The 288,358-nt window shown below is 45.3% G+C and overlaps 3 protein-coding genes, 1 long non-coding RNA gene, 2 other non-coding genes and 1 pseudogene across 13 annotated transcripts; 4 read left to right on the forward strand and 3 right to left on the reverse strand.

The window, feature by feature from the left end:
* Positions 1–20,344: 20,344 nt before the first annotated feature.
* On the forward strand, positions 20,345–22,314 carry CLPS (colipase). 2 transcript variants are annotated; one of them, XM_075554120.1, is made up of 3 exons: positions 20,345–20,434; positions 21,613–21,735; positions 22,183–22,314. In XM_075554120.1, exons 1-3 carry the CDS (start codon positions 20,345–20,347, stop codon positions 22,312–22,314), a joined length of 345 nt encoding a protein of 114 aa, XP_075410235.1. The 2 variants fall into 2 exon arrangements, with proteins under 2 accessions (XP_075410235.1, XP_075410236.1); XM_075554121.1 differs by lacking the exon at positions 21,613–21,735.
* Positions 22,315–32,547: 10,233 nt separating this feature from the next.
* On the forward strand, positions 32,548–32,654 carry LOC142453926 (U6 spliceosomal RNA). The gene has a single exon (XR_012785481.1). It is a non-coding gene; the product is annotated as a U6 spliceosomal RNA (small nuclear RNA).
* A 12,626-nt stretch (positions 32,655–45,280) lies between these two features.
* ARMC12 (armadillo repeat containing 12) lies at positions 45,281–56,026 on the reverse strand. 3 transcript variants are annotated; one of them, XM_075554124.1, is made up of 6 exons: positions 54,634–56,026; positions 53,575–53,720; positions 53,207–53,341; positions 47,224–47,397; positions 47,040–47,111; positions 45,281–45,602 (listed from the first exon to the last, which is right to left on the reverse strand). In XM_075554124.1, exons 1-6 carry the CDS (start codon positions 54,794–54,796, stop codon positions 45,306–45,308), a joined length of 987 nt encoding a protein of 328 aa, XP_075410239.1. In that variant the 5' UTR covers positions 54,797–56,026; the 3' UTR covers positions 45,281–45,305. The 3 variants fall into 3 exon arrangements, with proteins under 3 accessions (XP_075410239.1, XP_075410238.1, XP_075410237.1); XM_075554123.1 differs by having other exon boundaries at positions 45,281–45,632; XM_075554122.1 differs by having other exon boundaries at positions 45,281–45,632; positions 54,553–56,026.
* A 5,592-nt stretch (positions 56,027–61,618) lies between these two features.
* On the forward strand, positions 61,619–70,911 carry LOC142452976 (uncharacterized). Of its 2 annotated transcripts, none has more exons than XR_012785356.1 (3): positions 61,619–61,786; positions 63,013–63,196; positions 70,060–70,911. It is a non-coding gene; the product is annotated as an uncharacterized LOC142452976 (long non-coding RNA). The 2 variants fall into 2 exon arrangements; XR_012785357.1 differs by lacking the exon at positions 61,619–61,786 and adding an exon at positions 62,266–62,515.
* Positions 70,912–109,132: 38,221 nt separating this feature from the next.
* FKBP5 (FKBP prolyl isomerase 5) lies at positions 109,133–226,824 on the forward strand. Of its 4 annotated transcripts, none has more exons than XM_075555212.1 (12): positions 109,156–109,255; positions 109,513–109,591; positions 164,097–164,222; positions 169,014–169,158; positions 184,272–184,414; positions 185,272–185,386; positions 202,790–202,946; positions 211,274–211,364; positions 214,097–214,180; positions 220,375–220,560; positions 223,830–224,069; positions 225,680–226,824. In XM_075555212.1, exons 3-12 carry the CDS (start codon positions 164,118–164,120, stop codon positions 225,788–225,790), a joined length of 1,377 nt encoding a protein of 458 aa, XP_075411327.1. In that variant the 5' UTR covers positions 109,156–109,255; positions 109,513–109,591; positions 164,097–164,117; the 3' UTR covers positions 225,791–226,824. The 4 variants fall into 4 exon arrangements, with proteins under 4 accessions (XP_075411325.1, XP_075411326.1, XP_075411327.1 ...); XM_075555214.1 differs by having other exon boundaries at positions 109,170–109,275; XM_075555210.1 differs by lacking the exon at positions 109,513–109,591 and having other exon boundaries at positions 109,133–109,255.
* On the reverse strand, positions 127,689–127,750 carry LOC142453984 (U7 small nuclear RNA). The gene has a single exon (XR_012785527.1). It is a non-coding gene; the product is annotated as a U7 small nuclear RNA (small nuclear RNA).
* LOC142452533 (EKC/KEOPS complex subunit TPRKB pseudogene) lies at positions 146,147–149,616 on the reverse strand (annotated as a pseudogene).
* Positions 226,825–288,358: the final 61,534 nt, after the last annotated feature.

Genomic DNA, 288,358 nt, shown 5'->3' on the forward strand with positions numbered 1-288,358 from the left:
ACCAAGCCCTAATGAACCCGGACAGTTCTGATTAATCCCAAAGCTTGTAAGATACATTCAGGCATCTCATGATGGAAGAATGACATTTACTCTCAGCTTGCTCTCTATGAAGAACCTGAAAACACCAACTAAGACCCATCCAATAGTTTATTATGTTCAGGAGAATGATAAAAGGCTGGCAAAACTCAAGCAATAAGCACATGGGAGGTGCTTCCATGGGATGTTCAGAAGGCTTCACAGCAGAGAACGGATCGTATGGCGTCAATTCCAGAGACATTACATGGTAGAACATGGAGGAGAAACAGATACAGGAAGAGGCGCTAGACAAATGGTCCAATATATGTTGGATTACAGGACAGGATCACCACCACCTTTGGGGTGGATGTGGGGCCTGGAAAAGTGCTGAAGAAGGGCCATCTTCACTCGGGTGAAAAAACAGGAGTGTTGGTGAATTTGCAAAGTTATGAGAGCAGACATCTCTTCATGGTTCTTTCCAAGACAAGCCTTAACCTGTAGCAGGACACAGTTATGAAAGAGTTTTTTTCTCTCTCTCTCTCTCTTTTTTAAACATTTTATTAGGGGCTTATACAACTCTTATCACAATCAATATATACATCAATTGTGTAAAACACATCTGTACTTTCTTTGCCCTCATCATTTTCAAAGCATTTGCTCTCCACTTAAGCCCTTTGCATCAGGTCCTCTTTTTTCCCCCTTTCTCCCCGTTCCCCCTTCCCTCATGAGTCCTTAATAATTTATAAATTATTATTTTGTCATATCTTGCCCTGTCCGGTGTCTCCCTTCACCCCCTTTTCTGTTGTCTATCCCCCAGAGAGGAGGTTGCATGTAGATCCTTGTAACTGGTTCCCTCTTTCCAACCCACTCACCCTCTACCCTCCCAGTATCGCCCCTCACACCCCTGGCCATGAAGGTGTCATCCACCCTGGATTCCCTGTGCCTCCAGCTCCTATCTGTACCAGTGTACATCCTCTGGTCTAGCCAGACTTGCAAGGTAGAATTCGGATCATGATAGTGGTGGGAGCAGAGAGCACTTGGGAACTAGAGGAAAGCTGTATTCTTCATGGGTGCTCCATCGCACCTATGAAAGAGTTTAAAATGAATATTTTTCAGCTCTTTCTTTCCAAGTCCCACCACTTCTCCCTTAATCTTTTGGCTTTGGAGAATGACTGTCCTCTAACCTCTGACGTGCATCACTCTGCCCACAGGAGGAACTACCACCCATTCTCCAAACGAGAGTGGCTGAACGGGCCGCACTGTACATCCAACACCACGTTACTGTTTTAGTGCCTCCACCTGCTCCTCCTCGATTGAAGAAGCTAAAACAGCCATTAGACTCCCTGGCATTTCCTTTGTGCAACGAGAGTATGCGGACGTCAAAGGAGCCGTCTTTGGAAATACTAGCAACCAGACAGCCTGCGTTAGGACACCTAAGGCCGAAGTCTCCGAATCTTGCAGCTGACTTTCCTAGCTAACTGGATTTTGTATTTTAATGTGAAACAACGGTGTTAAGCACTAGAGATCATTTCCAAGGCTTAATTTATGGTCTAGGTGCACATTATGTATAGGGATGAGGATTTAGAGTTCGGTTTTCCATTCACCAATTCATTAACATTTCATTTCGTGTTACGACTGCAATCTCCACAACGTAATATCACGTATCCTATATTTTTCTGTATTTCCTGTTTCAATTCCTCTTCTTTTCCTAAACCCTTTGAACTTTGTCTTTGGGTAAATGTTGCCTTTTGATCTGAAACGGCGGATTATTCTAAGGTGGATGTCCCAATGGCTGCTTTTTAGAAAGGACTGAGCAAAGATACTGGAAATTCAAAGGCTTTCTACAGAAAAGTAGTTTGCATATTGAGATAGAATTTTGACACCTTGAACCCAAGGTGTCACTCGACAACTGATGATGATTTTAGACTTAAAATACTGACTGGTTCTCTCTTAAAATACTGACTAGTTCATTCTTAGAACATTAGACATACTTTCAGTTCCTGCTCTCTGTGGTTGGAGAATAACTGCTGTGTATACACTGGTAAGGTTTCTCTATTATGGCCCAAACCCTAACTTCCTGTGAATGTGAGGGGCATCTCTCAGCATCCCTGAGACACGTCTTCTTGGTGACCGTACCTGGGAAAACAAACCCAAATAGACAAACAAGAGCCGTCAGAAATCACTGTTGGCATTTTAAATAGAATTGAATATGTCGCAGGGGATCCTGTCTTGTAACTGATAGGAAGGCTTGAGGAGCCTTGGTCTGCCAATGCCATGACTTCAGGAGGACAGGCACTGCCGATGTCACAGTTCCGGTAGAGCCAGTCCCGAGGGAGTGGAACGCCTGAGAAACACAAGGCTGCTGCCAAACTCATGTCTGTGAAACCCGGGTGTCCCCCGCATGAGGTGACTGCCAATGCCCACCTTCCAAGTCTGATAACAATAAACTGCCCTGGCAAACCTAAGCCATATTCAGAAGCCTGAGAACAAACATAGAGCCTGGGAAATGGCACTGTGGGGTAAGTAATGAACTGCTAAGCACAAGGTTGATGGTTCAAACTCACCAGCTGCTCAGAAAAAAAGTTTAGGACTCTGTTCCCATCAAGGGTTACAGCCTCCAAAATGTTATGCAGGGTAGATATGAGCTAGAGTAAACTCAGTGGCAGTGAGTTTATTTATGTGTGTGTTATTGTTAAGATAAAAAAAGACCATAGACATGAATGAAAAATTTTAAGGCAAAAAACCCTTAATATTAGTCATAGAACCCAGGAAAATATTTAGGGGCAGTATATAAGTGAGGGCTTAGACCAGGGGTTCTCAACCTTCCTAGTGCTGCCACCCTTTCATACAGTTCCTCATGTTGTGGTGACCCCCCAACCATAACATTATTTTTGTTGCTACTTCATCACTGTAATGTTGCTACTGTTATGAATTGGGCGACCCCTGTGAAAGGGTCATTTGACCCCCAAAGGGGTCTCGACCCACAGGTTGAGAACTGCTGGTTTAGACATTAGCTTCCTCTCCCATTAGACAGGAGAAAGGCGAAGAATTTCATTTACTGAGATACAGTCTTGGAAACCCACAGAGGCAGTTCTAGCCTGTTCTATAGAGTCAACATCTGCTCTATGGTGGTGAGTTTCCTGAGAGCTCCCGTTGGGCCCAGGTGAAGTCGAGAATTTTAATAGTCAATATTTGCGTTTGCGTTCTTAGAGTCTTGCCTCTTAACTTTAACTTCCTATCTCCTCTTTGTTCCCCACCAGTCAGAGCTTTAAGATACTGAAGTCGGGGGCTGGCCCCAATTCCAACTACTATGTGTACACCTGCCCCTCCCCCCAGAAGAATTTATTTCAAAGGACGGCATTGAATCTGCAGTTCTGGGAGAGGGACATATCTGATCAGAGCACCCGGGAGCAGATGAAGGGGGAGAGGAGAGAGTGGAGCACATCCTGGCCCACCAGGCCGTGAGGACGATGTTCCCAATTAGAGCAGCCAGTCCACAGAGAGGACCATATGGCTGGCCCCATTATGAGACATGACGCCCCTTACTGACCCATACCCCTACAGGGGACAACACCAAAGACACAGTGTGGAAATTGCACCCGATCTGATCCCACCACACTAAGGTAAAATACTAAAGGGGTGCAACAGAACATCAAGGGAATGGAGCGGCGAGGTCCCCTGAGTATGCTGAAGGTGGACTTTGGGGTCAGGGCATGGTGCCCCAACAGACTGGACTGGAAAACACTCTTAAAGACCAACAAACAATCCATGAACTAACTACAAGCTTTTCTTTCTTGTTGTGGGTTTTTTGTTTGTTTGTTTTTTGCCATTGGTTTGTTGTTATTTTGTTGCTTAGTTTTGCTCTGTCTTGTTATTGTGCATGTTATTATTTCTGCATGTCTGTCTAAGTAAGATAGGCTGGATGAACAATCTGGAGGAGAAAACAATGGGACCGACAGTTACGGGGGGACATGGGAGAGGAGGAGGTGGGGGTAAAGGTAGTGGAGGTAACAAACCCAGGGACAAGGGAACAAGTGATCCAAATCGGTGGTGAGGAGAGTGTGGGAGGCCTGGTAGGGCATGATTAAGGGTAATGTAATCAAGAGGAATTGCTGAAACTCACGTGGGGACTGAGCATCATAGTGGGACAGGAGAGAAGTCAAGAGAAATAGAGGAAAGAGCTGGGAGGCAAAGGGCATTTATAGAGGTTTAGATAAAGACATGTACATATGCAAATATATTTATACATAAGGATGGGGAAATAGATCTATGTGCATATATTTATAGGTTTAGTATTAAGGTAGCAGAAGGACATTGGGCCTCCACTCAAGTACTTCCTCAATGCAAGAATACTTTCTTCTATTAAAATTAAATTGGCATTCTATGATGCTCACCTTCCCGACACAACCTCTGAAGACAAATGGGTGCATAAGCAAATGTGAAGAAAGCTGATGGTGCCCGGCTATCAAAAGATACAATGTCTGGGGTCTTAAAGTCTTGAAGATAAACCAGCGGCCATCTAGCTCAGAAACAACAAAGCCCACATAGAAGAAGCACACCAGCCTGTGCAATCACAAGGTGTCATAGGGATCAGGCATCATCAGAACAAAAAATCTTACCATAGTGAATGAGGTGGGGAGTGTTGAGTGGAGACCCAGAGACCATTTGTAGGCCACTGGACATCCCATTACAGAAGGGTCTCGGGGAGGAGATGAACCAGTCAGGGTGTGATGTAGCAATGATGAAAAATACAACTTTCCTCTAGCTCCTAAATGATTCTCTCCCCCAGCCCCCCTCACCCCACTATCATGATCCCAATTCTATCTTGCAAGTCTGGCTAGAACAGGGGATGTACACTGGTACAGATAGGAATTGCAAAAACAGGGAATCCAGGGCGCATATACCTTTAGGACCAGTGGCATGAGTGGCAATACTGGGAGGGTAGAAGGAGGGTGGGTTGGAAAGGGGGAATGGATTACAAGGATCTACATGTGACCTCCTCCCTGAGGGATGGACAACAGAAAAGTAGGTGACGGGAGACATCAGACAGTGTAAGATATGACAAAATAATTTATAAATTACCAAGGGTTCATGAGGGAGTGGGTAGCGGGGAGGGAGGGGCAAAATGAGGAGTTGATGCCAGGGGATTAAGTGGAGAGCAAATGTTTTGAGAATGATGAGGGCAATAAATGTACAGATGTGCTCTACACAATTGATGTATGTATGTATTGTGATAAGAGTTGTATGAGCCCCTGATAAAACGATTTAAAAACAAAGATACTGAGGTCTTCCTACTGAAGATGTAGGATGTAACTTACAGGCTGGAGCTGTGAGAACTGGCCATGTCTCAACAAGAGTGCTCTTAATCCTGCCACCATTTTCTTGGCAACAGGTAACCTTATTTGGAAATGTTTCTCCCTTAATCATGACCATTGCGGATCTGTCGATTGTAAGAATGTCTGCATGGCAGTCCTCCTCCAATCTTACCTTTTGAGGCTGAGAGACTGAAGTCTTGAAGGCGGTTTCTTTAGCGTCCCGGGTGAGAAAGCATTGTCAAGCTGCTGGATTCTAAACTCATAAAGCACTTGCACAGCCTTAGCAAGACAAGAGAAGTGCGCACAAGAAGCTAAGAGACATGAAGAAGAAATCACTAGGGCTTCTTGATAGATGGGAAGAGGAAGGTTGTAGAAAATGATTATTATTTTTTAAAATCTTTTTATTGGGGCTCATAAGGCTCTTATCACAGTCTGTACATACATCAATTGAGCAAAGCACCCTTATACATTCGTTGCACTCGTCATTCTCATAATTCATCTTCCACTTGGGTTCCTGGAATCAGCTCAGTTTCTCTTTCTCCCCCCATCCCCCTCCCTCCCCGATCCCACCCCTGGTCCCTTGATAGTTTATAAATAATTATTATATCTTATCTTACACTCCCCGGCGTCTCCCCTCACCCGCCTCCCCATTGCCCATCTCCAACAATGATTATTTATTAATGTCCTTCTCACCACCATGCAGTGAATGTCCAGGGAGTGGCTGGTGGTTTCAAACTGCTGATCTTGCAGTTAGCAGCCTGACTAGCAGCCACTGTGCCACACTAAACCTCCTTTTTAAAGCCCTTCGTATGTAAAAACTCAATTCTAAATGTGATGGATGAGTAAATAAAATTTTCACACCAAAAAACCCCCAAAACAAACAGATGAGAAAAAGAGGGCTCTTGTCTCCCTTGAATAGCAAGGGTCAATCTCAGAACGCAGGTGGGAAATTTGTGAAGTGATCACAATTGACTAGGAGGAAATGGAAGAGGGTAAATGCCATCTAAAAAAGATAGTTTTTTTTTTAAAAAAAGAAATAGTTTCAAGACTTACATGGAATAACACATATGGACTGAATACTGTAAAAGTCTTAAAAGAACAAGAGTGATGATAGACAATAGCTTTACATATATTGATTTCTGAGGATATTTTTGAACTTGGAAATTTTTAATGTAAAAATAAAGGTGAGAAATAGGCTAGAAGAGTGTGACTGGTTTTAATAAATGTCTTTATATATATTCTCTTTCACCAATCAAAATACTAATAGTAACAGGTATCACTGTAAGTCTTATCTAGAGACCAGTTAACTCCCTGACAACTTGGTATTCACTAGGTCATCATTGTATTTCCATTGCGTTCTTGATCAAGGAAACCAGAAAGTGGGAACTGTAATTCTCCATCAAGGCTCCTTATCTCTGTAATACATGAATTCTGAGAATGAGTCTGTTGTGCAAACCCCTCTAAACATTCCAACCTCAAATACAGCCTCAGCTTGCGACAATTGTTTCGCTCTCTACACCATGTTTACAGGCAAATATTTCAAAGCTTCTCAAGGCTATCTCCTTCCTTTGATTTTTTTGAACATGTAGCATAAGCTAGATTAGGCTTCCATCTTGTGGTCGATGGCATTTATTCTTCACAAATGTTGCAACATGGACTATTCACACAGCATGTGAAAGGTCCAGCATTTGCTGACTCAGGATGCTTCCACTAATTTTTTGCTTATTTAATCACTTGTACATTTTTCCAGCAGTTTTGCTTTTTATTGCATTCTAATTAACAAAGCATATACTTCAATGGTCCATTCATATCAAGAGGAACTGTACAATCATCATCACCATCAATTTTGGAACTTTTCCTCCCTGATGCCTCATTTCTCCCTCCCTCTCCCTCCATGTCCCTAGGTAAGCCCGTTCCTATCCTTGTATTTCCTTCAATCCCAGGTTCCCCATACAAGACTAGGACAGATACCAGCAAGGATCCACCAACAACGGCCACAGAAAAACCCATAGAGATCTCAATCTAATAGCAGAGAATATGCAAAGTTTAGAATAAATTCACATTGGGCCCATAGGGAGATCAAATTAGCAGAGGAAAGCCTCATCTTTCTTCCAAGGAGCAGCTGGTGATTTTGAACTGCTGACCTTGCAGTTAACAGGCCAATGCACTCTGCTACCAAGGCAAAGGCTAGGGAGATCAAATTAGAAGATGTTACATTCCAGCTTTAGGTCAGTTGCTAAAGTCCACTTTCCCGTGTTCACCATCTGATTTTGGGGTTATAGTCATGTGTTTGACCAAATTCACTCATTTAAATGGTTTTCTTTTTTAAGATGCTTCACGGTTTTTTTTTATTTATTTATCTTTTTTTTAACGTTTTATTAGGGGCTCATACAACTCTTATCACAGTCCATACATATACATACATCAATTGTATAAAGCACATCCATACATTCCCTGCCCCAATCATTCTCAAAGCATTTGCTCTCCACTTAAGCCCTTTGCATCAAGTCCTCTTTTTTTTCCCCCTCCCTCCCCGCTCCCCCCTCCCTCATGTGCCCTTTGTAATTTATACATTGTTATTTTGTCATATCTTGCTCTATCCAGAGTCTCCCTTCCCCCCTTCTCTGCCGTCCCTCTCCCAGGGAGGAGGTCATATGTGGATCCCCGCAATCAGCTCCCCCTTTCCAATCCACTCACCCTCCACTCTCCCAGCATCGCCCCTCACACCCCTGGTCCTGAAGGTATCATCCACCCTGGATTCCCTGTGCCTCCAGCCCTCATATGCACCAGTGTACAACCTCTGCCCCATCCAGCCCTGCAAGGCAGAATTCGGACCATGGTAGTTGGGGGGAGGAAGCATCCAGGATCTGGGCTTCACGGTTTTTAATGCAAGGTATTGTCATGCCTTTTTAAAGGTAAGTAAGCAAAATATAGATTATGCTCTTTAAAATAGTTTTTAAAATGTAAGTGGTGTTTTTAAATGCAGAAATTTAGCTGTGGACTCTTGTTGATAAGTGTTTCATAATAGCTTTTTTCCTCTGTGACAAATTTGATCTTAGATTAATTTTCTAGCTGGTTTCTGGAAATCTGACAAAGCTAAACTGTCAGTTGGACTCCTAGACAATATTGCGTAGGGAAAAGGGTACCTTCTGTTGCATAAATTATAGCTGGGAAAAAATAAACTTAAAGAAGAAGTCTTCAGACTCATATGGGTTCCATAGAGATTTTCACAGGACATTTAAAGAAGAATTAACACCAATTCCATACAACCTCTAAGAAATTGGAAAAAGAAAACACTTCCAAATTAATTTTATGAGGCCAGTATTACTTTGATTCCCAAGAAAACAGCAGTGTAAAACTCAGAGCTATAAATGGTTCAATATAAATGGCAGCATAAAATTGGGATAATTAAGTGAATATAGAGACAAAAATCATTAATAGCATATGAGAAAATAGTATTCAGCAGTTTGATTAAACCACATGATCAATTGGGATTTAGTCTAGATTTCCAAGGTTAATTCCATATGTAGCACTTTAATCTGCTATATTAACAAACTAAGGAAGCAAAAGCACATGATCATAAGCCATTGATTGAGAAAAAGCAATTAGTAAAATTCAGCACACACTCATGATAAAATACTCAGAAACATAGGAATAAGCAAGAAATATCCTCATAAATGAGGAAATCTATTATTAAAATGCAACTAATATTATACATAGTTATAAAAGATGACTGCTTTTCCCCCATAAAGGGAGTGAGGCAAGACTACCTGCTCACCACTTTGATTTGATATGGAATTGGGAGTCCTAAGAAACACAGTAAGGCAAAAAAAAAAAAAAAAACACAGTAAGGCAAGAAAGGGCAACAGAAGGCATTTTGCTCATAAAGAAAGAAAGAGAGAAGTGGAGTGACCATGAATTCTCCCAGAACCCACCGCTCTTCCTCTTCTGGGAGGGTCTGGGGTGATCTGCCAAAATGGTTTGCTATTCACTTGACCCAGAAAACCCCACGACATCATGTAAATGAAGAAGGTCGAAACTGTAGGTTCATTTTAAGAACACCTGTGAAACTGCCCAGGCCATTAAGGGTATGCATGTCCGGAAAGCCACCAAATATTTGCAAGACATCACTTAGCAGAAGCAGTGTGTGCCCTTCCGACATTACAACAGTAGAGTGGAAGGTGTGCCCAAGCCAAACCGGGGGGGGGGGGGGTGGACCCAGGGTTCGTGCCCCCAAAGAGTGCTGAATTCTTGCTGCATGTGCTTAAGAAAGCATAGAATAATGCTGAACCAAAAGGTGTACATGTGGATGCTTTTGATGTTATTGAGCACATCCAAGTGAACCAAGCCCCCAAGACGCATGGCTGGACCTGGAGCTCCTGGCACAGTGAAGTGACCCTGACTGCAAAGGAGCGGATTGATCCTAAACAAGAACAGCAGGTTGCACAGAAGAAAAAGATCTCCCAGGACCCCTTCACAGAGGGGTCTAGGGGAGGAAATGAGTCAGTCAGGGTGAGATGTAGCACTGATGAAGAGTACAGCCTTCCTCCAGTTCCTAGATGCTTCCTCACCACCACCACCCCCCCGCCTCCCACTACCATGATCTGAATTCTACCTTGCAAGTGTGAATAGAGCAGAGGATGTACACTGGTGCAGATAGGAGCTGGAGGCACAGGGAATTCAGGGTGGATGATACCTTCAGGACCAGGGGTGTGAGGGGTGATACTGGGAGAGTAGAGGGTGAGTGGGTTGGAAAGGGGGACGGGAAACAGAAAAGGGGGTGAAGGGAGATGCCAGACAGGGCAAGATATGACAAAATAATAATTTATAAATTATCAAGGGCTCATGAGGGAGAGGGGAGTGGGGAGGGAAGGGAAAAAAGAGGATCTGATGCAAAGGGCTTAAGTGGAGAGCAAATGCTTTGAAAATGATTAGGGCAGGGAATGTACAGATGTGCTTTATACAATTGATGTGTGTATATGTATGGATTGTGATAAGAGTTGTATGAGCCCCTAATAAAATGTAAAAAAAAAAAAGAAAAAGATCTCCCAGAAGAAGCTGAAGAAGCACAAACATATGGCTTGGGAGTAACTTAAGCTTAAAATAAAAGCTAATAAAAGTTTAAAAGAAAGAAAACTGTTCCCAATTGCTAAAAAAGATGATTTATTTAAAAAACCCAAACCTTCTAAAATGAGTTTAGCAAATTCACAGGATGCAAGATCATATATACACACATATATATGTACATGTAATATACATGTGTGTATGTAATTACATGAAAAATCAATTAAATTTATATCTGAGTAGCTAGATATATATATTGAATTGGTTTTTTGTGTGTATACACACACATATATGATAACACTGAGCACATAAAACCAAATTTAATAATGAAATAATACTTCCAATTACCATATACATATATATATAACAAGATTTTCCCAGGACTTGTATGCTTATAAAAGTAATAAAAATCTTTTTAAAGTCCTAAATTCGGGGAGAGATGTTGTGTATATGGATTGGAAGACCCAGTATTAAACATGTCAGTTCTCCCCCAAATTATACATAGGCTTAATAAAATTCTTATAAAAAATCCTGCACGATTTTTATAGAGACTCTAATTCTAAAATGGAAAAACAAAGAAACTGGAACAGCTACAACAATTCTGGAAAAGCAGAACGAAGTGGGAGAAATCGTTTTCCTGATATTCAGTCTTATTGTACAGCTACAGCAAGCAGGACTGTGTGATGTTGGTGGAGGATTGCATGGCAGGTTAGTGGGACACCGTAGAGAACCTAGCGATGAACTCAGACAACTACTGCCAGTCCACTCAGGACAAAGAGAAGTGGCAATTCCACACAATAAGGACAGTCTTTTGAATAAAATGGCATGGGGCCAATAGATATCCAAAGGCTCCAAACAACACACTTACCAAACAGTTCGATTGAATCCTCATAACTTTTGCAAAAGAAATGCTGATGAGAATGTGGTGAAACTCAATCTCTCATACACTATTGGGAGAAATGTAAAACAGTGCAGGCACTGTGGAACATATATTAAGTTGTTTCTTCAATACCTAAATATATTCCTAATATATGACCCAGAATCCCAGTTCTAGACATTTGAACTAAAGAAATAAAATATTTTTCAGTTAAAAAGATATATATTTTCTTTTTTTTAAATCGTTTTATTAGGGGTTCATACAACAAAATAAAAATTGATATCCACGCAAAAATCTGTACATGAATGTGCACATCAGATATACTTGTAGGAGACAATAACTCAAAATTGCCATGTCTTAGCTACTGAGCGCTGCTATGATAAAATATATCACCACTAGATGGCTTTGACATCAGAAACGGATCCTCTCGCTGCTTACAAGCTAGAAGATCTAATTCAGGTGCAAGCTCTAGGTGAAGGCAGGCTTTGTCTCTCCGTTGGCCTCGGGAGAGGGCCCTTGTCACTTTGGGCTTCTGTCCCTGGGCAATCTGCACGTGGCTTGCCATTTCTCTTGCCTCTTCTCTGCTTATTTCTCTCCTCTTTTCTCTCTTCTCCGAGATTGACTCGGGACACAGCCTTCACGAATCCTGCTTACTTAACGTACCAGACAATACACTCCCAAATGGACTTAGAATCACAGGCACGAAAGTCGGGATTTACAGCACAAAATTTGGGGGGCACATTCAATCCACAACACGCTTCAACAGAAATGTGACAAACAGCCTCACAACTGGACTGATACACAACATCCTCATAAACGAAGCGAAGGTTGAAGTTGTCAAGGATGTCCTTTTTATGAAGAACCACAATCAATGTTCCTTGGAAGCAGCCGTCAAGAAATCAACCAGCGATTGCATTGGAAAATCTGCTACAAGAGACCGTACACAACAAAACAAAACAAAAACAACCTTTTTAAAGTGTTAAAGGGCAAAGATGTAGCCATGATATTTTCAACTGCCTCATATGCTTCTGCTAGTTGGATAATAAATAAAGGAATATCAAAGAAGAACGATGCATTTGAATTGTGGCGTTGGTGAAAAATGCTGAAAGTACCCTGGGCTTCCAGAAGAACTACGAAATCTGTTTTGGAAGAAGCACAGCCGGAATGTCCCTTAGAAGGGAGGAGGGGGAGATTGTGTCTCACATATTTTGGACATGTTATCTGGAGAGACGCATCCCTGGCAAAGATGATCATGACTGGTAAAGTGAGGGCAAAAAGGAAGGCTCTCAGTGAGATGATTGACACAGTGGCTGTGACAAAGGACTCAAACAGTGAGGATTCCGAGGCTCGCTGTGAGTTGGAATCAACTTACCGGCACCTAAGAACAGTAACAACTATTATTTCCTCTTTCACTTAAATTTCTTCTTTGGTTTTGTGACAAGACTAGAAGTTCATCAAGGACACAGTCTGTGTCTCCATCATGAGGCTAGCTTTTGTAGGACAGGTTAACGCCTAGGCTTGGGATTTTAACTGTACTCTTAAGTGTAGGTGGAGACCCCTTATTTAGTCTTCCTGGCACATCTTCCCCAAGGAGCCCTGGTGGTGTAGTGGTTGTGATTTGGGCGGCAATACGCATGGTTGGCAGTTCAAAACCACCAGCAGCCCCTGGGTTTTCTACTCCTATAAACAGTTATTGTCTGGGAGACCCACGGGGGCCTCACTATGAGTCAGCATTTGGCTTGGACAGCACACATTCCCACTGTCTCTGAGAGGAGTCTTCCATGCTTCCAGAGGTTCCGATGGGGCAGCAAACACCAAGGGTGTAAATCCTAGAAATAGGGCTGAGCGTTAACCCGAGAGAAGTCATCAGAGTCTCTCCCTAGTGAATTTGAATCTTGGGTGTTTTGACCTAATGATGAAAGAAGGTGTTGCTTAGATATGGCAATTATCCATGATTTCCTGCTACTGAGAGCTTCTGAACCATCCTGCTTCCTGACAAGTCATCCTCTTCCCTCGTCTGCTCTGGGATAACCCAGTACTTATTTTCCCCTTTTTCTTTGTTTAGCCATGATATGTTCTGGTTTCTTGGGATGCACCACAGAGCCTTACCTGATTCAAATATTAGCAGCAGAGAAGGTGTTTTAGGTCTAAGTTTTAGGCAAAAGTATCTGAGATTGCTGTGTATATTAGGAAGTGGAAAACAGATGTCTATGGTACACAGAAGGAAAGCACCTAGTTATCAACTGTGAACAGCAGGTACCCTGTATCCTCAGAGGGCCAAGGTCAGGGGAATTGAGTGATTATGGCCACAAACCAAACCAAACACACTGCCAACATAGCAGCCCTCTAGGACAGGGTAGAACTGCCCCTGTGCATTTCCAAGACTATGACTGGTTACCAGAGTAGACTATCTTTCTCTCAAGAAGCTGCTGGTGGTTTTGAACTGCTGACCCTGAGGATTGCAGCCCAGTCCACAACCACTACACGACCAGATCTCCTGACTCTCTGTGGCCATAGACATACTGAAAGAGAATGAAGAAATCAGCACAGAGTAGAGTAGCTGTTTATAACGGCAAATGACAAAACCCCATTTCCTACTTGGAAAACTATCCTGCTAACATTTCAGGATGTCCAGATGGGGCTTGTCCATCTCAGGGTGCTATTTAGCCCAAGCCATAGGGAAGTGCTGAGGTGGATACAATTAAGTCTACTTGGACCTCTGGATGAGACATTTGAATCTTGAGGAGATTCTATGTTTGTTCTGACACTACAACAGCGGTTCTCAACCTGTGGGTCATGACCCCTTTGGGGGTTCAAACGACCCTTTCATAGGGGTCACCTAAGACCATCAGAAAACACATATTTCCCATGGTCTTAGGAGCTGAAATACAGCTCCTCTATTCATCTCCAGCAGGGTCCGCCCACATGCAGATACGCCCACATATGAGTGGGTACCAGGCATGAACAAGAAAAAAAATTCATTTTTTGTCATTAGAAATAAATATTTCACAATATATAATTGCATATTGTTTTGTGATTAATCACTATGCTTTAATTATGTTCAATTTATAACAATGAAAATACATAACAGTAGCAAAATTACAGTTATGAAGTAGTAGCAAGGAAAATAATGTTATGGTTGGGGGGTCACCACAACATGAGGAACTGGATGAAAGGGTCGCGGCATTAGGAAGGTTGAGAACCACTGCTCTAGAACAAACCTTGTGGGCCCCTTCCGAAAATCAAGATATCTATGTTACTGGTTTAAGCAAAGAGAACGCTCTAGAAATCCAAAGGCATTTCCACTGGAGCAGGAATACAGCCATCAATGAATGAATGTGGTGAGTGTGTGTGTGTGTGTGTGTGTGTGTGTGTGTGTGAGAGAGAGAGAGAGAGAGAGAGAGAGAGAGAGAGAGAGAGAGAGAGAGAGAGAGAAACCAGGACCTGGAAATCCATTAATCAGCAAGTCAGAGAATGACCGACCACTTTGGCTTCCCCTGAGTGGCCTCCTCCCCGCCGCAGATCAGGTTGCTTCAGTTTTTGCATTAGCATGTCAGAAGGCCTTCCCTAGGTTCATGTTTCAGATTAGTACAAAGGCTGACTGCTGCAATGGATCCTATCTCGGGAGAGAAGCTCAGGTGACAGCATGGGTCCGGTTGCATCCCTTGTCTGGTCTGGTCAGTGATGATGGGGAACAAAGCTGGGCTACTGTTCACACAAGACTGCCAGAGACTTATCATTGTACATCTGGGGCAGATCCTGTAGATGGTCGACTGAGAAACATCCAGTAGGAGTCCCTACAATGAAGTGTTCCACTCAGTTCCACTCAGCAGAGGAGTGACACTCTCTCCAATCCCCACAGACTGTTTTGCTCTATTTTCACACACACTATATGAGCACACACTATATGCGCCTATAAATCGTACAGTCAAGGAACCCCCACACAGGGGTCCTGTAAAGTCACTAGGAGTCAGAATCAACTCAATGGCACTCAGCAGCAACAAATACATCACATAAATGTTAGCCATACAGTTTGATGAGTTTTCACATATGTGTGTCCACCATCCCAGATGAAGATTCAGAACAATTCCAACACCCAAGTAGGCTTTTATCTCCATAGTGTCCTTTTGTGTGATCTGGGCTTCACGTAAATGGAAACGCACTGTCTGAATTTTTTGTTCAATTATCTTCTGGCTAAACATCATGCCTGAGAGATTAACCATGTGATCGCATGGGTTGTGGGGAGGAGATGAGCCAGTCAGGGTGCAGTGTAGCAATGATGAAACATACAACTTTCCTTGAGTTTAATGTTTCCTCCCCGCTACCCCTACTATCATGATCCCAATTCTACCTTGCAAATCTGGCTAGAGCAGTACATGTACACAGGTGCAGATAAGAGCTGGAAACACAGGGAATCTAGAACAGATAAACCCCTCAGGACCAACAGTGAGAGTAGCCATACCAGGAGAGTAAGGGGAAGGTTGGGGAAGAAAGGGGGAAGTAATCACAATGATGTACATATAGCCTCCTCCCTGGGGGACAGACAACAGAAAAGAGGGTAAAGGGAGACATTGGACAGTGTAAGACATGACAAAATAATAATAATTTATAAGTTATCAAGGGTTTGTAAGGGAGGGAGGGTGGGAGAAGGAGGGGGGAAATGTGGAGCTGATACCAAGGGCTCAAGTAGAAAGCAAATGTTTTGAGAATGAGGATGGCAACAAATGTACAAATGTGCTTGACACAATGGGTGGATGTATGGATTGTGATAACAGTTGTCTGAGCTGCCAGTAAAATGAGTTATTAAAAAAAGAAAATGTAAAAATAAAATAATGTGTTGAGCAATCAGAGGGTGGGGTGGTATGGTATATGGCAGGGGGGCTGATGAGTGGTTTGAATTATTAAACGCAGTTGATGGTCTGAGATGTAACACGCACACACATCTCATTCACAATAGAAAGTTCATTACATAATTTAAAATTTTTTAATTAAAAAAGGTGGGGGTGTAGGAGCAAGAGGAGAGCAGAATGAGCTCGTGTTTATATTTTTATTCGGTGTCTTTATTTTGAGCACACACAATCAATCAATCAATCAATTAACTGAAATAGACAAGAAGCCCCCAGGCGTGTGGAGTACAGTTCTGCTCTGACACACGTGAGGTCACCATTGGCCAGAATCAATGCCACACCAACAGCTTGGTTGGTTGGTACAGCAAGGACGTATCCTCCTTGGCTACATAAGGGAACTGAAGCTCCTGGACTTAGGAAACGTAAGCACCTCGCCCACAGTCATGCAGCTAGTAAGAGGGAGGGCCGAGCTTTGGAGCAACCCCATGCAGGGCCTCAGCAGTGGGATTGCCCTCCATGTCTCGGGACAGGTCGGGTGGGACTGAACAAGGACGGAGGGGGCTTCTCTGGCTGCAGCAGCCCAGCTTTCAGAGGCTGCTGCTCTGTTCCCACGCTGAACAAACTTGGGCAGCTGTTCCCTTCCCAGCTTTCCTCACTGTCAGCCAGGACTAAGGGCTGCTCACATTCACAGGGGACCTTGAGGTGGGTGTGGAGAGTGGAAGTCTCAACAAAAGTGACGAGACTTTCATGCTGGATTTGCAGATAAGGGGTGAGGAGGGAAGGGAAGGGAAGAGAAACGTTTGAAGACCAGCTAAGGGCCTTGTAACCACTCCTGAGCACAGAGGCCTGGTGTGGGGATGGGAGAAAGTGCACCTAGTTTGGAGACCTACCTCCAGGCTCTGAGTTGCAGAGTTGACCACCCCTGGGGACAGGGCGTGGGCCACCCCTAGCATCCCCCAAGAGGGCCTGGGAGGGCGGTTGAAAACCCTTGTCCTGGGGCCTGACAGTGCCAGATGCTTGGGTTTGGGTGGGTTCAGAGGCAGGATCCAGAAGTGCTATCGAAAAAATTAAGCAAGTGCTCACGCCTTAAAGTTTGTTCCCTTGGTGCCTCTGTTGTCTCACCTTAGACATAGGCCTGCCCAGGAGCTCTGAGCAGCCAAGAGGAACAACACAAGAATAATAATAGCTAACACATACATTGCCATATTATTATGTATATATACACACACGCATAGTTGTTAGCTGCTGTCTCTGTGTGCATATACATTGTATGTGCATGTATACAAGCATGTTGCTAGCTGCTATATATGTGTGTATGTGTATATGTATATATGTGTGCGTGTGCATACACACACACACACAGACAAAGTTGTGTTAGCTGCTGTCAAGTCAGTTCCCCAATGTCATCCTCCTGATCAGTCGAAGATCAACTCTCTGGGATGCAGAGATTTGTCACTGGCTGGGTTTCAGAACTGTACAGCCAGGCTTCCTTCCTAGTCCATTTTAGTCTGGAAGCTCCACTGAGACCTGCTCGGCACTGTAGCAACACACAAGCCTCCATGGACAGATAGCTGGAGGGATGCACTGGCTGGGAATCAACCTAGGAGGTGACCACTGTATCCATATAGAGAGCAAACCTTGTGCGAGTGGGAACTGGATGGGACGGCCTTATTATGCGAGGTCGCCCACGTGTTCTGTAGTTGACAGAGTGCAGCAGTCTCATCGCTCTTCTATCACGCATTTTAGTGGAAAATATTTCCATTTTCTTTTTCTGACAGGTTCTGGTCTTATACAAGTTCTGGTTTTCATAGATTCCATGGTATGTGTGTATATAAACATTTCCCTCACACTTAATCCTCATGATTCTTGATGTTATCCCCCGTTGACAGATAAGGCTACGGAGCAGATAGCTAATAACATAGACAGCTCAACGTGCCCCAGGGTCAGAGCCACAGTGGGAGAGTCAGGCAGAGGAGGAGGGTATGGATTAGGAGGTTAGTTGCCCCCACGAACAACTGCCTCCTTTGCCACGAGACCAGAACAGTGTAGTGCTCACCTACCATGACTGAGCATTTTGATCACGATTTTATAAAAGAATCCCGATCAAAGAGGGAAAATGCAAACCAGCATTTCAAATTCCCATGGAATTCATACTTTCTGGAGCCATGGAGGCTGGATGAAAGCATCTACCAACCTTAAACTAATGGTTTGAAATCATCTACGAGCCTTAAACTAAAAAACGAAAAGAAAAATCCCCTGAAGTCTTCTTAAAACTAAATAATATATTTGCTTATGTAGTAAAGAATGTCTGCCTTCAGCATTTGTATTCTATTTAAGATCTATCTAGATGGAACAATAAAGTTGACATCAGCAACTTCGACGAGTAGATAGGAACCTTAAAATAAACAAACAAACAAACAAGCCAAACCCACTGCCATCAAGTTGATGCCCACTCATGGCAACCATATAGGACAGGGTAGCATGCCCCCTGTGAGCTTCCAAAACTGTAACTCTTAACAGGAGTAGAAAGCCCTGGGAGTTTGGAACTACTGACCTTGAAGTGAGAAGCCTAACTCATAACCTCTATGTCCCAGGACCTTAAAGGGCAGCGAATTGATGTTCACGGCGGAGGAACAACTTCGAAAAGGAGGCTAAGAACAGTTGTACCATTTGAAGAATGTAGCCAAGGTCATGGACTGATACGCGGAAGCTTCCGTTATGTTTTCATTTCATTTTTCTCTTAGGAACTTTTGAAACCCCTTGTACATGTAGAAGTTACTCCATTGATGTAGATTCTGCTCTGTATATTCTCAACCACAAAAAGAAATGGCTTAAAAATATATTTCAGAGTTCACATTCTTTTTTTCTTGTTTCAAAGAGCATACTATGTATTTTTTATTAATTCTATTTTCATTTAATTTTTAAAATCATTTATTGGGGGCTCATACAGCTCTTATCACAATCCATGCATATACCCATTATGTCAAACATATCTGTACATATGTTGGCATCATCATTTTCAAAACATTTCTTTCTACTTGAGCCCTTGGCATCAGTTCCTCATTTTTCCCCTCCCTCCCCCACCCTCCTTTCCCTGTGAACCCTTGATCATTTATAAATTTCTTTTTCATGTCTTACACCGACCTCTGTCTTCCTTCACCCAGTTTCCTTTTTTTTGTTGTTGTTCCCCTGGGAGGGGGGCATACATCAATCATTGTGATCCTTTCTTCCCTCCCCTTCCCTTTCTAGAATTGCTACACCCAGTTTTCATTTAATTTTCTTCTCTAAAAAATGGACTAAGCCGTTTTCTTAACAGTTTTATTGGCATATAACTCACAAGCTATATAACTCAGTAGTTCAATCATATTAAGCAGAGCTGTGAAATCATCACCACTATCAATTTTAGAACATTTTCTTCTTTATTGTCCTCATCATTATTAGCTCCCCATTCCCCCCAACCTCTCCCGCCAAGAACCATCAATCCAATGACTGTCTATCGATTTGCCTATCCTGGATTTCATAGCTAGAAAAACATTTGAAAAAGAAAACAACAACATAAAAAGACCAAACAAACTAGCGATGGCAAAGTAAAATAGAGAAACACCTCAATGGAAAAGACAGCTGAAAATGTGGAAAACTAGAGCAAATTTAAAATGGGTCCAAAGGGGGTCAAATGGCTCAAGTAGAAAGCAAATGTTCTGAGAATGATGAGGGGAGCAAATGTACAGATGTGCTTGACACAATGGATGGATGGATGGATTGTGATAAAGAGTTGTATGAGCCCCCAAGAAAATGATTTTTTTAAAAGGGGGATCAAATGGTTAGGTATTAAATTGTAACCTAACTGCATCTGCAAGATTCTACTTTCCCCGGGCGTTCTGTATGAAAGCAACACTATTCATAGCTCTGGTCTGTGGGCAGAGGGGTTTCTCCAGAGGCTTCGTCCACGTACAAAGTTCCCATTCTTAACCATGATGCAATCTCCACACCTGCTCCCAAGCTCACACGTGTGAGGTTACTGGATGCTCGCCCACCTGCCTTATCAGAAGACACACCTCTCCCGGCCCCAGCAGATTGGCCACAGCTGTGCCTCTGCTCACGGTAGGCCCCACAGGCCGGGAAAGGTGAGTCACATGTGGACAGAGCCCCGTTTATAGCTCCACCACCCCAACTGGCTCTGTTCTCTGTCACCTGACCGGTCGGTTACTCCCCACACTCCCTGCGCCATGGAGAAGATCCTTGCCTGTCTGCTTGTCGCCCTTGTGGCAGTGGCCTATGGGGCGCCGCCCGACCCCCGGGGAATCATTATCAACCTGGTAAGAGGGTCTGCCGGAGAGGAGGCATCTCATTCTTCAAAGCCCTAGGCACCTTTGCCCCCTATGCCCCTACTTGGGGCGGGTCTGGGCCGGGAGGTGCTGCATCTTTTCCATGTGCCCAGTGCCCTGCCTCTTCCTCGGGGTCCCCCAGCAAAGACTGACCGAGCCCTGATCTCAGAGCCTCTCAGAGCAGTGGCTCAGCCTGGCGATGAAGGGCTTTATTAAAAGCCAAAGTCCAGGTTTCTCACCCCCCAAACCCTGGCTCAGCAGGTCCAGGAGTTCTTTAAGTGCCTCCCCTCCCAGCAAGACTGACCTAGGTGGGGCAGGAAATGCTGGAAGAACTGGTTTTCATAACACCTCTCCGGAGGGGGTGGACTGAACTACTTGGTCTAAGCCTTAGGTCCACGCATCACTTATTGTGTGGTGGTCACCATTCTCCAGAATAGTTACTCAGTCAGTCCCCATTGTAACCTTGCAAGGCCACTACTGTTTTTACCAACCTTGCTTTCAGACGGAGAGCTGAATAGGAGGGGGTCTCCTCCCTGTAACGTGGTAGAAATGAAGTGAGAGGCGGAAGTCCAGGCAGCCCGACCCCCGATCATGCTCCCCCCGTCTGTCCCACATGGTCTCTCCAACCCACGTCAGAACTGAAGTCCCTTCTAGTTCAACTAGTTCAAAGGCTCTTAATGCAGGGCACAAGATCCCCCTGGAATCCGACAAGGGGGCTTCAAACAGTTCATGGGACATGCCATGATCTCTTCAGCCAAGTTTGGAAGCCCCCTGGTATGTAGCAGCCTGTGAGAAGCAAGCTTTCATGGAAGAAGGTACTCAACTTTCACAGCTCCTCAAAGGAGTGTAGGGCCCAGAGAGCCCCGGAGACCCTGTGTCGGGGGGCACACAGGCACAATCCAGATGGGAACCCTGAGCCAGTGACTTGTCCAGCACTCCCCCAGCCAGGTGGCAGGACAACCGATACTAATCCATTTCCTGGTCTCCAAGGCAGTCGATATGCCTCCCTGGCACCCAGCGGCCTGCTCCTCACCGGAGCTGGGAATGGCTGGATTTCTTCATGAGCACCCCTGGGGCACTCTCCTAGGCAGGGGGCAGCAAGGCGGGGAGCTTGCAAGGAGAAGGGTTTGGGGGTGGGCAGTGTTCTGGGCTGACTGGCTCGCCCACAGGAGGAGGGCGAGCTCTGCTTGAACAGTGCCCAGTGCAAAAGCAAGTGCTGCCACCACGATTCCGTACTGAGCCTGGCCCGCTGCATGCCCAAGGCCAGCGAGAACAGCGAGTGTTCGCCCAAGGTAAGTATCCCCAGGTGGGTGGGGGAGGATTATCTCAGGGAAGAGGCTGCTGGGTTTGGGGTCGCGATCAGGGAAGAGGGTCAGCCTGGCGTAGAATATTGGGGCCATGAGGAGAACTGACTGTTCTCCAAGCACCTTCACAGCCCACCGTCTCTCCTGACCCTCACCACTGGCCAGCGAGCTGGCTGGGGTCAGGGAGTTAGTATCCCCATTTCACGCACGGGGAAGTAGGCTCACCAGCAGACACAAGGTGGTAACAGCAAGTGAGCCGCAGGCTAGAGACCAGAACCAGGTTCTCCCAGACCCAAAGCGCCCCCTGGGGAGACAGTGAAGAGAAACACCATCTGAAAACCCAGATTCACCTGCTGGTTCTCAGGGCTGGGCAGGGTGAGTGATTCCCACAACAGCCCCTTACAGCCTGTGACTCCATTGGCCCTGTCTCTGCAGCACCTCCTTGGTGTTTACTACAAGTGTCCCTGTGAGCGGGGTCTGACCTGCGAGGTGGACAGGACCATTGTGGGCACCATCACCAACACCGACTTTGGTATCTGCCACGATGTTGGACGCTCCAAGCAGTGAGGCTCCGCCCCCCCCCCCCCCCCCCCGCCCTTGCACCCAGCCCAGCGTATCCCACAACGCTTGGCCCAAGGTTACCTCTCTTCCCCTCCCACCCATAAGGAGTATCTATGTTTTCTGATTGGGTTCTTGGCCATTAAAGCCCCTCCTGCAAACCCTGCCCAGGCTCCTTGGTGTTCTTGCTGTGTCGTGTCTTCTGGACGTTACTTACACCAAGCCTCTGTCTGACCAGGGCAGCTGTCTGGCCGGAGAGGCTGTGGCTGGACAGAGTGGAGGCTGGAGACAAGGTTGTGAAGGAGGGCTTGGGGGAAGATGTTGGGAACCGCTCTAGTTCCAGGGAGCAGTCATACCTCCCTGGGGTGTCGTCTTTTAAATGATCTCTCTCTTTCTCTCTCTCACACACAGACACGCTCCCCCACTCTGCCCCCTCCTCCCTACTTCCCACAGTCCCCACAACTGGGAGAATCCACCAAGCTGGACTGGCTTCAGGTCATTTGCACCTACTATTCCCTCTGCCTGGAACACCTGTCCTCGTGTGGTCTCCTGCCTCAGTCTGAGCCTCTGGGACCCCCAGTTAGAGCAATTCCCACCATCGGACTTGAGTGCTGTAGAGTGTTCACAGCGCTTTGACTCTCTGAAATTCTTTTTTTCACTCATCTTGTTTCTTTTCATTTCTTTTCATTGTCTGGCCCCTAGATGAGGCTAGAGCCTCATCTCCGGGAGGATATGGAATCTCTTTCGCTGCTATAGTTCTCAGCCCCCAGGGCTAAGCTCCAGGCACATTGGAGCTGCTCAGTGCACACTTTCCGAATTACTGAGAATACTGCCGCTCTGTGTTCCTTTTTGCTCTCTGACCATATCCCCGAGCACAGCAGTTCTCAACCTGTGGGTCTCGACCCCTTTGGGGATTGAACGACCCTTGCACAGGGGTCGCCCAATTCATGACAGTAGCAAAATGACAGTGATGAAGTGGCAATGGAAATAATGTTATGGTTGGCGGAGGGGGGGGTCACCACCACATGAGGAACTGTATGAAAGGGCCGCAGCATCAGGAAGGTTGAGAACCACTGATCTCTTCTCTCCCTCACTCTTCTCTGTGGTTCCTTAAATTTCACTTTGCTTGAAAGGTCTTCCTTGAGCCCCCTGTTTAAGGCTGTGGCCTCTTCCCACATCACCTCCTCCTAAGCCCCTGCCTTATTTCATTTTCTCATGCATGCCTGTCAACTGGTAGATATTAAGTTTACCCCTTTGCTGGCACATGCAGTTGCCACCCTGGAATGTCAGCTCTGGAAGGACAGGGGGATCTGTCTCTCTGGCACTGTGTTAGACAGGTTCTCTAGAGAAGCAAAAGCAGAACGCTAATAAGTTTGTACATATAGTTATGTAGATAGATATATAACCTAAGAAGTAAACAGTTAATCTATAAAGCAGTACAGATGGCTCAGGGCAACTCACACCGTGAGACAGCTGTGAGACACTGGCAGTCTTTTAAGTCTTGAGGGCTGCCGGGTAGACCTCTGTAGAGCAATTCAGGCTATCCAGCCACAGGCAGCAAACAGCAAGGCAGGTAGATCACCAACAGTCAGGCAGATGACAGGGTTCGACAGTTCCCAGCTCAAGAGATGTAAATTCCAATAGTGTGGTAAAACAGGTCTTGAAGGAACCTCAAATTACAGCGACACAGTCTATGGGTTAGGTGTCTCACAGGTAGTGTAGCTTGCAAATGGAGGCACAGAACAAGCCAGGCAGCTGCACACCAGTCCGATGATCAAAAAGCAAGAGACAAGAAAGGCGAGGCTTGAGTCATTTATCTCTCCACCCTTCAATCAATCCCACATGTGTTCATCGGTCAGGTTGGCACAATAAACGTTATCTCATGCACACAGCCCCACCCCAACACCTGCAAAAATTAATTTACAACCACCTGTTGCTGTGTGTGTGGATGACAGAGTGAGCTCCCACTCATGGCGATCCTACTATGTACGCCAGAATGAAAGGCTGCCCGGTCCTGATGGCTGCCACGTTCAAGTCCACCCTGGCCATGGTCTGTTTTGAGTGGCTGTCAGCTTAGGAGGCTCATCTAGCAGGAGCTGCAGTGGTCTTCTGTTGTGATCCATCGGGTTTTCATTGACTAGTTTTTAGAAGCTCATTGAGCCTGCCTTCTTATTCTATCTCAGTCCCTGTGTTAGGCTGGGTTGACGAGAGAAAAAAATCCAGAGACACTCATATATGTGTAAGAGAGAGCTTTATATCACGAAGTAGTTATAGGTCAAGAAAACATCCCAGCCCAGGCCAGATCAAATCCATAAGTCCGATACTAGTCCATAAGTCCAGTACTAGTCCATAAATCCCTCTTGAGATTCATGCAGCCACGTGCACTGATGCAGAAGGCAGGAAGAGCACTGGCTTGTGGGTGCAAAATCTTGTAGTTCCACTGCTGATGGGCGCATCTCCACGGCCCTGGCTGCCATCACTGGGGCTTGAAGTGGCTCATCAACAGGAGGGTGAAGCAGAGAGAGCAGGAGGCTGGCCTCCAGAGAGCCTTTTATCTCAGTCGCCCCCCAATCAAGCTGCAACCTCATTGACAGGCTAAACTCTGCCCACATGTTCCTACAGGCGCCTCGTTGGTCCCCCCCCAAAACCACTGACTATCAGAGTCTGGAAGTTCTTCTGAATTCTGCTCACCACAAGTGGACCCAACTGACATTTGAAATGCCCATAGCATAGGTGCCAACATCAAAGCAACATGCCAACAAACCATTGTTAGGTGACAGGCTGACAGGCAGGACGATGACTACATCGTGGGTGTTCAATAGTGTGTGTTGAATGGATGAGCGGCTGACTCCCTTCCCAGAGGTGAGCTGGGCTGGACGGGCTGTGGCTGTCATCTTGTTGGGTATCAGTCTCCACAATCGAATGGTCCGAGGGGCGGTTGTGTCATTTAGGAGTAACATTAAAGAGACAGCAGACCAGATAAGGCATGCAAGGGCTCCCCTCCAGGACCGCCATGAGTTCAGGAGCCAGGTCCACACAAAGAGAGAGAATACATTTCCAACCAAGGCTTGTATGCACTCAGGGGTGCAGGAAAGCACCTCTAATGACAGGTAACCACATCCGTAACAAAGTGGGCTGTGCCCTAACCCTACAGGCCCCTGAGTATATTGGGGGAGTAGCCTAATAGCAGTGGCCCGGCAGGTAAAGGGGCAGTGGCTGTCCTCAGAGCAACGGCACACATCTGCTCCTCTAGATAAAGCTGCCAGCTCCCCAGCAGTCAATCATGTGCTTGTAAGACAGCACTATTGGGGGAGGACATTGTGGGGGACAATATTAATGATGAGAATGTGAATGGGACTCACCTCCAACTCACAAGGGGAGAAGGTCCCCCTCCATTCCAGAAACCCAGCCTGCCAGCCTCCTTAATATATGAGACTAAAAGAGTCACCCATGAACGCTCTCTTCCCATTCTGTGCGCCCCACATCATCTCAGCACTTGGCAGGCCTCCCCACACAGGACGCAAGGTTAGGGGGAGCTTTCTTTTCTCCCTGATCCCTTCCCTCAGCACATCCTGCTGCCCACTACTCCCGGCTTCCTCTCACACCAACCTCAGGGTCCCGCTCCCCAAAGCACGCAGGAGCAGGGCAAGGGAGACGACTGCATCCTCCAAGTTCCCTATCATTTTCTATCTATTGGTTTGGAGGAGGAGCCCTGGTGGTTGTGTATTGGACTGCTAATTGCTAGGTCAGCGGTTTGAAACCACCAGCCACTCTGTGGGAGAAAGATAGGACTTTCTACTCCTGTGAAGAGTTACAGTCTCAAACTCACAGGGGCAGTTCTACCCTGTCCTAGAGGGTTGCTATGAGTCAGCATTGACTCGATGTCAGTAAGTTTGGATTTAGGGGGTTTGGTCTGGGGTGAGCTCCTGGTGAATGGGAGGAGGGAGACGAAGAAGTCCAGCAGCAGCAGCTGCCACTTCATGGCCCAGAGGTAGTAGTGACTTTTCAAAGGTCCGGTTAAATATTCACCAACCGGCTTGCTCGTGCAGTCTTGGAGGGGAGGAAATAAGGTGTGAATTCCCAGCGCAAGAGGTGATCGGAAAGATCAGGTGGTCCATCCAGCTTCCCACCTAAAAGACAGGGAGAAAATGGACATTCTCTGAGACCCACTGCTGCATCCCGGACCATTTGCTGGGCCATCTTGCTCAGTTTAGCATCAGCAAGATCTGAGTTCCAAACCCAGCTCTGCTGCCGACTTACTATGTGCTCTTGGGCATTTCCTAGCCCTTTTGAACCTCAGTTTCCCCATCTCCGAGATGGGGAGCATATTCATAGTACATCCCAGAGATGATGCAAGTTGCTAAGTTAAATAGCAGGTGTTGTGCTTTGCATAGGGCAGGCATGCAAGAAACGGAAGCTGGTATGTATATGTATGAACTGTAATAAGAATTGTATGAGCCCCTAATAAATTGTTAAAATTAAAAAAAAAAAGGAAACGGAAGCTGTGATCCTTGACTTATGGTTAGAACTATGAGGTCTCAGAGTCAGAGATTTCGAAAGATGTTCTCATCAAATCCTACGCTATATGATTATCACCAGACAACGTGATGAGTAGTCTAATGAAAGCCGAATATTCGTATTTCAGATGAGCTGAATAAGATCCAGGGACATTCAGGACCTTCCCCCAAATCTCGAAACTATTAAGTAACTTGGAAAAGACTCTAACTTTCATCTTTCCACTCCCTTCAATTGAAATTACAATATGTTCCTCTCTCGAGTTGAAAATCATTTCTGTAGGCGGTTTTCTGGCAAGGACACGGATTCTGGACCCAGAACACACAGGAGGCACCTTGGTTGTGGCTGCAGATGACTAGGACGGAAGTGAGTGCTGTGGGCCGGAACTGGTGGTCTCCCAGAGGGTGGGGCAGCAGAAACATTTTCCTATGTCCTAGTGGTGCTCAGTAAATATTACTCATTATTTGTTGATACCGGAAACCTCCGCAGCTTCCCAGCGGGCGGCGGACTTCCAGCCCTGCCTCTGGACTTCCATTTGTGACCACCAATTAAGTTTCTCATCATCTAAGCCAAATTGGAGGGTTTGGTTTTTGTTTTTAATATATATATTCATAGCAGGAAGAGTCCTCACTTACAGCTCCATGTTATGTGGCTCCTGTGAGCCTCAGTTTCCTCCTCCATAAAGTGGAACTGCTCAGACCTGAGCAAGGGCAGGCACTGTATTCAGCCGGTGGCTCCCTCCCCAACCTCAGGCATGCACGTGAGTGGCCCACAGCCGAAGGAGCTTTGCAGGTGTGTTTCCCACACACATTCTCACAAACACTCGCCCAATAACTTCCACCCATCTGCTCCCCTCCAGCACACGGGGACACCGCTGTCCAGTTCCACCACACATGCAGACACCCACACCCGACACCACGCGCCAGGCATCTTCCTTTCACCCACAAACCTCCTCCCTGGCTCTCTTTTTGCATTTCTGGCCCTGAGGCACTACCAAAGGGCATGATGGTCCAGGAGAGAAGGTCACCCCAAACCCTACCCTTTCTGTACCCCATCAGCAGGGAGGGGTTGGGTGGGGGCTTAGCACTTTCCCTCTGCCCTCCTTTCCTGAGCCCCTGTCACCTCAGTGGGTCTCCAAAGGTGTCCTTCTTTGGGGGTGGAGCCAGAGAGGGAGTCATCAACATTGTCATCATCCTTGTTGTTAAGTGCCATCCAGTAGGTTTTCCATGAATATGGACCACATGGGGTGTAGTGGAACTGCCCCATGATGGTGGAGTAGGAAACCCATTCTCCCCCCCCCCCCGAGTTTTCTAGATGTAATCATGGGAGCAGATTGCCTGCTCTTTCTCCCATAGAGCATGTGGGTGGGCGGTGTATTGGAGAAATTATCCCCAATCCAACTTCAGTAGCGGGATGGGCAGAAAGGAGGAGAGGAAGGAGAGGAAGGGAGGAAAGAGCCACTGGACCAAGAACGTCCTGGGTGGGGGAGGTAGAGCCACCCAGGAGGGTTTGGCTAGGGGTCCTCAGGGAGGGTGAGTGAGGCTCCAGGTTGGAGGGGACTCTGGGTGCGGAGAATATTCGGACAGAGTGGAAGGTATACCAATCATAAAGGCACTGTCACCTCCTCCACAGCACTTTGAAGTCTGTTTAGCAATCTCCAAGCTTCCAGAAGGGGGAAAAAAATCCCCAATTCCGGCAGTTTCCTGCTCACCCGGCTCCCTCCAAACCCAACTGGTGCCTTGGGGCTTTGCCTGGTGTTACAAGGCATGGTCCAGGAAAGGCTCTTGGGGCTCCCTTTCAGGGTCTGTCTTACAAATCTTAGGGGCTTGCCCCAGCAGGGGAGCAGTACCCCCCCCCCCCCCTGTAAGAAGGACAAAGACCTGCAGCCATAGACCCTAGTGACAGAAATCAACAGAGTCTCCAGAGCGGCCTCGAGGGCTCCTTTCCCCTGCCACCTGACCCTCCACCCCAGACGCTGACCGGTGGAGAGGGCTGGAATGGAGGGCATAGGAGTCAATATGTCCCAGGCCTCCCAGTCCCTACTCCGGAGTGGAAGGAGCAGGGCCGCAGGCAGAAGCACTTACAGGCTCCCAGAGAGAGACTTGCCAAGCCTCCAGGAAGGATGGACTGGGCAGGGTGCCCATGGGAGGCCTTGGGTGGCCTGTGTTCGAACCTCAGGTGTGTGGGGTGATAGACTGGAGGGGCTCTGGGTGCTCTTCCAAATGAAAGCTTTACACCTGAGAATAAAGCATCATATTCAAAAATTACACCGAACTCAACTTCCATGTTGACAGGAAAAGGGCTTCCTTCTGGATCACCTGGCTGTCTCCATCTCTGGTTACACTCTCCCACAACCATCTTTTGGGAAACTCTGTCACCACTCCCGACCCCCCTTGCTTCTCATACCACTGCAGTCCCAACCTCCTCGTCTGTAAGGCTCAGGAGGCTTCGAAGACCCAGACCTCTTTCAATCCTTAGGATTCCATGAACAGTAGCAAAGTCAAGGTTTGGGGGCCGCACCAGCCAATCTCAGAGGAGGGAGCTGGAATAGCAATCAGGGAATCGGGGAAAGCAGACCTTCCTCAGGATTCCGCACCAGGTGACTCTTCTACTCATCTCCTCCCCACCCCCACCCCACCTCCTTGCCTGCATTTTGCTTCTGAGAAAAGATCACAGTGCCCTATCTACGAAGATAACAGCCCTCATCGAGCTCCAAGGGCTTTTTGTCCATTGTCTCAACTAGCCCCGCCCCCTCACCTCAGTAGAAGGTCCCCGGTGTTGCAAACCTTTTGCACTTGAACATTAGCCCAAAGGCGGATGGTTCTCACCCACCAGAAGTGCCACCCAAGAAAGGCCTGGAGACCGATTTGTGTAAAGATTAAAGCCACGGAAACCCCATAGAGCAGCTCTGGTCTGCCATGCACCAGTGGCTGTAAGTCAGAATCCCTTTGATGGAAGTGGGCTTGGCTTTTGGTTTGGGTCTTAGGGTAGGTAATTAACAACAGCCATCCTAAGAAGGAACTCTTGAAGTGTCCACGGCTTGTCACAATAATGCTTTACTTGTCATTCACGACGAATCTGATAGGGGCAGGGCATCAGCTTCCATCTCCTAGCCATGCCATCTGGGAGGCTGCCCTCCTAGGCCCTGATGGAGGACAAGAGAGGACACGGAGGAAGCTCGGGGACACGTGCCTTACTGAGTGACTCCGCCTCTTCTACTCACAGACCGCTGGCCAGAACTAGTAACATGATCTCAGGCATTTGCAAGGGAGGTTGGGAAATTCAAGAGAGTCTTGGATGTATATTTGCGTATATACATATAAATATATGCATATATACATATGACGCTGTGTCACACTGATCTCTGTTGTACAGATGAGGAGTCTGCAGGCTCAAGGGGAAGGAACTTGCTCAAATCCCATGAGTAAGTGGCTAGGAGACAGATCCAGGGAAGTACAGCTCCCAAGTCCAAGCTTTTTCCACCGCCTTGGGCAGCCATTAGGCTTAGTTTCCAGGGCAAGGCGGCCTGGTCCTAAGTACATGTGTCACATAGTCAGACGGGCAGGGGTTGTCCCTGCCCATGCCTACACAGGCCCCTACAGGAGGTTGGGAAGAGAATCAGGCGAGCCTTCACCAGCCATAAAGACTTTAACTGGGCATGCTCCAATCCAGGCCTCCTGAGTCACACCTGGGCGGCCTAAACTAAGCCCGGGCTCAGGACCCCACCCAGGTGGGCTTAATTCAGCCAATCACCTTCGACCATGCCTCCCAGCCAGAGGTTTAAATACCTTTGCAGAGGGGCAGTCGGCCCTTCTCTTTCTGCCCTTCTCCCTTTGACTCTGCTCCTGTGCCCACTTGGCCATGCTGAGGTCTCTCTCTGGCCTCAGGTCACACGTGTGGGCGCGCAGTGCCCACGAGGTTGCCCGTGTTCAGCGCGGCTTCCGCGCGGTTTGCCACGCTTCCCTGAAATAGCGTGAACTCTTTGGAGATGGTAAAACCTGAAACTTCTTCCATCCTTTATAAGAACCCGCTTGGATCACAAGCCATGCTTCAGTGTGAATTCGTTCTCTTGTGAAGCCAAGCACCGAGGCGTTTCCCACCCGAGGAATCTAACACACGCTGTCCTTCCAGCACTCACGGTCTGAAACTCTCCTCAGATTTGGATCCTGCTGCCTTGGCTGGCTCGTTCCCTGTTCTTGAGGATTATCCAGGCTCCCAACTTCTGTTATGAGAGGGGAGCCTCACATGTTAATAATTCTTTATACAGCCTTTCCACTCCCCTGAGGTAATCGAGGGCCTGTGCCCTTGTGGGTGTTAGGTACTTGGTAAATTTTGTCAAGCACGATGGTGCCCGGCTATCAAAGGATATAGCATCTGGGGTCTTAAAGGCTTGAAGATAAACAAGTGGCCATCTAGCTCAGAAACAACATAGCCCACATGGAAGAAGCACACCAGCCTGTGCAATCATGAGGTGTCAAAGGGATCAGGTATCAGGCATCATCAGAACAAAAAATCATATTATTGTGAATGAGGTGGGGAGTGCAGAGTGGAGACCCAAAGCCCATCTACAGGCACCTGGACATCCCCTTACAGAAGGGTCTCAGGAAGGAGACTAGCCAGTCAGGGTGCGATGTAGCAATAATAAAACATACAACTTTCCTTTAGTTCTTAAATGCTTCCTCCCCCTCTCCCTCACTATCATGATCCCAATTCTACCTTACATCTCTGGCTAGACGAGAGGATGTACACTGGTACAGATAGGAACTGGAAGCATAGGGAATCCAGGGCGGATGATTTCTTCAGGACCAGTGGTGTGAGTGGTGATACTGGAAGTGTGGAGGGAGGGTGGGGTGGAAAGGGGGAACCGATTACAAGGATCTACATGTGACCTCCTCCCAGGGGAATGGAAAGGTGGGTGAAGGGAGATGTCGGACAAGGCAAAAATGACAAAATAATAATTTATAAATTATCAAGGGTTCATGAGGGAGTGGGGAGCATGGAGGAAGGGGTGAAATGAGGAGCTGATGCCAGGATCTTAAGTGGAGAGCAAATGTTTTGAGAATGATGAGGCCAATGAATGTCCAAATGTGCTTTACACAATGGATGGATGGATGGATGGACTGTGATAAGAGTTGTATGAGCCCCCAATAAAATTATTTTTTTTAATTTTGTCAAGCGCTCTAGAGAGGGGCAGATTTGGAGGCAAGGGGACAGCATCTGTCTGTCAGAGAGGACAGTAACTGAGGGCTCTTAATCTGGGCCTCAGGCCCCCAGTGGCCCACTGAAAGCTAGGGGTGGTGAAGCCCCTGAAATTCTATGCAGAATATACTGTGTATGAGGGTTTTGGGGGGGTCACTCTATTGTAAGGTGATGAAACTGAAACCCGGAGAGAAAAGGGACTTCCTCAGGTCACCGAGCTGGTGAGCACCAGGCTGCCACCTCCCAATGGCTTCTCTCCAAGACGAGCCATCCAGCACACCTGGGCAGTGTGAGAGGGTGAGGGACACTAGTCTTTTGTCTTCCCAGTGACTTCTGACCAGGCTTTCCCTCTCTAACCCTCCCCAGCATCTCTCTTGTCTTTCTATAGCTTTATGGTGGCCAGGAGCCACGGTTCCCATGGCAACGTCATCACCGGTCTATTGCAAAATGAAGACAATCAGAACCATGTGGTACACTTACTGAAGATAAATGTATTTAATTTAAAGAAGTTTAAAAAATTCTGAAGTTGTGCTTGCTTCGGCGGCACATATACTAAAATTGGAACGATACAGAGAAGATTAGCATGGCCCCTGTGCAAGGATGACACGCAAATTCGTGAAGCGTTCCATATTAAAAAAAAAAAAATTCTGAAGTCACACCCTTCCCACTTTTTTTTTAATGAAAAAATTGCTTTGATGACATTGAGTTTCTGTTGAGGGTGACAGAAAAGGTGGCAGTGGGGATGGCTCCTGGTTGCAGAACATGATTAATGTGATTGATGTCACAAAGTTGTCCATTCGTTATGTGACTGAATGATTAAATGGTATGACATGCGGATGCAATGCTAGTAAAACCATTAAAAAGTGTGCATTTGGAAAGTGCTTAATTGGCAAATGTGTGCTATCTCTTTTACAGCGATAAGAAAAAGACATTAAAAAACCTTTTTATTATAAAATGTGATGCTTTCAATTGAGGTTTACAGAGCAGATCGTGAGTTTTGCATTCAGCGATTCACAGGGCTTTTGTTTCAGCTCATCTCTCACAATCCCTTCAGCGTACCATCACGTCATCAATGTCTCCCTGACTTTCCTGTTCTCATTTCTCCTCCTTTCCTCTGAGCTTTGCTCCTGGGTAAACCAGCCCTTTTGATTTTCGACGGTTGTTTATTCTATCACAAGGGTGAGTTCAAGATCGACAGGGTGGCGGAGGGCCATAGTCTCGGGGGTTCCGCCAGTCGTCTCCAGCTGACCACTAAGCTTCTAGCTGACCACTAAGCTAGCTGACCACTAAGCTTCTAGCCACCAGTTTCTAGCTGGTCTCAGAAAGAGAGTTGGTCTTTTACAATTTTTTATTGTAAATTAGGTATGGGTTTACATTTCGGATGATCACTTTTGTATTCAACATTCTACTAATCAAACGTTGTCCCCAACACTTTATCCTCCACCTGCTCTAGCTTTTGTGAAATAATGGCATTAATAATAATATGATGGTAGTTTTGTTTGCCTTTTCATGATCTTACTTGGGAAATATGTTAATGTGTGTGAGAATGCTACCAATCTTGAGGTCTTATCAGTCTATCAAATCCAAAGCATAATTCTGGGGAAAACCGACTTGGTGGAAATTTCCCATGACTCACTTCACTCGTGAAGGGATTCTCGCTGTAATCCGAGGAGCAGATGAATAAGTAGGTGCCCTAGAGAGTCTGAGCTGCTGAGAAGATTAAGCAAAGCTTCCTGGGAAGAGGGCCTGGCAGTGGGAAAGTATTGGGAGGAAGAGGTTCTGAAGTCCTTACCAGGGGCCCAGCAGCAGGGGGCAGTGCTGTTCTGCTCAGGGAGTGCAGAGTGAGCAAGGGTTTGTTGGTGAGAATGAGTAGAGTGAATATGTGGAGCAAGTAGTGGAAGGGTGCTGTAACAATGGGGTAGGGGAAGCATCAAACTCCCACTCTTTCCAAGATGGGAAGAATCACCATCACCATCAGCACCAGCCCAAGAGGTCAGACATACCTCCGACCGCCAACCTTCAACCTTTGTGCCAACCCATCGTGGCCCTCCTCATGTCTCTGTGGGAGTTGCTACTTCATTACGATGACCATAGAGAACTCACAGGCCAAATTCACACTTGTGAGTTTATTAGGAAAGTAACAGGTTTCAATTCAGGAGCAAGGATGACTCAGGATACATTTCTTTGACCAGGCAGCTTCTTCTCAGCTGTGCCCACAAGTAGGACTCTCTCTGGTCCCCGTCCTCTCAGCCCCTTGGGCTCCACATCTGGCACCTTTTCCTTAGGCAAGTGTTGCAAAGCTCGTTAGCACTGCCAGTCCATACCAGGAGGCCTCTCATTCTCCCAGCATGCCTCCTGCCCAGAGATACTCAGCTCTCGCACTTCATGGGACAGCACACCCACTATACCTGGCTTACTCGTTAAGGCAGAAAAGGCCACTGCCCCATCTCCTGCTGGTCTCCTGGTTCTGCCACTGGCATTTCTCTGCCACTGCTTCTCATCGTCTTATGCCATCTCCAGAGTTATGGTTCTCTGTCTCCTGGGTCTAGGGAGTTCTCAGCACAGGGGCCCCAGGTCCAAATAATGTCTTCTTCCCATCTTTTTTGGGTGGTAGTCAGTTTCTTCCTTTCTACCTCTTGAATGATTCATTTCAGGCCTAGAAGGATGACAAAACTGACCAATTTCCTCCTTAGAGTGCTGAGGCAGTTAGTTTATTGTACCCACCTGGCCGATAAACACATATGGGGTTAATTGAAGGGCGGAGAGATAAATGGCTCGGTGAGCCTCACCTTTCTAGTTCTCGGGTCTCTTGCTTTGTGATGGTCGGGCCAAGGTGCAGCAGCCCTAGCCAGTTCCCTTCTTCAACTGGCAAGGCTCACTTCCTGGAAGACATCCCTGAGGAGAAGCCACATGGGCCTATCCCAATGCTGCCCTGGGTGCTGTAGTAGCTGTGTGGAGACCCCTGCCAGCTCTGAGATGCTTACACGTTCATTGATCCAGCTTTCCTCCTGCAGTCAGCATCTTTGCATCTGTTTTGTGAGATGGAGGAGGACTTTGTGGATTGGTGTTGGACATATGGGTTAATGTTGGACTTGTGGGCTTGGGCAGCATTGGGTTGGGATGTTTTCTTGATGTGTGCTTACCTTTTATATAAAATTCTCTTATACATATGAGTTTCTGTGGATTTGTTTCTTTAATGTACCCAGACTAACACAGGCACCATGTGAGTACACTTTATTTGCATGAACCTATCTCCACAAGGGTGCCGTATTCCATCTTATTTGCAGTTTCACCCACTCATTGGAAGTTTCCACGACAATGGCTAGAAAAGGCCAGGTAAAATTGATCCATTGCACTGCAAACGGGCAGTCAGTACACACTTCATAAGCATACCCCGAGTTGGAGTGGATCCTCAGTGGAAAACCAAGATAATGGTTGCAGTGCTTGAATCCCCAGGCTGGGCACAAGGGGGATCAAGTGGTTGGGGATGGGGGTCTTATCTTGATTTTTCTGTGAGGATGGAGGAGCCTCCTAAGAAATACCAACACATGCCCAACGCTGTGCTCTGGCATCAATGCTCGACACCAACGGTTTCCAGTTCTTCCTTGGATTTATGGGAAGATTAACCGTCCCTTCCTCCTTTAGGAAGAATCAGAATTCCAGAACACTGAATCGTGCTCATGAGTATTCTGTACACAGACCAAGAGGCAGTCATTCAAACAGACTAAGGATGTGTTAGCCTGGCTTGGCTAAAGAAACAAATTCATAGAGACACTCTTATGCATATAAGAAAGAGCTTTATATACAAGAACAATTGAATATTCAGAAAACATCCCAGCCCAGTCCAGATCAAGTCCATAAGTCCAATATTAGGCCATATGTCCAATACCAATCTACAAAATCCTCTTCAGATTCAAGAAACACATGCAATGATGCCAAATGCAGGAAGATCACAGGTCAGTGGGTGGGAAGTCTTGTGGATCCAGTGGCACTGTAAGCATTTCAGCACTGGAAGGAGTCTCCATTTGGCTTCTCCAACTCCAGAGGTCTGGCTCCATCAGCCTCTCTCCATGTATCTTCTCCAGAGAGATGTCTCACAGAGAGTGAGCAGAGAGAAAGTATCTCCCACCTCTAAGAAGGAATACAGGAGTTCCCAGAATCCTCAGGAGAAGGCCATGCCCACATAGAGGCCTCATCGGCTATATCTCAATTGAAAGGCGAGAATCCACCCCTATACTCTTTTTTTTTTGGGGGGGGGTAATGTATTTAAATATTTTTAAACAAGACTTTGAAAAAGAACTTTCATGGTAATGCGCCCCCCCCCCCCCGTGATGTGTTAGCCAGGAGGAGGTGAGGTGGGGGAGTCTGTGTGGGTAGGGGATGCAGGATGTGAATTAACACAGAGACCAGAGGAGAGAGACAGAGCGCAGCCACAGACACATCCTTAGCAGTTCAGCTGCCACGTAAGTGAATCACTACGGGTGCTTCTTCGAATTGGAGCCGTCCATCCACCCCTATACTCTTAATCCTCAAATTGACACCATTTTATGTAACTACCACAAAGGGCTACTGCAGGTTTAAAATCAGGAAAGCTGTGTGTGTGTGTGTGTGTTGTATTCCTTCCACATTTATTCAATCTGTAGGCTGAGCAGATAATCAGAGAAGTTGGACTGTTCAAAGAAGAACACAACATCAGATTGGGGATGTCTCATTAACCACCTGCGATATGCAGATGCTATAACCTTGTTTGCTGAAAGTGAACAGGGCTTGAAATACCATGAGATGAAGATTAAAAACAACAGCCTTCATTATGGATCACCCTTTAACACAAAACAAAAATCCTCGCAAGTGAAGTGGCCCGCTAAATAACATTATGATAAACAGAGAAAATGCTGAAGCTGACAGCCATGAAAGCAGCAGGCAGAAAATCAAGTGGCGTGTTGTACTGGGCAAATCTGCTGCAAAAGACCTCTTTAATGTGCGCCCCAGGGATGACGTCCCTTGGAGGACTAAGGTGTGCCTGTGCAATACCATGGCATTTTCAATTGCCTCATATTGCTGGGAAAGCTGTGCAATGAATATAAAATGAAGAAAAAATGATGCACTTGAATGACGGTGTTGGTGCAGAATGTTGAAAAAACTACAGACTGCCAAACAAACAAACAAAAAAACCTACTCTCTCCTGGAAGTAGTCAGAATGCTCCTTGAAAACAAGAGTGGAGACCTTCCCGACACAATTGCTGAAGACAAAGTGGGTACATAAGCAAATGTGGTGAAGAAAGCTGATGGTGCCCGGCTATCAAAAGATATAGCATCTGGGGTCTTAAAGGCTGAAGGTAAACAAGTGGCTATCTAGCTCAGAAGCATCAAAGCCCACTTGGAAGAAACACACCAGCCTGTGTGATAATGATGTGCTGAAGGGATCAGGTATCAGGCATCATCAGAACAAAAAATCATATCATTGTGAGTGAGGGGGAGTGCGGAGTGGGGATCCAAAGCCCATCTGTAGACAACTGGACATCCCCTTACAGAAGGGTCGTGGGGAGGAAATAAGCCAGTCAGGGTGCAGTGTAGCAACGATGAAACATACAATTTTCCTCTAGTTCCTAAATGCTTCCTCCACCCCCACTATCATGGTCCCAATTCTACCTTACAAATCCAGCTAGACCAGAGGATGTACACTGGCATAGATAGGAACTGGAAACAGGGAATCCAGGACAGATGGTCCTTTCAGGACCAGTGGTGAGAGTGGTAATACCGGGAGGGTGGGGTGGAAAGGGGCAACCCATCCTCCCTGGGAGACAGCCAACAGAAAAGTGGATGAAGGGAGACGTTGGACAGTGTAAGATATGATGAAATAGTAATTTATAAATTATCAAGGGTTCATGAGGGCGAAGGGAGTGGGGAGGGAGGGAGAAAATGAGGAGCTGATGCTAGGGGTTTAAGTGGAGAGGCAATGTTTTGAGAATGATGAGGACAGTGAATGTCGAGATGTGCTTTACACAATGAATGTATGTATGGATTGTGGTAAGAGTTGTATGAGCCCCCAATAAGATGACTTAAAAAAACAAGGGTGGGGAGACTTGGTCTGGTGCATTCGGACATGTGATAAAGAGGGACTGGTTCCTGGAGAAGGTAGAGTAGCCGGTCCTCAAGAGAGAGGAGGAGAGGAGAACCCTCAGTGAGCTGGATGGACAGAGGCAGCTGCCCCAATGGGCTCAAACATAGCAAGGCTGATGAGGCTGGTGCAGGACTGGGAAGCGTGTTCCACCGTTGTACACAGGGTCACTGAGTCAGAACCGATTCAGGGGCAATCTAACAATGCGCCCTTTCTCCAAGGACATGTGAGCCGAAGTGGTGAATGTCATTTGTGGTTGGACCTTTTAAGAGCCTGTTGTCACTGCCACGCTCCCTTTTGCTTCCAAACTAATTGTAGAAACATGACAGTGGGGCCTCTTTTGGCCTGGATCCCTGCGTGTGGGTGATAGGAAGCAGGCGCTGGTCCTCTCCACCAGCGAGGGGCGTGGACACCAGCTCTCCTCTTATTCTTCCCCAGAACAGGTCACCGCCTGTGAGTGGGTGTGCACCTAGCTTAGCTGGGGAGGAAGACAGATGGGAGGGAGAGGAGGTCAATAACTTGCAAATTCTAGCCAATCCTTAGAGCCCAGGGCTCCTGCCCAGAATCCGGGAGAAGACAGTCACGCCCCATGACCAGGTGTGCTGTCTCTCTTGCTCTTCATCAACTGGGGGTTATTAAACTTCCTCAGGTAGGTTGATCTACAGCCAAGGTTCTCCACTTTCCTCATGCCACAACCCTTTCAAACAGTTCCTCCTGTTGTGGTGACCCCCCAACTATAACAATATTTTCGTTGCTACTTCATCACTGTCATTTTGCTACTGTGATGAATCGAGTCACCCCTGTGAAAAGGTCGTTTGACTCCCAAAGGGGTCATGACCCATAGGTTGAGAACTGCTGATGTACAGTAAGGGCCTTTCCCAGAGAAGGTTCATGCAAGGGAGAACTGCACCCATGCAGGATAGGGTGCTCTGTCCTGGTGGCCAGCCCACACAGCCTAAGTGTAGGACACATGAGTAGCCTCCCTGGGATCAGATAGATGAGAGGAATCTGCCTTCTCCCACTCACTGCCTCTCGGGACCATGTTAGCACCCAGTTGCTTTGGCAACATGTGCCCCCTGCCCATCTCAAGAAGGCATGAAATAATCATGACACGCTCCTCAATAAATAAGAGAAACCCAAACCATATTAACTTATTATTCTAAAATAAAGATGGAAAGGAATAGGATTGGTCCAGTAGCTGGGCAAAGGTGGCCTCACGGTCCTGGGACACAGAGCAGTGGCATTCAATGTCTCTCTCCTCGGCTTCAGCCTCGTTCTCTCCTGCAGCTAGACTTTCTCTCTGTGGGCAGTGGGAGTGGGGGGCAAAGCTTGCTCCCTTCAGCATCCACATATAAAACCACCGATACCCAACCGATTTCTGTAGTTGATTCTGATTCATAGCACTCCTGTAGAAAAGAGTAGAACTGCCCCTTAGTGGTTTTGAGACTGTCATCTTGACCTAAGCAGAAGACACTGGTTTCTCCTGGGTAGTAGTTGGTGCTTCAAACCACTAGCCTGCTGGTGATTTATCAGCCGAGCACTTTTACCACCGAGCCCCTGTTGCTATTGTTAGGTGCCATTGAGTTGGTCCCAACCCATAGCAACCCAATGTACAATAGGACACTGCCCAGGCCTACGCCATCCTCACAAGTCCTCCTGTGCTTGAGCCCATTGTTGCAGCCACTGTGTCAGCCCTCACGACACCACCAGGGCTCCTTAAGACTCAGCCCAAGTTGACCCAATTATTATGGTGGACCAGGAGCTGTTATTCAGAGAACCTCACAGATCCTGGGAAGGATGGGTTCATAAAGTGGGAGCGAGAGTGAGGGATTTCTGTTTCCTGGGAAATGGATGTTCAATAGGCAAAACCACAGATGTTTGCAATATTCCAAGTTGCACATACCGGTGCTTGTTCTGTTTTAACCTGTATGTGGCTTCAGGAAGGGCCTCTCTAGGGACCTTAATGAACCAGGGACAGATGCAAGGTCAAAGGAAGGTCCCCCAGATGCGTACCTATTCCTGCCTATTGCTTCCTCCCCACAAGAAATCCTTTTCACTGCATCAAAGATGCTTCTAGGTCTGGCCAGCATCTCTCCCAACCCCATAGCACCCGCCCACAGAATCAAATCTTCTTTTAAAATGGGCAATCCCTGGCTGGAGCAAGGGTTCTAGTATACAAGGTAAGTATAGACTCAAATGTGCTCACTAATCTGTATTGAATCCATGCTTACCTGGTTTACTGGGTCTTCTGCCCTTGGTCGGGATTAACAACTTGATTGGAAGACTGGGAGCTTTTCGCTGGCACACATTCCAGTTAGTTAAGGTCTGTTTCATGCTGGTTGTGAAACACAGTTTTATCACCACTATTCTGTGTGTGTGTGTGTGTGTGTGTGTGTGTGTAACACCAGGAAATAGTAAGCGGTTTCATCTCAGTTCATGAATGCAGATCTCTTTTCCTGCCTGCCTGGCTTCTCCTCATCCTATTGTAGATAATAACTAGGCCACCCAGCTCAGACACAGCGCAGGAGCTATTTCTGGAAATGACATTTCTGTTGTTCTATTACCACTTGTTTGCTCCCTGTGCATTCATTTTGCCGTGTTATTCATCAGCAGATAAGCGGTAGCAGGTGCCGGACATGCGGGGGAAGGGGAAGAGGAGGAAGCTTTGACCCCACTTATTTATTCCTCTCAACTAAGAAAGGACAGCCTCACTTGGTTTTTAGCATGGGACTTCTTGGTCCAGATCATGGACAAGAGGTGCTCAAAGGTGGCAAACCTGGGTGGGACAGGTGGGCAACGTGCTCAGCTGCCAACCCAAACACTGGTGGTTTGAATCCATCTGGAGGCATTGCAAAAGAAAGGCCTGGCAACCTACTTCTGAAAACTCAGCCGTTGAGAAAGAACCCTCTGGAGCACACCTCTGCCTGGCACACGCGGGATGCGCGTGAGTAGGTGGCCATGACTCAGCAGCAACTCGATAGCACTGTTTGTTTTACAGCGGGCCTCCCTGCAAGAGTTTACCGGGAGTCAACACGTGGCAAACACACAGGACTGAGATGATATGCAGACGGGTGATGCATTTGGTTGTAGTTTTTGTTTCTAGAGTCTTCCTGGTTCTGTGGTAGTTATATAATCTGTTGTCAATTTGAGAGGATTAAGAGTGAAGGGGTGTTTAGCCTGTCAGTCAGATTGCAGCTTGATGACCTCATTTGGACGCACTGAGGAGATAAATAGCTTGCTGAGGGCGGGACACATGCTCACTCCCTGGGAGACATTGCAGCTGACAAGTGCAATGGAGCTGACAAGATACATGGAGCTACACTGGTTCCCGGAACTGGACAAGCCACGTGGAGAGCCCTGCCAGTGCTGAAATGCTTACAGTGCCACTGGATCCACAAGACTTCCCACCCACTGACCTGTGATCTTCCTGCATTTGGCATCATTGTATGTGTTTCGTGAGGCTGAAGAGGACTTTACAGATTGGTTTCAGACATATGGGGTACTATCGGACTTATGGACTTGATCTGGACTGGGCTGGGATGTTTTCTTAATGTGCAATTACTCTCGAATATAAAGCTCTTTCTTACACACATATGAGTGTCTATGAGTTTGTCTCTCTAGTCCACCTGGAGTAACACAGCTTCGGATGAGTTGCACCCTTGTTCTGGGGAGCCCTGGTGGTGCAGTGGGTATGCATTGTGCTGCGATCCACACGGTCCACAGAAGGGCAGCAAGAATGAGGAAGGCCGTCCATGAGATGGACCAACACAGTGGGTGTGTCAGTGGGCTCAAGCATGAGAACCATTGTGAGGAGGGCGTGGGACCGAGCAGTGTTTCCTTCTGCTGTGCATAGGGTTGCTATGAGTCGGAACCAACTTGATGGTACCTAACAACATTGTCTAGTTTCCTCTAGCGGTTCACCCAGTGCTCAAGTTCCATTTTTCTCAAGGACAGCGACACGGCTCCTCAGAGCAATCATGTGTGAGTGAGCATCCTCTTTGTGTTTGTGCTAAGCGCCTTACTTACATGAATCCTTGCAATGAGGTAACATGTAACTCATGTAATGATGCAGTCCTCCCAATAGACTTATGAAGTAGGTACTATTGAGCTACTTGTCTTACAGAGGAGGAGACTGAAGCAAAAACAGGGAAAGGGCTTGCCCAAGGTGCACTCAGCTGGCAGCAGGTGACAGAGCTGGGATTGGTGGCAGCAGTCTGATTCCAGCACTCTCCCTCATAAGCACTGTCTGTAGTGTTCTGCACTCTTCCTTGGGCACATGGAAAATAGGAATCTCCCCTAACCAACCTCTTAGGAGCCCTGGTGGCATAGTGGTTATGCCTTGAGGTTCTGACTGCAAGGTGGGCAGTTCGAAACCACCAGCCACTCCAAAGGAGAAAGATGGGGATTTCCACTCCCATCAAGAGTTACCGACCAATAGAGAGGTCTGTGTAGCTGGCCCCAATCCCAACTATGTGGACACCTCACCTCTCCCCAGAAGAATTCACTTCAGAGGAAGCACTGAAGCTACAGCTCAGGGAGAGGGGTGAGTCCGATCAGAGCACATAGGAGCAAACGAAGTGGGAAGGAGAGAAGGTGGAACACATACTGGCCCACCAACCCTTGAGGATGATATTCCTGCTCAGAGCAGCCAATGCACAGAGGGGACCATAGGGTCGGCCCCACCATGAGACATGACGTCCTCACTAACCCACAGCGCCTCAAGGGACAACACTGGAGGCATAGTGTGGGAATTGTGCCCAATCTGACCCCACCACACTGAGGCAAAACGTGAAGTGGGTGGAAGAGAGCAGCAAGGGGAGCAAAGCAATGAAGCCCCCAGGGAATACCAAAAAAATAGACTTTGTGGCCAGGGCGTGGCACCCCATCTGACTCGACCAGAAAACACTCTTAAAGGTCAACAAGCAGACCTGGAACTATTGATAGCTTTTCTTTCTTTCTTTTTTTGGTCATCAGGTTTTGTTGTTGTTTTGTTTTCTTTTGTTGTTCTGTTTTGCACTGTCTTCTTTTTGTGCTTATTATCGTCTCTGTGTGTCTATCTAGATAAGATATTCAGGATAAACAATCCAGAGGGGAAAACAGTGGGACTGACGGTTCCAGAGGGACATGGGAGAGGAGAGGTGGGAAAGGAAGTGGGTGTTAATAACCCCAGGGAAAAGGGAACGACAAGTGATCTAAAATCAATGGTGAGGTGGGTATAGAAGGCCTGGTAGGGCTTGATCAAGGGCAATGTAACCAAGAGGAATTACTGAAACCTGAATACAAGCTGAACATGATAGTGGGACAAGAGGAAAATAAAAGGAAATAGAGGAAAGAACTAGGAGGCAAAGGGCATTTATAGAGGTGTAAATATAGGCATGTACATATGTAAATATATTTTATATAATTATAGGGAAATATATTTATGTACATATATTTGTAGACATTGGGCCTCTATTCAAGTATTCCCTCAATGCAAGAACACTTTGTTCTAATAACATGATCACCTTCCCAACACAATCACTGAAGACAAAGTGGGTGCATAAGCAAATGTGGTCAAGAAAGCTGATGGTGCCCAGCTATCAAAAGAGATAGCATCTGGGGTCTTAAAGGTTTGAAGATAAACAGTGGCCATATAACTGAGAAGCAACAAAGTCCACATGGAAGAAGCACACCAGCCTGTGTGACCATGAGGGGTCGATAGGATCAGGTATCAGGCATCAAAGATCCCAAACGAAAAATCATATCATTGTGAATGAGGGGGAGTGCCGAGTGGAGACCCAAAGCCCCTCTGTAGACAATTGGACATCCCCTTACAGAAGGGTCACAAGGAGGAGACGAGCCAGTCAGGGTGCAGTGTAGCACCGATGAAACATACAACTTTCCTCTAGTTCCTTAAGGTTTCCTCCCCAACACTATCATGACCCCTATTCTACCTTACAAATCTGGCTAGGCCAGAGATGTACACTGGTACAGATAAGAGCTGGAAACAGGGAATCCAGGACAGATAAACCCCTCAGAACCAATTTTGAGAGTAGCCATACCAGGAGGGTAAGGGGAAGGTGGGGGGGGCCCGGGGGGGGGTAAAGGGGAAACTGATTACAATGTTCTACACATAACCCCATCCAGTGGGTGAAGGGAGACATCGGTCAGTGTAAGACATGAAATAATAATAATTTATAAATTATCAAGGGCTCATGAGGGAGGGGGGTAAGGGAAGGAGGGAAGAATGAGGAGCTGATACCAAGGGGTCAAGTAAAAAGAAAATGTTTTGAAAATGATGGCAACAAATATACAAATGTGCTTGACACAATGGATGTATGTATAGATTATGATAAGAGGTGTAAGGGCCCCCAATAAAATAAAATTAAAAAAATAACACAATGGATTGTGATAAGAGAAAAATGATTAAAAAATAAAATGGTTACAAAATGAAAGTGATTTAACTATGAAAACAAAAACAGAGTTACCGTCTCAGAAACCCACAGGGGCAGTTGTACCCTGTCCTGTAGGGTCACTATGAGTCGATGTTGACTCAATGGCGGTGCGTTTTGACCTACCCCGTTGGCCAATGACACCTGGGCAGAAGGGCTGAAGTCCGTATCTGATCGGAACTTGTAAGAGCCAGTTCTCACTACGACGTTCCCCTTTTCTCCCCTCATGGGGCAATGGGTTAAACCTTGGGCTATTCACCAAAAGGACAATAGTTCGAACCCACCAGCTGTCCCACAGATGAAACACCAGACAGTCTGCCTCCATAAGGAGTTACCACCTTGGAAAGCCTATGCAGCACATCCACTCTGTCCCACAGGCTATGAGTCCCCATCAGCTCGATGGCCGTGGGTACTTGCAACTGCAGATGAGCCTAGCCCATGCTGACTAATCTAGTGCTGTCCTGCCTCCTGTCCATTCTCTTTGGCCTCTGACCCCAAGCCTGCCACTGGCTCCACATTCAAACCAGAAAAACAGCAGCCAGTGAGAGAGAGGCCACTGTGTCCCCAAGAGTGGGCATCGAAGTGGGGTGTGTTTGGAACATGTGCCCATGCTGGGCCACACTCTAGAGGAGGGGCCCCACGAGACACAAGCTGCATCCAGCCCCGGAAAGCCCCCCACCCCGGCAGGCGCTGCACTCTGGCTTCTCTCCCATCCTCATTTATTGGCTCTCCTAATTTTATTCCCCACTGTTATAGGTTGAACTGGGCTGGCAGGAGGGCCGCGCTCTCAGGTCCTGGGGGCACTGCAGGCTGACTATGACCTTGCAGGCTTGGATCTGAACATCCTCCTCAGGGTGGATGACCAGCGCAAGCAGCCGGTCTGCAAGCCGAGACTCATCCCCGAAGAGGGCCTCATGCACAGACTGTTCATTGTAGTGCCATTTCACAACGCGGTAGTGGGGGGCGTTCCGGCCCTCGCTCAGCCGCTCAGCAAACACCAGCACCTCAAACAGCAGGCTCCCTGGCTGTGTGGACTGGAACAGGTTCAAGAAGTTGGGGTGCACCTGCGGGTGGGGGTGAAATGCCAGCCAAGTGTCAGGAAGCGGCTCTCAGGTTGCTCTTTCACCCCCTTCCTGTCTCAAGGTCAGGTTGAAATGTGCAGAGACTTTCCCCTTTTCCCTTGTTTGGCATCCTCGGCCTTAATGGCCTGGTGTTCGTGACGAATGAAGGACAGGGCGCTAATGCGGGTCCCGCGGGATTTGGGGAGACCCACACTTGAGTCTTAGCGTTCCCTCAGGGTTTTGTGTGAGCGCTGGAGAAACGTGCATGGAGGAATGGAGGAGTTCAGGGCCCTGGCTACGGCTCAAGCTTGTTGTCTGTTACACAGCGAGTGTGGCCTTACAAGGTCCGGGGTGGGGCAAACAGTCTGTGCTCAATTGCCCTGGGGATCAGAGGACCCAGAAAGCTAGGCAGCAGTTCACCCCGTTAACGCATGGGGGCGCCATGAGCAGGCCTCCACCCCACAGCAACGGGTTGGGTGGGTCCCGTGGAGAGGCAGTTACTGATTCTAGGGTGTTTTTTCTTCTTTTTTCTACTGGCTCTAGTTTTTTTTTTTCATCTATCAGTTTCGGGAAGAGTAGTTTAAATCTTATCAGTCCCCCACACCTGCAAGAGATCTGTGGATTTCTCCTTGCAATTCAATTAAGCGTCGCCGAATCTTTTTTGAAATGGTGTTATTAGGAGGCATACCCGGGTACAGCTACTCCCTTCCATACGGAGTCCCAGAGGTGCACTGGTTAGAGTCAGTGCTCACTGCTAGCTAACCGAAAGGCTGGTGGTTCGAACCCACCAGCCGCTCCACCAGAGAAAGGCGTGGCGGTCTGCTTCTGTGGCGATAACAGCGTAATATAATGTTGGGTACACTATAGGGCAGTTGTAGTCTGTCCTGTCGGGTCACCCAGAGTCGGCATTGTCCTGACAGCAACAGGGTTTTTGCTGTTGTGTTTTTTTTTTAATCTGGTATCCTTCTGGCGATTTGAGGCCTAAGAACACTCCTTGCTTTGTCACCCCCCACCCTTACTCCCTCCCCTGCTCAATCTTAAGATACCTACATTAACACCCCCACCTTTTTCTGTCTATGCAAGACCTGCAGCTGCTAAAATCAGCTTTGCCTTGAATTAAACCATGTTCTCATATATATATATATATAATTAGCTTCTGTTGCTTGGCCTGTTTTTCTCTCCTGAATTCAGAAAGACCCGCCCACCAGAGCCCCTCACACCATGATGGAGTCTCTGGTTAGTGGGGGCAGGGCAGAGGGGAATGTTCTTTCAATGCACTTAGTTCAGGGGCAGGAGGAGGAATGGGGGAATCCATTCACAGATGGGGCTAAGCGTGGGAAGAAGCCAGGATCCCTCCCTCCCTAGCACCTGCGTTGGCATCCATCAGCCCCTCTTCGGGTCCCATCTCACCTGGCAGTTGAGAATGTCATAGAGGAGGTCGTTCTTCTGTGCCAGGTAACTCAGCAGTCGGATGGCTTGCACCTGGAAAGAGGAAAATATGGGAGGGCAGGGCTGTCAGTCTCTGCTTCCTGCCCATGGGACTGTGCCCAGGGTGGAGGAGGAGCGTCAGGTAGCAGTCAGTGGGCTCCCGCACCTGTGCCAGGATGTAGTCGCACTGTAGGATCTCCATCAAGGCGGGCATCACCCGCCGCAGCTGGGGGTGCACATAGTCAGGCAGCGGGAGGTTGTTGAGGAGCCTGAGACCGGCAACGTGCAGCTCTGAGTCCCAGACAGTGCAGATCAGCTCCAGCACCTTGATGGAGTGCTCCTGGGGTGGCAGGGGAAGCGAAAGGTCTGTTCTTTTTTTTTTTTTTGGGGGGTCTGTTCTTATGTAATGCTCCCACACCACTGTCCCAGCCTCTGCTCTCTCCACACCCCAGCCCACAACACCGGGCCCAGCCCAATCGAAGGTTCTAACGTAGACCCTCAACACCATCTGATCCACGGATGACTCCCACCTCCTGGGAATTCTTTCTTCACTGGGCTTTGTCTCTGGTTCCCCTGCTCCCCCTCCTCTTCTCTATATCGCCCCCAACTAGGAGCACCCAGGCCCTCTTTGTTACATGCCATCCATATGCTGGCAGTGAGTTTGATTCGGTTCGTGCCCCCAGCCTGGACCACTCTTCTGAAGTACAGACTCACATATTCAACCCCATTTCTCTCCTTGAAGGTCTACTAGACACTCCAACTACCCTTGGTTCCCAAACGAACCTGCTCCTGCCCTGTCTTCGCTTCGTCACACCTTCCCTCCTGTTGCATCGGTCACAACCCAATGACTTCTTTGTTTCTCGAGTGTCCCTTCCTCCAAGCCTCCAGGAGAGCTTGCTGGTCCCACCATCAAAACACGTCAGCACTCCAGCCGCTCTCGCCACCTCGCTGCTTGCCAGCGCTGTGACTCTCTCGCTTGCATTTCCATGGCAGCCTCCTGTCTCCCTGCCGCACAGTGGATGCTCCACCACACTGCTCACAAGCTTCCATTTCATTCAGCAAAACAGTCCAAGTCTTTGCAGTATGTTTCAAGACCCATACGATCTAGGTAACATCCATGTGCCCTCCGTTATTATTTCTCGATCTTGCCTCCTCCTCTCTTGCTCTGGTTCAATGGCCTTGAACCTGCCAAGAACACACTTCTCTTCGGGTTTGGGGGCATGGGCGGTTTCCTCTGCTTGGAATGCTCTCCCCGCAAATATGCATCACCCCCTTCCAGACGTTTCTTATTGTCCCTTTCTCAATGAGGCCTCTTTGACCACAGCCTTTAACACGGCCTGCACCCCAGCCTGCCTCATGGCCCCATCCCTGTCTTATCTTTCTCCGTAGTCCTGTCGCACGGAACACTTTTTATTTTAAACTTTTTATACTGAAAGAAGTGTACATTCACAGAAAGTACAGAGAGATTCCACGCACCTTTCACCCCATTCCTCACAATGGTTCCATCCTCCATGATTATAGTACACTTTCAAGACCAGAGCTCTAGTGACATAATGGGTTATGCACTGAGCTGCTAAGCACAATGTCAGTGGTGTGAACCCACCAACCACTCCTCAGGAGAAAGATGAGGCTGTCTAGTCCTGTAAAGATCATCAAAGCCTTGGGAACCCAAAGGGCCAGTTCTACCTTGTTCCCATGGGTCACAGTGAGTCTGAGATAACCTGACGGCAGCAAGAATGAGAGTGTATCAGAACCAGAAAGTTGACCTGGATGCAATGAGTCTGTGGGGTTTTCTGGTATTTGATCACACGTGGAGACTTGTGTCATGACCACTACCTTCAAGACATAGAGCTCGTCCATCACCACAAAAGTCTCCTTCATTTTCCCCCTTTATAGACACACCCATGTCGCCTCTGCCCCCACTCCCTCCCTAATCCCTGGACCCACCCATCTGTTCACCACCTCTCTGTAAATTGTGCCATTTTGAGAATGCTATAAGCAGAATCAGACATTGGCTTTCACTCAGCAATGGCCTGGGGAGCCCGCCAAGTTGTGTGCAGCCTCAGTCTGCTGACTAGTGTTCCATGTACAGAGTAGGGATGGACCACCATTTACTTAACCACTTTTGAGAGGCATTTTGGTTGTTTCCCGTTTTTAACGATTACAAAGAAAGTGGCTAGGAACCCTTATGGAAGTTTTAGTTCCTCTAGGATAAATACTTGATTCTGGGATAAATGTATATTTGGTGGTGGGGCTATTAACTGTCAAACTATTGTTTTGTGTGCTTGTGAGTGGCCTGTCTCACCAACAGTGTTTGAGAGATCCAGTTTCTCCACACTTGACACTGTGACTATTTTTAGTTGAACTGTTCTAATGGTTGTTGTGAAGTTGACTCTGACTCACGGAGACCTAGTGTGCAGAGAGCAGCTGTGCTCCAAGGGGTGTTCCAAGTTTTGACCTTGACCGCTTGTATGGTCCAAAGCACTCCCCTTTCTGTTAGCAGTTGGGTTCTTCACCATCTCGCCCATTTACAGTCAACCACTGCTCAGGGAAGCAGCAGTCAGAGGATCAAAGGACGCACTGCATTGGGTGCATCTGCGGCACAAGACCTCTTTGAAGGGTTGAAAAGCAAGGATGCTACTTGGAAGATGAAGGGGCACCTGACCCAAGCCATGGGATTTTCAGTCGTCTCATACGCGTGTGAAAGTAGGACATTGAAGACCAAAGACCAAAGGGAAAAAAATCAATGTATTTGCTTGACGGTGCTGGTGAAAAATATTGAAAGTATTGTAGGCTGCCAACCCCCCCAAAACAAACAAACAAATCTGTTTCAGAAGAAGTACAGCCAGAATGCTCCTCAGAGGCAAGGATGGGGAGGCTTGGTCTCATGTACTTCGTTCAAATTGTCAGGAGACCCCACTGGAGGAGGCCATCGTGCTTGGTAAAGTAGGTAGGTAGGTAGGTAGGGAAAAGAGGAAGACCCTCAGCAAGATGGAATGGCGCAGTGGCCACATGGATGGGCTCAAATATAAGAACAATGGCGTGGACGGCACAGGACCGGGAAAGGTTTCATTCTGCTGAATGCAGGGTCACCCTGGCTTGGAGCTGACTCCAAAGCCCCTCACGACAATAACAACTCTACAAGGTGTGGCCTTCACTCACATCCTCATGGTGGTGCCAAGGGTTCATGCGAACATTTTCTAACCTAAAGGTTGAAAGGTGGAGTCAACCCAGAGACACGTGGGAAGAAAGGGATTTACTGCCAAACAAACAGCCCTTGCAAACCCAGTGAGCCACAGTCCTGACGCACGAGGGCTGGCATGAGTCAGACTCAGCACTGTGGCAGCAGGAGCGATGTTGAACCGCTTCCCATGTGCTTATGGTCCTGCACATATGCCATCTTTGATGAACCTCTCTCTCTGTGCCCTTTGCCCATTTCCCAATTGCTTTTTTTCGGTATTGAAGTTTGAGAGGCCTTTGTGTCATCTCAGCGGGATTCGTCTATCAGATATTTGGTTTTCAAACTGCAGTCAGACTGCAGTTTCTCTTTTCATCCCGTTACCAAGATTTTTCCAAAGCAAACACTTTCCAGTTGGTGGTCAAGTGCTTCACCTTTGCACCACCAGGGTTCCCTGAAGGATAAGTAGGAGTTAGCAAGTTGTCAGGCCGAAGGGAGAGCCAGTAAGGTACAACAACCAGGGAATGGGGAGACCACGGAAAGATCTGGGTAAGTGGCTGGAACTGGGGCAAGAAGGAGGCAAACTAATTATAAGCTGAGTACTGTGAAGACTGATCAGGGGGCCAACGGAATCATATTTCTCCAGAGACGGTGGCCTGGCTTTAGCAAGGGGGCTGAGCTCCATTTTGGACGTGGTGGGTTAGAGGGCTTCTGGGTAGTCTGAGTGGCTACGTCCACAAGCAGTTGGCGTGCTGTCTCTGTAGGCAGAGACGCAGGAAAGCACACAGAGGTGGAGACTGAGACCAGGGAGTGGTTGTGTTAGGTAGCCGGCTAGGGGGTTGTTCCTTTCGATGCCTAGGAACCCCCTACAGGAGGTTGGAAGCCAACAGACTAAAGGGCATGCGCCAATTCAAGCCCCAAGACAGTACACCTGAGTGGACCTCAAACTGGGCCAGGTGGACTTAATTCAGCCAATGGGGTCAACCAGTACCATAGACCACGCCTCCCAGTGGGAGGCCCTAACAAGCAGAACCTGGAGACCACCACCCTCTTGTAACAGCAGCTCCTCTTCTGCCTTCTGCTCAACCATGCCAAGGTCTCTCTCTCTCTCTCTCTCCCTCTCTCTCTCTCTCTCTCTCTCTCTCTCTCTCTCTCTCTCTTCCTCTCCCTCCCTCCGTCCCTCCCTTTTCTTCTCTAGGTCACCACATGTGGGAGTGCAGACCTGTGTTCAGTTAACTATAAACCTGAAACTTCTCCAATCCTTTATAAAAAACTCACTTGGATTACAAACCGGGCTTTGGCGTGGATTTCTTTCTCTTGCGAAGCCAAGAATCAAGGTATTTCCCACCCGAGGAATCTAACAGTTACTTCCACCCAGACTGAGGAGGACGGGAGTGGGAACCTGAGGATGAAGATGCTGGGGAAGGGAGGAAGGACCGGTGCTCCCATAGCTGCTTCCAAACCGACCTCCCCTGTCAAACTGGACTTTCTGACTGCTGGCCCTGAAATCTTTGTGCAAATTAGCTCTGCAGGAGGTGTGTCAACAAATCAATGTCTTACAGGCTTTGAGGCAACTGAGGATGAACATACACAAACGCATGTCTATTAAAAAGAGGGGGACTGATAGCAACATTTTTAAGTTAAAAAAAATCAGTGTTGGTAAGGTTATGACACAACTGGAACACTCATGCCAAGGTGATAGGAGCGCAGATGGAGACAAACCTTCTGGAAGAGTTGGTACCCTCTGCACAGCCGTTCCGCTCCTGCCCACCCTCAGACATTCTCTGAACAAGGTTCACAGCACACTGAGGGGTCCCCCAGGGACCTGGGAAACACCTCACATGCCTACCGGTGAGCAAATGGGAAAATAAAATGGCAGGATATTCACACAAGAGAATACTACACAACTATGAAAAGGAAAGGGCTAGCCATTAAGCGATCCACTACTCGCCAAAAGGTTGGCATTGCTAACCCACCCAGAGGCACCTTGGAAAACAGCCCTAGTGATCTCCTTCTGAAAAGTCCGTCTTGAAAACCCAGCAGAGCCCAGTTCTATTCTGCCCACATGGGCCCATTGACCGGATGGCAACTAACAAGAGCTACTTACACGGGTAAGGAAGCGTCTTCCAATGTTAGGGAGGAAAAAGGCCAAACTACAGAAAAACACTAACTGCAGACTTCAATGTAGAAAAAGTTTGGGGACTTCCCAGACCGTATTGTACTTAGTTCATCACCCGACTCCCTCCATTAGTTTAGGCAGGGCTACACGCATACATGGTAAAACAACAAAGAAAATCCAGGAACTGATCAACAACATGCAGATGGGGTTGGAAGAGGGAGGAGGAAGGAGAAGGGATTGGAGAAGGCAATATGGGGGTCTCTACCCCACTGGCCATGTCTGTTTCACAGCCCGCTCTGTGGGTACGTGGGCTTCGTTTTGTCATCACGATGTCTCCCTCACACATAGACTGTAGTGTTCATAGGTTCTAAGTAATTTTATTTTAATTTGGGAGCGATCATGACCATTGGCGGGAGGGCCATTTGAAAGTCAAAGCAAGGTGCTTGGGGTCTAGTTTTCCTTTTGAATATGGAAGGGGCAGGCAAACACAAAACGACCCTCACTGCTGTAGAATGGAGTCCAGCTCACAGTAAAACTGCTTCCATAGAGTTCCAAGCTTATAATTCTTGACAGAAGCAGACAGCCCCATCTTGCTCCTGATGGGGGCTGCTGATGGGTTTGAACTGCCAAACGGTCAGCACCCCCATGTTTAACGTACTGCATCATCAGGACTTCCCCCACCCCGCCCCCTATTCCTTTTCAACGAAAACTAAATCTTCCAAGGGTTCTAATCCCAGACCTAAATAAAATTGTGGGAAATCATCCCACTTGTTCTCTGCCAATTAACAGGCCCCTACACAGACTGTGGATGTCCTGCGCGTCTGTCTGCCACTTACTTGCCCCTGGGCTCACCTGGATTTTGAGCCTGAATTTTCTGATGCCGGAGAAAGCCTTAAGCGCGTTCAGAGCTTGGATTTTGACACTGTTGTCCTTGTCATCCAACATGCTGCCCACCAAACTGATGTCATCAACGGTACACGCCGAGGCCTAGAGTGTGCGGGCAGAGATGCGAGAGACGGCAGAAGCAGGTGCCCTGGGACCATTGCCCCTCCTGTTGCCACCACCCCTCAGTACATCCCTCCCAGAATGAGTCAAAGAAAAACAGATCCAAGGGCCAAATCTGGCCGGTTGGGGGGGGGGGGGAGAGGTTGGAGTAGTGTGGGGGTGGGCGGGGAGCTAGCTGCAGATGCCACTGGCCAGGTAGGCGTCTGCTTCCTCACCTCAGCCTCCAGCAAGTACACACACCGCGTGATGCTGTGCAGGATCATGCTCTTGGTGTACTCGTCCTGCTTGTACTCCAGAGAGTTGATGAGCCTCCGGAGCTCTCCTGAGTCCCGTCCATGCCGCTCACGCTCAATTGCCAGGCCTAGACAGCCACCCCACCAGTTCAGGCAGTGGGTTCCGAGGGAATGAAAGGTTGGGGTTTCAGGTTTGGGCAAAGGGACTTGGGATAGGCTGGTTTGGCTCTTCTTCGTGCTAAGTGCAGGACCACCATGCACAGTTGAATGAGTGCATCAGGCATCACAAATATCCTAGATGTAGCTATTTATTATGACGATGTTCTCTTATATGGTGGTGAGGGGCAGTGTTTTAGCCTGATCATGATATAGCAACAGTATTCCAGCAGATGGCAGTACAGAGTCTTGCTCAGCTCACTCATTGCCATCAAACTGATTCCCACTCCTAATGACCCTATTGGATAGGGTAGAACTGCCCCCTGTGAGTTTCTGAGATTGTAATTTTTTTTTTTTGAGAGACTGTAAGTCTTTATAGGAGTAGAAAGCCTCATCTTTCTCCCGAGGAGCTGGTGGTTTCGAACTGCCGACCTTTCAGTTAGCAGCCCAAGGCATAACCACTATGCCACCAGGGTTCCTTTTGCAAAAGGGCATGTTCCCCGCCCCCCTCCCTTAATTTGCACACACAGGCCATCTGGTTTAGTGGCAGATCTAGGTACGTAAATCCCTCAATTTGCCATTTTCTGGGAGTCTTTAGTTCTGGGTTGGGAGATGGGGGCGGGGGGAGGCTGGTGCTCAATCACTAAGCAGTAGGTATCTGGAAGCTAGGTGTACCAGAGGATGTCTACGGACCCACTTGAACTCACGGAGAACTCTGACCTCATACCCCTAGCAAGGCCTTTACTAGAGGGAAGCAGGTGGGCTTGAGGAACAAAAGGGAGATAGGAACTTTTGAGGAGTCGCCTTCGGGCCCTCCCACAGAAGAGGCCTCAGTAACTGGTGCCTCCTGGGGCAGAGCCCTCTCCCCAGGGACTAGACACTCACGGGCGATACAGATGGGTGAGCCGGAGCAGATGGGCGGTTGGCATTTCATGCCAGCCTTGATGGCCTTGTAGAGCAGGTAGATGGCCCCAGCGCCCGTGGCCAGGCCCACTACACCTTTTCGGAAGTCCAGTTGGCTCAGGCACTCGGGAACGCTTATGCCCATGTTTTCAGTGCTGCCCTACGGGCATGAGCTGGGCCCGAGGCGCCTGGGAAGAGGCCTTCCGGAACCAGAACTTTCTGGTAGAACTGGGAACCAGGGGACCAGAACTGGAACCTGAGCAACAAAGGGAGCTGGGGAAACTGTGGGAGGAGGAGCTGGGGGTGGTAGTGCGGGACATGGGGAAGCCACGGCACATGGAAGAAGTAAGGTTCAGCTGCCAAGCTTTAGGAAATGAAGTTGGAGACTCAGTGAATAAAATTGGCAGGGGATGAGGATCCTTTGCTTCCCCTTTTCTTTAGGGGAGCCAAGTGGGTGAGCCTCCAACAGGTGTCTCCAGAAGCTGCCTTTCATTCATTAGAGGGCCACACAGAAGCCCATTTCTGCAGCCTTGGACATCTTCAGGGAGTGGCATTTGGGAGCTCAGAATCCTCATGACCCTGGCCCTCTCACCCATCTTTGATTTCTCCGCCAGAGACCCACCCCTGGCTCAGTGTGTTTGTGCAAACAGGGCTCCTGGGCGGGGAGGAGGGGGGGACGGGGGGGGGGGGGGAGGGGATCGGAGGAGAAGAAGGAGAGCACCTTATAAATGTCTATAAATGTCTACAGAGTCTTGAGGCAAGTCCATCTTTTCTAGCGTCTACCTGTCCTCTTGTCTGAACAAGGGCTCTTGAGGGGCCTTGTCTTTGCATCTCAGCACCCTGCACAAAATCCTGTCCTTAGTAGGGACCCCAGTTGGGTTCTGCCTTTGAGAACAGAGAGTCTGAGTACTGGGGCTCCAACACCCAGTTACTGTCCCCTCTGTCCTGTAAGTTGATTCTTTGACCCTGACATTCCAAGGCAGCATTGTGCTCGCCTATTTTATAAAGGCCTCCAAAGAAGGAAAGTTCTTTCTTGGATCTCACTGAACTCTCTCCTACGGTGGCCTTGAGTGATTCAGAGGGGTTAGGGATTAGGCCAGAGTCATCTCCAGGGTGACATTTTCATCCGTCAGCAGCTTGAAGAAAAAGACACAGGCATGTCTGTTTGCTAGTGTGACGCTGAAGATTTCTTGGAAATGACTGTTCTTGCTTCCGAATATCTTCTATTTTGAGCAAGACGAAAACGTCCTTTCTTTGATGAAGCGACGGTGTTGTGCTGCATGCCCACTGCTCACTTCTGAATCACAGTGACCCTGCAGGACAGGGTCGATCTGCCTCAAGGGGGTTCCAAGGCCGTCATCTTTCGGAGGGTCACGCGTGGGGCTGCTAAGAGCTCAGTGAGCAGTCTGAAGCACCAGCCACCCTGCATGGCGGGAGAAAGATGAGACTGTCTACTCCCTTTACGAGCTACAGGCTCAGATACCCAGAGTTGTTCCACCCGGCCCTATCCGGCCGTTCTCAGGGGACATGCACTGGATGGCAGTGAGATGGAAGGTCACAGCTATGGTGCCAGAAACCAAACTCACTGCCATGGGGTTGATTGGGACTCACAGTGACCCTGTAAGACCCGGTAGAACTGTCCCTGTAGGTTTTGGAAACTGTAAGGGAGTACAAGGCCTTCTCTTGAAAGCAGCAATGATCTGAGTCAGAAGTGATTGGACCAAGCAATCATCATCACCATCAGCGCACAACACGCGCCTGTAGGGTCTGGGGTCCGCGGGCTTGGTTTCAAATCCAAGACCGCGTGCGGGGGCTTGAGACACGTCCATGACCAGAATACAGGTCTGCGCATTATCTGTCGGGTGGTGCAAACCGTTTGCCGGCTGACCACAAGGGTGGCACGAATGTGTCTTGGAAGAAAGGCCTGGCAATCTACTTCCCAAAACTTGGCCACTGAAAACGCCGTGGAGCACAGGCCGCCTCTGATACACGAGAGGTTGCCAAGATGAGGAATCAAATAAAAGAGCACCTGGTTTGATATTAATCTGCTACCTTGAAGTGCTGAGGGCAGGCCTGCGTGAGAGAATGCGTGGGGTGCCCCGTGGGGCGCAGGGCATGCTGAACACCGCAGGCAGACAAGCGAACAGCTGGGGGTCACCCAGGTCCAGGCCTGAACCCCACTCTCTCCGAAGCTACCCCATCCCCGGTTGCGCTTACCCTGGCCCAGGAAATAACAGTCTGGGACCTCATGGTAGCCCGTGACTCCCGCGACGGCTTGGGGACCTGGAAAGACGAAGTGAAAGCCTGGGAGCAGAGGGGCCGGCGCCCCCAGAGAAGGCGCCTTCCTCCGCCCCAGCGTCGCCGCGCCCTCGCCCTCGGGGACCACCTCCTCCCCCGCCCGCCCGCATCCGGCGGCGGGGACAGGAAGTTCTTTGCTCTCCCCTCTCACGCCCGCGCCCCGCTCTCACTTTCACTCTCCCCCTCCCCATTGCCCCCCTCCCACCTGCGCACCCTCAGGCTCCCCCCTCGTCCCCCAACTGCGCCCAGCCGCCCCTCCACAACACGGAGCGAGCCCTGGAGCTGCCCGCTGCTCAGAGCCCCGGCTGGGGATCCAATGGCCTGTCCGGGCGAGCGGTGGACAGGGACCCAGGGACCCTGGGACATTCTTAGGAGCTCCGCCAGTTCTCCGGTGCGAGGCTCGGAGGGATGCCCAAAGGGAAGGGATTTGTCCGCCCAGAGGGGCCGGCTAGGTGGGATTCGTTAGCTCTGAGCTGGGCAAGGGCCATGGGTAGAACCCACAATCTGCAACCTTATCCTTTCCCCAGACTGAGGGTCTGGAAGGAGGATGGAGCGAGGCCACGCCTCTGAGTCCACGTCGCCGTTTCTATGGCGTGATGGGGAAGCGGCCTGTATGTTGGGGGAGGGAAGGGACTTCAGAAGCATCCTGGGTGGGTTGCGGGGCTGGGATGGGCATTTCCATCTCAGCGTCGTCACTCCCTGTTGCTCGAAGAAGTTGAGTCTGGACAAGGTATTTGTTCCGTCATTCCACAAGGCCAGTTGACGTTGGGCTGCTAGCTGTGAGGCGGCGGGTTCGAGCACCCCAGCAGCAGAGGAGGCTGCTCCTGTAAAGATGCTCAGCCTCAGAAGCCCTGTGTGGAGCCGCTGTGCGTCAGAATCCCACTGGAAACAGACGGCTACATCTGGGTTTGCGGCCCAGTCCCTAACCCACTGCCCCCACGGAGCTCCTAATAAAAAGGAATGGTTGGGGTTCTAGGAACCGCTGCCGTAAAGATTTATAGACTGGCAAACCTTAAGGAGGAATCCAAAGCTGCCCTATAAGGTCACGCATCGGAAGGTCCTGTTGGAAACGAGTTTTTCACTATGTGTGGTGCCATACCTTTAGGTTCCAGGATACAAATCCCTCTAACCCAACCTTGGTCTTGGCCTTTTGGGTGATCATGCCATTAGGGAATGGTGACCATGCTTCCTGGTTTGTGCCTATGAAGTTGACATCTTTATGAATAGTTTCCTTCTCGTGATAAAAGGTGTCCTAACGGAGCACACGCGATCGGGAAATAGCAGTCCCTGGAGAGGGACATTCTATTTGACACCCCACTGGACATCAGACAAAGCAAAAGGGAACGAGGTGGATTGACTGCAACACTAGTGAGGATGACACCGGGCTGGGCAGCGATTCGTTCTGTTCTGTCGCGCATGGGGTCGCTAGGGGCCAGAAATGACTCAGCGGCATCTAACAAACAACAAACCAACACGGGAGGAGTTAACGGAGAGCTTGTCCTCCAGGTGAGAAAAAAACCCCTCTCAGGTCGGGAAAACGAAGCCAACCATGGTGGGCTCACGATGCAACAGCTGTTTCTCTGACCCATTGCAATGTTTTATGATCAACTTTGCTCCTTATGCTGCACCGAAACGGCTTCAGAGGAGGCCGCTGGCTCAGAGAGGCTGAAACTTATCCCAAGCCAACATTGAAGTGTTAGAACCAAGCTTCAGCCCTCAGCTCCCTAGGTGTAATCCCCTATATTAGTTAGTCTTCCTGCTATGGAGAAATGGTGGGCTTCAACCAGCAACTTTGGGTCGACTGCCGAATTCCTAACTCCTCATATAAAATGATTAATAGACACGGTCCTTGCCATGAAGGAACCCTAGTGGCGTATAGCGGGTTACACTTTGCATTGTTAACAGCAATAAGACCTGCAGTTTGAGACCCACCGGGCGCTCCGTGGGAGAAAGGCGAGGCTACAGCGTGGGGAAACCCACAGGGGCAGTTCTACCCTGTCTTAGAGGGTCTGACTAAGTTGGAATAGACTCAAAGGCAGTGAATTTGGTTTTTTGAGTGTGAGTCCCTGTCATGAGAGTTTTGTAATTGATGGGAGGTGAAAAGATGAGAGGACATAACTGAACAATGAAAGAGAAAGAAAGAAAGAAAGAAAGAAAGAAAGAAAGAAAGATAATACAAGGCCCACCCATCAGGCTCAGAGTCTCCACAATGACCAGAGTGAGACACTGCTCATTAGAAGCTCCATGCTGGAGGTGGATTTTGAGCTGGGTCATAAGTGGTGATAAGGTCAGGCATGTTGAGTGTTGGTGGGAAGGGAGAAGTGAGTGAGGAGATAAGGTGGCCAAGAAGAGACTAGTCTGGGAGCAGTAGACCAAGGGTGCAACGTGAGGTAGATTGAAATCTCCCCTCAGGGAGAAAATTCCTCTGTGAACCTCAAAGCTGCTATTTCCCCCATTTTCTCCCCTGCCTTCCAGGCTCTGCCCGGCATTCTGTCTCTGACAGGAGCAGATGCTCCCAGCAAGCAGGTGCATTCATCCCACTCTGCATCTAAGGTCTTTCGAGGGGGCATGTGGCACACACCCCTGAGGTCAAATTGGAGGGCGTCTTCTCCCTTCTCCAGCCCTCTCTAAAGAGGTTTGCGGAAATGAACAACAATGGGCCCACAAAACTCCAGGATCCAGCGAGCATGAAGAAGCCAACAGGCTTGATGTGAAGAATGGGGAGCCCGTGTCGGAAGAAAGGACTTGAAGGGTGAGAAGAGAGCTGACGAAATGGACCATTCACTTGCCCGCTCCCCACTTTCGTGACAGGCCCCCAGCCCTGTCCTGGACACACCGTGGGTGAATCCGAGGAGCGCCCAGAGTAGCAGCTGTCGCACCCCAGATGCTCGCTAGAGGAGTCTGGAGTTGATAAGCTGTGTAATAAAAGGTGTTTGAGAAAGATTGTCCCAGCAGGGTGTGTAGGAGGAGGGCGAAACTGAGGTCAGAAAGGGCAGTGTGGCAGTCACGGTGGTAATTTAGGTCAAAGGTAGAATCTGTGAGGTTTGGGAAAGAAAGAGTGAAATGCAAAAAAACAAAACCCAAACACGATAACCCCACACTTCCTACATCTTGTCATGAAAACGACCCAGGGAAGAGTCTGCAGACTTTGGATAGAGGATGGTGAAGGAGAGTCATTAGAAAGGAACCCACCTTCTTGAAGAGTTTGAAGGGTAGAAGATAGTGATGGGCCGTCATGAGGAGCTGGTGGTGCAGTGGTTAAAGCACTCCATTTCCAATCAAAAGGCTGCTGGTTGGAACCTAACCGCTGACCCACGGGAGAAAGGAGTGGTGGGTTGGTTTGGTTGTTGGACTATGAAGGCTGGGGTCCCTGTGGGGTGCAGATCATTTGCACTCAACCTGAAGTTCAGCGAGTTGAACGCACCCAGTGACTCGGAAGGAGAAAGGCCTGGCGTACGGCTTCTGTAAAGGTTGCAGCTCTACGGAGCAGGTCAATTCTGTCACACAGAAGGTGGTTATGAGTCTGAATTGACTTGAAAGCACAGGATTGGAATGAAGGACATGAGGATGACTTTTGGCCCTTCCAGGCCATCTGAGGGAAGCTGTCTGTAGGTGATTGGGCCTAATGAGAGGAGGATCCTGTGAGCTGCCTTGTGAGGGTGCCCCTTGGCACTGTAGGTCCACAAAAGCAATCACTGACCTGGGGCATCCTAGTGGAGTTCAGGCACCAGGTAGCAGGTTGGCTGCCCCGAAAGTGGATCCTAACTGGGAGATCCTGTGAGCACCTCCTTACTTTGGGCTTCAAAGGTGCCACCAAGTGGGCCGGCGGCTAGAGGCCCAGGTGAGGCACTTGAGTCGCCTGGGGTCCCTCCCCCAGCTCCACCCTAGGAGCTCGTGAGCCCAGGCTGTGCTGACTGCCAGAGCCTTTCCTGGAACTCAGCAGAGGACAGAGCCCCTCCCTGCCTGCCCTGGCTCTCTCCAGGCACATCACGTCCCAGGACACCTTGCAGACGCCCAAGGAGGCTGGGGCATAGGACAGGCCCCTGCCTGCCAGGAAGAGTGCCACCCTCGGCTGCAGTCTAAGATCCTTGCCCCTAGAGCTGTCATGCTCACAGTGGCCCCAGCAGGCCACAGGCCACAGCAGGCACAGCAGAACCAGGAGCTTTGTGGGCAGGATTCTCGGGTCTTTGCTGTGGCTTTGGGTGGGAGGGTGAGTAAGGCAAAGAAACAGGGTCTCAGGCTTCAAGGAACCTCCCCACCTGCTGCTCCCTCCCACAGAGGAAATCTTCAGGGGCCTAGTGGTTTTGAGGGGAGGGGACAGGAAGAGACTTTGAACTCCGGGCGGGTCAACTGAGGACAGAGATGGGGGAGATAGCACCCTATAGCCCATTTCTCCCAGGCTCTCTTCTTTAACCCCCCACCCCCACACCCTGCCCCTACACACAACCACCCTAAACAAACCTCCTTTCTCTGAACCTTTGGTACATCCTCGACAACACGACCACTAGAGGCATCCCAGAGTGGTGAGGCTTCGGCGGGGTGGGGGTGGCTTGCGCGGTGGGGTGGGTGGGGGCAGATGTGTGTGTAAAACAGCTGTTGGCTCAGCCACATCTGTGGGGGGGCGGTATCTCTCCTAGGTGGGCTGAGTCTGCTTTGCTCAGGCTAGGGGGATTGCAAGACGTCTTCACGGTGGGGCAAGGAGAGAGGGATGTGCCAACCGGCCACGTGGAGGTCCTGGGGCGGGAGCCGAGGCGGGGCCCTGCGCTCCCCCTGCGCTCCAGGGAGCCACCGAATGTTGGGCCGTCGCTGACCGCAGGCTGCGAAAGCGGTTGATCTGGTGAGCTAGCACACCCACTTCCCCAGCTGCTGAGTCAGGCTGTTCTCGCTCCTCGCTCGCTCGCCCGGGACATTGTGTTCCAGCCCCAGCGCGCTGGCACGGGGCCCAGGCGCTCACACCAGCCTCCTCGCCCTGTTTGTGCTCGCGGCTTGCGCTCGGCGGCGCGCAGCTTCCCCGCCGCAGCAGCCCTGCGCCGCTGAGTGCTGGGGTGGGAGCGAGGCGCCCAGCCCTGGGAAGGCCCGGGCCAGTGGGACCCCTCCTCCCCACCGCTACCAGGTCTCCAGCCATGAGTTCCTAGGCCTAGCCACCCCTCATGGGGCCCTTGCTCTGGGGCCCCAGGCGCAGATGGGACCTGGATTAAGCGCAGAGGGGGAGGGGGCAGGTGCTGGTGGCCTTAAGCGGGGAGGGGGCCCCCTAACACTCTGCTCACGGAGTCTGGGGGAGACTAGCTGGGAATGCGCCAACCCAAGGCTGGTGAGATCTGGGATATAACCACGTGACAACGGAAGCCTCCGTGAAGGGGGCCAATTCAAGCTCCCCACCCACCAGGATCCTCCCCTTCCCTTGCGCCCCTCCCCAGCCCCCTTTCCTGGTCTTTCATTCACAGAAGCCTAGCTCATGGAGACGCCAGGGATTCCCAGGGACTGGCTGACCAAGCCCAGCCCTTTTGGGCGGTTTGGGAACCCCCTGGCCTGACGCCAAGTATAAGGAGCGTCCAGACACGAGCGGGTGAGAATGTGAGGCCGGGTGGAGGAAAATGATTGCAGACGGCGCTTGGAGTCTGACCCCTCTCTTGGTCCTGCCCAAGCTTTGGTTCAGGCCGAAGCACATTTTGTCCGTCGCCATCCTTCCCTAGGGCCAGAGGCGCCTGGTGGTGATGGGAAGGTTCCACTCCCAAACCCAGGAGAGAAAGAATCATGGTGCTCGATCCTGAGCACTCGCTATGTGGAAGCTCTGTGATGGATTCTGCTAAGGATGTGTTACAAAAATGGGCGACACAGACGCCGAGGCCCGTTATTCTCCCTCCTCTTGCTTCCCCGGGGTGGCTGTGCCCAGAGCACCAAGTTTCCCCATCCTCAAGCCCGGCCTCTTAAAGCCTCTGAACAACAGCAGCCAAATCTGATTTCCCTCTCTGAGCACCCAGCACAGGCAATTTGTACCTTTCTCAACGTGTGGCCTGGCACCTATTCTGGGGATCTGTTTACTAATCCTGTTCTTCTAACCAGATTAGAACGTCCTTGAGACTGAAACAAAGTCATCCTCATCCTGGAGGCCTCCTCCCACCTCTCCAGCTCCTACCCCACACATCATCACCATCACCATCACCATCATCATCATCATCATCATCATCATCGTTGGAGTGGCAGTCCCAGGAACTGGGGCATATGGAAATGACTCCCCTGCTGTTGGGTGAGTTTGCAGGCTGGTTAAAGAGACAGACACGCAAGGTCTGAGGTTAAATAATAACCCAAGCGGCCAGGTGGTGAGGACCTAGTGAGCGTCACAGTTATAGGGCCTGGAAGGAAGAAGCTGGGTAGCCTGGGAGGTAGATCCTAGAAGGTTCTAGCCCTTGAACTGTGGGGGAGAGGGGAGGAGTGGAAGTGACTCACTCGGGTTGACATCACAGAGCAGTTTCCATGCTAAGCCTGTGTTATCAGTATTATTAAAAGTTGCGGGGGGAGGGTGTGTGTGTTTAAGTGTGAGAAGGGTGGAGGGATCAATGGCCAAGCCAGACGTGCCATGGACCAATCGGAGCACAAAGAGACAATGTGGGAGTTGGGCTCCGCACCCTCAGTCCTTGGGCACTGCCTGTTCCCTGGCCTGCCACTCCCACACACTACACCCAAGAGAGCTGCCCAGCACTGCCCGACTCTGGATAGATGGCTGGTCCCACCCTGGTGAACAGCTAGTGACCTTGGACAAGGGACTTCCTTCCTCGTACCTCACCATCAGCTGTGTCTCCCTTACAACCCTTATGTGCTATAATCCTACATCAGAGGCCCGCGGTGCTCCCACCTCCCGGAGGTTGCCTGGGCCGCTGTGGCTGCGTGTACCCCATGACTCACTCACTCACTCACTCACTCACTCACTCACTCACTCACTCACTCACTCACTCACTCACTCACTCCTCCTTCCCAGTCTGGAGCTCCTGAGAGGAAAGCTGGGTATAGTGTGAGCAAGGACGGTAGGTTTCCTGTGGGGTTGCAAAAGGAACATCGGGACTTTCCCTGCGCTGCCTGAGCTGTGGGAGAAGTGGGGGAGGAGGAGGCAGGGCCAATCTCCCAGGAACCTTTGCTGTCTTCCCTCACCTCCTCAGTGCTCCCAGCTCTCCAACAGCCTGGTACAGTTTGTTACGCTGGGGCCAGAATGTACCGTGTGTTTCATATGGCCTCTGTCCAGTCTTACATTGGCGGCTTTATATTTACACTTCCTTCTTCAGCTCTGCATCCTGCTGTCAGTCACCCCTGCTCTCATCTGCCAGCCTCCCACCTGGGACTACCTCTCCCAACACACACACACACACACACACACACACACACACACACACACACACACACCCCAATAGTCAATAGGCAAATGTCCTGCCCCACAATGACTGGGTTCTAACCTCTCCAGGGAGAGGGAAAGTTGGACTCCAGCAGGGTGAAGCCCCAGCTCATTTTCTCTCTCCCAGAACCCAGCCGGAAATAGCCTGTATGTTCATCTATCTAAACTGGCCCTTAAGGTCCTCTGAACTATTTAGGACCCCCACCCCACCGCACCCCCTGATTTCATTAGCCTCATTTTCCCAAGCACTTCAGCAGTATTCTTGAGCCCAGCTTGACCATGAGCTGAAGGCTCTTTTTTAAGGTGTCCCCCCTCAAAGCTTGGCAGAACTGATGCTTAATGATCCTCCCATTAAGGAGCCCTGGTGGGCTAGGGGTTATGTGTTGGGCTGCTAACTGCAAGGTCAGCAGTTCAAAACCACCAGTTGCTCTGCAGGAGAAAGACTTGGCTTTCTACTCCCATAAGGAGTTACAGTCCCAGAAGTCCAGATCCTGTCCGATAGGGTAACTATGAGCTGGCACCCACTCGCTGGCAGTGAATATTATTGACCCATCATCCATGGAGAACATGGGCAGAGGTTCCCTCCCCACTAGAGACACACATTTCTACTAAGAGCTCCAAGACAGAAGTTGACACGGTGACTTCTTAAAGGTTTTTCTAAATTGTGAGCAATTTAATCTGCGAAAGGTGGCTTAGATAATGCAGACATCGACATTTATCTTTTGGTCCGCCTCCCCCAAGAGCATGTGATATTATCCTTTATAATAATGACTGATACGGGTTGATTGCCAAACTCTGGGCTCAGAGCTTTGTGTATAGGAACTCATATGTGGGAAACTGAGCAATAGAAAGAGAGGGTATGTGGATAAATTGTTTATTCTCATATTTAATAAGCCTGGGGCAGGGGGAACGGGGTTCTGGGTGAAAGGAGGCCTTCACCCTTGTGAGTTAGAGATGAGTCCCAATCACATTCTCATAAATAAGATCAATCCCCACAATATCCTCCCATAATAGTGCTACCTTAAAGTTCCCTCTTACAAGCGCATGGCTGATTGCCATCTGGCCGGCAGCTTCATCTATAGGAGCAGACATGTTGCTATTGCTCTCCCTGCTCAGGGGACAGTTATGCCCCTTACCTGCACCCAGCACTGGTGTTAGGTTACCCTTCCAATAAATTCAGGGACCTATAGGGTTAGGGGACAGCCTACTTTGTTATGTTTGTGGTTACCTGTAATTAAGGGGGCTTGCATGCCCCCAAGACTATATAAATTGATTTAAGATTTCATTCTCTCTTTCCCTGACCTGGTTTCTGATGCCGTGGCAGAGGTGAGCACCCCAAAACTTTTGTCTGTGTCTTCATTTCTTCACTTTAATTACACAGCTGTTCCTTAGGACCCATCTGGATGTGGGCTAGATCCCACACTCATATAGTTTTCAGAACTACTTTGAGGGGAGGCTCAGGAGGTATTGATAGCCCCACCTGCCTTGGGCTGTTAAGGAACTGAGGCACAGATAAGTGACAGGGCTGGGATTCACACTCTGGTCTATCTGAGATCAAAACCAGCCCTCCAGATTGGTCTGCGAGGTAGCTTTGATCAGGAACCTAAACCATAAATCCTTAAGCTGCCGAGGCCTGTGCCCTTTTCCTTCTGGATAATCCCAGGAACTCCATGTCCTTGGCTCCCAGGCACGCCGTCAGATGTGTCTGAAAACCAGAAAACTGCTTTCAGCCCATTTGGCAGGCTGGAATCCAGAGGCCAGCAAGGTCCTGGGGGAAACATCGAGTGGTCAGGTCTCACTGTTGGCAGTCTGTACCTGGCTCCTGGCCCTCACCCCCTCACCCAGAAATAAACTTTGCCTGGTATTGATCTGCCTCTGGGCTTGAAAAACCAGGGTTCCCAGGGCAAGTCTGGGTTCCAGGGCTCTGAACTTGGGTCACAGCCCAATTCATAGCCACTGGGCTACCAGGGCTCCTCCACATATGGCCGGGGCGGGGGTGGTTGTGTGGTGGAAGCCAGCACAGTTATGCCAAGCCTTGGCATTAGCACCAGGCTGGGTACATTTCCTGCATGCGGTCTGACGCAGTCTGATTTTTGATGTTCCTATAAAATGAGGGAGGGGGCCCTGGTGATGCTGGGGGTCAGAGGTTGGAAAGCTCACCCCAGGTGAGTGGTTCAAACCCACCAGCCACTCTGAGGGTGAAAGATGAGGCTGTCTGCTCATGTAAAGAATGACCGCCGAAGCGGGGAAGGGAGACTCCGGATAGGGCAAGATATGACAAAATAACGATGTATAAATTACCAAGGGCATATGAGGGAGGGGGGAATGGGGAGGGAGGGGGAAAAAAAAAAGAGGACCTGATGCAAGGGGCTTAAGTGGAGAGCAAATGCCTTGAGAATGATTGGGGCAGGGAATGTATGGATGTGCTTTATACAATTGATGTATGTATATGTACGGATTGTGGTAAGAGTTGTATGAGTCCCTAATAAAATGTAAAAGAAGAAAAAAAAAAAAAAGAATGACCGCCTCCTAAACCCTCTAGAGCAGTGGTTCTCAACCTTCCTCAGGCCGCGGCCCTTTCATACAGTTCCTCATGTGGTAGTGACCCCCCAACCATAACATTATTTTCATCACTGCTTCATCACTGTCATTTTGCTACTGTTATGAATCGGGTGACCTCTATGAAAGAGTTGTTGGATCCCCAAAGGGGTCGCGACCCACAGGTTGAGAACCGCTGCTCTATAGGAAGGGTCTTGTTTTCTGTGTTGGTCAGAAAGCAAGGGGAGGGGTCGGCTCCTAACCAAAAAGTCTGGTGGTTTAAATCCTACCAGACACGCCTTAGGAGGAGCCCTGGTTTTGTAGGGGTTAACGCATTGGTCTGTGAGCCACATGGTCAAGGTGTTCGAAACCACTAGTAGCTCCACAGGAGAAAGAATGGGCTTTCTACCCCCATCAATGGTTATCCTCTGTGAAACCCGCCAGAGGCGCTATGAGTCACAATGGCAGTGAGCCTCAGAAGAGCGGCCTGGGAGGTACGTCCTACAGGTCAAAGCCATGGACAACCTGGAGCTCGGTCCTGCTCTGACACTCATGGGGTTGCTGTGCATCCGCATCAACTCAACAGCCATGTTTTTAGGGGGCGGGGGAGAGTTAAAGTAAGGGGAATCACACCCATTTCCCTGATGAGAAAACTGGGGCAAGAGGGCTTACGTTGCTCGTTCACGGGCAAGAAGCGAGGCTGTTCCTGAAGTGCGTTGTTCCATAGGGGCCTCGCCTCACTTAAGCGAGACTTTCCTGAAACCTGGTGAGGGGAGAGGTCTTTCACTCAGCCCTGTCTCCTGAGGCAGGCCCCCAGCACCACTCTGCCCAATACCACCTCTATCTACCCGTGGCGGATGGAGCAAGGGCACCAGGCATCCTGTATTTAGCAGCCTGTCCTCATCTCTGGCTTCCTGTCCTCCGCAACTGTCATGAGTACATTTTGTCCCCTCTGAGCTTGGTACTTTCTTCTTCCTCTTTTTATTCTCCCTGCTCTGTTCCCCTTGCTCTCCCAGAGCCCCAATTGTGGCCTCCATCCATCTGCGTTTGCTCTCTTTTGTTTGCTTTGTGTCTTTCCAGTCTCCCGGGTCATGCCCCAAGGTCTCCTCTGCCTTCTTCCCTCTGACACCACCTTGTTTCCCTGGCAGCGCTTTCCATTCCTGCCCGGGACCCCTACTCTTCCCACCTGAGCCAACCAGTCTCAGACTGCTCAGGTTCCTGCCTGCCGTGTGCGTTTCCTGAGTCCCTACTGGGTGCTTGGGTGGTACAAACAGTGGCGTCATTGACTAGTAAACCAAAGGTTGGCGAGCCCACCCACTGGTGCCTTCTGAAGGATCACAGCCTCGAGACCCTTCTGGGACCCACGGGTCTACCACCTGAGTTGGCACTCCCTCCGCATCAGCTGGTGTGGCTGTTTCAGCAGTGTGGACCCGGCACTGTGCTTCCATCGGGGGGGACACAAAACCCCGAAGCTGGTTGCTTCCCTCAAGATTCTTGAACCGCTCAGGAAAAATGCATGTGGACAAGCATCAGCTTGGGACCGACAGGTGCTCTGGAAAGTTGGGGTCTGGGTGTGGCCAGGGCAGAGAGGTCAGGGAGGGCCCTTTGGAGGAGCCAGTCTTTACTCTGTGAGGAGCTAGTCAGGCAGAGCCATGGGTGCAACATGTTCCAGGTGGAAGGAACAGTGTGTCTTAAGGCACACAGGCATGAAGTGGCCCCATGTTCCCCGGCAGGCACTTGGAGTTGTTTGGTCTGGCTGGATGTGGAGTACAGGTTGGGGAGCCTGGGGAGATGAGGCCAGAAGCAGGCAGGCAGGCCCAGATGGTACAGAACCTCGTGTTCCTGCAAAGGGGTTGACCTTTATCCTGGAGCAGTCAGAAGCCCAGGCGGCCTCATAGCTCTGTGTAGCCTGGGAACTGTGGGGCTGGGCTGAGCCCAGGCTCTGGCCAAAGGGTTCTCGTGAGCCCCCAGCAACCCACAGTGACTGTCCTTGGGCTTCACAGGGCCTGTGGGAGAGTCAGACACTTAGACAGAGTGCTGTTTTCGAAGCATGGTCATTTATTCTTTCATAAATGTTTAGCAAACCCCAATGTTTACCAAGTGCTGTTTTGAGCACTGGGGTTGGGGCACTGAACCCCACTGACTTTCCAACTCTCAGGAAACATATATTCTTGGCAGTTGGGGTTAGGAACAGCTGCCAAGCAAACAAACAACAACAACGAACAAATGAACAAGATCTGTCATTCCAAATCATGCTAATTGCTAAGGAGTAGAATCAGAGAGTGGCAGAGTGGATTGGGCAGCCTGGGAAGGCTACTTTTGAGAGGAGATCTGGGTGAGAGGAACCTGGCAGTCAGTGACTCTGGGGGTGGGGCACAGGGGCTGAGGGTTCCAGGCACAGGAAATAGCTCATGCAAAGACCCCGAGGTTGCAGGAAGGAGCCTGGTGCTTTTTCAAGCTGGGGAAAAATAAAAACAACCAGTGTTTAAATCCATTACTCTCCAGCAATCCATCGTAAAGGCTATTATACCCATTTCGCAGCGATGGAAACTCAGAGGCTCAGAGTGGGTTCAGTCCCCGGTCAAGATCCCAACTTGGGCAGGGCAGACTGGCTCTAAAGCAAGTCTCTTTTTTCCTGCCCAACGGGCTCCGTCCAACAGCCACACGTTCCGTGTGATCTCAGCCAAGTTCCGTTTCCACGGTGCTGTCTCGTTCTCACCACCCCCACCCCCACCCCCGCAGGCATCCTGAACTTTCTGTGTGTGTCCCATATCATGACTTGGAGCACTCTTTCTGTCCCTTATGCCCATGTCAGGTACTAGACAAACAAATACTTCTCCCACATCAACCCCAGTTTCTCCAGCCCCGAATAGGGAAGTCATAACCCCCATCCGCGGGTTGCTGGGAAGATTCCGTGAGGTTACCCATGTCGGGGTCCACATGGGGTGGGGCATGGAAGATGTAGACCGAGCTGCTGCGGCCCGGCCTTTCAGGAGTCTGTATGCTTTCTCATTGGGGGCCTAAGACATTCCCACCCAGAGAACTCTGGGAGCGCCCAGATCGCAGGGACTGCGCCTGGCTGGGAGGCGCGAGGGCGCCTAGGAGGGCCTCTTCCTCTCCCTTTGCTCAGCCTCTCCCTCCTGGAGCTGGGATCCCACATTGACACATCTTGTACTTCCCGTTTCCAGGGAAATTCCTCACCGCCGGACCACACCCACCCTTGAGGACCTCCCGATCTCTTTGGGGGCAGAGCGGAAGCCAGACAGAGCGGACACTGTGAAGTGACAATCTCTGGCGCTGTGTGCCAGGCGCCCCCAGGGACTGGCTGGGCGTGCTGCAGGAGGCCAGGGGCCTCGGAAGGGGGCCTGGCGTGGGCTGCAGCGACAGAGGGCTTCTCAGAGGAAGCGTGAACCCCGTGGAGTACGTGACTCTGGCCCCTCCAGCCTGCAAGCTCAACTTAGCAGGAGAGACCCCTCCCCACTGGTCCCCAGTCTTCCCTAGCTTTCTGCTCTGCTCTGAGGCCCTGTCCCCCCCCCCCACACACACACACCCCTGCCTCCCAGTGCCAGCACCCCTGACTGAAGCAGCTGCAGCTGGAGGTGGGGTGAGTACAGAGCCCCCACGCCCCCTCACACCCTTCCTTCACTCTCCCCACCCCCCAACTGCTGAGTTGCTTCTAGGTTTAAAGCAAAATACCCTACTCTCCTTCCTGCAACTCCACGGCAGTGCTGCCTGGGTTTATTTTTAGCTGAGCTGCAGGGAAGGCACATTTTCTCCTTGACATCCACTGGTGACAGTCCCCTGCCCCCAAGCGAGACGTGCCTGGAGAGACCAGTCCAGAAACCCCCTCCCAGAAAGGGGAAACAGGGTGTTTTCTGTTCCTTCAACTCACCAGGCAAGCAGGGGGACACTGAGGGGCCATTTCTAGGTTCTGAAGCCATCGGGCCCCACTCCTTCACTAGTCCCAGCGTCCTTCTAAATCTAAGCACATAATGACTAGACTCAAGGTGTCCAGTCTGGGGGCGGGGGGGGGGGTGTCACCTGGTTATAGTCAGGCACTGTGGCCCAGGGCACCAGACAAGGTCCATGGATAGTCGCTGTGTATTGATTCATTAAACGGAGCATTTTTGTTCAATGTATTTTTCTGTAGGTGTGTTTCTCAGGAAGCATGTTGACCTACTAACAGGGAGGTCATCTGTTCAAAACCACCAGCCGTTTTCCACTCCTATAAATAGGTACGATCTTGGAAAGCCAGGTCTGCCTGCCCTCCCCCGCAGGGTCACTGTGAGTCAGCATTGACTCCATGGGGTGAGCTTGAGTTTGTTGAGAGCAGTGCTCTATTGAGGCATGGGGCATTGGATGGCTAATTGCAAAGTTGGTGTTTCAACCCTGCCAGCCAGTCTGCTCACATAAAGATTTATAGATTCAGAAATCCTAAGGAGTAGTTCTGCTCTGTCCTACAGGGTCTCTCTAGCCGTGGATTTGTGGGTTTAAATCACATACGGTAAAATGCACAAAGCATTAGCATGAAAGTTTAGATGATTCTGACAAATGTATATGCCTATACAAGCATCACTTGGATCAAAATGTCCAGCCTTTTCAGCACCCCTGGTGAGAGCTCTGGTGACACAGAGGTGATTTACTGAACTATTTGCTAATCACAAAGTCAGTGGCCACTAGCCACTCTTCAAGAGAAAGGCGAGGCCTTTTGCTCCCCCAAAGAGTTACCTTCTTGGAAACCCACAGGGCCAGTTTTACCCTGTCCTATAGGGTCGCTATGCGTCGTAATCGACACAATGGCACTGAATTTTGGTTTGGTAGCATTGTGGGTTAGATGTTGGACTGATAACTGCAAGGTTGACAGTTCAAACCCACCAGCTGCACTGCAGGAAAAACATGAGGCTGCTCCTATAGAGATTCATAGCCTCAGAAACCCTGTACAGGATTACTATGCATCAGAATCAACTCAATAACAGTGGCTTGGGGTTTGCTTTTTTAAAAAATTGTCCCTAGGTGGCTCAACTGCTAGGCAAAAGGTCAGTGTTTCTACATGACCCTCCCCCCCACTCCCACCTTGGAGAGGCACCTTGAAAAATAAGTCTGGCATCTGCTTCTGAGAGGCCACAGCCCTGAAAACCCACTCAGTGGAGCTGGTCTACTCTGCACCCATGGGAACACCATGAGTCAGAATCAATTCCAAGGTGACCTTGTGCCCCTTCCCATCACTTTCCACCCCAGAGACAACCAATAGACTGATGTCTATCACCATACAATAGTTTCATGTGTTGTTACTTTTATTGCATGGTTAAAAGAAATACAACTGCTATCGTAGGAGAGGGAAATAGGCAATAAAATTTTACTGCATTTGAACTTGGAAGAATTGATCCAGGAAGTTTCCCCCTGGCACTGACCCCTATGCTTAGGGTCCACAGAGCTCAATCGATCGAACTGTGGGGAGCAAGAGCTCCTGGGGTGCGGCTCACGGTGGAGCTGTCCTGACTTAGACTCCTCATACCCACAGTGTCCAGCGTGCTGTGTCATTGGAAAGACTGACGATGTTACCCATGCAATCGCCTCATACCCCAGGGGCATGATGGACAATGTTTTACTCTTCCGTTTCTTTTTTTAAAAAAAATCATTTTACTGGATGTTCATACAACTCTTATCACAATCCATACATACATCCATTGTGTCAAGCACATTTGTACATTTGTTGCCATCATCATTCTCAAAACATTTGCTTTCTACTTGAGCCCTTGGTATCAGCTCCTCATTTTTACCCTTCCCTCCCCGCCACCCCCTCCCTCATGGACCCTTAATAATTTATAAATTATTATTATTTTGTCATGTCTTACACTGTCTGATGTCTCCCTCCACCACTTCTCTGTTGTCTGTCCCCCAGGGAGGAGGTTATATGTAAATCCTTGTAATCAGTTCCTCCTTTCCACCCCACCTTCCCTCTAACCTCCCGGTATCGCCACTCTCACCACTTATCCTGAAGGATTCATCCCTCCTAGATACCCTGTGTTTCCAGTTCCTATCTGTACCAGTGTATGTCCTCTGGTTAAGCTGGATTTGTAAGGCAGAATTGGGATCATGATAGTGGAGGTGGGGGGGCTGGGGAGAAAGCATTTAAGAATTAGAGGAAAGTTTTATGTTTCATCGTTGCTATACTGCAGCCACCCTCAAACTACGGCCCACGGGCCATGTCTGGCCCACTATGAAAATTTATCCGGCCTGCCAGGTGTTTTTGCCCCATTTGGTTTTTTTCCTTCAGAATAAGATATGTGCAGTGTGCATAGGAATTTGTTCGTAGTTTTGTTTTTTTTTTAACTATAGTCCAGCCCTCCAACGGGTCTGAGGGACAGTGAACTGGCCCCCTGTTTAAAAAGTTTGAGGACCCCTGCTATGTTGCACTCTGATTGGCTCATCTCCTCCATGTGTCCCTTCTGTAAGGGGATGTCCAGTTGCCTACAGACGGGCTTTGGGTCCCCAATATGCATTCCCCCTCATTCACAATGATATGATGTTTTGCTCGTTGATACGTGATACCTGATTCCTTTGACACCTCGTGATCACACAAGCTGGTGTGCTTCTTCGAGTGAGCTTTGTTTCTTCTGAGCTAGATGGCTGTTTGTTTACCTTCAAGCCTTTAAAGCCCCAGATGCTATATCTTTTGATAACTGGGCACCATCAACTTTCTTCACCACATTTGCTTATGCACTCATTTAAGACTCACGGACTTCACCAATCAACTAGAGGAGGCAGAGAACCACACCAGTGACCTAGAGGACAGCCAAGCAGACTTTAACAAATGCTAACAAAAATCTAATAAGATCATCAGAGAAGCTGAAGAAAACCTTAGAGCTATGTCTGATGCTACGAAGAGGAAGAACATTAGAATAATTGTATTACTGGAGGAGGACACAACAAAGAAGTCATCTGCAACAATAATGAGAGAATTCTTGGAGGAAATCTTCCCCAGCTTAATGAATGAAAACCAGGCAACCATTCAGAAGGCTGAAAGAACACCAGCTAGACTGAATCCCAAGAAGTTATCAAGGCACATAATAGTTAAACTATTCACCTTTGAGGAAAAGGAGAAAATCATTAAAGTAGCTAGGGAAAAATAAGCAATCACACATAAAGGTTCCCAAATAAGAATGTGCTTAGACCTGTCAGTGAACACTAGGAAGAAGAGGAGAGAGTGGAGTAACATAGTCCAAGAACTGAAGGTAAATAACACAAACCCCAAAATACTCCACCCAGTCAAATTATCTATCAAGATAGATGGAGAAGCAAGGGTCTTCCCAGACAAGGAAAAACTCAAAGAATACATGAAAAGAAACCCAGCCCTACTCTTCTGTTTCTTTGGGTTGTTTTCCTGCTTTTATTTTTTTCGGTTTTTGTTGTTGTTGTTCTCTGCTAGTTGGTATGTTGCTGTTGTTGGGGTAGTTTGTCTTATGGGGTTTTGATTTTGTCATAATACCATCACCAAAGTAAACCTAAGTCGTGCATATCCCAGGGCCAACAGATGGATTCTGGGCTCCCATTTTACTCTAGCCCCAATTCAAGAACAGTTGCTTCTGATAACATGGCCCTGCTCCATACTCACCTTCATGAAATGATCACTGGAGATTAGAGCGCTATAGTAAAGTGTGGTGAAGAAAGCAGTTGGTGCCTGGCTATCAACCGGAAGAGTGTCTCGGGTCTTAAAGGCTTGTTTTCAAACACGCTGCTATCTAAGTGGGGAGTCAACTAGGTCCACACGGAAGAAGCACATCAGCTTGTGTCATCCAAAGATGACAATAACAAAATTCACATATGACAGAGGGAAAAGTATCTAACTTAGATAGCGCACACCCAATTTGTAGAAGACTAGAAAACAATGGGAGTCCAAAACTCATCTGCAGAGTATTTAGTCATATTACAATGCTGGCAGATTCCCCTGTAGCCACGGGTAAGGGTCTCAGACAGCTTTACTATCAGAGATTATAGTAATTGAGATTTTACTGGATCAAACTGGATATTTGGTCAGTTGACCTCCCTCTTGACCCACCCAGAAATTGTTCTAGGTGCAAGTATTTCTTGCTTGTTTCATGACAAAAATTCTTCCCTGGTCTTCTCAATACTGATGGTGGTTTTTTCTTTCTTACTTTAAATTTTTATCTTTGTATTATTATTTTCTCCTGACCACTTTACTTTGTTTCTATATTTTATTGTCTCTTTTGGGTTTTCCAGTTTGTGAAGCACAAGAGGAGTAGATGCACAGAGATGATAACTAAGGTAAAGGTTTATATGGGAAGTAAGGGAGGCGGGAAATATGGAGGATGAGGGGCTTGGGGAGCAAACAATGTAGGTGGGAGGGAGTGTTGCACTGGAACTGATTGTGATTACCCAACTCATTTTAAAAGCAGTTTAAGCATGTGGGGGTGCGGGGCGGGGGAGGGGGAGAGAAAGAAAATTTAAAAAACCAATTGGGGTAATGATTGTATAGTTCTTCTTGATATGATTGAACTACTGAATTGTATGATAGGTGGAATATGTGCCAATAAAACTGTTAAGAAAAAAAGCATTACTGCAGAAACCAAACCAAAAGTCATTGTCATGAAGTTGATTGCAACTCAGGGCACTGTATAGGATGGAGGAACATTGGTCTGGAGGGTTCCCAAGGCCATCATCTCAATGGAAGCATCTGCCACATCTTCCAGTGAGTTCAAACCACTGACCTTTTGGTTAGCAGCTGAAGCCTTTAACCACTGTACCACCAGGCTTCCTTGTATCATGGAAGAGGCACCTCAAGGGTCCATGAAGCTTTAAAAAATGAAGGACCACTGGCATGGGCAGCACAGGTTCCTGAGCCAGGCCAGCCCCTTGGGATTGGAAACCGGGCTTGGGACACTTCTTGGAAGAGAGAGGCAGTGAATGGGGACAGGAGAAGGGAGGGAGAGAGGTTGCCAGGGCTTCTTCCAGGTCCTGCAGTTCCCATGGTCTGTTCCAGCTTCATGCCTTTCCTCCAGCCCCCTCATCATAGCAGTTTTCAGCAAAACCAAGGCTATGAGGAAGGGCACTCTCAAGGGCATCCGGCCAGAGACAGGGAGCAGCCAGGGCCTCTGTGCAGTGAGGTTATTTCTCTTTCCTGCCTTCCTCTTTGGGGTCTTTCTGATTCAGGGCCTCCTTAGTCCTTTGTTCTGTCTGGGAGGGGAGAGGAGAGGTTCTGTGCTAGCATGAAACTAGAGTAGGTAGGGGAGGGGTCATTTAGCTCATCTTTCCTATTTGTTCAAAAGCGCCTCTTTATACACCCACATGTATTGGCGCTTCTATCAAAGCATCATGGGATCACCCATGGTTCCCCTAACCCACGCTGCTGAACTTTTGTACATGCTGTCTCTCTTGCCTAGAATGTCCTTCCCCTCTTTGAGCCGGCAAAATACAATTAAATTAAAAACTTACTGAGATCGAGTGGATTCTGACCCCATGACCCTAAAGGACAGAGTAGAACTGCCCCTGTGGGTTTCCAAGACTATAACTCCTTATGGGATAGAAAGTCTTATATTTCTCCTGAAGAGGGGCTGGTGGTTTTTGAACTGCTGACCTTGTGGTTAGCAGCCCAACACATAACCATTGAGCCACCAGGGCTCCTAGCTAGAATCTTCTCCTCTTTCCAGCTAGGTACTGGGGCTAGGAGGATAAGTGAGGTAAAATTTTACTCACTATGGAATCAGAATACTGAGCCCTGGTGACAGTGATTAAAGTACTTGGCTGCTGTGTTAGGTTTTGTGTCATCTTGTCTGGGCCAGTATTCTCAAGTGGTCTGGCAGTTAAGATCTAGTAATACCTAGAATTGATGTGACAAAGCACAATATGTCACCTGCATAATAGGATCTGCTATAGGCAGTCAAGGAGTTGAGGATTCTGGTCATAGTTCGGAAGCACAGTCAATTGAATGGATATTTCCTTAGGAGTGTGACCTTCTTCCAATAGAAAGTAGACACAGTGGGAAAGCTTGTTTGCTTTTTGCTGGGTCTGGAACCCACATCAGCCTCTGGTTCTTTGAGCTTGAGCCAATGAAAGGCTTGCCATCTTGCCTGCTGATCCTGGGACCTGTCAGTAATATGTCATCTGCCTCTGCAGCCATCAGCCTGTTGTCTTCCTACTGATCTTGGGCTCATCATCCTTGGCACCTACTCAAGTCAGGAGAAGCCTCCAGCCTAACATCTGATCCATAGGCTTGGAACCTGCTCAGACAGACTTACCTGCTTCTACAACTGTGTGAGCCTTTTTCTTGATATACATTTATCTCTCTCTTTCTCTCTTTAGATATAAGCTTTCACTGGCTCTGTTCCTCCAGAGAACCCAGCCTAAGACAGCTGCTAACCAACAGGTTGACAGTTCAAACCCACCAACTGCTCAGTGAGAGGATGATAGGACAGGGGGTTTCTGTAAAGAGTAAAGCTTTAGAAAATCTATGGGGGCAGTTCTACTCTGTCCTCTAGGATTGCTGTGAGCCAGAATGAACTTGATGGCATAGAGTTTTGGGGTTCCCCCCCATCATTATATTGGAGGCTCTTACAGCTCTAATAACATTCTGTACATCAATTGCATCAGGTATATTTGTACATATATTGCCTTCATCATTTCCCAGGCATTTTCTGCTTGAGCCCTTGATAAAAGCTCCTCTTCACCTTCCCATCCTCCTGTATCCTTGATCAAGTATATATTGCTATTTTGTATCTTACACTGTCCTTTGTCTCCCTTCACTCACATTTCTCATATTTGTCCCCTTCACGGGGAGAGGGCTATATATTCAATCTTGTGATGGGTTCCCCTTTTCTCCTCCTTTCCCCTCCCTGACCATCTCTCTACCCTCATGATATCATGACTCCCATTACCGTTCCTCAGGGCTTTCATGTGTCGAGAGCTCTTATATGTACCAATGTGTGTTCTTTGATCTAGCCAGATTTGTAAGTTAGAACTGGGTCATGGTAGTGGGGGGAAAGGAAGCATTCAGGAACTAGAGGAATGATGTGTGATTAGTTGGTGCAATAATGTACGCTGGTGTAATCATACGCTTCCTTATACCACTTCTGTGGGGGCATATCCAATTATATACAGATGGGCTTTAGGTCTCCACTCCAAACCCCCTCTTTAACATCAATATAGTTGCTTGTTTTGAATCTTTTGATAGCTATTGCCTGATCCCGTCGACACCCCATGATCACACAGGCTGGTGTGTTTCTTCCATGTGGGCTTTTTTGCTTCCCTGATAGATGGTCACTTGTTTGACTTCAAGCCCGTAAGACCCCAGATGCTATATCTTTTGATAGCCGGGCACCATCCGCCCTTTTCACCACATTTTCTTATGCACCCATCTTGTCTTCAGTGATTGTGTCAGGAAGGTAAGTATCAAAGAGTGCCAGGTTATCAGAACAAAGTGTTCTTTTGCTAAGGGAGGCCTTGAGTAGAGGCCCAAAGTCCATCTGCTATCTTAATACCTATCATATAAATATGTGTACATTGGCTTCTATCCCTTTCATTATAAATTAATATATTTACATATATACATGCCTATAGCTATATCTCTATAAATAGCTTTTTCCTCCTATTTCTTTCCTTGGCATAGAGTTTTGACATATTGAAGATGAGGGGCCACTCCAGAGGTAAAGTTGTTTATTCAGTATCTAATAGCCAGTCACTGACAGAGGAAGACGAAGAAGGGAGACCTTAATTATCTGGGGATTAGAAAGCAAAGAAAGTAAAACTCCACAACCCGGTGCTTTCCCTCGCCACCTCTGGGCTGGGAGAGAGAGCGCAGGCCTGGACATTGGGAAGCCTCGTTTCTGCTTCTAGGTCTCCAATGCACTTTCTCTCTCTGGGCCTTGCATTTCTCCTGGATACAACGAAGTAGGCAGCCTCCAGAGGATCCTCCACGCTCCTTTCAGCTCTGACTTTCTCAGGCACACCCTGCATTTTCCTGCCTCCGTGCCTTGGCTGTTTCCGGCACCAGAAATGTCCTCCTTCCCTTTCCACCCCTGTTCCTGACATTCTCCCAGTCATTGTGACCTGATTTAAATACCACCTCCTCTCCGGAGCCCCCACAGTCTTTGTGGACTCTGTTCAGGGTGTCACTACAGAACGTTCTTGCACCACCCCCATCCTGGGCAGGGCCTCCCACAGAGAAGGTGCCTGTTTTTCTCAGCCGCCCTGGGGAGTCCTGCTTCCACCCCACACCTCCACGGGCTCCTTTCAGTGGCTGGGGTTGCCTCTCCCCAGGCTCTCTAGGGGATTGTGCCTCCCTCCTGAGACAGCCAGGCCAGCCCAGCCCAGGACTTCACACTGGAGTTCTTTCCACAAAGAGGACAGCTTAGAGGTGCCACCAGGAAAGATGCGAAGGACAGAAATAGCCTTAGTCAGAAGGATGGTTTCCCCATGCTACTTGTCCTGTCCTTTCATGGAAGTCGCCTGGAAGAAATCCTCTCTCCCAACAAACACATAGCTGCGACTTCCTTACCCACACTCAAACTCACTATTGCCTCCCAGCCCATGAATGGACTAACAAACTTGCAAAATTGTACTTCCCTACCCCTCTGTGGTCTGGCATCACACACACACATGCATGAACACACACACTCTCACAGGTATATACATATGTGTGACCATGGGTGCATACCCAGATATGCAGTCAGACCAATTATACCAATATGCTCTTGGCATACATGCATGCACATGGACATGCTGCTTGTAGTAGTTACATAATCACATGTCAACCTGATAAATAGAGTGAAGGAGTGAAGTCTAGCCTGTCGATCAGATCACAGACTGATGGTACATCTTTGTGGGTGTGACTTTCTCATAAGGAGGGTCCTGGATATCTCTCTCTCTCTCTTCACCTTCCTGTTGACAAACCACACTGCTGAGATCTGTCAGAGCCTTGTGATGCTTCCAATGCCTTTGGGTCCACAAGACTCTGCACCCACCAGCATCTTCCTGCATTCTGCATCATTGCGTGTAGGGATTTATGTATGAGTATTGGACTTTTGAAATAGTATTGGAGTTATGGACTTGATCTGGGCTGGGATGTTTTCCTGATAAATAACTACTTTTTCTTCTTTTTTAAAAAATCATTTTATTGGGGGCTCTTACAGCTCTTATCACAGTCCATCCATTCATTGTGTCAAGCACATTTGTATATATGTTTTCTTCAACATTTTCTTTCTACTTGAGCCCTTGGTATCAGCTCATCTCCCCCTTGCCTCCCTACTCTCTCATGAAACCTTAATAATTTATAACTTTTTTTTCATGTCTTACACTGACCACTGTCTCCCTTCACCCACTTTTCTGTTGTCTGTCCTCCTGGGAGGGGTCTATATGTGGATCATTGTGATCAGTTCCCCTCGCTCCCTCCACCTTCCCTTTTACTCTCCGGGTATCACTGCTCTCATTATTGGTCCTGAGGGGTTCTTGATATAAAGCTCTCTCTTATACATACATGAGGGCCTTTGGATTTGTTTCCCTCATCAAGCTGGTATAAAACAATGCTCTTAGGTGTTGTCCAGTTGCCTCTGACTCATAGTGACCCAACAAGAAAAAAATTCTCTCCAGTTCTGGACCATCCCCACAATAGTTGTTAGGTTTGAGCTCAGAGTTACAGCCACTGTGCCAATCCCTCTTGTTGAGGATCCTCCTCTTTTGCTGACCCTCCCTCCCTCTTGAACAAGCATGATGTCCTTCTCCAGGGACTGGTCCTTCCTGAGAGTATGTCCAAATTAGTGAGATGATGTTTCAAAGCCCTCTTTTCTTTCTTTCATTTTTTTAAAAAAATACTTTTATTGGGGGCTCTTACATCTCTTATCACAATCCGTACATTCCTCCAGTGTGTCAAGCACATTTGCACATATGCCGCCATCATCATTTTCAAAGCATTCTCTTCCCACTTGAGCCCCTTGATATCTGCCCTCCCTCCTAGTCTACTCTCCCTCACAAATTCTTGATAAGTTATGGATTATTTTTTCCATATCATACATCATCCTCTGTCACCCCTCATCCACTTAACATTATTTGTCTCCCTGGGAGGGAGTTCTAGGCTGATTCTTGTGATTGGTTCCCTCTTTCTCCCCTCACCCTCCCCTAATCCTCCTGGTATCTCTACTCTCTTTGCTGGCCCTGAGTGGTTATTCTATCCTGGATGCCCTGTGTTTTGGGCTCTTGTCTGTAGGAGTGTACATGTTCTGGTCTAATCAGATTTATAAGGTAGACTTGAGGTCATGATAGTGGGGTGAAGGAAGCACCAAAGAACTAGAAGAAAATTGTGCGTTTCATCGGTGCTATACTGAACCCTGACTGGCTCATCTCTTCCCTGTGACCCCTCTGTGAGGGGATGTCCAGTTGTCTACAGATGGGCATTGGGTCTTCTTTCCAAATCCCCCCTCCGCTCCCCCATTCACCTTAGGTATGGTTTTATTCTGGGTCTTAGATGCCTGCTACCTGACCCCATCAACACCTCATGATCGCACAGGCTGGTGTGCTTCTCCCATGTGGGCTTTGTTGCTTCTCAGCTAGATGGCCGCTTGTTTACCTTCAAGCCTTTAAGACCCCAGACATTATACCTTTGATAGCTGCAAAGCCATCATTTGTAAGGAACATGCTGTACTTCTTCTAAGACATGCTTTACAAACATTCATGTGCATATCAACACAGACACATAAGGCTTGAAGACATGGGTACACATAAACACACACTCACACATTCCTTTACAAGCTGTGGGGCACCTTCTCCACCCTCAACTCCCAGGTGAGTGCAGCCTCAGGCTGTGGAGTTGAGAGTAAGCCATGGGAATGCGAGATGCAGCAAGACCTTAGTCACTACTAGCTTATTTCAGGTTCTGGATTTATATCAAACAGCATCTTTTTCCCCCCCCTCTCTCCTTAGTTTGTCTGCCTGTTTGCTCTTTCAATCATCGTATTGACAGAGAATTTGCATATCCTGTAGTACAATAGTTCAATCATATCAAGAAGAATTGTACAATCATTACCACATCAATTTTAAAGGTTAAATTGCCTTTCAAATGAGTTGTGCAATCACAATTCGTTCTAGTGTTCTCTCCTGCCTCCAGCCTTCATTGTTTACTCCCTAATCCTCTTTCCCTCCCTATCACTCTCCCACTGCCCCTGTATCCCTATAAATCCATGTATCAGTTATGATCACTATGCATCCACTCCTCCTGAGCTTCACAAACTGGGAAACCCAACAGAAACAATAAAAAACAAAATTGAAATAAGGTGTTAAGCATAAAATAATAATAATATAAAGATAATAATACAAATAATGAGTAAGAAAGAAAAGACTCCTGTCAACATTCAAGAAGCCAGGGAAGAAATTTCTGTCATGGAACAAGTAAGAGATACTTGCACCCCGAACAAATTCAGGTTGGGTCAAGTGGCTAAGTATCAAGTTTGATCCAGCAGAATCAAGATTAAAATGACTGTTCAAGACTCTTGCCTGTGGCTAGAGAGGGATTTCCAGTGGCTCAGTCTCACTAGATACTCTGCAGATGGGTTTTGGTCTCTCACTGTCTTCCATTGCACTCCACAAATTATGTGTACATGATTTTAACTCTGATATTTTTCACCATGTTCAAATTTTGTATTTGACATCTTTGGATCACACAAGCTGGCATGCTTCTTCTGTGTGGACTTAGTTGACGCCTCGCTTAGATGGCTGCTGGTTTGAATATAAGCCTTGAAGACCGCAGACACTATTCTGATTGATAGCCGGGCACCATCTACTTTCTTCCCCACACTTTGCTGTAGCACCTGATCTTCAGTGACCATTTCATGAAGGTGAGTGTGTTAGTCAGAGTAGACTACAGAGACAAATTCATGCACACTCATATGTGTATAAGAAAGAGCTTTATATGTGACCTCCTCCCTGGGGGATGGACAACAGAAAAGTGGGTGAAGGGAGACGTTGGACAGGGCAACATATGACAAAATAATAATTTATAAATTATCAAGGGTTCATGAGGGAGGGGGTGAGTGGGGAGAGAGGGTAAAAATGAGGACCTAATGCCAGGGGCTTAAGTGAAGAGAAAATGTTTTGAGAATGATGAGGGCAATGAATGTATAAATGTGCTTTACACAATTGGCGTATGTATGGACTGTGATAAGAGTTATATGAGCCCCTAATAAAAAATTTTAAAAAGGGGAAAAAAAGAAAGAGCTTTATATACATGAGCAATGGCTATCGAGAAAATCCCAGCCCAGTCCAGTTCAAGTCTCTAAGTCCAATATTAGCCCATATATCCAACACCAATCTGTAAATTCCTCTTTGGACTCACACAGTTATGTAATCATGCCGAGTGCAGGAGGGTCACTGGCCAGTGGGTGGAAAGTCTTGTCGATCTAGGGGCGGTAGAAACATCTTAGTGCTGGCAGGGGTCTCCACATGGCTTCTCCAGCTCCCAGATCTCTGGCTGCAACAGTGTAGCTCCATCAGGCTCATTGTCAGTATGTCTCGCAGGGAGTGAGTGTGTGTCCTGCCTCCAGAGAGCTATTTATCTCCTTAGCACTTCCAAATGAGGTCAACAAGCTGTGACCTGATTGACAGGCTAAATTCCACCCCTTCACTCTTCAGCCTCAAATTGACAAACAACAGTTTATGTAACTACTACAGCGAGTATCGAGCAGGACCATGTTATCAGAATTAACTTTTCTTGAATGGGGGCTAGAGTTAAGTAGGAGCCCAGACTCCGTCTGCTTGTCAAACAGCATCTTTTGTATTATTTTTCCCTGTTGATGAATGGCCTGGCAGAGAGCAGAGAAGGCTGAAACAGCTCTGGATTTACTCCAGGGCAGCACCGTACCTGGAGAACTGAAAAGAATGTGATAGGAGCAGGATCTGATCCCTTTTTTGAGCAGATGTCTCCAAGGAGCTACCGTTTTGTGGAGCAAGTCACTGGGAGGCTGCTGACTGACTTCACAGCATTTCACCCATTCTTCCCACGGCTGCAGAGGCCTCAGGCTCCCATTGCCATCCTGTGAGGAAGCAGCATGGCCTCCAAAAGAGTCCATTCCCAAGTTGATGTGGTGACTCTGATAGCTGGGTCCCAGTAAGGTAGCCTCTTCAAATGTCTTCTCTCATGGCTCCTCCAGGTCAGTAAGCCAGAGACAGGCAAAATGGAGGGGTTGAGTTTGTAGCACAATTACTACATTTAAAGAGTTGAACTGAATCTTCGAATAGTATAAACAGCTAAGAGGTTTGGCTGTTAACTGCAAGGTTGGCGATTCGAGTTCCCCCAGACATATCCAGCCATCAAAAACCCTGAGAGGAAATAAATATTTATAAACGACTTAGTCACAGCAAAACACCTAGAGGGAATGAGTCACTGGGCCTGAAGGTTTGCAACTATAGTTGCATAGTTTACAAAGACAATGTTCTATACATTTGTGCGGTCTTCAAAGCTTTTACGCAGTCAGCTAAGGTGCCCTTGGTCTCTCCCTGTCTAGAGCAAAGCAGAGTGAAGAAAAGTAGAGGTGTACAGACAGCAACAATCTCATCACCTTGAGATCAGAAGAACTAGCTGGTGCCTGACTACCACTGCTGACTACTCTGATGGGGAGCCCAATAAACGGTCCTGGATAGTTGGGAAGAAAATGTGGAAGAAGACTCAACATCATCAAAGAGGCCAGGCATGCTGCTGGTCAAATGGAGACTGGTGGAATCCGGGACACTAGGGCCCTTAGTCACCCTTCAGGCCTGGAAATGAGCTCATGCCCGTGGCTCAGCAAACAATAAGGAGATCTACATGGTGAACGATAGCGCCTGGGAAGCTCCGACTTCCTCAGAATAATCAACAATCTGAGATCAAAAGGGCAGTGTGATAGCCCGGGTGGACTAGAGAAACAAATTCATAGACATTCATATGTGTGTGATTAAGAGAACTTTATAGCAAAGAGTAATTGTTTATTAAGCAAACATCCCAGCCCAGTCCATATCAAGTCCATAAATCCGATGTTAGCCCATATGTCCGATACCAATCTCTAAACTCCTCTTTGGACTCACACAAGATATGTAATGATGCCAAATGTAGGAAGATCGCAGGCCAGTGAATGGAAAGTCTTGTAGATCCAGTGGCGGTGGACGCAGCTCAGCACTGGTGTGGTCCCCACATGGCAACTCCAGCTCCAGGGCTCTGGCTGCCATCAGCACAGCTCCATGTGTCTTGTCAGCAGGAAGACGAAGCAGAGAGTCAGTGTGTCTCGCCTCCAGGGAGGAATACTGGAGTTCCAGAATGTTCAGGAGAAGGCCATGCCCATACATAGGTCTCAGTGTCTATAGTATGATTGACAGGCCAAACTCCACCCCTTTGCAAGTTGACAGGAGATTATGTAACTACCACAGGCAGCATTTGCCCACTGATAGACTTCAGAAGGATGGAAGGAGTAGGATGGAAGTAGGAATGGAAATGGGAAATACAGGCAGAAAATGAGATAAGTGATATTATATTGTAGAGACTGGAATTAATGGCATAAAATGAAATGTGTATGAATTGTTGTTCTAATTCATGGTTCAATATGGCTGCATAAACTCCTGCCATTACATCTGCATTCTGGCCAGCAGAAAGAAGAAAGGAAAGAGAGAGATATACGTGCTACCATTAAGCACATTTCTGCTCACCGTTCGTTGACCAGAACCCTCTTAGCTACCAGGAAGACTGAGAAATGCATTCTTATTTCAGGCGACCATGTAACCTGAACAAAAATCACGAGAGAAGAGGAGAATGGAGAATGTTGTTGTTAGGTGCCACCAAGTTGTTTCCAACCCATAGCAACCACATGTCTAGCAAAAGAATACACTGCCCAGTCCTGCACCATTCCCAGCCATGCGTATGCTTGAGTTCATTGTTGTAGTCACGGTGCCAATCCATTTCCTTGAGAATCTTTCTATTTTTCATGGAATTTTTGCTTTACCAAGGATGAGGTACCTTCTCCAGGTACCTCATTAACATTCCTCCCATGTCCAAAGTACCTGAGATGAAGTCTTACCATCTGGCCGATAAACACAAGTAGGGATAAATGGCTCGGTGAGCCTCACCTTGGTTGTTCTGTGCCTCAGTTTAAAGGGGTACACTACCTGTGGGATGCCTAGCCTGTGGACTATGTCGCTGTAAGTTGAGGTCCCTGTAAGCCCACACGATTGGAATGTTCATCTCTGGAGCTGGGGACCGACAGTTGATGACAGTTGGGGCCCTGCCTTGCTGTTTGCTGCCTGGGTATATATAGCCCAGCTCTCTCTATAGAAGGGGACTGGCACCTGGCAGCTCTCAAAACGTGAAGGACTGCTAGTGTCTCACTGCTTTATAATTTAGCTGTTAATTTCTTGTATTATCTATCTGTATATAATTTAACGGTTTATTTCTTGAATTATATATCTATCTTTATAAATATATTTATATATAATTACTAGCAATCTGGTTTGTCTCTCTAGAGAACCCTGTCCAATACACCATCCTTCCTTCTAAGAAGCATACTGGTTGTCCTTCTTCCAAGATAGATTTGTTCTTTTGGCAGTCCACGGTAGATTTGGTATTCTTCACCAAAACCGTAATTCAAATGTGTCCATTCTTCTCTGATCTTCCTTATTCAGTGTAGAGCTTTTGCATGCATGTGAAAAGTACTAGGACATTGAACGCATCATGACTTGGGTCAGGCACATCTTAGTCCTGTAAGAAACACTTTTGCTCTTTAACATTTTTAGAGAGGTCTTGTGCAGCAGATTTGCCAAGTGCAACACATAGCTGGATTTCTTGAACTGCTGCTTCCATGGGTGTCGACTGTGGGCACAAGTAAAATGAAATCCTTGACAATTCCAATCTTTTCTCTGCTTGTCATATGTTGCTTACTGGTCAAGTGTTGAGAATTTTTGTTTTCTTTATTTATGAGGTGTAAATCCATACACACGCTGTATTCTTTGATCTTCATCAGTAGGTGCGTTTATTTTCTGCCATACAAATTTAATAAGCATGGTGAAAGGTTATAACCAGGGCGTACGCTTTTCCTTAGTAACCCCTTGTTCTGTCCCAACAATTGCTTTCTGGTCAATGAGGGGACTTCATGAAGCTTATGGAAAAATGGAATTAAAAAAAATGGATTTTTCCCATGAACTTTCTGAAGCACTCTTGTATGTACAGATTACCCAGGAGTACAATGAAGTGTTCTATCTGCCAATAACAGTGTTCTATCTATAAATAACATTCTTCCCAATGTTATTTATAATTTGTTATGATCCACACCGTTGACTGCCCTTGCATAGTCAGTAAAGCAAAGGTAAACATCTTTAAAGTAAACATCTTTCTCTGCTTTCAGCCCTTAAGATCCATCTGATATCAGCAAGGAATCTCTTTTTCCACATCCTCTTTTGAATCTGGCTTGAATTTATGGCAGGTCCCTGTTGATGAACTACAGCAACTAGTTTTTAATTTTCAGCAAAATTTTACTATCTGTGGTATTAATGATGGCATAATGGTTACAAGTTGGACCGATAACTGAAAAGTCAGTAGTTTGAAACCACCAGCCGTTCCTCTGGAGAAAGAGGAGGCTTTTGACTCCCTTCAAGAGTTACGGTCTTGGTGGGCCAGTAAGGGTGCAGTGTAGAACCAGTGAAACATATAGTTTTCCTTTGGTTCTTTAATGCTTCCTCCCCCTCACTATCATGATCCTAATTCTACTTTACAAATTTGACTAGACCAGAGCGTGTACATGGGTAGAGCTAAGAGCTGGAAACACAGGGAATATAGGACAGATAAACTGATCGGGACCAATATTGAGAGTAGACATACCAGGAATGTAAGGGGAAGGTGTGGGTAGAAAGGGGGAACCGATCATAATGACCTATATATAACCCCCTCCCAGGGGATGGACGACAGACAAAGGGATGGGGGGGAGACATTGGACAGTGTGAGACATAAAAAAATAATAATTTATCAAGGGTTCATGAGGGAGTGAGTTGAGGGGGAGGGAGGGGAAAAAAGAGGAGCTGATATCAAGGGCTGAAGTAGAAAGAAAATACTTTGAAAATGATGATGGCCACATATGTACAAATGTGCTTGAGACAATGGATGGATGGACGGACTGTGATTAGAGTTGTATGGGTTCCCAATAAAATGATTAAAAAATAAAAAAGAGTTACAGTCTTGGAAACTCAAAAAGAGAAGTCAGAAATGACTCATTGGCAGTAAGTTTGAGGCTTTTTTGTTTTTAAAAGTAGCATTAATTATATTATTAGATAATATTCTTATTCTATTATGTCACTTCTTATTGAATGGACTGATCTTTTCCAAATTTTAACCAAGGAGCCGTTTTTCAATTTTTTAAATTGATAATGAGTGCCACTAGTGCTGTATAACTTTGAAATATTTCAATTGATTTTGAAATAGTGAATATTCATTTCCTGAAGTCTTATTTTTTCACCAATGCCTTCAAGTGCAGCTTAGACTTCTTCCTTAAATATCTTTGCTTCTTGATCCTAAGTTACCTCTAAAAATAGCTGAACATTGACCTATTCTTTTTGATACAGTGACGTTATGTAATACTTCCATTTTATTTTGGTGCTTCCTGCATCGTTCAATATTTTGCCCCCCAAAACCATTCAATATTACAACTCAAGACTTGAATATTTTTCCAGGTTTTTCGGCTTAAGATATATTGAGTGTGATATTCCCTTTTGGTTTTCTAATTCGAGGTCTTTGTACATTGCATTTCAACACTTAACTTTGTCTTCTAAAATTGCCCTTTGTAATTTTTTCTATTCGGCTCTTTTCGGTCATCATTTCTTTTAGAACCTTAGCTTCTCTACATTCAAGAACAAGTGTCAGACTCTCTTCTGGCATCCAGTTTGGTTAGTTCTTTATTTCTTGTTTTTCAATGGTCTTTTGCTTTCCTCAGATGTGATTCTCTTGATGTCACCTCACCGCTTGTCTGGTCGTTGATCATCAGTGTTCAGTGTGTCAAATCTATTCTTGCAATGGTCTCTGGATTCAGGTAGAATAATTTGAGATTGCATTTTGGTTCTCGTGTACAATACTTATTCTATTTTCTTCAGTTTCAATTTGAACTCAATTCTGCGCAAGTTATGGTCTGTTCCACAGTCAGCCTGTGGCCTTTTTCTGGCTGATGATGTTAAGTTTTTCCATTTGTCTTTTTCCTCAGATATAGTAGATTTGTTTTCTGTATATCCCATCCAGTAAGATCCACATATATAGTTGCTGCTTATGTTGTTGGCAAAAGGTATTTGAATGAGTAAGTCTTTGGCCTTGCCAACTTCTAATTCCTAGCATCAAGGTCATATTCTAACTATCAACCTTTCTACTTTGTTTCCAACTTTTGCCTTTCAATCACTAGTAACTATCAATGCAGCTTGATGGCATGTTTGATTCATTTCTGACTGCAGATTTGGGCAGAATTATTTAATTTCTTCATCTTTGGTGTTAGTCATTGGTATGTAATCTTGAGTAATAGTCATATCAGCTGGTCTTTCTTGTTTATGGGTATTTTCCTATCACTGACAGCATTGTACTTCAAGGAAGATCTTGAGATGTTCTTTTTGACAATGCATGTAATGCCATTCTTCTCAATAGGTCATCCCTGGCACAGCAAATCACATGGATGTGCGATTGAAAATGGTCAATACCAGTCCAGTTCAATTCCAATTCTGATGCCTAGGATATGGCTCTCTATAATTCCATTTTTGATGACTTCTAATTTTCTGAAATTCATGTTTTGTACATTCTGCATTCAGATTATTAATGAATGTTTGTGGCTGTTTCTTCTCATTTTGATCCATGCTGTAGTAGCAAATGAATGTCCTGAAAGCTCTGTTCTATCATCGCCATTAGGGTAGACTCTATGTTGAGGAGGCAGCTCTTCCAGTGCCCTCCCACCCGAGGAGTTCATCTTCTGGCACTGTCTTAGAGAACATTCCACTGCTATTCATTAGGGCTTTAGTGGATAATTTTCCAGAACAGGACATCTCTTTGTCCTAGTATGTCTTAGTCTGCTGAGTCTACTAGAAAGAAGAATGGATATTAGGATTTTGATCGTTAAGATTTTTGTGTCAACGTGGCTTGGCCAGGATTCTCAGTGGCCTGACAGTTAGCTTCTAGTAATCTCCCATGAACTGACCTAACACAGTATAATCACAGCCACTCAATTGTGAGCTTCCATATGGGATAAGAATAGGGTAAGATACAACACTCAGACACAGTGTTTATGTAATTAATTGCCTCCAGGGGGGTGACCTGCTTCCAATGTAAGTGGACACTGTGGAAAAGCTTGCTTACTTGTTCCTGAGTCTGCCTCCTGCCTGAGGTTCACTGAACTTGAGTCAACAGCCTGCCCTATTGCCTGCCAATTATGGGAGTTTTTCAGCAGCCTGCTATCTGACCTGCCAAGCTTGGATTTATTCACCTTTGCTAGTCTATCGCCTCCCTCCCAATCTTGGGTTCATCAGCTTCAACAGCTGTATTAGTCAGGAGAAACCTCCAGCCTTACATTTGGCCCATAGACTTGGAACCTGCCCAGACTTGGATTTGCCTGCTTCTCCAATGGTTTGAGCAATTTTCTTGATATAAGCGTCTTTCTAAATATACACATATAAGCTTTACTGGCTTTGCTTCTCTAGAGAACCCAGACACACGTTGATTAGTGACCCCTACTATATTATATGCAGATTTGTCTCATTAATAAATATATATACATATATATTACATAGAATTGCACTGTTGTTTTGTCACATGCCATATAGACAACTTTATGAACATTATGTAAAACAAAAAGAAATGTTACTGGGTCTTTTGCCTCTCACAATCATTGCTATTTTGAGCCTACTAGTGCAGCTACTGTGTTACTCCATCTCAGTGAGGGGGTTCCATTTTTATAGACCCTTTATTTAACCAAGCATGATGCCTTCCTCTAGTAATTGACCCTTCCTGATGGTATGTCTATTGTATGAGTGAACCATAATTTGTTTAACCATTTCCCAGTTGCCTGACTTTACGTCGTTTATATTCATTACAGTTTTAGAAACCTTTCAGCCATCTCTTAGGGAGAAAATTATATCTCCGTTTGATAAGGGGAAAATGGTTTTGACTTACATTTCTCTTATGACCAATGAGGTTTAGTCTCTTGTCATCTACACCAGAGATTTAAATAATAAGTAATTTAAATATCTGGTAAAACAGTCAAACAATATAAAAATATAATAAAAACTAGCTCTCCCCCCTACTCCAGACTTCCAGGTGATAACAATCATTAAATTTCTTGTATATTTTTCTATAAATGTCAATGGAAAAAGAAATTTACACTAAAAAAATACCAGTGGAACTATCCTCTGTTTTCATTTTGCTTTTTTAAAAAAAACCTGATATATTTTCTAGAGCTTTCTATGCCAGTACATAAAAGAAATATTTTCTATTTTAAAACCGCTGTATGCATTTGATAGAAACACCACAATTTAACAGGATAATCCCTAGTGATGATTAAATTGACTTCAGTTTCCTCCTGTTACGAATGATGTCACTGCAATGAACATATGAAAGAGCTTCAAAAACTTCACAAATAACATGGAATTGAAACATGCAATTTCCCCACAAACTTTTTGAAGCCCCCTTCTATAGCAATGCCATAAAATAAATTCTTGGCAGTGGAATATTGAGTAGGTGGGGTTTCAGGTTTAATCAATATTGCTAAATTGTCTGTCAATGAGGTTGCACAATCTCCACTGCTATCAACAGAAAAGAGATCGCCTCTTTTCCCCACATGCTCAGTGTTGGGATGGCTTAGTACAGCTACAGGAGGAATGCCGGAAGTGGGTGACTTTTACAAACAGGTATTTATTCTTCCACAATTCAGGAGGCTGGGAGTCCAAAGTATGTATGTGCCACCTGAAGATGGGCCGTCTCCCTCTGTTGGCTTTGGTGGGAAGTCCTTGTCTCTTCAACTTCTACTAGGTAGTTGCTTGGAGAGCCCTGTGGTTCTTGGCTCTATTTAACCCCATCTCCCTATCTTTCTGCTGAACCTCTTTTCTATCTCAAAAGAGAGGGACTCGATACAATCACTGTTGTTGGTGCCATAGAGTTGGTTCCAACCATCAAGACCCTATACACAACAGAAGGAAACACTTGCACAGTCTTGCACCATCCTCACAATTGTTCCTATGCCCCAGCCCATTGTTGCAGCCATGGTGTCAATCCATGCCATTGAGGGCCTTCTTTTTTTGCTGCCCCTCCCCTTTACCAAGCATGATGTCCTTCTCCAGGTACTGGTCTCTCTTGATAGTATGTCCAAAGTGAGTAAGATGCAGACTTGTCATCCTTGACTCTAAGAAGCATTGTGGCCATACTTCTTCCAAGACAAATTCATTTGTCCTTTTAGTAGTCCGTGGTACTTTCAATAGTCTTCTCCAACACCACAATTCGAATACGTCGGTTCTTCATTGGTCTTCCTTATTCAATGTCCAACTGTCACATGCATATGAGTCAATAGAAAATGCCATGGCTTGGGTCAGGTCCCCCCCCCCCCCCGAGTCCTCCAAGTAACGTTCTTGCTTTTCAATACTCTAAAGAAGACTTGTGTAGCAGATTGACCTAATGCAGCACGTCTTTTGATCTCTTGATTGCTGCTTATGTGAGTATTGATCATAGATCCAAGCAAGACAAAATCCCTGACAGCATCAACCTACTCTCCACTTATCATGATATTACCTATCTCATTAACATGATAAAGATATCCCATTCCCAAATGGGATTATAACCACAAGTATAGAGGTTAAGATTTATAGCATATATGTTGTGGAGACATAATCCGATCCACAATACTTAGCTACATTACATGAGGGAATACCTCCCCCCTGCCAGAGAAAAGGAAAAAAGTTCTGTTGGGCAGAGCTTTCTTAGTACGTGTCCCCCCCCCCACCCCCTTTAAGCAAGCCTCTAGCAACTCACTCTGATTTAGTGCATATAGTGGCATCTCCACTGGAAAGGTTCTCTTTGGTCACAGTGACTTGTTTGTAAAACCAGTTTTGGTCAAACCTTGTTTTTTTGTGATAACCGATTTAAAAGAACAGTGTGCAGTTGTGAATTTTGTTTCCTGCTCTGGAAAAATGCTGCAGAAACTGTTGTGATGTTGAACACAACTTACAAAGACAGAGCTATGGGAAAACCTGAAGTGTATGAGTGGTTTTCTTGTTTCAAAAAAGGTGAAATGTTGATTGATGACAAACCTTGTTCTGGATGTCCGTCAACTTCCCCAAGGGATGAAAATGTCGACTTGTAGTACATTTGGAGTTCATTCCACCAGGTCGGACTGTTAATCAAGCTTTCTATTTAGAGGTTCTGAAAAGTTTATGTAACAGTGTGTGACAAAAAAGGTCTTATTTGTGGCAGACAGGGGACTGGTTTTGCCACCACGACAATGCACCTGCTCATGCAGCCATCACAGTGTTCCAGTTTTTGACAAAAGTCCAGCATGTCTCTCTTGCCCCACACACCTGCCTCACCTGACCTCACACCCTGTGACCTCTTTTTGTTTCTGCAAATGAAGAGAGAAATAAAAGGACAGCAATTTGATGACATAGAAGAGGTGAAGAAAAAAATGAGGGAGGTGCAGTCAGCCATCCAAACAGACGAGTTTGAAAAATGTTTCCGAGAATGGAATTACAGATTTGACAAGTATATTAAGTGTAATGGGGAGTACTTTGAAGGTGATAAGGTTGTTTTGTTAAAAAAAAATTAAATACATGGCTTCAGGGGCGGAATTCTATTTCTGGGGGGTAACCCCTCATATAGCATCCAATTTTGAAATTATGAAATTGTACCTTATTCTTTTAAATTGCACTGTTTTTACTATGAATGAAGTTCCATATCCTTTTCGGTACCTACCTTTCCCCCACCTCCCTAATAACTAACTATTCATGTCTTATAGCCATTTTCTTTGGAATAGATGATCTTTTATTATGGATTTGTAAGAGGTCTTTGTACATTAAGGGAATTCACCAATTGTCATATTTATTGTTAATATTTTCAAGGTCATAATTGGTTTTTGTTTATGAACTCGTGTATATTTAAAAAGTCTAATTTATCTACCCCCTTCTCTCTGGTCTCTATCGCTTGCAAAAATTTGCCCACTAAATGATTTTGAAAGTTATCTCACCCAATAGCAATTGACAACAACAACAACAAAACAAACTCACTGCCATCAAGTTAATGCCAACTCATTGTGACCCTGTAGGACAGGATAGAACTGCCTGTGTGTGCTTCTGAGACTATAACTCTATCTCCCTCAGAGGAGCTGGTGGTCTGAAGCTGCTGCTTACAGCCCAACGTGTAACCATTCCACCAGTCTTAAAAGTTCAGGAGGGGTCATCAAAGGTGTTGATGAGTGACAAAAATCAAGATGCCTGGAAATAATGAACCCAGTGGGCTAATGGACTAGATGAATATCAATCAGTCTCCGTGAGTCTAAGATCAACTCCTGGCTCTGCCTTCCACTACCAGCTGCTCTATAAAAGGATCACTTTGGAAGGTCCTGGGTCAAAGCCTGGGAGAAAAGTAAGGAGCAAAACTCAAAATCATAAAATTAAGAAAAGGCCAAGTTCATGGTCGATAGAGACCAGTGGAACCCCTAACACTGCCATAAATTACCTTTCAGTTCTAGAAATGAACTCACCCTCATGGTTTAATTTTCAGCCAAAAAAATAGACAAGGCTGCGAGGGAAACAATCACACTGGGAAGGTACGCAGTCCTTCCTCCCTAGAATCAACCATGTGCGCTCAGAAGGGCAGCCCTTGGGCAAGGGGTTTTTCTGAAGGGGTCCAAAAGGAGGATGGGAACAGGAAGCAGAGGGAGGAAGTGGGATAACAATGGTCCCCTGTGGGGATTGCAATCAGATGAAATGGGCATGGATTTTATTGCAGCTGATCTCTGTCAACCTGTCCTCAATTCACAATAAAACATTTTTTAAAAATGTAAATGCAAATTATATTATCTCTATAATTTCTTGTTTTACCTTTATGTCGCTGATATATCTGGGATTTTTTTTTGGCATAGGAAAAGAGATAAGAATCTAGGTTTTTTTTCCCTTCCAAATGGCTAACCATTTTTCCCAGCATGATTTGTTGAATATTCTGATGTTTCTCCATTGGTCTGAAATGCCTATAGGTAATAGGATTGTTTACGTATTTTGTTGACCTGATGCTTTTTCATTTGCAAGAATCAAGAGTATTAATGATAATAGTTTTGTAGTATGTTTTAATATCTGGTCCCCCTCGTCCTCCCAAACACTCTCATGCCAAAATGTCAGTTGTGACTCACAGTGTTGCTAAGGCACAAATAGCCTCATCTTTGTCTCAGAGATGTTGGTAGGTTGAAGTTATTGACCTTCCGGTTAGCAGTCCCGCGCTTACCCTACAGTACCACGGGGGAGAGCCACATCATTCCCCTTAAGGATTTCCTTAGCATTTTATACATGTTAACATTTTTAATGAATTTTAGAATCGATTTATCCAGGCATAGCATACAAACAACTATGTTGCTATTGGTATTGCAAGCAGGATATGTTTTCATACCTCAGTCATACCACAGGGACATTTCTAAATAAAGGTCCTTAAGTATGATGCGAGCATGGTGAACTACAAATCCCAAACATCAAGAAGACAAGCTAACTGGTCCTCCACCTGAGGCTGTTAATGATCTTGGTATTTTCAAAGCAGCTTCTGCACTTAGGCGGGAGTCCAGGAGCTCAATCCAGTCACCTAAAAACATTCTTAGGTTTTTGGGGTTTTTTTTTGAGCACCAAGGATGGCTACCATTCTTTCCCCTTGAGGTATCACCACATCCTCAGGAGCAGTCCAACCACATGAAAGTGGCAGGCGTAATACTGGAGCTGAGCCTCTCAGGAAGAAGAGGACGGAGCAGCTTTGGAGCTGATAGGGATCACCTGGGAAACCACAGTGGCCAACAGGCCCGTGTGGGCCTGTCTGTGAGCCCAAAGGACATCTCTAGTCTACAGAGGTGGGAGCTGAGGTACACTGATGGGAGAGAAATGTCTTTAGTGAAAGATGGGGACCCAGACCCCAGGTGTCTCAAGAACGATTGTCATTGTTATGTGGCATGCAGTCAGCTGTGACTCACAGCAGCCCTCGGTATGAGAGAATGAGATGCTGCCTGGTCCTGAGTCATCCTCACCACGGTGATGTTGGAGCCCGTGTGGCGGTTGCTGTGCCAGCCCGTCCTGTTCAGGGTCTTTCTCTTTTTAGCCGTCTCTCTACTTTATCAAGCGTGGTGTCTCTCTCCAGCCATCTTCTCCTGACATGTCCAAAGTACGTGAGGTGAAGTCTCACCATCCTTGCCTCCCAGGAGCATTCTGGCTACTGTACTTCTTCCCAGACAATGGCATCTTTTATGATCTGAATGAGCAGAATAGAACAGGGCCCTATTTCAGATTAGTAATTCCTTTATAAAATCACTGGCAGGTCTGCAGAACAGATTCCAGGGTAAGCTTCTGGGGGCAATGACTAAAATCACATTACAGAGAAAGTGGCTGCTACCACCATTCCTGAACACTGATGACAAAAACTTCACTTTTATATATATATACTTTTATCGGGGGCTCGTACAACTCTTATCACAATCCATACATTCATCCACCGTGTCAAGCACATTTGTACATTTGTTGCCACCATCGTTCTCAAAATATTTCGTTTTTACTTGAGCCCTTGCTAGCTGATCCTCATTTTTCTCCTCCCTCACGAATCCTGGATAATTTATACATTTCTTTTCATGTCTTATACTGACCTATGTCTCCCGTCACCCACTTTTCTGTTGTCCATGCCCCAGGGAGTGGGTTATATGTAGATCATTGTGATCAGTTCCCTTTTTCTCCCCCAACCTTCCCCTTCACCTCCTGGTATCGCTACTCTCATTATTGGTCCTGAAGGGTTATCTGTCCTGGATTCTCTGTGTTTCCAGCTCTTTTTTTTTTTTTTTTACACTTCTTGTCTGTGTCAGCACGCTATTGTTTTCATACTTTTTTTACATTTTATTAGGGACTCATACAACTCTTATCACCATCCATACATATACATACATCAATTGTATAAAGCACATCCATACATTCCCTGCCCCAATCATTCTCAAAGCATTTGCTCTCCACTTAAGCCCTTTGCATCAGGTCCTCTTTTTTTTTCCCTCCCTCCCCTCTCCCCCCTCCCTCATGTGCTCTTGGTAATTTATACATCGTTATTTTGTCATATCTTGCCCTATCCGGAGTCTCCCTCCCCCCCCCTTCTCTACTGTCCCTCTCCCAGGGAGGAGGTCACATGTGGAGCCTTGTAATCAGTTCCCCCTTTCCAACCCACTCACCCTCCACTCTCCCAGCATCGCCCCTCACACCCTTGGTCCTGAAGGTATCATCCACCCTGGATTCCCTGTGCCTCCAGCCCTCATATGTACCAGTGTACAGCCTCTGCCCTATCCAGCCCTGCAAGGTAGAATTCGGATCATGGTAGTTGAGGGGAGGAAGCATCCAGGATCTGGGGGAAAGCTGTGTTCTTCATCGGTACTACCTCGCACCCTAATTAACCCATCTCCTCTCCTAAACCCCTCTATGAGGGGATTTCCAGTGGCCGACACTTGGGCCTTGGGTCTCCACTCTGCACTTCCCCCTTCATTTAATATGGCATACATATACATATATATATATATATATATATATACACACACATAACTTTTTTTTTTTTTTTGCATGATGCCTTATACCTGGTCCCTTGGCACCTCGTGATCACACTGGCCGGTGTGCTTCTTCCATGTGGGCTTTTTTTGCTTCTGAGCTAGATGGCCGCTTGTTCATCTTCAAGCCTTTAAGACCCCAGACAATATCTCTTTTGATAGCCGGGCACCATCAGCTTTCTTCACCACATTTACTTGTTCACACACTTTGGCTCCAGCCGTTGTGTCGGGAGAGTGAGCATTATAGAGTTCCAATTTAATAAAAGAAAGTACTCATGCATTGAGGGAGTGTTTGAGTAGAGGCCCAAGGTCCTTCCGCCACCTTAATACTTAACCTATAAATATAGACACATAGATCTATTTCCCCATCCTCCTATATATATTTGCATGTACATGTCTTTGTCTAGACCTCCATAAATGCCCTTTGACTCCTAGCCCTCCATCTCCCTTGACTTTCCTCCTGCCCTACTACCATGCTTCGTCGCCACCTGGGCTAGAGTATACCTCTTCTCTAAGCAACTTTACCCTTGATCATTTCCCACCAGGCCTGCCACTCCCCCCTCTCCACCATTTGGGGTCCCATGTTTTTCCCTTGTCCCTGTGTTTGTTAAAACCACTTCCTTACCCCCCCCTACCCCCTCACCCCAAGTCCCCCCGGAACTGTCGGTCCCGTTGTTTTTCCTCCAGATAGTTCATCCAGCCTGTCCTATTCAGACAGACCTGTGGAGACACTAACATGCACGAAAACAAGACAGAGGAAAACAAAGCAACAGTATACAACCAGACAACAAAACAATAAAAACAAACCACTGACAAAGAACAGAACAAAACAGTTCACAAGAAAAAAGCTTTTAGTTAGTTCAGGGATCGTTTGCTGGCCCTTAGGAGCGTTTTCCAGTCCAGTCTGTTGGGGCACCACTTTCAGCATTCCCTGGGGACCTTGCCACTCCATTCCCTTACTGTTCCTCTGCACTCCCCCAGTGATTTGCCTCGGTGTGGTGGGATCAGGTCAGGTGCAATTCCCACACTGTGTCTCCGGTGCAGTCCCCTGTATCGCCCTTAGTCACTGATTGGCATCATTTCTCACAGTGGGACCAGCCATGTTGTTCTCTCTGTGGACTGGCTGCTCTACTCAGGAACATCATCCTCACGGCCTGGTGGGCCAGGCTGTGCTCCACTCTCTCCTCCTGCCCCTTCATCTGCTCCTGTGTGCTCTGATCAGATATGTCCATCTCCCGGAGCTGCAGAATCAATGTCGTCCTTTGGAACAAATTCTTTTCGGGGGAGGGGCAGGAATCCACTTAATTTATGGTGCTGGGGCCAGCCTCCCAGACCTCTCCACTGGTTCCCTCCTCCACGCCGGGATATTGCATTCACACTTTGTGGCACTGGGTTGAAGTCTGGTCCCACTTTCCAGTTCTTATCTGTACCAGTGTACATGCTCTGGTCTAGCAGGATTTGTAAGGTAGAATTAGAGTCATTACTGGGGGTGGGGTTGGGGGAAGCATTAAAGAACTAGAGGAAAGTTATATGTTTCAACAGTGCTATATTGCACCCTAACTGGCTTGTCTCTTTCTTGTGACTCTTCTGTAAGGGGATGTTCAATTGTCTACAGATGGGCTTTGGGTCTCCACCCAGCACTCTCCCTCATTCACATTCCACAGAAACCCATATATGTGTGAGAGAGTTTTATATATAAGGTAAGTGTATATTTCAGAAAGCATCCCAACCCAGTCCAGTCCAAGCCCATAAGTCCTACTTAGCCCATATGTCCGACACTGATCTACAAAGTCCTCCTGAAACTCACAAAACACATACAAAGATGCCAAATGCAGGATGATCACAGGCCAGTGGTAGAAAGTCTTTGAATCCAGTGGCAGTGTAAGCATCTCAGCGCTGGCAGGGGTCTCCACGCGACTTCTCCAGCACCCAGGGCTGCATCAGGGTAACTCCATGTGGCTTCTTCTCAGGGATGTCTGACAGGAAGTGAGCCTTGCCAGCTAAGGCAGCCACACACTGGTCTGATCAACAGAGAACAAGAGACCAGAGAACCAGAAGGGCGAGGCTCACTGAGCCATTTATCTCTCCGCCCTTCAATTAATCCACATATGTTTATCGGCCAGGTTGGAACAATAAACCTCAACTATCTCTATCTGCCCCTTGCCAACTTGGAACCTGCACACAATTCTTTAGCTTAACAATTGTAGTTAAGTAACACCTACACCTTAATCCTATAATCCTATGACTATGTTACCCCACCTATGAAAGTTTGAAAGCCAACCCCTTCATGCCTTTATGTATCCACTTTTGGGTATGCAATTTCGATACTGCCTACTTACATCAACCCAGTGCTCTGAAGAGACAATCATAATTTTTGACATGAAGAATCTTCATTCCATTTGGAACTTTGTGAAGTCTGCATCCATAAGCAAAGTCAAATCAGGACAGGCCATCCATAAAGTCAGCAACAATATGCACCAGTTCACTGGCTCAAAAAATCTCTTCATCTGGTCGGGTTCTGGCCAACTCAATGTGGGCTACCTCACTTAGCCTCCCAGGGTTCCCATTGGTCACCTTGCCTATAGAGCATGGGCTCTCACAAATACTCAATAAGCCTAGGCCCGTCGTGCTAGGTCATGAACTTTAGACCAGTCAACCCTTTCTTCTTTTTCCTGTAAACCAAATCCACAGGTGTCAGTGGCCAGACTCAACCTGTCTCTTTATTGCTGCATTTCACCCACTTCCACTCAACAAGGGGATCCAGGTGGTCACCTAGCAAGCATTTCAGCATGCCCACAGGCTCCTTTAATGTTCAGTATTAGAGAGGAGTTTTCTTCATGGTTTCAGATTTTTTTCTAGCTTTGCGCAAAGACCATTACAGTTCCAACTTCAAATCCAAAGAATTCCTTTTATTTGTTCTTCAATCTGTCAATAGCCCCTAGGCATGTCTCTTCCCCTTCTAATGTCCTGGGCACTGGGTGGGACTAATCTCTTTAGAGCCTTCTTTCCAGGTGTGTCCTAAACCCATCTAAAGATCAAATTTTAATGGCTGAAAGCAAGTGGGCTTACAAGCATTCTATTTTCTGCTTCTAAAAATCATCTCTATAAATCACTATATCAATAACAGGCAGAAGAAAATAGTACAAACAAAGTAGAATCAGATACTAAATTAAATTCTTAAAACACTCAAGTTCAGTCCTTATCTAGCTTATCTAAATCCTTATCTAAACAATGCTATTTATACAAAAATATGGGATTAGGTCTCTGAGAGCATTAAACCACATCCAGGCTTTCTGTCAGGCATTTTGACTTTCTGTCAGCCATTTTCCTTAAGCAGCATGTTTTCTGAGAAATTCAAATGGCGATATGATTTTGATATGATTTTTTTGTACTGGGTCTTTGGTACCTGCTACCTGATCCATCGGCACCCCATGATCACATAGCCCGTTGTGCTTCTTTCGTGTAGACTTTGTTGCTTCTCAGCTAGATGGCCGCTTGTTTATCTTCAAGCCTTTAAGACTCATTAGTTTTCTTCACCAGATTTGCTTATGCACACATTTGTCTTCAGCGATTGTGTTGGCAAGATGAGCATCATGGAATGTCAGGTTATTAAAACAAAGTGTTCTTGTGTAGAGGAAGTACTTGAGTAGAAGGCCCAATGTCCGTCTGCTGCCTTAATACTGACCCTATAAATATATGTACATGGATCTATTTCCCTATTGTTATATAAAAATATATTTACATATACATCTACATATGTATATGCCTGTATTTACACCTCTATAAATACACTTTAGCTCCTAGTTCTTTCCTCTATTTCCTTTTACTTTCCTCTTGTCCCACTATCATGTTCAGCCTTCATACAGGTTTCAGTAATTCCTTTCAGTTACACTGCCCTTGATCAAGTCTTACCAGGCATCTTGTGCCCTCCTTGTCATCGATTTTAGATCACTTGTTTTCCCTTGTCCCTGGGTTTGTTAACACCCACTTCCTTTCCCCTGCCTTCCCCTCTTCCATGTCCCCCCCCCCACCCCAGAACAGTCAGTCCTGTTGTTTTCTACTCTGTATCCTTTATGTTATCTATACAAGCTGAGACAATAACAAGCACAAAAACAAGACAGAGCAAAACAAAGCAACAAAAGAAAACAAAAACCAAAATAAAGCAACAACAAAAACCAACAGCAAAAAAAGAGAAAAACCTATAAATAGTTTCCGGTCTGTTTATTGACCTTTAGGAGTATTTTCAGGTTGAGTCTGATGGGGTGCCACGCCCTGGCCCCAGAGTCTGATTTTAGTATTCCCCAGGGCCTTCATTACTTTGCTTCCCTTGCTGCTCCGTTACACGCCCTTAGTGTTTTGCCCTGATGTGGTGGTGTCAGATCGGGCACAATTCCCACACTGTGCCTCCAGTGTTGTCCCTGGTAGTACTATGGGTCAGTGAGGGGGGTCGAGTCTCGTGGTAGGGTCGGCCCTGTAGTAAGAACTTCACTTTAACACAACCATCACTGCTTCTTACATAAATGACAAGTTCTGCTTCAGAAACTTGTCCTTGTAACCCCTGAGAAACAACTTCTGTTGCCATTGCTACTATCTAAAACTGGACATTTTCACAGCTACTCGCCTGTTGTTCAACGTGAAGGCTCCACTGGATGTGCGATTGGTAGGCTGGGTCACATGTTTATGCTCTAGTTGTAAGGGAGGCTGGGAATTTGTGTTCTGACTTTAAGGGCAGGGGGATTTCCCTAAGTGTAAAAAGATCACTCAGAATTTGGGCCACTCTTTCTGTCAATGACAATTACATATGCTCGATAAATAGTATTTGTATTTTCTTAAGAATATAAAAAATCTAGCGAGAGAGGAAGGAATTACTGGGAAAGATAGACACTCCTATAGTTCGACCAGTGGTTCCCGAAGTAGACAAATGATATTGCTCCCCTGGGAGGTGCTAGAATGCCTGGGTGCTTGGGAGTAGAGGGGTAGGTGGGAGGCAAGAGTGCTGAAAAAACAGAGACCTACACTTTATTCTGAATTATGAACTATACTACAAAAGTTTTTAATTGCCAGGGGACACTGAATAATTGTTTTCTGAAAAGGGAGCAGTAGGTCCAATAAATCTGAAACCGATGGGTTCGAGTCATCAGATAAAACACAGAACTCCTAGATTTGAATTTCAGATGAACAATAGACAATTATTTCAGTATAATGAATAGGCCCGTGTGATATTTTTGGATATATGCCATATATTTTTGATATACACATACACTCGATTATAAGCAGACCCCAAAATTAGCCGAGGCACTTAATTTTACCACAAAACCTGCATAAAAAATGTGTTGAAAAACTCGGCTTATACTTGAGAATATATGGTACATATTTTTAACTTTTCATTGTGAACTGGCTGAAGGTTTACAGAGCAGAGCAATTTTCCATTCAATAATTCATACACATGCTGTTTCATGTCCTTGATTGTAATCTCCACCATGCAACATGACTTGTTCTACTTCCTGCTTGTGTTTCCTGTTTCCGTTCCTCCTTCTGTCCTAACCGTCCCGCCTTCTAACTGTTCTACTGCGGTGGTGAATGCTGCCTTTGGATCTCAAGTGCTGGTTATTTTTGAGGAGAACATTCCTCTCTAGGGTTATTGTTCACTTTATAGACTGACTGTCTAAAAACGGAACCAGGAGTTCTGTTCCAGACCTGAACTCACCTAAGGGTACCTAAGCCTGGGGGACTGAGGTGTGGTCCATTTTTATTGGCTGACTCTGTAACCCTATCAGAGAGGTGCACCCAGCATTAAGCTCTGCTTTTGGCCAACTCGTAGAAGTCCGTCCTCCTGGTGTAGTGGTTACTTGTTGGGTTGCTAACTACAAAGTCAGCAGTTTGAAACCACCCGAGTTCTGTGGGAGAAAGTCAGGGCTTTCCACTCCCGTGAGTGAAGTGTGACAGTCTCAGAAACCCACAGGGGAAGTTCTACTCTGTTCTGTAGGATTGCTACTGTGTTGGCTTTGACGCCAAGGCAGTGAGTGTGGTTTGGCTTTGCCCAACTCGCTCCCTCCCAGTGAGTTGATTCTGATTACCAGGTCCCCTAGAGGACAGGGTAGAACTGTTCCTGTGGGTTTACAAGACCGTAACGGTTTATGAGAGTGGAAAGCCACATCTTTCTTCCAAGGAGTGGCTGGTGGATTCATACTGCTGACCTTGTGGTTAGCCAGCCAAACATCTAAGTCACTTTTGCCCAAGGACGTTTGCTAATCTGAGAAAGGCAGCAGAGAGGCCGAGTTGTGCTTTTGAAAGTTGCTTGGGACTTAGGGACAAAAACAAGAGTCCAGAAGGTATCAAGTTTGGAGACTGATAACGCACCCCAGTGGTAGGCAATTACTTGGGCCCCCAACAAACCATGCCTCTGAGTATCTGATCTCTTCTACTCCATTGTCTCTGCAGCCTGCCTTCACCAGTGATGTGCCAGTGCCAGCCTAGGCACTAGGAAGTCTTGGCAGCTTCCGCATTTGGCTCCGCGGAAGCCAATTGTCATGAAGGAAGCTCAGCTACCCTGAGAACCAGGCTCTGCTCTCATCAAGGAGCTGAAGCCTTGTGCCCAGCTGAATGTCAGTATTGCTGTGTGCCGCCACTTTCTCATTTTCATTTCTTCTTTCGTCTCCGTTTTGAGTGGCAGTGTTCGCAGCCACGCTTCCTTCCCCGCCTCAGCGCTGTATGGTGGGCCCGAGGGGGCGCAGACCAATGGTCTCTTTAATCCTCAGGGCTTCCATTGGAGAAACCTCCTTCCTACCTGCGTCTGACCCTGGTGATGAACTGAAACTACTGGAGGCCCTCTGTTCCGATTAACACAAAACAAAAAGCTGGAGAAGAAATGAACTTGAAAGCAGAAGAAACTTGGACTAAAGGATGGAAAGACAAAAGATAGAAAGTAATGGGAAAAGAGAAGAGAATGAACAAGTCTTTTGTATGTTTCAATTATAGCCCCAGAAGGAAAGAAGAGAAGGGGCAGAAACACGATTTTGAGCAATGGCGTTTTCAAAAAGGATGAAAATTACCTGAAAAGTAAGAGGCCAGAATGAAATGACAGCGACTCATTCTCCCAGGAGTTCGACTCTTAAATAGCACATCCTTCCCGTACTAAGCTGTCTTCGAAAGGCAAACAGAGACAGCTCCCTAAGGGATGGCATAGTGTTTGAGTGCATTGAGTTCAAGTACCCGTTCTGGGTATCCAGCCTCACTCTCTAGCTGTGCAGTTTTCTCAGCCTCTAAGGAGAGGGGAGTCTCTGGGTAATGCAAATGGTCAACACGTTTGACCGCTAACAGTTCATCCAGAGGCGGGATGATCTACTTCTGAAACCGTGCCGGTCAAGTCTGCAACACGTGGGCTTACCATGGGTCAGAGTTGACTCACTGGCAACTTGTATTTCATTATTTTTTAACATGGGACTTAGTAATACTAGCTTCTTGTGAGAATCAAGCAATACGATGGGCGTGAATAAACCGAATAAAGTCTAAGTGCTTAAAAAGAGAGCGAGAGAGCGCGAGCGATGGGGTTTGAGCAGTGTCAGGCGGGCCGTCCAGGGGCATGGACAATGATCGCCAAGCCAAACAAAACAAAAAACAAAACAAAACAGAATCAAACTCACTGCTGTGGATTCAATTCCAATTCATAGCAACCCTACAGGACAGGGTACCACTGCCCCGTGGGTTTCTGAGACCATAATTTTGAAAACCAAAAAATTTTATTGGACACTTGATCCAGAGGAGTTGTACAATCATGACCAAGCTCAATTTCAGAACATGTTCTTCGTCCTTGTACTCATTGTTATTCATGTCACTATTCTGTTCAATTGTGGCCAAAATACACACAACCGATCATTCTCCAAATTGAACAACTTCTCCATGCATAATTCACTACCACCGATTCTACTCTCCGTGGCATAGACAAGTACAAAACCTTGTACTTGTAACTCCTGAGGCGAAGCCAAAGCCTCTTCTTTCTCCCACGGTGCCGATCTGCTGATAATGGCCAACGGCCCACCTTGTGGTTTGCAGCCCAGCACCTAACCAGTATGCCCCGCCCCCCGGGGCTCCTTAACAGTGACGGCAGGTGGGCTAAATAATTTGAGGGGCTTCTGTGAAAAACGAAAACATGGGAGCTGGTGTGGAAGAATTAAGAATTTCAAGATGGTGCTTACAGAACATTCAACAAGGGTGGGGTTCCCCTTTAAGGCGGGGCCCGGTGAGACAGCTGAGGCCACAAGCCCAGGAAACCAATCTGGAAGCTCTACCCTGTAGAGAACTCCTGTGGGTGCGAGGAAAGGGCTGCTCACCCCTCACCCAGGTGTCTGCAGTCATAACCCACATCATCCTTGGATGCTGACGGGCAGCAATGTGTAGGGAAAATGCAAGCACACGAGTTTCTAAATGCCAAGGAGGGCAAGGGCAGTGCCGGGGGTGGCTTTCTGAGGGAGTGGGTGGAGCCAGCCAGGCTGCCTTTGGGACGGGGAACTGACTGTTCTCCACACGCTGGAGCCCGGGAACGAGAACAACAACAACAAAAAGGCTGCAGCTGTATCGACAGGGCCTGTTGTTGTTTGCCCTGGTGTGTTACAACACAGCCTGGCAGTCTCCCGGGCCTTGCTGGCTCCCTTCTGGAAGAGCCAGGTTCTGAGCTCGGGACCCAGCCCTGCGGAGCTTGCTTTCATGTGCCCTCAACCCCCAGGCTTCTATCCTTTGCCCCTGCTATCCTTCCCCTGCGGGAGAGAGCCTGGCTTCCTCTCCCACACTGCGCTTTCTCCCTTGGACACATACGTACTCCTTTGAAGACTAAGCATGAATGCCACTTCCTCAATGAAGCTTTCCCTGCCTCCCCCAGAGAGAGGTGACTCCTCCCCACCGGGGGCCTCCTGGGTGCTAAGCAGACACCTGCCACAGCCTCTGTAACAGGAGGAGCAAGCACCGGCCTGCTATGTGGATGCCACTGTCTTCTAGGCAGGCGCCCTCAGCCAGGGCAGTCTCACCTCTGTCTTCCCTGGTCAGACACAGCACAGTCTTAATACTTGCTCTTTTGAAGTCCCCACCATCACTGTTGCCTGAGAGCGGATCCTGCGCGCAGGGACCCTATAGGACAGGGGAGAACTGCTTCAGAGGGTTTCCATGACTGTGGATCTTTACAGAAGGCTGTCACAGCTTTCCCCCGAGGAGCGGCTTTGAACCATGAACTTATCGGTGAGCGGGCCAGCCCTTAATCAGGACTCCCTTATACAACATACCAGAAAGGAAAACCAAATCCATTGGCAGCGAAGCAATTCAAAGTGACCCCCTGATAGAATTTTCGAGAATGTCAGTCTTTACAGAGCAGGCTCATCTTTTGCCCACAAGCACTGTTGGCAGTGGGCCACAGACTTAGCAGGCCTGTGTCTGACCCAGAGTGACGCCAGGGCTCCTCTTTCATGAGGCATAAAACCCAAAGCTAACCCACTGCCAGTGAGTTGATGCCGACTCATAATGACCCTGCAGGAGAGGGGAGGACTGCTCCGGTGGTTTTCCAAGACACCAACTCTTCACAGAAGTAGTAGACATCCCTGTCTTTTTCCCTCGGAGGAGTTGGTGGTCTGGATTGTAGACTTCAAGGTTAGAAGCCCATCTTGTAACCACTACACCACTAGGGCTCCTGACCCATAAAGCAGACTAGGTGCATATTAGCGTCCCGAGGTGGCACAATCCCGCTCGCTCCACAACTAGCTGAAAGGCACTTTGGAAGACACGTTTAGTCATCTGTGTCTAAAAGGTCACAGCTTTGAAAACCTCACGAAGCACGGTTCTGCTCTGACATAGAAGCGGGCATTATGAGCCAGACCGAGTCCATGACAGCTAATCACAAATGCTTTAAAATCAGTGTTAGTGGTTTTAACTTTGTCTTGCTGAATGAAAGTAGGAATAAATTGTCCCAGGCATGCTTTCCAGCAGCAGCCAAAAGAAGAAGCTGCTAAGTACTGAGCAGAGATAAAATGATTAAGATGGGGCCTCTGCCCGTGAAAAGGTTTTAGTGTTGGCGGCGTGCCTTTTCTGCAGTCAGCATATTCTGAAGGCACGGAAGAACTGCAAGCCATGCAGCTCAGTGACCTGTGGTGGAGGCTCTTCAGAAGGACCTGGGAAGATTCGGACCTAGGAGACGCGGGTTCTAAGCTAGCTGTGGGACAGTAGTGATGATGTAGTGGGTTACGAATTGGGTTGCTAGCTATAAGTTCAGTAGTTTGAAGTCACTGGGTGCTCCTTGGGAGAAAGAGAAAGGTTTTCTACTTGTTTAAAGATTTACAGCTTCAGAAACCCACAGGGGGCAGCTCTACCTGGTGCTACAGTATCGCTATGAGTTGGAATCGACTCTGTGGTAGTGAGTTTGCTATTCATTCACTTATGAATAGGTAAATCAGCCCTGGGGGAGTTGTCAGGGCAGCTAACAGCAAGGCCGGTGGTTCAAAACCACCAGCTACTTTGAGGGAGAAAGAGGAAGCTGTCCACTCCTTGGAGGGGTTATGCCCTCAGCTGCTAACTAGGTCAGCTGTTCAAACCCACCAGGGGCCAGTTCTACTCTGTCTTATCGGGTAGCAATGAGTCAAAATCGACCGGATCACAATGGCCTTGGTTTTGGTAACCCTTCAGCGATCAGTGGAGAAAGCTGAGGCTGTCTGTCCCTGGATGTAGCCTCGGAACCCCGGTATAGGGCTGAGAGGAGTTGCAGTCCACTTGATGGCACTGCCTAAGTTGAGAAGCAGCTCCTGGTTCTATGGGATTCACTGGACAATGACCATCTCGTTTTGGTTGGAGAGGCTGTTGAGGTGGAGTTGGCTTAGCAGGTCTACCTGCTAGCAGGAACGGGGAAGTTCCTTTCTGTTTCCTTTGCCTGGGAGCTCATATTTGAGAGGTAGAAAGCCGCGCGAATGCATGCTCACGCGACTGCGTGGCGTTCTGTGTTAAATCGGCTCTTGAGGCGCGTTTTCCCGTCTCTGGCGGGCATCTTGGACTTCCAAGGGCCATTTCCCGAGGCTGCCCTGGCCTGCCTCCCTCCCTCCTCAGGGTAGGCCCCAGGAGTAGTTTAAAAGGCGCCCAGCTTTCAGCGGGGGAATCCAGATGTGAAGTCCCCTAACTTGTGTAGGCATTAGTTTCTCGGGAGGTGAGGACGAGTGTGTGGGAGTGGGGTGGGGTGGGGGTGTTGGTCAGCTTCCTCCATCCTGTCTCCGACCCCCACAAAGGGCCAGGGCCAGACACGTGGGCTGGAGAGGAGAGGCGGAGGTTACATTAAGGCGGAGATGTAAATGAACGGGGCGGGGCCATATTTGCATTAACGGCGCGAGGCCACCAATCGGGACCCGCGGGGCGAGAGCCCGCGCGCCTTTTGTGGGCGGACTGACAGCCTCCGGGTCCTATGGAAGGCAGGTCCTGCGGCCGGCGGGGGCGGGACGGCACCGGGCGCTGCCCGGGGGATCGGGCCGGCTGGCGGGCGCTGCCAGTCTCCGGTGGCGGTGTCCGGCGCGCGGGGAGGACGGCCTACCGGGCGGGCGGAGGAGCGGGCAGCGCGCGGGGCAGGCGAGGAGCCACGGAGCCGGTGAGCACGCGCGGCGACAGGTAGTGCGGCGCGGGCTGCAGGGGTGGGGCGGGCGGCGCCCCGGGAGCCCCCTGCCCTCCTCCCCGGCCCGCTGCGGCCGCGCCGCCTGCTCGCCCCCTCGCGCGGGTCCCCAGCCTGGGCGCGCCCCGCGGACCCCCGGCTCGACCCGGCCCCCCCACCCCCCGATGCCACCTCCGGAGGGGTCGCCGGCGCGGGCTGGTCCTCACCCGGCTTTTGTTTCCCGCCCGGGCTGACAGGTCCCCGGCCCCCCGCTCCTGGGGGCGACCCCGGGACTCGCCGGAGGCGGCGCGGGATCGTCGCGGAGCCCGGCGGAGCGTGAGTAGCCGCCGCCGCCGCCAGCCGCACGGAAACTTGGTCCTCTGGGGGCCCGGGGCGGCGGGGGACGTGGAGCCGGGCTGTGAGCAATGCGCCCGGACGCTCGGCGGGCACCATGGAGACTTCCTCCGCCCAGGGGCCCGTGGCGGGCGAGCCCGGCCTGCCCGCGCCGCTGCCCGCCGCTTTCGGTTCACGCGCGCCCTCCCGGGGGTGCGGACGGGCGCGCACCGCTTCACCTGCTGCCCCGGGAGCCGCGCGGGCAGCGGCGTCCGTCCCTGCGCCGCGGCCACTTGTGGACGGGCACCGGCGCTGCGCCCCGGCACCCAGCCATTCGCTGGAGTGCTGCGGGGCCGGCCGCTAACCGAAAGGTCGTCGGGTTCAACCCGCGCAGCGACTAGCGCGGGAAAGACCTGGCTGGCAGGTCTACTCCGCGCTCCGCGCTCGCCGGGAGTGGGACGGTTTCAACCCGCGCGCGCCCGCGGCCGCCGAAAGCCAATTAAAAGTTGTCTCGGGGTCCCTTACGCTGCTCAGCCCGGGGCCCCACGTCTTCGTCTGGAGTGACCATCGAAAGATGGGCAGGCGAGGGTGTGAGTCAAAGCCAGGAACTGGGAGAAGAAAGGAAACAAATGGACTCAGGGCGAGGATCAGGATATATAGATGGCCCTTTCCAGGAGCAAGCTAGGAGAAAGGTCTTGGTGTCCTTTCAAAAATGCGGCTCCGCAGGCGTGGTGGGAGCGCAGCGAGGTACGAGTTGTAAGTGGAGACCGCAGAGCTCAGCTCGCCTTCGGAGAGGTTGAGAACAGCGTGTAACAGCGTTTGGCCGCCGTTCAGTGAGTGCTGCACGGAGCAGGCTGAGCTCGTGGTTTGGGGTTGACTTTTTAGGAGTGTGTTTTCCAGTGGAATAAAGTAGAAGCATTGAATGGGAGCTTTCTTTGCCTCTCCGAGGGGGGACGACGACAGGAGCCTTTCTTTTTATTGTCTTTGCAATCTGTTAGATGGGACCTAGGGGAAAATTAGGCATATTTTGACCGAGGATTTTTAAGTTTGTGTGAGTTCCATCGCCAGCCTCTTGACTCCTAAGCACATTATTTTTTTTTAATTTCGAAAGTTTTTGCGTCTCAACTCAAGGATAAACCTCTTTTTAAAAATTTCTTCCTCCCGTGGGTTTTTTCCCTTTCCTGCCATACTTTTAATCTATTTTCTGTTTGTCTCTTTTTCAACTGACTTTGGTCAAACAGTGTAGTCATGGCCCTGACCAATTTAGGGCATCTATAGAAATAACACAAAGCCTCGTGGCCCAGTAATGACAGCGTTTGACTGCTAACCAAAAGGTCAACTGTTCAAATCCACCAGCCGCTCCGCAGGAAGGTATTTTCGTCCATAAGGATTTGCAGTCTTGGAAACCCTCTGGGACAGGTCTACTCTGTCTTACAGGAATGCAGTGTCTTGGAGTGGACTCAATAGCAGTGAGTTTGGTTTGGATTTTCATAGAAACAGTATCTTTTTTAACACTTGGGTTATTAAGGCACTCGACATTTGTGAAAAGTGCTTGATTTAATTGACTCAGCGTTTTCTTCCAACACGTCTTGTTTAACATATAGGATATGATTTACACTTGGAGAGGTATTTTTAACTTCTGAAGAACACAGTTACTGACTTTGATTTAGAATAATCATGCGGCCTTGTTAGTGTGTCATGATCATTTTACTTATATAACTTGTAGCATAATTGAGCGACACTTTAGCCACAAGGTTTTCATTGTACTATTAGAGTGCGCATGTGTATCTTTAAGATGTTTTAGTTCTCTAAACTACAACACAACAAAGCAACAGGTAGGTCAACTGAGAGGTCTTTGTCTTTCTAGCATTTGGTTGTGGGACTGTGGGATGGTTTTCTTTTTAACGCAATTTTAACCAGTTCACAAATGAGAAGCTTAAAATATTGGATTGGGCAACTAACTCCAAACTTCAATTTTCTTTTATTCTTGGATTGAAACAGATCGCATACACACACACAAGCACAACACACATCGTTTCCTAGTTACTCCGCAGTTTAGAATGAACTATGCACAGAGGAAACGTTCTTTGCCCGGCTGTAGAAGACATTAACTGTTGAAAGTGGAGTTGGTTTTTGAATGTTTAGGGAGGATGCACTGATTGGATAGTGAGGCCTCCTCCTGTTGATAGGCTGGGCGTATTCTATATAAATAATGATAAGGAAATTTACAAGATGGGGGATGTGGTTGTCCTGAGTGATTCATGTAACTGTTCTTTAAAATGTGTAGAAATATGTTATTTTAAACACTACTATGTAACAGAGGAGCCCTGGTGGCGCAGGGGGTTACACGTTGGGCTATTAACCACAAGGTCAGCAGTCCAAACCCACCAGCTGCTCCACTGGAGGAAGATAAATTGTCCTGCACCTTTAAGGATTTCCAGCCTTGGAAACCCTATAGAAGGTCATTATGAGTCAGAAGGGACTTGATGGCAGTGACACGTGTAACAGAAGTTAAGTTACAGTCCTCATCCTGTGATGAATGCCTAAACATGGTTATATTTTATAGAATGACTTGTATGAAAGCACATTTTAGATGACTAAAACATTAAAAGTAACTTAAAGGCCCACCTTAAAGTCCAGTTTTTAAATCTTTTACTAACTGAATTTTGTCCGCTCTAATCTATTTTCTGTTTGTCTCTTTTTCAACTGACTTTGGTCAAACAGTATAGTCATGGCCCTGACCAATTTAGGGCATCTATAGAAATAACACAAAGCCTCTAATTATAAAATTACCACCCAATTTCAGTTTCAAAATTAAGTATAAATGGTACTCTGACATCTACACAGTAAGACAGTGGTAGTGTTTTAAAGTGAATTGGGGGTGTGTGTGAGTAATTTTGAATGACTAAAACTATAACACACAAGAGCTTCTATCAAAATAGCTAAATTAGAGGAAAATTAAATGTCATGATTATAGACATTAATACTTCTTTATTTGTCAGTAACATGCATGCGATCTCTGGCTTTAGAGTCTCTTCCCTTTAATGTAATTTTTTTCACAATTCCTAAAGAAGAATTTACATTCTATATACTCTAAAATCCTAAAATCTATTGATGCCAATTAATTAAGTACATTTTACACTTCTGAAGTGATTTGAGGTTTCTCAAATCGGATAATGATTAGATTTTGTTTTTTACATTTTCTAACTGTTTACAGCACACTTCTAACTGCACATCTTTAACTTCTCATGTCATAGCTCCAAAAGTGTAAGGAAAATTAAAACTTTTTATCAGACTTGTTGGCTGTCAGCATGTAAACAACATAGATTTTGTTTCAAAAACAATAGCTTTGTGCAATTCCAGCCGCAAAGAAGGTGTTTAATAACTGTGCAAACATATAGGGCAGTTTTGTCAAATGAAACAGGATAGAATACTAACAAGGTCATACGTACCCTTGTAAATGTAATCTTTGTGGCTACCAAGTTACGATGGGTAATTTAGCAATATCTAAAATGCTGAACCTTCAGCATTGCAAAATATTTCATACGTCTTCTATTCTATTATGTCGAGAGTTGACTAGCATTTGGCTGCAATTTAAACGTGTTAAGTATTAAATCCTTGAATAGGATGCTTAACTTGATATTTACTTCTAGGCTTTGGGAAAACATTTCGTTACAGAGAGAGAAGGACCGCTGGAGGGAATGTGGGGTCTTCAGATTTGGTATACCTCGTGTCTACCCTTAGCCATTAAAAACATTATTTTCACTCCCTTAAAATAAGCAGGCAAAGCATTGAGCAGTTGTGGGAGGTAGCTGTTTGGATCTGTGCTCTGCCATCTCTTGTAATATTTTCTTAATCAAGACTATTTTCTTTTTTTTGTTTTAGAAAAAGTGCGAGTGTTTGACAAATAAAATGGTGTCTGTTCCTAGTCAACTAATGAGATGTTAAGTAAGCAGTCATACATGTGTGAAAGTTAAGGTAGTAGGGTTAAGCTTTGTCACATTTGTGGAATTAAATGTAAAGTTTGGGAAATAAATAACCAGATGCTAGGGTTTTAAGATTGCGAAGGTAGTATATTTTAAGTATGCTTTTCCAATTGCTTGTTTTTTGGAAGGAGGAAAAGAGGAATAGGAAATTTTCATCAAAGAGTCAAAGAGATAGGTCTCCCTGACCATCCTCCTCCCACCCTTTGCAGTTGCAAACTGTCCTGATGAGGAGGCTGTGGCAACGTTCTGGAGTCCTTTGTGGCATTTTGCTCAGTCCTGGCAATTTGTAGGTGGTAATTGAGGAGCCGCCCGCTCCTCGTTTCCTGGAAAGGGCCATCTGATTGTCAACAGCAGAGTTACAAGTTTCAAATTGATCTCTTCAAATGTTAGATTTGTGTGTGTTTCTCAATGTTCCTCTCTCAGGGAATGAAAGAACCGCTGTTACTATCTGCTAAAACTTACTCAGTGGAATTTGAAAATTAAAATGTCTATTTCACAAAGTGAGCCTTTATCAGAACATATTCTGATTGAGGCCGGAATGTTCTTTGCTCATGTTAAATATTAACCACTGAAATGATTTCCATATTTAACTTTTGTTATGAAGCAAAACAATAAAATAATCTTATTAAAATCGTACTACCTTTTTTTCCCATCTAGCATGAAAAGTATGTGAGAGAATATGGCAACAGTTCATTATTATTATTCCCCTAAAATGTTTTGAAATTCTCGTGTGGGAAGGCATGTTTGTTATAAGCGGAAATATTTTCAGTAAAGCAGAACAGAGTAATTTACACAGAGAGACATTTATTTCCCTTTTGAATTATTCCTAGGTGAAGACATCATACTTATTCAGAAAAATTGAGCTGATCATTCCTATTTTGGATTTATTCTTGCTCTGAACTGTATTAGTTAAAAAAATCTTTGTTAATCATAACAAATCTGTGTGTGACACACACGCACAATCCACGTATGTGTGTGAAAAGAGCCCTCATGGAACAGTGGGAAGCATTGGGCAGTTAAATGGCAGGAGAGGTTCCACCGTTCTGCTCTGTGGGAGAAAGATGAGGGTATTCCTGTACAGACTCACTTCCTTGGAAACTCTGTGAGGCAGTTAGTTCAGCGCCGTCCTGGAGTGTCATTGTGAGTCAGCAAAGACCTGATGGCAACGGGGTTTGCTTTTTTGTGCTTGGTTGTTTATATATGTGTGTGTAGGTTGATCAATCTATCTCTCCATCTGCCTGTACTGCATTATTTTCCAGATTTATTTATATGCGAAACTTTTTCCCTCCCAATGACAATCCTGTGGGACCAAGAAGATTGGAAGTATCTGTCTGCCGAAGGACTCACTCATCATAGCCTTAACGCTCCCAGTAATGAACACTTAATCACACAGCAACGTCGACGAGTCTAAAGTAGTCTGCAGAGCCAGAGAAGCCAGACCCAAATGAGTGCGATGTGATATTATTTATGTGAAAAACAAGAACAGGCAAAACTGAGGGATGATGATAGAAATCAGGACAGTGGTTGCCTCTGGGGAGGGATTCCGGTTGACTGGAAATTTCCATCATTCCACAGAAGAAATTTTGGGAATGATGAAAATATTCTATATCTTGATTTGGCTGAGGGTAATGCAAGGGTACACTTTATGGTAATTTTAATTTTGATTTGATTTTAACATAAACAGTTGCGAGACTAGTAAAAGGGATTTTTCCTTGCACCTTTATTGGATTCATCAATTGTTGGTACTCACATTTGCTCAGAGTTACTAAGTGGGATGCTTAATGTTTGTGCATTCTATGGATATGTATATTTTATTTTAATGAAGAAAGGAAAAGCTAACAGTGTTTTTTGAAGATGAGAATGAGCCTGTTATCTGAAAACAGTTAAATAACTTGATGCGTTATTAGACATGTTGACAGTCTTTTGTCTCTACACACACATGCACGTGGGCTGCTTCTCCTGAAAGTTTCTTGTCAACACATGTCAGTTTGAAAAAACAGAATCGCCAGCATGAAAGAAACCTTGCTTTGTTTTACTATCTTATGCACATTGCCTTAGGAGCCCTGGTGGTGCTGTGGGGTGAGTGTCGGACTGCTAACCACGAGGCTGCTGGTTCAAAGGCACCAGATGCTCGATGGGAGAAAGGTGAGGCTTTCAGCTCTCCCCAAAATTTGCAGCCTTGGTGCCCTGTGAGTCAGGCTCAATGGGGCGACAGATTTATTTATTTGTTTTTATTTTGATGCATGTCACCTAGGATTGAGAGTGCTTTTTAGCAATGACTTTCTGGGATTTGAAGACGGCCATTCTTCCTATTGAAAAGAGTATTGCTCCTCCAGTGTGTGAGGTTTTGCAAAGATGTGAAAAAAGTGTTTACTGTCCCAGAACTTTCCAGCCCGAGGAGTAGAGGCAAGCGAGCCTAGCTGACATTTCTGGGTGGTACTATTTGTTGTGGGGAGGCAAGGTTGGTGCTTGTCTGCTTTACCAAGTGGTCTCGGTCAGTGGTAAGTCTGTGGCTCTTGGTTTGAGTCCTGCCGAAGCTTTGCTAGCGTGCTGTGCTTTACAAGAAATTTATTTAAATCATAGCTTCATTAGTACAGTTATCTTCTGATTCCCACGTTTAAGCAGAGGAACAAACAAAACAAAATTGATAGGGATGCATCTCGGCTCCACAGTTGAGCGCAAACACCTTATCAGATCATCGTAAGTGAAACCATTGAGTTCTGTTATGTCTGCTTATGTCACAGTGTATGTCTCATTAACATCAATGGCTTTGATTAATGGTCATGAGTCACCCGAGTCCTGCTGAGCTCTCTCAATGAGGTAGTGACAAGGGCTTCGAGTTTGCAAGGTTTCAGGGGTTGGAGGATGACGATGAGGATAACGAATGACTACACTTCAAAGGCCTGTCTTGAAATGAAAACAATTTCTTCTGGTGGCTTTTTTATTTCTTGATTTCAGAGACATTGATTTTACACAATGCATGATTACATTTGAGGTTGTAAAAGCAATAAAATATAAGCGGCATCTTGTTCTTGCAGTTTGAGGTCTAGGATCGTTTCTTGGCTGACTCATTTCTGGCTGTTCATGCATTCAAACTCTGGTTCCAACCTGGTGCCCCATTTCTATCAGGAGCCCGGTGCCCTTGGTTACCCTTGGTTCAGGAAACACCCTTCTTTAACTGAAGTCTCCATGACATCAGTCTCACCCCAGTAACACTACACTTGTTGGGCAGGAACAACAACACGCTTGGGCATCAGCAGCCTGTGAAAAACTACAGTTGTTCTTGAACAACCCATTTTGAACTGAGTAGCCTCACTTATATATGGATTCCTTCCCACCCCCCCGCCCCACTTTTCCTGTTGCTACTGCCGTGAGCTCAAGTGTTTCCAGCCATCTTTGGGAGAACTGGATCTGTCACTCTGAAATTATTAGTGTCACACGTTGTTATGAAGTGAGCGTGAGAAACAGTTCGGCGCACTGCAATAGTAATCGGAAAGCAAAAAAAAAAAAAAAAGCTTCATGGAAGGAGACCCTTGAGTCCAAACCTGCCAGTGCTGTTAAGGGTCAACTGAGCGTTATACAGGGATTTTCAGCCACATGACAGGTCAGGCCTCTTAGCCCCACAAGGTTGAAAGGGCAATTGTATCTATAGATCATTTAGGGCAGTGCTGACATTTTCCCAATGTTAAATCTTCCAATCCACGAGCTTGGAATTTTTCCCATTCGTGTTGGTCTCTGTTAGTTTCTGGCCAGTCATGCTCTACAATTTTCCGTGTGTAAGTCTTTTATGTCCTTGGTTGGCTTTATCCCTAGGTATTTTACCCTTTGGGGAGCCATTGTAAATTATTTCCTTGGCTTCTTTCTATCAATTCATAGACTGGGGGGAAAAGAAAGATGAACATTTTTAAGTGTCTCATCGGAATAAGCGATTGCAAACATTCGTTCTTTGTAGACTAGGGAACGCTTCATCTAGAGTGTTAGTTTATCTTCAAAGCAATGCTGTTTACTACCTTCTCTTTCTCTGAAATCAGTCATCACACAGCTTTAATTGCCGCTCCTTTCTAAGCCCAAATCCACATCTCTGAGACCCAAATTTTCACCTGTGTCCCGAAACTAGGTCTGTTTAAATACTGCACCTGCACAACTGACCCCCCCCCCCCCGCACTCCCTCCAGCTCCCTCCAAGGATGTCTCTGCCCCACTTCCCCCTTAGCTATTCATGATCTCATTACTCTCCTCCTTTAAAAAATGTGATAAAATGTACATTACGAAAGTTGATCGTCCTTTTGTTAGAATCCAGCGACACAAATTACATTGATCATGTTATGCCATTGTTATTATTTCCAAATGTCTTTCATTTTCCCACGCCGAAACTCTTTACCCTTAAGCAATCGTTTCCTATACCCTCTCTCCTCCAGCCCACGGTGACCACTGATAAACATTTGCTTGTTCTAGATCCTTAATGTACGTGGGCTCCTGTAGCACTTGTCTTGTTGTGTCTGTCTTATTTTGCTCACCATAATCCTCTCAAGGTTCATCAATATTATAGTATCACAACTCCCTTTCTCCCTGAGGCTGGGTAACATTTGCTGTGCAACATTGAAAAATCCCTTCCTCTGGCAGATGGGTTGTTTCTACCTTTCTGGCTACTGTGACTATTGTTACAATAAGCACTGGTCTGCAAGTTGTTTGAATCCCTGCTTTCGAGTCTTTGGGGCTTATAACTAGGAGTGGAATTGCTAAATTACATTGTATTTCTCGGTTTACCTGCACTGTTTTACACTGTGACTGCACCATTTTACGTGGTTGCCAGCATGGATGAGCGTTCTGATTTCTCCACATTTTCCCACACATCTCTTATTCACATAAGAACCGCCCTCGTGCATGTGAAAGTGATCTCTCTGTATAGTTTTGATTTGTGTTTTTCTAATAATTCATGATGTGAGTGGCCATTTGTACTTTGATTTTGGAAAGGCTTCTTTTAGAAATTGGATTTGGGGCATTTTTTGCTGTTAAGCCTGGTCTGGTTTCTTGGAGTAATTGTCCAGCATACAGACTGGATAAGTACGGTGAGAGGATACAGCCCTGATACACCCCTTTCCTGCTTTCAGACCACGCAGTATCTCTCTCCTCCGCCTGAATGGTCTATGGACAGATTTCCCATGAGCGCAATGAAGTGTTCTGGGATTTCTTGCACAAAGCCATCCGTACTTTGTCAGGAACCAAATGCTTTTGCTGATCAGTTCTTTCTTCCTTCAAACACAGGTAAACACAGGCAAGCATCTTTCTGGTGTTCTCTGCTTTCCATCAAGACTCATCTGATATTGGCAATGATCAAGCTTTTCGGAGCTGTACGGTGCTAGTAAACTGAGCGGGTTGGATTGGATGTTGCTTTATGTTTCCTTTCAAACTCAGAAATTCTAAGAATGAGTGGGTTTTTTTTTTTCAGAAAGGGGGAAAAAAAACCCTCCTAATTTATATCCTTTTTCTACTCTGTGATTATTCTTTGACTGTTTCACATACTTATATTTCTATTAGAAGTTTCAGAGAAAAAAAATGAAAGGAGTCAGTTGTTCATAAAATGATTAGCGTTTAGTGTTTTTGTTTATGTACCTTTTTCTACTGAATTCGGGAGCCTGACTTTCACCTTTCTTTATTTTTCTTTTATTATTATTTTTTTGACTTTCACCTTTCTACTCCCCCATCCCCTTTTTCAAAATAAAATCAACTTCACTTTAAAGTGTGACTTTCCAACATCTCTTTGCTTCTTGCCACTGCTGGTTTCTAGCTACCTACCCATCACGAGCCATGTTTCATTATGGGTATGGGATTGATCAAGTAAGCCTGAGGTCTTAGCCGTATTATTAGATTAGGTTCCGAAGTCCCCGTCAATGGGATCAATGTGCAGCATTCTCTGCAGTGCAGCAATTAGGGAGATGTGTCCGAGGGTGAACAGTCCGGGAGCCGGAGGGAGCAGGAGTGATATAATAGAGAATGTCCAAGGATTATTCTAAAAATTTGACGTTTTTATGATGGTGACCCCGCCAGTGATAGTGAAGTTCTGAAGTCTTAGTGGGCTGGGGTTTTTGAAGGCAAGAACTGTACCCCCAGTGTGGAATCTTTAGCACCCGGTGTAACGCCCACCACAGGAAGTGCAATTTGAAATGGATAATTGGACAGATCGGTCCCACTTTTGAAGCTGTTTCATGGTATGCTGGGAAGGCACAGTACCATGGGGATTGAGAACTTGGTAGAGACTAAAACAAGCCTGTTGAGGTTTGAATCTCATCTCTACTACTGCGTGATATTGGCCAAGATAGTTAGCTTCTCTCAGCCTATTCTCTCCCCGGTAATATTGGGGTGGGGGGCAACATTAATACCCCTTTTAGGGTTGTTGAGAGAACTATATAGGGCAATACATGTTGTGGTACAGTGGATTACGTCATACAGCCTTTCCTGTCTTGGTTTTGTAATTCCTACCAAATAATTGATATCAAAATCACTGCCATTGAATCTATTCTGACTCCTACTCCTTATCAGACAGAGTAGAACTCCCCTAGGGGTGTCTTGAGACTATAAATCTTTACAGGAGCAGAGAACCTCATCTTTTTCCTGAGGAGCAGCAGGTAGGTTTGAACTGCTGACTTAGTCGTTAGGAGCCCAATGCATATTGCACACCACCACCAAATAAGGTCCAGCTTACAACGACCCCCTGTGGTTCTCTGAGACTATTTAACTGTTTATGGAAATAGAAAGCTCAGTCTTTCTAGGAGCTGCTGGGGTTTTGAACTGCTGACCATGTGGATTGCAGCCCAACTCATAACCACTACACCATCAGGGATCCTGAAATGATGGGCTGACAGTATGCAAAGAAGGTGCTTGTGGGTGTAAGGGGATTGGACAGCTTACCAGTAATGCGAGTAAGATGCATGCTACCCTTATGGTGGGACCATGCAAATAATGGACAAGGAACTGTAACAATATAAGAAATGGGCAGTTGTTCCTTCCCGCTGGACTTAAAATAGGCTCACCCAAAGGTGGAAAAGGGAAACGTCACTACAACCAAGAACAAATGATCTGGCGAGAGTGCATCTTTTAGACCTGGGTTCCTGTGCTGAGAACCCCCTGCAGCTATGAGACTATGAGACGGGGAGGGAGCCGTGACCCTGGAGATGCTTTGAGATGGTGAGAACCAGCAGCAGGAGCTCCAGTAGGAGACAGCCGTGACACTTGCCCGCGCGGATCCCGAGCAGACCCAGCGGCAGACAGGGCGAGAAGACGCTGTCCTGATCAAGAACTATGTCGCTGTGTCTTGAATCGTTCCAGTTACTTCTGAGGTGTCCCTGTTCCCGAGTTGCACTCGGTGACTTCCCTAATGAGCCACTTAACTCAGTACAGTTTGTGAGTCTGGGAGACATTGCAGCAAATTACGAAAGCCTGAGACTGGAAGGGAAGGAAGTCACACTCACTGCTATTGAGTCCTTTCTGACTCACAGTGAGCCTAGGGGAGAGAAACCCAAGCCTCACCCTTTCTAGGAGTAGAAAGCTTCATCTTGCTTCCTTGGAGCAGCTGGTGAGTTTGAAGCACAGTTTGGTGAAATTGGGCGCCTGGGACATCTTGACTTTAACATTTACAGCCTCAAAATTCCCGTATAAGGTTACTTATGAGTTGGAATTGACTAATGGCAGTCATTTATTATTATTATTTTTAATAGTAAGTGGCTACATTAGACTCTCCCGGTAGAATGAGGTTTGTTCTGATCTGTGTTAGTCCAGGTAGATGAGAGAAACAAATTCATAGAAACAAATTCATAGCAAGAGCTTTATGTAAAAGAGCAATTGTACATTAAGAAAACATGCCAGCGCAGTCCAGGTTAAGTCCATAAAACCCATATTAGCCAATATGTCCAATACCAGTCTATACATTCTTCAGACTCCCGCAGCACATGCAGTGATGCCAAATGCAGAAGGAAAGACCACAGACCACAGTGGGCAGAAAGTCTTGTGGATCTCGTGGCAGTGGAAGCAGCTCAGTGCTGGCAGGGGTCTCCACAAGGCTTCTCCAGCTCCAGGACTCTAGCATAGCTCCATGTGTCTTGTCAACAGGAATGTCTCACAGGGAGAGAGTGTGTGTGCGTCCTGCCTCCCATGAGCTATTTATTTCCTTAGTACCTTCAAATGAAGTCATCAAACTGCAACCTGATTGACAGGATAAACTCCACCCCTTCACTCTTCATAGTCTCAAGTTGACAACAGATTATGTAACTACCACATGCTCATTATAGAAGAGAGTATTCTTTTACATATAAGGCCCTTAGGCCAGAGTTTGGTCTATATCTTCAATAAACATTAAATACTATCATATTTGTGGGAGATTGGGTGGCATGCTGGGTTACATTGTGATGGAAACTGCAAGGTTGAGCTGCTAACTGCAAGGTTGGCAGTTCAAAACCACCAATGTTCCAAGGGGGAAAGAGTCGATTCCGCCTCCCGGTGACCTTGTGTAGGGCTTCCCAGACTAAATCTTCCTAGAAGCAGACAGTCTCACCTTTCAGCCATGGAGCAGTTGGTGGATTTGAATCACCAGCCTTGCAGTTAACAGTCTAGCTGACATCACCACTGAGGCTGTGGATAAACCCCAAACTCACTGCCATCATGTCAGTGCTGACTCATAGCGACTCCTTGTGGGTTTCTGAGACTCACTGTTTCTGGGAGCAGAGAGCCCAGTCTTTCTCCCAAGGAGCTGCTGGTGGTTTCGAACTGCTGACCATGCGGATCACAGCCCAGTGAGTAACTCCACTAGGGCTCCACATGGATAATGAAGTGTGTTTCAAAGGATGAGCTCAAATTGGCTGGCTGGATAACCTTTGGAAAACAGCAACTGCTCTGTTGGCACAGTGCTGAGCTGCTAGCCATAAGAAGCTCAGTGGTTCTGTAGTGACTCTGCTCCCACCTTGCTGAGCTTGTTAACAGTTTGCCCCACGGAGGGCTTGATCATGTGCTTGCAAGAAGTCAGCCACTGAAAGACCCCCTGGGGGACAGTCCTCCTCAGACTCGCATGGGGGTGTAGGAGTTGGCCAGTGGGTTTGTTATGGGGGCAGTCTGAGTCGGAACCAACTTGACTGCCCCTGGTGTGGTTTGGTTCTTAGGTGAGAAAGTAAGTAGGAAGTGAAGAACCGTGGTAGGATTTCTTGGGTTATTTCCAAGTTTGTATCTCTAGCACTTCCCACTTTCTCGATTTCACTGTAACTGAACCTTCTAATTTTGAAAATGAATATCATAATTTATTTCAGAATTTTTTGCCCCTTTGATTTACCTTTTTTTTTACTCCTGTAAGCATGAGTTTTTGGCGATTTCCCCCCTTTTCACTAAATATAACAGTTGTTTAAATAGTTCTTAGTCTATTGGTGTCTGACTATCGTCCTCTCTGTCCAGCTACCTTCCTTTCAAAACCCTCACCTAGATTCTGGACCACAAAGCCGTAACATGGAAAAGGAGAGAGTGAGTAAGAAAGGGAGACAGAGGTGAGGAAACATCTTCTGGTTCAATCATCTGGTTTTACAGACAAAGAAACAGAGAGCCAGAAGAAGTAAAGTTAAAGGCTTAACCCTCCCCCTTCCCCCTACCTCCCTCCAAACCCACTGCCATTGAGTCAATTCTGACTTGCAAGGATCCTTTGAAGAGTTTCTTAGGCTACAACTCATCACAGGAGCAGACAGCCTCCTCTTTCTCCCAAGGAGCCGCTGGTGAATTTAAAGTACTGAACTTGCAGCTAGGAGTCCAATGTTTGCTTACTTGACTGCACCACCAAGGCTCTGGAACTCAAATTAATCACAGCCAATTAATGAACATGACTGCCCCTTTCAAGACTGAACCAGGGCTGTGTATTTTTGTTATTGTTGTGGTTACTTGTTTATTTTACCATGAGCCTAGTGTGAGTGTCAACCACGCGAGTGGGAATTATAGCAGTGCCATCAATCAGCATCCTCCTGGAGCTGTAAAGCAGCAAGACAAATCATTTTGTTATCAAATCATTTTGTGATGACCGTTCAACCCTCCTGGTTGAGGGAAGGGGAGCATCACGATTTTAATGTTTAAAACCAAGGCTCCCAAATCTGCACTGAGGGGCAAAGCGTTTCCTTTCATTTTTAGAGGTGTGTCGCGTATGCATATGATCGCGCTATGCACATAAGCAACAGTCTCCAAAAGAAGTGAACGCTTGTTTCCACCGAGTGATGGACAGGGCAATATGAAGGCGTTAGAAGATGCTGAGAATCAAAATTTCATCTCACAGCCTGTGACCCTGAACTCCTGCCGTTGCACTAAGCCCCTGCACTCAAGCTTCAGTCTTTTGGAATTGAGTCTTTGCCCCATAGAATGGTGAGATGGTGTCTGTGGGTCATCTTCTATGAATGTAGCAGAGCCCCAGGAGAGCTCTGGGGGCATAGTAGGTGCCTACTATGTGGAAGGGCAGCTGTTTGAGTCCACTAGTCACTCTGAGGGAGAACGAATCGCAGCCTTGGAAACCCACAGAGGCAGTCAGAATCAGCTTCATGGCAGTGAATTAGGAGTTTACAACCCCCCCGTCCCCCACTGTTTTCCTACCTAGCTGCAAAATGGTAGGAAAGACTGTATATATATGAATATATTCATATTCACAAATTTAGTGCCAGAACACACTAGCTGCTCAATAAATACAGTCTCAGAAACTCACAGGGCCAGTTCTACCCTGTCCTATAGGGTCACTATGATTCGGCACTGACTCCATGGCAGTGAGGGTTTTTCTTGGGCTGGGGGAGGGGTCCGTTTTCCTGCAAGTAATTTTTTTCTCATATAGTATGAAAAGAATGCCAGCTCCTAATCACCAGTTCACTGCTTGATCCCTGCCCCTTTCTTCCTTTGAAAGGTATTGTTTCAACTGTAGCAAAATGCCCTTTCTGATTTTGAAATTTCATATGAAACCTCCGAAACCCCCCCCCAAAACTCAACAACAGCCAATCAACAGAACAGCCAAACTCTCCGCCATCCAGCTGGTTCTGACTCATAGCAACCCTGTGGGGCAGAGTCGAATGGCCCTGCTGGTTTCCCAGACCACAGCTCTGTAGCGGAGCCGAGGCTGCCGCTGCGCCCGGGCTCAGAAGTCCAGAGCATAGCTCACCAGACCACCAGCCCTGCCACAGTGAATTGAGTGTCCAGAGATTTGTGTATGTACACATGACGTGTTGTTCCTTTAAGCATAATTGTGCCATGAAATCACTTTTGCAGTTGGTTGTCTGTACATGCTCTGTACTCTGTCCCCATGAGTAAAGAAAGAAAGCGTGTCCCAACCTCTGTGAATCCTGGCACATTCTTTCCGGAAATCCGACTGCTGGACTAGAAACGCTCACTTTTCCTTATTATTTTCAAACACTGTGACATGGAATTGTATAAGCCACAAATGTCTATATAAAAAGATGTCCACCATGTGTTGTATTAGATTACTTATTTATATCACCCATGGTTTCTTTTTCCGGTCTTCCTTTTTCTGAAGAGAATTTTTTGCCTCTTCTGATCTGATTTATTTTTTATTTTCTATTTGAATGGTTACCCGGTATAACAAGTTTTAATCTCTAATTAAGAGGGAAGGGGAATAGATAAAATCAGTTTGGGATCATCTTTTGGGACTGTGTGCATGCAGGTTTCTTTTATGCCGTTCTTCATGGGGATAAAAGATTTTCTCTATTTTGTAATGTTTCTTATCGTGGATCACCTTACTGCTGTTTAAGAAAATCGGTTTAACTGTATGTTCTTGGGTGGTTGCTAGCCCTTCTAAAGGTATATCGTAATAGCTTTCGGCAGTTACATTTGTCCTTAGAATTATTATTATTTGTAATTTAACTTCTTTAGGTCTAAGCCCTTTCATTCTCACACCCTGCAAAGGGGTAAGGCGCACCTGGTCTTCCCCACTTTTCATCACCATAGACCTTGTATTATCATTTCCTAGTTTTTATTCGTGCCTTTAAAAACCAGGAGCTTTGATATGGGCTGTGCATTTTTCTAGACTGTGTTCACTGCCCAGAATGTGTTCATTTCTCTTTCCTATTGTTAATGTGTCTGTATTGTAAGTTTTCTTTGTTTGATTAACGGTATGTTATTGTTTAGTTCTTGGTTACACTTGTCAGTTAGTTTGTAGTTTCTGCTAAAGATTTTTGTTCATCTTTTCAGTACCTCAGTCTTCATGTAACTCAGCGTTTTGGGCAGTACCATATGCTAAACATTTTCACGTTTATAATTTCTAAACATGTGTGACTGAGTTTTTCTTATTTTTTTTAAGGTTCCATAATTAGTGTAGGACTCGCTGAACAATACCTATTGTCAATTTGGCTTCTTAGGCTGCTGATAATAGTGTATGAGAATTTGATAAGCATTTTATGTGAGTTAATTTTCTTTCTTTTAAATAAATTACCTTGCTTTTCAATACCAGTTTTGTTAGTAAATTTAAAAACAGCTGTTTAACCCCTTATTCAACGTTGTTAGTTTTAATAATTCAAATTCTGATTTGAATTTCATCATTTATTATTTTGCCATTCTGTAATTTAAAAAACAAGATTACTCTTGGCTTTTCTGAAAGTGAATCATGAATCGGTGAAATAATTAACTTTAAAGGAGGAAGATTGAAGCTACATTTTAGAATCTATATTTTATAAATTGGGTTCACACATTACTCAATGATGTGAGGGCACACATTTTTTAAAAGTTGTTACATTTCTTTGGCTTTTTAATGTCTCTGGGGACTTCAGAAAGGTTGTGGAAAAAATATAACTGAAAGATGATATTTTTTCATGACTTTTTTGGGGCTCCCTCATGTATTCCCTCATGGATTCCTCTAATCACTGAGAAAGATTTGAAAGTAGAGATTAAAAGGCAGAACAGTTAAAAAAGAAGTCAAAAGGTGGCACTAAGCCACATGAGAAATAATGAGGAGAGTGAGAGGTGGGGGAGAAATCTTTACACTACTAGTCTGAGGTAAGGTAGTTACTGCATTTGAACATTAAGTTGAGCTCCGAGCTTCCTGGCAAGCAAGAGAAAAAGGAAACAGGATGGTTTTTATAGTTATTGCCTGATAAAGAAAGCTTTGAGGAGAGAGAAGCCTTTTCTGAATTCTGAGTTACAAACGGAGTTTGTTACATGGATTCTTATAAAAAGGGATGTCGTTTGTTGTCCCAGTTTCATGCACTGTAAGATTCAGGAAACTGCTGCTGGTCTTAGCTTGTGGGAACCATTTCTACTGCATCGGGATTCTGTGTGATCCTATTTTCATGACCGCCATCATCTAAAGTGGGAACCCCCCCCCCCCCCCCAGGCTGCGTGGATGTATTGCCCCTAGAAGTTGTTGCCAGTGACCAACAGGAAACTGAAAGCTAAAAGTTCAGGAAATGTCTTTCAATTGTGTGGAAAATATATATGGTGGTTATTTGGAGAGCGAACATTTTGTATATGTATTAAATCTGAGAGGAACAAGGGATTCTTACAACAATGTTGTCAGATGCTGAAATATAATAGATACAGTATGTTCGTGGTAGGCCAGGAAAATTGTGCAATGCTTGGGGGAAAAATGCCTCATATGCGTCCAGCTTTACTCCTTCAAGAAAGGAACCAGCTGGCACGGCAGTTGGATTCTTTAAGGATGTCTTATTTTCAGAGAATTATAGTTTCGTTCCTGTGAAGCGGCGGTCCCTGCTCGACAGGGCAGCTTTCTCCACTCTCCAGACGTTCTCAGGGTTGAGTTTTAAATTCTTTACGTTGAATTAGACTTCCTTTCCCTGAGAGGTCTTGGTCTTTTCCCGGGGTTTCTTAGTGATGAGGAAGCACGTGGGTCCAAGCTACTTACAAAATTTAAACGTGTTCCAAATGCTTCTTAGGAATGGTGGCATTTTTAGGTGTTTCATTATTTAGTGCCCGTGTTTCCTTTGTTCTTGACGTTTTGAAATATCCTATCCTTGAAGTTTAAAAAAAGGATTTCCGACGGAGGAGATGTGATTCACACGTATGCCTGGTAGACATGTATTTTCTTATTTTTATTTTAAATCTTTTTATGAGGGGCTCATATAACTCTTTTGTGTGTGTGTGTGGGGTGGGGGAGGTTTCCGGGAAAACCAGAAAACCTGCTAGACAAATTTTAAAAGAGTGTAAAACTACTTGTGCTCATACAACTCTTATCTCAACCCATACATGCAGCAATTGTGTAAAGCACATCTGTACATTCATTGCCCTCATTCTCAAAACATTTGCTCTCCACCCGATGTGTACTTTCTTATCATTTGGCAACTTAACCTATTTTAACAGGACAGGACAGAACATTATTCATTTATCATACGTTCTTTGGGACAAGCACGAACTTTTCATAGCTTCCTAGAAATGGGAATTTTCTAATGTTTTCCTTGCATTGGTGCTGCATTGCTGTGTAAGCAAAAGAGGTAACTCATGGCTCTGACATGACAGGTTTGCTGGCTTGTGATTGTAGCCACACACATTCAGAGGCCGCAGCAAGTGAGGATTCTATTTATGACAAACTTCTTAGGAATTGTAGCAGGTCTTAATAGGTCATTAATGATAACTGCTTATTATGACATTACTAATAATCACTTTATATTAAAATGAGCCTCTTCAGGGTTGATTTTGGTTTGGATCGCTTAGGGTGGTGGTTCTCAACCTTCCTAATGCCGTGACCTTTTAATACAGTTCCTTATGTTGTGGTGACTCCCCCCCTCCCCAACCATAAAATTATTTTCATTGTTACTTCCTAACTGTAATTTTGTTACTGTTATGAATCTGGCGGCCCCTGTGAAATGGTTGTTGGACCCCCAAAGGGGTTGCGACCCACAAGTTGAGAACGGCTGGCTTAGGGTTATTTTTTCACCTCTGAACTGGTGGGGCCAACGAGTTAGAAACTGCTGATGGGCCAAGACCGGGGTCCCTGATCTCTCCCAGCAGAAAGTGTCTGATGCTGAAGGAGGGGCCATAGGCTGTGTGATGACAAAAATATAAATCCCAACCAGGTCAGACCCTGCAGGGCCTGGTACCACCAGGTAAGGAGCTGCGTCTTCTCAGGTAAGTGATCTCTTGTTTCTGTCAAGAGTGGCTTTTAAAAAAAATGGACACTTTCCTCTTCTCTTACTCTAGTATGTGTTCATTGCAGAACAATCTAGTAAATGTATAAATAGGTCAAGAACATTCTCTACGTGTTTTTTAATCCCTTTGTTGAATGTTCCCAGTTCATTTACCTTAAACTTCACTTGAATGCCCAAAGTTAACATCTTTTTGCTTATCCGTAGATGTGCTTCTGAATCCCCCCACTGTACTTTTAACAATTTAAAATATTAATTATAAAGCAAGTAGACTTTATCTTAAAATCACTGTTCTTTGTTTGATGTAGTGATTCAATTCATTAATAGCTTATGTAATAGGAAACCACAGGCATAATGGAGACCATGTGGCGGGGTGTCAGAGTAACCAGCCGCTGACAGTATCACGGGTCCATAGGTGCAATTCCATGGCAATAATATATAAAGATTATAGTAAAGTCATAAAGAATAAGAGAGATAGGAAAGAAGATTAAAAAAGGGAGTCAGACACATTTTCTAGCAGTATGCTCACCTCTGCTCCTCTTGGTGATCTACGTGGAGGCTGACGAGAGGAGAAGAGAGTGTATATTTCTGATCAAGGTTTATATATGCTTAGGGGCGTGCAAGTCCTCCTGATTACAGGCAACCACATACGTCACAGGAAGGGGTTGTACTATAGGCAAACCAGCAATGGGAAGAGAACGATCTAGGCGTGTACACACAATAGGAAGAGGAGGGATTAGGGGTACACATGTGCCAAGATGGGTGGATTCTAGATTCAAGATGGCAGCCTAACCTTGGTCATCCTTGAGCTGGCCTGACCTACTCTGCGCTCTCCTTCAGGAAGCAATGCTCTAGCCTCAGGGAGATCACTTCTAAGCAGCTTGCTTCCAAGTGTGCTAAATCATTTACCGTGCGTTGCAAGATGTGTCCTGGGTCTGACATGTATTTGGGGGAGACAACCTGGGGAAAAGCCTTTTTGTATCCCTTATTGGGGCTTTGGCGTTATTGAGAAGAACACAGACTTGGGAGTCAGAGTGGGGAAATAGGGAAACCGATGACTAACAGTCCTTGCTGAGAGCTGGACTAGAGCTTTCTTAGTCATGATTGTGTTACTATCATCAGGCATAGTGCCCGACACATAGTAAGTCTTCCACAAATAGCTCCTGAATGAATGGATGCGCTTCCCATTAAGCACTTTTAGGTGCTCATGTTTCCTGCGCTGGGGACAACTAAGATTAATTTTGTTCATCTCAAGGTTAAGAGCGTTTGCCGTTTACAGGCATTCTCTCTTTTAAAATTAAAGTTTATCGAACTGTTTATTTTTGAAAGGTATGTATACACACAAGCACAAAGCAATAAACGTGAACCATACAAAACAAAACAAACCCTTGATTCTTCTTCCAAATCCCATTCTTGAGAAGCAGCTATTTTAAAGACTTGGTAGCATTCTTTCCGGAGATTCTGTGTGCATTTACAAATGCGTTTGTATTTTTTTTTTAATGTAAGAATAATGCTGTATTTTCTGATCTATGACCTCCTTTTCCCCTCCGCGTCATTCCTAAACATTGTTTATGAAGCAAGATGACTAACATTTACCAGTTTAAAGTTCGGTAGCCTCCCCCCACCCCCCGCCCCCCCACCTTAGCCCGGGTTTTCGTTACCAGCAGCCAACCATGGTTTGAAAATACTGAAATTGTCTGCCAGTAGGAGTAGCATGATGAGAACTTGTGCCATCTGTCCCATCTCGGAGCTGGCTTCCTGCTCCTTCACGGGGCATGAGCCTGCAAAACCCAGTTTGGGGAGGGGTTAATCCATGCCCTATAAATGTTCAGTGGGGTAACGCGGTCCGCCTGGGGCACCCTGGGTCCCTGTCCTATCGGTGGATAGAAGGAAACATAACACATAAAGGGGTTCAATGCTGTCTGGAGTTTCACGTGTCTCCTGGAGGTCTTGAAGCATATCCCCTGCAGATGAGGGAGGGTGAGGTAGTCAGTTTACTGTGCCAACCTGGCCGATAAACACATGTGGGATTAATTGAAGGGCGGAGAGATAAGTGGCTCGGGGAGCCTCGCCTTTCTTGTCTCTTGCTCTTTGATCATCGGACCAGCGTGTGGCTGCCTTGCTTGTTCTGTGCCTCAATTTAAAGGGGACACTACCTGTGGGACGCCTAGCCTGTGGACTGTGTCGCTGTAAGTTGAGGTTCCTTCAAGACCTGCTTTGCCACACCATTGGAATTTACATCTCTTGAGCTGGGGACTGTCGCACCCTGTCATCTGGCTGACTGTTGGTGACCTGCCTTGCTGCTTGTGCCCATGCCTGGATAGCCTGAATTGCTCTACAGAGAACTACCTGGTGGCCTTCAAGACTCGAAAGACTGCCAGTGTCTCACAACTGTCTCACGGGAGTGAGTTGCACTGAGCCATTTGTACTGCTTCATAATTTAATTAACTGTTTATTTCTCATGATATCTATCTATCTGTATAAATATATATAAAATTATTAGCATTCTAGTTTTGTTTCTCTAGAGAACCCTGTCTAACACAGAGGGCTACTGTATATAGTATGTACTCATGTGTAAGCCAAGTTCTAAACATTTTTAATGCAGTTTTTGTGGTAAAATTAGGTGCCTCAGCTGATATTTGGGTCTGCTTATACTCAAGTATATATGGTAATTCATTGGCATTGAATTTCAAAATATTTTCATTACCCTATGTGTTAGTCTGGGTACTTTAGAGAAACAAATCCACAGAAACTCATGTATAAGAGAGAGTTTTATATAAAGGTTAAGTGTGCATCAAGAAAACATCCCAACCCAGTGCTGCCCAAGCCCACAAGTCCAACATTAACCCATTAACCCATATGTCCAACACCAATCCACAAAGTCCTCATCCATCTCACGAAACAGATGCGATGATGCCAACTGCAGGAGGAAAGCCGAGTCAGTGAATGTGTAAGCTTCCCAGAACTGGCAGGGGTCTCCACACGGCTGCTCCAGCACGCAGGGCTGTATCAGGGTAGGTCCATGTGGCTTCTCCTCAGGGATGTCCTGCAGGAAGTAAACCTTGCCAGCTGAAGCAGGGAACAGGCTAAGGCAGCTGCACCCTGGTCCGACCATCACAAAGCCAGAGACCCGAGAACTAGAAAGGGGAGGCTCACCAAGCCATTTATCTCTCCGCCCTTCAATTCATCCCACATGTGATTATTGGCTAGGTTGGCACAATAAACTAACTACCTCACCCTAAAAGAAGATTCTGTGCCCTTTATGTAGTGATTCCCTATTTCCTCTTTTGCTCAGCCTCTGGTACCCCTCTGTTTGTTCATGCTGTTGATGGATTTCTGTATTCTGGGTGTTTCAGACACGTGAGCCCATCAACAGTGCAACCTTTTGTGTCTGGCTTCTTTCACTCAGCTTAATGTTTCTATAGTGTGTCCACATTGTAGCACGCATGAGGACTTTAGTCGCAGAGTGAGAGTCCATAGTACGTATATACCATATTTTGGGTTGTTCCCACCTTCGGGGTTTTGTGATTATTGCTGTTATGAGCATCCATGTACAAGTATTTGAGTACCTGTTTTAAGTTTCTTTGGGTATGCAATTAAGGGTGGAATTGCAGGACCATGTAGTAATTTAGTGTTAACTTTTTTCCCCTGTGTTTTTTTCAGCTCTTTGTATATCTTGGAGAAAGTGACTGTTGGGATTGTCGGTCTTTTTGTTGAATTGTAGGAGGGTTTAAAAAATATCTTTGGGATATTTAGACTTCTCTCACTTAAATGATTCCCAAATACTTTCTTCCGCTCTGTCGGTTATCTCATCACTTTCTTGATGAAGGACTTTGACGCACTAGAGTTTGAATAATAATCTATTTTTTCCTTTTTGTTACTTGTAGTTTTAGTATGCTGTCTAAAAATCCACGGCCAAATTCAGGATTATAGTAATTTACCACCTGTGTTTTCATCTACAGTTTTAGATTTTACACTGAGATCTCTTAATTTTAAGTGGCTGTTTATATATGGTGGGAAGTTGGGCTCCAAATTCGTTCGTTTGCATGTGGAGAGTTGGATGTCCCTTAACTTAGTCAGTGAAGAGATTCTTTTTCCCTCCATCGAGTGGTCTTGACCCCTTTCTTGGTTATCTAGTGCAGCTATCACAGAAATACCACAAACGGGGCCTTTATCAGACAAATTTAATCTCCCACCGTGTTGGATGCTCGAAGTCTGAATTCAGGGTGCCAGCTCAAAAGGAGGGCTTGCTCTGCCAGCTCTGGGAGAAGGCTCTTCTCTCTGTCAGCATCGGTGGTTTCGGCTTTCCGTGGAGATCTCCATGTGTCTTGGCTTCTGTCTTCCCCTGGGTCTGGGAGTTTCTGAACGTAGAGACCTTGTATCGAAAGGATGCACTTCATTCCAATTCTTTCTTAGTGTCAGAAGGTCTCTCTGATCTTTGCTGTTTGGCTACCTCCTGTCTATCTCGAAAGAGACTGACTCGATGTAACCCATTCCCATAGAGTATATGTGACTTCATTAACATAACTGACACGAATCATAGAGCCTGCCTAACAGCATAGAGGATAATTGTATCAGACCACCAAATGAAGGATAATTACCTGATTCCGAGAATTATGGGCTAGCCAAGGGGACACATATTTCTGGGAGACGTAATTCAATCCATTAAAGCTCCCTTGTAAAAAATTAATTGGCTAAAAACATTAATTGTCATAATATATAGGTTTATTACTGGACTCCCAAATCTCTCCATCGTAGCGCATATTTTTATGTCCATTCCGCACACTTTTGTCCACCGTTATTTTGTCGTCGTTTTGAAACTGTGGAGATTGTGTTCTGTGCTTTGTTTCTCGTTTCTCAAGATTCCTTTGGTTATTCTGACTTCTGTTTCTCGCCGGGAGAACGTGAGAATTAGCTTTCCATTTCTGCAAAAAAGATTGGGTATTTTTATAGGGTCTACATGAAAATTTAGATCGCTTTGGGTAATATTGCCATCTTAACACTAAAAGCATCTTTCCTATCAGTTCATTGGAAGCTTCATTTTTTAAAATGTCTGCGGAACATTCCACCCCTTTTTACTCTTTCAGCAGTGTTCCGATGAATGACCTTCTACGTGTCCCTTTGCTTGCTTCTGTGACACTAAAGGTAACTTTCTGGAAGTGGAATTGCTGAGTTCAAGAATATTTGTGCTTAACATTTTTAAATAGATACTGTAATGGTAAAGTTGCCTTTACCAATAGCGAACCGGTTTGCACTCCCTAAGATGTGTGTCACATTCTCTTCTGATACTGTACTTTTGTTTTTTCATTTTGTGAATTAGAAGGAGTCTAATTTAGAAACTCCTGGTGTTAATTTAAGATACTCGGAGGATGTTGATTGAAAAATTCACTTCCACTCCTGGTTGCAATTCACTGGGGTCTGTCTAGTGGAAGGCAGTAGACGGTCTTTTCTCCTCTCCTGCCTTGGACCGTGTATTGCCCTGATTCAGATGTGGATGATCAAGAGGTTGTTTTTCTAGGTTTTTAGGAAGATTAAGCTAAATATTCACTAGTAACAGTTTGGGGAGCCCCTGGGGGGCACCTGACTGCTAACTGAAAGACTGGCCATTCGCACACCAAGTCCTGCTGTCCTGCTTGTCTCAGCGCAGCACCCTCTCCACCGTCGTCATCATCATCGTCATGGTCCAGCGAAGGGATCTGCATGCAACTGGGTCGGTACATATGCATCAGGCGGTAGTCCACTCAATCCAAAAATACAGACTGAGTCAAAAGAACCTTGTGAATCAGCAGAGCAAGACATAAATCCGGAATTTGATTAGATTCTTTTGCTGCCCTCTCTCACCTCCCTCTTCCTTTGCTCGCTGATCCTGACCGGGGCTGTCCCCTTCGACATCTATGCTTTCTGGGTTTGAGTTCCTAGTGATTTTGTTTTCTCGCTTGGCGTGCGTTTCCTTGGTGATCTCATCAAACTGGCAGGGAAGCTCCAGCTACCACCTGTAAGCAAATGATGCTCAGATCTTGCGTCCAGAGCCTTGCCATGCTTTTCAGACTCAAAATTGCAACTGCCTACATTTTATTCATATCTAAAACTTTAAACACACACCCTCCGAGTAGCCTGTTCCCTCCTGCATACATTTCATGCTGAAAGATGCCAGAACCCATTTTTTCCACTATGATTTGAGAATCTTTCTAGAGTTTTGCTTCCTTACCTTCTCTCATCATTCCCCAAACATTACCTTCTGACTCTTTTTCCTAAATATTCCCACTCCCCCTATATCTCCAATAGTGCAGTACAGAGCATCAGAATTTACTTCTTGCTTTATTGATGTGATATCCAGACTCAGTCAGGGCTCTAGTTTGTAAGGGACAGAATGCTCTTCCTTTAGCTTAGGCAACAACAAAAAATGCGTGTGTGGGATGGTGTCAATTTATAGGATCACAAAAACTCAAAGGAATAATCGAGTAGTCACATCCACAGAATGGGCAAGGACGCAGCTGAGCCTCAAAATGATTTGAACCCGAGGCTTTGGTGCCATGAGAACATCTCCTGTCTCTTTACTCACGGTCACTCTGTGCTTCCACCACCTATCAGTTTGTCCTACTGCGGTGACTTGCTTGTTGCTAAAACGCTGGAAGCTGTGCTAGCCGTGGTTCAAATGCCACACAGCAGAGTCACCAGCTCTGGGTAGAGAGTTCGCAGCATAATTCCAGACTGAGAGACTAGGAAGAAAGGCCTGGTGGTGGCATTCTGAAAATTGGCCAATGAAAACCATGTGGGCTGGAAAGCGTTCAGAATACACAGGGGCTGCAAATCCAGGACTCGTGGGTGCTAATGATTGCGACAAGGGCACAGGACAGGGTGACAGTTGTTCTGGTGCTCAGGGAGCTGCCACGCATCAGCGTTCACTTGACGAAGAAGCCTCGCCATCTCCCACCACAGGCCAGTGCCTTCAGGTTCTACCCTTGCGTCTTCCATCCTTGCAGGAGGGAGTGTCAACTCCCAGTTCCAGTTTGAAGAATCCTGGGGAGGAATTCGGTTTGGTCTGACTTTGAGCTGTTTTTCACTTCCTAAGTCATGGCCAGGGTAAGAGATCTTAGGGCGGGGATGGCAGTTTCCAAATGAGCTACCCCAAATGAAACCAAACACACTCACTGCCCTAGAGTCTGTCGCAACTCATTGTGATTCTGTATCTGAGATGGGGGTTCTGAGGGTGCAAATCTTGATGAGAGCAGAAAGCCTCATCTTTCTCCCGTGGAGCAGCTGATGGGTTTGAACCACCAACCTTGAGGTTAGCAGTCCAACATTTACCCCTGTGGCAAGATGACAGCTCCTTAAACTAGGTGCAGGAAGGGGTAATGCCCCAGGGAAGTGGCCGTTGGACAAACAGTGCCTGAGATGTCCACTGTCCTTGCTGATTAATCTCCTTGTTTCCTGTCCCCAGTCTCCTCTGGGAGCTAACACCGTCACGAATTTAGATCTGTTGGTGAAAGCCGTAGAGTGGCTTCTGCATTCTTTGCAACCCCATGGGGGGGTAGAACTGTGCCAGAGTTTCCAGCTCATTGCCCTGCAGACCCACTGGGTGGACACGAACCTTCAAGTGTGTTAGCCACCCACGGCTTAACTGTTGGGCTCCATAGGTAATCAGTAGGTGCCCAATAAATACCTGTTGTGTGAAAGCCTGTCTTTTTAAGTCATCGCGACATGGAGTCCTCTAGACGGCAGCTAACAACAAGAACTCTCCTTATTGATGGAATAATCTTTAAAAAAAGAATCAGTCTGATTGTCTCATTGCTCTGCTTCCAAGTGTGTCCGTTGTTCTTGGTTATCTTTGGGATGTGGTTCAGATGTTTATTCTGGTACGCAAGATCCTTCCCAGTCAGGCCCGTGCCTGCTTTTGTGTGTTAGTTTAGCTTCACCTGCCTCTTTCCCGCGTGCACCCCTCACTTCAGCCAAATTGGATTCCTCGCAGTGCCCTGGATGGACCTTGATGAGTCATGTGTCCGCTCTGCACACCCTTTCCTCCATGGGAAATCCCTCCTGCACTCACAAGGTCAGTGGTTGTGTTTCAGAGGGTCCTCTTTGTGCTCTTGAAGCACCGGCCACCTTGCTTTCTCGCTGCTCCCTCCCCGGCCACTTTGTAATCAAGCCACAGGGCCTGGGAGGCGCTGTGCTCACTCACTGGGTCTCCACAGACATTTGCCACACCCTTGCCAGTTGACGTGATGCCCATCCTACAAGACGCTTAATCACTGTCATCTTTCGCCTCCTTTGAACCCTTGTACATACTTTGAAGCGCTTTTAAACCTAATTATAGTGCTACTCCCTTTTTCTGGCTTAGCCCACACAGAAACCTTGGCCTGACTCATTTCGGTTTCCTTTCTAATCCCCAGTAAAGAGGAGTCTTGTGCACATTTCGTGTTCAGTAGGTATTCCTGGCCTGCAATATTGATGGTATAATTAGCAAACTATTGAACTGCAAACTACAAAGGACCAAAAGCAGCAAAAATTAAGAATAAAGTGAGATTAGCTGTTAAATTAACAAAACAAATCTGTACGATAATGACGGTGACACAGTAAGCCTGCTTCTTCTCTCAGATAGGAGGGGGCTTCAGGAAGCTCAGGGCAAAGTGGAATGAAATGGTCATAGAATTTCCCCATGAACATTTCAATACCCCCACCCCCCCAATATTTGCTTGTGAGACCCAAGATTACGTGCACCCACCTTGATATGTAGCTTGGTGAAATGTATTCAACTACGTCGACCAAATCATACCACTTTTAGAATTCATCTTAAACGAATACTGAGGATGGCAGTTATAAACAATAGCTACCGCACATCCACATGTTGTAAGGGTACTGTGTGATAGGCCCAGGCAAAGCGCTTTATATGCGTTACTTAATTTAATCCTTAGTAATCCCAAGAGAAGAAGTCCTGGTGGTTACGAGTTGGGCTGCACTCTGCATGGTCGGCAGTTCGAAACCACCAGCAGCTTCAAATGGAGAAGCTGAGCTTTCTACTCCCTTAAACAATTACAGTCTCAGAAATCCACAGGGGGTCACTGTGACTCCATGGTATTGAATCCATGGCGGTGAGTTTGGGTTTTAATCCTGAGAAAGAAGCCCCGGCGGCACGATGGCGTAAGCATTGGGCTGCTCATTGCAAGGTTGTCTGTTCAAACTCACCAACTGCTTTGTAGGGGAAAATGCATCGGGTTGCTTCTGTAAAGATTTACAGCCTTGGAAATTCTGTAGGGCAGTTCCTCTCTGCACAATAGTCACTCGGAATCTGAATGAGTTTCACACCAGTGGGTTTGGTTTGGTTTTGGGGATGGAAACCAAAGCCACCAGCATAATGCTGAGTCCTGAGTGTCAGACTGCTGAAACTTTAAATCTTTATGTGACAGTCTCCTCTTCCTCCCATGGGACAGCTTGAGCAGTGCAAAGCCAAGACTATTATTTTTATAAGTCAATCTATTTGATTTTTGTTGTTACGTTTGCACACAGCAAAGCAAGCACCAGTTCAACAGTTTGGGCTCGTTCTAGTTCCTCCCTCGCCCTAAGTCTTATCCCATCTTTCTTTCCAATTGCTGTTAAGTTGATCCCATGTCGACATATAGATCTTAAACGAGTACAGTGTTCAAGGCAGACAGTCTTTGTTGGCTAGTTAAGCCAGGCTGTTGTTTGCCTTGAAGAAATCTCCAGGAAATGTATCTTGGTGCTTGGTGCTCAGGAGTGGTGGCTAGGGACCATGTCGCTCTTCTGGTCTCCTGGCAAAGGGGGCTGTTGTCCTTGGAGGCAGTTAACCTCATGCTCTATTTTCCCTTCCTCTTCCTGACTCCTTCCTCTTATTTGCGCCAGGCAAATAAAGACCACTTGTTGTACCTTGACCACTTACTTACAAGCTTTTAAAACCCCATGCGCTATGCAACGAACTAGGGACTGGAACAGAAGGACTCAACAGGGTATTAGGCCAATTAACTGCGATGTCCCTTGAAACCAGGACCTTAAACCTCCAAACCAAGAAACCAAATGCTATGAGCTGTTGGTTGCACATGAGCAGCCTCAACAACTACCTGCCTTTTTTCCCTTTTGGGGATCATTGTCATGAATAGATTCATCATATGGTATGACAGGAGCTTATGCACTATGCACAGAAAGATACACAGCGATGTTATGCAGCATGTGGAAGCTAGAAACAGTGCGTCACTTGGGTCAGGTTGCAGCCATGCAGTAGAATGTTTTTCACAGCAGCTTTATTGAGGTCAGTTTCCATTGCCATGACATCTATCTCTTTAAAGATGATAATCCACGGGTTCACGATAGATTCAGAGCTGCGCAACCATCGCCGCGATCTAGTTTCAGAACATTTTTATCACCCTGAAGTGAAACTGGACCCATTAGCAGGCATTTCACATTTCCCCCCACACAGCCTCGTAGCTCCTGGCAACCCTGGCCTACTTTCTGTCTCAGGATTTGTCTATGGTGGACTCTTCGTATACATGAAATCATATACTATGTGATCCTTTGTGACTGAATTCATTTGCGTGACGTAATGTTTTGAGGATGTCCATGTTGTCGCGTGGATGGTTACAGACCCCCCATCCCCACCCCTCCCCAGCCCCGCATCTATAACCCACTGCAGGGCTGAGCCTCATTTGTTCGCCCTTTTACCGGTTGATCGTTGTTTCCTCTAGGCTGTTCCCGGGCCGTGGTGCACACGCCTGCAGCGACATGTGCTCTTGTCCCTCCAGGTGCATGCCTAGTAGAGGGCCCTCCTGATGCAGTGGGTTAGGAATGGTGGCACTGACTGCAGGGGCAGCAGCGGGAACCCACCCCCAGGGGGCCAAAGTGGAGCTTCCTGTTCCTGTAAAGGTGGACAGCCTGGGAAACCTAAGAGATCAATGCTCCTCTGCTTCGTCGTGTCGCTATGGGTTGGAATTGGCCCAGTGACAGTGGGTTGGCTGTTTACCCAGGAGTGGACTTGCCACACTGGTTTCCAAAGTGGCTGTACCCTGTTACATGTCCACACGCGGTCTAAACTGAAACTCAGTGCCATTGACATGAGGCTCACCCACGGTGACCATATAGGACAGGGTGGGCCTGTCCCATGAGTTTCCAAGACTGTGTGTAACTGTTTACAGGAATAGAAAGCCCATCTTTCTCCCACGGAGTGGCTGGTTGTTTTGAACTGCAGACCTTGTGTGAAAATTGCAGCCCCAGTGGTCAGTGACTACACCCCAGCGCTCCTATAGGTAGCGTAAGGGGATTCCAGTTTCCTCCCATTCTCACCAACAGTTTGCTGTCAAGGCTGTTTTGGCTACACTGGGTGCATATGCATATGAAATAGAGCATCAGTCAGAGGGGATCGCTGGAGGTTTCATCAATATGGGAACTTGCAAATGGATTTTTGACTTCCACTGTCATCTTTGTTTTTTTTAAAAAAATCATTTTATTGGGGGCTCATACAACATATGTACATTTGTTTCCATCATTGTTCTCAAAACATTTGCCCTCCACTTGAGCCCCTAATATCGGCTGCTCACCTTCCCCCTCCCTCCCCACTCCCCCTACTCCAGGAGCCCTTCATCATTCATAAATTATTATTATTTTGTCATATGTTACACTGTCTGAAGTCTCCCCCTGCCCTCTTCTCTGCTGTCCCTCCCCCATGGAGGAGGCTATAGATTCTTGTAATCAGTTCCCCCTTTCTACTCTACATTCCCTCCACCCTCCAGGCATCGCCATGATCACCACTGGTCCTCAAGGAGTCATCTGCCCTGGGTTCCCTGTGTTTCCAGTTGCTATCTGTACCAATGTACATCCTCTGGTCTCGCCAGATTTGTAAGGTAGAATTGGGATCATGATAGTGTGTGCGGGGGGAGGAAGCATTTAAGAACTAGAGGAAAGTTATGTGCTTTATCGTTGCTACCCAGCACCCTGACTGGCTCATTTCCTCCCCGCAACCCTTCAGTAAGGTGGTGTCTGGAGACTTTGAGTCTCCACTCTGCACTCACCCACATTTACAATGATATGATGTTTTGTTCTTTGATGCTTGATACCTGACCCCTTTGACAGCTCGTGGTCACACAGGCTGCCGTGCTTCTTCCATATGGGCTTTGTTGCTTCATAACTAGATGGCCACTTGTTTATCTTCGAGCCCTTAAGACCCCAGATGCTATGTCTTTTGATAGCTGGGCACCATTAGCTTTCTTCACCACATTTGCTTCTTCACCCACTTTTGGCTTATAGTGATGGTATCAGAAAGGTGGGCACCCACTGATATGATTTTTAGTTCTTTGATGTCTGATAACTGGTCCCTTCTACACCTCGTGGTCAGACAGGCAGGTGTGCTTCTTCCATGTGGGCTTTGATGCTTCTCAGCTAGATGGCCGCTTGTTTCTCTTCAAGCCTTTAAGACCCCAGGCGCTATATCTTTTCATGGCCAGTCACCGTCAGCTTTCTTCACCACATTTGCTTATGCACCCATTTGTCTTCAGTGGTTGTGTCGGGAAGGTGTGCATCCTGGAATGCCAATTTAATAGAACAACATGTTCTTGCATTGAGTACCACTGTCATCTGTGGATGACATCCTTGTGCAAACCGGATGTTTAGAATTTTAGCTCTGATATCATTCTCTCCTTTGGATTTGGATTTTATTATTTGCAATTCTTTGATCACATGAACTGGTGTGCTTCTTCCATGTGGACTTAATTGACACTTCATGAAATCCAGGATAGGTAAATTTATAGAGACCGTGACTGGATTAATCATTACTTAGGGGCATGGCGGGAGAGGATGGGGAAGAGTGGGGAGCTAACAGTGACTAAGAGAATAAGATGTTCTGTCAGTGTGATGATTGCACAACTCTTCTTAAAGGATTGAAAGATTAAATTGTCTGGGATTTGAATTATGTGCCCCAAACCCCATTTTTAAAAGATATTAATTTATTTCTGCCTTCTCTATATTAAAAAAGCCTTTGTCTCTCCATAAGTATCCTTCATTTTAACTCCAATCAAAGAAATAAGGAAAACAAAGCACCAGTTGAAATTTTGATAGGGATTTTATGGAATCTGTCCATCATTTATGCAGCCATTTGAAATTACCGCCATGAAGACAATAGAAACACTAAAATGTGCATAGGGTTGAGTTGGAAACAGCAAAATATTAAAAAAAAAAAAAGACACCGTGATTGCCGCTCTGTAAAAAATGTGTATGAAAAAAACCTGTGGAAAAGTATCCCTAATTCATTATTTTAAGATTATGGCTAATTCTTTGTTTTAAATTTTATTTCCCAAGCTCTCTGTAATATGTACCTATAGTACACTTTACATTTTAAACATTAACCAAGTTTTGGCCAGTAGAATAAATAATTTCTTAAGCCGAGAGGCAACTTTCAGCTCTGTAAACACAAATCTGCGGCGCCTAACTTTCTAGGAAGAGTGTGCAAAGGTTCAGAGGTGGAGCACAAGGTCATGGTGAGAAGGAGACAGTCTCAGATTCAGCACTCCACTCCAGTCAGCTTTGTCTCATGTCTTCTCCCCCTTATCATTTCCCCCCTTGAAAGGCTTTTCTTTAGGATTTTCCTTAGAACTTTCCGTTGAATTTTTGGGCCTCTGGATAGTGTATGTAACTGCCGGTGAGTGTGGAAGGAATGAGCCCGAGCAGTTTCACAGCAAGGAGCAGAACACATGGAGTCTGGGCTGAGTCCCTGAAGCCACTTTAATAGAAAGTGATTTGGGGAGGAGAGAGCGGAGGTTGGCAAGTAGAGCGACATCCCGCTGCTTTCTCTGTGCCTGCTCTGTTCCATCAACAACTTTGTGTCTGTCTTTATAGGGTGTCCCATGGGGCCATGGACTCTTCAGGGCAGACGCTGTAGAGAAGGTCATTAGAGACGCTCCCCACCCCTCAACTTTACTCTGGTCCCTCTGAAAGTAAAAGAGACTAGTGACACAAAGGCCAAATGCTTGGCTGATAACCTAAGGTCAGTGGTTCGAACAGGAGGAGACAAGACTGGCCATGTGCACCCGTAAAGATGCTATCCTAGGGAACCCTCCCTGCGGGTTAGTTCCACGCTGTCCTGTCGTGTTGCTATGAGTCAGAATCCACTCATCGGCACACAACAGTGCTGATTTGTGAGCGCCCCATTGAGTTGTACAAACAGGACAGGGGTTGGCATAGCCTACAGATGGTGTTAGGACTGGCTGCATGTTTAGCTAGCACATAGAGAATTAATTGTGTGGCTCAGTGACAGACTGCTGTTGACATGTTCTAAGTGCGTATTCTAATTGATTTGGGGACATTCCAGCTTAAACAGTATGAAAACGTTAGTATATTGACGTACGTTTGAGGGTTTGCATGTATCATGTGGGGCATGTGTGGTTTGCTCCCAAAAAAAGCAAGATTCAAAGACCTGCCCCCAAACCTTCACTAACAAAGGCAACCACAAGTCCACTTTTGTAGTATCAGGACTTCGAAGTACCTAATGGTTTCTGTAATTCATACTGTGTGTTTTTCAGTTGAATGAAGAGTGTTTGACTTAGATTTGTTACCTTTAAACGGGTTAAGTATAATATTGTTATCAATGGACTTTTGACATGTCAAATCATAATTTTTCACTCAGCTATCTGCGCAGGGTTAAAAATAACCATTTCTTGTAATACTTTGAAAAAATGAGATGTTGCAATTAATCAGACTTTCAGAGATGTACACAAAACCAAAGTTGGACTGCTGTTTTAAAATGAAAGGCTCTGCCTTTTTACAGGAGAGATTTACGATCGTCATTTGCAGCTTCTGACTTTTCTAGCGTCATGGAAAACTGGACACGTCAAATTTCAAAGTGTCAGGATTTGTTCTAAACGGTGTTTATTTTATGACACGTCTCACCCTTCCCACCCCCACATACTGTGGGTTTCCTTTTTTTTTTCCTGACTTAAAAAATGTACTCATGGAAGGAAAAAATGTACCCATGCAGTTTTTTCTCCAACTAAAATGATGTAACAGAAACCCGATTTATCCAGCTAGCTGAAGCAACAGGGAAAAATAGAAAAAGTAGACTAGTTTTAAACAACAATTTCAGGCACTGAACAACAGGGCGGAGGACACTGTCCCCCCCCCCCCCCCCATGCGAGAGAGTGGAAACAAGCGTGGTGAGCCCTACAGGTAACACGCTGGCTGCTGGAGGCGTTTCTGAGGCTGCAGAGGAGGGAGGGAGAATCCAGGCAGATCACGCTGGCCCCCCTCCCCACTGTGAGCTGGGAAGACAGAGCTCTGATGAGAAAGAGCTTGGAGAGGAGAGAGCTGGCCATGGAGAGAGCCTGAGAGAAATATGCAGCAGGTTCCCCTTAAATATGCAGATGGGCACTAATCTATGCACGCACCTCATGCCACTGTCTGCGTGCAGAGGGAAAAACCACCCAAAGGGTTAAAATGAACAGTCCTGATTCTTAGGCAGGATTGGGAATCTTTTGCATTCTCCCCAGCTGTGGGGGAAAGGGCCAACCCCCCCACCCCCACCCCCACAACTAACCACAGGTTCGAAAGGTGCAATTGTATGGTTAAGATACATAAAGATTATAGTAAATCATGGAGAGCATGAGAGATAGAAGAGAGTCAAATAAATGAGCCAGTCACATTCCATGGTAGCATGCTCACATCCTGGATGGCCATGATCTTACCAGCCAGGTCCGAGCACAGCGTGGGCCGAGGGCAGGAGAGCGAGGCGAGGTGTGGCAGAGGCTGCCCGAGAGAGCCTGCCGGGCCAACTTTATTGCTAACCAAGGCTTATATCTACTTAGGGGGCATGATTACAGGTAACCACACACATCACAGGAAGGGCCTGTACAATAGGCATAAGTGTGACAGGTAGAGAATGAGCTAGGGGTGTACATGTAACAAGATAGGTGGACCCTAGACTCATGATGGTGGCCTAACCTTGGCCACTCTTGGATGGGCTTGACCTCCCTGGGGTCTCCTACAAGGAAACAGTCAACTACTATCCTATCAGAACAGAGTGGGTCCTACTTATTGTGGAATAAACAGTGGTTTCCGCTTGCTCTGGATGGCTGATAACCCTTAGGGAGAATAACCCCTGACCTACTTCTGTTGACCTCCAAGTGTATGGTCATTTGCCATGTGTAGCAAGCAGCTACGTTTGGGATATATCTGGGGGAGACAACTTGGGAGAAATCTTTCTGTTTCCCACAATTCCCCTTTTTGTTTTATATATTAAATTCAAAAGAGTCACAGTGGCTACATGGTTATTTTCTATACATTGAAAGCTGTGAAGGCAAATTTAATGACCAAATTAACAAAGCCACCAATTCAGGCTATGGCAAACATTTTTAATCCGGGCACTGGGGATAAAGCCTCCCTCTGCCCATCTGCTACTAGGGGAAAGTATGAGAGGAGTTGGATGCCACGGCAGGAAGAAATAGATCCAATAGGAGCATCTGCTGCTATAGGGAGAATGAATCAACCATGTGCTCACTTTAAGGCAGTACAGCTTTAAGGGGAGAAACTGTAGAAATGATAGACGACCGCAGGAAAATGTACTCAGACTATATCTCCAACTACCAGAGTGGTGGTCTTCCTGCCATGGAATACTAGTCTTCCACAGTCCCTCCGTACCAGTCAGGGAATAAGTCCCAGTTCTATTTCCTTCAGTGCTAGTGTCCCACACCCAAACGGAAAGATTTCCTAAGTCACAGAACATCAGCCCGTCGGTAGAGTGCTCAGCAATGTTGTAAATGCCTAAAAGGAAAGAGTTGTCAACCACAATTCCATACCCAGCAAAAACATCTTTTCAAATGATGGAGACATGGAAGACTTTTCTAGACCTTTCCAAACTGAGACAGGGCATCACCAATAGACCTGCATTGTGAGAAAGGCTAGAGAAAGTCCCTCAGATAGAAGGAACATGACACCCAATGGAAATGGGTATCTATAGAAATAAATAAAAGTGCTTGAAATGGCAAACATGTATATCAACATTAAACATTGCAAACTTTTAAGAATCTCTTAAAAGGAAAATCATAAGTCTGCATTGTGGAATTTAAAAATTAAGAGGGGACTTCTAACATTTTATGGAAAATGGAATTTTCCCATGAACTTTTTGAAAGCCCCCTCATACAGGGATGTGAAATGCATGACCACAAAAGCAAAGAGATTAAGAGGGAGGAAATGGAGGCGTGTTCTTGTAATATATACATATTTTAATAGTAAAAGTGGTTTCTCTTTTAAAATATTAAAATAACTTAAGAATAGAAGTGGTTTTCTTTTATTTTTTACACTACTTAAAATTTTTTTCTCCAGTGAATTTTTAAGGAGTGGACTTTAAAAATGATTGTGGAAAAATTCCATTATTTCCATGAACATTTTGAAGCTCCCTGATTTGTTAATTTCATAATTCAAAAAGGAAAATTACTGTTTTCTTTGATTAATGCTGAAATGTTGGGTATTTCTGACATTTTATAAAACATCTTTTATTGACATTTTACAAATGATACTATCTAGTAATATCCCAGTACTTTCTTCTTTTGAAGACAGCTTATCTATCTTCCAGATTTCTGTAATATTTGTTGCTTCAGGAAGATTTTCTAGAAAAGGGATACTTGATGTTCTTGATTTACATGCTTTTCACCATCTTCGATGCGAACAATTAGAACTGAAGTGTCATTTACTGAAATACCAATTTTTTTCACAGCCTCTGAAATACTGTTATTTGGGGAACGTTTGAAAATCATTTCAGTTGAGAAAGTTCTTGTCTTCATTTATTTTCTCAGTTTGTACAGGTGAACTGATTTGTTTGCGGCTGCAACTGTCTGAAACAGATTGAAAATCATTGTAGGATTTATTAATGAGCCACTGGTGGTGCCTGCCATGGCTTTTTTTCTCAAGTCCCCAGCATTTTTCACATCTTTCAGTAAGAGGAGGGTTGTCCTGCATTCAGGTGTAGCTGATGTGCTTACTGCATCTCACAGATAAGCAGGATTCTATGCCCTGCATCTGGTTCTCAGAAGATCTCCCCTCTTGGAAAACCTCTTGTTATATATTTATACATTATGTGAAGTGGTATACTGTCACTTGTAGGGCACATCGAGGGCGGAAAGATATGTAATGAGCGAAAACAACAACAGAAAAGATACTGCTCTTAATAAGCTGACAAAGGAGAAAGAATGAGTGTAAAAGATAATTCAGTTCAAATAAGATCAGCCCAGAACAGATGGAATAAACTATTTCTAGAAAACCCATGGGAAATAAAAAGTGAATTTGTAAAGTAATTGTATTACAAAATGAAAAACAGCATATTACAATGTGTGAGATGTAGCTGAAGCAGGGCTCAGGGGGGATTTATAGCACCGGGGAAGCATTTCTTTCTGTTGTGCAGAGGGTCACTCTGTCGGAAGTGACTCAACGCGACATCTACGGTAACAACAAGCAGCAGCGTTTCGTGCCATACATTACAAATCTGACCCCATCTTCTACCTTAGGGGTAAATTGTAAACACAGAGTACATCAGGATCAATGAAAACAGGAAAAAAGTTGCAGAAGCCAGTGGAACAAATCCTTTGAGAAAATGTTTTGTCTGATTAATCAAGAAAAAGTATAGAAATACACTACGAGTATCAGATTGAGGGAGGTGGCATCCTTGCAGGTATGGTATTGTTGTCAGGTGCCATCCAGTGGAATGGGGACCTTTCAAGAACCACCTTAAAATGCAGTGCTGTCTGTGATAGGATAATGTCTATAGGAGTGCAAGGAAACTCATCCAACCATTATTCAAATTTATGCATCAAACACTAAAACCAGTAAGGAAGAAATTGAAGAGTTCTGCCAATGTCTTCAGTGTGAAATTGATCAAACACACAATTCAGCTGCACGGATAATTATTGGCGATTGGAATGCCAAAGTTGGAAATAATGAGAAAAGAACTGTAGTTGGAAACTATGGCCTTGGTGATAGAAATGAAGCTGAGGAACCAAAGACTTCTTTATCGCAAGCACCTTTTCCTAACAACACAAAAGGCAGCTGTACCGGTTGACTTCTGTAGGTAGAATGCACAGAAATCAAATAGGCTCCATCTGTGGGAAGAGACAACGGAGAAGCTCAATATCAGCAGCTCAAACCAGGTTTGGGGCCTGACCATCAAATGTTCATTTGACAATTCAGGTTGGGGCTGAAGAAAACTAAAACAAGTCCACAAGAGCCCAAATGTGACCTTGAGTCTATCACTGAACACGAATGTCAGAAGTGCTGAGTTCTGTGGGAAGACATCAAGAACATCATTCAGGAAGAAAGCAAAGATCACTAAAAAGATGGTGTGTGTGTGTGTGAAGATTAAAATACATAGCATAAAAGACCCTGAAACTTGCTCTTCATTGTAGAGTTGCTAAGGCACATGGAAGAAATGATTAAGTCAAAAAGATGAACAGAAAATCCCAAAGGGTTGCTCAAGAAGACAAAGTAAAGTGTTACAATGAAATATGCAAAGACCTAGAGTTAGAAAAACAAAAGGGAAGAACACGCCCAGCAGATCTTAAACAGAAAGAACTGAAGAGAAAATATTCAAGCCTTGAGTTACACGATTGAAAGCTTCTGTGGGAACATACTGAATGGTGCAGAAAGCATCAAAAAAAGATGGAAAGACTACACAGTCACTGCACCCTAAAGAACGACTCAGTCCACATTCCACTATTTCTAGAGATAGCACTATGAAGGGAGAAATCCAAGTTCCACTGAAGGCGTCTTCAAAACAAGGCTCCAGGAATTGATGGACTATCAAACTGAAATGTTTCGACGAGCTGATGAAGCACTGACATACACATTCATTGGTGTATGTCAAGAAAGTTGGAAGACAGCCAACTGACTGGAAGAGATCCACATTTGTACCCATTCCAAAGAGAGGTGCCACCCAACGGAATGCTCAATATCATTAATGTCACATGCAAATAAAAGTGCTTGCTGAAGATCATCCAGCAACAGTCGCAGAAGGTACACTGACAGGGAAGTGCCAGAAAGGCCAGATTCAGCAGAACACAAGGGATATTAATTGTGAATGCCATGGATGTTGGCTGAAAGCAGAGATTACCAGAGAGAGGTTTATTTGTGTTTTATTGACTGTGCTAAGACATTCAACGGTGTGGATCATAGCAAACTATGGGTAGCCTTGAGAAAAATGGGAATTTCAGTATACTTCATTGTGTTCATGGGGAACCTACCTGTACAAGGATGAAGAGGGAGCTCTATGAACAGAACAATGCAACACTGCAGGATTTACAATCAGGAAAGGTGTGTGTCATGGCTGTATCTCTTCACCATGCTTATTCATTCTGTAAGCAAACAATCAGAGAAGCTGGCTTATGTGAAGAAGAAGATGGGCTCAAGATGGGAAGAAAGCTTATGAGGAACCCGAGAAACTTGCATGTTGCACATGTGGAAGGCTTGAATTATTTGCTGATGAAGATCAAGGATTGCGGCCTTCAATATGGATTACAACTCAATGTAAAGAAAACAAAGATTCTCAGTACTGGACCCAGAGGTGACATCATAAGCGGAGAAAATATCGAACTTGTCTAGGATTTGATCTTGCTTGGATGCACAATCAGTGCTCCTGGAAGCAGCAAATGGTACACTGCACTGGGTCAATCTGCTGCACAAGACTTTTGTAAAGTGTTGAATAGAAAGGGTGTTTGTTTGAGGACGAAGGTGTGCCTGACTCAAGGCATGATATTTTCAATCTCCTCGTATGCCTGTGAAAGCCGGACATTGAAGAAGGAAGACCGAGGAAGCATCCGTGCATTGGCGGTATGGTGCTGTTGAAGAAGATCGTGAAGTCTCATGGGCCGCTGAAAGAACAAGCATCTGCTGTGGAAGAAGCACAGCCAGAGTGCTCCTTAGAAGCAAGGCTGGTGACACACGGTCTTACGTCCTTTGGTCATGTTGTCAGGAGAGACCAGTCCCTGGAGAAGGACATCCTGCTTGGTAAAGTAGAGGAGCAGAGACAAAGAGGAAGATCCTTGACAACACGGATTGACATGGTGTCGACAATCATGGGCTGGAACATAATGGTGGCACAGGACCGGGCAGTGCTGTGTTCTGTTGTACATAGGGTCTGTATGATTCGGATCCAGCTCAATGGCACCTAACAGAATCCATTTGATGTGCTGCAAATATATCAACGTACAAGGGAATTTCAGAAGTTCCTGGAAAAATTCTGCTGTCTTTCAATTCCATTTTTCAACACAGGCACTTCGCAGCCTAACTGAATTCATTTCTCAGTGAGGTCAGTGGCTGTGGACCATAGCCTCAGGGCACACCTAGGTCAATCAGTTGGCATAACGGAGTCCACAAAGACAACTTTGTACACCCTGCTTTGGCGAGTAGCAGCTGGCTCTTAAAAGCTTTTGAGTGCCCATCACAAGATGAAACTATTGTGGTCGTCGGGAGCAAAGGGGAGTGAAGAAAAATCAAAGACTGAAGGAGTCCCAAGATTAATGGACCTTGAGAACCATAGCTTTCATTCGTCAGAGACCAAAAGACCTAGATGGCGCTCTCTGCCACTACCGGATCGAGATCACAACACAAGGTCCTCGGCAGGCAGCGAGAAAAATGCCAAACACAATCTAAAATCACGGAAAAAGCCAGACTTAACTGTTGTGATAAAGAATGGTGGAACCCTTGAGACTGTAGCCCAAAGTGCTTTATACCTAGAACAGAACCCACTCCCAGGGATCCCCTTTCAGGCAAGCAATTGTTGTTAGGGGCCTGACGCTATGTGCAGCAGGATGGAACACTGCCTGGGTCTGGGCCATTTTCACAGTTGCTTCTATGCACGCGCCCATTGTTGCAGCCACTGTTCATCCCTCTCACCGAGGGTCTTCTTTTCCACTGACCCTCTGTCCTTCTCCAGGAACGGATCCCCTTCTGATGACGTGTCTAAAGGATGTGAAACCAAGTCTTTCTTCTGCTTCCAGCCTGGATTTATTCGTTCTTCTGGCAGGTCTATGACATGAGCAGTAGTGTACTAGGCAGGGTTCGCTAGAGAAACAACACCACGACACTTATGATTATATATATATTTTTGGACAGGTTTATACAGCGAGAAGCCATATAGCAGCTAATTAGTCCATAGCAGTATAGAGGGCTTGTGGAACAGTTAATATACTGAAAGTCCTTCAGCTCAAGGAAGGGGCTTTGGTCCAAGGTCAAGGAAGCAAGCGGTGGAGTCTTCCCTCAGGCAACACGAGCAGAGTCTGCCCGCAGGCAGCAGACAGCAGGGTGGGTCAGCAACAGTCAGTAGCATGGGACCTTAGCGAAGAGACACCCAGGCAAGGTGACAAGATCCACCAGCCTCTAGCTCAAGTGATGTACACACCAGCAGTGTGGCCAAGCAGGTCTTCAAAGAGCCTCAAGTTCTAGCGGCAAGATCCACAGGTTGTCTTGGCCCACAGGTAGTGCAGCGCACAGGTTGAGGGAGAGAAGTAGCTAAACCAGCAGCATGCTGGCCCAATCACCAGCGAGCAAGAGAGACGGGGGGTGGACCTTGCGGAGCAGTTTATCGCTTTGCCCTCCAATCAAACTGCGATTTGAGTAATCTCTGCCCCATGTTCCTCTTGGCCAGGTTGGCACAATACACCTAACTTTCACAAGTAGCACTGATGAGAAACTTACTCCGTAGAACAATCACCCGACGAGACCCAAAGGGCAGCATTTACTAACTACTAAGCTCCAAAGGCAAAATAACGCAGGAAAGAAGAATAGGTGGGAATTAGCATCCAAGGAGGGAGTAGAAAGAGTGCCGTTACATTGAAGGGATTATAATTTACGTCATGAAGCAAAATGTGTATAAATTGTGGGATGAGAAAAATGTGTATGAAAATACACAGGGCCTGAGATAGCCCAAACTTACCTAATTATAGGCTTCAAATTTGTGCAGTTTATTGTATATTAATCTCTCTATTTTTTAAGGTACTTGTATGTGTTCTTCACTTTTTTTCTGCTAAAAATGGCTAATACATTGGAAATTAGTTTTTTTAACTGAATAAGTTTGGTTAGGATGGAAAAGTGCCAGAATCATCTATATCCAGTTCACTTAACAAATTTTTAGAGTATTTTTATTGTATTAGAGTATAAGCAAAATGTGTCATTGTAACCACTTTCAATTGTACAATTAAGTGCCATTAATGAAACCCACAAGGTTTTGTGACCATCACCATTACTTGTTTCTCAAACTTTTCGTCACTCTCAAACAGACCCTCTGTACCCATTAAGCAACAACGCCCCATATCTCCTCCCCCCAGCTCATGGTAACCACTAAGCCACGTTGTCTATATTTATCCATCTGTTCTAGATCCTACATATCAATGGGGCGACATAGTCGTTGTCTTTTTGTGTTTGGCTTATTTCACTTACCCTGTTTTCAAGGTTCATGCATGTCCTAGTGTGTATTAAGCTTCATTCAGTTTAATGCTGGAATAGTAGCCCATTGTATGTTCCAGGTAGTCCAGCTTGATTACTCTCATCAGTTGATGGACACCTCGGTTGTTTCCACCTTTGGGATATTGTGCGTCATGCTGCTTTGAGCATTGGTGGGTGCGCACATATCTGTCTGAGTCCTTGCTTTCAAGGTTTGGATGTGTACCTGGCAACGGAGTGACTGGGTCACAGGTATTTCTCTGTTTAACATTTTGAGACACCATCAGCCTTTTCTACAGCACTGGTACCGTTTTACCATCCACTGTCGTCTCCACATCTTCACCCAAAGCCTTCCTGCCCCCACCCCCCGGCCCCCCGTTCTGCTCACCATCCTAGTGGAGATAAAATAGTATCTCACTACAATTTCTATTTGCATTTCCCTAATGACTAATGAAGGCACTGTGGTGGCATAGTGGTTGGTTATTCATTGAGCTGCTAATCACATGGTCAACAGTTCAAATTCACCAGCCACTCCGTGGGAGAAAAACGAGGCTTTCTGCTTCCATAAAGATTTATAGTATTGGAAACTCAATAGGGGCTATTCTACTCTGCCATATATGATCACTGTAGTTGGAAAAGACTCAATGGCACTAAATTTATTTTTGTCTTTAATAACTAAGGTGGGGGGTGGGGCACACAATGGTATCTTGTGCACGGAGATGCGAGCCCACTTAGTGGTCCTGGGGAGAGAAAGACCTTGTCAGGAAGGCAATGGGTTTGCTTTCTACTTATTTGAGAAAAATAGCCCATCCAACACCTGGGGTTGCCATGAGTCGGAATGGAGTGATGACATAACGGGTAAGCCCTGAGAGGCAAAGCTAATGATACTTTGGTCTACTTCACCTTGGTTTTCTTCCGTCATTATTTGTATTGGGGAAGAAAAGTGAATTTACCCAAATGTTGTATGCATCAAAGTCATAGGGAGGAAATCATTTGTGGCGAAAAGGCAGTGGTTCCATTCGGGATCTTCGCTCCTCTTCTGTCTTCCCTGTGGTCCTGGGAGAACTAACTCACCAGTCAGCAGGCACATCTGTCTGACTCAGAACACTGGGGGTCCGCTGGGAAGGGAAAGGCATATGCAGCTAAGGGGAAGGAAGGATGGTTAAGGAGAAAAAAAAGAGTTAAGTCTGGCTAATTACTCCACCGATGAAATTCTGTCTGCCTTGGCCACAGGCTCCTCTTTGAAAAGAAGAAAGAGTAAGTGTGTGAGTGTGAATAAGAGTATTTTCTGCTTCTCCCTATTCCTCTCCATAGGTAGAGGAAGGAAATTACCCGGTGCAGAAATACAGGGTGCAGTTGTTTATATCCAACCATGGTTGGAGCCCTGGGCGGTGCATGGTTGGAGCCCCCGTGGCAACAGGCTTCCATGTTGCACTGGGACCTTCAAGGTCAGCAGTTCAAAATTACCAGCCTCTCTTCAGGAGCAAGATGAGACTTGTTACTCCCACAAAGAGTTACATTCTTGGAAACCCCCTGCACTATAGGGTAGCCAGGAGTTGGAACTGACGTGATGTCAGTGAGCTTGGTTTTGGTGTTTTAGTTTTCCATGGTCCATGGTCAGGGTTCAGCTGCCAGCAAAAAGGTGGAGTAGAGGTTCGAGCTCACTGGTTGTTCTGTGGGAGGAAGAGGAGGCTGCCTGTGTCCATTAAGATTTACTCCCGGCAGTTCTTCCCTGCCCTACAGGCTAGTGTAAGTTGGAAATGATTTAAGGACAATGGGTAAATAGCTTTATTTGTTTGAAGTCTGTATGTGTTTGCTGTGTGCACGTGTGTCTCTTTTTAAAAGTGTATATCTTGTCCCAAATTGGATAACTACTCTTGTGTTACTGTGCTTGAAAGCTGGAGAGGGGTCTAGGGTTGAAAGGGAAGGAGGGCTTGCTTTTTATTTAGATCATTTTATTGGGGGCTCGTACGACTCTTATCACAATCCGTACATCCATCCATGGTGTGTCGGGCACATTTGTACATTTGTTGTCCTCATCATTCTCAAAACATTTGCTTTCTACTTGAGCCCTTGGTATCAGCAACTCATTTCCCCCACCTCCCCGCTCTCCCCTCCCCCACTCATGAATCCTCTATCATTTATAAGTTATTATTATTTTTTTCATGTCTTACACGGTCTGATGTCTCGGAGGAAGGGCTTTCTAGTCCATCCTAACGTAGATCATTTCAAAATCAAGCTCTTTACAAGTCCTGGCGCATGAGACCTCCTTCCTGCTTCAGTGCTTTATAGTTATGGATACAGGGAGCCTGCATGGTCAGACATCCTGGGTGCACAGCACGGGTGCTGTGACTCTCTGGGTGTCAAAAATACAGCCAGTTCTTGTATGTTTTTGCTTCTCTCTTGGAGACTTTCCTGTCCGATAGTGGGATAATCGGATGCCAGATACCTATGCCGTAACAGAGAGAAGGACCGCATAGTAAGTGATATAGGGGAGGAATTAGTGGGTAAGGCTTTCGGATCACTCCCCATTTGGGGGAATCTGACAATGCAGTTATGCTAACAGAAGTTTTCAGTACACCCTGGTGAAATATTAGGTGTACTTTTATTTTTCTGTTATGGCTCAGGTGTTGACTGACTAGCACTTTTGAGCGTACTTGCTTATTTGTCATGTCCATAACAGAAGGAACTGTGTGTTCCTTCTCTTGTACTGGGTCACTTCTTTGCCCCTTTGGGCAGTTAAACACACAAAACCTTATCATAGATTAATATCCATAGCTACATAGTGATTTTAAATCCAGAATAAACCTAGGTTGGTGGTGGGGTACAGAAAAGGCTCTCTTCTGGAAACAGTGAAACTTTTTCAGTGCGTCTTAAGGTTTTTAGGGCTCCTCTGATTTTATTGACTTTTTTCATATTTTACTAGATGGGGAAGAAAAAGTCTTTGAATTATGTTTTGCTTGGAAACAAAAATTTCTACCCCAAATAGCATAACTGGAACCAGAGTGGGGGAAATATTTGGGGAATTAAGTTTATACCCACCTATCAATTTATTTATTTGTGTCCTTCCAGATTTATTTTTTCTTTTATTTATTCATTTATTTTAATTGGAAAAGTGAATACAGGCCACTCCATAGTTCAGTCATGTCAGGCAGTATTGTACAATTGCTTCCACAATCAGTTTCCAAATATTCTTTTCTTTCCTGGAATCCTTGACATCAGCTCCCTTTTACCGCCCCCTTCCAAAAACAAACAAACAAATAAACAAACTAAACAACCCTTATTCTACTTGCTGTCCTTATAGGTTCATCAGTCCTGGGTTTCATAAACCGAAACACAGAAAAACATTTAACACAACTTCAAGAGGGACCCCCAATGACATAACACCTCTGAGATAAAACCTCATACGAACAAACAAAAAACGAAGTAAAACACAACAAAAACACAGAAAGTGTTGAAAACCAGATCAGGTCCAGCGTGCACCAGAGGATCAGTAACTGTTGAAGTCAGGTTTATCACTTTGATCTTCTATGCATATCTCTCCAATGCACTCTGTGGTAACCCCTTTCCTCACATCCCTCAATTATGGATAGAAGTAGATTAGCAGAGACTTGTTTCCTATGTCCTTCCCACAGATGGATCTTGGGCTCCCACGGTCATCCACAGTCTTCTGCAAACCGGATTCTCACAATTTAGCCTCTAATACTAATCCCTCCTCTGAATTCAGATTATGTGATTTGCAATCCTTCGGTGACTGATGATGGTATGCTTCTTCCATGTGGACTTAGTGGACATCTCACGTAGGTGGCTGCTTGTTTGGAGACAAGTTTGTAAGACCCCAGATGCTATTATTATTATTATTTTTAACAATTTATTGGGGCTCATACAATTCTTATCACAGTTCATACATATACATACATCAATTGTATAAAGCACATCTGTACAGTCTTTGCCCTAATCATTTTTTTCTCCTCTTTTCTTTTTTTACATTTCATTAGGGACTCATACAACTCTTATCACCATCCATACATATACATACATCAATATTATTTTATGTGGTAGCTGGCCACCATCTAATTTCTTCACCACACTTTGCTGTAGCACCCTTATCTATCTTCTTTATCCCCTTCCTGAGGGGGAGTATGGAGCAGCCATGATGTAAGAACTAGTGGTACTTAAGGTGGAGCTAGGACTTAGTGGGGGCCCCCAAACCCATTTCTGGATCCAGATTTATTGTTAAAGGAAATGTTTCAGGAAAGTTTCCGTGTTTTTATCTTGGCTCATGCTACCCTTCTTCACATGGACTTCACACTTGTGAAGAGAGCCAGCCTCTGACATTGCACCCAACTGCGAGGGCCTGGAGCGTTCCTTCTAGGTCCTGTGTGTGCTTTGACTGTTTAGCTGTTAAATTCGATATGGGGTCTATTCTGAATTAATTTTCATGCGTAATGTGAAGTGTGCGTCCAGTTTCATTCTTTGGTGGGAGGGTATTCAGTCATCCCAGCACCCTTTCTTAAAAGGTATATTTAAAATTTTTATTATTTTAAAAATGGTTTTATTGTTCATCCACATATTATACAAGTCAAAAGTTCAGTCATATCAAGAAGAGTTGTACAATCATCACTTCAATCAATTTTAGATCAGCACCGTTTATAAAAGACTATTTGTTCCTCATTGGATAGTCTTAGCACGCTTGTCATTTGGCCATAAGTGTATGCATTTATTTCTAGACGCTCAGTTCTCTTTCATTGATCTATGTGCCTGTTACCTTACCAGGGCCAGCCTGTTTTGAATGCCTTAGTTTGATAATTTTTTCTCATCATGAGCCGTATGAGTATGCCTTTCTTCTGGCTCAGGATCACTTTGACCCCTTGAAATTTCCTATAAATTTGAAGACTGGCTTTTTAATTTTGGCCAAAAAGGCTGTTGGGGTTTGGATAGGGTGACATTGAACGTACTGGATTGCTTTTGTACTGGCATTGTCATCCAAACTATATTGAGTCTTTGTTTAATTTTAGCAATGCTTTGTGGTTTCCAGTGTACATGCTTTTCACCTCCGGTTAAAGTTTTCCTAGGCATGTTATTCTTCAGATGCTGTTGTCAGTGGAATTGTTTTTTGATTTCTTTCACCTTGCTCACTGTTGGCGTATGAGACACCCAGCTGCCTTTCGTGTGTTGATCTTGTACCCTGCCTCTTATCCGAATGAACTTATTAGCTCTGCTCGATTTCTTGTTGATTCTTTGGGAGTTTTTTATATGGCATCGATGTCATCTGTGAGTAGAGAGTTTGGCCTTTTCCTTCCTCAGTTGGGTTCTTTTCTGTTGTTTTCTTGCCTATGGTTTCCAATACACTAGCAAATGGCAGTGGTCAGAGTGAGTTTACTAGTCTTGTTCCTGATCTTACTGGGTGATCTCCCCGTGTTTCTCCAATGACTATGATTAGCCGTGGGATCTGATAGATGCTCCTTATTATTATCCTGAGGAAGAAAATGGTATATGATTGACCATATATTTTCATTCAGAAATTTAGCAGGCCATCAGATGGTGAGCATTACAGAGAAAAGCATTGCCTTCAGATATGTTGAAGCCATTCTCGCTCAGTGCTTTGTTTGTAGTTGAGGTTTCTTGAGACTTTTTTTTTCTTTCTTTTTTTATTTATTTTAACAATTTATTGGGGCTCATACAATTCTTTTCACAGTTCATACATATACATACATCAATTGTATAAAGCACATCTGTACAGTCTTTGCCCTAATCATTTTTTTCTCTTTTCTTCTTTTACATTTTATTAGGGACTCATACAACTCTTATCACCATCCATACATATACATACATCAATTGTATAAAGCACATCCATACATTCCCTGCCCCAATCATTCTCAAGGCATTTGCTCTCCACTTAAGCCCCTTGCATCAGGTCCTCTTTTTTCCCCCCCTCCCTCCCCATTCCCCCCTCCCTCATATGCCCTTGGTAATTTATACATCGTTATTTTGTCATATCTTGCCCTATCCGGAGTCTCCCTTCCCCCCTTCTCTGCTGTCCCTCTCCCAGGGAAGAGGTCACATGTGGATCCTTGTAATCAGTTCCCCCTTTCCAACCCACTCACCCTCCACTCTCCCAGCATCGTCCCTCACACCCTTGGTCCTGAAGGTATCATCCACCCTGGATTCCCTCTACCTCCAACCCTCATATGCACCAGTGTACAGCCTCTGTCCTATCCAGCCCTGCAAGGTAGAATTCGGATCATGGTAGTTGGGGGGAGGAAGCATCCAGGATCTGGGGGAAAGCTGTGTTCTTCATCGATACTACCTCACACCCTAATTAACCCATCTCCTCTCCTAAACCCCTCTATGAGGGGAATCTCCATTGGTCGACACTTGGGCCTTGGGTCTCCACTCTGCACTTCCCCCTTCATTTAATATGATATATATATATATACATATATATATATATACATACATACACACACATATCTTTTTTTTTTTTTGCATTATGCCTTATACCTGGTCCCTTGGGCACCTCGTGATCACACTGGCCGGTGTGCTTCTTCCATGTGGGCTTATTTGCTTCTGAGCTAGATGGCCGCTTGTTCACCTTCAAGCCTTTAAGACCCCAGACACTATCTCTTTTGATAGCCGGGCACCATCAGCTTTCTTCACCACATTTGCTTATGCACCCATTTGTCTTCAGCGATCCTATCATGGAGGTGTGCAGTCAATGATATGATTTTTTGTTCTTTGATGCCTGGTAACTGATCCCTTTGGGACCACTCGATCACACAGGCTGGTGTGTTCTTCCATGTGGACTTTGTTGCTTCTGAGCTAGATGGCCGCTTGTTTATCTTCAAGCCTTTAAGACCCCAGTCACTATCTCTTTTGATAGCCAGGCACCATCAGCTTTCTTCACCACATTTACTTGTTCACCCACTTTGTCTCCAGCCGTTGTGTCGGGAGAGTGAGCATCATAGAGTTCCAATTTAATAAAAGAAGGTATTCATGCATTGAGGGAGTGTTTGAGTAGAGGCCCAAGGTCCTTCCGCCACCTTAATACTTGACCTATAAATATAGACACATAGATCTATTTCCCCATCCTCCTATATATATTTGCATGTACATGTCTTTGTCTAGACCTCCATGAATGCCCTTGGACTCCTAGCTCTTTCCTCCATCTCCCTTGACTTTCCTCCTGCCCTACTACCATGCTTCATCGCCACCTGGGCTAGAGTATACCTCTACTCTAAACAATCTTACCCTTGATCATTTCCCACCAGGCCTGTCACTCCCCCTTCTCTACCATTTGGGGTCCTATGTTTTTCCCATGTCCCTGGGTTTGTTAACACCACTTCCTTACCCCCCCTACCCCCCCACCCCAAGTCCCCCCAGAACTGTCGGTCCCGTTGTTTTTCCTCCAGATAGTTCATCCAGCCTGTCCTATTCAGACAGACCTGTGGAGTCACTAACATGCACGAAAACTAGACAGAGGAAAACAAAGCAACAGTATACAACCAGACAACAAAACAACAAAAACAAACCACTGACAAAGAACAGAACAAAACAGTTCACAAGAGAAAAGCTTGTAGTTAGTTCAGGGATCGTTTGCTGGCCCTTAGGAGTGTTTTCCAGTCCAGTCTGTTGGGGCACCACGCCCTGGCCCCAAAGTCCACTTTCAGCATTCCCTGGGGAGAGACTTTTTTTTTTCCCCTGAAAGCAAGTGGCACACAAGATGACACTTCATCCCCAAATCCATCCAAGCGTGTACCTCCTAAGAACAAGGATATTAATCTGCATAGAACCGTGCTACCCTATCCCATGTCTTTTTTGCTTGTGCAAGTGTTTCCAGTGCTCCGAGAATTGCCCTTTGTCACGTTTTGCCCCCTGATCCAGTATCCCTGGTGGCAGGGTCAGGTAGGCACTAACCTGTCACTCTGCCAGAGAAAGGTGACATTATCTGCTCCTGAAAGGTTTCCAGCTCCAGAAGCCCGATGCAGGCGTGGGGAATGTTTTTTCTCTCAATGTTTTTGGCTATTTATAACATCATCTTCAGGCCATACAGGTCAAATATTTAATTAACTTACCCCCTAACATGCTGTTTATCACCGCCTCTCTTTGGCAAGGCGTGTGATGTTAGCCGGTGTTGATTTCTTGGCCTTTAAACTGCCCGTGAACTGACATCCCCCATTGCTGCCCCTTAAGGTCACTCCGAGTTGAAATCAGCTTGGTGGCCATGTTTTTGGGTTTTTTAAAATCTTGTATTCAGCCAAGGCTCACACTGTATTTGGCGATCACGGCTCTTTATCGTCCTCCAGTCTAAAGTGGGTTCTCTAACCATAGCTGCTAGTCCCAATGTCAGCGGTTGGACTGCACCAGCTGCCCCACTGGGGAAAAGATGTGTCCACTGCTGTACAGATTCAGAGTCTCAGAAACCCAGCGGGGCCGTTCTACTCTGGATAGAACCCGATCGTCACCGGGTCTCTCATACGCCAACAGTGAGCAAGCTGAGAGAGAAATCAAGAAATAATTCCACTGACCCTCAGTCTCAGGTCACTAGGAGTCAGAATTGACTCGATGGCAATGGGTTTGGTCTGGTTGATTGTCTTAGAGAATTTCCACTTAATTTATTTTTGTTCTTGATTAATTTCAGGTTAGATGTTTCTTATAGGAACACCACATTGGGCGTGCTGTCTGCTTCCCATTACGCCACATCAGGAGGGACCATAGTATCAGTGGGCGCACTGTTGGTGATGCACAGCGTAATGATGAGGACCTGCAGCCTGTTAAATGGGGACCACTCAGATCATCGCATCGGAATTTGTTTTTGTTTTACTGATAGTCAGGGGAGTGGTGCAGGGAGATTGTGTGGCGCATTGAGACATAGTGTCCGAAAGCTTTTCGCCTGATGATTTTAATTTGCTCAGTACTTTAAACCAGAGTTTACCCAGCAGTCGCTCGATGGGTGGCAGTGTGGCTGGGAAGCCCTTAGAATTTGGAGTGTTGTGGGTACATTTTTCCTGTGACACATAAAGAATTTTAACAGGTCTTTCCCCAGCGTTTTTGGAGAATCATTTTCATGTTTCTGTGCACCAGAAAATTCAGTTATAACCTGGGAACCGACCCTGTCCATGTAGTCTTCCTGGTTATCCAGCCCGCCACCATGTATAATTTAGCTAGGTACTTAATTTTCGTTGTTTGCTGGAGAACAGTTTGTTCGGGCCTTTGACGTATTCTGAGCCAAGCATTTGAAATTATCTGTGCTGTTGCTGTTATTTGGTATAAACTGTTCTAGAGATGAATGCAAAGGGGCTTAGCCCTTGTTCTGTTGTGTTTTCTTTGAACATTTTTGGGCGCAGCAAAGTTTGATTCATGCCTTTGTTGACATAAGATAAAGTTAGGTCAGCTGGAAGTGAGTTAAAACACCCATACATGTTTTACTCGCCTGATTGTCGGTTGTCTCCGTGAGATAGTGTTCACAAATGCAAAAAAGCTCCTTTAGACAAACGACCCCAACCTACTAACTTTGGACCCAGTGTTGTAGCCATCTTGTCCATGCATCTCCTCACCATTCTTCCTTTTTGCTCTGACCTTCTACTTTGCCAAGCAGGGGGTCTTTGCCCAGGGCCTGGTCTCTCCTGATACCATGTCCAAAATGTGCGAGAGGAAGTCTTGCCATCCTTACTTCTGAGGAAACATTTGCCTGCCCTTCATCTAAGGCAGATTTGTTTGTTCTTCTGCCCGTCCCTCGTATATTCAGTATTTTCCACCAACATTATAATTAAGAAGGATCACTCTTCAGTTTTCCTTCTTCCTTGTCCAGCATTTGCATGCATAGGAGGTGATGGGAAAGACCATGGTTTGGCGATAGGTCGAAGTAGCCCACATCCACCCGCTCGCAGGAGCAGAGCACGGACATCCTTTGATTCCAGTTCTGGTCCGTTTCTCTCGCCAGTCTCATAAGTGGAGGCGTTCTAAGGGAATCGAGATCAGAGGAAGTAAAGCATGCCCCTTCCTCTCGAGGATTTAAAAAGTTCAGTAGGGGATGGGATGTAAGCTGTGTCTACTTAGAAAAAGATAATAGACAACAAATTGAGGGACATGCTAAGAAACTACAGAAAAGGATCGGACTTTAATAAGGTGAAATTGGATGTCGTGATAGAGGCAGTATTTGGAGAGGATGCACATTTTGGGAAGGAGAGAGTGACGGGAAGTGTAGCGATGGGAAAAGACAGGGCTTGTTAGGGGGGGCGGAGCTGGTCATAGTTGGTGGAATGTACACTGCATGATGGAAACAAGAAGCTAGAACGGAAAGGTAGGTTAGGGTCTATTTGTGTACGCCCTGTGGGAGAAGAACCTCATTCTGAAGGTAGAGCGGGAAATGAAAAACGGCCCTTGTAGAAGAGCGAATAAACATGATGAAAAATCCTTACATTTTAAAGATTTTTAAAATTAAAATAAATTTATTTTTTTTTTACATTTAAAAGTTTTGACCCAGTACTCATCTCTTATTATACAATATCTCACAGTATGTCTGGAAAGTGGACTTAAGTTCATATTACAGATGAAAAACCACGATTCAAAAAAATCATATCACTGTGAATGAGGGGGAGTGGGGGTGAGTGAGGGGGAGTGGGGAGTGGAGACCCAAAGCCCATCTGTAGGCAATTGGACGTCCCCTTACGGAGGGGTCTCCGGGAGGAGACGAGCCAGTCAGGGTGCAGTGTAGCAATGATGAAACATACAACTTTCCTCTAGTTCTTGAATGCTCTCCCCCTCCCCCCACTATCATGATCCCAATTCTACCTTACAAGTTTGGCTAGACCAGAAAATGTACACTGGTACAGATAGGAACTGGAAACACAGGGAATCCAGGATGGATGATCCCTTCAGGACCAGTGGTGAGAGTGGCGATACTGAGAGAGTGGAGGGAGGGTGGGGTGGGAAGGGGGAACCGATTACAAGGATCTACATGTGACCTCCTCCCTGGGGGACGGGAAACAGAACAATGGGTGAAGAGAGACGTCGGACAGTGCAAGATATGACAAAATAATAATTTATAAATTATCAATATAAATTATTGAGGGAGGGAGGAGGGAGGAGGGAAGGGTAAAAATGAGCTGATGCCAGCGTCTTAAGTGGAGAGCAAATGTTTTGAGAATGATGAAGGCAATGAATGTACAAATGTGCTTTATGCAATTGATGTATGTATGGATTGTGATAAGAGTTGTATGGGCCCCTAATAAAATGATTTTAAAAAACAAACAAAAAAGAAAAACCGCTGTTCAGGGGGATGAGGTAATTTTGCAAAGGGCAAACTGATACTGCCAGAGCTAGGTCTCGGACTAAAGCTGGTTCAATTGATCATTGTGATTTATTGTCAGTTCTTAAGGTCCCCATGAGTCAATAACTACTCACTGGCAGTAGGATGCCGGTAATCCGATCTGTTGTTAGTTCTTTGTGAAGAATTCAGCTCTAAGAGGGGGACATTTTCAAAGTGCTAAGCGATTTGCTTCTCCATCTCTCATCCTCGGGCATAATCACCAGCAATCCCGCCTTTCCCCTTTCTCCACGTGGGGACCAAACTGCGTGGGACATTGAAGAACTTTAGAAATGCCCTGGTTACGTAGTGGTTATGAGTTGAACTGCAAAGGCAGCAGTTCGAAGCTACTAGCCGCTTCACAGAAGAAAGACGAGGTTGTTTATTCCCATAAAAAGTTACAGTCTTGGAAACTCACGGGGGCAGCCCTGCCCTGCCCTGCCCTGTAGTGTCAATATGAGTTGGCATCAACTCATTGAGTTTGGGTTTTTTTGTGGCGAAGCCTACTTAATTTACGTGAACGATACCGCCGTTACATGCGCTTAGCGAGTGTTTCGATCTTCGTCTCAATGGCTAACCTTATTGGCTAGAAATAAACCTTCGGTTGGGTGAAGCTCAGTTCCCAGGAGTATTTACCATGACTACAAAAGTAATATTTTTCATCACTAAGCTATGTCCTTTTTGTTTTCTCATCAGGTTTTCTACTCATAAAAGACCATGACTACTGATGAGGGAGCCCAGAGCAATGGGGAGAGCCCGGCTGCGGCTGTCGCTGAAAGAGGAGAGGATATCACCTCTAAGAAGGACCGAGGAGTCTTAAAGGTGTGGCTCCAGGGAAGAATGGCTTAGAGGCACATCTGCTACCCACAAAGAATGCTGGGAAAGCATTCGGGGGATGGGCCTGGGAAATAGTGGATTATGTTGTCCGTGGCCTCCTACGTGCTACATTCTATAGACATTTTCCCTTTTCGTCTTTACAACACCGAGGTTTATGTTTAGTTCCTGATTACGGGTGGGAAAGCGGAGGTCCTGCAGGCGTGGAGCTAGGTCCCAGTTAGATACGACACACTAGGCTGTGTCTCACTCTCCTCAGAGTGTGAAAATGGGTTCCTGTTTTAATATAACATTTCAATATGCCAACGCCAGCTAATGATCAATTAAACAATTTTTTAATGCTCAGCTTAAAAAAATAATTTTATTAGGGGCTCATACAACTCTTATCACAGTCCATACATATACATACATTAATTGCATAAAGCACATTTGTACATTCATTGCCTTATCATTCTCAAAACATTTGCTTTCCACTTAAGACCTTGGCATCAGCTCCTCATTTTTAATCTTCCCTCCCTCCGCCCCTCTCCCTCATGAACCCTTGATAATTTATAAATTATTATTTTGTCATACTTTTCTGTTTTCCGTCCCCTCAGGGAGGAGGTTATATGTAGATCCTTGTAATAGGTCCCCCTTTCCAATAAACGATTTTTTTTAAAAACGGGGAAAGTGTCTAGCACAACTGAAAAAATGATTTAGTTTTACATAAAAAAGAATGTTTCTGTTGACAACGAGGTTTTTTTGTTTAAAGTTTCACCGGAGTATGTATCTTGCTTTAAAATTCTTTTTTCTCTATTAGAACACTGCTTATGTTTCTGTTTGCTTGTTTCACTTTTGCACTCTGGTTATTGTCACGCGTGTTATTTGTAGCTGTCATGGGATTGTGAGGCAATCCGAACAACTCTTGAGTCTTTCACTTCGTAAGTGAATAAAGTGAAGCCCAGAGAAACGGAGCCCTGGTGGCATAGAGGGTTACTGTGGACTGCTTACTGCAAGGTCAGCAGTTCGGAACCATCAACTGCTCCGAGGGAGGAAGATAGGGCTTTATACTCCAGTGAATAGCTCCAGGCTCAAAAACTTACCCTGTTGTTATGAGTCAGAATCCACTCCTTGGTGATGGCCTGGTTTTGTTTTTTTTTAGAGAGAAAATAAATGACTTTGGTCATAATGGGATCCAGTACGATTTCTCCCACCCTGTTGTTATCCATGCATGTTTTATGTAGTTATTTTTTTCTTTTGCTGAGAAGATCATCTTACATGTACTTTCTAAATCTTTTTTTAAAAAACATTTTATTAGGGACTCATACAACGCTTGTCACAATCCATCCATATACATCCATCCATTGTATAAAGCACATCTAGATCTTACCACTGTGCAAAATCTTAATATTTTCATTGGTCAGCAGTAGTAAATGAGATTTTTTTTTTAGTTTGTGTTATGGAATCTTGCTTATTGAAAGTCTTTGTGTGTGTGTGTGTGTGTGTGTGTGTGTGTGTGCCTGAATCTCTTCTTAATACATAAGCATTGCTGTTAGCTTTCTGTGTGCCAAGTCCAACTTTAGAGACTTACAGCCAGGGAGTCGAGAGCTTTGAAGCTACAGATCTCTGTGACAGCTGTTTGTCAGCGCCTCTCCAACCGGCTAACGCTGTGAATTGTGCCGCCAGTGGATTCTGCCTCCCCGGAACTCATCCCCATCTCCAAGATGTTTCCAGGGCAGTGGAAATTCTGCCCATTGGCCTCGGCATTTCCCTATCACTACTCATGCCCTTCTCTTACATCTTTGCCAACTTCCCTTCCCAAGGACATAGTCCCCGGTTTGCCTAAGGCTCTGCTCTGCTCCAGGAAGTTAATCGAATAGCCAGTACTTTTGACTTCTAAGAAACTGTAAAACATGCCATTTTTCACGGTCTAGAGCAGTGGTTCTCAACCTTCCTAATGCCGCGACCCTTTCATACAGTTCCCTCATGTGGTGACTCCCAACCATAAATGATTTTGGTTGCTACTTCGTAACTGTCATTTTGCTGCTGTTAGGAATCGTAGTGTAAACATCTGATTTTCAGGATGTGTTTTCATTGTTACAAATTGAACAGAATTAAAGCATCGTGATTAATCACAAAAACAATATGTAATTATATATTGTGAAATATTTATTTCTAATGGCAAAGCAATGAACTGTTGTCACGAAGCATGGTATACCCTGGGTGACAGTCTTCACGCCGGGTACTCGTAGGTGGGTGTCTCTGCGTGTGGGCGGACCCGCCTGGAGACTGACAGAGGAACGGCATCTGGGTTCCTCAGACCATCGGAATTATGTGTTTTCTGATGGTCTTAGGCGACCCCTGTGAAAGGGTCGTTTAGCCCCCAAAGGGGTCACGACCCACAGGTTGAGAACTGCTAGACTCCAGAGCTTTGACTTTCGCCATGGGGTTTTTGGTTAATATTAAATAGGTCGACCCATTGTGTTCAGCTCTCTGCGATTGAGTTTCCTCTTCTGTAAAACTGGACTAACACTTTAGTGGTGGTGTATTATTTCTAGGGCCGCTAAACACAAGGTCAGCAGCTTGAAAGCCACCAGCCACTCTGTAGGACAAAGATGAGGCTTTCTACTCCCATACAGAGCTACAGTCTCTGAACCCCACAGACGGAGTTTCTATCCTCCCCCACGGGGCCACTGTAAGTAGGATTAGAAGCAATGGCAGAGCTTTGAGGATTATGCAAAGCATTCCGTGCAAGGCCTGACCTGTAGTAATATCTCTTAAGTTAGATATTACATATTGGTTGTAAGAGACAAGGCCAAGGCAGCGCTGGGAAGTCAGTAGCTACCCAGGGGGACAAACTTAGAGCGTATACCGTCAAAACCAATGGTGTCTCTGTATAGTCTCCTTAATGTAATTCCCGATTCAGACACAGATTCATCTTGTGGGGGAAGCCTGTAAGGGAGTGCGAGGTGTCACTTGCCTGGCCCTGATAGTCTCACCCCTGCACCCAGTTAACTGCTTAAAATGTAGACATACAGATTCTTTTCAGGGGATGCTGACGGTTGATAGGATCTCAAATATTTCATGCACTTCTTAAACATGACTACTTTCAAGCTTCCATGTGGCAAGATTATTTTTAGTTTTTTTTAGGTGCCTTTTAAATCCTAGAAGGACAGTAATAATTTATTTCCTTTAAAGACTGTTTGGTCTATTGAGCTAAAAATGCTGCAGAAGCTCAGTTCACCTCTTTCTATAGTAATATGGGAGTGGGGCATATTACCATGAAATTAGGAACAAATAACTGAATTGGTTAGATGAAAGTTCGAACCCTTGCCTCCTCCCCAAAGTTGTTCATAGATGTTGCTTATCATCCTGTGTTATCTTCTAAAAATTATGAATTTGACACGGGCAATTGACAGGATAAATTATACCACCACACTTCTGGATTTGATTTTCTTTTCCCAGAACTGGCCCAGGGCATTAGCGGCTTGCTCTGCCAAGAACAAAATAAATATCGTTGATTTTAGGATAGCTGAATATTTTTCATTTTGACATGTCTTAGGCATTTTCTTTACTAGAAAGTTAGTCGGTATTCTATTGAACTGTGCAAAGATACTGATGATTTTTACAGATTGAATATCCTTTATATCAGGAAATTGACCTTTCTGAAATGAAAACCCTACAGAGAAAAAGGAGAAGGAGGGAAGAAACTAAAAACATTACCTTTGAAATTTGTTGCTGGCCTTCTTTTGGAATATTTTTAAAATTCTACCAATCTTTTTTTGTCTATTTGCAAATGGACTAGCCCTCAAGCCTTTGTTTTGTGTAGGATACACTGGTTAATTTTTCCGAGGCAATAAGTAGTATGATCAGTGATAAAGTTAAATATAGCACAGAAGATTTAGATTCATAAAGGATACATTTTGTTATTCAGAGAACTGTGAAAGCAGCCTTCATGAAGGACAGATAACAGTTGATTTGTAAATATACCTAAGTAAATTGAATGGATTGTGTGACCTTATAAATTCTCTGATTGAAAGAAAAAAGGTCCCAGCTATCAAAAAGAATAGCACTTGGGGTCTTAAAGACTTGTCTTTAAACAAGCAGCCATCTAAGTGAGCTGTCAGCTAAAAGTCTACACAGAAAAAGCACATCAGCCTGTGTGATCCAATGATTGTAAACCATAAAATTCAAGACCAGAGGAGGGAATGGTATTAGAGCTTGAATGATGAGTGCCTGGTTTTCAGAAGGCCACGGATGAAACTGAAAGCCCCAGATTAAGTTGCTGGATCCCTGTGTGCATGAAGCCTTTGGTGAGCGCCCTCTGACCATTGGCCAGGGAGGTGACTAGTCTTGCTCTCAGCCAGGGTGAATTGGAAAGTAGAATAGTGCAGATGTAATTAGGTTAACATTTAACACGTTTTTGACCCATTTTAAATTTGTTCTAGAGTTTATTCTGCTCTCTTTTCGACTGAGGGTTTTCTCTGTTTTATTTACTTATTGTTTTTTGATGGGTGGGGGTGGGGAGTATGCTTTTCTGTATATGAAATCTGGGATAGAGACAGTAACTGGATTGATATTGTCTTAGGGTCATGGCAGGGGCAGTTCTGAGGAAAGGGGGAGCTGATCATAGCGAGACAAGAAAGAAGACAACGTTCTGAAATTGTGGTGGGGTTTGCACCGCTCGCATTAACGTGTCTGAACCACTAAATCGCATGATACGTGAATCACAGGTTAATAACAATTTCACAAACAAGATAAAGCTCCACCTCCTGTTTTCTTGATGTCTGTCTCTTTTAGATTGTCAAAAGAGTGGGGACTAGTGATGAAAAACCAATGATCGGAGACAAAGTTTCTGTCCATTACAAAGGAAAATTGTCCAATGGAAAGAAGTTTGATTCCAGTCATGACAGAAACGAGCCATTTGTCTTCAGTCTTGGCAAAGGTAAGAAGGTGCTTTCGGACAGGAGCATTAACTCCCATCTCTGATGGTCCACGCCCCCCCTGGAGACACCAGAGATCCTTTTAGGGCATTCTGAGAACTGCGAAAGAAGACTTAACCGAGGACAGATACAGTTTATTTGTAGATTTCCCTGCGGGATGCTCAAAGGACGATGTGCCCTAGAATGTCAAGATTCTTCTTATAATACCGCTGGGATATTACGTGCCTTTTACTGTGTTGAAGTTGGCACTGATGATTTCAGAAAAAGAGTTAACATTGTTATAACTGCTGGTGCCTTAGCATAAATCAAGGCAGTGGCACAAACTACACCATCATTATGGCCTTTTTACTGCCAGAGAGATGAAGATTTGTCACTCCTGTAAAGAGTTACAGTCTCGGAAACCCACAGGGGCAAGTCTACGCTGTCCTATAACGCCACCTTGAGCCGGAGTTTGGTTTTGGGTATTCACTGTGTAGGAAGGGCGTGCCCTTTTCACTTGCTCACGTGCTTGTGACAAAGCAATGTCAACGATGAAAAGTTTTAAAATCCCATCTCTTCCCTCATCAGTTCGATCCCCGCTGATGGAATGGGATATCGAACGGAATTCACTGGTTGCCTCAAGGAAAAAACACTTGCACAACTTACTTCAGTTGTATGCTGAACTAGCTGTGTGGTTTTTTTGTTTTTAGGAAACATATATATATATATTTACTTGAAAGAATGACTGATAGGCAAGCTATGATTATACAGACTTTGGCATTTGGCAGATATTTTCTTGAAAGTGATCCCGGTGAGCCTGCCGCTTCAAGGGGAAACAACTGACAAAGTCTGTTGCCATTGATAAAATTTGAATCTGCAAGTGAAAATCACAGTCTTGGCCAATGGGCACTTGTCACTATGAGTTTGACAGCTTCCACACCCGTGAACGACTTCAGATCGGATCAGCAAGGGGCATGCTTGATGTTTTTAATATTGTGTAATAGATTATCAACATTAAGGAGACCCGAGTAACTTAGTAACGAGTGTTTTCCCCATGGTCACTAAACGATCTTACAAAATGCTTTATTGATAAAGGATCCATTCAAGTGCAAGATAGAGCAGTAGATGGTTGTTATTTATAGTTTTTTTTAAATTTATTTTTTGTTGTGTTTGAGGAAATAAACAGCAGAACACGCTCCCATTCAATATAGGCCAATAGATTTTAATGTAACCATGTATGAAGAGTTCATTCATATGGCTCTAGATGCTAAGTGCAACTAAACTTTATGGAATTACCACTTGTCCTGCTATGTTTATATTTACAACGACTTGAAAAGACTATCAAAATACTCATACCTTTTACCACCACGGTGACACCGGTGAGAGCCTGAACTCAACATGACTGCCTTGTTTTTTGGGGATCTCTTAAGTTTCCCACCTTTCACAGTGTGTAGTTTTACCAGTTTTTTTTCCTACTGCTCTTTCTCAGTGGAAACTGCGGGAGTTTCTTCTTTCTGTCAGGTCTCTGCCTTCCATAGGACCCAACTTTACTGTATACAAGGGGTCCCTACCCCCCAAATGGATTTTTTTTTTTCGCAAAAATTTTTTGCAAAAATAATTTTGCAAAATTATTCAATTTTTTGGGGGGCAAAACAATCTTATCACCTTCAAAATACTCTCCATTCCACTTAATACATTTGTCAAGTCTGTGATTCCATTCTTGGAAACCTTTTTCAAACTCATCTGTTTGGATGGCTGATAGTTCCTCCCTCGTTTTTTTCTTCTACGCGGTCAAATCACTGTCCTTTCATGTCCCTCTTCATTCTTGGAAACAAAAAGAAGTAGCACAGAATGTCAGGTGAGTCAGGTGTATGGGGCAAGAGGCATGCTGTTTTGCATTGTATGGTGGCAAAACCAGTCCCCTGTCAGCCCTTCTCATTCCCAAATTACCCATTAAAATTTGCTGAACCAAGCTCCACAATAGTCCAGATAGCTTCCCCATCTCTTCAAAGGTCTATCATTGGTCTTCACAAATGCCCAAATTTTCAACATTTTCATCTGTTTAGGAATTTGATGGACGTCCAGACAAGGTTTGTCATCAATCGGCATTTCACCTCTTTTGAAATGAGAAACCCACCGTACGTTTGAGTTTTTCCCACAGCGCTCCCCTTGTAAGCTGTGTTCAACATCACAACAGTTTCTGTGGCATTTCTAACCCCACCCCCCACCGAACAGGAAATAAAAATTCACAGCTGCATGCTGTTCTCTTAAACAGGCCATCACAAAAAAAGGAGGTTCAAGGGAAACTGCTTTTACGGAAAATTTCACTCTGTTCTAGGCAACACCATTGGGTGTTGTAATTCAGAGTGAGTTGCTCAATGTTCGTCCAGTGGGAAGAATGCATACTACGAAAGCTCCGCCCATTGGAGACTTTTCAGTTTTTGGTTTTTTTGGGGAGGGTGGGGGGGTCGGGTATCCTGTTCGATGCCTTTGTGGGGCTGGATTTCCCCCTAAACTTCAATGAAATTGCAACAGGTTAAATACAAAAGCAGATTTGAAAATCCAGTTACCTTCTAATGTTAAAGAGATTTGTAAGAATACAAAATGATACTTTTTTCTTTTTAAAATCATTTTATTGGGGGCTTGTCCACCTCTTATTACAATCTATACACCTATTCATTGTATCAAGCACATTTATACATTTGTTGCCATCATCATTCTAAAAACACTTGCTTTCCTCTTGAGCCCTTAATATCAACTCATTTTTCCCGTCCCTCCCCAACCCCACTCCCTCATAAACCCTTGATAATTAAAAAAATATTATTATTTTGATGATCATGTCTTACACTATCTGACGATCTCCCTTTATCCACTTTTCTGTTATCTGTTCCCCAGGGAGGAGGGTTATATGTAGATCCTTGTAAACGGTTCCCTCTTTCTACCCCACCTCCCCTCCCAGTATCACCACTCTCACCACTGGTTCTGAAGGTATCATCTTTCCTGTATTCTCTGTGTTTCCAGCTCTTTTCTGTACCAGTATACATGCTCTGGTCTAGCCGGATTTGTAAGGTAGAATTGGGATCATGATAGTGGGATGGAGGGGGGGTCGTTTAAGAACTAGAGGAAAGTTGTATTTTTCATCGTTACTACACTGCACCCTGACTGGCTCGTCTCCTCCCTATGACCCTTCTGTAAGGGATGTCCAGTTGCCTACAGATGGGCTTTGGGTACCCACTCCACACTCCTCCTCATTCACAATGATGCGATTTTTTTGTTCTTTGATGCCTGATACCTGGTTCCTTTAGCACCTCGTGATCGTATAGGCTGGTGTGTTTCTTCCATGTAGACTTTGTTGCTTCTGAGCTAGATGGCCACTTGTTTACCTTCAAGCCTTTAAGACCCCAGATGCTATATCTTTTGATAGCCAGGCACCATCAGCTTTCTTCACCACATTTGCTTATGCTCCCGCTTTATCTTCAGCGATCATGTTGGAAGGTGAGCATCATGGAATGCCAATTTAATAGAACAAAGTGTTCTTCCATTGAGGGAGTACTTGAGTGGAGAAGCCACTTTTTTACTGATTTAAAAAATACAGGTTTTTTTTAAACTAAATCAATTCCTTATATAACATATAATGAGGTCATTATTGTAAATGAATTAATAAACAAGTAGTTTTTAATTTATAATATGTCATATAAAAAAGAACACCTTTCTGCCATCGAGTCGATACCCACTCATAACAACCCTGTAGGACAGGGTAGAACTGCCCTGTGAGTTTCTGAGACTAATAATAGATTTTCCATTTTGAGAATAGAAAATCTCCTCTTTCTTCCATTGGGTGGCTGGTGGTTTCAAACTGCTGACTTTATAGTTAGTGTAACCACTACACCAGCCGGGCTCCCTTGATTGATAATGCGTGGCATACAGTGTCTTTTTATCCTTGTCTGCCACAGACAAAACCACCACGCTCTCATCAGGAGGAAGATTGTGCTTCCCATTCTAGTAAAGAGTGACAGTCTTGGAAACCCAAGGGTCGCTATGAGTCCGCATTGACTAGATGCCAGTCAGGTATTTTTAAAATCTCATTCTTAGACTAAGTAGGGAGCCGAAGGGTTTTCCCAATATACCACCGTGGCTAGATGTTGACTAGAAAGCCTTTCATTTCCTGACTCGGCACCCGGTTGACTAAGCATGGATGTGGGGAAGAAGACATCAAGGGGGTTAGTAAGGCATTACATTCTGCTCCCTGCTTTCCCTGGGCCCACAGTCACTTGCCTGTCTTGGTAGCCTCTGTTACTGCTGCCTTCTCTTTGGGTTCTTCGTCAATTGAAAGTACCAGGGACTGCCAAAACGACAAGCAAATCTGTCTTGGAAGAAGCACAACCAGAAGGCTCTTTAAAATAGAAAATGGTTAGACTTCATCTCCCACACTCCAGACATGTTGCCAGGACAGACCGGCAAGGATAATTCAAGGATCATTCAACAGCAGGAAAATCATCGATGTACTTCACCACATCAATGAAACAAAGGAAATGAACCCCAGGATCGAACCCATTAGTGTCGAAGGCATTTGACAAAATCTAACATCCATTCCAGATAATGAAGGTCATACATATAACACCAACTGGCTACCTTAGTCTCAAAAGAGAACAAATGAAATGCCCTTCGGGAAAGACATGGTGCTTAGTGAAATAGAGAGTCTGTTAAAAAGAGAAGACGCTTGTGTTAACCTGGGTACTTTAGAGAAACAAATCCACAGAAACTCATGTATAAGAGTAGAAAGCCGAATCAGTGAATGTGTTAGCATCTCAGTGCTGGCAGGGGTCTCCACACGGCTGCTCCAGCAGCCAGGGCTGCATCGGGGTAGGTCCATATGACTTCTCCTGGGGGATGTCTTGCAGGAAGTGAGCCTTGACAGCCGAAGCAGGAAATTGGCTAAGGCAGCTGCACCCTGGTCCGACCATCAGAGAACAAGAGACCCGAGAACTAGAAAGGCAAGGGGTCACCAAGCTATTTATCCCTCTGCCCTTTAATTAAGTCCACCTGTGTTTATCGGCCAGGTTGGCACAATAACCTTTAACTATCTCAACCCTCAATGAAATGAATTGATAGAATGACTCAACAGTCGGCTCCAGCAGGACCAGGCAGCATTGGGTTCTGTTGCGCACGGGGATGCTGTGAGTTGGAACCCATTCGAGGCACCTAACAACAACAACAACAACAGTTGATTAACATCTCATGAGATTCATCTTGTGTTGCGTAAGCTAGCAAACACAACATAATGCATATCCTTTTTGTTGACATTGCAGGTATTTATGCCTGTTACTTTAGAATACTTGAAAACTGTTGTTGAGTTTTGTGAATCTTCAGACCTACCAGCATGGATCTGGCAACATCATTCCATTGAGATCATCTCACAGTGATTGGGCTCATCAGCCCTCCCTGTTCCTGCTGGCACTTAGATCTCACTGTACCTCGAGAATTTTTTGTCAGCAAGAACCTGATAGATTTGAGATAACAGATCTCTCTCTTAGCACTTATGGTGGCCAATGGTGTTGAGAATCTTTACTGTCACCTTCTCCACCCAGATTCCACAGTAAGAATTTGGTGCTGAATGAGTCATTTGTGTTTCCTAGAAATTTGAACAGAGTGAAACGTTTTTTTTTTGAGTTTCTTGAAAAAGAATACAAGTCGAGAGAGGAAAGGGGCAATTTTAGGTGGCTCAGAACCCATGACAGCTTTGCGTGAGAGCTCGTGTGAGAAGAGCACTGAGGTAGTTAGAGTTTATTGTGCCAACCTGGCCGATAAACACATGTCCCAGAAATTAGAATGAAAAGTGGATGGCTTCCTTCACTGGGTTTTCTGAACTGTATCTTTATTACATTTTAAAAACAGAATCCTAGAATTGCATCTATGGCCCAAAGAAGTTGCAATAGACTGGTGTAGGATTTTGATTCGAATAGTTTCGTAATTTGGATCCCCGTCCCTTTTCCTCCCTTCCTTCAGCAAATATATCACCACTAAGATGCGAGAGGGATATATATTTGGGGGATGAAAGAAATCTTTCTACCGCTGTTTTTAATAGTGAATCCAAGAGCTCTGAAGTTATGGCTGAAATACACAGCCTCGCTCACCCCTGTCACCGTCTGTGGCCTCGAGTAGAAAATGCTCCCTGAAGTTGTTTTTGCTGCTCTTAGTATGTGACACATGGCTCGGAATTACGGAGATAGAAATCCTATTATATTGCTTCCTCCCCACCAGAGTTGAGAAGAGAAATGCATAAACCAGCGACTTTAGATTTTTTCACGTCACCTGTATTTCCCTCCTAAGATCAAGAGTAAAGCACAGTGCAGCAGATCTCAGGGATCTGCTTCAACTCGCATATGTAATGACTTGTTGCTTGGATGGTTCATGATCATTAGTCAGGGTTCCTGTTGGTTTAGTCACCACTGGCATATTGTGGGAGGCACAAAGACGGGCTTTCTACTCCTGTAGAGTCACAATCTTGGAAATGGACAAGGGCACCTGTGCTGCATCCTACAGCGTCACTATGAGTCAGAAGTGACTCCACATGTGAGTTCGGTTTTGGAATTTTGGGAGCTCATTGTGGTAAGGGACGTGATATTTGAAGGGGCTTCAGAAAGTCCATGGAAGAACTCCATTATCTTTTGATTCTATTTTTCCATTAACTTTTCACAACCCTTCCTGCATGTGCTGAAAGACTAATAGCCAGTACTTATTATGGGTTTGTAATGTCAGACCACGAGCATTACATGCATTTTCTAATTCAGTCTTCACAGCCAACCGTCCTATGAGACAGTTACTTTTACTTTTTAAAAATCATTTAAATGGGGCCCATACAACTCTTATCACAATCCATACATTCATCAATTGTGTAAAGCACATTTGTTCATTCACTGCCCTCATTCTCAAAACATTTGCTCTCCACTTAAGCCGCTGGCATCAGCTCATTTTCCCCCCTTCCTTCCTCCCCCCTCCCCCTCCCTCATGAACCCCAAATTCCCTTGTACAATTTATTTAGAAGAATTTAGTTGGCAATTAGTCACATTAAACATTTGTGTCTAAGTATCTTTTTATGGAGGTATTTCTTACACATACTAGACCGTGAAGGATACAGTTTGATGCACCAAATCAATCAAAAGACACAATAGTTCTCTCAACCTAGAAGTTTGTCATGTGCCCTTTCTCAGTCACTCTCTCCCATGGACCCTGGGCTCCAGGCAAGCACTGCTCTGTTTGTGGCACGGTCCAAGCTTGGCCTTTTCGAGAACTTTGTATAAATGAAACCGTATGTGTCTTTGCTGTTTGACTGCTTTCACTTCATAGAATGATACTGAGATTCATGCTTATTGAACTGCTGGGTAGTATTCCCTGGTGTGGAAATAGCACAATCCGTTCACCAATTAACCATCGGACACTGGGATTATTTCCATTTTGGGGCTGTTATGAATAATATTGCTGTGAACACTTCATCCATACACATCTGTGTGAGAGAGGTTTTCATTTTTGGGGGTAAATATAAACCTAGACGTGAACTTGCTGGCATAGAGTTAAGTACACGTTTAATTCACAAGCTATTGCTGTACTGGTTTCAAAGGGCTGTTCCATTTTACCTTCCAACCAGCAATGCACGGGAATCTAGCTGCACACATCCATCCCTGTTGGCATATCATGTGCTGAGTCTGTGTTAACGTTCACCATTCCCATGGGTATGAAATGGTATCTCACGATGGTTTTGATGGTCATTTCCCTGATGACTAGTAATGTTGACAGCATCTTGTTTTCAGTGGCCATTTATGTTTTGTGATGCGTCTCTTCAGATCTTTTGCCCGTGGGGTGGTGGTGGAGGTGGATAGTTTGTCTTCTTGAGTTGCGTTCAGGAAGTTAGACACTTGCTAAATATCTTTTGTGAGTACATATTCCCAGACTCTGGCTTACCTTTTCATTTTCTTAATTGGTCTTTTAAGGAGCAAAAGTTTTAATTATTTATTTTTATTTATTTTTGCTTTTTAAAAAAAATTTTAATTTTTGCAAAAGTTTTTAATTTCATGTTTTTTCTCCTGAAGTTTGGTAGGTACTCTAATTTACCTACCCCCAACCCCCCTCACACACATAAAGGAGACTAAGAATGAGAAGGATTAAGTAATTTGTCCAAAGACATACAGTAAGTGGCAGAATCAGATTCGAACCCAGTCTGTGGGTGATGGTAGATGAGGTTTAAAACATAGCACAAACAAGGTATAAAGCCCCAAATCCTCTTCATCCAGCAGTATTTCCTGAGTGCCTGGGCTACACCAGAAAACTACTGACAGGATCTATAAGATTTACCAAAAGCAAAACGATTGTTGACATGTGCTTGGTATCGATCCCATTTCCAATTTTAGTGTTTTGTTGGGTTTTATTTGAATGTTTATTTCTTAATCAAGGTATTTTATTTTCTGTTGAATACCTTTAAGCCTTGGAACATTACTAAATACACTAGAGAACTGAGCTCAAACATAGCTACATTGTGAGGATGACACAGGACCGGGCAGCGTTTCATGCTGGCACACATATGACCACCTGAGCTGACGGGACGCCACTCCCACCACCACCAATAGTAATGTCTAACCGTGTAGCCAACCTCATGTGGGCTGCTGGCAGTTTAGCGATGCCCTTGGCACCTTTCAATTTCTGTTGATACTTTTACCTATTGCCACTTACATATGTTTTTCAGGTCTTTTTGCCAGAGCAACATGAATTTAACCTAAAGAAATATGATAGAAGCTCACATCTTTGTACTAACTGAGTCTCTCTCTATTTGTAAACTTGAATGGGGCTGTCCGTGCCTTCCAGCCAAAGACCACCAGGCAGAAGCACAGCTCAAGTTAAGCAGGTTGGGTTTGCTAGCCATTGAAGCTAGTAGAACATGCACCATGGGGAACCATTGGGTGTCTCGGGAAGAGGATGTTAGAAGAGAGTAACTGTAGGAATTAGGCTTGGGTTTGGTGATTGGGGGAGGGCTGAAGAAGTGGGACCTTGCTCAGGATTGGATGCTGTGACAGTCTGGGTTAGACTAGAGGAACAAATTCATAGACACATGCATGTGTATAAGAAAGAGGTTTATATACCTGAGCAATTGAATATTGAGAAAACATACCAGCCCAGTCCAGATAAACCTGATATTAGCCCATATGTCTGATACCAACCTATATAGTCCTCTTCAGACTCACGAAACACATGCAATGATGCCGAATGCAGGAGGATCCACAGGCCAGTGGGTGCAAAGTTTTGTGGATCCAGGGCTGTGGAAGCATCTCAGCGCAGGCAGGGGTCTCCACGGGGCTCCTCCAGTTCCCAGGGAATGGGGTCTATCAGTGTAGTGCCATGTGTCTTGTCAGTAGAGCGTCTCTCAGGAGTGAGTCTTGAGCCTTGTCAGTAGAGAGCCACCAAGGGAGTGAGCAGAGAGTCTCTCCAGCTTTCAAGGAGGAAATACTGCAATTCCCAGAATCCTCAGCAGAAGGCCATTCCCACACAGAGGCCTCATTGGCTATGACCTGATTGACAGACTAGACTCCACCCCTTCACTCTTAATCCTCTCAAGTCCCAAATTGACACCAGATTATGAAACTACCACGGATGTGGCGATTCTGTGCTTGGGTGTTTTAACAAACCTTTAAGAGGAGGGCAGGCTACTGTAAGACTCCGGTTTCACTGCTGGAGAAGCAGTGCTCAGATCAACCAAGAGACGGAGGCACTTAGTATTTTGCACACTGTACATTCAGCCTTGTTTGGACAGTAGCTTGAAGTGGTCTTGTTTTGTCTCCCTTGAATGGTCTCAGAGAGCGCTTGTCTGACGTGTTGTGAGATTGCTCATGTCCAATACGAGAATCACGTGGTTTAGCCTTGAACCCGAGACCGGCTACACGAAGGCCTCACTGCAAGTGCCCCAGCGGTTTCCAGAGGCCAGGGGCTGCTTTTGTTCTCTATCAGAGTCTTAGGAAAGCTTTTAATACCCGTGGTGGTTTTTTTTTTTTTTTGCAGTATATGGTTTTAGATAAAAGGCTGAAGTGAGTGTAAAAGGAAAGAACTGCTTCTGAAAAGTAGCCTTGGGAAAGCTTTGCTCTGTGCGCTTTGGAAAAGCGAGTATAGCGAGTCACGGAGGCCGTTTCAAAGTGGCTATTGAATTAGGGTAGGTAAGAAACAGGCTGCTGTGGATCAGAAGCCATTCCAAGGCTCACGACAGTGGCCACCAAAGAAAAGGCTTCTTAACTAGGCCAGCAGAACCCATTTTTGCCAGAACTGTGCATATTGATGGCTTTGCTGGTGTCTTCTGGTTCCGATTCTATTTGAGAGCAACTCACATTGTAAATTGCAAACAATGTATCATGGATGTGATTTAAATAGGAGAGGTTATGCTGAATTCTTATCACTGGAATCACACTTAAAGACCAAGTCTTTGCCTTCGTACACAGGCGTCATGAATTAATATACAGATCACTCCCCACTTAAGACAGGGCTCTGTTCAGGCATCTGGATCATTAATTAGTTCTGATGTAAGTCAAATGCCTTCTTTTTTGAGTTTTTATAGCTTGCTATAAATAGTGTTTTGAACAGTAAATCATAAAATGGCATGCCTGCAAGTGAACATCCGAAAATAACATCAGCGAATTATGCAAGTCAGCATAGTATGTCGTACTCATGACTGGCAATAAGACTTGTGAGTGCAGGAGTTCATGGTAATTTGCATATATCAATGAATCAAGGATTACCTGTACTTTAGTATTCCAAGTTTTAAAAAAAGTTTGCTGTCTATAAGGGGGCTCCAGAAAGTTCATGAACAAATGGGATCCAAAGAGCTATTTCTGTAAAGGTTTTGAAGGCCTCCTGTATACACAGAGGGTATAAGTTTTGGATTAAAGGGGACACACACTCGCCCTCGAATGTTACGCGCATTTGCCCTCACTTTGAAGAGATTAAACCAATCCCGCGTCACCACTCTCACCCTCGCTTGGGGCACATGCAGCTTCAAAGATTCTCAGCCTTTCCCTGCGCTACCACCACCCAGCCCCCTCCCAGTGGTGCAGTGGCTTCCGCCTCATGGTGCCCTACAAGGGGGAGGGTGGTAACTATTAGGTGCCATCAAGGCCACCAGAAGGAGGCACTGCCGGGTCCCCCGCCATCCTCATCGTTGTGCTCTTGGAGCCTATTTTTAGCCACTGTGTCAGTCCATTTCCTTAAGGGTCTTCCTGCCTTTCGCCGGCCCTCTACTTGAACAAGCATGATGTCCTTTTCCAGGGACTGGCCTCTCCTGATAACATGTTCCAAGTACTTGAGATGAAGTTTTGCCAGCCTTGCTCCTAAGGAGAAATCTGGCTGTACTTTTTTCAAGACAGATGGAAGAGTATGTACTTATTAAAAGTCATGCTTTCAGATATCATTAATCAACAAGAAAAAATTCTCATATAATATGAAATATTAAGAGCATGCTACAGAACCAAATAAAATATAATCCCAATTTGAAGACCGTGTATATAAGCATGTACTGGTGCTTCAAACTGTTCATGGAAAATTACCTTTTGGTTCTGTTTTTCTATGAAAACTTTGCAGCCCTCTTGCATAATTAGAAGGAAATGAGTGAAAAAAGTAGTAGTTATCTCTGGATGCTGGATTTTCGCGGGCTTTTTTGGGCATCCTCTGTGGTTCTCTATACTACTAGGTGTTTTCTAATGAGTATGTGCCCCACACCCTCCCTGCCGTTGAGTCGATTCTGACTCATGGTGACCCGTTAAAGCAGGGAAAACTGCCCCTGGGGGGTTTCCAAGACTGTTGATTCTTCTTCTTTTTAAAAAATCATTGCACTGGGAGCTCTTCCAGATATTGTAGCAATGCGTGCTTCAGCTGGGCTCCTCCAAGGACGTCAGTCTGAGAAATGCACCTGTGTGCCCATCATCCTGGTGCAGCGTTTCCTTCAGTGTCTGCAGCGCTGTGTGCAATGACCAGGAATGTTCCCAAGCGGGAAGCAAAGCAAAGGCGTAGGCATGATGTGTTTCGCCCGGGGCTCCTGTGGTTTCCATGGACAGGCTGTTGTTTTCACCATCTAAGCCTTACCATAGACATCCTCTATGAATTAAGCTTTGCTTGATTGTCCTCATTCCCACCACCTGGCAGAATTATTCACTCCCCCTCAGTGTTTAGACTGTACTTTAGTGCCTGCAGGAGAAATATTTGATGCTCTGGCCCCGTAAAGATTATAGCCAAGAGAATCCCATGGGGCAGTTCTGTTCCATCACATGGGTCACCGTGAGGTGGAATCTACCAGAGGATAGCCCAAGAACAACACTGCATGTTCCCTGGAAGAAGACCAGGAATGGCAACTGCGGTGAAGAGAAATCTCTTTATATGGCTCTTCTCTCCGTGTCTCTGTAACTTCCACCAAATGATGGGTGGGACGAAGCAAGTTAAGGGTGTGACACGCTAATACAGGGGATTGATCGGTTTTGTTGCCATTGCCCGTGTGTACGAGAGCCATCTCAGAAGCAGGAAGAGAGAGAAATATTGCCTGTGTGTACGAGAGCCATCTCAGAAGCAGGAAGAGAGAGAAATGTGGGACCAGCAAGGATGAGGAACTACTAGTGGAGTGCATTCTAGACCCCAGCCTCAAGTGACAGAGACGGAGACCAGACACAAGGAGGCCTTTGAGTCATGCCGGGGCAGAGCAGCGTGGCACCCCTGAGGCTTCCGATGGTGAGACAATGAGGTGGAGTAAAGCGCTGCGGCAGGAGGACTTCCTAGCCCATGGAGGCAGAAGCAAGCAACCATGTGACTGTGAGGCTGAGGACCAGAGAGACACTTGGCTGCTGGCTGAGGAGAGGCCCTACTGTGGGCCAGTGACTAGACCCTTACTGTATGCTGATCTTCTCTTGTGGTAACCTGTTAATGCCCCTACTAAGCCCCCAAAATGTGAGCGTGGTCTGTGAGCTCTGGGTGGTCCTTGCCACGTACTAGTGACCCCAGTAACAAGTTGGAGTGTCGTGGGAGGACTGGTTGGTGTCCGAATAGTGTGGAAGGATAGAGGCTGGAGGCATGTCTGACCTCTGCTATGTGCAGTTGCACTTGGGCGGGTATGGAGATGGATTCTCCTTCTCCCTGCTGAATTGGAGGAGGTCAGATGTGGCCCGCACACCTTTAACTAGCTTGTTTTTATCTTAGTACCTAGCCCGAAGCCTTGCTCCTTCCTCAGTGATTGGCTAAAAGTCTTGAACAAATGTATGGCATTAAGCCCACAATATAAAAATTTTAGGACGATATATGTGAGGTACTGGTCTTAAGATAACAGAGTTGAAAAAAATATTTTAAAAAAGATAACAGGGTTGATAGTACACACACACACAGGTTTCAAGTTTATGGGGAAATTCCATCATATTGTATCTTAATTTTCCTGCATATACCGAGTGGACCACACTGAAACGAGCACAGTCCTTTAAGAGAAGAATCAATAGCAGATTTTGATGTCTTTGACTGATTCTGGGCTGTTTTCACGGTGCCGTCATGTATGATGGGAGTAGCCATCAATGTAGCCATTATGGAAGGGCAGTCGGCAATAGCTGTCGAATTTAAAACGCCAATCATCTTGGCATTTCTAGAAACGGAACTCCTCAGGCATACTCACACACGTGGGCAAACACGTATGAATAAGCGCCCTTGTTGGGGCGCAGCGGAGAGGGTTTCTCAGGGAGATGTTTGCAATCTCCTGCAGCCGGCAGGAGTGAGGCAGACCTGTTGTGCTGACTTCGAGGCCATGGTGACGCAGGTGCTGGTGGGCGAGCTTTACTGCATGCAATATAGTGTGCATGGGACAGACTTTGTTGAGTTATTCGTACAGTGATGCTTAGCTCCAGTTTGTAGAGGAGGAAACGGAGGCACAGAGCTGGAGTAACTTGCCCCAGGTCACGCAGCTAGTGGTGGACAGAACTAGTAATCATCTCAAGTCGTTAAAAAAAACAGTGTGATGCTGGAGCACTTCCCCAGCCCTTCCTTCTTTCCACTGACAGAGAAAGGGGCAATCAAGACATGTAGTAAACGAAAATGCGAAACAAATCCGCGATACCCTGTCCCTGTGCTTACGCATTTTTTAAAAATAGCTGCTCATCTTTGAAAGGCACACAAGGACAGAGCAGTGGTCTCATCTCCCAGAGAGTGATTGTATGACCTTTGACTTCTGATGGTACATCTTTTCCTCACATGCAGTTTAAATAACAGGCATTGCTGATAGCAATGTTTAACTGAGAGAAGTGTGGCTGAGACTGTGGCAGGCGAAGCTGGGGCCACGGGCACAAATGTTATCCTTACTTCTACCCACCCTGGGGTCCCCTTATCCCAGGGTTCTTGCACCCCCTCTCTTGCCAAACCCAAGCCAACAGCTCCCTTCAAAGGGCACTTCTGGTTTCCCGTTGACCTGCTCCCGTGTGCACCGGGCACTTCAAGTTTATCCGTTATCCCTTCCCAGTGCCTGGGCTTCCTATGGTTTCACGGAGGATTTGAGGCTGCATACCAGAAGGGCGACTGGTTCCTTCTTGCTAGGTGTCCTCTGCTCGGTTCTGCCCCCCAGCGACCCTGTGCACAACAGAGCAAAACACACCCGGCCAACCTTGCAGTTGTTATGCTTCGTGGGCCCTTTCAGGCGATTTCCATCTGTCCGTCTACCCAACTAAATGACACGCTTCCTTATGACACATTTCACGTTCTGTACTCTCTTTGTTCGGCCACTGCCTAGAAAACAGGCATTTCTTATTAGGATTCAAACTATGAATTCAGCAACAGCGGCAGCCTCGGCTCGTTGATCATGTTACCGTGAATCTTTGCGAGGCTGATTTGAATCTGTTCCAGGAGTTGGCAGTTCTTCCATCCTCTTCAGCAGAGGATCTTCTCTTGAAGACCCGCAACAGATCCCTCATCGTCGATCTCTGCAGGCTAGCTCGGCCTGAGTTCTATTGCTTTGTGTCACCCGGACAGGACAGGTTAGCCGAGGATGGAGTGTGAAGAATCAGGAATCTGTTCAGAATGTTGCTTCATGCGAGTCAAACCTGTAAAAATCAGGCCTAATCCTTTCCACGATCTTCCCCCCACCCCATAGGCCAAGTTATCAAGGCGTGGGACATTGGGGTGGCTACGATGAAGAGAGGCGAGATCTGTCACCTACTGTGTAAGCCCGAGTATGCCTACGGCGCCGCCGGCAGCGTCCCCAAGATCCCCTCGAACGCCACTCTCTTTTTTGAGGTACGTGGGTGCTGTGCTGCCGCCTCGCCGGCATCTGCCCTGCTCTGTGCTGGCCCCGAAGCAGCAGCCAGGGGATCGGGAGCTGAGCTGGCTCTTGGGAATCATATCCAACGTATTTGTTTTGGAGCCCGGGTTCTTGAATGATTTCCCACACATCCAAAGGGTGTGTGCCAGTGCTTTCTTAGAAGCGTGTCTCTGGCACAGGGAGGTCTTATCAAAATAAACAGACGGCACCGGGCTGAGGAACCGAGATTCTGGGCAGCGGCGTGCTCAAAACTGACCCGAAGGCAGGAGGGAAGCGGTGGAGGTAATGGCCACCCCGAGCCCCACGCTCACATCCCGTCCTCATTCAAGTAGTAGATGCTGATGTTACAGCGCTTGCCCTGGATTGAATTGTACCTATGCGGCCAACTCCGATAAAGGAGAAAACAGTCGGATCACCCCAACTACATAAAATGAAACTTTGAGTGTCGACCTGCTTCATAGGACTCGGTCTTGTATTTTAAGCAGGGAGCTCAAAGCAGCAGCCTCAGACTCAGACACAATAGTCCTGCGCCAGCACCTCACAGCTCTGGCGCTGTGCCCACAAAGCAGTTTTCCTAGTATTTCCTGCCTGTCTTCGCACTGCAGCCCCACAGGATGTCGTCCTAGACAATATCTTTCCAGGCATTGAAAAGTACACTGTGGTCCCCCTCCCCACTTTTCCAATAACTAAGATGCAGAGATAAATACATACATATTTTTAAAAATAGTGCTTATTTGGTAAAAGGAAAGAACAGGCTTGTCCTTGCGTTTCCCCAGGGGACATTGTCTTCATGTGGTCTTTTCCTCAGCCAGATCCCCTTTTTCCTTTGTAGATTGAGCTCCTTGACTTCAAAGGAGAGGACTTATTTGAAGACGGAGGCATTATTCGGAGAATCAAGCAGAAAGGAGAGGGATACTCCAACCCGAACGAAGGCGCAACAGTAGAAAGTAAGTACCGCTGTGAGAAGGAGCTAACAGTTGGGTTCCATTTGTATGAACATCAATATTAAGAGCCCCGATGACATAATGGGGTTCATGTTAGGCTGCTGACCGCAAAGTCAGCCGTTCGAAGCTGCTACCCTGTTTTCCCGAAAGTAAGACATCCCCCGAAAATAAGACCCACTTACAGTTTTGCCTCTCGCTGACATATAAGGCACCCCCCCTGAAAATAAGACCGCCCCCAAAATAAGGCCCCCCGAAGCTACCGTAACTCTGGACCGTAGCGGCGGCCTGAGCAGCTCACTGTTGGCCGCAGCGCAGCCGGAGCAGACAGGAAGGGTGAGGTCTCTTTTAATAAAACAAACAATAAATGTCACATCTCCCGAAAATAAGACCTAGCACATCTTTGGGAGCAAAACTGAATATAAGACACTGTCTTATTTTTGGGGAAACAGGGTTGCTGCTCCTCAGGAGAAGGATAAGACTCCTACTCTCAGAAAGGGTTATAGTCCCCGACAGCCTTAGGGACAGTTTTTTTCTGTCCTGTAGTGCCGCCATGAGCAGGCATGGACTTGATGGCAGTGAGTTTGAAATAGACACACACTCTCTCAGTCGGTTGACTCCTAATGTATGCCAACACTTACATTGATCAGTTTGCATTCCAAAGGTCATGGAAAAATGTGACCAAAAGATAATTGAATTCTTCCACAAATGTTTTGAAGCCCCATCATATTTATTCATTTCTTTCTCAAGTTAACCTTCTGAGGTAAGGTGTATTATCTCCAGGAGGAAGACTCAGAGAAGTCATGTGCGTTGCGTAGGTTACAGAATTCCTAAAGAGCACTTGTAAGTGCCCTCAGGTCTCACGCCTGTCGTAAACATTGAGAACAGCTTCTGTGATGAGGGCCCAGCATCAGGAGGCTGGATTTGAGCCCTGCGGTACTGTTGCTGCGTGGACTGCAAGCTGTCCCCGCCCTTCATGGGCTAAGTGGGGAGAGGGGACACCTCCCAGCACTGGACACCCTCCCAGAGCACTTCGCCTATGCCTGTGTGTGCAGCATTGTCGCTTTATGTTGCAATCAGTGTCTACCCCCCAGGGTAGAATGAGTGCTTGGGCACCCGAATCGTTCCTCATCTGTGTTACCTGCACTGCCTGACATACAGGTGGTGTTCAGTAGAGGCTAAATAAGTGTTTGGATAAGTAAATGATAAATAAATCATTTATAAATAAATCATGGATAAGTCAATGTTTGGAAGGTGCCATTACTGACAAGAATCCTTCTAGAAAAGAGTGTGAGGAAACAGAGAAAGAAAAGTTTCCATTAAGGAAAAAACCTGAATCACTAAACAAGGCTAAGGATGTGGACTAGTAAATAAAATAAAGGACCTGTTTAAAATAAAGAGATCATTTAAAATAGTAAACGAGTGTAGTTTCATTTTTAATTTTTGATGCTCTTTTTATCCTATGTATTTCATTTTCCGCCATCTCACAAAGACATTTCAGCGGAGTTGGTCATTTTATTGGCAGTGTCTATCTACGCTGGTACTAGACTGGCGGCTGAGGTGTTTAAGGGCACGGTGCGTGAGTAGCGTTGGGCTAAAGAAGAGCTCTGCTGTCTCGTGCGGGAGACATGGGGAGAGTTCCAGGCCCAGCTCTGCACTCAGCTGCCTCGAATTAGACTTCTCTTCTCTGCACAAACCATGAAGCACTTGCTGCTAACCAAAATGTTGTAGGTCGGGGGCGGCAATCTGCTAGTAGTGTTTTCACAGCCACGAATGTACTAGAAGGCTCAATTCCCCTGTCGACGGAGGTGCCCCTCAGAAAGAATGTGCCCAACAGCAACTGGCTGTTGGGTTCTTGGGCTTTCTTTTCCTTCCTGTCCAGGGAGGTCTGGCTGGATCTCTTCATTTTTCAAATGGTTTTATTGGCATACAATTCACACGTGCAGTTTAAAAGTTCAAACATATTAAGAAGAGTTACGCAATCACCACACATCAATGTCAGAACATGAAATCTTGCTTATCCTCGTTAGTTTCTCAGTTCCCCCCAAGCTCCCCTCCCATGCCCTTAGGTAATTATTAATCCTATTACTATCTGTAGATTTGCACTTCTTGGATTTCATATACAGAAGACCGTACAAGGCAAAACAAGGAACACGCAACCCCAAATAACACACACACGAACCCCAAATAACAACGACCAAAATTAAACAGAAGGAAAATCTCAATTGAAAAGAAAGCAGAAAATATTGAAAGCACACCTTTAAAATCAGTCAAAAGGGAGATCAAATGATACGGTGTTACATTTTAGCCTGACAACACCTGTCAGATCGACTTTCCAGTGCTCTGTGTCTGGTAGCAAGGCTGTTTGTACCCCTGGACTGTGGTCAGGGGGATTCACTGTAGGTTTCATCCATGGGGGGACCCTGCGGATGGATTTTGGGCTCCCATTGTCCTCCATTGCCTTCTGTCAACTGGGTGTTCAGAATTTAAGTTCATACCAGCCTTAAAAATTCCACAGTATTATTCTAAATGCTTATGAAAGTTATAGGAGTCATAGAAAACTATCACTAACATATTTAGTATATTCATTCATAAGCAATGTGCTTATCATAAGTAAAATTTTAACGATGAAAAATTTCAAATGTACACAAAAGTAGAGTTCTTTTTCCTATAATATCATGACCTCCTAAATTCAATAGTTAATAGTATATATTTTAAAACCGGAGATTTTTTTTTTGGGTGCCAATTTCAATGAAAAGGAATGCTTCTTTGCAGTTGTGGACACTCCCACAAAACAAGCACCGTAGAGGTGAGCGACTTTGAATGGAAGAAACAAGAAGTCAATTTTGTAGATGGGAGTCTTTTTTTTTTTTTACTTTTTGTTTTGAAATAATTTTAGACTTGAACAAGTTGCAAAACTAGCACAGAGAGTTCCCGTGCTCCCTTCCCCCAGCTTCCCCCAATGCTAGCATTTTGCCTACTCATGGCACATTTCCCAAGCCCGGGGGATTAACATGAGTATAATGCTACTGGCCAATCCGCGATCTTAGTGGACATTCGCGAATTGTCACCCTAAAGTCTTTGTTCTGGCTGAGGATCCAACTTGGGATCCAATGTTGTGTTTATTGGCAAGCATCCCGAGTCCCTCTGATCATTGGCAGTTTCTCAGTTTGGGTTTTCGTGACCCCAACACGTTTGAAGACAACTACCAGTTTTTGTATAGAGGGTCCTTCAATGTAGGCTTGTTTTCCCATGATCCGATATGGCTATTGCAGCTTTTGAAATATGCCTAAGGTGACCAGATTTCAAGACTGGTGAAGTGGGACACCATTGATAAAACTCAGATCCTGGCGAAATAGCCACATGGCAGCCGAAAACCGTGTACCCTAGCTTCTTGTGCATTCTTTCCAAAAATTGGGACTTTTAAAAAATGTCCCAAGTGTTTGAAATTGGGACTGTCCCCGCCGAACGCGGGATGTCTGGTCGCCTCAGATGTGCCACACGTGTGTCTTTCATCACCATAATCAGGTGGTAAATGAGGTTGCTGTCTCATTGTTGATTTGGCTAATTGCTATTAACTTGGATCAGATGGTTAAGGAGGTTGTCTGGTGGGAGATGCTAAGCCACGGCGAATGGGCGTGTCCTGCTACACCTTCTTCCCACGTTAATTTTAGCAACCCTTAATGATTTTTGCATACAGCCTTTATTCCGGTGGCATTTGACTAATGGTAATTTTTCTATTTCCATCGCCCCTTCTACATTTCTTAACCTGTAAGGAAGAGCTATCCCCTCTCTCCTTACTTATTCCGTTACTTTAATGAGTATGAACTCACGGATACTTATTTTATCCTGTTGGTTATTAGTCATTCCTGTTCTTTCTATCGTGTTGCTCAAATTGTCCAGCTAGGGCTACTGGAAGTGCCTTTAGGTTGGCGCTCTCTGGCCTTTCAACTCGCCCCCACTGTTTGTGAATACCTCCTTCCTTCCTGGCAGCAAAGAAGTTCCAGGATCAGCTGGTACCCTCCCGACCCGCAGCCTGGAATCCACCATTTATGCAGTGAACGTCTGGATGTCAGGTGTGCGTATGCTAACGGATGCTCTTGTTTCTAGACCTTCTTAGTTGATAGGAAATAAATGGAACTCAACGTGCATACACACACGACATCACACCTTTGATTAATATATTTTATATTAATCTTTATATGTTATATAAGTTCTTAGTGACGTATATTGTGGATTGGGCAAAAGTGTACAGGGTAAGTTAGCTTCCTGTTCAACAGTTTCTGCACTTGTTTTTTTCTGTGATGTTAGTTGCAACCCCTGCTAAGTCACAGCTCCCTTCCCACTTTCTCACTGGGCTCTCGTGTCCGTTGCCATCTTTCTTGGCCCTTCCTGCTTTCCGTACTTCGATTTGGAGCAGGTGTTGCCCTTCTGGGGACCTAGGCTGATTGTTCTGAGAAGCACATTCAGGCCTGTCTATTGTTTAACTGAAAGTTCTCTCTGGGAGTAGGCTCAGTTCCAGGTGTGACGGATGGTTCAGGGCCATAATCCAGGTAGTTCTACCAGTCTCTATCAGACTAGTGCATTGGGGGCTTTTATTATGACGCTGATTTTTGCTCTACATATTCCTCCCGTTATTATTTTTCAGATCAGTGTGGGTGGTACTAGTAGCCTTATCGTTCTGGTCTCAGGCTAGCGGAGGCGGTGGCTTATGTGGTCCGTTGGACTAATTGTTTTCTTGAGCCTTAGTTTTTCTTCACTCTTCTTTGCATCAGATGGGGAGAGACCATTCACAAACCTTTATACCTTTATGACGCCAGACCCTACTCACCAAAGCAGGATGTAGAAATTGTCTTGCTGCTGCACTCTGTGCCAGTCCCCCTAGAGGTGGTCCCTCTTGGTGTTCGATTATGGCTCTTCTCCTTTCTTTTCACATAAAGGGTAGCATCCCATGGACGGTAGTTTTGAAATGTATTTAAACAACCCTTCATGTAATTATGTTTGTATTTTTCCTATTTCCAAATATGTTAAGGGCAGTGACTGATCTTTTCACTCTTAGCTTGTTAGAATGTTCTTCCCTGCAAAATTTTAGAATGAATGGTTCCGTTTATTTATTTCTTCCTCCCCCCAAAATAAAGTTGTATTTTTTGGGTTTTCTGGAACAATCCATTTTATGCAAATGGAAGCTTACATTGTATTTTCCATGAACAGGTTTTGATGACCTGCTTTCTCTCTTTGAAACGAGTTGGCTCTGTGAGGGAGAAGGACAGAGCATGCCTTCTAGGTGGCTCCTGGCAGAAACCAAGATCACCTTGTTCTTCTTGAGACCTCAGCCTTTCCCAGTCTGCCTTTCTTTGCAGCATCAGCCTGATGAGATTGAGACGAGTGTGTAAATCCGAGGACTCGAGGCAGCCCTCCAGAGAAAGGGAACAGTCAACGCTGCACACCCACTGCAGTACATCATCTCAGACCCATCAGCCTCCCTCGGTCTCTGACCCTTTGTAAAGGCACGTTGAAGTACTGTAGTGACCTTGGAAGTGATGGGCTTGAATTGTGAATCTTGGAAGCGCTACTTGGTACTTTTTTTTAATTTTCAACAAGTTACCCGACCACATGAGTATCTAGTTTTCCCATCTCAGAAATGGGGACAGTAGGGTTTGTTCCCACAGGATTGTTGTTAGACTTAAATGGAATGCCTTGTGCAAAGCAGACACTCGATTGCATTTTGCTGCTAGTTTTTAACGTTTACACTGCATGGTTCAGCACTCAGCTACCAGCCTAACTGCTGGCCGTTGGAACCTGCCCAGAGGTGGTGCCAAAGGAGAAGGGCCTAGAGATCTGCACCCGAAAGGTTATGACCTTGAAGGCCCTCTGGAGCAGCCCTAGTCCCCACACACAGGGTCACCATGACTGTATGAACTCCAAGGGCTGCCTGTCATTTGCTTTTCTTCTTGTGAATTCATTTGAAGGGAGAAATCTTTGGCCCTCCCCTCTTTTTTATATCCAGCTTCTACCAGCAAGTCTTTTTTGGTTCCACCAACCCTGGTAGCATAGTGGGGTACGCATTGGCCTGCTAACCACAAAGTCAGTAATTTGAAACCATCAGGTGCTCCGTAGGAGAAACGGATGAGGCTCTCTACTCCTGTACAGAGTTACGGTCTTAGAAACCCACAGATTACCTGGTTCTAGACCAGTGGTTCTCAACCTGCCTAATGCCGTGACCCTTTAATACAGTTTCTCACATTGTGGTAACTCCCAACCATAAAATTATTTTCATTGTACTTTATCGCTATAATTTTGCTACTGTTATGAATCAGGCGACCCCTGTGAAAGGGTCGTTCGACCCCCAAAGGGGTCACGACTGACAGGTTGAGAACTGCTGCTCTGGACTCTAGAATCTAGAGGGTTGCTATGAGTCATCCTGGATGCAGGGGCTGCTAGTTCAGTTTTGACTGGAGGGTTGATCTAGATGCCCTGGCTAGTTTGTCATTGTCTTTAATAACAGCCCTCAAATGAATTACATGTGTGTATATGCTCACACACATATATACACTCACACACATACATCTGTATGTATGTGTGTACGTATGTGACATGTGTATATTATGTACGTATGCACCTCCACAGCAATCCTATCTAAGTCATATATCTCCAGTTTTGGGGGTACAGTGGGAGTAACACAATGGACTGACCCAAAAAGGTTTACTGTCTTGTGATCTTTTGTCACCCCCATAATTTGCTTGGCTCTCTGTGAAAAGAGAGAACCTAGATTAATTTGACAGAATTGATTTTTCAAAGACATTTTGGTTTTACTCCCTGATATCAGAAAGCTAATGCTTGTAAATCAGATTTTAGACTCTGTTCCCGGATGCTTTTTTTACTTGTGTCAATTAACCTGACCATCTTGTAATTTTTATTCAGTGTCCTTTTTCCAGAAATGAACAGCGGGTCACCGTGTTCTAAGGCAGGTTGACCAGCGTTACTCTGATGGCTGATGTGTCCATCATTGTGCTTCCCTTGAATTGCCAGTAGTGGCTGCGGCGTACTGTTCAGCAGGCCTCTAACCGGTTCATGTCAGCTCAGCCTTCTGCTGAGAATCTGCATTTCCACCCTGATAGATTGAATCGGAATCTACATTTTAACAGAATCAGAACCCACATTTTCAAGGACTCCTGTGTATGTGTACGTAGGAATCATCTGGGGAGCTGTCAGTTCGTTCTCTGAGGGGCTCCTCAAAATGTCGATTCAGATTCAGTAGCCCTGGGGTGGGATTGCTAATTCTCAGCAGGATGTTGAACCAGGCTGAACTGTCTGAAGCCTGCTTTTACATTTGGCTTTCCTAGGAAATCCAACCTGACTGACATAAGGCTCTAAATAGCTACCAGTCTCTCCGACCCCCAGGCCCAGTCTCCCACATCTGATTTCTGAGAGTTAGAATGGGTCCGTCCAAAAGCTGCCCGCCTGGCTCTCTTGCCACACAGGAAGGCCGAGAATGCAGACAATGGGCAGCAGCTTCAAATGTGAACGTTTCAACCGAGTGAACATTTCCACATTCACGTTGCCCGAGCACTCGCCACCCCCCTCGCTTCGTTCCCCCTCTCCAAATCCCACTGAAATGATAAATGAAAGGGAATAATTGTGAAAGGAACAATAAGTCCATACGTGTGCTGGGACATGGGGAGAATCCAAGAAGTGGATCTGAGGTTATGGAGAATTTCTGGAATATATAAAGTAGATGAAATTGGATTGATGGAAAATATAGTGAGGAAATCCAACCCATAACAGGTGTAGAGAAAACTTCTGCAGAGGTACGTACTGTTCTTAAAAAGCTCGGGCAGAACTCCAAGCTCAGAGTCAGCTGGAGTGAGGGAGCCTGGCCGCCCAACCTCACGGGCAGTAGTTCTCAACTTTGGCAGCCTCCGGAATCACTTGGGGAGCTTTACAAATGCCTCTGCCAGCCCGGGGCAATAAGGATTTCAAAGGATGGAGCCCGGGGAGTGTCTTCGCCGTCTCCCCTCATGTCTCCAGTTTGCAGCCATGGGTGGAGAATTCCTTCTCTAGGGTCTGGGGATTGACTTCTGCTACCAGGCTACAGCCAGGAAGGCCAGGTTTCTCAATAAAATAGGGATCTGGTTCAAAAGACTTCAATGTCGGCCAGGCTAATATTGTGTGTTGCCCTGGCGCGATCCTTCTGACTGACAGCTGCCTTACAGGACCAAGCAGAATGGTTCCTCAGGGTTTCCTAGATTGTAGTCTTTTCGGAAGCGGGTCACCAGGTCTTTTCTCCTGCGGATCATGTGAACCTAAAGTGTCTTTGAACTTTTAAAATAAATTTCTCCAAACAACAATGCATGAACTACGTGCAGCCATTCACTTGGTTGAGATGCATAGGGGACAGATTTGGGGGAAGGGGAACAAAGTAAAAGGGATTAGATAGGCTACTCTGTTCGTGAAGTAGCACCTTTCCATGCACGAGTGGGTGGGTGGGGGCAACCTTGCTGCGAACTTCCTCCTACTTGGTATAATAGGTGTTCAGTAAATATTTGTGGAGGCTTAACCCAGGAACCCCAACCCCCAGCCAAGCACTACATTCTTTTGAGAAAAGATCTGCCATGAGAAGACATCCAACTGCTTCGGACATGTGTGCCATCCGACAACCCTCATGCGGCCAGTCTCCGTCCTGCCTGTGTGGGCACCTGTGCTCTGAAAGATCGTCCAGGACAACGCAGCACACAAACAGCAACAGATTAGGTGGAGAGCAAATGTTTTGAGAATGATGAGGGCAACGGATGTACAAATGTGCTTGCCACAACTGATGCATGTATGGATTGTGATAAGAGTTGTATGAGTCCCTAATAAAATGTTAAAAAAAATTGAATCAAAAAAGAAAAAGAAACAACAACAGAGAAGAAAGGCGAAAGAAACACTAGATGACAGTCAGTCGCCTTTCTTCAAACGTGTAACGGAAGACATGTCCTAGAGAAGACAGAAAATTGAAAGGACCAATTGATACCGGCAACTAGAAATGAAAGTACTTTTTCTTCAAGGTGCATTGCAGTGAAGTTTCTGAGTTCCAAAGGTAAAGAGAAAATCTCAAAGTCTTCCGGATCGGAACAAACTAAGTAAAGAGATTCAGACTGACCTTGGACTTCTCAGCCGTGACAGCAAAGACTGAGCGACACGGCTCTCAACCATGTCGATAACCAAACCAGACTCACCGCCATCAAGGCTGTGCTGACTCACAGCGACCCTCTAGGACAAGGTAGAACTGCCCCCGTGGGTTTCCGAGACTGTTTACGGGAGTAGACAGCCCCATCGTTCTGAGCATCTAGAACCCAGAATTCCATATGCAGTCAAGCGATTGTTTAAGCTTAAGAACAAAAGTAATTAAAAAAAATATATACATCGATACTGTTGCTGAAAAAAACAATTGGGCGATACCTAAAACAACACAGAAAATAAAACCAAGAAGTGGAAACTTTAAGGCACAAGAAATAGCAACACAATAATTTCCATAACCTGGCAGCAAAGTTGGATACATTAATTTTTGGGGGGCGGAATCCTTGAAAATGTTATGCTGAAATGTTATAAATCGTATCAGTCATTTCACAGTTCGGATGTACAATTTTGGGTCATTTTGACAAGATATGATAGGAGTAGGAAATGAAAGGGGGAGGCAAAATAGTCTAAAATAGTTTTCTTATTTCCAGGGGAGATCCATTCCTGTCATTAATAAGCATCTACATGTCTTTAAATAATTGGCTAAAAATTTAATGGATGGCACAACAGCAGATAGAACTTCAGAAGGACCTGCTGTGGGTGAAAGAAGTCGAGGACCAAGAAAACATGATTAATCCAGCCAAAGAATAGAAAAATCAAGAACAAGGAAGCACAGTATAGAGAACCAAAAATAAACCAGCAGGAGTAAAGCCAGTCTTACCAGTGACTCCGACATGGTTATGGGTGAGCTAAAGTCATCCATGAAATGTCCAGAGTCTTGTACGGTCAGAACAATGACAACCAGCTCTAGCTCTGAGCTCGCTAGATACGAAGCACCAATAGTGATGCCAGTGTTGGACCAGACGGAGATTTTCATTCATGCCGTGTGAGATCTGCTTAGGCTGGGAGTGTGGATTTGTTTGGGTTTCACAGGTTTTGACGTAATTGCGAATGTCCTGACAAGTTAAGGAAGCGAGAGCTTGTCCTAAAGTGGACCTAGGGTGTGTTCTTTCAAATATTTTACAGCTTCTATAGCCCCTTTCTACTAAGAAATTATCTTTTTTTTTTTTAAGGTAAAATCTTGGTGAAGGACAGTCTTCTTTATTACTCAGAACCTAGCCAATGGTTTACTGATTTTTGGATACTATGTAAAAAACCAAAGCCATACAAGTTCCAATTCGGAAAAGACTTTTGGTAGTCTCCTGGAATTTATTAAAATAGGAAAACGACTAGATTCAAAAAGGAAAATGTATACAAATTAGTGAAAATTGCTACCCTTTTCCTTAATGCCCTGTGTACAGGTTAGTCGTTGAATAAATATTTAGTTTCGGTCCCTGTACTCTATCCTGGGCACCGGGAAGTCGTCGCCTCTGCCCATTAGCAATTCTGTTCCTAGTTGAATTGCTCTCTGTGTGTGTTTCACACAGAGTTCCAAAACATTTTAAATCCGGTATAGTTTACCACTAATTGCAGGAAAAGAATCAAAACTAATATCCGTTAAGTTTACCTCTGTACCTACACATGCGATAGTGTTTTCCCACATGAACACCCTGTCACATAAATGCATGCGTGTCAGATACCGGGCCCAAACCCGTCAGTGAGGCGTCTTTAGTTCTCACACCAAGGATGACTTTGCTAGCATTCTGATGTCTATTTTAGAAGGAAGAGCTTGAACTTCACATGATATAAGTTACCTGGTGGTGTCGTGAGTGGTTCAGCGTAGGGAACCAAGTGTCATGTAAGTGGTTTGCAACCTCCAGCGGCTCCACCGAAAGATGGGGCCTTCTGTCCCATAAAGAGTTTGTCTGGGAGCAACACAGCCCCCACGGAAGCAGCACACCAACATGTGATCGTGAAGGGCAGAGGAGACCAGGTCTCAAACAACAAAGGCAGGGGGGCGGGGGAATCACATCACCGTGAATGAGGGGGAGTGCATGATGGGGACCCAATGCCCACCTGTAGACAGCTGGACATCCCTTGCAGAGGGGTAGTGGGGAGGAGATGAGTCACTCAGGGTTCAGTGTAGCAATAATGAAACTCACAGCCTTCTTCTAGTTCCTGAACGCTTCCTCCCCTCCCAATGATCATGACCCCAATCCTACCTTGCGGACCTGGTTAGACCAGAGGATGTACAGCGGTGCAGTAGGGATCTGGAAACACAGGGAATCTAGGACGGATGAACCCCTCAGGACCAGCGGTGGGAGTGACGACACTGGGAGGGAAGGGGGTATAGGAAGGGAGAACCGATTTTGGGGATCTATGTGTAACCTCCTCTCTGGGAGATGGGCAATGGGAAGGTGTGTGAGGGGAGATGTAGGATAAAATAATTATTTATAAACTATTAAGGGTTCAGGGGGGAGTGGGGAGGGAGGGGGAGGAAATAAAAGGAAACCGAGCTGATTCCAGGAACCCAAGTGGAAGGCGAATTTTGAGAATGACGAGGGCAACGAATATATAAGGGTGCTTTACTCAATTGATGCATGTATGGATTGTGATAAGAGTTGTATGGGCCCCAATAAAATGATTTATTAAATTAAAAAAAAAGAGTTTGTCTGGGAAACCCACAGAGGCAGTTCTACCTGCCCTACAGGGTCACCATGAGTCAGAATCGACGCGATGGCACTGGGTTTGCCCAAGACCGTGTCACTGATAATGGCAGAATGAGGCTGGAATCCAGGCGTGATTGCCCAAGTGCATACCCTCGCTGGTGTGAAAAAAGAGCGAGGTGTGCGTTAGCGTAGGACTTACTGAATGCATGTATTTATAGAATGTGCTCTTCCTGTTTAGACTAAAGAATGTCAGCCTGTTGTGTAAGTGTTAACTCTGTTTAAGAAGCCAGGGCCCCAGGGTGCCACAATGCGGTGAAATGGGGACAGCCGAAGGATGCAGGGAGGCCACTTGGGGGAGGTTGGACCACCTTGCCTTGTGATTTCAACCTCGGCGGCCTTTAGCATGCCGTGGCTGCTTCCTCCTGGCGCCTCTCGGGCTTGTCGAGGCAGGAGGAACTCATTCCCTGAGGGATTGGGCAGCAGAGAAAACCCTCGCCCAGTGGGAGTAACCTGTCGCAACCTGGCAATCTGGTCAACTGACCGGCTCGCCTGCTAGTGGAGCCGTTAGGACATTTCCATTCAAATCCCCATGACCCAGTAATTGTTTTGGGAATGCCTACAAAGCTGTCAGACCCCAACTCCTGTCATTGGCAAGGGGACAGCAGACACTTAGCAGCCCGAACATCTTTAGGCTGGAGCGGTGTTTGTTTGTTTTGTTTGTAAAGTTATGGGACCTCTCCTTCAGTTTGGCTTCCTAAAACACAAACTGGACCGTTTTTTTGGGGGGGGGAGGGAAAGGAGGGAGTTCTTGCGTTGCAGTTTTTTTGTGACTGCGGTGCGTCCCCTTTTCCTTTCCCCCGTTTTAATCTGAGTACAAATTGCTGTCAGCACATGAGTTCATGTGCCAGCCACATTGGGAACAGAGTGTTCTGTGCTTTGAAAACAAGATTGCTCCAGGGCAGGCGGAGAACAATAAGTCAGAGCCCTGCTCTGCCGGCAGCCGGGGCTCACTTGATGTGGTGACACCAGGATTGCGCAGCCAAGCTGGGATAATTGGGTTTGGTTTGACTTTGAGGGGGGGTGTGGAGGACACCCCTTCCCTCCAAACTCCACCACGAGCCACCACACTTTAAGTTACATAGACTTTCAAAAGAGAGCATGTTGTGTCTCCCCCCCCCCCCAACGTGTTTATTTCTTTGCTGAAAAAGCCCTAAGTAGAAGCATCCTGTATGTACTTCGAGTCTCTGAGAGCGCGTCATAGATCATTTCTTTCCCGCAAATCATGCTGCTTGGGATTAGCCGCAGACCGCCTGAGCCCTAGAGGCTGGGTTCCCAGTGAGTCATCAGACTTGTTATTAAATATTTATTAAGCGAGTATTTGCACTGGAAGATGTAAGGTCAAAAAAAGAAGAAGAAGAAGAAGATGTAAGGTTAAAAGCAACCGCTGGTCTCCCACAGCCCGGGTGGGGAAAGTGTAAAAAAAGGGAAAACCAAATCTGTGGGAGGCGCACGGCTGCGTGGGTCCGAAGGAGCGAGAGGGAGGGCCCTCCTGTGGCCACCACAGGCATCTGTCGATCCAGGCTGGTGTGTCAGTCAGAACTTAGCACACCCCAGTGGTTTGCTTTCTGCAACTAGCCTCTGCTACTTACAGATACTGTGAATCAAACATCTGGCTTCATCCCAAGCTGCAGTACCCCGCTTGTTTCAGCATTCCAGCTAAGGCCAGTATGGAAAGGTGGATTTATAAAGGACTGCGCCTAAGGCGGGCTTGTTCAGATGCAGTTTTGACGAGTTAGATTTACGGGGCTGGGAGAAAGGGATTAGTCCAACTATCAGGTAGCAAGTATTTTATAAGGGCTTTTGCAAAATGTTACTTTTTTCCTAGGTAACTTCACACACTGCCTCTGTCATTTACTGTCCCTCCGAGAGAAGTCAGCTGCAGTGACTGTGTTGTTTTGCTGTCGTAATTTTGCTTGTATATAATTTGACTGGGAATTTTCTTTTGCTTCAGTTGTTTTTATTTGCATGTTTGTTAGGGGCCAATTTTTTAAAAGATCTGATGAGTTATCACATTCGAAGAATACCTCTGACATTATTTAGATAGAATTTTACTATCCGGGACGTGCATCAGGCTGAGAGCCAGCCCAGGAGACAGTCCCACACGCAGGGATCCTTTCATAGTCTCTGGATTTCCTGTTTTGAAAACGTGCTCAAGTTGATCACCGAAAAGCCACAGCCAATGTACCGAAAGCGTCCTCCCGACTAAACGTCCGCTCCTCTGGGAGGAAGACAATCCTTTGAACGCTAAGTCTCTGCCAGGAAGCCCCGTTAACTCGTTGTGGGGTGTTCGGGTAGGAGAGCAATTCACATCCCGTGGTCTGAAAGAAAGTCATTCCCCTCTCATGAGAAGTATTCTCTCTTCATCTGGATTAGATTTCTTGGGCAGCTTCTAAACTATTTAGGAACACACACTCTTAAGACAGCCCCGTCCCTTTGGAAACATCAGCCTTTACTCTAGTAAAAATATGCGAAGACTTTCACTCCCTGGAGGACCTCGCTCGCCTGCATGGATGGGAAAGTAATAAAGTCGAATTTATTTTAAAAATACTTTCCGAACTGAACTTATACGATGACAAGTTGCATCCAGAGGACATTCTAAAAGTGCGCGCAACAGACGAGCCAGCGTGCAAGCATGGGACATCGAAGAACATGCTTTGGGATCAGCCTCGCCCTCACAGCCAGCCACACTCTGCATCTTCTCTGGAGGGGCTCACTCCAGTCAGGCTTCCTCTACTTTGGCCCAAGCTCCTTAGGCCCATCCTGTGTCGGTGATGGACACCAATTGAGGTAGTTACTTTATTGGGCCAACCTGGCCGATAAACACATGTGGGGTTAAATGGAGCCTCGCCTTTCTAGTTCTTGGGTCTCTTGTTTCATGATGTTCGGACCAGGGTGCAGCTACCTTAGCCAGTTCCTGCTTCAGCTGGCAAGGCTCACTTCCTGCAAGACATCCCTGAGGAGAAGCTGCATGGACCTACCCCGATGCAGCCCTGGGTGCTGGAGCAGCCTGCCAGCGCCGAGATGCTTACATGCTCACTGATTCAGCTTTCCTCCTGCAGTCAGTGTCATTGCATGAGTTTTGTGAGATGGAGGAGGACTTTGTGAATGGGTGTTGGACATATGGGCTAATGTTGGACTTGTGGGCTTGGGCAGCACTGGGTTGGGATGTTTTCTTGATGTGCACTCACCCTTTGTATAAAACTCTCTCTTATACATATGAGTTTCTGTGGATTTGTTTCTCTAATGTACTCAGACTAACACATTAATCAAGAAGGGATGTTAAATCCTAGTTAATTACAGAAGGGTCAAACAAACAAACAAACCCTCAAACTCACTGCCATCAAGTTGATTCCAACTCATGGCGAGCATATAGGACAGAGTAGAACTGCCCTGTGGGCTTCTGAGGCTGTAACACTTAAAGGAATAGAAAATCTCATCTTAGTCCAGAGGAACAGGTCTTGGTTTCAAACTGCTGACCTTATGGAAAATAGCCCAATGTGTAACCCCACCATGCCACCAGGGCCCCTTAAGAAGGGTAGAGAGCTTTAAGGCATAGATGTTCAGGTGATGATATTCTGGTACCTAGTGTCTACACTACTTTTTTTTTAAAATTTTTTATTTATTTATTTTTTTACATTTTATTAGGGGCTCATACAACTCTTATCACAATCCATACATATACATATACATACATCAATTGTATAAAGCACATCCGTACATTCTTTGCCCTAATCATTTTCTTTTTTTAAAAATCTCTTTATTGGGGCTCATAAGGCTCTTATCACAATCTGTACATACATCAAATGAGCAAAGCACCCTTATACATTCGTTGCACTCGTCACTCTCATAATTTACCTTCCACTTGGGTTCCTGGAATCAGCTTGGTTTCCCTACACTACTGTTAATCTTCAAAATGTATCTCATTTCCCAAGCCTGAGCGAAAGATAATTTGATTAAATGAGTAACTACAAGAATTAGCCTTTGAAGCTGTGTTCTGGGCAATATTGAGAGTTATGTTAGTGGGTGGTAAAATCATAGAATTTTAGAGCCTCAAGGGAATTAGAGATCATGTTGTTCAAAAGTAGAGTAAGTTGGAATTAAATTTGTATTTGGACAACAATAATTATTTTTTTGGCCAGGGTGGAGCAGGTGACTTTTAGTTTTGTTAAAGCAAGTTATTGATTTAAAACAGACCAACCCATTTTAGAAAAGAGGCATTTTAGAATCAGGCCATTATATGGGGTGAGGGGGCTACCCCCAAACCAGAATTTTTTTCAAAGCTATGTATTGAATTTTTTTTTTTTACAAAACAACCTTATCACCTGCAAAGTACTCTCCATTACACTTAATGTCTTTGTTAAATATGCAATTCTATTCATTTTTTCCCCTCTCTCGATTCCATTCTTGGAAACACATTTTTCAAACTCATCTGTTTGGATGGCTGACAGCACCTCCCTCATTTTTTTCTTCACCTCTTCTATGTCATCAAATCACTGTCCTTTCATGTCCCTCTTCATTTGCAGAAACGAAAAACAGTCACACGGAGTGAGGTCAGGTTAGCCAGGTGTGTGGGGCAGCAGTGGCATGCTGTCTTTTCACACTGAGAGAGCTGTCAGGAGGCGCATTGTCATGGCAAAACCAGTCGCCTGCCTGCCACAAATCAGGCCTTTTTGGGTCGCACACTGTTACGTGCAATCTTTTCAGAAGCTCTAAATAGAAAGCTTGATTCACAGTCTGACCTGGTGGGATGAGCTCCAAGTGCACTGAGTCAACCCCTATGTCCAGAAAGAGGTTTGTTACCAGTCGACACTTCATCATTTGGAAACGAGAAATGTACTTGAACATTTGAGTTTTCCCACAGCGCTGTCCTCGTAAGCTACGCTCAGCATCACAACAGTTTCTGCTGCACCTTTTCTGAACTGGAACCAAAATTTCACAGCCACACACTGTTCTTGTAAATCAGCCATCACACACACACACACACACACACACACACACACACACACACACACACACACCCTGAACAACAAAAACCGAGGTTCAAGTGAGAAACGGCTTTTACAAAAACATTCACTGTGACCAGAAATAACCTTCCCAGGTGACGCCACTGGGTGCCCTAACTCAGAGCAAGTTGCTTGATGCTTGCGTAGCAGGAAAAATATGCACTACGAAAGCTCCGCTCCACCCAGCGCAATTCCTGTTTTGTTTGCTTTCTTGAGGGGGGACCCTCTTATCAATATAGGAATAAAGGCCTTTCATTTGTGAAAGATAACTTATTATGTGGATGTTGTGATAGCGTATCAGTCACCCATTTCTCACTCTGTCAGAGACCCGAAGGAAAAGGAATACAGTGTCTTTCCTAGTAATATCTGGACAGTTTCAGAGAATTGTCGATCATAGAACACGAATCTAAGCGATCAAGAAAAAAATGATCTTTATGTACATTTAAAAAAATTTTGTCTTGAAGTAAATAAAAAAAAGCCTCTTCCCTTATATGAAATTGCTCTGGGATGAGTCGAGTACGTTTGATGGGAATGGGCCCTGCGCTGCTTTGCTGATTGTCCTGTCTCCTGTCCTTCAGTACACCTGGTGGGCCACTGTGGCGGGCAGCTGTTCGACAGCCGAGATGTGACATTCACTGTTGGCGAAGGAGAAGACCACGACATTCCAATTGGAATTGACAAAGCCCTGGAGAAAATGCAGCGGGAAGAGCAATGCCTTTTGTACCTCGGACCACGGTGAGCAGCGCGTGGCTCAGTGCACAGTGGAGTGGTCCACGGAGCGCACACGTCCAGCATTCATTCTTTTTTTCAGGGCAGTTAATGCTAAGGGTGACAGTGAATTAGACTGGGCCACAAGTAGTCATCGAGTGAATCAGTAGACCTGACAGTCACCCAGCTTGCCAGTTGCCGGCCAGTTTGCTTGTTTGATGTGTCCCGAGAGTCGGATCGCTCGGCAAGGTTTGCTTTTGTTTGTTTTGATTTCCATCCCTCTTGCCAAGACAGGCCCACAGGCCCATCTCATGAGCTTCTCTCACCCTCTGCAGCAAGACGTGTGGGAGTTGAGTATAGAAGAGACACTTGGGTTATTTACTGCCACTTGAATCTGTGCCATCTGGAGCCCGGGTGGCACTGTGGACCAGGCGCTGGGTGCTAACTGCAAGGTTGTCAGTTCAAACCCAGCAGTAGCTCTGGGGGAGGATGAGGAGGCAGTCTGCCCCATAATGCTTTCTCATTTCAGAAACCCTATATGGAATCATTATAAGTAGGGATTGATGGCAATGGATTGAAAAAAAACATCTTTTAAAGAGTCCTTAGAAGAAGCGTATTTTTCTTGAGTCTAAGGGTTGCCAAAATGACTCATTTGTGCCTAAATTGCTCTCATCAAAAGGATCTCCATTAGCACTTGTACGCTTAGAACTGTTAGGGCCCTTTTAGCTTTTCTTATGAAAACATGTTTGGCTATTATTTTTAGATCTAAAATTATACCACACGTCCGACTCTTCTATATTGAGAAATGGACCCTTGAGGACAGGGTTCTTTTTGGGTGTTTTGGTTTTGTTTGCATGGAAGTTCCTCGTCTTATCTAGTGACTCCTCCCGTGGGCTCTGGGATGGAGTTCAGTCAGGGTTGCAGGAAACTCGAGGGCCTGTGCTTGCCCTCAGTCAGGCTGTGCCTTCTGTACAGCCTGTAGCTGTTGTGTGGACGTTGTAGTACTCCAGTGACTTATATTTGAGCAATAATCATACTCAAGCGATGCTTTAGGTATCAGGAGTCCTGGTGGTTTAGGAGATTGCGTCTTGGGCGACCAACTGCAAGGTCAGCCGTTCAAATCCACCAGCCACCTTGCAGGAGAAAGATGAGATGTTTTGCTCCTGTGAAGGATGCACCGAGTCAGAATAGACTGGAGAGCAGTGAGCCTGGCGTTGAGTGGTTTATCCTCTAGCTCTGCTGCTCCCTTCTTTGAAGCTCGTCTAAAGTGCTCTGCCTTGAACTCTCTGAGGTCTTCCCTGGGCCACATTTTAATTGTTTTTTTTTTTTACATTTTATTAGGGGCTCATACAACTCTTATCACAATCCATACATATACATACATCAATTGTATAAAGCACATCCGTACATTCTTTGCCCTAATCATTTTCAAAGCATTTGCTCTCCACTTAAGCCCTTTGCATCAGGTCCTCTTTTTTCCCCCCCTCCCTCCCCGCTCTCCCGTCCCTCATGAGCCCTTGATAATTTATAGATTGTTATTTTGTCATATCTTGCCCTATCCGGAGTCTCCTCCCGCCCTTCTCTGCCGTCCATTCCCCAGGGAGGAGGTCACATGTGAATCCTTGTAATCAGTTCCCCCCTTTCTAACCCACTCACCCTCCACTCTCCCAGTATCGCCCCTCACACCCCTGGTCCTGAAGGTATCATCCACCTCGGATTCCCTGTGCCTCCAGCTCCCATATGCACCAGTGTACAATCTCTGCCCCATCCAGTCCTGCAAGGTAGAATTCGGATCATGGTAGTTGGGGGGAGGAAGCATCCAGGATCTGGGGGAAAGCTGTGCTCTTCGTCGGTACTACATAGCACCCTGACTGACCCATCTCCTCTCCTAAACCCCTCTGTGAGGGGATCTCCAGTGGCCAAGAAATGGGCTTTGGGTCTCCACTCTGCACTTCCCTCTTCATTCACTATTATATATATATATATATATTTGGATGATGCCTTATACCTGGTCCCTTTGGCACCTCGTGATCTCACAGGCTGGTGTGCTTCTTCCATGTGGGCTTTGTTGCTTCTGAGCTAGATGGCCGCTTGGTCACCTTCAAGCCTTTAAGACCCCAGATACTATCTCTTTCGATAGCCGGGCACCATCAGCTTTCTTCACCACATTTGCTTATGCACCCGTTTGTCTTCGGCGATCGTATCATGGAGGTGTGCAGCCAATGATATGATTTTTTGTTTTTTGATGCCTGATAACTGATCCCTTCAGCACCACGTGATCACACAGGCTGGTGTGTTCTTCCGTGTGTGCTTTGTTGCTTCTGAGCTAGATGGCCGCTTGTTTATCTTCAAGCCTTTAGGACCCCAGACACTATCTCTTTTGATAGCCGGGCACCATCAGCTTTCTTCACCACATTTACTTGTTCACCCGCTTTGGCTTCAGCAGTTGTGTCGGGAGGGTGAGCATCGTAGAGTGCCAATTTAATAAAATAAAGTATTCATGCATTGAGGGAGTGCTTGAGTAGAGGCCCAAGGTCCTTCCGCCACCTTAATACTAAACCTATAAATATAGACACATAGATCTATTTCCCCATCCTCATATATATATTTGCATGTACATGTCTGCCTAAACCTCTATAAATGCCCTTTGACTCCTAGCTCTTTCCTCCATCTCCCTTGACTTTCCTCCTGCCCCACTACCATGCTCCGTCACCATCTGGGCTACAGCTATACCTCTTTACGTAACCTTACCCTTGATCATTCCTTACCAGGCCTGCCACTCCCCCATGGGCCACCTTTTATATTAGGGGATTTCAATAAGTTTGTAGGAAAATTCATTACCTTTTCTGCAAGCTTTTGGATACCACTCCTCCACCCCCCCTCATGGTGCCTTCTTTTGCTCTGTTCCATTTTCCACTCATCTATTCTCCGTGTCAGGCTGTTGTAGTTACAGGTACTCGACCGTCTGTCAACTTTGGTTTCTATTAGGAATTTTACCCCCATCGAAAACGCTATCTCCTCATCTCCAAAGCATCTCTAACTAGTTTTAATCTAGCATCCCGTTTATAGTGGTTCTAAGTGTCTTCAAGAGAGTGGTGTTTTATGTGTTCCTGTATGAGCTCCTTCACGATAAAGCCTGCACACCGTGTGGGTGTAGCGGAGGGTCAGTCACAAAACGCGGCCACTGGTGGTCCAGCTTGTAGCGGTCAAGGCGAAGAAAAGGCTTTTACGTATGCCTTTGGAGTCAATGGATGGCTGTCGACACGCTCTCTCAGTCACACATTCATCCTAGTTTTCTTGGGGTCCCTTAAAAAAAACATAGTGGCTTCTGAGAGGACCCGTGGGGATAGTTCAATCCAAGGCAGAGAGAAGGTCCGCTTAGAAAGCGGCTGCGCATTGGGACTCCACGAAGACATCTTGATGGGCTTCTTTGAAGCCCGTCCGCCAACCACAGGGCTCATGATGAAGAAGTTTTCAGAGAACGGAAAACAACGATGAGGAGACGTAGGTTCCCCACCCCCCCAACCCCCCAGTGTTGGTTTTCCTGTCAGGACCAGGTATCTTCTGCTTCAGCGGGAGCAAGGATGAGAACTTCACCTGCACACCTGACCCTCCACCTCACATCCCTGTTCTTGCCCTTTCAGACTTCTTTTGTTCCCTAGGCTACTCGGAGTCCCGCAGGCTGTCAGAATGCTGACAGGTTCTCCTTTTATGAAACGGAGCGGGTCATAAAGTTGCAAGACAAAGCCTGTGAGGCATTGGTCTGCATGAGTGTTCTTGGCATAAACAAGCCCTCTCTCTATTAGCTATTATTGCCACGAGTGTATCGGTCTCTTCTGTTGCACCCTCAAACCACCAGAAAAAGGAAATCCTGTGTTAACACACAATAGATTTTTTTTCCAGATCTTTCGTGGGAAATTTTCAGTCATAAATAGTTCGAGATTTTGTCCATCGCTAGGTGTGAGCTTTCCCCGTGGTTCGTAGCACTGGTGTAGCGCCGGAAGAGACGTGACGTTGCTGTCTGTTCCAGATGTCGGTTAGTAGGTGGAGGAGTAGCACCGAGGCTGCCCCACCAGCACCGTGTGCAGCGTTACGCACCGGGAGGCGGAACCCTTCATCACGCTCCCACGCGCCACACCACTTTGCATCCGAGTGTGCCTGTAGAGCCCGCTGTCACAAATGCAGACTCTCCTCTCTTCCTTCCTTCCAAACGCTGCATGGCGGCCTTCTCGCTGGCTTCCTGACTGATGAGTCTCTCAGTCGCCTTCTTAAGAGAGGTTTCCTTTATGTGAAACCCACAAACAGGTCCCAAAGCAGCAGAAATCTCCAAGAATCCATTTTCTCTCCCCTTGTGGGGAAATATCTTCTTTTTTCTAATTTTCTTATTTTCAACAGGAAGATGAACTTTTTTTCATTTTAGGTTCTGTGTACCTCGTTCCAACGGTTCTCTTTTTCCTTTCCTCGTGTTCCTGTCCTGCAATGGACACACACACACACACACACACACACACACACACACACACACACACACTCTGTCCTGCAATGGTCACACACACACACACACACACACACACACACTCTGTCCTGCAATGGTCACTCACACACACACACACACACACACACTCCTGCAATGATCACGATCACACACACACACACACACATTCTGTCCTGCAATGGACACACACACACACACACACACACACATTCTGTCCTGCAATGATCACACACACACATTCTGTCCTGCAATGATCACACACACACACACACACACACACACACACATTCTGTCCTGCAAAGATTGCTCCCCCAAACACACACACATTCTGTCCTGAAATGACCACACACACACACACACACACACACAGTCCTGCAAAGATCCTCCCCCAACACACACACATTCTGTCCTGCAATGACCACAAACCCCAAAATTACAGGCTTTCAGGAGCCCTAGTGTCTATTTATGAGGCGGCGTGGGTCATAAAAAGTTAGCGATTTCCAGGAACCATGCAGGATCTGGATTTAAATCCTTGCTCTTTGGGTGATGGTCAGGAAGTGCCTCCCGCTGGACTGCGATATCTTCATCTCTACAGAGGAAGTCATTGGTAAACGTTTATGGGCGAGGGATTGTTGTATGCTCCTAAAGGTTAAAGGTCATTTACAGTGATCACTTGTATCGACTCTCCGGAGGCATTCACCCTGAATTCTTTTGGTCACCAGCGCCCAGCTTGTCTTCCCAGGTGAAGGCCTGAGATTCCATGGCCGGTGTTTTTTTTTTTTAGCCACGTGAATTGCCCTGGTCCTTGCTCAGGCTGATCTAGCTTAAGTCAGACAGCTTTCTTTCTTTCTTTCTTTCTTTCTTTCTTTCTTTCTTTCTTTCTTTCTTTCTTTCTTTCTTTAAATCACACTGCAGTTTTATTTTTCGGCAATAGTTGAACATAAAGTGTCCAGACAGCTTTTTGTATAAAATGGAAACTGGGTTTGATGCTCCCAGAATGGTTTGGGCGCGCGTAGGCCTGCCCAAGGTGATGTGCTCACAAGCTCCTTGACAGAATCTCTTGCAGATTTGAGATGACGGCCCTCTTTAGTCTCCTTTAGTCTCAGTGATAACCATGTTTTGGGGCCTCCCTCAAATCAAACCCCACTGAGGTGGGACTTCTCATGCTCAGCACTATGGACATATTAGAAAACCATTCCAGATGCCCATTCATGGACAAATTAAAACCAAATCCAACCCAGTGCCCTTGAGTCAATGCCAACACATGGCAACCCTAGGACAGAGTAAACTGCCCCCTTTCAGTGGGCTGCCCTTCTGGTTAGGAGCCAAGCTCTTTAGCCGCTATGCCACCAGGGCTCCTCATTCATTTAGTTTCCAGGTGGCTCTTTGTTGTAGGCCTGCCTGTGTTGTTGTGGGATGTGTAGCAGCATCCCTGGCCACTGCCTACCAGAGAGCTGCTTGTCGTGATCATCCAAAGTGTCTGCAGACATCATTGGCCAATGTCTGGGAGGAGTGGGAGGCAGAGGACGTGAGCTGAAAAACACTGGTCTCAAACAAAACCTAAAACCAGACTCAACTGCCAGCCACTCCATCCCGACTCACTGGGACCCACAGACAGGATAGAATTGCCCCTGTGTGTGGGTTTCCAAGGAGATTCCTCTTTATGGGGGAGCAGAACATCTCATCTTCCCCCTGCGGAGCGGCGGGTGAGTTCAGCTGCCGGTCCTCTGTGTAGCAGCCCCCCCCCCCCCCCCAGCACACTGTGCACCAGGGCTCTGAAGAAAAGAAAGACAAGAAAGGAAACTCCCTGCCATTAAGTTGATTCTGACTCACAGCAACCCTGTAGGACAGTGTAGGGACCGCCTCTTTGGATGCCTGAGACGGTCAATGTGCGTAGGAGCAGACAGCCTCCTCTTTCCCCCTCAGAGTGGTGGCTGGGTTAGAACTGCTCACCAGCTAGCAGCCCAGCGTGCCATCCACTCCACCAGCAGACTCTGAGCATGTGCTGCGTCATCTGTTGCATTCCTATCTGCTCAGCGCAGGGCTCTAAATAGAACTTGCTCTAGGTAAACACATGCTTAATAAGGACTCATCCAGCTACCTTCGTTCCCAACTGGTAAGGAAAGCTCTTTATTTACCAGAGGGGCAGAAATAAAATAGAAGATGCCTAGACGTAAGAGCTCAAAGTCGAAAACTAGTTGCTGCTTCCCAAAATTGACCACCGGTCATCATGTCCTCTTTCATTTTACTCCTGGCTGAAGATACCCTTTGCCCTGCTGTTCAAACCACCACACCCATTCCTACCAGCTCTTGTTCTATCTCTGGGCCTCTCTTTGGCTCCGCCATACGGTCTATTGTTTAACGGTCGAGGTGAGTAAGCATCTTGTTCCTGGAAAATCCATACAAGGGGTGACGGCGGAGGTGCAGGCCACACCACACGAGCCCTCTTGTTCCCATGCTCGCCTTTTTGGTCCAGAGAAAATTGGAGGCATTGACATCCCCGGGGTTCCCCTGAAAGTTCGGGGAAGAGAGAAAAGGAAGGCGTACATTCCAAGTTTTGTTTTGTTTTGCTTCTTTGGAATGCCTTTTCATGTATTAAAGAGTACTTTGTCTTGCACTGAATGGGACCGGAAGGTCTTCCAGTGAGCATTACCATCTGCTGGTCTTTGTTCTGGATGCTGGGAAACCAGTGGACAAGGCAGATGTATGCTAGGAGACGTCTGCTCCTTTGTGCATTTGACTTGTTAAATAGCCCCAAGAAAACCAGATTCCAGTCTCCCTAATTATCTTCTTCTGTCACGTTCGGCTGAAAGGTGTCACAGTGTGCCGGCCATGTGAGAGGTGCACTGCCGAGTGCCTTTCTCTCGAACTCCTGCTAGAGTTTGCTCTCAGTAGTACTCATTTGCTACACCATTCCTGTTCTGTAATGTGCTTAAAAAAAGACTTTATTGACATACCATAAGGACATACTTTTCTCTCTGCGATCCTTCTCCCTTGACTTACCTAAGTGAAAGGGTACCCCTGGGAGCTAGCAGCACTTACAAATGGAAACATACCAAACTATTGACCGATGTGTGGAAGAAGTGCTGAGGACGCTGTACAGAAGTCAATGGTGTAAGGAGCACACTTGTAACATTTCCAGTGGCCGCGTCCTTCGCTGTCTTTCCTGCTGATACACCTTTGAGGGAAATCCCAAAGAGGCAAATAATTGCTAGAGGAGCCCTGGTGGCGGCGTGGTTACCCGTTGGGCTGCAATCTGCAAGGTCAGCTGCTCAAATCCACCAGCTGCTGTGCAGCAAAAAGATGAGGCCATGTACCCCCGCTGACAGTCAGTCTCGGAAATTGACTGGGGCGGCTCGACCCTGTTCTACAGGGTCGCCGTGAGTCAAAATTGATAGCTTTGGCAGTGAGTGAGTATATATATATATATATATATATATATATATAATAAATGCACATATATAAAACCAAGCAGGGGACATAAAAGGTGCACTGAGAAACCGCATTAAGCAATCTGCCCCAAGGTGTACAAGTATCGCATTGCATCCAAATGTAGGGGGAGAAAGGAAGATGGAGACACGCCAGGTCAAACGAAACAAGAACACAAATAAAAAGCATACAGTCCCCTAGCAGTGGTGCTTGGCCTTGTGTGCCGGGGCTGCCGAAAGCCAAGGGGAAAATTCCGCGATCGTTTCCGTCCTCCTGTCTCTGATCCCTATCTGCTTTGTCTGCAGGGTGCCTAGTGTGAAGAGCTTGCACGCGCTCGCTGTATGCTCACACCTCGGCACATGGGAGAAAGGGGCCTGGCGAGGGGCCGGTTCTTTTTAAAAGTTCCGTTTTCTTCTGCTCTCCGTTTCAGATACGGTTTTGGCGAGGCGGGCAAGCCTAAATTTGGCATTGAGCCTAACGCGGAGCTCACATATGAAGTTACCCTGAAGAGCTTCGAAAAGGTGAGGAGATACCAACCTCTGGAAGCCTGGTCAACTTCCACCGTAGCCACTGCCAATAAACCAGCAGCCTCAGCGGTGGAGGATGTTAATGTGTCCACTGTGCTTCCCACCATCAGGTCTGTCTGTGGTCTGTCCTGACTAGAGTCGGGACCATCGGTGCAGGACAGCTGATGCGGGACAGCTACAGAGCTCGCTGTTCTTCCTATTTTTCCTGTGTGTCAGCTTTCTGTCCCTCTTTTAAACATTTTGAGGGGACTCCAGGACGCGTTCCCTTATTTATCCCTACACTTGTTCTTTATACACTTTTTTACCCCCCTTCCGGAGTTAAAGACAAAAAGGTTCATGATCAGCCAGGCAGCTCCTTTGGGGAGTGGGGGTGTGGCTCTCCAAGCTGAACGGTTCGTACCCTGGGAAGAGGCCTTTGCTACACTTCCTTATCTCACGTGCACAGCCTCGTGGGCCCCGGGGGTCTGGTCTGGGTAAAGGATGAGAGAGACAAACCTGCTTGCCCTTGGCTAGCCCACTGGAGAAACGGGCTTGCCAAATGTGTTGGGGTCCAGAACCGTTAAGGCTCCCTGACTGCTGTCCTCTCTCAGGTCCGCCTCTGGAGGCTTGCAGCAGCACGGACTATGGATGCTGCCATCTGTAGCTAAATCCCACCCTGCATCACCCACACCCGCCTTCGCAGAGCTCCTTAGGGCCTGCATTTGGTGGTCCCGTTTTGACTCCCTCACGAGGCTCACCACCACATTTTCTGCATTAAGCTTCTCACTGGCAATACGATGGTCAGTGTTATTAGACTTGGAAATGGAATCCCTGTCCTGTGGACCAGAGGAAGTGAGGGAAGGACTGATTTGGGGATCCCCCCCCCAACAGCGGAGATGCTATTCACAGATTTGATGTTGCCTAAAACTGAAGGTGCCCCTGACACGATGCCCTGTGGCACGTGGGCCCAGCTCACCACCGACCTCTCCTGCTTCCCTTGTAGCACACGCGTTTCTCTGTCGCCAAGGAGAGAGAGCACACTCATCGACATAGGATTACATAGGCCTTTGGCTGCCCTCGGTCCGTCTTTATAAAGCACCCCCTCGGCTCTTCCTCAGAAGGACCCGGGGGTGCTCTGTTAAGCCCCTTCTACTGGTGGTGGGCCACACCAGCCTGCTCTCTGCCATATGGCTGAGCTTTTCCCACTGAGCCCTGCTGGGTGTGCTGGAAACCCCCCCAAGACAGAGGGCGTTGTGGGAGCAATGGTTCTTCTTAGCCCTGGGGACACATTGCCACTCCATCAGGATTGAAGCCAGTATGAGGCAAGTGAATGGCTCTTGACTCCATTTTTAACGGGTGGAGCTGCGTTGTTAGGAAGCAGCCTGGGGGTGCCAGGAAGACTAGTAACCCTCTTGCTGTGCCTCAAAAAACAAAAAAGACAGAAGAAAAGGTTGTGGCACAGAAATGCTAAGGCTCATCTGGACAGAAAGAATGTTCGCTGCCCACGTCCATTTCACGATCTAGGTGATCTGTGGGCATCGAGGGGCGGTCAAGAGCTCGCTCTGCCCACCGTCTGAGGAGCCCTGGGGGCAGTGGTTGGGCCCTGCACGGCTAGCTACCGGGTCAGCAGTTGGAATCCACCAGCCGCTCTGCGGGAGAGAGACGGGGCTTTCTACTCCTGTGGAGAGCTCCAGTCTCGGGCACTCTCTACTCCCGTGCATAGCTCCAGTCTCGGGCACTCTCTACTCCCGTGCGTAGCTCCAGTCTCGGGTGCTCACAGGACCACTCTGAGTCGCTGTCGACTCCAGGGCGGTGAGTCTGGTTTCTGGTTTTCGGGCCCATTGTCATGTTCCTTCAAGGAGTCCAGATGGTTCTGTGGACTCTTGCCGGTCCTGCTAACGCCAGCTGCCTGGACGGAAGGTGCGCTTGGCTCTGGATTTATGCCGATAATCAGAACGAGCCAGGAGACACAAACCAAGTGGGAATGGCGTCACTTACGGACGGCCATGAAGGGGTGCTCCCACATCAGCTTCGGATGATGTTTCCCCTGCAATCACCCCCCTCACCCCACGCGCACGCAAGTTAGATCCTTGTCCTGGGCTGGGAAGACCTGGGATTTTTGGAAATTCTGTCTGAATGGACAACGGAGAGTTGCCTCGATAACAGGCTGCCCATATTGTGAGTTGAAAAATGGAGGCTTCAGAGAAACAGCTTGCTAAAATTATAATAGCAGTTGAGCGGAGAGATTTACTAGAAGGAAACAAGGGGCTCTCGCTGTCCTTACAGGAATCCTGGTAGTGCTGTGGGGTAGGCCCGGTGCAAAGTTTGGTGGTTCAACCCCTCCCAGCCTCTCTGCAGAAGGAGGATGAAGCGCTCTTCGCCCTCAGAGATTTAGAGACTCGGAAACCCTCTCGGGTTGTTATGAGCTAGGACCGACCCGATTCCATTCATATGCCTTGAGCTGTGATTTTACAGATACCCTCTTTAACAGTGCTCGGCCCTTCATGTCCCGCACTGTGGTGGGGCCTGCCCTTCTAGCCTGGGCATGTGGGGCGAGCTGCCTGGCACACTAGCAAGAGCACCAGTCTGCCGGCGAACGAGCGGTGGTACACCGGTTTCAAGTCAGCCCGCTTTGAGGTGGGTGATCTCCTTTATTCTTCAGGGATCAGCCGATGCTTTTCCTGCTCGGTAGCATCTAACTAACCATTGTTACACACAACTAACCATTGTTACATATTTCCACGCAGGCCAAAGAATCCTGGGAGATGGATACCAAAGAGAAACTGGAGCAGGCTGCCGTGGTCAAAGAGAAGGGAACCGTCTACTTCAAGGTGTGTCCGTCAGTCCCCATGCCGTCCTTCCCGCCTAGCGAGCTTACTCACGTGTTCATGAAAGGGGCTGCTGGGTCCTCCTCCGAGTCTTGCGGTGCCCTCCTTGATAAGAAAAAGCCTGAGTTTTTACAACTCTGACTTTCAGCATAAGAAATGGTGGGAGTGAATTCATTCGAGTCAGAAAACAGCACACATCCCTCTTTTAAATCTCCTGCCCTGGAGATTCTAACCTCCTCTGACAGGCAGACCACGTCTGGATCCCTCACGGCTGTAGCATCATGCTAGGGCCATAGTGAGCAGCAACACGTGTTGGTGGCATGTAAGGAAAAAAAGAATACTTGTTAGCAAGTAATGAATTCGCCGGGGTCACTTTCACAACCTTTCCTTCCCACTGTCTCGGTGAAGCCGACGAAAGGAAAGAGACCATGCACAATTTCAAAAGAAACTTCCCTGGAGCACGTCTTAATTTCTTCTGATGATCAAGATGGTCCCTGCCACACTTGCTGTGGGGAGGAAAGCATTAGAAAATCTTCACAGAAACATTTTATGGGTTGCGTCTCTAAAACTCCCCCCCCTTTTTTGGTAGCATGTAGGTGGAACAGTGGTTATGCATTGGGCTGCCAACCTCAGGGTGAGCAGTTCAAAACCACCAGCTGCTCCAAGGGAACACGAGAGGCTTTCTACTCCTGCAAACAGTTACAGCCTCGGAAACCCACGGGGCCGTTCTACCTTGCCCTTGAGGGTCACAGTGAGTCACACTTGACTCCACAGCAGTCAGTGGGCGAGAGGAGAACATTTTCTCACACTGATCTTAACCTCTCAGATGTACAGGGAAAGCATTTTGCTCAAATCATGTTAGTGTTCTTCCCTTTCCTCTCCTGCTGCCAGCTGTGTGCTTCCTGCTTGTCAATCAGGACAGGCGCTTTTGCTGAGGCATGGGAGGAGGATGGGCTTTGTTCAGGTTGCTCTTTTCCACCCCCTGCAGTTCATGCAGGGAAGATGCTCTCGAAATTGTGGACTCTACACCACCTTCCTCAGGCCACGACCCTTTCATACAGCTCCTCGTGTGGTGGGGACCCCAACCATAACATTATTTTCATTGCCACCTCATCACTGTCATTTTGCTACTGTCATGAATTGGGTGACTCCAGTAGGAAGGATCGTTTGATTCCCCCCAAAGGGGTCTCGACCCCCAGGTTGAGAACCGCTGCTCTCGAGGCATGTGTCTACGTAAAGTAAAACAAGTGAGTGGACAGGGCAATAAAGAGTGAAAAGAAACAGAACCAGCATGAAGATTTAGACCAGGGGTTCTCAACCTGTGGGTCGAGACCCCTCTGGGGGTCGAACAACCCTTTCACAGGGGTCACCTGATTCTTCACAGTAGCAAAATGACAGTGATGAAGTAGCAACAAAAATAATATTATGGTTGGGGGATCCCCACCACATGAGGAACTGTATGAAAGGGTCGCGGCCTGAGGCAGGTGGAGGCCCACGATGCAGCATGGTGGTGCAGAAACCTACTTTGAGTCTGCTGGCAGGCATGCTGTTGCCTTCTCAGCCTTATCTGAAGGGCAGGGGAACAATCTTAGCCCACGTTAGACAACTCGAGAATTATGAAAGAATGCATCATCACACACGATCGTTGGTGTTGAAACTTGGAACTGAGACCCATACTAGAAGCAGATTGCATTTTGTAGTAAAGATAAGTTTTTTTTTTTTACTATAACTTTTGTTCAGTTCTGTGTGGGTGAGCAATGGATTTGTACTTAGGATTTCTGACCATGAGCATGGTCAAGCAAGCTGGAAACCACTGATACAGACCAGAGATACAAATTATTTGTTATAGCTAATTAAATAATGCATGACTCACTAGAAAGCGCCGAGGTGTGATGGAATGGGCTCTGAAGTAGGACACTGGGCTCTTTTGCTTTCCACCTGATGTAAACGCAGTTAAGATTCACCTGCAGGAGAACGATGCGGCAGTCGGCTTCTGTAAAGATGGACATCCCCAGAAACTTTATGGAGCTGAGATGGAATCGGCCTGACCTCAGTGGGTTTGGAAGGTCCAATGGGGTTATTTCTTTCCTATGAAAAAGTGAAGGATGTAGATGTGACAATCCCTGCGTTTCTTTTCAGCCCTAAGGTTTTGTAGCTTTCTGAACTCTTAAGAGTAAGTCGGATTTTGCTTTGTTTTATTTATTGTTTTTATTCTGGTTGAGGTATATGAGATACTTCTAAACTACAGGCAGCCCCAGAGGTACAAATGAGACCCATTCTTAACGAGGCCTTCAAGAATTTGTAGGTAAACCAGAACAGGTGCTATGGTTCTTATTTAGCCTTTAGTTAGGACATGAAGCTAGGGGTTGGACAGTTAACTGCAAGGTCAGCAGTTCGAAACGACCAACCACTCCCGGGGACAAATGCAAAACTTTCCCCTCCTGTAAAGAGTTACATTCTTGGAAACTCACAGGGGCAGTTCTGCCCTGTCCTACAGGGTCACCTGAGTTGGAATTGACTCGATGGCCATGAGTCTGGATTTTGAGTTTGAGTTGATTTCCAACCTGCTTGTGCAGCTAGTGAAAGTAACTGTGATGAAAAAAAAAATTATTGGTTCAAGACAGATTTACATAACATTTAAGGGCCAGCAGGAGGCGTTGTCTTGTCAGACACAGCTAGTATTCAACCAAGATCCCAAGTGGGTTATTTGTATATGCAAATTGGTGACACTCTACAAGAAAAGAAAAATGCTCTGAAAAACCCCTTATAGCCATGTTTCCTATATCCATCTTTAACTAGACTTCACCCCCCCTCCCCAAAAAAAACTGCTAGATAGAACAGGAACAGTTGGGGGTCTGAGGCTTTTTGCCGCTGGGCCAGAGTTACATTCATTCATTCAGCGAAGTAAAGCAAGTCAGGCATTCAGAGGCTCTCCTTGGTTCCTGGAGACACAGAACATTGGAGAACATTCTGGAAAGCAAATGACATTGCAAAGCCATGTGTCACAGAACCGCCCTGGAGGCACACAGAGAGGTGGCCAGACGGAGGTGAGCGGCTGCAGGTGGTGGTACATTAGCATCTGCCCAATTCCTTCACTTGATTGCCCATCAGCCTCAAACGACTGAGCTCCGGGTGTAGTTCCTGATCCTAGGAATCCTCAGACGGCCATTGCGCTTGGGTAAAATCGGGACCAGCAGCCACCTGTTTGAAGCAAGGGATTTCTAACATGGAATTTGACAGACAAAAGTCTTTCAGAACATTAGTCTATCGGGGGGAGATTCATGAAAGGTTCAAATCCACGAACCTAAAACTTTTCTCCTAGACGGAGTCTGAACATTTTGTTCGACTCCTAACATCCCTGTCAGCACCTTCCGAATTGGAGCTCAGAGAGCCCACCCTTGGCATTTCCAAACGCCTGGGAGGTAGTACCCTGAACATTTGTGTTCCCTTTTCAAATTTCAGGGCAGGTTTCCATCTGCCAGCGGAGCCTCCCCGGACTCATCTTTGCAGGGTGTCCGGCTGGGCTCCTTGGGTCCAGGCACAGCGTCCAGACGTGTTGGCGAGGGGCAGGGCTCTCTGTCATGCCAGCTGCTCCCTGGACTTTCCTGTGACCTGGCATTGTGCCGACAGCCCGGTTGGTGATCTCCCCCCTGGTGGAGGTTCTGACTCATAGCAACCCGATAGCACAGACTAGGACTGCCCTCTGGGTCTTTTCCCCGGGGCTGCGGGGTTTGAACCTCCGACATCTGATTAGCAGCCGAGCGAGCCCCTTAGCTCTGCTCTCAGTGGGGTGGAGTTTTCCTCCACTTGAGAATGGGCTTCTATCTCTGAGCCTTTCGGGAATGAAGTTGGTAAGAACGGGCTCTTTGACTCTGACAAGTATCATTAAACACAGAAAAAAATAAAATAAAATAACTCACTGCTATCGAGTCAATTCTGACTCATAACAACCCTATAAGACAGGGTAGAACTACCCCCGTGGGCCTCGGAGACCACCTCTCATCTCGTGAGGGGTGGCTGGGAGTTTCAAAGGGCTTGCTTGGCAGTCCGCGGCCCAATGCGTACCACCCACTAAGCGCCCAGTGCCACCCAGCCCAACAGATGTGCTCAACGCTGTGAGCCACAGGACACGAGCATTCCTGGGCACACACCTAGATAACTTTCTCTGACTTGGGGGAAGACTGCCAGCTTTCCTTCTGAAATGGAGTTCTTGCGCCCTCTTGTGCTCTTCTTGGGAAAAACACTTTATTCTTCCCCTACTCTGTTCACGTCGATTCATAGTCCTCCAGGACAGGGTAGAACTGCCTGGTCGGGTTTCTAAGACTATAAATCTTCACAGAAGCAGGCACCTCATCTTTCTCCCATAGAGCAACCGGTGGTGTGAAACCACCAACCTTAAAAGTCACACTGATTGGTCTGTAATTTTCAATTCTAGTGATTTTTGGCTTACTTTAATATCAGGATTACACTTGGTTCTTACAAGGAGTTTGGTAGTATATTGCACTTTTGTAAATTGTGAAACAGTTTATGTAGACTAGTGTTAACTCTCTCTAAAATATGGTAGAATGCCTCAGTAAAACCAACTAAACTTGGACCATTTATGTTTGGACTTTCTTAATGACCAAAATAATTTCTTCCTATGTTATATGTCTGATGACTTCTACATTAGTCTGTGTTAATTTAGGAGGCAATGTGTTTCTTGAAATTTGCCATTTCTCCTAAATTTTCAAATTTGTTTGAATAAAATTTTTCATAATATTAAAAAAAAAGTCACAGACTGAACACTTAACCGCGGCACACCAGGGCTCCTGCCCTTGCCCCAGTTGTACTTAGGTGCCATGAAGACTATAACATTTTTTAAAATTGAACAATATTTTTCTTTATTTCTTTTTTTGCAGTTTTATTGCCACATAGCCCACATATCATACAATTCAATAGTTCAGTCATAGGAAGAATGGTACGTTCATTACGCCAATCCATTTTAATGCATTTTCTTTCTTTTTAAGACTGTAACTCTTTATGGGAACAGAAAGACTTACTTTTCTTCCAAGGAGCAGCTAGTGGTCTTGAACTGCTGTCCTTTTGGTTAGCAGCCCAACGAATTACTCATTATGCCACTGTAGTCAATTTGATTTCTGTGCATTCCCTCTGGAGAAGTCCACGAGTGTCATTGGCATTTGAGTTGCTGAAAAACGGGGTATTGGTTGAAAACAGGTAACGTCCCCTTAAATCCCCTAAAACAACCACCGAGGTGATGGCAGATGAACCAGGCTGACCAATTTCTGAACACCGTTGCTGAACCCAGCTACTATTAAGATTTGGAACAAGTCCTCTATGACACTAGGTGTTGTCGTTTAGAAAACCTCATTAGCACCGAGTTCACCATCCCAGTTTTCTCCAAGGGCTATGTCGTGGGTTAGAAGCCACTAGCCACTTCTCCTCGGCAAAGAAATGAGACTTACTGCTCCTGGAAAGATTTAGTCCAGACACCCATGGGTCTAACTCTAGTCTGTGTCCTGCAGGGTCACCAGGAGCTGGAATCGACTCGATGGTAATGAGTTTGGGTGGTTATTTGTGTTTGTGCCACGGAGGACCAGTCACAGAGACTGAGCATTGAAGCCTGAAATATTTAGTACCTTCCCCTTTACCTGAAAAAACTGCCGACTCCTCCCTTAGGGAACTGGTTTTCCCGTTTGGAAGGGGCACTTTTCCGAAGGGGTGCTCTACTGCGCAGCACCGAATGTCAGGGAAAGGAGAATTACCTATCAAGGAAAAGCAACTTCTTCTTCAAGTCCACTGGCAACACGACAAACTGCTTGCCGTTGTTTTGAAAGGGCGGTGACCGTGAGCACTGTAGCGCTGTGGAAGAGTTGTCCCCTCTTGGAAGGGAGGAAATGGTAAATGCTGGCAAACCGCACTGTCATAGTATATATCCCCACCTAGCTTGTAGGTCACCGTCACCGCCATCAGGTCAGGGCTGATTCACAGTGACCCTCTAGAACAGAGAAGGACTGAAACAAAGGCCGGGCAAAGACTACCGCAGGGACCATCTTCTGGGACAGAAAGACGTGAGCACGCACCACAGCTGGTGGGAGGGGATGGCTTTATTTTGAGGACTTGGGAGAGCTATGACTTTTGCTTCCTTAGTTCCTCTACAGAGCTTTAGTGCAACAAATAACTCTGTGTTTTTCTCCTAGGGAGGCAAGTACACCCAGGCGGTTATTCAGTACGGAAAGATAGTGTCCTGGCTAGAGATGGAGTATGGTTTATCAGAAAAAGAATCTAAAGCTTCGGAATCCTTTCTGCTCGCCGCCTTTCTGAACCTGGCCATGTGCTACCTGAAGCTTAGAGAGTACAGCAAAGCCGTGGAGTGCTGTGACAAGGTGAGCGTGTCGCCTGGGCTGTGAACGGGAGATGGTCCAGGGGGCCTTTTGTTCTTCTCAGCTAAGGGGTGCACACTTTTTCCTTTTGCTGTTTTATTTACATGTATGCTGGGGATTGTTTATTTCTCAATGTAAATTGGAAAATCCCAAAAGATTAAAAAAAATTTTTGTAGTCAGACTTTTACTGATGGCTAGACTACTTAGAATGGATTATGAACTTTGATAAAATGGAATGGGGCTTATCATGCGCCATTCTTAAACCTGTGACTTTTGGAATCAGATTTGACATCTATCCCCTTCGGTTCAGTTCATTAAGAATGGATGTGACTTCTGAGCTTTCGGCGTTTTAATATAATCAGCTGCAATTGCTCACGCACCCCAGCTATCCCATGGGTTCCCAAACTTTTTTGGCTGACTACCCCCTTTTCAGGAAAAAACAAAACCCAAACTACTCGGCCCCCCTGGCAATTACAGGCGTTTGTACTGGAGTTGGTAATCCAGGATAAAGGGTTGGCATCTGCTTTTGCAGCCCCCTGGGGCAGTGCCAGTGCCCCCACCCTCTTTGGGAAACACAGAGAGATAATACAATTCATCTTTTATTACTGTCATGTTTATCCACTGATCAGAAACACACAGAAAGGCCCAGGACACATCAGCAGCTCTCCGCGTGTTCACAATATCTTCACATATTATTATCTACTAATGTTCACAACCATATTATGAATACTGTTCCTGGTCCCTTAATAGGTTCTTCATGACAGCGGTTTATAATAGGCACTGTTCTGATACTTCTCTATGGCACCTGAGGCTGACTTTTATTATTATAGGTCGTTAGTCTCAAAGTGAATAGTGTGTATTCCATTTGGGTAAAAGCTAATTATTGGACATTGCTAAAAGATACGCATAAAGGGATTAAAAATAGTACAAGAAGCAGCAGCAGTTCTGATTCGTATTTCCCTTACAAGGTTATTTTGAGGGAATCAATATGTTTTTCATTGTGCCACTAAACATTTTCCTGAGGAAGGAATGCTATTATTAAGTACATTTTTTCATTTTATGCTTCTTCTTACTGTTATAGAAGCAATGTAGAATTAAAACTCACCTATTACAGAAATATCCAAGCAGATTTCCATCCACTGGAAACCCTGTTGGCCTCTCCCACGGCCGGTCGTTCACTTTGTACACATTCTTACTCCTTCTGGTTTCCCCAGGCAGGGTAGATTGCGGGGTATAATTTTAGATGACAATCTATAGACTTCCAGATAGATTCCAGTGGATGTCGTCGTTGGGTGCCATAGAGTCACTTATGACCACAGGGACCCCCTGCGTAACAGGACGGAGTCCTGCCCAGCCCTGAATCGTCCTCTCAAATGCTCCTGTGCCCGGGCCCACTGTCGCAGACACCCTGTCCGTCCGTCTCATTGAAGGCCTTCCTCTTTCGCTGCCTCTCCAATTTATCAAGCATGACGTCCTCCTCCAGGGACTGACTGGTCTCTACTGACAACACGTCCAAAGAGTATAGGACGAAGCCCCGCCATCCTTGTCTCTAAGGAGCACTCTGGACAAAGAGGACAGGCTTGTTTGTCCTTTTGGCAGCCCATGGTACTGTCAGTATTCTTTGTCAGCACCGTAATGCAAATGCATTATCTCTTCTTGGGTCTTCCTCGTTCAACATCCACCCTCTATGCAGATGAAGCAATTGACCATGCCACCCCCCCCTTGGGTCACTTCAGTCCTCAAAGTAACATCCGTGCTTTCCAACACTCTGCAAAGGGTCTTGTGTAGCAGATTGAATGGCTCGAGCTTTCTAAAACTGGGAGAGCTTTCCACGCCGGATCAATCCATAAAGCACACTCCTTCTTTTAGAAAACCGTTTCGTACCCATTGTATAGCTCCATCACCCCCACGGGCACATTTTTAGGGTTTGGGAATTCCCAATTATACCGAATCTGCCTTGCACACTGGTGAGGTTATTACTACAGGATACATGTCTAGAAGTGTAAATATTGGGTCAGAAGACATGAACGGATCATACAGTATAGTATATGCTATCCTTGAGTATGATCCGTGCTTATGTGCCTTGTTGACCATGTTGTTTCTTCTGTAAGGAATATTGTCCTCTCACCTCCCTGATAAGATCATGTGTCCCTTCTTGGTTGATTGTTTGACAGTTAGGGGGTCTGTTCGCCTTTGGCTTCCGGCTCCGTGGACGGATGGTGTCTTTGTCTAGCTAGCATGGGAGTTCTATGGTCTATGTTGTTGGATCTGCCTTCCCTGCCACATTGGTGCTGCTGTGTATCCTTGAGTCGAGTCCAGCTCTGAGCGACTTGCCCATGAGGTTCTACATATCAATGTAGATCTGTACATTGATTTTCTACATATCAATGTAGATCTGTACATTGATACATATCAATTCAATCCGTGGAGAACTTACTTTTGTGCGTTTGAGATAAAGTAGTTTGTTACGTAATGATTACAAGTTGGGCTGCTAACCTTAAGGTCAGCAGCTGGTCCTCAGGAGGAAGGGGGGGGGCTTTCCACTCCCATAAAGAGTCACGGTCTCGGAAGGGTGTCTTGGGTCTAGAGGGTCACTATGGGTCAGTGTTGAGTCGGTGGCAGGGAGTTTAGTTTTTTTGTTTTGTTTAATTGTATGCAAATGGCCACCATTTCGATCCCAGTTCCTATAAAGTTAATCCTTTCTCTAGGAATATACGTTATCGCCTTGTATAAAGTTTTCCCATGAATGTACACGATCGCCTTTGTCTTCAGTAAAGGTATTTGTGCGCATACTGTGATAGGCCTTGCTTCTGAAATCTTTGCTCTGTTACAATGATCTGTTAGTCCCTGCGCCCCAAATCACGCAGGTTTACATTTATTCGTCTGTAGCAGGTTTTGTCCATGAGGAAATCAATCACTCATTCTTTTCCTTTCGTCCCCCCCCCCCAGATTTTCTCAACCCCCCTTGGGCACTTACTTCTGATAAACCATAAAATGAGCCCTTCAAGAGCCCCCCTTCCCAAGTCCTTTGTAGAAATCACATTCAATACATTCAATACAGAAATCAATTTGAGTGTCTATTGTACTCTGATAAGAAGTGCATAATTATTTCCGCACCTTCTTTGACTGATGTGTCTTCTAAGTCCCTTGGGCAAAGGACTTGGGCAAGTGACTTGGGAAGAAAAGAAGCTACTTCCTTATCAAAATCCCCACAGGTGACAAGAGTGACCCTCATCCCTCCTAAAATAGTGCCCCTCTCTTCACATGCATAGGCTCTTGGACTGGACAGTGCCAATGAGAAGGGCTTGTACCGGAGGGGGGAAGCCCAGCTGCTTATGAACGAGTTTGACTCCGCCAAGGGGGACTTTGAGAAGGTGCTGGAGGTGAACCCCCAGAATAAAGCCGCGAGGCTCCAGATCTCCATGTGCCAGAAGAAGGCGAGGGAGCACAACGAGCGGGACCGCCGGGTTTATGCCAACATGTTCAAGAAGTTCGCCGAGCGGGATGCAAAGGTGTGTGCAGGACCCCTGCCTTCACATAGACCCCTGGGCTCGCTGGTCTGTACAAACTCAGATGCGGCCGAGGGCCGGGGAGGACCACCCTAGTGGCGTGAGACCAGGGAAAAGGAGCTCCGATCTGAAGCGGGTTTGGATTCAGTGGTTGAAGCTGGCGCTGCCTCTCTTCACGGGCACCCATTTGTGAGGCCCGGGCATGTCCTTCAACCGACTAAGGAGCCAGTGGGCTCTCGAAGCCTTTGTCATTGCGAGCACTCCCCGGCGTGCTTTGTTTTGGTCCCCTACCCACTCTCAGCTAATACTTCTTAGTTGGGTCTTCCGATTTTACCAGGAAATGGGCCAGGGTGGGGAGGCCCCTGCCCCATGCCCTCTGTCCGGAGGATTGAAGGCCAGCCTGACAAACGGGGTAGGAGAGGGCTGTGTGGGGAGAAGGCAGCTTTCCTTTCAGTATCGCTGTAGACCCGGCCTGAGGGCTTCCTTGACTCTGACTCTAGGCCTTGACTATCAGCTGCAAGGCAGTTCTTGCAATCAGGGAAATGTGCCTGCCCCTCTGTTCACACTCACTCACTCACTCGCTCACTCGCTCACTCACTCACTTGCTGTCATCGAGTTGATGCCAATGGATAGTTACTAAACTTACCCCGTGAGTTTCCGAGACTTTAAATGTTTCGGGGAATAGAAAGCCTGCCCCGTGTTTTTCCTTTGGAGTGCCTGGTGGTTTTGAACTCCTGACCTTGCAGTTAGCAGATCAATGCATATCTATATGCCACCCAGGCTCCTTTGCACAGCTCTGGTTCACCCAAAGGGGGGCAAACCTATGTAAAGTCATTAGAATGCCCTCCCTCTCTTTAAAAAAAAAATCATTTTATTAGGGGCGCATACAACTCTTATCACAATCCATACACACATCCATTGTGTAAAGCACATTTGGACATTCTTTGCCCTCATCATTCTCAAAACATTTGCTCTCCATTTAGGCACCTGGCATTAGCGCCTCATTTTTCCCTCTGCCTGCTCCTCCCTCCCTCATGATCCCTTGATAATTTATAAATTATTATTTTGTCATATCTTAGCCTGTCCAATGTCTCCCTTCATCCACTTTTCTGTTGTCCGTCCCCCAGGGAGGAGGTCATATGTAGATACTTCTAATCGGTTCCCCCGCCCTCCCCCCACCCTCCCCGTATCGCCACTCACACCTCTGGTCCTGAAGGCTTCATCCGCCCTGGATTCCCTGTGGTTCTAGTTCCTAGCTGTACCAGTGTACATCCTCTGGTCTAGCCAGATTTATAAGGTAGAATTGGGATCATGATAGTGGGTGGGTGGGGAGGAAGCATTTAGGAACTAGAAGAAAATTGTATGTTTCATCGTCGCTACCCTGAACCCTGACTGGCTTGTTTCCTCTCCGTGACCCTTCCATAAGGGGATGTCCAATTACCTACAGATGGGCTTTGGGTCCCCACCCAGCACCCCCCCTCATTCACAATGATACGATAGAATGCCCTCTCTTATACTTGGTCAACGTGCACCAGGAGCTGGGAATTCACTGAACATCTCAGTCTTTCACCTTTAACTTCTTTCACTCCCTTGGGTTTTCAATCCTTCCTCAGGAAGAAGCCAGTAAAGCCATGGTCAAGAAGCCGTCAGAAGGGGTCACCAATGAAAAACCAATGGAAAGCCAAGCGATGGAAGAAGGAAAACCGGAAGAAGACCGAGTATGACACCACGCTAGGAGGGATGAGCTCCTAAGGAACTCAGCCTCCTCCTCAACGGGCTGCCACCCAGCTCAGGACGAAGCAGTGTTTAACGTTCATGCGTGTCATGGTCTGTGTGATTCTGGAAGCACATGGCACAAACCAGTAGCTTCCCCAAAGCATCCACCCTGCTGCTGCCCAGCACACTCAAGGAGGGGTAGCATGGGACCACTCCCAGAGGAACAAAACCCAGAACGGACCGTTGGTGTGGAGAGACTGAACCCCCAGACCAAGTCCAGCCCATTTCAGTTGATGGCAACGTTCAACGTCCTATCCCGGGTCCCTTGAGATAATCCTTATCAAAGACGAGGCCATCTGTTGCATTTTACATGGGATTGTATTTAATTGCGCTGCAGAATCCTGGGGGTGGGGCTGGGGGCGGGGAAGGCGTAATGAATTTTTCCTTTTCTGCAGTGGGTGGGCTCGGGACAGAGGGATGACATTTTATGTTTTCAAGTGTCAGAAGGGCTACAAATGCTGCAGTTGCATTTTTAACCAACAGCATCCGCAGTCCAGGGGCCTGGTCTCCGCTCAGGTACCCCGTGGCATCGCTGAACTTGAAAGCCGACAGCTCAGAGGCCACTGCTCTCTGCCAGACCGTCCCAGACGCCCTCCCCAGTGCAGGCTCCTGGCCACGAGGCCCCGCTGATCCCAGCGGAGGAGTCCTGCCATTCCTTAGACACGTTTCGGCAACGACAGTGAGCAGAAGGGAGTTCTGGATTGGCTTTCCCTGTTTGGGATGCGGTTCTGAGTGGCTGAAATGTGAAACTGGCCATCCAAATTCGGTGTCCCTCCTCCCCTCGCCTCAATTCCTTTAAACAATGTTGAGTCCAGTTCAGCCGCTAGCACCGCTGCAGTTCCGCTGATTTCCATTCCCGTCTTTATTACAAAGAACCTCAGATGTGCTTTTAGTCTCTCAGACCTGGAGTAGATTTATTTACATTTCCTTTTAGGATTGATATAGCTATGTTTGTCTTTTTTTTTTTTCTTCAATTATTGGCTCATACCATCAAGTCATTTCTGACACATAGCTACTTTGTATGGGGTTTCCAAGGCTGTGAATCTGTACAGGGAGGTTCACCTCATCTTTCTCCCTCAGAGCAGCTGATGGGTTTGAACTGCCAACCTTGTGGCTTAGCAGCCCAGTGCTGACCTGGTTGAACCGCCAGGACTCCTTACTGGTGTGTGTGTGTATACTTGCGTGTTTGTGTACATACATGTATACACATATGTACACGCTCCTATCATGCAAAAAATGGGGGCACTTTTATTACTAAGTAGTTTTTAAAATATCTTGGAGGGTTGGAAAAAAATCCTTCTACATTAAGGGTTTTACTTGTGGTTTTGACAGTCAATAGCCACCCCCCCACCTCACCCCTCCCATTCTATGCTGATAGCTTCTTTGTTTGGGGTAAGTTGTGAACAAGGATGGGAAAACGTTTCCAATGCAGGTACATCTAAGCTAAATTCCAGAATTTGGGCGTTGAATTAGCACAGGTCTCAAAATAAGCATGCATGTGGTGTTCGTCCTGTGGTATGTGGCCTCACTTTTCCACAGCCTCGTAAATGCGCCAGGGAATATGCATTTGACAGCCCACAGGGCCAGGCCCTCAAACCCGGGCGGCTCACTTTTTACATCCTACAGGAACACTTGCAGTTATATTTTAGATCAGTTTTTATCTTCACGGAGGTTTCAACAGTTAGGACTCACCTCAAAACCTAAACATGACATTGTTTCCTTCCGTACCATTGCTGTTCTCCATGGAACAAATGGAATGCCATTGAGTTTTCTCCTTCCACTGAATGAATACCCTTCACGTCTCTCATTTATGCTTCTGTTTCTTTTCATGGAATATTTCCCAAAAGCCTAAATCTCACTTAGGAAATATGACAAATGAAAATCTGTCTTGCTGCTTTTCTTAATGGCTTGGTGTTTATAGTTCTGTTGACGAGAATGTGGTTCCTGTGAGGCTAAGGGTGAGATTGCAAGAAACAAACAAAAATGCTCCTCCCCAATCAGACTATCCCAGCCAGCTGTGACCCGTGTGGCCCGTGGGGCAGATCACAAGGAGGGGTGAACATGCCTGTTTGCAGGGTCTCAGTAGTTCTCAGCAGACAATTGAAAAGTGCCCTCACCCCTTTAGAAAAAGCCAGTTCACATATTCTTGAACCCAATTCAACAAACTGCAACAAGTTATGGAGATACTAGCTGATATTTCTGAACCATAAACTGCATGTAGAATGGTCAATTACCACACAATGGAGTAAAAACAAACAAGATTATTTTGTTCGTTTTGTTATGGTATTTTTTGTTTTTTTTTAAACCGTCATTTAGAAGTACTTTTTTGAATCCCCTAAATAAAATTCGAAAACAAAAATGATTTCCCGTTGTTCTTTCTTATGCATAAATGGTCTAAACTGATGGGGTCAACTTGAAAACCATGAGACACCAGAAGATTGGCCAGCGTGATTCTGAAGTCAGCATTTGGGTAAAGACAATGCAGTTTTGTCAAAAATGATCCAAGTAATTGGGAAAATAAGAGCTTGGGCTTGTTTTTCTCCACCAGTGTACATGCCACTTTTCCAATGGACTGTACTCTCAGTTCATTTCAGGAAGTAGAGATGTTTCATTGCGTCCTTCAAAAGACTATGAGTAGTAGCTTACAGTCATATCTCAGTTACTGTTCTGTGGTGAGCCTCCTTTTATTTTACTATGAAAATAATATGTTATCCTTGAGAGTTCACAGAAGAACTTTCTGTCAGGACTGGTACACAACCCCACATGTATATTTTCAATATAGAGGGACTTGGAGCTAGCCCCGTTAATCTTAGATGTATTCGCACATTTTTTTTTCAATGTCATGGTACCATAATTCCAACAATCATTTATTTGGTATCAATATACAGCACTCCTAGATCTTAAAGGTAAAACGGCAGAATTTGAAGTCAGAAGACAATCTTTGGGCAAATTACTGAGTGACAACTCTTTCAGGTTCAGCTTTTTAAAGAATGACTGTTCATGGGAGGCAAGTAGCAACCAACAGTTTTTGAGATGATAGTGACCATGGGATAGCCAAAAATAAACATTAGGTATTTAAATTCTCAGATTCAATGCTACAGGTATGAAGGATCCGTAATTTGGAAGCCATCTACTGAATTAAGTTGTACCATTAAATCCGTGCCTGCATATTGGTAAAACAACAACAAAGACAAAGTCTCACTCACTACTGTCAAAGTCTTGGATTCGGTGGTGGTGAATAGTCAGTCAGTCTAAGTAAGCATGCTAGGTTGGTTCCTCGTGGTAAAAGCTAAACCTTCCTCAGTTTCGAGTGGTTAAATTAGTTGGGTTGTGGGAGGAAAGCAAATTGGCCATCACCAGTACATAATAATTAAATACATTATAATCGAGATACTTCCTGAGGAAGCAGATACATGACTTTTCAAAGTTTACACATTAAAGGCAAGATTTAGTTGCTGACGTCAGTGATCGCCTGGAACAGGCAACTTGGGCCCATTTTTGGCTAAAAAAGTATAAAGAAAGAATGATGAGATGGACATTCACCATTCTAGGATCTTTAGCAAATTTTCAGAATCAATGTAGGAAGACACTGGCATGCTTCCTTCCTCTTGTGGATTCAAAATTGAAACGCTGAACTGTTTTATTTTATTGAAACACCTAACTGTTACAAATGGCACGGCATGGCCTGCAGAAAGTCCGAAGACTGGTTTGTTGACGGGAGTGCAGGCTGTGTAAAATGCTAAAGCTGCCTCTCCTGCCACTGGGATATTTCCGTTCGCTGAAGTCTGAAGTTCCCCTGAGGATTTACATGCACGTTTGCATTAAAGGAGACTTTAATAATTTGATCCTGGACAGGAACCAATTGCAATCTGGTCTGATCCATGGCTTACTATTGTCCAGTCTAGTGTAGCGATCTGTGCCATCCATCCAAGCATTGACTGGGATAGCGTCGACATCAACTGCTAAGATCAGTGCAGAGGGAAAGCTGTCCGGCAGTCATGGGTTAACATTGGTTGAAAGGACCTGTTTACCAGAGGCCAGTCCCTTCCATCCACTTTCCACCCCTTCCGAATGTAAACCGAAGGTGGCTGCTTTGTCACTGCCACCTTCCAAAGGAATTCTGGGACACGTGTTTCCTAACCTGGTTTATTGATGAATACACCACAGTCTCCACACCTTTCGAAACGTATTCAATATATCTGTCTATTTTGGGTAATGGGTTTTCACAGACTAACTGCTTGCTGTGCTCAGGCGCACAGTGGCCTTACAGGACCAAGTAGAACTGCCCCATAGGGGTTGACTCCCTTTCTTGGGGAGTACACCACTAGGTTTTTGCCCCACAGAGTGCCTGGGGGGCTTCCAGCCATGGACTTTTCTCTTAGCAGATAAACGTGAAAAGAACAGGGAGTTAATATTTAGGGATATGATGACTAATTCCAGTCCCTTAAATTCTACACACTAAACCATGCGAGACTGCATCAGATCGGATTAGGTATGTTTCACACCAAAGATGTTTGACCTCATTAAAAAAAAATCATTTTATTGGGGGCTTGTACAACTCATCACAATCCGTACATCCATCCATTGTGTCAAGCACATTTGGACATTTGTTGCCATCCTCATTCTCAGAACATTTGCTTTCTACTTGAGCCCTAGATATCAGCTCCTCATTTTTCCCCTCCCCCATGAACCCTTGGTAATTTATAAATTATTATTATTTTGTCATGTCTTACACCGTCCGACGTCTCCCTTCACCCACTTTTCTGTTGGCTGGCTCCAGGAATGGGGTTATATGTAGATTCTTGTCATCGGTTCCACATTTCTACCCCACCTTCCCTCCACCTTCCTGGCACAGCCACTCTCACCACTGGTCCTGAGGGGTTCATCTGTCCTGGATTCCCTGTGTTTCCAGTTCCTATCTGTACCAGTGAATATCCTCCGGCCTAGCCAGATTTTTAAGGTAGAACCAGGAACCGGGGGTAGGAAGCATTTAGGAACTAGAGGAAAGTTGTATGTTCCATCGTTGCTACACTGCACCTTGACTGGCTTGTCTCCTTCCCATGACACTTCTGTAAGGGGATGTCCAGTTGCCTACAGATGGGCTTTGGGTTCCCACTCCGCATTCCTCATTCACAATGATAGGATTATTTTTTGTTCTGATGATGCCTGATACCTGATCCCATTGACACCTTGCAACCACACAGGCTGGTGTGCTTCTTCCATGTTTCTTCCATGTGGGCTTTGTTGCTTCTCAGGTAGATGGCCACTTGTTTATCTTCAAGTCTTTAAGACCCCAGACTGTATCTTTTGATAGCCAGGCACCATCAGATTTCTTCACCACATTTGCTTATGCACCCGCTTTGTCCTCAGCAATCATGTCGGGAAGGTGAGCATCATTGAATGCCAGTTTGATAGAACAAAGTGTTCTTGCATTGAGGGAGTACTTGAGTAGAGGCCCAATGTCCATCTGCTACCTTAATACTAAACCTATAAATATATGCACATAGATCTATTTCCCCATCATCATATATAAATATATTTACATACATACATACCTGTATTTAGACCTCTATAAGTGCTCTTTGCCTCACAGTTCTTTCCTCTATTTCATTTTATTTCTCCTGGCCCCACTATCATGCTCAGTCTTCGTTTGTGTTTCAGTAATTCCTCTCGGTTACGTTGCCCTTGATCAAGCCCTACCAGGCCTCTTATACCCTCTTCACCCACCGATTTTGGATTACTTGTTGTTCCCTTGTCCCTGGGTTTGTTAACACCACTTCCTTTCCTTCACCTCCCCCTCTCCCGTGTCCCCCACTCCCTGCTGGAACCGTTGGTCCCATTGTTTTCTCCTCCAGATTGTTTATCCCGCCTATCTCATCTAAATAGACCTGCAGAGAGAATAATATGCACAAAAACAAGACAGAGCAAAACAGAACAACAAAAGAAAAAGAAAACAATAGCAAAAAATGAATCACACACACAGAGAAAAGCCTGTAAATAGTTCAAGGTCTGTTTGTTGACCTTTAGGAGTGTTTTCCAGTCCAGTCTGATGGTGTTCCATGCCCTGGCCCCAAAGTCTATTTTTGGTATTCCTTGGGGACTTCCTAGCTCTGTTCCCTTGCTTTTCTGTTGCATGCCCTTAGTGTTTTGTCTTGGTGTGGTGGGGTCAGATTGTGCAATTCCCACACCGTGTCTCCAGTGTTGTCCCCTGTAGGGCTATGGGTCAGTGAGGGATGTCGTGTCTTGTCATGGTACCAGCCATATGGTCCTCTGTGCATTGGCTGCTCTCAGCAGGAATATCGTCCTCCAGGTTTGGTGAGCCAGGGCGTCCTCCACTCTCTCTTCCTCCCCCTGCTCTGATCAGACATGTCTCTCTTCCTGAGCTGTAGCTTCAGTGTCCTCTGAAGTAAATTCTTCTGGGGGTAAGGCGCTGTCCACATAGTTGGCATTGGGGCCAGCCCCTCAGACTTCTTTATTGGTTTTCTCACAATCCCCAAACATAACCCTATGTGTGTTTTATAGGTCTATAGATTCCAGTCTTCCTCTGCCCTGAACTTGGAGAATGGCTAATGACATCATGCGATCTCCTCCCACACTGAGGGGTCCAGGAATGCCTTCCCTCCTTACCCATCCCTGACCCAAGCACATAGTACATAGTAGATGCTCAATATGTGGCTCACTGACCTTTCTTAGAATGCAGACTCCTGAGGAAGATGACCGACCGGGAGACCGCATACTCTGAGAGCTCCTCCGAACAAAGCGGGTTTGGTGTCCAGGTAGCTGAATGGTAGGAGTCTGGTGAGTGAAATATCCCCCTGAGACAGCACGTGAGCCCCACCCCATGCATTTGTCCTGAGCCCAGGCCTCGGTGATACAGGACTGGACTCGTGGGACATCTCCGGTCACTAGGCTGCCGCCATCGCAACGGCGACTAGCCTAAGCTCCATCCCCAGACCGGACCCCAGCCCAGAGTCGCTTGCCTCCCCTGCCTAGAAACGCGCAGTGGTTGCGAGATCCCCTACAGCAGCTGCCCAATTGCGGGACCCCACTAGGAGAGAAGCTTTCCTCTCCCGTGGTTCCCCTCTCCCCCTCACGGCAGCGATCTGCCCTTGGGCCCGTGTCCCTCCCTCCATTCATCCAAGCTCCGTGTAACTGACCTGCGGACTGTCTGGCAATCCCCACGGGGGACCATCCATCCACACTGCTGCCGCCGACCTCTCCACTGCCCTCTGTGTGCCTGGCCGCCCACCCCCGAAAGCCTAGCGCCGGCTCCACTCCTGCCCGGGACCCTTCGCGGAGCACTTCCCGCCCCCAGGAGCCATAGCCCAACCTGCGCCTGCCCCGACCCTGCGTTTTCGCGGGGCGCCACCGCCCGGGCCACTGAGTCTGCCCGCGAGGGCCCCTCCCAGTGCCAGGCACAAGAGTGGGGGCCCCTGTCGAGAGGGAGCACGAGTGACAGGGCTTGGCTCTCCTGCGGGCTGGCATTGCATCCTTCCCCCGTGTGCTGCGGGGATCCTGGCGGCCACGGCTCTGAGCTCTGAAGCTGGGCGGAGGACGGGCGCCATTGGCCTCTGCAGTTTCGCGCCAAGCCACTGCTGTCCTTGTGGCTCAGCGGAGGATCCTGCCCGCTCACAGTCTGGGCAGATTAAGCAATAAACATTCCGCCTGCTGGGGAGCCTGGGACACGGCTTTGCAGTCCCTGCGGAGCCGTCTGTGTGCTCCAGCCATCTCTTGTCACCTAGGGGCCCTGTGGGGTCCCCAGTGCCAGCTCCTAAGCCTGGCGCAGCCCTCCCTAGCCGCTACAGGAGGTGGACACTGTGGCTTGTGCCTCCTCTCAGTACCCTTAGCTGCCCTAGCACTTTCCAGCTAGTGCAGGAGGAACACCAGCTGGGAGCGGCTCACACCTGTGTAAAGCCTCCGACCACAGGCTAAACTCTACAAGCCTGCAGGGACCTGGGAGGGCTTGCTGAGCTGAAGAGCAACCCCCCTCCACCCCGACCACCACCACATAGCCCCGCTCCGGAGCCCAGATCAGCACCACATCTTGGGACAACGTGAACTCACCCACCTCCGCGTTCTAGTAGGCATCACCAGCGCTCAGAGAGAAAGGAAGGGGGAAATTTTTAGATATACACATCTACATATCTTCCATCTAGCATTGTTTTTTATCTTTCTTTTACTTTCTGTGCTGTATTCTCTCCTTCCTTCCCACTTTTTCATTATTGCTGGTACTTCTGCCCCTTTTCTATAGCTTCTCCTTCTCTCTCTTTTTCTTCTCCTTCCACCTCTTTTAATATCACAGCTGGTCCCTCCTCTCTTATAGATTCTCCTTCTTCCTCTCTCTCCAATTTTTCTTCCTCTTCCCAATATTTTGTTTAAAACTATTTTAAAATTGTTAACCTTTTAAATCCTTTTTTATTACTAAACCCACCCCCCAAAAGGGGGCTGCTAAGGGTACCCTGTCAAACCAGGTCAAAGCAGCCTGAGGGCACTCACTGAGGCTCCAGCCCCTATTCCAGCTGCTGAAACATCTCTCCACTATGGGTCACCAAGCCGTTGGGGAACTCGGCCTACACAGCAGTCTGACCCACCCTTAGAGCCTGAAAGAATCCTTAACAATAACACAGATAAGATTACCCCGGTCTCCCAGAACCATGGGGCCTATGAAAGGATCAAGGAAAAATCAACAGACCACATCACTCCCAACAAAAAAACCCCAGAGAAACGAGACACAGTAACAGACCTAACGTCACTCATAGAAGAAACAGATATAGATCAGCCACAAAAGGAAATCTTCAGAACTCTGCTTGCAGTAATACAGGAGCTAAGAGATGCTACCCAGAATAAGGATGCAATGATAGAAGGGATGAAATGCACAATAGAGGGGATGAATTCTACCCACCAAAGGAAACTGCAGAAACTAACAGAGGAGGTAGAAAAAGCCACACACAAGGTCACAGAAGTTACGTTTAGGCTTGAGGAGGCAGAGAACCGTAACAGTGACTTCGAGGACACTCAAACAGAACGGAGCAAGCGAGAAAAACAATCAGATAGGAAAATTAAAGAAACAGAAGACAGCCTGAGATCAATGACAGATGCTATGGAGAGGAATAACATTCGAATAGTCGGTCTACTGGAGCACAACACACAAGTCGACAGCCAAAATAGCAAAGGAATTTCTGGAAGAAAATTTTTCCAACCTAACAAGGGAGAATCAGACACTCATACAGGAAGCAGAAAGGACACCAGCTAAGCTAAATCTCAAGAAGAACACGCCAAGACATATAATAGTAAAAATATCCAACTTAGAGGAAAAGAGAAAATTTTACGAACAGCAAGAGAAAGGAAGACAGTCACATACAAAGGAGCGCAGGTAAGAATATGCTCAGACCTATCAGCAGAAGAGAGGAGAGAATGGAGCAACATCTTCCAAAAACTGAAAGATAAAAACGTCTCTCCCAGAATCCTATACCCTGCCAAGTTATCCATTAAGATAGAGGGTAAGATAAGGGTCTTTCAGGACAAGGAAGAACTCAGAAAATATGCTGCAAGTCACCTGACCCTGCGGAACATACTGGCTGACTCACTATGGCCAGAGGATCAAGCTCCACCTAGAACAATCAGGAGACCACTATATAGCCCATCTCCATCTAGAAGCCAACATGCCAGCAACAAGTACCAGGACAACAGGGTCTCAGATGGAAAAGAGGACATGATAGAAATTCTCCACTCAAACACAGCACATTAATATGAAGGAAGACAGGTAAAGACCCAGAACACAAAACACGGTATGGCAACTATGAATCCAGAGATAGTAATAATTACTCTGAATTCCAATGGACTCAATTCGTACATTAAAAGAAAGAGGCTGGAGGACTGGCTTAGAAAACATAATCCATCAATCTGCTGCCTGCAAGAAACACATCTTAAGTGCACAGACAAGAATATGCTAAGAATAAAGGGCTGGCAGAAAGTTTACCAATCGAATGGTAACTCCAAAAAGGCAGGGGTGGCTATCTTAATCTCTGACAAAATGGACCTCAAGATCCAAACCATAAAAAGAGACAAAGAGGGACACTACATAATGCTCAAAGGTTCAGTAAACCAGAAAGCACTTAGCATATTGAATATTTACGCACTTAATAATGGTGCGGCGAATTTCATCAAACAAACTATTTAAAAGACAGAAGAAATCACGGAATCAACAATAATAGTTGGGGAATTTAACACTCCACTATCAGAGAAAGACAGGTCACTGGGAAAGAAGCTCAGCAAATAGGCCAGAGAGCTAAACCATGTACTTAGGCAACAGGGCCTGAAAGACATCTATAGAGCCTTTCATCCAAAAGCAAAGGGTTTCACATTCTTCTCCAATCCACATGGATCTTTTTCAAGAATAGACCACATGCTGGGACACAAGTCCAGCCTGAGTAAATTCAAACACATAGATATTATCCAGACATCTTTCTCAGATCACCATGCCATAAAGCTGGAGATTAATAAGAGGGCATCCAGAAAAGCAAGGGCAAGCAATTGGAGAATAAACAACGATCTCCTGCGACATGAATGGGTTCAGGCCCAGATCAGAGAGGATATTAAGAAGTTTCTGGAAACTAACGAGAACGAGCATACAATGTATTAAGGTAGCTTAATATCATTGAATGCATATATGAAAAAAGAAGAAAGGCGTATGACAGAAACGTTAGCACAGAACCTTCAACAACTAGAACAGAGTCAACAGAGCAACCCCTCCAATAGCAAGAGAAAAGAAATAATAAAAATCAGGGCGGAGTTAAACCAGTGGGAAGACAAAAGAACAATGCAAAGGATAAATGCAGCTAGAAGCTGGTTCTACGAAAGAATCGACAAAATCGACAGTCCTCTGGCAAAACTTACCAAGGACAGAAAGGAGCAAACATCAATAGCCAGGATGAGGGATTGGGGGCAATAACAACAGACCCCAATGAGATAAAAAGGATAATTACAAAGTAATATGAAGGTTTGTATTCTAATGAATTCAGAAACCTGGAAGACATGGATAAATATTTGGAAAAACAATCTCTCCCTAGATTATCTCAGAGATCAAGAACCTCAACAAACCCACAGTGAAGGAAGAAATAGAGAGTGTCATCAAAAACCTACCAAGGAAAAAGGCCCCAGGGCCAGATGGCTTCACAGCAGAATTTTACCAAGCATTCAGGGAAGAGCTGACACCGATCCTCCACAAAGTATTCCATAACACAGAAGAGAACGGCAAACTCTCAAACTCATTTTATGAAGCCAGCATTACTTTGATACCCAAACAGGGCAAAGACCCCACAGGTATAGAGAATTATAGACCAATATCTCTAATGAACATAGATGCAAAAATCCTTAACAAAATATTGGCGAATAGAATACAAAAGTATATAAAACATACCATCCACCATGACCAGGTAGGATTCATCCCAGGGATGCAGGGATGGTTTAACATCCGAAAATCCATCAATATCATACATCACATCGAGAAGAAAAAGGATAAAAACCATATGATAATATCCATAGATGCAGAAAAAGCATTTGAGAACATCCAGCACCCATTCCTAATCAAGACACTCAGGAAGGTAGGATTGGAAGCTCATACAAGCTATCTATGAAAGACCAACAGCCAACATCATAGTCAATGGAGAAAAGACAAGAACAATCCCACTGAAAAAGGGTACAAGACAAGGATGTCCCCTGTCCCCACTTCTATTCAATATCGTTTTGGAGGTTCTGGCTAAAACATAAGACAGCGGAAGGACATCAAAGGGCTCCAAATGGGAGAGGAGGAGGTGAAACTATCGCTATTTGCAGATGACATGATCCTATACATTGAAGATCCCAAAAGCTCCACAGCTGGAGTACTTACAGCGATAGAGGAATACGGAACAGTAGCAGGATACAAGACCAATAAACAGAAGTCGGTAGGTTTTCTATACCCATCGGACAGGGTCACGGAAGAGGCGATTAAGAGGGAAGTACCCTTCACAGTAGCCAAGAACAAACTGAAATACCTAGGAATATATTTAACAAAAAGTACTAAAAACCTATATAAGCATAATTATAAAACCCTATTACAGGAAACCAAAAGCGACCTCCACAAATGGATGACCCTCCCCTGCTCATGGATAGATAGGTTAAACATAGTAAGGATGACAGTACTACCTAAAGCACTTTACAAGTTCAATGCTATACCAATTCAAATACCATCAACCTTCTTCAAAGAATTGGAAAAATTGACCACCAATTTCATATGGAGAGGGAAGAAATCCATAATTAGCAGATAACTCCTCAAAAAGAAGGACACAATTGGAGGACTCGCCCTACCCAATTTTAATGCCTATTACACAGCTAGAGTGGTCAAAACAGCATGGTCCTGCACAACGATAGACACTCAGACCAGTGGAAAAGAATAGAAAGCCCAGGAGTAAAATCATCAGCATATAGACAACCGATCTTTGACAAGGGTCCCAAAAACATCAAGTGGGAAGCGGATGCCCTCTTTAATAAGTGATGCTGGAAACAATGGATATCCACATGTAGAAAGATGAAACAAGACGTTTGCATCAACCCATGCACAAGAACACACTCAAGGTGGATCACAGACCTAGAAGTTAAACCCCAAACCATCAGGACCATTAAGGAGGAAATCAGGACTAACCTCAGAGTACTGGCCCATGGAGCTCATAGGCTCACTGCAGCAGGGAAGGGGACACACACAGGTGAACTAGAAATCGACAAATGGGATCTAATAAGAATAAAGCACCTGTGCACCTCGAAAGACTTCACCAAGAGGGTGACAAGACAACCCACAGACTGGGAGAAGATTTTTAGTAATGACACATCGGACAAAGGGCTCATTACTAAAATCTACAACACCATCGTGACCTGCAAAAAGAGGAAAACAGTTAACCCCCTAAGGAAGTGGGCAAAAGAACTGAAAAGAACTTTCACTAGAGAGGAGACCTATATGGCCAATAAGCATATGAGAAAGTATTCAAAGTCCCTAGCCATAAGAGAAATGCAAATCAAAACAACCATGAGATACCACCTAACACCCCTGAGGCTAGCCCAGATCAGCAAATCAGAGAGCAACAAGTGTTGGAGGGGCTGTGGTGAAATAGGAACCCTCCTCCACTGCTGGTGGTCGTGTAGATTTGTACAGCCACTGTGGAAAGCAATCTGGCGATACTTAAAGAAAATGGAAATTGATCTACCTTATGACCCAGCCATCCCTCTACTGGGCATATACCCGGTGGAAGCAGCAAATAAAACATGACCAGTCATATGCGCTCCAATGTTTATTGCGGCACAATTCACAATCGCAAAGACTTGGAAACAGCCTAAGTTTCCAACAATAGACGAGTGGATTAGTAAACTTTGCCACATAATCACAATGGAGTACTATGCAGCACTGAAAAGCACAGATGAGCGCATGAAACACGTTAATTCATGGGAAGAGCTGGAAGGAATTATGTTAAGCGAGGTAAGCTGGACTCAAAGGGACAGGTATAACATGAGTCCCCTGAGATAAGTACATTCAGCTTGACAGAAATAGAAGAATAAACATCTATCTTGCAATAAACGGGGGGAAGCATAGATAGCTGGAGGGAGGGCAGGCCACACCTAGGGAGGTACATGAGAGCCCAGCATAAAGAAGGGGATGTGGGGCAGAGGGAGGGAGAACCGGGATGGGGAGAATCCGAGTGGATGGTATGGGGGGGAACAGGGCACTAACCCACCTGGGGGAGAGTATTGGTTGTGTCCCCACAGAACTGGAACATGCATACGGACCCCACCAAACACTGGGGGCGTGCAATGGAGCAGCGGGGGAAGCAGAGCAAAGAGATCCCTAGGAAGTATAAAGGATGGACTTTGGGGCCAGGATGTGGCACCCCACAAGTTTCACCTGGAAAACACTCCTAAAGGCCAACAAACAGACCTTGAACTACTAGCATTTTTTTTCTTTTTTTGCTCTCTTTTTGTTTTGTCTTTTCTTCTTTTTTTTTTTTACCTTGTAAATTTTTTATGTTAGTGGCTTTTTTGCCTATCAGCGTGTCGGTGTTGCTGCTGTCGAAGCCATGTTCTTATGTGCCACTTGGGTGCTGTCAAAATCGTCTGCATTTGTATGCACATATTACTATAACCTAGACAAGATATGCTGGACAAACAATGAGAAAAGAAATAACGGGACCAATGGTTCTGGAGGGACATGGGAGCGTGGGAGGTAGGGGAAGGGAGGAGGTGTTGGTCGACACAGGGACAAGGGAACAACGAGTAGTTCAAAACCAGAGGAGGGAGGGGAAGGGAGGACTGGTAGGGAGTGACCAAGGGCAAGGTAACTGAGAGGAACTACTGAAACCAGAATGAAGGCTGAACATGGTAGTGGGACGGGAGGAAAGCGAAAGGAAATAGAGGAAAGGAGTAGGAGGCAAAGTGCATACAGAGAAGCCTAAATACAGACATGTACATATGTAAATATATTGATGATTATGGGGGAAATAGACCCATGTGCATATATTTATAGGTTCAGTAGCAGGGTAACAGGTGGACATTGGGCCTCCTCACGCACACTTCCTCAATACAATAGCACCTTGCCCAGCTAAACGGTCATTCCATGATACCCACCTTCCCAACATGATCACTGAAGACAGACGTGTGTGTAAACAAACGTGGTGAAGAAAGCTGATGGTGCCCGGCTATCAAAAAGATATAGCGTCTGGGGTCTTAAAGGCTTGAAGGCAAACAAGTGGCAAAGCCCACAGAGAAGAAGCACACAGCCTAAGTGAATACGAGGTGTTGAAGGGACCAGGTAGCAGACACCAAGGAACAAAAGCAATCATTGTGTGATCACCTTCCTCACATAAATGCTGAAGACGAATGTGTGCATAAACAAGTGTGGTGAAGAAGGCTGATGGTGCCCGGCTATTGAGAGATATAGCGTCTGGGGACTTAAAGACTTGAAAGCAAACAAGTGGTCATCTAGCCCAGAAGCCACAAAGCCCACACGGAAGCAGTACACCAACATGTGTGATCATGAAGGGTAGAGGAGACCAGGTCTCAAACAACAAAGGCAGTGGGGTGGGGGAGGGGGGAATCACATCACAATGAATGAGGGGGAGTGCGTGATGGGGAACCAATGCCCATCTGTAGACAGCTGGACATCCCTTGCAGAGGGGTAGTGGGGAGGAAATGAGTCACTCAGGGTTCAGTGTAGCAACAATGAAACTCAAAACCTTCCTCTAGTTCTTGAACGCTTCCTCCCCTCCCAACCTCTCATGACCCCAATTCTACCTTGCGGACCTGGTTATACCAGAGGATGTACAGCGGTTCAGTAGGGATCTGGAAACACAGGGAATCTAGGACGGATGAACCCCTCAGGACCAGTGGTGGGAGTGGCGACACCAGGAGGGAAGGGGGTGTAGAAAGGGAGAACCGATCTTGGAGATCTGTCTGTAACCTCCTCTCTGGGAGATGGGCAATGGGAAGGTGGGTGAGGGGAGATGCAGGGCAGTGTAAGATAAGATAAAATAATTATTTATAAACTATTAAGGGTGCAGGGGGAAGGGGGGAACGGGGAGGGAGGGGGAGGAGAAAAAAGGGTTCCTGGATTCCAGGAACCCAAGTGGAAGGCGAATTTTGAGAATGACGAGCGCAGCGAATGTATAAGGGTGCTTTGCTCAATTGATATATGTATGGATCGTGATAAGAGTTGTATGAGCCCCAATAAAAAAGATTTACTAATAAAAAAAAGAATTGGGAATCCAGAAATACAACCAACTACCTAGGGACACCTGATTTTTGATTAAAGGACTAAAATGCACTAAGTCAGGAGGAGATGGCCTTTTCAATAAATTGTGCTGGAAAAATAGGATCTCCACCCACAAAAGAAATAAATGGAACCCATATCTCATACCAAGCACAAAAGTGAACTTGAGATGAGTTTAAAATCTAAATAATAAACCCTAGAACCATAAACATCATCAATGAAAAAATAGGAACACACTTAAGGGTCTTAATACAAGGAATAAACATACTAGCAAACACAATGAACCACATTCACACTGAAAACCACATAAAGAACTAGGACTTTCTAAGAACACAAAGGATTTCATTAAAAGAGTGAAAAGGGAACTTGAGGATTGGGAAAAATATTTAGTAATGATACATCAGATAAAAGGCTAATTAAAAAATCTATAGGAAACGACAATACCACAATAAGAAATTAAAATAAGAAAATTAAAATAACTGAATGAACGCATGAATAGATAGTTTACTAGAGATGACATCCAGGCAGCCAACAACCATATGAAGAAATATTCCCATATATTAACAATAAGCGAAATACAAATTAAAACGAGATACTATAAGGTATCTAGATTTAGGGACAAAAGGAGGGCCCTGATGCCTGCAATGGGCCACAGCAATGGTGTTGGAAAGAAATCAGGTAGCCATTGGACACTTGTGGGAAAATCCAGAACCAGGCATGTGCAGACTAAGCCCTCTCGCGCAGGTGAAACCTAAACCTAAAGCCACTAATTAGGCACCTGACAGCACGCAGGTGTGCCTCACTCAGCCAATGAGGTCAGTCAATTCTCTCAGCCACGCCCAACCCAGCCAATGGAGCTGGAGGGGGGTGGGGCGGGCAGCGGGGTGGGAATAAAGGCAGGGCACAGCCCTTCAAGACCTCTTGGCCCTTGGGATTTTCCTGGTTCCACAGGCATGGGCATTGGGCTTGTTCCTATACTCCTTCCTCGTGGATTTTTAGCGTTCAGTCATAACCTCTTGCGTGGTTCCCGCACTACCTGGCATTCTTCAGAAATAGTGTGTACCTTTTTGAGACTGTAATACCGAAACTTTCCCTTTCCTTCATAAAAACTCACTTGGATTACTAAAGTGCTTCTGACAGATGAATTCTTTCAGCATGCGAAGCAAGAACCCAGGCACCCCGATCCAGGAACCTAACTCTAGCACCTCACACCAACATTCTTAGCAAAACAACAACAACAACAACAACAAACCAAAATAAATGCTGGAAAGGATGCGGAGAGATTGGAACTCTCATACATTGCTAGTAGGCTTGTAGAGTTATACAAGCACTATGGGAATCAGTGTGGCACTGCCTTGAGAAAATGCAAGTGCCATTACCTTATGATCTCGCAATGTCTCCACTTGACATATACCTTAAAGAAATAAAGAACACAACATAAAGCCATAGGCTCACCTATGTCTATTGCAGCAATTCTATAATAGCTCGAAACGGAAACAATAAAAAACTCTGATTATGGAGGATTGGGTAAAAAAAACTGGTGCATTCATAAAATTTGCATCAACAAAAAATAACGATGCAAGACATGGACAAAATTCAAGAACATTTTGCTTAGCAAACTTAATCTTTTTTTGCTCAATTATATTATTATTATTATTTTATAAATCATTTTATTGGGGCTCATACAACTCTTATCACAATCCATACATACATCAATTGAGTAAAGCACCCTTATACATTCATTGCCCTTAATTAATCTTATAAAGTGAGATAGTTAAAGTTTATTGTGCCAACCTGGCCGATAAACACATGTGGGGTTAATTGAAGGGCGGAGGGATACATGGCTTGGTAAGCCTAGCCTTTCTAGTTCTCGGGTTTCTTGCTTTGTGATGGTTGGACCAGGGTGCAGCTGCCTTGGCCAGTTCCCTGCGTCAGCTGGCAAGGCTGACTTCCTGCAAGACATCCCTGAGGAGAAGCCACATGGACCTACCCGGATGCAGCCCTGGGCGCTGGAGCAGCCATGTGGAGATCCCTGCCAGCACTGAGATGCTTACACACTCCCTGATTCAGCTTTCCTCCTGCAGTTGGCGTCATAGTGTGTGTTTTGTGAGATGGAGGAGGACGTTGTGGATTGGTGTCAGACATATGGGTTAATGTTGGACTTGTGGGCTTGGGCAGCACTGGGTTGGGATGTTTTCTTGATGTGCACTTAACCTTTAGATAAAACTTTTTTTATACATATGAGTTTCTGTGGATTTCTCTAATGTACCCAGACTAACAAAAAAGATAAATATTTAAGGACGCCATTATTATAAGAAAAAACAAAGAGAAATAAAAAGTGATTTTCACACCAAATGATAAAACTTTGAAGACTATGAGAAGGCCAAGGCCAAGGAGAGGGCAGGAGGATAAGAAAGTAGGGAAGGAGGGAGGGTAAGGAAGGAAGAACCACATTTGTGTGTGTGGTGTGTTACTGATTTGATTTGCTGAGATTATCTGTGCAATGCCACAGAATGCAGTTTTCTTTAAAAACAACAACAACAACAAAACAAAGTTACTGAGAGAGAAGGTATAGCCTTAAAAAATCCTCCGGAGTCCTTACCCCTCTGATCTAAACATGGGTCTGAGTGGCTATAAAAGGAGCAGCAGTAAAACTGAAGTGGACTTGGATACTTTAGTGATATACACGTCCATTTCAAACAAACAAACAAACAAACCAAATACTATGCAGCAAACCTTTTGGGATATGTTTTAATATAAAGAAGTCAATGCATAATCCATGTTAAATGGTTCAGGGGCGAGGTTGACTCCAAGCTTCTTTAAAAGAAAAACTCTAAGTTTTCTTTGAAAAGCTTCTGCGCACAGGTGGAGAATTGTGCCATCTTACAATAAGGCAGGGACATTTTAATCTTAAAAGAGGAGTTTGAACTCTGACAGACCCATCTGGGTTTCCGGACTATTGAATATTTATTGTACTAAATTCACTCCAGTCAGTCAATCTGGTTAATAACGACCCGACAGGAGCGAATGGAATGAAGGCCGTGGCTTTCGGAGACCATCAATCTTGAGAGCAGAGTCTCATCTTTCTCTTGCCCAGCGGCTGGTGGGCTTGAATAGCTGACCTTGTGCTTCGCAGTCAAACACACAAGCCACTGTGCCATCAAAGCTCCTTAGTTATTGTATGGTAACTTTTATTTCTGGCCCCCTTTAAAGATAACACGTGGAAACTGCTTGCTATTTTGTTGCTAATAAAGGTGAAGTAATATTTAGGGGAAAATGTCAAGTTCATGTGAGTTTCACAGTTTAAATATATCTTTGGATCAAAGGACACCATGTGAAGTAGAACTTGGCCTAAAGGTTTAGTACAACACAAAGTACTTTATTTTTTTAAAAAGTCATTTTATTGGGGGCTCGTACAATTCTTATCACAATCCATCCATCCATCCATTGTGTCAAGAACATATGTACATTTGTTGCCATCAGTACTTTAAATAAAGCTAGTGTGCACCTCCTCTATCTCAGACTAGTGGACAATACATTAAAATATCCTGATATTTTTTAGTAGGCAAGCGGAGTAAAGAGTGGTATATGCCACAAATCTCAAAAAACTAGAGCCGCCTGGGGAAAACTGGTGCCATCTTTGATTCAGCAGATCAAGCATACCCTGAAACAGTTTTGGTGCTAATACTTGAGGCACCAAAATGTGTGTTGTCTAGTGAATCAGTGCGTGATCACATTGTTTTCCCATGAAATATTGTTTGACAACCAGCAGATGGGGTCGTATACTTTTTCACAACATCCATCTTCCCATTCCAGGTATTCCTGCAGCACTGGTAACGAAGGTCCAGAATTAGCTCTTTGAAAATTGACCAGGAATTTTCCAGAGATGCTTGAAAAATTTCAGGTTTCCCACCCAAGCACTAAAATTTGAGATCCTCACTCATTTCTGCTATTCTGCTTCGCAGCTACAAAATGCGGCCTCATAGCACTGCACGCAATCGCATTTTGTTCCCTTCCATGAGAGGAAGTTGTCAGATGTTCCTCTTACCATATATTAATCATCCAGTGCCTGCTCCACCTTCTCCCCAAGACCAGGGATCAGACCTCGCCAGTAGATAGATCTGCTGGAGACAAGTGATGCGTCCACCCGCTCTATTTTCATTGGTGGAAGTAAAGGTCTATGTTGGGGATGGGGAATTCCAGTCATGCTTTTCTTTCTTACATGCATCAGTTTAAGAAGCCTGAATACCTTTCCAAAATGGAATTAAATTGAGAAAGATCTTGGTTTTGCGATGCTAACTTGGTGGTGTCTCAGAAAAGAGAAAGGTGGCATTCCTTCTAACAGGATGAATACATTACCATTCATTTACTATCAAATAACATTTCCTAGCACAATTATAGGAATAATGAAAGTGCTCCACACAACGAATCTCTCCATTCTATCACCTGCCAGTTGTAATATATTCCAGTTCCCTGGGAATTTCCCTTCCCACCTGCAGCTACACCATTCTTCCACTTTGTGGAGCTGGTTCACTCTGCATAGCCCCTCTCATTTCTAAAGAATGCCCTGCCCAAATCAGACAGAACTTCTCTCTAATCACCACTTCCTATCCTCACCCTCCATCCATTGTAGTCCCTAAATGTAATTTCATTACTGTTTCTTTGCCTCTTCTGTTGCACTCACACCCTGAACCATAATTCTTTATTTTCATTTCATAAATTTTATGTTCTCCCACCCCCTGTGCACCCCAGTCTATCATTTCAAATGTATTCATGGCTTGGTACAACACTTTGAAGTGTGTGCACTTTGGAAAACGAATGACCCGACTTATCTGTGCTTCCATCGCATCTCTTGTTGCACCGTGTTACAGCAATTTCACGTAGGCCGTGAACTCCTAGAACCCAAGGTTCAGAGATCCCATTAACTTGGGAAATACCAGCACTTTGAAGGGTGCTTTGGATGATCAAAGCACTCATATATTTTAATCAATTTCTATCCCTCAAAGAGAGTAATTTTTCTGTTTGAAATTAAGATGTACCTCCCACATGCCTTCATTACATTCCAAAGTGGTATAAAATGTTGTCTGCAGCGTTGTTAAGAAAATAAAAGGAGATAGTTGGAAAATGCCTAAGCAAGGCCTAGAATTATTTCTTTCATTTCCCCCACCCCACCCCCACCATCCTCACTTTGCTGTGATAACCAGCAGGTGGGGTTGACCCTCAATCAATCTCTCTCTGTTCCATCTTCCCCTTCGATATCAAACAGGATAATTTCCTTCCTGCCATCAGTGAGACACTAGCCTTACATTTCCCTTTCCATTTAATTCTAGCCAGGCTTTCCAACAGCGCCTGAAAATTCACTCAGTCTACTACTCATCAACCTTTCAAACCATCTTCAAAACTGTAACGGGGCACTCCTTGACAATACATAGAGCCATATCCCCTTTCCTTCCACAAACTCTAGGTATTTGACCTTTCCTTCATCACATAATTCATCCTATTTCCTTTCCCTAGCTTCAATAGAGCCTTGCAACAAGACTAATGCTAGTGTTAATGTTATAACATTATCTGCTGGAGATAAATGATTTTTTTTAACTTGTTGGTTGTATAGTAAGGCAGTGGAAAAGTAGATAAGGAATGAAGATTTCTTTCCTAAAATCCTTTGTCCAGAAAATTAGTCGGCTTCATCATAACCAGAGCCTAAGTCTCAGGATACGAAGGCAAGGTGGTGTTCCCGGATGGAGTCTTTGGAAGCTACCCCTGAAAGAAGAGGAGACACTTCCAATAAGCTCCACGTCTTCTTTCTCTACTTGCCTGAAGAGTATCTCCCATAACTTTTGGAAGGTCCAGGCACTCATTAGTCCTCTAGTCTTCAGTCATTTCCCTAATCGGAAAGCTGTTTGTGTAACAATGGGACTTCTGGGTTATGTGGTTATAGCATGTTTCAGTTCAGTAAAGAAGAAAAGATTTTGCCCAGGATCCAAGGTCTTTCATCCAGTGGGTTCTCTCTGTTCTTTAATCTGGGAACTCACTCCAGTCAATAGGTCTTCTTCTTAATCCACCTCCTCTTCCAACTCCATCTGGGACATCTCTGACTCATGATTGTTTCGTTTCCCCTGAAGTTTCTGTGAATCAAACCCACTTTCTTGTCTGCTTCAGCTCTCACATCTGCAAATGAATGTTATCTTCAAATTTCTTCTAAATAAGGTGCACATCTCTTTTCTCTGCTATTCTTAACTTGGTTACTTTGAAATTAGTACTCACTATATTGTCACTGTAATTTAGATATGCCTTTATTTATTCCCATTATTTATTAATCCATCGCTATTATTGGTTACTCTGAACTAGGCATTATTCTAGGAACGGTGGAGAGAAAAACACGCAAAGAATTTAAAGTATCTGATTCACATAGTTTATGTCTAAGCATACGTCTTTCTTTTCTAGTAGCTACGAATGCTCATAAGATCTTCATCCTGGCATTCCCAGCCCCTCATGCCTTCTTTTAAATATAGGAATTCGATCCGTGTTTGCTCTTTGTATTTCATCAGCTAAATAGCTACCTGGTTCTGAAGTCCTCATAGCATTTATCAAAAGGCTGGATATTTGTAGAGCATCAGTTAAAATATGCTGTGGGCGTAATTACATAATCTGGTGCCAACTTGAGACTATCAAGAGGTTAGCCTGTCAATCAGGTCACTACTTGATGACCTCATTTGGAGGTGCTATGGAGATAAATAGCTCACTGGAGGCGGGACACACAGACTCTCTGCTTGGTATTTCTGATGGTAAGACACATGGAGCTACACTAGAGTCTTGGAGATGGAGGAAGCACATGGAGACCCTGGCCAATTCTGAGAGATGCTTACACCACCACTGGCACCAGAAGACTTTCCACCCACTGGCCTGTGATATTTCTTTCTACATTCAGCATCATTGTATGTGCTGCGTGAGTCTCAAGAAGAATTTACAGACTGGTGTCGGATATATGGGCTAATATTGGACTTATAGACTTGATCTGGACAGGGAAAGGATATTTTCTTAATGTACAATTACTCTGTGATATAAAGTTCTCTCTTACACACCTATGAGTGCCTCTAGATTTGTTTCTCTAGTCCACCCAGACTAGCACATGCTGTTTAATCAATATTTTTGTGTCGAGGGGAAAATAAGTTGATCATTAAAGAATATTTTCCTTTTCTGCCATGGAAAGTGTTGACAAGGAAGGTGCTGCTTTGCCTCTCACTCTGCCCCTCTTCGCGTCTGCACAGGTCAATGTATCTATCACCTTCCCAAAGGAGCCATCTGCTAAGTGAATGTAAAAACTGCCTTAATTTATAGACTGGAACAAAGACCACAAACGTTGTCAAGTATTGGAACAGTACAGTAGAAATTACCTAAATTATTCAGTCACGAATCACAGAAAAATTTCTTGAGCTTTCTGAGTATTATTATTCAACTTCAACATAATTACTTTCTAAGCCTTAGCATCGGTGCTGATGTCTCTGCTTCTTGCCCTCCTGTGACTTCAAAAGAGCTCAACTCCTTGTCCCTGTACTTAACCACCAAGATTGGGGCCCAGACAGGTGAGAAGCTACTAAAATCCGCATTTAATAATTGGTCGCGTTCTTTATGACTGGATCCTATTTTTAAGACATTTGTGCTTCAAGTTCACCAAAGTATTCCTTAGTTTTTCATAAGCTTTATTGTGTATATATTTATATACCTATATATTGTGTGTAGGAATTGCATAGATACACACAGATCTAAGATATTGTTGTTAGGTGCGCTTGAGTGTGTTTTGATGGAGGCAGCCCTGTACTGCCCGATTCTGCGCCATCCTCACAATCCTTGCTTGGCTTGCACCCATCATTATAGCTCCTGTGCCAAGCAATCCATCTCCCAGAGCTGTTTCCTCTTCGGTGCCAACCCGCACTTTCCTAAACATAACGTCCTTCTCCAGAAACATATTCCTTCTGATGACACGTCCCAAGTACATGACATGAAGTCTCTCCATCCTCATGCTAAGAAGCTTGTTGAATGTACTTTTGTGAAGACAAATTGGTTAGTTCTTCCGGCAGGCCATGGTTTCTTTAACATTCTTCACCAACACTGCTTTTCAAAGGGACCAGTTGTTCTTCCATCTTCCATATTCGTTGTCCTGCTTTCACATGTGTATGAAGCAATGCAAACCACCGTGGCATGAGTCCAGTGCACCTTCATCGTCCAAGTTCAACCCCATGAGTGTGTTCTTGCGGCGTATTTGCCTAATGCAATGTGTCATTCGATTTCATGACTGCTGCTTCTAGGGCATTGATCATGGCTGGAATTAAAATGAAATCCTTGAAAATGTCAATCTCTTCTCTGCTTATCATGGTGTTGCTTACTGGTCCAGTTGGGAGGAATTTTTTTAATGTTACATTATGTGATCCCTAATGAAGCCTTTGATCTTCAGCTCAGTGCTGTAGGTCTTCCCTTTCAACAACCAATGTCGTGCCATCTGGGTGTAATGAATCCTCCTCCATTCTGGATGCCAGCAGACAGACTGAGCAAATAATTCACCTGCTAGTAGTGTACACTGAGCACACACATTTCTTGATGTCAAAGCACTCAGTACTTGCTTGTTCTACGGTAACTACTACCTCTTGATCTACTTACAGGTTCTGTGGGAGCCCAATTAATGCTCTAGAATTCTCACTCTTCAAAATGTTGTCCATAACTTGTTATGGCCCACAGAACAGCTGAAGGCCTTTGTATAGTCAAGAAAACACAAGCAAACATCTTACTGATATGCTCTGCTTTCAGGCCAAACCCAACTGACTTCCTCCTTGTATGTTCCGCCTTGAATCTGGCTCAATCGTCTGGCAGTACCCTGATGATATCCTGCTGCAACCATTTTAAAATTATCTTCAGTAACATCCACTTGAGTATGCATGGAATATGATTGCCTGATTCAAAATGGTCAATACCATTTCATGTGTGACAATGTCCCATTCTGATATTTATACTTCTTACTGTCCACTGTCTGGTCATAAATGATGTTGGCAGCTGTTTTATCTCATTTTGACTTGTGCCACATCAGCCAATAAAGGTCCTGAAGGCTCTAGTTCATCTGTCATGAAGTTGACTTCTCTTTGAGGAGGAAGCTCTGTTTTAATCATCTTTTGAGTACCTTCCTGAGAGACTCTTCTTCTTGCACTATATTAGGAAATGTTGTGATAATTGTTCATGTGGATTCACTGGCTAGTCTTCCAGAAGTACATCTCCAAGTCCTCCTTTCTAGTCTGTCTCCCTCTGGAAGCTCCACTGAGACCTGTCCACTATGGATGATCTTGCTGGTATTTTAAATGCCAGTGTCATAGATTCCAGAAACAACGAACTGCCACAGATGACAAACTGATAGATGATTGGTGGCACATACACATATCATGGAATGATTTTTTTGTGTATCAAGTCAGAGAGTTGTCAAAGGTCATTTTCCCCCTGCCCCCAATAGAAATATCCTATTGAATCAGTGTTAGAGAAAAAGCAGGGAAGCTGGAAAATTCCTTTGGAAAACACGCTAAGAATCAGGGAGTAGTCACGAAGTGTTCAACTGATAACGGCATTAAAATTTATTGATTCAAAGACCCCGAGATCAGAGAACTCAATCCCATCTGGAGGATGCATCATGGGAAAGGAGTGACCTAGAGAAACCTCAGTGCCTACATATCCGCTAGTGCCGTCACATGCCAACCTGATCAAACATATCCGCTAGTGCCGTCACATGCCAACCTGATCAAACATATCCGCTAGTGCCGTCACATGCCAACCTGATCAAACATATCCGCTAGTGCCGTCACATGCCAACCTGATCAAACATATCCGCTAGTGCCGTCACATGCCAACCTGATCAAACATATCCGCTAGTGCCGTCACATGCCAACCTGATCAAACATATCCGCTAGTGCCGTCACATGCCAACCTGATCAAACATATCCGCTAGTGCCGTCACATGCCAACCTGATCAAACATATCCGCTAGTGCCGTCACATGCCAACCTGATCAAACATATCCGCTAGTGCCGTCACATGCCAACCTGATCAAACATATCCGCTAGTGCCGTCACATGCCAACCTGATCAAACATATCCGCTAGTGCCGTCACATGCCAACCTGATCAAACATATCCGCTAGTGCCGTCACATGCCAACCTGATCAAACATATCCGCTAGTGCCGTCACATGCCAACCTGATCAAACATATCCGCTAGTGCCGTCACATGCCAACCTGATCAAACATATCCGCTAGTGCCGTCACATGCCAACCTGATCAACCATATCCGCTAGTGCCGTCACATGCCAACCTGATCAAACATATCCGCTAGTGCCGTCACATGCCAACCTGATCAAATATATCCGCTAGTGCCGTCACATGCCAACCTGATCAAATAAAGGGAAGTGAGGGATGGACCCCAGACCTCTCAGCCTTTCCCCCAGTTCCCCTGAATCATCATGAATATTCCTCCTCTTAGTTATCATGCACTTGTAAAAGTAGAACAGACATGTCTGCATTGTAACACCCTGGGTGGTCTCCACTCTGCGGAGACTGACTCCGTTCCCCGTTGGCTTTGAAACCAATGCTTGGCTGAGCGAGAGGCTGTGCCGTGTGATACTTTCTACAGCAGTTGGGCCCTGCCTCCCTGATTCTGCAGAGGGAAGTGGAGTGGGAGGCCGGGCATGTCCAAAGAGGACAACAGCAGCAGCATTGACTGACAACACCGTCCTTTCCTAGCGGCTCAGTTGAAAATAGATGCCAAGAAAAAAAAAAAGAAAGGCCCAAAGAGATGCTCCATGTATGTTATTGCTAATCATGCTTAGGCTGAGCAGGAGTGAAAAGCACGGAACGGAATGGTATACAAGGCTGGATAGCAGGTTACCCTGTGGGAGGCAGAGGAGTGTGGACAGGAAAAGATGTGGGCAGAGTTCCTGGGGTGTTGTACCAATGTGATGCTTCCTGAGCTGGCTAGTGGTTCTAACAAGGTTGGCGTCCTGATCACCAATAAAGTAGTACGTTTATGCTTTATGGGTTTTCATGTGTGCTATTTCACAACAGTGTCAAAGACATTAAGGGCTTAATTTCCTGAGAAGTCCCTCAAAAATGCCGTGTCATCCAGTTGATTCTGACTCAGTAACTCTATAGGACAGAGTAGACGTGCCCCTGTAGTGTTCCAAGATTGGAGCTGTTTATGGAAGTAGAAAGACTCATCTTTCTCCCTCAGAGCGGCTAAGGGACTCCAGCGGCTGACCAACACTTAACCCACCCGCCCCAGGGCTCCTTTATTAGTCCCTGGTAGCCACATTTCAAAACAACACAGCAAATAACATTTCACATCACTTTGAGAAGTAATAGTAAGAATGTGAGAAATACATCTGCACTTTAAAGAGAGGAAGGATTTATTCCTTTGGGGACAATAAGTTGCTGAAAATATTTGAGTGCTTCTATTATCCAATGCATTTTTCAAAGTGCTGACATTTCACAAATGAATGGGTCCTCTGGATTTTGTGTCCTCAGGATGCACATTATATAAAATCTCTGTAACCCAGTGCCATGAGAGACACAATGGAGACACAGATTGGTGGGGTCCTTTGTTTACCAACCTAGGAGTACATTGGAAATTAAAGATTGGAGTGCACAGTGTGTGGAAGAACTTATAATGGACAAAAAGGCTAAGGTTGCTAGGGCAGCAAAATGGGCAAAGAAAAAACGATGATGACATTACATGCGGGGGTGACAATGGATGGAGGCTGAGGGCAGGAAGTGCCGCTAGGGGGAAGTCGGGTTTGATGTGAGCAGAAAGTTCTTAAGAAACGGGAGGTGGGGGGTGGGGGAATTACAGAGTGAAACCAGTCCAAAAAGGCAAAAGAATTGTGTAGCTGCAGACAGGAAGGGAAATCGACCAGGGAATTTTATTTTTATTTTACTTTTTGGTGACTAGAGTATATTAAAAGCGTGGAAGTGATAGAAAGCAGCATTTTCATTATTTCCCTATTGTGCAGGAAATGCCCTGTGATAACCAATGAATGATTAGTCACTTGTGCAGTTAGAAGGAATGCCTCCTATCTCTTTCCTGAGGCCCCACCATCTAGTTAACGTCTCAAACCAAAATCTTTCTCAACTTAATGCCATGTTGGACAGGCATTCCAGCTGCTTGCACTGATGCATTTTAAGAAAGAAAAGCCTTACTGGAAATCCCCATCCCCGACACAGGCCTTTACTTGCACCAATGAAAATAGAGAGTGTAGATGCATCACTTGTCTCCAGCAGATCTCTCTACCGACAAGGTCTGATCCCTGGTCTTGGGCAGAAGGGGGAGGATGCACAGGATGGTTGGTTTGTGGTAAGAACATCTGACGACTTCCTCTCATGGAAGGGAACCAGATGTGGTGTATAGAAAAGGTAGGGGGCTAGATTCTGTAGTTGAGAAGCAGAATAGGGAGCGAGGATGTAAGTATTTAGTATTTAGGATGGGGAACCTGAAAAAGTTCAGGCGTCCCTGGAAAATCCCTGGTCAGTTTTCAAAGAGCAAGTTATGCTTTTAACTCTGGACCTTCCCTGCTGGTGATGCAGGAGTACCTGTGGCAGGAAGATGGACACTGTGTAAAAGTACACGATGCCATGACGACCGTCATAGGGCAGTTTTTGGGAAAATCATATGATCCTGCACTGATTATTTTTTTCTCCCCAGCTAGCACTGTCAGATGCTGTATCTAATTTAGTCATCAAATTAAATTAATTTTAACTACTAAATCATTAGCACCCAGAATAGACCTAGGAAATCAGTAAATATTTGTCAAATTAGTCAATAAATTGGTAGGAGACTAAGGATTTGTGAAGTCCTATCGTATATTCGCTTTTATCAAGAAACCTTATCAGTAGGCCTTTATTACAGAGACTGCTTAACACAATGTAGTTTAAGTAATCACCAATGTCTTATTGTTTTTTAAAAAATATAATTCTTAAGGGCCAAATAATTATTCATGGACCTATGGACCTTCATTATGTGTGCCACCATTTATTGCTATAGTAAAAGAGAATTTTGTAATGAACCTTTTAATTTTGAGACCCATGCAAACCCACTTGCAATTTAAGAAATAATGTGCTTGTGCCATTTATGTATTGACTACTATCAAGTTATCAAGGAGCCCTGATGGTGTCGTGGTTCCCCCTTGGGCTGTGGTCCGCATGGTCAGCAGTGTAAAACCACCAGCAGCTCCTCAGAGGAAAGGCTGGGCTTTCTCCTCCTGTAAACAGTTACCGTCTCAGAAACCCACTGGGGGTGACTATGAGTCAGCGCTGACTCCATGGCAGTGAGTTTGGAGGAGTTTTTGTTGTTTGTTTTTTTAAAAAAATAAAGTTATCAGCACATTTCAAGCTGCTGGAAACAGCAGTTAACTGAAAACACAACGATACCATATGGGCACTGCAAAGCTGTGGTAAGAGGTCAGTGAAATACTGTTTCCGGAAGTGCATATAGCTCAATGCCTGTTAGAGAACAAGAGATGTTCCTTCTTTGATTTTCTTTTACCTGCCCATGACAACCAGAGTTGGGTTAATAGATCTCCTTCACAGTGCCCATTGTTTCGATGACCAGAATTATAGGGTGAGACCAGCATTGTGGCTTTTTCATTTCACTTTTCATCATAGCCAGGGACTTCCCACAGAGGCATGTGTCTGTCAGTCAGTCTAGACCCCAAGCTCTTTCACGCTTCCCTTTATCCTTTGCTTCACGCTGCAAAGTGCAAGTTCTAAGCTGGGTGATTAGAGTCACTCCATCACCAGTCCACTAGAAGAAGTGCCTACTTGTTTTTCCTTTTTTTAACTTAGTCATCATGTTCTCTCCTCCCACTTTTCTCCAGTACTTTGAGGAAGACCTTCTGAGCATATGTTTCTGCTGGAGACACGTGATGCTATCTCGGTCTTTATGCCCATTGGTTACAGGGAAAACGGAGGAAACGAATATCTAAACAGGGATGGGGATTTCCAGCAAAGCTCTCGCTCTCCAAACTTGCTCACCTGGAAAGAAAGAACTGCTGCACAGATACAAAGACAGATCTCGGTTGTTAACTTCAAAAAGGGAGAAAATATATTTTTCTAAATACTTTGTTCCCCCCTTATTGATCAAATACCAGTGTCAGAAGGGGCATGTTAACCCTCCACCTCCTATCCCGTTCCTGTTGTCAACACACTGATCTCTATGCCCAACCCGTCATAACTCCCGGACCCTTGGATTGCTAGAAGTCTCCCTGGTTATCTGCTGCTTTCAGTTGGCATTCCCATCCTTCCAGATGGAACGTTTTTTTGTGTGTCAAATTTCCAAAGCCTTTCCTGGAATAGTTTACTGCATATCCTTTCTCACCTCTCACCATCATTTCAGAAGAAATTCCAGTTCCATTTCAAACGGGATTTCTCTCGAAGTACCATCTCCAGACCTCGCCTTCCACTCACGTGTGGTGATTTTTATTCTTCCCCCGAGTTGGTCTCATACCAGCCTGAGAAATTACCCCTTCCTCTAACTGTGACATTTCACTTCCTTTGGGAACTTACATTTATACAAAGGTTTCCTTTTCTCTGAAATATCGATCTGTAACTAAGCTTAATTATCTTTGTTTTGTCTTTAAAATGAATGACACTGATTTGTGTTTTAATTCCTTTTTAAAGATGCATCTGTTGTATGTTGTACCACCTAGTTTTATATTAACTTTGTACGTCTATTTTCACTATGGACTCTAATTTCCTAAGAAGAAAGATCTAAATCCTATGTATTTTTGTATCTTTCCGCTAGAAGAATCCTTTACGGATGAAAAGTACTTGAATATCCCCAACTGCATTGTATGTTTGTAGATATACATAGAGTGAGTTCTCAGCAAAAGTGGTAAATGGTTAAAAATAATGGCATTAATATGTCTGAGAAATAGGTATCAAGAATATTTTTCTGACTGTGCAGGTATTAAACTAAGAAATATGTAAAAGAGACACAATTTCTACCACAAAGCTCTCTTCCATCTAATTACTATTCATTGCTGCCATTGTGCGTGACTCAATAACAACTTCTTCTAGGTAGAAATGAATAATCTACTAGTGGCCAAGGATTAACCAGCAGAGAATCATGTCCTAAATGTTACCCAATACTCCTCATGTCATTATTCAATTATCAGAAGATTCAAAAGATCTCCTGGAAGCTGGTTGTTTGGATCTTCTGAAAGACCCAGTTGCTGTCCGATTGATTAGACCGGTGTGGCATGCTAACCCTGTGCTGCACAGGGCTTTCAATGGCTGATTTTTCAGATGTTGGTTCCCAGAACTTTCTTCCAAGGTGCTTCTGAGTAGACTTGAACCTCTAACCTTTTGGTTAATAGCTGAGTCAGTTAACAGCTTGGACCACCCATGTTATTTCCTCCTCTCTGCTACTCTCCAGTATATCCAACCTTGCTCGGACTAGATACTGATATTTCACAGAACTAAACGACATATCCTTCTTGAGATTCATCTCCCAATTCTCTGTACCAAAGGCTGGAGTCCATCCAGAAAGAAAAGGTTAGGATGCGCCATGTGCTTTATGTCAGGTATTTGGTCAAGAACTTTCTAGAATATTCCACTGAATCAGTAAACTTGCTCCATATTTTCTCATGATTATACATCATTGTTTAATCCTATTCAATATCCTGATGAGGTGTTATCAGCAGTTCTCAACCTGTGGGTCGCGACCCCTTTGGGGGTCAAATGACCCTTTCACAGGGGTCTCCTAAGACCATTGGAAACACATAAATATTTCACAAAATATAATTACATATTGTTTTGTGATCAATCGCTATGCTTTAATGATGTTCAATTTGTAACAATGAAAATACATCCTGAATATCAGAGATGTGCATTATGATTCATAACAGTAGCAAAATGACAGTTACGAAGTAGCAAGGAAAATAATTTTATGGGTGGGTGTCACCACAAACATGAGGAACTGTATTAAAGGGTCGCGGCATTAGGAAGGTTGAGAACCACTGTGTTGCCTGGTTCAGAACGTTACCTGGGTTCGCTCACCATATCTTATTTCTCTTTTATGACCCAGGCATATTTGCTTTCTGTGTACTATGTACTTTGCCACCGTTCACGATGCTGAGTTTACTCAAACAAATAGCACCAGTTCCTGTTCTTCCCTGTATAAAAACACCCCGTCTTTCCGAGATCTTTCATTTTAAGAAATATCTGTTTTATTATTGATTGACTGGAACACGTGTCAGGTTGTCTCTAGTTTCCAATCTTCACCTCTCTATTTAATAAGAATCTGTGTTTCGTCATAAGACAGCGAGAAAAGGGTAGATTGGCAAGGTTGGTGGGCGGACATGCTTTTCGCATCGATTTTCTTTTTAGGTATTTAATCTTTTGTTCCCCACCTTCATACCTGCCTCCAGTAGATGCCTCAGCTACATTTTCAGAATTTATTTGAAGCTTTGTCCAGATTCTCTCGTGCATCTGTGAGCGACCTCCCACCCTATGCTGTTTTGCTTTGGGTGTCATTACTTTGTATTGTGAGGTAGGTAAAATTTTATAAAACAAATCGATTTTCCAGCAGCAATTCAAACACACACTGTCTTGTGACACTGCTTACAATCCTCACAATGCAATAACATTGTTCCCAGGCAGGTCCTGTGTTCCTGGTTTCCACTGGCCCTTCTTTCCTGTCCTTTGCAAACTCTGAGTGCTGCTCCTGGGCAAATGTCGCCCTTGTTGATCGTCCTAAGGAGTGTGCACTTCCCTCATGGCATTGTGCACCTTGTAAGCCTCTGTGTCGGGTGAAAGTTGAATAATGGGAGTGAGTTCAGTTTCAGAAGTGAAAGGTGGCTCACGGATCCCACCAGTCTCTACCAGACAAGTAAGCCTGGTCTTTTAATGACTTTGTGTTTGGGCTCACATTTTTCCCCCACACTCTATCCATAACCTCCAATTATGATCCCTTTCTGAGCACTCAGTCCTAGTGCTTGCACCTTCTAGTTCTTCTGATCAGGGAGGTTGGGGCTCATGGTCCATTCTTCCTGGGACTGAAGACTCATTTTTCCTTCAGACTGATAGTTTCTTTGCACCTGTGATAGTTAGGTTTGTGTCAAGTTGGCTGGCTCAAGCTCCTCAGTAGCGTGCCATGAAGGTCTCCCCCATCAGGCGCAAGTACAGTCTGGTGACTTTTCCGTGGGTGTGTGACCTATTTATACCCACAGAGGAAGTCCTGAGAAGAACACTCTTTCTCTTCCTCTTCCTGATACTGGCCTGGATCCTGCCTCTGTCTCTTGGAATATGAACTGGCCGCCTGTGATATTGTCTGCTGATTCGTGGCCTACCATAGCATCTGATTTGCTATCTGTCCCTGCATCTACTGGCTGTGATTTTCTTGTTTTGCCCTCTTGTCTCTGGGTTAGTTTTCTATCTTCCTGAGATCCTATCCCTGACAACTACAGGAGTCAAGAAAAGCCTCCAGCTGAACATTCCTGCGTGAGTTAGGACGGGCCTTCAGGTCAGAATCTGAGATGCAGAATTAAGTTAGACCATGTTTGCATGATCAGTGGTTATGTGGGCTGCTTTCTTGATATAAATTTCTTTCTTTATATACTTAGATGAGTTTTCCTGGTTTGCTTCTCTAAAGAACCCAGCCTAACAGCATCTTGCTCTATGATGTTCAATATTTAATTTTTTTTTCATTTATTGCAAATCCAGTTCTTCTGGTCTCATAGTGAAGGAGATAGATGTTCCCAGGGGTAATTTTCCACACAGGCCACACCCTCCTCCAATTCCTGACTCTTGCTCAGCATATCTTAAGCTGAAATAACTAAGGGGAAAAATTCAAGCATTAGTTGAAACACTAAACGATTCTGTGTTAGGCAGGGTTCTCTAGAGAAACAAAACCAGGACACTTACGATGTTATAAATAACATATATACAGTGAGAAGGAATGTAACAGCTAGTCAGTACACACAGTAATGCAAAGAGTTCAGTTCAACTCACTTTCATGGAACAGTTAATATACTGGACATCCTTCTGCTCATGTGGGCTGCTGAGTTCAAGGTCAAGGAAGCAAATAACCGAGTCTTCCCTCAGGCAAGGCAGGTAGAGTCTGCCCAGCAGAGTCTACCCATAGGCAGCAGACAGCAGGGTAGGTCAGCAACAGTCAGTAACTCTGGAGCTTAGAGAAGCAGGCCCTAATGGGATCTCAAATTCAAGCATGGTGACAGGATCCACCAGCCTCAAGCTCAAGCAATATATGCACCAGCAGTAGGGCAAAGCAGGTCTTGAAGGAGCCTCAAGCTTTAGCAATAGGATCCAGAGGTTGGCTTGGCCCACAGGTAGTGTAGCACACAGGCTGAGGCAGAGACCTAACTAAAGCAGTAGCACCCTGATCTGATCACCAGGGAGCAAGAGAAATGGGGAAAGCCTTGACTACCCATTTATCTCATTCCCCTCCAATCAAGCTGCGATTAAACTCTGCCCACATGTTCCTATTGGCCTGGTTGGCACAATAAACCTAACTATCACAGATTCTATGGGGAAAATATTGAATGATTCAGGAAGCACAAAAGAAGATGGAAAGAATACACAGAGTCACTATACCAAAAAGGGCTAATTGATTTTCCACCATTTCAAGAGGTAGCACATGATCCAGTACCAATGGGATTGAAGGAAGAAGTCCAAGCTGCACAGAAAGCACTACCCAAAACCAAGATTCCAGCAATTGATGGAATACCATTGAACTGTTTTAACAAGCTGATGACATAATGGAAGCACTCACACATTGATGCCAAGAAATTTTGAAGATAGTTACTTGGCCAACTGACTGGAAGAGATCCATATTTGAAATGATTCCAAATAAAGATGAGTCCACAGAATGTGAAAATTTGAGAACAGTATCAATGATCTCACATGCAAGTAAAGCTTTGCTGATGATCATTCAACAATGGTTGCAGTAGTAAACTGACAGGGAGCAACCAGAAATTAAGGATGGATTCAGAAGAGGACAAGGAACAAAGGAGAAATCAAGAGGCAGTTGTGCGAACAGAATAAGGGACTATCGTATGGTTCAAAATCAGGAAAGCTGTGTGTCACGGTTCTATCCGCTCATCATACCAGTCCATCTGTATGCTGAGCAAATAAGCAGAGAGGCTGGATAATATGAAGAAGAATGCTGCATCAATATTAGAGAAGGCTTATTAACAAGATGCTATGCGTAGAGGACACAACCTTGCTTTCTGAAAGTGAGGAGGATCTGTAGCACTTGCTGATGAAGAGCGTGGATTGCAGCCTTCAGTGTGGATTACAATTCAGTGTAAAGAAAACAAACATCCCTACAATTGGACCAATAGGTAGCATCAGGATAGAAAGAGAAAAGATGGAAATGGTCAAGGATTTCATCTTGCTAGGATCCATAATCAATACTCATGGAAGCAGCAGTCAAGAAATCAAAGGATCCATCGCAGTGGGTAAGTCAGCTACACAAGACCTCTTTCAAGCTTTGAAAAGCAAGGATGTTACTTTGGGCCTAATTCATGTCATTGTATTTTCAGTCGCCTCATATGCATATGAGAGTTGAATGTTAAATGAGAAAGGCCTAAGAATAATAGATGTGTTTTGGGTTATGGTGCTGGTGAAGAATATTGGAAGTACCGCAGACTGCCAAAAGAACAAATAAGTCTGCCTTAGAAAAGTTCAGCGAGGGTGCTTCTTAGAGCCAAGGATGGAGAGACTTCATCTTACATAGTTGGGACCTGTTGTCAGAGAGACCAGTCCCTGGAGAAGGACACCATGCTTGGTAAAGGAGAGGGGCAGCAAAAAGAGATGAAGGCCTTGGGACAAGATGGATCGAGACAGTGGCTGCAACAATGAGCTCAAACATGGCGACTGTGAGGATGGTGCCGGACAGGGTGGTGTACATTCCGCTGTAATAGGCCCGCAAGGAGTCAGAACAGACTCATCCAACACCTAACAACAATGACACTTTAACTCTCTCAAGGAGTGTATTCCTAAATAACCAGACTCACAGGACAGGCCCTGTCCTACAGGGCCACTATCAGTCAGAAGGGATCCCATGGCAGATAAAAATACAAATAATGAGTAAGAAAGAAAAGACCCTCATCAACATTTAAAAAGCCGTGAAAGAAATATCTGTCATGGAATCAGTAAGAGACACTTGCACCCAGAACAAATTCAGGTTGGGCCTATAGTAGTGGTTCTCAACCTTCCTAATGCCACGACCCTTTAACACAGTTCCTCATGTTATGGCAACCCCCCAACCATAAAATTACTTTCGTTGCTACTTCATAACTATAATTTTGCTACTGTTATGAATCTGGCAACCCCTGTTAAAGGGTCATTCGACCCCCAAAGGGGTCACGACCCACAGATTGAGAACTGCTGGTCTAGAGGGAGGTCAATCCAGCACAATAAAGTTTACAATGGTTTCTGCCTGAGAGCAAGGCTGATTGAGGCCATTTGCCCGTGGCTAGATCGGGTTTGCCAGTGCCTCAGTCTGACTAGATCCTCTGCAGATAGTGTTTGGGCTCCCGCTGTCCTCCATAGCCTTTTACAAATTGGGTATTCATAATTTTAGCTCTAATACTTTGCTCATCTACAGATTCAAATTTTGTAATTGTCATCTTTGGATGACACAGTTGAGTGCTTCTTCCGCTTGAACTTGTTGGAATACAAGCCTTCAAGACTGCAGACACTGTTCCGATTGATAGCCAGGCACCATCTAGTTTCTTCATCGCACTTTGCTGTAGCACCCCTATCTTCGGTGATCATTTCATGAAAGTGATTATCGAGCAGAACCTTGTTATCAGAACTAACTTCTTGAATTGGGGCTAAAGTTAAGTAGGAGCCCAGACTCAATCTGCTTGTCCATGAGGATGGCATGTCTGCAGTTGACTTTGGGGGTTGTAATTATGACAAAATCAAAACCCGATAAGACCAAGTGCATCAGTAGCAGCCCCAAGCCAACCAGCAACCAAACAGAACACACATGCAAAGAAAAAAGGAAAAAGCAAGTTACAAGCAGGAAATCAAAAACCCATATAAAGAAGTACAGCCTTGTCAATCACCCCCTGGTGTGAGTGGATTGCACTATTACCATCATCGATTCCCCACTGACCCAGCACTCCAGGCACTGTCGGTATGAGGAGCCTATGTGAGTACGGTTTCACCTTGAGCTGCACCCACGGTTGGATCTCTCATTCAATTGGGCTCTGATGACCCAAAGTATGGGGACTGATGCCAGCGGGAACATTCCTGGATCAGTTCCTTCAAATGCAGATGCCTGCTCAGTGGACCAGAACCTGTTGTGCCCCTGGAAAAGGGCACTGAGGTACTACATATATGTTGAAGAGGGTAATACTTTCATTACCAGACACATTTGTTTTGAACAAAGAGAGGGACTGATCAGATGGAAGCAAACAGAACTTTTTATAAGAATAATTTAAATTGGTGCTTTCTCCTTCCTTCAGACCTCATGTCCTTGTTGGGCTACAAGTCATCGAAGTAGAGCATGCCTCCATCTATTCCTTCTGCCCAGGTGTCTTAGTCTGGGTACTGTAGAGAAACAAATCCACAGAAACTCATGTATAAGAGAGAGCTTTATATAAAGGGTAAGAGCGCATCAAGAAAACATCCCAACCCAGTGCTGCCCAAGCCCACAAGTCCAACATTAACCCATATGTCCGGCACCAATCCACATGTCCTCCTCCATCTCACAAAACACACACAGTGATGCCGACTGCAGGAGGAAAGCTGAATCAGTGAGCGTGTAAGCATCTCTGTGTTGGTGGGGGCCTCCACATGACTGCTTCAGCACCCAGGGCTGCATCAGGGTAGGTCCATGCGGCTTCTCCTCAGGATGTCTTGATCCTTGCCAGTTGAAGCAGGGTACTGGCTAAGGCAGCTGCACCCTGGTCCAACCATCAGAAAGCAAGAGACCCGAGAACTAGAACTATTGGCCAAGTTGGCACAATAAACTAACTACCTCACCAGTTCTAGCACCTTTTCTTTGGCTTTAAAGGTCTGAGCACATCAAGATAGCATTCTAGGCCTTCATCCTCTTACCTCCCCATCGATCCCACAGCCATTCCCTAGTCCACCCATCCTACTTTCAGCCAAACAAGGATAATAACTAACATGTGCTGAAGGTCAAGTTACAGTCACTGTTGTACACATTTTAATTGTTTCAACTCTCACAGTAACCTTACGAGTTAAGTTACTATTATCATCCCTCTTTATCGTTGACGATGCAGTGGGGTAAGAACAGGGCTGCTAACTGAAAGGTCAGCCATTCACACCTACCAATCATTCCACTCCAGTCTGTTTTTATGAAGATTTACAGCCTCAGAAACCCTACGGAGCAGCTCCATTCGCACCTATAGAATTGCTGTGGGTCAGAATGGATCTGATGGCAGCGGGTGCGAGGTTGGGTATAAGGAGAAAGATAAGTCATTAAACCAAACCAAACTCACTGCCATCAAGTCAATTCTGACTCATAGCAGCACAGAAGGATTAAAAAAAATTTCTCCCAGGACCATCCAGTAAGAGGTGGAGCCTGGATTTGAACCAGCTGCCCTGGCAATTAAAACGGATCCTTTTAATGATACACTCAGTATATTCCTTGCAAAAACAGTAAATAACTTCAAATTATTCACAAGCCCACAATTTTACTCAGTATCTCAAACCTAATTAAATTCAAGGCCCATGAGATAGTGAGTAATATAGACACCTGGACAGCTTTGTGGGAGGCCTGCCCTAGACTGAAGGCTGAGTTGCATAGCGATGGAGTGGGAGCCAAGCAAGACTTCCTCTGTCTCCCTTGCTGATCTCTCTGCCTTTTCTCCCGTAGTGGAGTCTGCCCAGACTCAGCCCCTACAGCACCACAACCTCCTGGTGTGCTCTGTGAATGGTTTCTATCCAGGCCACATTGAAGTCACATGGTTCCGCAATGGCCAGGAAGAGAAGGCTGGGGTTGTGTCCACAGGCCTGATCCAGAATGGAGACTGGACCTTCCAGATGCTGGAGATGCTGGAAGTCACTCCTCAGAGTGGAGAGGTTACAGCTGCCGAGTGGAGCACCCGAGCCTGACCAGCCCTGTCACAGTGGAGTGGAGTGAGCAGCTCTATCTGACCTCATACCCTTCTCACTCACCGAGGAGTGGGACTAGGCTTATCCCTGAGTGTCAGATTTCTCTTCTTCCCACACCGTATTCCCATTTGTTCAATGTTTCCCTCTCCTTCGGCACAGGTTACTGGGGTAGCTCTGTGATCATTTGAACAAGTATTTACACACTGACAAAGGAGGCAATTTTGGCTGGCAGGCAAAAACCAGGCTGCTCTTGTTTGGGATTTTTTTATGTTATCACAGGACATGGTCATCTTCTGGGCCTTGGGTACCAGTCCGCTGCCTGAGTGACTGGCTTCCACTTCCAGTGCTGCTGCTCTGAGCTGTGTCGATGTTTGCCATGAGCCTTCTCTTCAAGGCAGGGCCCTGCCTGCCTCAGGGGTGTGCATTCTGAGCTCCGCCTTTCATAAGCTAAACAAGCTACTGAACCTCACTGGGTCCCGTTGCTCTGGCCCAGGCTCTACACATAAGAATTGTACTCAAATATATGCCAGGTATGTAAAGCGTGATGAGTGCAAAGCCTGACTTTATGTCTGCTCAATGTGATTTTGAAACCTTTTATTTTACATCCAAAGAATCTGTTTGCATAATAGATTCCTTCATCCATTCTCAGATCTTTGGAGCTCGGGCTGGTATATTTAATATAAGTACATTTAAAATGTTTAAATATAATTTATATTTGTTTCCTATTCTATTTCTGATATTTTTCTTCCACTAACTTAGCTCATGTTTAGTTTTATTGACTCATAATCTACATATCATGCATTAAATAGTTCAATCTTATCATCATGAAAACCACTTTTAGAACATCTTCTTTCTTTTGCTCTTTGTTATTAGTTTCCCATGCCCCCCAACTTTCAAACAACACTAATAAAAGTTTAAAAACTAAACCAACTTAAAAATACTGTATATACTCACATATACGCCAAGACACCTAATTTTACCACAAAAAAACTGCGTTTTTTTTTCAGTATTGAAAAATGTGCTGAAAAAACTCAGCCTATCCTCAAGTATATACAGTAGGTCACAAGTAGATCAAATAATAAAGTAAACAAGTGGCCATCTAGCCCAGAAGCAACAAAGCCCACAGGAAGCAGCATACCAACATGTGTCATGGTGATGGGCCGAGGGGCCAGGTTTCAAGCACCAAAGGCGGGAGGGAGGTGGGATGTGATGGAGACCCAATGTCCATCTGTAGACAACTGAACATCCCTTGCAGAGGGGTAGTGGGGAGGAGATGAGTCACTCAGGGTTCAGTGTAGCAATAATGAAACTCACAACCTTCCTCTAGTTCTTAAATGCTTCCTCTCCCCCAACTACCATGATCCAAATTCTACCTTGCAAACCTGGTTAGACCAGAGGATGCACAGCGGTACAGTTGGGATCTGGAAACACAGGGAATCCAGGACAGATGAACCCCTCAGGACCAGCGGAGAGAGTGGCGATACTAGGAGGGAAGGGGGAGTAGAAAGGGGGAACCAATCACAAGGATCTACATATAACCTCCTCTCTGGGGGATGGGCAACAGAAAAATTGGTGAAGCGAGATGCCGGGCAGTGTAAGATAAGATAAAATAATAATTTATAAATTATTAAGGGTTCAGGAGGGATCGGGTAGTGGGGATGGAGAAAGAGGGGAAAAAGGAAAATGAGGAGCTGATTCCAGGAACCCAAGCGGAAAGTGAATGTTGAGAATGATGAGGGCAATGAATGTATAAGTGAATGTATGGATTGTGATAAGAGTGTGTGAGCTCCAATAAACCGATTAAAATATTTTTTTGCCTAACTATAACTGCTATACACCCCTCTCCAATGCATTCTGCATGATAGCAAGCCTATTCACACCCCTTGCCTGTGGTCAGAGGGCTTAATCCACGTGTATTTTTCCTTCACTTAAAAGAAAAACTGATAGAACTTTTAAATGTGTAAAAGGGGGCTAAAATAAGATATTACATGTTAACCTAATTATATCTCCTATATTTATCTCGACAACACTCTCTGTCTGAAAATAAGACTATTCACATCCCTCAACTGTGGCCAGAAAGGATTCACCAGAGGCTTAATTTATGTGTGAACATTGCAAATGGATTCTGGGCTTCCACTGTCGTCCATAGCCTTTTGTAAACTGGGTGGTCACAATTTAACCTTTGACACTATTCCCTGCTTTGGATCTGTATTATATTGTTATCTTTGGATCACATAGGCTAGTGTGCTTCTTCCATGTGGGCTTAGTGGACAACCCACTTAGCTGCTTACTTGAAGGCAAGTCTTTAAGATCCTAGAAACTATTATTGTTCTTTCTGATGGCCAAGCACCATCTAATTTATTCACCGCATTTTTGCGATAGCACTCATATCTGCAGTGATTTCTTCATGAGGGTGAATATCAAGCAGGGCTATGTCAACTAATTGTTCTTAGATTGGGGCTAGAATTAACTTAGAGCCCAAGATTTATAAATGCATGGTTTATATGTGACTACGGTTTACCTTGTACACATCATTATCATTTTATGTTAGAGAACATTATCAATCACCACCTGGGGCATAAGGTAATTGTATTGATAGTGTCATTAATTTAGCCAATGGTAAAGAATTTAGAAGAATTCCTGGGGGTGTAGTGGTTATGCACTGGGCTGTGTCCCACATGGTCAACAGTTCGAAACCACTAGCCACTCAGAGGCTAGGGTTTTAACTCTCATAAACAATTACAGTCTTGGAAACCTACAGTGGGCCTCTATGAGTCAGCATCGACTCTATGGCAGTGAGTTTGGTTTTTTGTTTGCTTGTTTTATCGAATTTAAAACACAGTTGATAAAAGAGGTTTTTTTTTACAAGTATAAGCTGGATATGACTCACAATACATGAATTATTGACTTGTACAGATTAAACTGTAACTGGACACTATACAAACAATGAGGGTTGGCAATAAGGCAATACTTTTAAAAACTATGCATCGACAGTGGAAGAACCAGGCCCACTAGATTAATACATATCTTAATGAAGCAAGGAGGGCATTAAACTAGCAAATATGTGACAGTTCTGGGCCACCATTCATTGGACACCCTCAAAGCAAGAGATCTCAGCCAAAGTCCTGCAACTGCCAGGTCTGTAACCTTGGGAAAGCCGCCATCTGCTTCTCCGCCCACTACGAAGTTTTGACCTTACGGCCAAGGGTTTCAGGTGACTTTGGGGTAGAGCCCACTTCACATACTGGGGTTTCCACGTGGAGCCTCCTGGTGTAGTCTTTGAAGGATCTTGTGCTGCAGAAAAGGACAGCGGCCTGAGTTACCAAGGGCTGGATAGTGTCTAATTAGGAACATAGTACAAGGCATATTCTTCCTTTGGGTTCTCTATAAATTTTGTTAAGCATTGTTTTCCTGGTGGGAGGCCGGTCTCCCCATTTTGGTCTTTCTTCTGCCTGGGTAGTAGTTGTAACATGAGACCCCGAGGGTCGCGGGGGGGGGGGGGGGGAGAAGTTGCTTGTAGAGTTAGGTTTGCAAACAGCACTCTTGTTTTTCTTGTTCAGGACTCCTGAGCTCAAGTGAAGACTCTCACAATAAAATATTGTGTCCCAGCTTTTCCCACACAAGAAAAGATGTCACGCTTAACTCTTATTCTTCCACCCCCACAAAACCCCCAAAGAGCTTGTGCAATATTTGACTCACACTTTGGTTCGGTGACTGCAGAGAAAATATTCACCTTGATGGGCCTTGCCTTCCAAACTAAGCCTCCCTGTGGTTTCTGAGACTGTAAACTGTTTATGGGAATAAAACACCCAGTCCTTTTCCTAAGGAGCTGGTGGTGGTTTTGAACTGCTGACCATGTGGATCAGAGTCCAGCTCAAAACCACTACACCACCAGGGCTACTGGCCTTGTCCTGGAGGACCTCAATAGACTGAGAGCACCCTGTGTAATTTCTCCCAGTTTCCTGTATTCAATCCATGCTCCTTCCTGGGCATCTGGATTCAGCTTCCGTTCACACTACTTTATAAAAGTTTCAAAAAATAAAACAGATCGAAAATTGCTTTTCTTTACAACTTCAAGAAAAAGAAGATTGTATTCCCTGACTAACCAAACTTACTACCATCAAGCTGATTTGGACTCATAGACAATAAATTGAGCTCACTCTTATTCCTGTTATTATCAGATGTGGGTTTGAAACTCTGACCTTGTGTTTAACTGTCCAATGGCCCTTACTGGCATACAGCTTCATTCACACTTCTCTACCATCCATCATTTAAAATAAAAAGGACTTTTTACTACTAAGTAGTTTAATTAAAAAAACAACAACAAAATCTTATAGGGGTGGGGTGGGAAGGTAGCTCCTTCTCTACTTAATGGTTTTACTTTCAGATTAGACATGCGATAGTTCTCTCTCTCTGTCTCTGTGTTTTGTTTTTATTGCAACGATAGCTTCTTTGTTCTGGTGTGCATTTGGAAAAAGGATGGAAAACTGTTTTCCATGCAGGTACACCTAACCTAAATCTCCGTACTTGGCTGTTCAATTAAGGCAGGTCTCAAAGTAAACACGAATCTAGTCGGATTTTAGTTCATGTCGGTGAGACTGAGCAAGGCTTCACATTTCCATGGTTTGGGAAATGCTGGCGGGGGTGGGGGTGGTGCATTTTACAACCCATGGAATCAGGCCCTCAAACCTGAGCCGGCTCGCCTTCTAAGTGAACGTGCCCTTTTTCTTCGTAAATCAGAAGAATTTCTTCACGCTCATAGTTAAGAATCTGTTTGAAAAGATGATTTTTGCAGCTCACCTTTTTCGTTCAACAGTTTGTTTTTTCCAGATTCAAATGGGCATACATAGGTCATTCAGCTTAACTGCTCGTACTACTCCCTAGTACAAACTGCCATTTTACTTATTTATTCTATTCTTGGGCACCCTTAGGTTGTTGCAGTAATTTTATCAGTCGTCCAGCCCCACAAGGCCTGTCTTTGTTATGGTAAGTGGGTCTAAGCTCGATTATAAAACATCCCAAACCTGTTGCTATCCCGATGTTTCCTACCTTTGTCAGACACAGTGGAACTTCCCCATGTGGTTTCCAAGGCTCCGATCTTTACAGAAGCAGACTACTGTAGCTTTCCTCTGTAGCAACTTTATTACCTACGGATAAATTGCTTGTCCAAGTGTCCCTATCCTATCTCTTCCATGATGCTTGGTATTTGCAAACATAGTAATCTTTATCAGTTACGGTTGAGTCCATTTCAACTCACAGGAATCACAGGAACTGCACTCTAGGGTTCTCAAAGACTGTAATATTATGGAAGTAGATCGCTAGACCTTTCTTCCTCGAAGCTACTGGGTAGAATTGAACCTCCAACTTCCAGTTTATAGCTGAGAGCAGACTGTTGGTGCCATTTAGACAGCTCTTTAGAACTGACATCCTAACAAAGGAATTTTTAAGGAGGAACATCAACATTGTTTAGGATTGCTAGTACATGGTTACCATAAAGAGCAGCCAAGCCAATCAGTTTTATTAGTGTTTCTAAGTTCTCTACAGATCACGGACCCAATAAGGGCAATAAGGCCTTGGGCTGATCATCCTACTGCCTCATGCGTAGAATACTTCTGGTACGCCATTAAAATTCAGCTACGTTTTCAGATGATGACCTCTCTCAGCTAAGAGTTTGTTAGGTACCATTCAACGGTCTGACTCACAGCTATCCTCTGTGTCACTTAAATAGACACTGCTGGCCCTGTGTCATCCTCGAAGTTGTTGCTATGTGTAAGCCCATTGCTGCAGCTACTGTGCCAATCCATCTCCCTGATGACTTACTAGTCCCTCCTGATAACGTGTCCAAAGCACATTAGATGAGGTTTTACCTTCCTCACCTCTAAGGAACATTCCGGCTGTACTTCTTCCAAGATGGATGTGCTTGTTTCTCTCGTGTATCACAAAATAATTTCAGTCACTTTCCCTTTTCCTCCCTTTATAGTCACTCAGACCCGTCTGCTGGGTTAAGTGTCTGGAGGATTCTTAAGGCTGTGGCCCCTGTCTCTCTCTTTAATTTTAACTTTAATCTTATTATATTTTATAGTTATTTTGCCTTTTGTTTTTGGAACATAAAGCTAAGAAAAACATAGTCTATATGTACTGAACAGCCCATCGCATCCCAACAATGTCAGTATCCCATCGATCCCGCTGTCTATGTTGGTTCTTTTTTGGGGGCTGCTGTTCTTTCCCTCCCTTTTCCCACTCTCCCTCCCTCTTTCCCTTCCTCCCTCCCCCCTCATCCTCTCTCTTCAACCCCACAGTCCTGGCCTCATCGTAGTCTTTAAAGTTTTACCTTTGGTGTGAAGATTATATTTATTTATTTTGTTCTTTATAACAATGGTGTCATAAAATATTTGTTTGTATGAGATTCACTAACTTTGCTGAGTCAATGTGCTTTAATTTTGTCCTAGTACTGGACGTTTGACAGACCCATCTTTGTTTTTTAAGGATGCACAGTAGTCCATTGCATAACATTGTGAAGGTATAAGAGTTTGTTTATCCAATCCTTTATAGACGGAGTTTTTAATTGTTTCCATCGTTTTGGCATTATAGAAATTACTGTAATACCTTTGGTTGTTTAAAAAATTATTAATAATTTTATCAGGAGATTTTTACAGATCTTATAACAATTCATCATTCAATGATATCAAGCACACTTGTACATATGATGCCATTATAATTTCCAAAACATTTTCTTTCTACTTGAGCCCTTGGTATCAGCTCCTCTTTTTTTCCCCCCCTCCCTATCCCCCTCACACCCTCATGAATCCTTGGTCAATTATATATTATTATTGTTATTTTGTATCTTTAAAAAACACTTTGAAGATGTCCTTCACAGCAGATTTACCCAGTGAAAATTTTGCTTGACTCTTGGACGTTGATTATGGATCCAAGTAAAATAAAATTCTTGACAACGTGAATGTTGTGTCTGTTTCTCACCATGGTGCATATTGGTCTTGCTGTGAGGACTTTTACTTTCTTGTGTTTCTTTAAAGAAGGCTAGTCTTTTACCTTTATCATTAACTGCTTCAAGTCATCTTCCCTTACAGCCAGGCAGGCGGTGTCACCTGCTTACGTCAGGCTGCTCCTGAGTCTTCCTCTGACCCTGCGGCTGCGTTCTTCTGCGTATGTTCCATTTTCTCAGATTACTGGCTCACCGTACATATCAAATAAGCATAGTGAAAATGTACATTCCAGTGTCACACTTTCCTGATTTTAAACTTGGCAGTAAATGCTTTTATTTTTATTTACATTTTTGGGTTCAATGTACCTTGGTTTATGTTCAGGTTTCTTGTGAGTACAATTAACTGGAATTCTTATTCTTTTGATGTTAACTGTAGTTTGTTACGATCCACACGTTCAAATGCCCTTGCCTAGTCAATAAACACCAGTAAACTTCTGGCTGATGTTCTCTGCTTTCAGCCAAGGTCTACCTGATATCCGTATTTCATGGGAAGGCTTGAATTTGTTCTTCAGTCCTTTCAGCTTGACAAAAGCCAAGCATGTTCTTGCCATTTGGTTTTCTAACTCCAGGGATTTGGACGTTTCATTATAATGCTTTGTCCTCTCACGCTGCCCTTTAAAGGCTTCCGTCCAGTTCTAGTTTACTGACTTCATGTGCCTTGGCTGCTCTACAGTCAAGAACAACGTTCCGAGTCTCTTCTGTCATCCAGCACTTACTACCCTATACCACACTTTACCTGCTCACTTCTCTCCTTCCAGCGGACTATCAATGACTTAGCACCTTGACTATCTATCTGTCTATCTATCTATCTATCTATCATCTATCTATCTACCTATCTATCTATCTCAGCAGCAATATTTTATTTAGCATGCTGTACCAGCCTATGTAGTCCCTATCTCTGGTTAGATAATTAGTATTTAGTTTAACAATAGGCTCAGTGGTGTCAATTACAACTGTCTGAGAAAGATAAAGAATGTCAGTTTTTCTTCCCAAAGCAGTTTACTGTGAGCTAATACAGATATCATATCATTCCATAGTTCAATCCCATCAAGCAGTATTGTACGATTGCTACCACAGTCAGCTTCAAAGCATTCTCGTCCTTCTTGAACTCCTTGATAGCAGCTCCTCTTTAATCCCCCCTCCCAGGAACCCTTATTCTACTGGCTGTCTCCATGGATTCATCAGTCCTGGGTTTCAAACACTGAAAAACATACAACAAAAATTCAAGACGGTTACCCCTAAGGACAAAATAAATCAGAGATAAATCCCAATATGAAAATAAAACAACACAGAAAAATATTGAAAATCAGACCAGGCCACAGTGTATTTATTGCTGACTTTCAATACCCTTAGATAGTACATGCTCAATAAAAGATAGCTGAATGAATGAAAGTAAAACAACGAATGTGGCATTTGGAGAAGTCGTCACTAAGTCTAAATAAGGCACCTCCCATGAGGTTAATATTACCAAGACCCACCTACAGTAAATTGCTCTGATAATTTTTAAAGCAGAAAGTTGCTAACATTGGTATGGTTTCAATTTCCTCAAGACTTTACTTTAAAAGAACATTAGGTGTGTAGAAAAACTTCCTGAAGAAAAATGTGAATGTGTAAAATGTCAAAATGGAGGAAAAATCACCCATAATCCCAGGATGAGTGTCTCTCCCATGGATCCAAAGTAAATGGATCAGGGATGTAGCTGAGCATCACACACCACATCTTTTTTGGATGCCAGGTTGGTGTTACATTTTGACTTCTTTAAGAAGAGATCCATGGTGGAATATCCTAGTGGGATCTTACAGAAGATGTGATGAACGTCTCAGCCATAGAGTGGTGTCTTATAGGTAAGGCTTAGTGGGATTTCAGACAAGTGGAGTGGAACAGTAACTGCAACAATGGGCTCAAACAGGACAATTGTGAGATGGTGTGGGACTGCCTCGTTCTGTCCTGCTGTACACATACGTGCTCTCTGTGGGTCAGAGCAGACTCGACAGCACCTAACAACAACAAGCTTCTTTTATACAAGGTTTTACTTCCTCACAGTTCTGCTTTACTACTTCAGGCTATCTCCACCTCATGATAAGTAGCATATATTATCTGGTGTCGACAATGGAAGAAGAGCAGGATAAGAAATCTCTGGTCTCAAGCAGAAAGAAAATGTTTTGGAAATGTTGATGGCGACATATGTGCAAGTGTGCTGAATATGATTGAATGATGGATTGTTATAAGATTTGTAAGAGCCACAAAATAAAGTGATTAATAAACAAGTAAGCATTTGGCCCTAAATAAAAAATTTTAAAAAAGAAATCTCTGGTCAATAGAGCCCAAGAATCTAGGTTGCCTGAATATTTGAAGCATCAGTCTGCCATGTGTATGGGAGTATCAGACGGGGTTACATTAAGGCATGCCTTCCCCGTTACAGCATTTAGGCCATGAATGGAATTCAGGTGAATTCTGAGCCTTTAAAAGAAGTCCTGGCAGTTCATGGGTTATGTCATGGGTTGCTAACCAGAAGGTTGGCAGTTCAAACCGATCAATCACTCCTCCAGAGAAGAATGAGGCTTTCTGCTCCCATAAAGATTTATACTCTCAGAAACCCAGAAGGGGCGTTTCCACTCTGTCCTATAGGGTTGCTATGAATCAGAATAGACTCGGTGCCAGTGAGTGTGATTTTAATGGTTATCAGGAGACTGATGGGAGGGTCAGTTCCATTGATGGAGTTCCAAAGGGACACCTCTGAGAAACTTTCTGTGAACAACAGCGGTGTTTGAAGGATCATCGAGAAGCCACGCAGAAGCTTTGCTTTGGCATCTCTAGCTTCACAAAGGTGTGTTTCTGTTGAGTGACCTGAAGTCTGGACAAATCTAGAAGCCTGACTCAAATAACCAAGTCAATTAAGTGCATTGGATTCTTTCCCGAAGCTCCATCCAATCCAATCGCTCCTCTCCGAGTTCAGGAAATGATGGGACTTGTAAATCATGAGATTTGAGGCTGCAGTGAGGTTGGGAACAGCCTGAATCTCATTCAAAAGATGGCCCAGCCAAATTACTACTTATATAATAAGCAATCTGTTAGTATTTTTTAGTTTTATAAAATGCTATCATTTAGGAAAACAAGATAAAGGCCACAAGTACATCATTTCTTGAACTGCAAGTGAGTTTGCATGGGTCTCAAAAGAAAAAGGTTCATTACAAAATTATAGTTTACTATAGCAATACATTACAGCATGCAGAATGATAGTGCATATGCCCATGAAGAATTACTTGGCCCTTAAGAATTATATTTTTAGAGTACAATAAAGATATTGGTGATTACTTAAAATATATTGTGTTAAGCAATCTTTGCAAGATAAAAAGGCCTATATGATAAAATTGTTTGATAAAAGCAAATGTACCAGAGGATGTCATGAATTCTTAGTCTCCTACCTAATGATTAATTTAACAAACGTTTACTGAGTATCTAGCACTGTTTTGGGTGCTAATGATTTACTAGTTAAAATTTGTTTAGTTTGGTGACTAAATGAGATACAGCATCTGTCAATACTACCTGGTGAGCAAAAAATAATCAGTGCAAGATCAGATGATATTCCTGAAATCTGTCCTATGGCAATCCTCATGGCATCATGGACTATTACACAGTGTCCATCTTCCCGCCACAGGCACTCCTGCATCACCAGCAGGGAAGGTCCAGACTTAAAAACATGACCTGCTCTTTGAAAACTGACCAGGGATTTTCCATAGAGCCTGAAAAACTTCAGGTTCCCCACGCTAAGTACTTAGCTCCTCACTCCCTGTTCTGCTTCACAACTACAAAATGTGACTTTCTAGTTTTCCACACACCACATCTTGTTTTCTTTCCTGAAAGAAGTCATCAGATGTTTCTCTCACCAAATATCAATCATCCAGTGCTTTCTCCACCAAGACCAAGCATCTGAGATCTAACCTTCTTGATAGAGAGATCTGCTGGAGACAAGTGATGCGTCCACTCTCTGTTTTCATTGGTTGAAGTAAAGGTAGATGCCTGTAACTATAGATTTCAGTTGCCATCACTACCTGCATTTCTTTCCTGTGATAACCACCGAGGGGAGATGACCCTCCGTCAATCTGTCTTTCTCTCTTCCACCTTCCTCATCCACATCAAAGAGATAATTTTCTACCAGCAGTGAGACACTAGCATTACAGCAACCTCCTTTCCCTTTAATGCTGGTCAGGCTGTCGAATGATGCCTGAAAATGGACCTCATTCTAGCCCTCAACAACCTTCCAAACCACCTTCAAAACTGTAATGGAGGGAGTTCTGGACAGTCTATGGAGCCGTATCCTCTTTCCTTCCACAAACTGCAGGCACTTGACCATTCCTCCACCACCTAACTCATCCTATTCCCTGCCCCTCACGTCAATAGAGCCTTGCAAGCAGACGTACTCACGCTAGTACTAATGTTATAGCAGTATCAGGTGGAGGCAATGATACTTTACCCATTGGTTGTATAGCAAGGAAATTGATAAAGAATGAAGAATTTCATAATATTCTTTGTCCAACAAATTGGTTGGCTTCATCATAAAACACAGATCCTAGAGCTCAGGATAGAGAGGGAACTCGATATTCCAGGAGTCTTGGACGCTGCCTCTGAAAGAAGAAAAGAGACAGTTCAAAATGCTCCCCAGCTTCTTGCACTACTGATCCAATTGTTCCCACAGAACTTTAGGAAGACACAGGCACTCACTAGTCTTATAATCACTTACCTATTCAGAAAGATATTTCTATAACTATGGGACTCCTGGTTACCAAGAGTTTGTGTTACGACTTTGTTTTAGTCCATTTCAACGCACTAAAGAAGTAGCGTCTTTGTGCAGTGTCCAAGATCTTTCACACAGTGCATCCTCTCTGTTCTTTAATCTGGATGCTCCTCTGGTCACTAGACCTTCCTAATCCACCTCCTTGTCCTGCTCTTACTCACGTGACTCCTGATTGTTCCTTTTCCCCTCCAGTTCCTCTGAATCATGTCCTCCTCCTTGTTTGTTTCAGGTCCCACTTCTGCAAGTGAAATGCAGTTTCAAGTTTCCTCTACATTCTCCCATCTAGATGCACATCTTTTTTCTCTGCTGTCCTATAACTTTCTTACCTTTAAATAAACATACAATTTGATTTTCATTGTTGTTTAGACACCTAAATATAGATAGATTTATTCTCCACACAGTGTTTATTAAATTGGTGATTACCCTGAACCTGGAATGATTCTAGGAACCGAGGAGGGAAGAGTGCACAGAGAGTACAAAGTCTCTGACTAAAGGAGTTTATGTTCTATGCAGACTCTTTCCTTCCTAGTTGCACGGATCTTCAGCCTGGATTTCCCAGTGCGTGGTGCCATCTCTTGAACATAGGAGCTGTTCCATACCTGCTTCTTCTTTGGACTTCATCAGTTAAACACCATGATTCCATGTCTCACTTATCATAATGCTGAACATTTGTAGACTATCTGTTAGAATATGCATATTAAATTTATGTCTTTGCATCAAGAGGAAAGTAAGATGATCATTAAGGATTATTTCTTATCCTGAAAGTGCTGATTAGGAAGGTAAACTCTGCCCTGCCTTTCTCTTTGCATCTGCACAATTTAGTTTGTCACCTTCTCAACTGATTGCACTTTTTTTTTAAAGGATGAAAATTGCCTTAATTTACAGGAAAGAATAACTTAGAGACTAAAACTTTCTCAAATAATAAACTGGACTCTACAAAATACTGCAATTCTCAATCACAGAAATATTTCTTGAGCTCTCTGAGTATTCTTAACGACTCCCACTTCTTCAACATATGTATATGTATATATATATATCGCATATACTCATATACAAGCTGAGGCCCCTAATTTTAAAATGAGATAATGATAATCTAGCTTTTAACTAATTTTAAAATTGGGAAACTCGGCCTATATTTTGGTTATACAGTGCATTTTAAAACATGCATCAACATCTGTGCTGATACCTGTTTGATCTACCTGCTTCTTACCCTCTTTTCTATTCCCCAATATCTTCTGGATCATGACTATTCTGGAATTCCCATTCTTTGAAATGCTGTGCATGACTTGTTACTCTCCACCTAGTTGAATACCTTTATGTAGTCAATAAAACACAAGTAAATTTTTTTGCAGAATTCTTTGCATTCAGCTAATATCATCTGATGTCAGTAATGGTACCGTTCATTGCTTGTCCTCTGAATCTGTCTCAGATTTCGGGTAGATCCCTGAGGATATATTGCTCAAATATTTTTGAATTACTTTCAACAAAATTGTATTTGAACGTGAGTAGCAGAATATGTTTGCCTGATTTAAAACGAGCAATACCATTCTATCTTTCACTACTTCTAATTTTTCCAGATTCATATTTTGTATATTCCACTGTATGGTTATTAATCAATGTTTACAGTTGTTTTGAGCCCAGGTGGCTATGAGTAGGCAACACTTCAGTGGCAGTCAGTCTGTTTACAGCTGTTCTGTCTCATTCTGAGTTGTCCCAGCCTAGCAAATAAAGGTCTTCCAAGTTTTACTCTGTCCATTACTCTATCCTGTACTCCACGCTGACTCCACTTTGAGGAACCAACTTCTCCTTGGTCCTAATTTGATTACCTTCCAATCTGAGAAGCTCACTTTCTGGCACTAAACCTGAAAATGTTCAACTTTTCACTGGACAGTTTTTGTTTCCAGAAGTGCTTTTCCAGGGTCTTCTTGCTAGTGTGCTTCAGTCTGGACGGTTTCACAGCTATACAGACAGGCAAGGAAGTGATCGCCAGATGGGCTGGCTGACAGGTTATGTTGGGAGAGACTGAGGCTTGTGGACAGGAAGGGGCATGTGAAGGGTCTCTGGGTGTTGTCACCATGCTCTGTTTCTTGAACGGGGCAGTGGTTCTGTGGAACATGTCAGTCGTGGAATCAATTCAGTAGTACTTTAATGTTTTATATTTTTCTAGTTGTTCTCTTTCAAAACAGTGTTAAAAATATAAGATATTTCATCTCTGGATTAGTCCTTAGTAGTCAGTATGTATTGACTACTGCAAAGTTATCAGTATATTCAAGCTGCTAGGAATGTCGTGGTTAACTTGAAACATAGTGATACGATATGAACATCATAAGTTTATAGTGAGAATTCAATGAAATAAAATACCTGGAAGCATGTAGCTCAACGCCTAGTAAAGCATAAGAGACAATTTGTGCTTAAAAATTTTCCTTCTGTCCTTGAGTGGGATATTAGATCTCCTTCACAGACTTCCTCTATTTAAGGAGAGGAATAGCAGGGAGAGACCAGCATTGCAGCTTTTTATTTTCATTCATGATTATAGCCAGGTCCTTCCCACAGAAGCACACAAAGTTAGACAACGTGCTACTACCAATCGACATGCCTAGCTCCTCAAAACCTTCCTGCACGTTTTGCTTCACTCTACGCAAACCACCGGAGCCAATCAAAGTCAGGAAGAGGAAGGTTCCAGCTCCCCGCTCCTCATGTAGTTCAGTCACCATGCCCTTCCTTCCTGCCTCTCACCCAGGACTTTCAATAAGACCTTCAAAGTCCATGTTTCTTCTGGAGACAAGTGATGCTCCCTCATTCGTTGTCCTCATTGGTTAGGGAAAAATATCTAAGAAGCGATGGGGATTTCCAGTAAAGCTCTTTCTTTCTCCTCCAAACCGGCTCACCCAGAAAGTAGTAACTCTCTTTCTGATTTGAGGATTGATCCTCTGGTTGCTACCTTCAAATGGAAAGAAAATGTATTCCTTGTAAACACCTGATAATCCTCCCTTATTCATCGAATGCCACTTTCAAACGCACACCAGGAATCCAAAACGTGCTTGGTGAATATCACTGTCATTCCTACTGTCTTGGCAGCAAGATAAGGCTGTCTGCTCCCATAAAGATTCACAGCCTGGGAACTCCACAGGCACAGGTCAATTGTGCCCCATGGGTTGCAATTGACTCAGTACCAGTGAGTTTGATTTTTTATTTCTATTACCATTTCTATTACACTGCACTCCATCTCCATTCCCTCACTACTGCCCTGGGATTGCTAGAAGTTTCCCTAGTTTCTATGTGGAATCTTTCTAACAATTTTCCATTGCCTTTACTAGCATAATTCACTGCATATGTAGTTGCACCTTCCCATCATTATTTCTGAAGACATTCCCATTCCTGTCAAACAGTCTCCTCTCTGTGCACCGCATCCCGACCTCACTCTCCAGAGCATTACCGTTGGTCTTTATTGGTCTTTTTCTAGCTGGTTCTGATCAACTTGAAACACCACCCTCTCCTGTAAGGGTTGTCTCACTTCCTCTGGGATGTCGACACCTATCCAAATGTTTCCTTTCTGATTTAAATATAGGTCATATCTAAGTCTAACCATTTTGCTCTGTCTTCCACATTAATGACATACATTTGTGGTTGGGTGGCTTTTTACAGGTGGCTCAATTGTAGATTTGCCACGATGCTTTATATTAACTCTGTTCTTCTTTACTGTGGACTCCAGTTTCCTAAAAAAGAGGGATCTAAATCAGTGTTTCCCCAAGTGGGTGATTCCCCCCAGGAGGCCTAGAGCGATCTGGAAGGGCTGCAAATGCAGATGCCTGCACTTTACCCTCGCTGACAGGCCATAGTGTAAGTGTTTTTAATTGCCAAGGGAGGAGGGAGGGGTGGCCCATGGTATTTTTTCCCCACTGAAAAATATAGGTGAAATAAGTTTGGGGTCCTATGACCTAAATCATATGTATCTTTGTATCTTTCCACTAGAAGAATCCTTTGATTATAAGAAACCTTAATAAAATTTGTAATAAACTCTTTGTGAATTGAGTATCCCCATGTGGATTGCAGATACGAAGAAAGTGAAAGTAGCGAGATGTAAAAGCCTCCAATAAAAGTATTTTTTAAGTTGAGTGTAAGTAATTTTTAAGCAAAGTTAATATTTGAATCAGAGGAATGTTACTTTTTTGTGTGTTTATAAAGGATACTTTTTAGGAAGAGACTTAAATGTCTATTTAAAAAATTTTGTTATTGACGAACCATACCTTAAAGAGTAAAACAGGATGATCTCATTATATTTTTACCCCAATTACATTCCATCATAGTTATCTGGACACTTAGTTGTCCTGGATTAGTAATAAAATCATAAAAACAAACAAACAAAAAGAAAGAGGTAGTAGCACATGATTAAAATCCTTGCATTAAAGTACAGCAGAAAGAGATATCCATAACATAGTTCTGATTGTGACCTTTGAGACCCACCAGTCCCATGCCAGCAAGGCAATGCCATCTCCCAGCAACCTTATGTAGGGTTTGTGAGGAGATCAATCAGGATGGGAGCAGGGAAGTCTCATCTTTCTCTCACAGAGCAGCTGTTGGATTTGAATGGCTGTCCTTGTGGTTAGCTGCAACGAGTTACCCAACAGCACCACCAGGACTCCTCATGAGTGTATTGGATTGAGAAATGTGCAAAAGAATACAACTCCTTCCACAAAACTCTAAATTTCTGCTCACTTGGGCAGAAATTCCTGCTTGTCTCCAACAACGTCCACTTGGTAGAAATGAATAACTCTATCTCCTAGAAATGAAGAATGCACTGACTAGTGGCCAGCAGTTAACCAGTCCCACAATTGTTTTCTAAATGGTACCCAGTACTTCTCCTCCCATCATCCATTCATCAGTTCCAAAAGATGGCCTGGAAGCTGATTGGATCGTTTTTTTTTTAAGGTGTTGTCTGATGGACTAGACCTATGTGTCATATTGTGCTCCATGGGGTTTTCAACAGCTGATTTCTCAGACCTTGGTTCCCAAAACATTTTTGCAAGGTGCTTCTGGGTAGACTTCCTTCTCCAACCTTAGTACCTGAGCAAGGTAACAGCTTGAGTCTCCCAAAAATGGATCCTGTTATTTCATCAAACTGGATGTGGCTTCAGAAACGATTGAGAATCCTCTTTAATTTCCTTACACAAATGGCATTGGTCATGAGTTTTCTTAGAACATCCTTTGGGAATCAGTAACCTTGCCTCACTATCTTTTCATTCTTTGAACACCACTATTGCCCCTTTCAGTATTACTAGTGAGGCATTTCTCAGTTCTATAGTAATTCTGACTCAACATATTCTCCTAGGTCACTCTATCCTATTTTCCATTTATGACCCACATGTGTTTACTTTACATGAACTAGGCTCTTTGTTGCCAATGCTGTTTTTAAAATTGCATTTTATGCCATTCTTCCTCGCTAAAACTTGTACTTAAAGAAATCTCTCCCTTTTCTATTCTCACCTTCTGTAACCTGAGTCAGTATCTATAAAAATGTCCTGCTTGGATGAAAGGAATGGAAATACTCCCTTGGAGTTAATGTTGAAAGATCCTAGTGTAAGGAGAATACATGCCTACTATCCCAAGGTGTGGACTTGGATCATTAGACTTTGATTCAAATATCTTGCTTTGAGGCAACTCAATAAATGGTAACAAGACTAAAAAAAGGATCCCGCCTTCTTGAAATTTTCTATTAAAATATTTTATTAACTGATGGAAACAAATACCAGTTTCACTTCTCTGTTTGGTAACAGTGTATTTGGTGGAAGGCAGGAGAATAGGATGGAGGGGCACAGCTCATGAACACATACACATTGAGAGCACTTTTATCCCCCTCGTTTTCATTTCTGCCGTTAGTAGATGGCTCAGCTACACATGCAGAGTGTATTTGCTTCTCTGGATTCTAGATTCTCTCATACATCTGTGATCTGTTTTTCTTCTTCTTCTTTTTAAAACTTTTAGTTGGCTTTATTTTAACTTTTTATTGTGATTTGGGTGAAAGTTTATGGAACAAATTGGTTTTTCCATATAACTATTAATACGCACTGTGTTTTGTGCCAGGGACTGCAATTCCACAAGGCAACAGCACTCTCCCCACTGACTGCCTGTATTTCACTTTTCCCAATTTTCCTCTTTTCCTACCCCTCCTGACTTCTAACATAGATTCCTGGGCAAGGGCTGCCCCCACCCTATTTTAAAAAATCATTTTATTAGTCGCTAATACAACTCATCACAATCCATACATACATCAATTATGTCAGGCGCATTTGTACATTTGTTGCCATCATCATTCTCCAAACACCTGCTTTCTACTTGAAGGGCTGCCTGTTTGTTCTCCTATGGTTGACTGTTCAGAGGAACAGTTACCTCCCGCATCTTACTGTTCACCTATATCAGTTGGATGGAAGTTGAGCTCAGTGGTGAGTGAAGGTCCAAAATGGAAAGGTTTCTCAGGGGTCCACCATTCTCTTGTGGACTACTGAGCCTGGTCTTTTTATGATTGCGACTTTTTTCTACATTTCCTCCTGTTCTATCCCGAACCTCCTAGTGTGATCCCTTCCAGAGTGGTCAGTAGTGGTAGCTGGGCACCATCTAGTTCTTCTGATCTCAGGATCAGAGAGGCTGGGATTTGCATGGCCCATGATTCCTTTGGACTAATTGTGTCTTTGTATCTCACCCCATGCCTTTGCATATTTTCTGTAATGTTCTTTAATAACAAATCCAATGCCTACTCTTCTTTCTTTACTTTTATCTTTAAAATTATGTTCTTTCTTTACATGATTTCACCAAATATCTTTTCAAATGCCTTCTTGACATTAAAATGGAATCTGAGAAGAAAAGAGAATTCAATGTGTCATACTCAGGTACCTTCTTGAAAAATAATATTTTGAAAAAAAACCCAGCAGCCTCACTCCTATTCCTGCCTGTATCTTCACAATATGATCTCATCCTGTCACGACATCTGCAAGTACTCTATTGCAAACCAGCTCACACTCTGAAGTTCTAGGTGCACCTGCATTTAGGAGTGACACTCTTCACCTCTGTACTATTAGCACTATTCATGGCAGCTTACATGCATGCTTTTGTTTTGTTTTATATTTTATGCCAAATTTCAGGTATTTTGCTGTTCATAATATACACAACAAAGCATGCACCAATTCACCTGTATCTACATGTACAATCTAGTGACAGTGATACCATTCTTCCATTTTCACCACCACCCTCAGGCTCTTTTAATCCTCCATCAGTAATACAAGCCCGCTGTCCCCTGAGGTTCCATTTGTTTGAGCTTCTTCTGTCAGTTGACTCCATCCACGCTGCATCAAGATTTCATTTCTCCTAATCAAGACTTCCTTTCATTGGCTGCACAGTATCTTACCATTTCTGCTGATGGACATTAACTTTCCCCCACCTCTAGCTTTTGTGAATAATATGGCAATGACCGCCGGTGTTGAAATCTCTTTTTAACTTTTTGCTTTCAAATATTTTGGGGATACATGTAGGAGTGGAAATGCAGGATTAACTGATTGCTCTATGTTAAGTTTTTTGAGGAACTGACAGACTGATTTCCATAAAGGCTGCAACATCTGCCATTCCCACCAGCAGTAGATCAGAGTCCCAGATTCCTGACATGCTTGATGACATTTGTTATGGTCTTTCTTTCATGTGAGCCAGCTGAGTGGGAGCAAAGTGATATCCCATGATGGGTTTCATTTGAATTTCTTTGGTGGCTAATGATACCAAGCGTCTTTTCAAGTGTTTGGAGGTCATTTAAATGTCTTTTCAGGTGAAATATAGAAGTTCTTTGCTCATATTATGAGTGGGTGGCTTTTCATTTTGTTGTTAAGTTGTTGAAATTTTACATTTATTTCAGTTGAGTGAGTTGTCACTGTCCTTGCTATTAAGGGACATTCTGGTTGTACTTCTTTTCATTGCTACTCCACAGTCATTCTTAGAGACCTTTTGGGGTGATGGGGTTTTTATACAGTTGCTATGTTTTGGAAATGGGTCAGTTTGAAAACAATACAAAGATAGACAAGAGAAATGGTATACATACAAGGATATTTTTCAGCGTGTTTAAAAATCAGCTTCACATGGAAAACTGATAATTATTTGCTGTTGAACCTGTGCAGAAACCACTACCTTAGAGATACACTGACAGCAACCTGCTTTCTGGAGAACTCAATGTCCCTGTGCACAACATTGTGACAGGATTCTTTGGAAATGATTTAGACATCAATTCTGGAAGTTTTGCGAGTCTCCAGGTATGTATAAATTTAAAATCTGGTAGCCCAATACACAGAAGACTCTCAGTTTGGGCCTCATAATCACAACCCCAATCAAGCCAAGTGACTGATTTCATTGTGGGGCAGCATCACACTGTAGAAGTTGTGCAGATTCTTGTTTAAGAAATGTGTGGAGAGTTTGCGTACATCTCTTCACTTCCCCATAAATGTATGTGAGATCTCAGAGAGGATAGTGTAGCAGCGATGTGCCAGTAGTGTGCAGATTCCTACATGCAACCAATTTCCTCAACATCTTCATGGGCAACTACATCATACATTGGCACACCCAGAATTTGTACACAGCCTATCTGTATTCAATTGGACATCCCCTTTCTTTTTCTTCTCTTCAAACAATAACGTATTCAATTTTATTTATTTAAATAAAAATTTTTTATTGGGGGCTTGTACAATTCTTATCACAATCCATCCATCCATTGTGTCAAGCGCATATGTACATTTGTTGCCATCATCATTATCAAAACATTTGCCTTCTATTTGAGCCCTTAATATCGGCTGCTCATTTTCCTCCTCCCTCCCCACACCCCCACCTCATAAACTCTTCATAACTCATAAATTATTATTATTTTGTCATAGGTTACACTGTCTGACGTCTCCCCCTGCCCTCTTCTCTGCTGTCCATCCCCCAGCGAGGAAGCTATACGTAGATTCTTATAATCAGTTCCCCTTTTTCTAGCGCACATTCCCTCCACCCTCCAGGCATCACCACTGGTTCTGGAGGAGTCATCTGTCCTGGATTCCCTGTGTTTCCAGTTGCTATCTGTACCGATGTACATACTCTGGTCTAGCCAGAGTTGTAAGGTAGAATTGCGATCATAAGAGTGGTGGTGGGGGGCAAGCATTTAAGAAATAGAGGAAAGCTATGTTTCATCATTGCTACATGGCACCCTGACTGGGTCATCTCCTCCCAACAACCCTTCAGTAAGGAGGCATCTGGTTGACTACCGATGGGCTTTGAGTCTCCACTCTGCACTCACCCACACTTAACATGATATGACTTTTTGTTTCTTGATGCTTGATACCTGATCCCTTAGATAGCTCGTGGTCACACAGGCTGATGTGCTTCTTTCATGTGGGCTTTGGTACTTCTCAGATAGATGGCCACTTGTTTACCTTCAAGGCTTAAGACCCCAGGCACTATATCTTTTGATAGCTGGGCACCATCAGCTTCCTTCACCAAATTTGCTTATGCACATGTGGGAGAAGGTCAGATGCTCACAGGCATCCTCCCAGAGGGCGATCAGTTGCCAGACTGCAGTGGGCCCCACTCCCTGCTGTTAAGGGCAATGGATGCCTGCAGTCATCTATATGGTTCCTGTAGGTGGGGTTTACACCGTTCTGATAATGGTTCCTATGGAGATCCAGAGAACAGGTCAAAGTTAAACTGCCATCCTAAAATCTAGGATCCGCCCACTTGTCACATGTACACCCCCAATCCCTCCTCTTCCTATTGCGTGTATTTCCCTAGACCACCCCTCTCATTGCTGTACCTATAGCAAACCCCTTCCTGTGACAAATGTCCTCACCTGTAATTAGGGGGCTTGCATGTCCCCAGAGAAGATAAAAGCCTGGACTAGCATTAAAATCTCTCCCTGACGTGGACCACCAAGTGGGGCTGAGGTGAACATGCTACTATGAATTGTGTCTGACTCCATTTATTTCAATACTTCTCTTGTATCTCTCATGCTCTCTATAACTTTACTATGATCTTTACTTATTATCGCTGTACAATTGCTTCTACTGGACTGGTAATGATGTGTTAGGGGCTGGCTTCCCCTGACATGCACACGTTTTTCTCCAGCGATCGTGTTGGGAAGGTGTGCATCCTGAAATACAAATTTAATAGAACAACGTGTTCCTGCATTGAGTAAGTGCTTGAGTGGAGGCCCAATGGACGTCCATTTCAGAAGGATCACAAGGAAGAGATGAGCCGGCCAGGGTGCATTATGGCGCCAATGAAACACACAACTTTCCTTTAGCTCTTTAATGCTTCCTCATATCATGACCTCAATTCTCCCTTACAAATCTGACTAGACCAGAACTTGTACACTGGTACAGATAAGAGCTCACAACACGGAATCCAGAACATATAACCCCCTCAGGAGCAATAATGAGAGTAATGATACTAGGAGGGTAAGGAAAGGGGGGTCGGTGGAGTAAAGGGAAAGCAATCATATGATTGACATATAACCTCCTTCCAGGGGGATGGACAACAGAAACGTGGGTGAAAGGAGACATTAGTCAGCATAAGAAATTAAAATTAAAATTAAAAAACCAATAATTTATAAATTATCAAGTGTTCATGATGGAGGGAGGGTACAGTAGGGGTGTGTGAAGAGGAGCTGATATCAAAGGCTTAAATAGAAAGGAAATGTTTCAAAAATGATGATGATGGCAGCATAGGTACTAATGTGCGTGACACAATGGATATATGTATGGATTTGTGATGAGTTGTAAGACACCCCTCCTTCCAATAAAATGATTTAAAAAGAAGAGAGAGAGAGAGAGTTTGCTTGTTGGAACTATGTTAGATATGAGTTAATGCAAAATTTAATTCTTTTAATTTTTTTACTGTGAATCAAATGGTTTTAAGAGCTGATGATTAATTTTACATGCAATAATTTATATACATTTGGTTCCCACTCATCTCAGTGTATAATCCCTTATTCTAATTTCTTTCTGTATTTCCTGGTTCCATTTTCTTCCTTTCTACCCCTGTGAACGGTGTGTGTCCTTTGCTAGATGCTGCCCTTTTGATCTTAAATGGTGGATTGCTCTAAAACAGGTGGGGTCAGCTCAAAATTTTACGGGGACTAAAGGCCATACCCTTGGGGGTCTGAATTTTCTTTATCTGACTGGTAATGCAAGCCTGGGTTCTTTTAGAAATTTGAATTTTGTTTCACATTTTTCTTCCATTCCATTCAGACATTTTAATGTGACCAGTTGGGATCAGTTGGGAGCAGTTGGGATCTTTGACCCTCCTCCACCATCGAGTGGTCAGGAATCATCGAGTTCTTCTGTCTCAGGGTTGTGGAGACTTTGTGTGGGTCATTAGTCTTTTGGACTAATCGTTTCCAGGTGTCTTGGATTTTGATCACACTGCTTTCCTCCAATACAGAATTAGAAATCTTTACTGTTGTAGGTGTTATCTGAACTTAATTCTGAATCTGAAATGATACATTTATTTTATAACTTATGTTTATTTTATAACTTTAATGATTTTCTGAAAGGTGAAATTTGTGCTTTCAATTGTATGGTTATATGAAATCATGCAATTCATAGTTTCCTATACAGTTTTCTATGTCATGAATATTCTATAACATATTAATTAACAAAGTGTTTTCATATCACTCCTGGGGGTAAACAAGGGAAGATCAATTTAGAAAATCATGGCCAGTTAAATGAGAATACTCATGGGAACTGAGAGCAATGGACTGAACCCTGTCCCACATAAACATGATTCTAAAGC

This window comes from Tenrec ecaudatus, chromosome 7, assembly GCF_050624435.1.
Source record: "Tenrec ecaudatus isolate mTenEca1 chromosome 7, mTenEca1.hap1, whole genome shotgun sequence".
Classification (NCBI taxonomy): domain Eukaryota; kingdom Metazoa; phylum Chordata; class Mammalia; order Afrosoricida; family Tenrecidae; genus Tenrec; species Tenrec ecaudatus.

Excerpts from the sequence above, each read along its gene's own strand:
- CLPS (XM_075554120.1), top strand. The coding sequence starts at position 20,345 with ATGGAGAAGATCCTTGCCTGTCTGCTTGTCGCCCTTGTGGCAGTGGCC. Across the intron at positions 20,435-21,612 it reads GGGGAATCATTATCAACCTG|GAGGAGGGCGAGCTCTGCTT; the intron begins GTAAGAGGGTCT and ends GCTCGCCCACAG. Across the intron at positions 21,736-22,182 it reads ACAGCGAGTGTTCGCCCAAG|CACCTCCTTGGTGTTTACTA; the intron begins GTAAGTATCCCC and ends CTGTCTCTGCAG.
- FKBP5 (XM_075555210.1), top strand. The coding sequence starts at position 164,118 with ATGACTACTGATGAGGGAGCCCAGAGCAATGGGGAGAGCCCGGCTGCG. Across the intron at positions 185,387-202,789 it reads CGAAGGCGCAACAGTAGAAA|TACACCTGGTGGGCCACTGT; the intron begins GTAAGTACCGCT and ends CCTGTCCTTCAG. Across the intron at positions 214,181-220,374 it reads AGGGAACCGTCTACTTCAAG|GGAGGCAAGTACACCCAGGC; the intron begins GTGTGTCCGTCA and ends TTTTTCTCCTAG.
- ARMC12 (XM_075554122.1), bottom strand. The coding sequence starts at position 54,796 with ATGGGCATAAGCGTTCCCGAGTGCCTGAGCCAACTGGACTTCCGAAAA. Across the intron at positions 53,342-53,574 it reads TGTACTTGCTGGAGGCTGAG|GCCTCGGCGTGTACCGTTGA; the intron begins GTGAGGAAGCAG and ends CGCACACTCTAG. Across the intron at positions 45,633-47,039 it reads ATGACATTCTCAACTGCCAG|GTGCACCCCAACTTCTTGAA; the intron begins GTGAGATGGGAC and ends CCCCACCCGCAG.